The sequence below is a fragment of the Ranitomeya imitator genome, chromosome 3, assembly GCF_032444005.1.
Source record: "Ranitomeya imitator isolate aRanImi1 chromosome 3, aRanImi1.pri, whole genome shotgun sequence".
NCBI classification, from domain to species: domain Eukaryota; kingdom Metazoa; phylum Chordata; class Amphibia; order Anura; family Dendrobatidae; genus Ranitomeya; species Ranitomeya imitator.
In genome coordinates, this window is record NC_091284.1 from 452287359 (window position 1) to 452575716 (window position 288358).

Below are 288358 nucleotides of genomic sequence, written 5' to 3' on the forward strand. Positions count from 1 at the left end.
GTTGTTCCTTCGCTTGAGCCTCCTGCTCCAGTGCTGGTGGAGGGAGAATTGGAGTATGTTGTGGAGAAGATCTTGGATTCTCGTGTTTCCAGACGGAAACTCCAGTATTTGGTCAAGTGGAAGGGTTATGGTCAGGAGGATAATTCTTGGGTGGTTGCCTCGGATGTTCATGCTGATGATTTGGTTCGCGCTTTTCATAGGGCTCATCCTGGTCGCCCTGGTGGTTCTCGTGAGGGTTCGGTGACCCCTCCTCAAGGGGGGGTACTGTTGTGAGTTCTGTTTTTGGGCTCCCTCTGGTGGTTACTGATGGTACTGGGTGACTTGTCTTTCCTGGGTTTCTGGGTTCCACCTGTTCCATCAGCATATGGGAGTTTCCTATTTAACCTGGCTTTGCTGGCATTTCCTCGCCGGTTATCAATGTATCCAGTGTGTCTTGTTACCTCTGCTCCCTGGCTCCTAGAACCTTCTGGACAACCTAAGTTTGGATTTTCCTGTTTTGTGTTTTGCTTAATTTGGGTTTTAGTCCAGCCTGCAGATATGTGATTCTCTGCTGCTGGTTGCTCTAGTGGGCTGAAATTGCTTTTCATGTACCATGAGTTGGCACATGAGTTCAAGTAATTTCAGGATGGTTTTTTGAAGGGTTTTTCGCTGACCGCGCAGTTCACTTTTGTATCCTCTGCTATCTAGCTTTAGCGGGCCTCATTTTGCTGAAACTGTTTTCATACTACGTATGTGCTTTCCTCTCATTTCACCGTCATTATATGTGGGGGGCTGCTATTTGCTGTGGGGTATTTCTCTGGAGGCAAGAGAGGTCTGTGTTTCTTCTGATAGGGGAAGTTAGATCTTCGGCTGGAGCGAGACGTCTAGGATCATCGTAGGCACGTTCCCCGGCTACTTTTATTTGTGTGTTAGGTTTAGGGTCGCGGTCAGCTCAGGTTCCATCGCCCTAGAGCTTGTTTGTATCTGTGCTTGTCATTTTTGTGATCCCCTGCCATTGGGATCATGACAGACACATATCTTAAAAAATGCAACCATTACTGGTCTTGGAACATGGCAACCCAAGCAAAAAATGTTATTCTTACAAATTTCAGAATCTGTGCACTCGTACTGATGTGGATAATCAAACTGCCTCGTCTGTTTTATCATATAGTGAACATGGTAAATTAAAAAAAAAAAATGTCACTTTTCTTGCAATTTCAACGCATTTGGATGTTTTTCTGCTTTCGATTGTATCGCATGATAAAATAAAAAATATCATTCAAAAATAAAACTCAGCCTGCAAAAAAATACCTTTATTGGTTTAATGAGGGGGAAATATAAAAGTTATGGATCTTGGAAGAAGGGTAGGAAAATGCGAAAGCAAAAAAAACTGAAAATCGTAAGTTTGCTCAGGGCTTAAATCTATTTTCCAAGTTCAAGGTATATTATGTAAAATAGTGGTCAATGGCGGATCTCTATGTAGCAAGATCTTGATGTTACACAAGTTATTGTTTACATTTCTCATTTCCAAATGCTGCAAAATGTACTACTGTGGAAAATATAGTTTTTGAACAAATATATTTATAATAAACCATATTGAATAGTAAATGTTTTTTCAACTACTTTGTTCCAAATCTATGATAAGATAAAAGATAATGGTATATAGAGTCTTGGAGTGTACTATATTTTGTTTTTCTGCAACGTTCTTTTTACATTTGTACCAGAAACAGGTTCAAGGGGCAGAGCAAATAATAGCAAATGTGGCTAATTAAGATGCATTAGACCAGGTGCGGCCTCCTGCCTAGAGCCTGGCAGCAAGAGTAATTAGCTAGAATTGTGGGCAGGTGTTTCTGACGGGGACACACACCTGTTCCCATGCCCTCACTGTCCACCATAGACCCTCAACTCATTAAAGCTTTGTAACTGAAGCAGAGTAAACTGTCTCTTCCAATTACTGCCCCTATTTTGATGCTATTGGCCGTGTCTGTTCATCATTGGAATTTAACTGAAACTATACAAAATACTCAAATGGCCTGAAACCATTGGCCTAAAAAGAATATTATTAAAGATGCTTTAGGATACCTCAATGCCAAATTCACAAAATAAATATATATCTACACTGTCAGACTGGGGTGCCAAAGGCCCACCGGTAACTTCAACTCCAGGGCCCCATTTTTCAGCTACATGCAATATGAATATACCCTCATTCACAAATTTCTATAGCAATAAACTTAGCTGACTGTTAAATAAAAAAGACGCTTCCTTTGTCTGTATATAGTTAGTCAAGTGCATTGTGCCAAGTACTGCTCATATATCAGAGTGGTGGCCAACTCCTGCACAGGGGGCCCCACCAAAGGGATTCTCCTGTTCTCCTGTTGGCCAGTCTGAGCCTGTATGTCTATATCTATACATTGTGAGAAGGTCACTGGTAAAATACTGAAGGGTAAATATGTGTCACTCAGGATGTTAGCCACAGTGAAAAATGCTCCAGCATACTAAGTGCTAATAGGGCTTGTTTAGGGCTGGGTTGTGAACAGCTAAAGAGTGGGTGGGAGGCTATTCACTATATACTTACCCCAATGGAGCCGTTGTGCTCATTCAGTGTTCTGTGCACTCTGAAGGATCTGGCCTCCAGGGCTGTGCTCCTGATAAAAACAGAGCTGAAACCTGTCTTCCTGTGCTGGTGGATCCCCACAGTTACACGGACTATAGTAAGTGCTATCTTTTTGTCTATGTCAAGAAGACAGAATATGTCTATTTATTTTGTTTGCACTCTTTTATGAAGCCTGTCTTAATAAACCACTTGAAACTTTAAATGGAAAGTATTCCTGTGACTTCCTCGTTAAGCATTCGAGTGAGCCAACCTACCATAGGGGGTGGCTAAAACAGTGGGTAAGATTCCCAGGAAGCAAGTGTGATGGCTGTGGACAAATTGCATGTCCTGGGTGAAGGCGGCTATAAGGATGGAATGGCGGTTAGACAAAATGGAGGAGCTGATGAAGTACCTGATCCAAAGCCAGTAGCAGCACCAACAGCAATAGTCGCAGAGGTTGAAAATCTGTTGCTGGACCAGTGGGCAGAGGTGCTGGCACCCTATTTAACTGGTAAGCTCCAAAAGCCTTATTATGACCACGCCTTACAGGGTGCAAATCAATATGCTAAACTAAAGACAGAAATATTGGCACACTTAGGAGTAACTAAATCTGACAAGGTACAATGGGTCCACCACTGGGCATATTTTGGTAATAAACTCCCACTCTCCCAAATGTTTGATTTGCTACAACTTCACAAGTCGTTGCAGCTAGAGTCCTCCACCTCAGCCAAGATGGTTGAGTGCATGGTAATGGAAAGGTTTTCTCACACCATTCCTAGAACTGGGCTGCACAGGAACATCCTTGACGTGCTGAAGAACCGATGGACCTAGGGAAAAGGTACCAGATGGTGGAGAAAAGGGGGTACTAGAGCCACGAATGGGGGGCATCCAAGGTTCCAAGGGCCCTCTTAGGGGTTGCGAAGGGTACAGGTTAAGAAAAAAGGAGAAGAAGGATCCAACGATGAGAGGAGGTGCTAAAAATAACTTTTATTGAAAAGCTATTAAAATGATACATATTGTCAGGCACTAACACACTGTTGGGTGGCATCCAAGGTTCCAAAGGCCCTCTGAGGGCTTGTGGAGGGTACAGGTTAAGAAAAAAGGAGAAGGATCCATCAATGAGCAGAGGTCGCTAAAAATTACTTGTATTGAAAAGCTATTAAAATGATACATAATGTCGGGCACTATCTTACTGTTAGGAAAGATTAACGCATTTCGACTTGCATCTTAGACATGTTCTGACCCAATGGGAAAATTGTCACAGCTATATAGTGTGTTCAAGAAGGCTAATTGGTTACATAATTAATACAATTAACATAATTGGTAATTGAAGACAGAAAGAAAGGTTTACAACATTGATTAAAAATAAGTTGTTACAGACTGAAACAAATACGTGTGAACAAAATTATATGGTATATTATAAACAAGAAAATTACATGGGACCAATGAGGTAAAGAATAAGACACATAAAGGTAAGTATAAAACTTTCAATATTGTTTGTTTACATCGTGCCTAGCATTAAGGCCATGAAGGATACATGTATCTAACATGAAGATCCAAAAGGACTCTCTGTTTAATAGTTTGTGTTTATAATCCCCACAGCTGTGCGGTTTGTAGACTTTTTCAATTCAACAAAATATAAAATACGTCAAATTGCCATTATGGAAATTGACAAAGTGTTTTGATGCTGCAGATAATACCGTGGGATTTACTGCATCCGAGAGATGGCATCTAATGTGAACTTTTAATGGACAAGTAGTGCACCCTGTATACTTAACCCCTTCCCGACCCATGACGCCACGTAGGCGTCATGAAAGTCGGTGCCAATCCGACCCATGATGCCTATGTGGCATCATGGAAAGATCACGTCCCTGCAGATCGGGTGAAAGGGTTAACTCCCATTTCACCCGATCTGCAGGGACAGGGGGAGTGGTAGTTTAGCCCCCCGTGGCTACGATCGCTCTGATTGGCTGTTGAAAGTGAAACTGCCAATCAGAGCGATTTGTAATATTTCACCAATTATAACAGGTGAAATATTACAATCCAGCCATGGCCGATGCTGCAATATCATCAGCCATGGCTGGAAACACTAATGTGCCCCCACCCCACCACCCCACCGATCGCCCCCCCAGCCCTCCGATCTGTCCGGTACACTGCGCCGGCTCCCCTCCGTCCTGTGCTCCGCTCCCCCCGTGCTCTTGTCCGCTCCCCCGTGCTCCAATCACCCTCCCTGTGCTCCAATCACCCCCCCTGCACTCCGATCCACCCCCCCGTGCTCCGTTCCACCCCCCATGCTCCATTCCACCCCCCTGTGCTCCGTTCCACCCCTCCCGCACTCCGATCCACCCCCCCATGCTCCGGTCCCCCCCCGTGCTCCCCCCACCCCATCATACTTACTGATCCTGCCGGGGTCCGTCCGTCTTCTCCCTGGGCGCCGCCATCTTCCAAAATAGCGGGCGCATGCGCAGTGCGCCCGCCGAGTCTGCCGGCCGGCAGATTCGTTCCAAAGTGCATTTTGATCACTGAGATAGATTATATCTCAGTGATCAAAATAAAAAAAATAATAAATGACCCCCCCCTTTGTCACCCCCATAGGTAGGGACAATAAAAAAATAAAGAATTTTTTTTTCCACTAATGTTAGAATAGGGGTAGGGTTAGGGTTAGGTTTAGGGTTAGGGCTAGGGTTAGGGCTAGGGTTAGGGTGAGGGCTAGGGTTAGGGCTAGGGTTAGGGCTAGGGTTAGGGTTTCGATATGTGCACACGTATTCTGGTCCTCTGCGGATTTTTCCGCTGCGGATTTGATAAATCCGCAGTGCTAAACCGCTGCGGATTTATGGCGGATTTACCGCGTTTTTTCTGCGCATTTCACTGCGGTTTTACAACTGCGATTTTCTATTTGAGCAGTTGTAAAACCGCTGCGGAATCCGCACAAAGAAGTGACATGCTGCGGAATGTAAACCTCTGCGTTTCCGTGCAGTTTTTCCGCAGCATGTGTACAGCGATTTTTGTTTCCCATAGGTTTACATTGAACTGTAAACTCATGGGAAACTGCTGCGGATCCGCAGCGTTTTCCGCAGCGTGTGCACATACCTTTAGAATTAGGCTATGTGCACACGGTGCGGATTTGGCTGCGGATCCGCAGCAGATTGGCCGCTGAGGATTCGCAGCAGTGTTCCATCAGGTTTACAGTACCATGTAAACCTATGGAAAACCAAATCCGCTGTGCCCATGGTGCGGAAAATACCACGCGGAAACGCTGTGTTGTATTTTCCGCAGCATGTCAATTCTTTGTGCGGATTCCGCAGCGTTTTACACCTGTTCCTCAATAGGAATCCGCAGGTGAAATCCGCACAGAAAACACTGGAAATCCGCGGAAAATCCGCAGGTAAAACGCAGTGCCTTTTACCAGCGGATTTTTCAAAAATAATGCTGAAAAATTAGGGTTAGGGTTGGAATTAGGGTTGTGGTTAGGGTTGTGATTAGGGTTATGGCTACAGTTGGGATTAGGGTTAGGGGTGTGGGGGGGTTAGTGTTGGAGTTAGAATTGAGGGGTTACCACTGTTTAGGCACATCAGGGGTCTCCAAACGCAACATGGCGCCACCATTGATTCCAGCCAATCTCGTATTCAAAAAGTCAAATGGTGCTCCCTCAATTCCGAACCCCGACGTGTGCCCAAACAGTGGTTTACCCCCACATATGGGGTACCAGCATACTCAGGATAAACTGCGCAACAATTACTGGGGTCCAATTTCTCCTGTTACCCTTGTGAAAATAAAAAAATGCTTGCTAAAACATCATTTTTGAGGAAAGAAAAATGATTTTTTATTTTCACGGCTCTGCGTTGTAAACGTCTGTGAAGCGGGGTTCAAAGTGCTCACCACATATCCAGATAAGTTCCTTGGGGGGTCTAGTTTCCAAAATGGGGTCAATTGTGGGGGGTGTCTACTGTTTAGGCACACCAGGGGCTCTGCAAACGCAACGTGACGCCCGCAGACCATTCCATCAAAGTCTGCATTTCAAAAGTCACTACTTCCCTTCTGAGCTCCGACGTGTGCCCAAACAGTGGTTTACCTCCACACATGGGGTATCAGCGTACTCAGGAGAAACTGGACAACAACTTTTGGGGTCCAATTTCTCCTGTAACCCTTGGGAAAATAAAAAATTCTGGGCTAAATAATTATTTTTGAGGAAAGAAAACGTATTTATTATTTTCACGGCTCTGCATTATAAACTTCTATGAAGCACTTGGGGGTTCAAAGTGCTCACCACACATCTAGATAAGTTCCTTTCAGGGTCTAGTTTCCAAAATGGGGTCACTTGTGGGGGGTGTCTACTGTTTAGCCACATCAGGGGCTCTGCAAACGCAACGTGACGCCCGCAGAGCATTCCATCAAAGTCTGCATTTCAAAACGTCACTACTTCACCTTCACTTCCGAGCCCCGGCATGTGCCCAAACAGTGGTTTACCCCCACATATGGGGTATCAGCGTACTCAGGAGAAACTGAACAACTTTTGGGGTCAAATTTCTCCTGTTACCCTTGGGAAAATAAAAAATTGCAGGCTAAAAAATCATTTTTGAGAAAATAATTTTTTTTTTTATTTTCATGGCTCTGCGTTATAAACTTCTGTGAAGCACTTGGGGGTTCAAAGTCCTCAGCACACATCTAGATTAGTTCCTTTGGGGGTCTAGTTTCCAAAATGGGGTCATTTCTGGGGGATCTCCAATGTTTAGGCACACAGGGGCTCTCCAAACGTGACATGGTGTCCGCTAATGATTGGAGCTAATTTTCCATTTAAAAAGCCAAATGGCGTGCCTTCCCTTCCGAGCCCTGCCGTGCACCCAAACAGTGGTTTACCCCCACACATGGGGTATCAGCGTACTCAGGAGAAACTGGACAACAACTTTTGGGGTCCAATTTCTCCTATTACCCTTGGCAAAATAGGAAATTCCAGGCTAAAAAATCATTTTTGAGGAAAGAAAAATTATTTTTTATTTTCATGGCTCTGCGTTATAAACTTCTGTGAAGCACCTGGGGGTTTAAAGTGCTCAATATGCATCTAGATAAGTTCCTTGAGGGGTCTAGTTTCCAAAATGGGGTCACTTATGGGGGAGCTCCAATGTTTAGGCACACAGGGGCTCTCCAAACGCGACATGGTATCCGCTAACAATTGGAGCTAATTTTCCATTCAAAAAGTCAAATGGCGCGCCTTCTCTTCCGAGCCCAGCCGAGTGCCCAAACAGTGGTTTACCCCCACATATGAGGTATCGGCGTACTCGGGAGAAATTGCCCAAAAAATTTTATGATCCATTTTATCCTATTGCCCATGTGAAAATGAAAAAATTGAGGCAAAAAAATTTTTTTGTGAAAAAAAAGTACTTTTTCATTTTTACAGATCAATTTGTGAAGCACCTGATGGTTTAAAGTGCTCACTAGGCATCTAGATAAGTTCCTTGGGGCGTCTAGTTTCCAAAATGGGGTCACTTGTGGAGGAGCTCCAATTTTTAGGCACACGGGGGCTCTCCAAACGTGACATGGTGTCCGCTAAAGAGTGGAGCCATTTTTTCATTCAAAAAGTCAAATGGCGCTCTTTTCCTTCCAAGCCCTGCCGTGTGCCCAAACAGTGGTTTACCCCCACATATGAGGTATCATCGTACTCAGACCAAATTGCACAACAACTTTCGTGGTTCAGTTTCTCCATTTACCATTGGGAAAATAAAAAAATTGTTGCTAAAAATAATTTTTGTGACTAAAAAGTTAAATGTTCATTTTTTCCTTCCATGTTGCTTCTGCTGCTGTGAAGCACCTGAAGGGTTAATAAACTTCTTGAATGTGGTTTTGAGTACCTTGAGGGGTGCAGTTTTTAGAATGGTGTCACTTTTGGGTATTTTCAGCCATATAGACCCCTCAAACTGACTTCAAATGTGAGGTGGTCCCTAAAAAAAATGGTTTTGTAAATTTCGTTGTAAAAATGAGAAATCGCTGGTCAAATATTAACCCTTATAATTTCCTAGCAAAAAAAAAATTTGTTTCCAAAATTGTGCTGATGTAAAGTATACATGTGGGAAATGTTATTTATTAACTATTTTGTGTCACATAACTCTCTGGTTTAACAGAATAAAAATTCAAAATGTAAAAATTGCGAAATTTTCAAAATTTTCAAAATTTTCGCCAAATTTCCATTTTTATCACAAATAAACGCAGAATTTATTGACCTAAATTTACCACTATCATGAAGCCCAATATGTCACGAAAAAACAATCTCAGAACCGCTAGGATCCGTTGAAGCGTTCCTGAGTTATTACCTCATAAAGGGACACTGGTCAGAATTGCAAAAAACGGCAAGGTCTTTAAGGTCAAAATAGGCTGGGTCATGAAGGGGTTAATTTTCCATTCTATACTTTCTATCAGATACACTACATTAGAGGTGTTACAATTAATGTAGGGAATTTGGAAGAATTGTGTAAAGTATTAAACTGGTCAATTTTTTTGTGCAAAATCACAGGTTTTGCATTGGGTTGTTCCGCATTTATAAAAACCATTGGCATTAAGCCATGTTCCCCGATTTTGCAATATATTCGGGATGCTATTAAATAGACTAGGAGATAAAAATGAACCCAAGTTAGGGGCTTTCTTAGCTGCAAATCGTATGTTGTTTTTTAATACTTCCTTCAGTTTGTCATTTTGGTTTGTGTGTGTGAAATTTTTTTTATTTATTCTGTGATCAAGCGAGTATTATGTGCTTTGTGGTACATTGTGATATTATATAACACCCCAAAAGAGTGTTGAATTTTTTTTCTGGAATAAATTGCTCACCCATAGAGCATTCTGAGCCCTGGGGAACATTTTAATGAGTTCTAACACTCCAAAAAAGCGTTAAAAAATGTTGCTAGGTTAAATTTCTCAGTCATACAGTAATCTATGGTCTGGAGTACATTTTTGTGATATATAACACTCCAAAAAAAAAGTTTAAACATTTTATTAGGTTAAATTTCTCACCCATACAGTATTCTGTGTTTTGGAGTACATTTATGTAATATCTGTCACTCCAAAAAGCATTAACATTTTTTGCTGGGTTCAATTACTCACCTATACAATATTCCATGGTCTGGTTTACATTACTGTGATATCTATCACTCCAAAAAGCATTCAAAAAGTTTTATGTGTTAAATTTCTCACCCAATACAGTATTCTGGGGACTGGAGTTCATTTACATGATATATAACACTCACAAAACGTATTAAAAAATTTCTTGGTCAAATTTCTCAGCCATACAGTCTTATGTGGTCTAGAGTAAATTTCTATGATATCTAACCCTCCAAAAACAAATGTTCAAAAATGTATCTGGATTCAATTTCTCATCCATAGAGTACTGCGTGTTCTGGGGTACATCTCAGTGGCATATAATACTCCACAAAGCGTTTAAAACTATATATGGACTAAATTAGCCATCCATGGATTATAACTTCTTCTTGGGTACATTTTGGTGGTATCTGTCAGGTAAAGACCTTTGGTAACCACTACCCCAGCTACAGAGGATGCAGAAAGGGAAATCCAGACGACTCTTACCCGCAGGTACAATGGGTCGAGGCTCCAAAGTCTATAGTAGGTCTATCAGCAGCCAGGAGCCGGGACCTGAGGAGAGTGGAGGTGCTCTGGAGTACTTTGCACCAACAAGACCAGCAGGGACAACCAAAGGAATATCAAGATGTAGCCAAAGGTCATACACAAAGAGGGCGGCAAGGATAGGCACGAAGCACAGGCAGAACAGGGTCAGGCACACTCAGCTTAGAGTATAAACGACAGAGAATGACCCCACAAAGAGGCTATAAAAACCCTCTCAAGATCCCAAAGAGAGGTCATCCACATTAACACTTAAAACACCTAACCAGAAAACCCAGCAAACCATGACAGTATCTAACCATCCAAAAAATTGTTCAAAAATGTATCAGTATTATATTGCTCATCCATAGAGTATTACATCTTCTTTTTTGCATTTCGGTGGTATCTAACCCTCCAAATAATTGATCAAAAATGTATCTGTATTATATATTGCTCATCCAAAGAGCAGCACTTTTAGACCTAATACTATCTAATAGACCTGACAGAATAACAAATCTGCAGGTCGTCGGGCATCTAGGAAACAACGACCACAATCTTGTACAGTTTCACGTGTATTTTGTGTCTTGTCAGGGAGTCACCAAAACACTGAACTTTAGGAAGGCAAAGTTTGACCAGCTTAGAGATGCTCTTAACCCTTTCACGACATGCGCCGTACATCTACTGAGCATGCCGTGAATCCCCCTTTGATGTGGGCTCCGGCGGTGAGCCCGCATCAAAGTCGTGACATGTCAGCTGTTTTGTACAGCTGACATGTGCGCGCAATAGCGGCGGGTGAAATCGCTATTCACCCGCCGCTATTAACCTGTTAAATGCCGCTGTCAAACACAGACGTCATCGCCGACCCCCGTCAAAGGATCGTGGGTCGGCGATGCATCAGGAAGGTAACCATAGAGGTCATTGAGACCTCTATGGTTACTGATGCAGGCCTGCTGTGAGCGCCACCCTGTGGTCGGCGCTCACAGCACACCTGCATTTCAGCTACATAGCAGCGATCTGATGATCGCTGCTATGTAGCAGAGCCGATCAGGCTATGCCAGCTACTAGCCTCCGAAGCATGGCACAAGTAAAAAAAAAAAGTTTTTAAAAATATGAAAAAAATATAAAAAATATAAAAGTTTAAATCACCCCCCTTTCGCCCCATCCTAAATAAAACAATAAAAAAAAATCAAACATACACATATTTGGTATCACCGCGCTCAGAATCGCCAGATCTATCAATTAAAGAAAAGCATTAACCTGATCGCTAAATGACGTAGCGAGAAAAAAATCCGAAATGCCAGAATTACGTTTTTTTGGTCGCCATGACATTGCATTAAAATGCAATAACGGGCGATCAAAAGAACATATCTGTGCAAAAATGGTATCATTAAAAACATCAGCTCGGCACGCAAAAAATAAGCCCTCAACCGACCCCAGATCACGAAAAATGGAGACGCTACGGGTATCGGAAAATGGCACTTTTTTTTTTTTTTTAAGCAAAGTTTGGATTTTTTTTTCACCACTTGGATAAAAAATATACTAGACATGTTAGGTGTCTATGAACTCGTAATGACCTAGAGAATCATAATGGCAGGTTAGTTTTAGCATTTAGTGAACCTAGCAAAAAAGCCAAACAAAAAACAAGTGTGGGATTGCACTTTTTTTGCAATTTCACCGCACTTGGAATTTTTTTCCCGTTTTCTAGTAAAAGACATGGTAAAACCAATGGTGTCTTTCAAAAGTATGACTTGTCCCGCAAAAAATAAGCCCACACATGACCATATTGACGGAAACATAAAAAAGTTATGGCTCAGGGAAGGAGGGAAGTGAAAAACGAAAACGCAAAAATGAAAAAGGGCCGCGACTTGAAGGGGTTAATCTGGTTGACATGGATAATGTCCTCAGAAATAAGAATACAGATAATAAATCGGAAATATTTAAGAACATCTTAAATAGGCATTGTAAGCGGTTTATGCCTTGTGGGAATAAAAGAACAAGAAATAGGGAAAACCCAATGTGGGGTAATTAACAGTAAAAAGAGAGCATATAAACTACTAAAGCAGGATGGCACCGCTGAAGCTCTAAAAAACTAAAGGGAGAAAAATACTTTATCTAAAAAAACTAATTAAAGCTGCCAAAAAGGAAACCAAGAAGCACATTGCTAAGGAGTGTAAAACTAATCCCAAACTGTTCTTCAACTATATCAATAGTGAAAGAATCAAAAGTGAAAATGTAGACCGCTTAAAAAATTGTGAGGAAAGAATGGTGGTAGATGACAAGGAAAAAGCTAATATATTAAACAAAAAATAAAAAAATGAACGGCACTGTCCAAAACTTGTTATTTGAAAAGCCGGTGTGTATGATGAATCTTAATTTAAGACAGCCATAACCAGAAAGATCACGGGTGCAACTCCATTGTCACAATTGTATTCCATGAAATGAAAAGAGAAAGAAGCGGAATGCACTCACCAATCTTCAAAAAATAGCAGCTTTATTAAGTCTTCATAAGAAAAACTTCATGGCCGGGGGAAGAGGAGTGGAGCTCAGGCGAGACGACGGACGTTTTGCGCAGTGCTGGTGCTTCAACGGGTCTGCATCAGACCAGCACTGCGTGAAACGGCCATCGTCTCCTCCTGCTCGCCTGAGCTCCACTCCTCTTCCCCTGGCCATGAAGTTTTTCTTATGAAGACTTAATAAAGCTGCTATTTTTTGAAGATTGGTGAGTGCATTCCGCTTCTTTATCTTTTCATTTCATAATATATTAAACACCTTCTTCTCCATGGTATTCATGGTGGAAAATGAAATGCTAGGTGAAATGCTGAGAGACAAAGAAAACCCTTTATTATTGGTCACCACTCTAACCCAAGAAGTGGTGCGAAATCGGCTAAATAAGATTAAAATAGATAAATCTCCGGGTCCGGATGGCATACACCCACGAGTACTAAGAAAACTGAGTAATGTAATAGACAAACAATTATTTGTTACATTTAGGGACTCTATATAGTCCCACAGGGCTGGAGCATAGCAAATATGGTACCAATATTCAAAAAGTGCCCTAAAAGTAAACGTGGAAATAATAGGCCAGTAAGTGTAACCTCTATTGTTGGTAAAATATTTGAAGGGTTTCTGAGGGATGTTATTCTGGATTATCTCAATGAGAATAACTGTTTAACTCGATATCACCATGAGTTTATGAGGAATCACTCCTGTCAAACCAATCTAATCAGCTTATATGAAGAGGTGAGCTATAGACTGGACCAAGGTGAGTCATTGGACATGGTATATCTTGACTTTTCTACAGTGTTTGATACCGTGACACACAAGAGGTTGGTACACAAAATGAAAGTGCTGGGTCTGGGGGAAAATGTGTTTAAATGGGTAAGTAACATGCTTAGTGATTGAGAGCAGAGGGTGGTTATAAATGGTATATTCTCTAACTTGGTCACCGTGACCACAGAGGTTGGTGTTGTGACCTATTCTCTTCAACATATTTATTAACGATCTGGTAGAAGGTTTACACAGTAAAATATTGATATTTGCAGATGATGCAAAACTATGTAAAGCAGTCAATACAAAAGAAGATAGTATTCTACTATAGATGGATCTGGATAAGTTGGAAACTTGGGTCAAAAGGTGGCAGATGTGGTTTAACAATGATAAATGTAAGGTTATACACATGGGAAGAAGAAATCAATATAACCATTACACACTGAACGGGAAACCACTGGGTAAATCTGACATGGAGAAGGACTTGGGGATCCTAGTTAATGATAAACTTACCTGGAGCAGCCAGTACCAGGTAGAGGCTGCCAAGGCAAACAGGATCATGGGGTGCATTAAAAGAGGTCTGGATACACATGATGAGAGCATTATACTGCCTCTGTACAAATCCATGGTTAGACTGCACATGGTGTTCTGTGTACAGTTTTGGGCACCGGTGCTCAGGAAGGATATAATGGAACTAGAGCTAGTACAAAGGAGGGCAACAAAATTAATAAAGGGGATGGGGGAACTACAATACCCAGAGAGATTAGCAAAGTTAGGTTTATTTAGTCTAGAAAAAAAGAGCATAGTAGAACCAAAAACACTCAGTTTAAAAAAATCACAGTAATCTGCAAGTGCTAGTAAAAAGATGGAAAAAAACAGGGTATTTGGTTGATACGTTTTTTGCAAAAAATGTATACTAAGCTGCTCCACCATACGTCAAGGTATACCCATATCAGAGCAGTCCTAACTGATGTATGCAATCCCTATCTGATGTATTTAAAAACCTGATCATCTGTATATTACCTGTGTGAACAGGGTTCATAGAGGAAAAGTCCATGTGGACATGCTGAGTGGAACAGCTTTTGTGCAGATAGCCCAAGAGGAGTGGTGGGTAACTCCCTAGTCTTGTAGACACAAGAGAACAATTATGGAAACAGGAACACCTGCAGTAACCCTCATAACACCAAACTGCCGTGCAACCAGCTCTACCCATCCCTTGTAGATTAGGAGCCCTTTCGGGAACTGTCCTCTCTCATCCTGTACCAGTTGGTGACTCATTTTGTTCCAGATTATTGTACTTTTTTTTTGTTATGTATACCCCTTTACAGTTTTCACATGTACAGTAATGTGCCATGGAATAAATAGCGCTATAATTTGGAATAAATGGCGCTATAATTATAAATAATAATAATTGTAATAACATTAGCAAAGGGTAAATTAAGGGGGGTTGTCAGCGGTTGAGTTCCCGCCTCTTCACAGGGGAATCTCGGGCCATCTCCACTGCGGTCTCCCATTCTTCTCCTGCCGCAGTGGAGCCTGCTCAGCGGAGACGTCCCTTTGGTAGCTCCCTTGGTTGCCCTCACCAAGAAGGGGGCAAATCCCAAATTGTGGTCTGAGGAGGTCTCCATGGCCTTTAACTCCATAAAGTCTCACTTCGCTAGCGCTCCCATCCTACATCTCTCCGATGTAGATAAGCCATTTATCATGGAGGTGGATGCCTCATCTGTTGGTGCTGGAGCAGTCCTCTTCCAAAAGGATGCTCAAGGTCGGTAGAATCCTTGCTTCTTCTTCTCTAATACCTTCTCACCAGCAGAGAGGAATTATTCCATCGGGGACACGGAGTTGCTAGCCATGAAGCTGGCTTTCTCGGAGTGGAGACTTCTCTTGGAGGGAGCTCGCTTTCCCTTCCAAGTCTTCACAGATCATAAAAATTTGGTGTACCTGTAGACAGCCCAGCGGCTAAATTCTCGCCAGGCCAGATGGTCCTTGTTCTTCTCCCGGTTTCATGGTTGTTATCTATAAAAGTTTGAAGATTACACCTTTCGTTCTGCCTGTCACAAAAGATTTACAACAGTATGTGGCCACGTTCAGTTTTGCCTGTAGCAGCAGGTATTTTCCAGGGGCACCACGAGGAGAAACGGACTCACCCCCATACACTGCTTACTCTTCTTCTACTTATAATTTAGATATATTTTGCTCTGATTTTTAGTCTTATGCTTAATGTTCTTCTGCTTTTTGTTCTGCAGCTTCTTGTTCTTTTGCATCTCAGTCTTCAGGGTCATCATCTTTAGGGTGTTGAACTTGGAACTGTAGCACAAGGTACAAGAAGGCTGAGGAACTGCCGAAAACCAGCTGACAGTACTGGAACCCGGATGGCTACCCGAAGGTAGAAGAGCCAATGGCACGACCGAGGACCAGCTGACGGTACTGGAACCCGATTTCTAAGCAGGAGGTACCCGTGCCTGAAAGCACTACCAAGGACCACCTGACATTGGTGGAACTCGGATACCCAGAAGGGGGCACCTAAGCCAAAGGCTCTGCCCAGAACCAGCTGACGGTGCTGGAACCAGGATGGGAAGCAGAAGGCAGAAGAGCAAAAGACACTGCTGAGAACCAGCTGATGATACTGGAACCCGGATGGCGATCTGAAGGTAGAAGAGCCAATGGCACGACTGAGGACCATCTGACGGTACTGGAACCCGGTTACTAAGCAGGAGGTACCCATGCCCGAAAGCACTACCAAGGAAAACCTGACATTGGTGAAACTCGGATACCCAGAAGGAGGCACCTAAGCCAAAGGCTCTGCCATGAACAAGCTGACATTGCTGGAACCAGGGGGACCTAGTCAAGATTGTCTTCCCAAGAACCAGCTAACAGTGCTAGAATTCAGATACGCAGCAGAAGGTCCACAGGAAAAGAAACAATAGCAATGCCGCGAGTCAGCCGCAGTTACTGAAAAACCACAGTCCTACAGGGGGAGCTTGTCCTATTGGCACTACTGAACCAGCCTTGATTGCCACTTCCCGCAGCCTACATAAGAAGCACCTAAACTGCAGGCACCATGGAGTCGGCTAACCCGACCGCAACATGACAGGGCATCGTTTTGGAGTCTAAGTGACCTTGACACAATCCGAAAACAGCTGGCGTCCTGGAACCAGGCTGGGCAGGAGGGAGTACCCGTGCCAAAGACATTGCCGAGAACCAGCTGACGGTACTGGAACCTGGGTGCATTGCCCAAGGTGCAAGAGCCAATGGCACGACTGAGGACCAGCTGACGGTACTGGAACCCGGTTACTAAGCAGGAGGTACACGTGCCTGAAAGCACTACCAAGGACCACCTGACGTTGGTGGAACTCGGATACCCAGAAGAAGGCACCTAAGCCAAAGGCTCTGCCCGGAACCAGCTAACGGTGCAGGATCCAGGATGGGGAGCAGAAGGCAGAAGAGCAAAAGACACTGCCGAGAACCAGCTGATGGTACTGGAACCCGTATGGCGACCCGAAGGTAGAAGAGCCAATGGCACGACCGAGGACCAGCTGATGGTACTGGAACCCGGTTACAAAGCAGGAGGTACCCCTGCCTAAAAGCACTACCAAGGACCACCTGATGTTGGTGGAACTCGGATAACCAGAAGGAGGTGCCTAAGCCAAAGGCTCTGCCCGGAACCAGCTGACGTTGCTGGAACCAGTGGGACCTAGTCAAGATTGTCTTCCCAAGAACCAGCTAACGGTTCTGGAACTCAGATAGGCAGCAGAAGGTCCACAGGGAAAAGAACAATAGCTAGGCCACGAGCCGGCCGCAGTTACCAAAAAACCACAGTTCTACAGGGGGAGCATGTCTTATTGGCACTACTGAACCAGCCTTGATTGCCACTTTTCTTCAGCTCATATAGCAAGCACTTAAACTGCAGGCACCATGGAGTCGGCTAACCCGACCGCAACACGACTGCACAACGTTTTGGAGTCTAAGTGACCTTGACACTACCCGGAAACAGCTGGTGTGCTGAAACCAGGCTGGGCTGGAGGGAGAACCCGTGCCAAAGACACTTCTGAGCAGCAACTGGCAGTGTTGTAGCCCAGGGTCATTGCTAGAAACTGACTGTAATAATTGCCGCACACACAGCTGGGGATCAGCTGATGCTACTGAACGCCAATAACAGAGGAACAGCTGTTAACTGTGCAGACAGCCCTTCCGAGCACGAACTGGCAGTGTAAGTGCCCAGGGACAGCAGGAGGAGCAGAGTGTAGGCCGAAGCTTCCACTGGAGGGAGTTTAATATCTGATGTTGTACCAGCGTGGCTGTTGCATGACACATTGCCGCACACACAGCAGGGGAGCAGCTGGCGTTACTGAACCCCAATAACAGAGGAGCAACTGTTGACTGTGCAGATAGCACTTCCAGGCAACAATTGGCGGTGTTGAAACCCAGGGAAAGCAGCAGGAGCATACTTTAGTTTTTGCCGCACACACAGCAGGGGAACAGCAGGCATTACTGAACCCCACTGACACATGAGCGAGTGTTTTTCTCTGTGCAGCCAGCAGTTCAGAGCACCAACTGGTGGTATTGGAGCCCAGGGAATCTAGGAGGGGCAGAGTGTAGGCCGAGGCCTGCAATGAAGGCAGGTTAATGTCTGTTGTGTCTGCGTGGCGGTTGCAGGACAAGTTGCTGGCTACACAGCAGGGGAACAGCTGGCGTTACTGAACCCCACTGACACATGAGCGAGTGTTTTTCTCAGTGCAGCCTGCACTTCTGAGCACCAACTAGCGGTATTGGAGCCCTGAGAATCTAGAAGGAGCAGAGTGTAGGCCGAGGCCTGCAATGGAGACAGGTTAATGTCTGTTGTTGTGCCAGCGTGGCGGTCGCTGGACACGTTGCCGGAAACACAGCAGGGGAGCAGCTGGCGCTACTGAACCCCACTGACACATGAGCGAGTGTTTTCTCTGTGCAGCCAGCAGTTCTGGACACCAACTTGCGGTATTGGAGCCCGGGGAATCTAGAAGGAGCAGAGTGTAGGCCGAGGCCTGCAATGGAGGCAGGTTAATGTCTGTTGTTGTGCCAGCGTGGCGGTCGCTGGACATGTTGCCGGATACACAGCAGGGGAGCAGCTGGCGTTACTGAACCCCACTGACACATGAGCGAGTGTTTTTCTCTGTGCAGCCAGCACTTCCGGGCACCAACTGGCGGTATTGGAGCCCAGGGAATCATGGAGGAGCAGAGTGTAGGCTGAGGCCTGCAATGGAGGCAGGTTAATGTCTGTTGTTGTGCCAGCGTGGAGGTCGCTGGACACTTTGCTGGCTACACAGCAGATGAGCAGCTGGCGTTACTGAACCCCAATAACACTGGGTCGTGTGTTGACTGTGCAGCCGGCACTTCTGAGCAGCAACTGGCGGTGTTGGAGCCCAGTGATTAAAGTTCAGGTGATAGAAACATGAACACAACAGGAGACCTGGATACTGTTGCCAACCAAGTAGTTAATCTGAAGGAGTGGCAAATTCCTGTGAGATCCAGGCCTTGTTCATTTTTAGAAAAGTAAGCTGGTCGACGTTATCGGAGGATAGTCACATGTGATGGTCTGTTAGTACACCACCTGCGGCACTAAAGACACGTTCTGATAATACACTAGCAGCAGGGCAATCTAGCACCTCCAATGCATACTGGCTAAGCTCTGGCCATGTATCCAACTTAGAGACCCAAAACTTGAAGGGGGAAGAGCAGTCTGGGAGTACGCTTAGAGGGCAAGACATGTAGTCTGTCACCATCTGACGGAAACATGGCCTCCTGCTCAGTGGACCCGTCTGTGATGGTGTAGACATTTGTGGCGGGCACACAAAACTTTGCCACTGTTGGGCCAGACTGGTCTTGCCTTGTGCTGAGGCACTGCTTCTGCTCCCTCTTTGTGTAGAGCTTCCTCCACTGCCTCGACGCACTGAGCTGCTTTGTAAAGCACTAGCACCCCTTCTCTCAATTGGACTGGTGAAGATGATGGACTGCACCAGTATGTCTTGGTACTCCCGCATTTTACGCTCCTGCTGCAATGGTGTTATGAGGGTTTGTAAGTTGTCATGGTAGGGCGGATCTAGGAGGGTGTACACCCAATAATCAGCCGTGGTAAGAATGTGGGCGATGTGGTGGTTGTTTCTCAGGCACTGCAGCATGAAATCAACCATGTGCTGCAGACTGCTAACTGGCCAAGAAACGCTGTCCCCTGCTTGAGGCGTGATCTCTGCCTGCTCTACATCACCCCACCCTCGCTCTACATACTGACTACTGGAGATTTGTGTAACTCCCTCCTCTGGACAGATTTCTTCCTCCTCCATTGACTCCTCCTCATCCTTCTCACAAAGTGTCCCCTGCCTAGGCCTTTGTGAGGAACCACATGGCGCAGACTGTTCAGAAGCAGATGGCATTTCTAAATCCTTATCCTCCACCTCTTCCACCACCTCATCCCTTAGCGCTTGCAGTGTTCTTTCAAGCAGGTAGATAAGGGGGACAGTCATGCTGACTAGTGCATCATCTGCACTCGCCATCCGCGTGGAATCATCGAAGGCACGCAAAACCTGGCAGACGTCCTTCATAGTGGCCCACTCAGTGGTTGTGAAGTCTGAACGGTCCGCAGTGCGACTTTTTTGCGCCTGATGCAGCTGGTACTCCATTACAGCTGGCTGCTGCTCACACAACCGCTCCAACATATGTAACGTTGAATTCCACCTGGTGGGTAGGTCACATATGATGCGATGTTCCGGAAGGCGGAATCGGCGCTGCAGAGTTGCAATGCTCGATCTTGCCATGCTGGAACGCCGCAAGTGAGCACACTCTATGCGGACCTCGTGCAGCAGTGCATCAAGATTCGGATAGACCCTCAAAAATCTCTGAACGACCAAGTTGAGCACATGTGCTAGACATGGGATGTGAGTGAGGTTGCCTAGGCCCAGAGCTGCCACCAGATTTCGGCCATTGTCACACACTACCATGCCTGGCTGGAGATTTGCTGGCACAAACCACACGTCGCTCTCCTGCTTGATGGCATTCCAGAGCTACTGCACTGTGTGGCTTCGATTCCCCAAAGAAATTAATTTCAATATGGCCTGTTGACGTTTGACCATGGCTGTGCTCATATCGGTCAGATCAGGTAAGCGTTCATGGGTCCATGTGGAGGTGGACCGTGATGGCTCCTGCAGCGATGATTCTGAGGAATTGGAGTATGAGGAGGAGTCAATGTGCACAGACTGGATTCATGCAATCCTAGGAGTTGGCAGAACACGTAGAGCAACACTCTCACGATCTGTTCCTGGCTCCACAACATTAACCCAATGGGCGGTGAGGGAAAGGTATCGTCCCTGTCCATGGTGACTGGTCCACGCATTGGTGGTGAGGTGGACCTTGCTACTGACGGCGTTTAGTAGGGTATGTTTAATATTTTCATCCACATGCTTTTGTAGGGCAGGGATGTCTTGCCTGCTGAAATAAAAGCGTCTGGGCACATTGTATTATAATAATAATAATAATAATCTTTATTTTTATATAGCGCTAACATATTCCGCAGCGCTTTACAGGTTTCACACATTATCGTCGCTGTCCTCATTGGGGCTCACAATCTAGGTTCCCTATCAGTATGTCTTTGTGGGACTGCCAATGCCATCAAGTTACGGAAGCTGTCAGTCTACACCAGCCTGAATGAGAGCATTTCAAGGGACAGTAGTTTTGCAATGCCTGCATTCAGAGCCTGTGCTCGTGGGTGGTTTGCCGAGAATGGCCGCCTTTTCTCCCATGCCTGTGCTACCGATGGCTGTAGAGTGGGCTGGGAGTGTGAAGATGACTGGGAACGTGGTGCTGTGGGTGGAATTACACTGGGTCTCTGGACAACTGTGCCAGAGGTTCTTCTATGGCGATCCTGTGAGGAAGCCGAAACCAGCTGTGTGTGAGCTGGAGGAAGAAGCTACAACATGAGGGGTTCAAGAGAGGCCTGGATGTCTTCCTGGAGCAGAACAATATTGTATCATACAATTATTAGGTTCTGTAGAAGGACGTAGATCTGGGGATTTATTATGATGGAATATAGGCTGAACTGGATGTACAAATGTCTTTTTTCTGCCTTACTAACTATGTTACTATGTTACTATGTAACATGAGCTGAAGAGGTGGTAGGTGCCACTGTAGGTTGTACTAGGTCTTCAGTGTGTTTTTGTAACTCCACTGCATGCTTGATCCGCACATGTTTCCACATATTTGTGGTATTGAGGTTGCTGACACTTTTCCCTCATTTTATTTTCTGATGACACAGATTGCATTTGACAAAGCAAATGTCAGCTGCAACTGTGTCGAAAAAGGACCAGGCACTGCAAGTCTTGGGAGCGCCCGCTTTGGCTTTCGGAAGAGGCATGCTCCTAATGGGTGCCAAAGTGGAGGCTCCGTCCCTCTTCTGGAGATTTCCCTGTTTGGGCCGTTCGGGAAATCTCTTCCTCAGAGCTGCTCCCACCACCTTCCTGTACCTCACGCCATGATGGGCCAAGGACCTCATCATCTACGCTAATCTCTTCCACCAGCTGCTTCTCCTGGGTAGTCTCAGCAGCAGAGTATGCACCAGAAAGTGGCACCTGAGTCTCATCATCAGATGCGTACTGAGGTGTGCTGACCGGAGGCACTGTCCTACCTGCCTCTTCAAATTCAGAGAGACAAAGCTGTTGGGCATCACTGCATACTGCCTCTTCTTCACATTCTAGAATGCTGCTTGGCTGGCCCCCTATTTCCAAGCCAAGAGATTTAGAGAACAGAAGTAGACATGGCTCCTGTCCAGGGCTCTCTGACTGCCTGGGCAATTTGGCAGGTGGCGAAGAGACAGATGGTTGCTTTTCAGTGCTCTGTGCCTGACAGGATGTGGCACTAATTGAAGTAAATGCGTTAGCTGCCATCCACCTGACAACAGCTTCAATTTTTTCGTCCCACAGCAGCAGGGTACGGCGAGCTCCTACAAAGCTGCACATGAAGGTCTGTTACCTGCTAAAACTGGGGGATGATGAGTCACCGGTGCCCGCAGCAGGCACAGAATCCCCATGTCCTCTCCCTGCTCCATGCCCATGACCACGTGCCTTACTCCCTGCCTTCTTCATCTTGGTAGACTGATAAAGATAGGCAGAAACTATCGGCTTAGTGTGCTTATTCCTGGACAGCTGCTAACAGGTATAAGAAACACTAATTTTATAATGTGTGGACTACAGTTTAATATGAGCTAATGTGGCCTACACAACTGTAAAGTGGAGTGCTTGGTGAACTTTATAAACTTTTGGTTTGTTTCGCAGAACAGACACTACTGAGTTAGCTGCACTCACACACAGACCGTGCAGACACCTGAGAACGGCGCTGCAAGGCCAAGAAAAGCTCCTCTATCTAATCCTATATAGTGTTTTTCCACAATCTAGCAGGATACGGATGGAAAGCCACTAATAGGATAAATTTTAAAAAATGTGCAGCAGGCTGCACTAATTCCAATAAAGGACAATGGATTGAGCAGTATGAGGCAGTGATGCACCTTGAGCTGACCACAACCGGCTGTGGACAGACTACAGAGTGAGCTGCACTCACACACACAGAGACCTTGCAGACAGCTGTGAACAGCGCTGCAAGGCAAAAGCAAGGTTCTCACACAGCGGTTGCTAAATTTGCCTGGGTAAATCACAATGAAGCAAATCGCTATCTCAAAACTGGCCCTCAGTCAGAACACAGCGTCCTGTCCCTAACTGAATTCACAGCAGAGTGAACCCAAAATGGCGGCGGCGACTTTTATAGGGTGTCGTGACATCATTTCAGCAGCCAATCACAGCCATGCCAGTAGTTACATGCCCACCATGCAGAACAGGATGTGCCCACACTTGTAATCATTCCTCATTGGCTGAATTAAATAAAACCGGGACTACGCCTTATGGGAACTTCCGATTCCGGTATCCGGTATACTGAAAGTATTAGAACTCGGTATCGGGATTCCGATACCGTGAATATCGGCCGATACCCGATACTTGTGGTATCGGAATGCTCAACCCTAGTGATCACCTAATCAGAAGCACATTAAGTAGAATGAGGTGTACTCTGGTTGGAATTCAACTGACACTGGAATGGAATAGCTGTCAGACATGTAGAGAAGCTGATTTTCATAAAACTGTGCAGTGGTCTCTTAATTTTTGCCAGAGTTGCATTTGCTAACAAATGTTTTCAGGTGTGAAACATGTTTTGGAGGCGTGAACTCGCCTTCTTGATCAGTTAATCAAGCTGAGACAGAAGTAGGATATTGCAGGCAGAGTAAACAAATGGGTCATAGAGAAAAGTGAGGATGGTGTACGAACATACCAGGGGTAAGGAGAAAAGACAAAATAATATCAGGGTTTCGAAAAGCTGGATTGTTGCAGAGTCACACCTACCCAAGAGGGGACCTAGTGAACAGCTCAGTCTGGAAATTCTATGTGTAATGCGTGTCTATATAGTAATTTTCCATTTTACAGACTTAGAGCCTGTTTTATAATGTTCCTAAACATAGTCCTTAAAGTGTACCAGACAAGAGGGGACAGGCGTCAGTGGCTTTATGGTTTGAGCTTAAAAGCAGAGTTGCTGAGTGCTTTATGATGTCTGTTAGAGAAGCTCCTTCACCAGTCAGGAAGCCAGCACACAATAATGATTCCATTGATTTTGAGTAATTGCTAGTCGGTAATTTTAAGCTTAGCAGGTTTATTACACAAACGGCATATGTGTGTGTACATGCCGTAAAACACTTGCCTGCTGCTTATTTTGTCATTCTTTATACATTTATGTATGTATTTATTTAATTGAAACAGTAAATTCTCTTTACAATTTTTTCAGCCAGTTTATTTCACTTGCATGATTTCTTGAGCCCTGTCATTGAAACGCATATTTACTGTTGAACATGTAAGGTATTTTCTTTCCCAGGATTTTAGGAAGACTAGATGTTCAGCAACTGTGAAATACAGCGCTGCTAGAACCTCTCACCAATTCCTATTAATTTATTGTACAATCTATTGCTTGCACCCTTCTGACCTGAAATAGACTATTGCAGTACATTGTACATATGAATAATGTATGCCTACCTTAGCTGTACGCGTTCCTCGGGTTCTTTGTGTTGTTATACAGGAAGGAAAGCATTGAAGCTTTGCCTTCCTTTTGCACATACCGATGCTCCAAAGTGATAATTAAAATGGGGCATTTTCTTGGAAAAGAATAAAGTGTTCTGTTAACTTCTGGTGAGGTGACAGATTGTTTTTGTAATCTCTTTGATGCTGTCATTTCATAGAGATTTGAAAGGTACAAAACAACCTTAAAAATATATATTATGCAGTTGTCTCATGATTATTTCCGTATCTGCTTTAATACAATTGTGATCTCATGTATTAGTATATTGTTTTGTGCCCAGTCAAGTGTTTGAGTGGTCAATTTTATGATTCAGTTTTTGAGTATTTTTAGGAAGTTTTTATTACTCTGTGCTCTTGCAATTTACAAGAGCCAAACAATTCCTTTCTTCTTATATATAAACATATTAAATAGCACATTCAGAGTTACAGAAACTGAAAAAGTGTCAGTTTAGACACTGTAGCATTTTTCCTAGGTAAGATGTAATGAACTGCTATTGCTTTTTCAACTATATGTAGCACCATTTACTTGCTGAAATTTGTGATCGAAAAAAACAACTGAGGAAATGTAGTGCAAAAGACCCTTATAAGTGAAATGGATTTGTGGTGACCCTATCCCATTACTCCTGTTACTGCAGTCTACTTAAAATTAAATGGAGAGTAGGGATGAGCAAACTCAAACGGTTCGGAGTCCGTACATCTAGTGTCTGTTACCGAACCGTGAACATGGACTTTTTAATGTACGTCTGGTGTCCTGTTCAGGTTTTGCCATTCTCTAATATTGCTTGATGAAAGGCTGCAGCACAGCCAATCAACAAGCTTGTAGACTGTGGGCACTTACAAAGCCATCACAGCCAACAGCCATGCCAAGTACGGGCATGGCTGTGATTGGCCGGTGCGGCACGTGACCGAGCCTGAATAAAGGCCATTCTGCTCTCATTAGTGTAGGGATAGGGTACAGCTGGAGTGAGGGACGGGTTCTCATTGTGCACTCTGCAAAAAACTAACTGTTGTGTGTACTCTGTACTCAGTGATAGTGCTGTACTCTTAGGATGCTATGTATACACTGCAAGCCATTTCTATGGGACTACTGTGCCAACAGCCGCTGTGTATGCTCTGCAAGCCATACATGTGGAAATACTGTGCTAAAAGCCACTGTGTTTACTCTGCACTCCCGTCTATGAGATGAGCGATTATTTCAACATTCGGTTCAGATTATGATCTCCGAACTTGCAATATTTACTGATTTATTTGTCGAATATTCACTGAACATAGCCGAACGCCATTCAAGGCAATAGGAGGCAAAAGCAAATGCATGCACAACACCTTAAAACTTACGCAATAGCTGCCAAAACACATCAAATTATGGGGAGACACCTGGAAAGTGGCCTCAATTCACCCACAGTACAAATTGTAGCACGGCACTGCAGCAGTCAACCATGCATAAGGTATGGGGTCTGGGCCAGCACTTACAGCTTTCAATTTAATGTCACAGTAAGATGAGGTGGGTGAGGGATCGGTGTAGGCCTCCTATGCTGGAAGCCCTCATACAACTTGTAACAGCTCAACCTGCTTTCATGCTCAGCCACACTCATGTGGTGTAAATATTATACAAATTTCGTAGACTACTATTGTCAGGAAAATCTAAGTATAATAACACAGGTAGATGACACCAAGAAAGTGGAGTCCAGACCGTCTCGGAGGCCTACTTCTGCAGGCAACACTCGTGAAGGAGACCCAAAAAGGAGTGTTCACATTTCCAAAAATTATTGGGAGACACCACCAAAGTGCCATCAATTTCACCCCAGTAGAAATAGTATAATAGTATAATAGTGACTGATAGGTCTTCCACTACACCCAATCCAGCAGATTGACACCCAACCAGGAGTGTTCACATTTCCAAAAATTATTGGCAGACACCACCAAAGTGGCATCAATTTCACCATAGTATAGATATGATAATATGGACCTACATGTCTTCCACTACACCAAATCCAGCAGATGGACACCCAATCAGGGGTGTTTACATTTTCAAAAATTAGTGACAGACACCACCAAAGTGGCATCAATTTCACCACGGTATGGATAGTAAAATATGGACCGACTGGTCGTCCACTACACCCAATCCAGCAGATGGACAAGCAACCAGGAGTGTTCACATTTCCAAAAAATTTTTGGCAGACACCACCATAGTGGCATTAATTTCACCACAGTATAGATAATATAATATGGACCGACAGGTCTTCCATTATCCCAACCCAGCAGATGGACACCCAACCATTAGTGTTCACATTTAAACAAATGAGGGCCTTCCACCGCTGAAGTGGCATAAATTTCACGAGAGTAGAACTAGTATAATTGGGGTCAAAATGTCTTCCACTACAGCCAAATCAGCAGATGTAGACCAACCATGACTGTTCACATTTCCACAGATGTTAAAACAAATTTGCAGCAGCATCAGCAAAAGCGGGCACAGAAGCCACACTAAAAAATATCACAGTGTGCAGTTACGTGACATTAATGCAGCATACTGAAAAAAGCAATATTGACTAGACTGTACTGTATGTGATTGGGGAGCAAAAAACCTTGGAGATCCATGACTTGTTCATCTTGATGAAAGTTAGGTGGTCTTCACTTTCAGGGGCCGGCTGTGCTTATCCATCAGGATACCACAAGCAGCGCTGAAAACACATTCTGAGAGAACGTTGGCTGCCGGGCTTGATAAAACCTCCAAGGCGTGTGTGCTAGGAGTCGAGTTCCTGCCACTGCAAAGGGTGAATCTCGAGCCATGCTGCGGTCTCCCATTCTGCTTCAGCTGCAGTGGAGCCTGCTCAGCGGAGACGTCGGTCCCAGCGTCTCGCTCAGCCTGATACTGTGCAAAGGGTTACTGCTGCCTTTCCAGGTTCTGCTTTTGTAGCTAGCACTGGTCAGTGGTGTGCAGGCTTTTCTGGGACTAAGTCCTGCTTTGCACACACTGAGCATGCCCACGGGAGGACCTCTCATTGGAGGTCAGGGGTCACATGCTCAGGCCCTGTAGCAGCTCCTATTGGACCACTTGGAAAGTCCTTATCTGCTATAGCTATAAAAGGTTTGCATGGCCGCACGGCCATGCGCTAGTAGCAAACCAAAGTCTATGAGCTCAGTGCCAGTGTGGTCATGTCTGGATGTGGTTAGGGTTTGGCTGAAATAAGCCCCTAGAATATCGACACCTCCAATGAGGAGTTTGTATGTGTGTATTCAGGGCCTTGGCTGAAAAAAGCTGCTAGAATGCCGGCACCTCCTGTGTCGAGTTGTTTGCTTGTTTCTCTGACTGCATGACCACAGTTTTGCTCTGTTTGGTAGCTGTGTACCTCTGTGAGGTTAGCAGGGCACAGCATTTTGTTTCTAGCGAATCTGTGGAGTTAACATAGTTTGCTTATACCACCATATAGAGACGCCATTTGCCAGCAGCATGTTCCTCTCCTGCACGGTGGACCCTGGGTTGCGAACGCACCTATTAATACATATATACAGTGGGGCAAAAAAGTATTTAGTCAGTCAGCAATAGTGCAAGTTCCACCACTTAAAAAGATGAGAGGCGTCTGTAATTTACATCATAGGTAGACCTCAACTATGGGAGACAAACTGAGAAAAAAAAATCCAGAAAATCACATTGTCTGTTTTTTTAACATTTTATTTGCATATTATGGTGGAAAATAAGTATTTGGTCAGAAACTAAATTTCATCTCAATACTTTGTAATATATCCTTTGTTGGCAATGACAGAGGTCAAACGTTTTCTGTAAGTCTTCACAAGGTTGCCACACACTGATGTTGGTATGTTGGCCCATTCCTCCATGCAGATCTCCTCTAGAGCAGTGATGTTTTTGGCTTTTCGCTTGGCCACACGGACTTTCAACTCTCTCCAAAGGTTTTCTATAGGGTTGAGATCTGGAGACTGGCTAGGCCACTCCAGGACCTTGAAATGCTTCTTACGAAGCCACTCCTTCGTTGCCCTGGCGGTGTGCTTTGGATCATTGTCATGTTGAAAGACCCAGCCACGTTTCATCTTCAATGCCCTTGCTGATGGAAGGAGGTTTGCACTCAAAATCTCACGATACATGGCCCCATTCATTCTTTCATGTACCCGGATCCGTCGTCCTGGCCCCTTTGCAGAGAAACAGCCCCAAAGCATGATGTTTCCACCACCATGCTTTACAGTAGGTATGGTGTTTGATGGATGCAACTCAGTATTCTTTTTCCTCCAAACACGACAAGTTGTGTTTCTACCAAACAGTTCCAGTTTGGTTTCATCAGACCATAGGACATTCTCCCAAAACTCCTCTGGATCATCCAAATGCTCTCTAGCAAACTTCAGACGGGCCCGGACATGTACTGGCTTAAGCAGTGGGACACGTCTGGCACTGCAGGATCTGAGTCCATGGTGGCGTAGTGTGTTACTTATGGTAGGCCTTGTTACATTGGTCCCAGCTCTCTGCAGTTCATTCACTAGGTCCCCCCGCGTGGTTCTGGGATTTTTGCTCACCGTTCTTGTGATCATTCTGACCCCACGGGGTGGGAATTTGCGTGGAGCCCCAGATCGAGGGAGATTATCAGTGGTCTTGTATGTCTTCCATTTTCTAATTATTGCTCCCACTGTTGATTTCTTCACTCCAAGCTGGTTGGCTATTGCAGATTCAGTCTTCCCAGCCTGGTGCAGGGCTACAATTTTGTTTCTGGTGTCCTTTGACAGCTCTTTGGTCTTCACCATAGTGGAGTTTGGAGTCAGACTGTTTGAGGGTGTGCACAGGTGTCTTTTTATACTGATAACAAGTTTAAACAGGTGTCATTACTACAGGTAATGAGTGGAGGAAAGAGGAGACTCTTAAAGAAGAAGTTACAGGTCTGTGAGAGCCAGAAATCTTGATTGTTTGTTTCTGACCAAATACTTATTTTCCACCATAATATGCAAATAAAATGTTAAAAAAACAGACAATGTGATTTTCTGGATTTTTTTTTCTCAGTTTGTCTCCCATAGTTGAGGTCTACCTATGATGTAAATTACAGACGCCTCTCATCTTTTTAAGTGGTGGAACTTGCACTATTGCTGACTGACTAAATACTTTTTTGCCCCACTGTATATACTCGGTGCGTTCCACCAACCCTAACATAATACTGACGCCAGGGTCTGGCTAGTAAATGATGGACAAACAGCAATCCTTGTGGTACATCCAGCAGCTGGTGGGTAGGTTGGCGGCTCTCGAGCACACAACCTCAGCTGTGGATGTTACCACAGTTGCTGTTCAGGCTGCTAGCGTGGCTGCAGCAACCTTGTCCACGGCCACCCCTGTTCCGACTCTATCTCGCCTCCCGCTTCCAGAAAAATTGTAGGGGTTTTGTAGGGGTTTCGTGAGCCAATGCTCTATACACCTCGAGCTCCTGGCCGCACGTTTCCCCACAGAGCGGGCAAAGGTGGGATTTATTGTGTCTCTCCTGTCGGGCAGGGCGTTGGAGTGGGCTACGCCGCTGTGGGAGCGTGGCGATCATGTGGTGCAGAGTGCTCTGCTGTTCCTGAGCACTCTGAAACAGGTCTTTTTAGGGCCTCGAGTCACCCATGATACAGCGCTCTGTTGTGAATTCTGTTGTCAAGCTCCCTCCTGTGGTCGTGAATGGTACTTCGGCTGGTTCTGTCCATGGGCTTCCTCTGGTGGTTGTGAGTGGGGCTGCGGCTTCTGAGTTTCCTTCCACAGGTGACGAGGTTAATTCATTAGCTGGCTGCTCTATTTAACTCCAATTAGATCATTGCTCCATGCCACCTGTCAATGTTCCAGTATTGGTCTTGTTCACTCCTGGATCGTTCTTGTGACCTGTCTTCCCAGTAGAAGCTAAGTTCCTGCTTGTTTTTCTTTGTTTACTGTTTTTCTGTCCAGCTTGCTATTTTGATTTTTGTCTTACTTGCTGGAAGCTCTGGGACGCAGAGGGAGCGCCTCCGCACAGTGAGTCGGTGCGGAGGGTCTTTTTGCGCCCTCTGCGTGGTCTTTTGTAGTTTTTTGTGCTGACCGCAAAGTTGCCTTTCCTATCCTCAGTCTGTTCAGTAAGTCGGGCCTCACTTTGCTAAATCTATTTCATCTCTGTGTTTGTAATTTTCATCTTTACTCACAGTCATCATATGTGGGGGGCTGCCTTTTCCTTTGGGGAATTTCTCTGAGGCAAGGTAGGCTTTATTTTTCTATCTTCAGGGCTAGCTAGTTTCTTAGGCTGTGTCGAGTTGCATAGGGAGCGTTAGGAGCAATCCACGACTATTTCTAGTGTGTGTGATAGGATTAGGGATTGTGGTCAGCAGAGTTCCCACGTCTCAGAGCTCGTCCTATATTATTAGTAACTATCAGGTCATTCCGTGTGCTCTTATCCACCAGGTCCATTATTGTCCTAACCACCAGGTCATAACAGTACAGGTGGCCCAAAGTACTAATGCATCTCAATAGAGGGATAAGAGAAGTTCTGAGACCATTTTTTTTTCTTTGCAGTGTGTTTTGTCTCTCTTTTCCCCTTTATCTCTGGGTGGTTCAGGATACAGGTGTAGATATGGACATTCAAGGTCTGTCCTCTTGTATGGATAATCTCACTGCAAGGGTACAAAACATTCAAGATTTTGTGGTTCAGAATCCGATGTTAGAGCCTAGGATTCCTATTCCTGCTTTGTTTTTTGGGGATAGATCTCAGTTTCTGAATTTCAAAAATAATTGTAAATTGTTTCTTGCTTTGAAACCTCGCTCCTCAGGTGACCCTGTTCAACAAGTGAAAATCATTATTTCTTTGTTACGTGGCGACCCTCAAGACTGGGCATTTTCCCTTGCGCCAGGAGATCCGGCATTGCGTGATGTTGATGCGTTTTTTCTGGCGCTCGGATTGCTTTATGATGAACCTAATTCAGTGGATCAGGCAGAGAAAATCTTGCTGGCTCTATGTCAGGGTCAGGATGAGGTAGAGATATATTGTCAGAAGTTTAGGAAGTGGTCTGTACTCACTCAGTGGAATGAATGTGCCCTGGCAGCAATTTTCAGAAAGGGTCTCTCTGAAGCCCTTAAAGATGTCATGGTGGGATTTCCCATGCCTGCTGGTCTGAATGAGTCTATGTCTTTGGCCATTCAGATCGATCGACGCTTGCGTGAGCGTAAAGCTGTGCACCATTTGGCGGTATTATCTGAGCATAGACCTGAGCCTATGCAATGTGATAGGACTTGGACCAGAGCTGAACGGCAAGAACACAGACTTTGGAATGGGCTGTGTTTTTACTGTGGTGATTCCACTCATGCTATCTCCGATTGTCCTAAGCGCACTAAGCATTTCGCTAGGTCTGCCACCAATGGTACGGTACAGTCGAAATTTCTTTTGTCCGTTACTTTGATTTGCTCTCTGTCATCCTATTCTGTTATGGCATTTGTGGATTCAGGCGCTACCCTGAATTTGATGGACTTGGAGTTTGCTAGGCGCTGTGGTTTTTTCTTGGAGCCCTTGCAGTATCCTATTCCATTGAGAGGAATTGATGCTACGCCTTTGGCCAAGAATAAGCCTCAGTACTGGACCCAATTGACCATGTGCATGGCTCCTGCACATCAGGAGGATATTCGCTTTTTGGTGTTGCATAATCTGCATGATGTGGTCGTTTTGGGGTTGCCATGGCTACAGGTCCATAATCCAGTATTGGATTGGAAATCTATGTCTGTGTCCAGCTGGGGTTGTCAGGGGGTACATGGTGATGTTCCATTTTTGTCTATTTCGTCATCCACCCCTTCTGAAGTCCTGGAGTTTTTGTCTGATTACCGGGATGTATTTGATGAGCCCAAATCCAGTGCCCTACCTCCTCATAGGGATTGCGATTGTGCTATCAATTTGATTCCTGGTAGTAAGTTTCCTAAGGGCCGACTGTTCAATTTATCTGTGCCAGAGCACGCCGCTATGCGGAGTTATGTAAAGGAATCCTTGGAGAAGTGTCATACTCGCACGTCGTCGTCACCATTGGGAGCAGGGTTCTTTTTTGTGGCCAAGAAGGATGGTTCTTTGAGACCTTGTATTGATTACTGCCTTCTTAATAAGATCACAGTCAAATTTCAGTACCCTTTGCCGCTGCTGTCTGATTTATTTGCTTGGATTAAGGGGGCTAGTTGGTTCACCAAGATAGATCTTCGTGGTGCGTATAATCTTGTGCGTATTAAGCAGGGCGATGAATGGAAAACAGCATTTAATACGCCCAAGGGCCATTTCGAGTACCTGGTTATGCCATTCGGGCTTTCCAATGCTCCATCAGTATTTCAGTCCTTTATGCATAACATCTTCCGAGAGTACCTGGATAAATTCCTGATTGTATATTTGGATGATATTTTGGTCTTGTCGGATGATTGGGAGTCTCACGTGAAGCAGGTCAGAATGGTGTTCCAGGTCCTTTGTGCGAATTCCTTGTTTGTGAAGGGGTCAAAGTGTCTCTTTGGAGTTCAGAAGGTTTCATTTTTGGGTTTCATTTTTTCCCCTTCTACTATCGAGATGGACCCTGTTAAAGTCCAGGCCATTTATGATTGGACTCAGCCGACATCTGTGAAGAGTCTGCAAAAGTTCCCGGGCTTTGCTAATTTTTATCGTCGCTTCATCAGTAATTTTTCTAGTGTTGCTAACCCGTTGACTGATTTGACCAAGAAGGGTGCTGATGTGGTCAATTGGTCTTCTGCGGCTGTGGAAGCTTTTCAGGAGTTGAAGCGTCGTTTTTCTTCTGCCCCTGTGTTGTGCCAGCCAGATGTTTCGCTCCCGTTTCAGGTCGAGGTTGATGCTTCTGAGATTGGAGCAGGGGCTGTTTTGTCGCAAAGAAGTTCTGATGGCTCGATGATGAAACCATGTACCTTCTTTTCTAGAAAGTTTTTGCCTGCTGAGCGCAATTATGATGTTGGCAATCGAGAGTTGTTGGACATGAAGTGGGCATTTGAGGAGTGGCGTCATTGGCTTGAAGGAGCCAAGCATCGCGTGGTGGTCTTGACGGATCACAAGAATTTGACTTATCTCGAGTCTGCCAAACGGTTGAATCCTAGACAGGCTCGTTGGCCGCTATTTTTCTCCCATTTTGATTTTGTGGTTTCGTACCTTCCAGGCTCTAAGAATGTGAAGACTGATGCCCTGTCAAGGAGTTTTGTGCCCGACTCTCCGGGTGTTCCTGAGCCGGCGGGTATTCTCAAAGAGGGCGTAATTTTGTCTGTCATCTCCCCTGATTTGCGGCGGGTGCTGCAAAAATTTCAGGCTGATAGACCTGACCGTTGCCCAGCGGAAAAACTGTTTGTCCCTGAAAAATGGACTAGTAGAGTTATCTCTGAGGTTCATTGTTCGGTGTTGGCTGGTCATCCTGGAATCTTTGGTACCAGAGATTTGGTGGCTAGATCCTTTTGGTGGCCGTCTTTGTCGCAGGATGTGCGTTCTTTTGTGCAGTCCTGTGGGACTTGTGCTCGGGCAAAGCCCTGCTGTTCTCGTGCCAGTGGGTTGCTTTTGCCCTTGCCGGTCCCGAAGAGGCCCTGGACGCATATCTCTATGGATTTCATTTCGGATCTCCCTGTCTCTCAAAAGATGTCAGTCATTTGGGTGGTTTGTGATCGCTTCTCTAAGATGGTCCATTTGGTACCCTTGTCTAAATTGCCTTCCTCCTCTGATTTGGTGCCGTTGTTTTTCCAGCATGTGGTTCGTTTACATGGCATTCCGGAGAACATCGTTTCGGACAGAGGTTCCCAGTTTGTTTCGAGGTTTTGGCGAGCCTTTTGTGCTAGGATGGGCATTGATTTGTCTTTTTCCTCGGCTTTCCATCCTCAGACAAATGGCCAAACCGAACGAACTAATCAGACTTTGGAAACATATCTGAGATGCTTTGTTTCTGCTGATCAAGATGATTGGGTGTCCTTTTTGCCTTTGGCTGAGTTCGCCCTTAATAATCGGGCCAGCTCGGCTACATTGGTTTCGCCGTTTTTCTGCAATTCAGGTTTCCATCCTCGTTTCTCTTCAGGGCAGGTTGAGTCTTCAGACTGTCCTGGTGTAGATACTGTGGTGGATAGGTTGCAGCAGATTTGGACTCATGTGGTGGACAATTTGACATTGTCCCAGGAGAAGGCTCAACGTTTCGCTAACCGCCGGCGCTGTGTGGGTCCCCGACTTCATGTTGGGGATTTGGTTTGGTTGTCATCTCGTTATGTTCCTATGAAGGTTTCCTCTCCTAAGTTTAAGCCTCGTTTCATTGGTCCGTCTAAGATTTCTGAGGTTCTCAATCCTGTGTCGTTTCGTTTGACCCTTCCAGCTTCTTTTGCCATCCATAATGTATTCCATAGGTCGTTGTTGCGGAGTTACGTGGCGCCTGTGGTTCCATCCGTTGATCCTCCTGCCCCGGTGTTGGTTGAGGGGGAGTTGGAGTATGTGGTGGAGAAGATTTTGGATTCTCGTATTTCGAGACGGAAACTCCAGTACCTGGTCAAGTGGAAGGGTTATGGTCAGGAAGATAATTCCTGGGTCTTTGCCTCCGATGTTCATGCTGCCGATCTGGTTCGTGCCTTTCATTTGGCTCGTCCTGGTCGGCCTGGGGGCTCTGGTGAGGGTTCGGTGACCCCTCCTCAAGGGGGGGGGGGGTACTGTTGTAAATTCTGTTGTCAAGCTCCCTCCTGTGGTCGTGAATGGTACTTCGGCTGGTTCTGTCCATGGGCTTCCTCTGGTGGTTGTGAGTGGGGCTGCGGCTTCTGAGTTTCCTTCCACAGGTGACGCGGTTAATTCGTTAGCTGGCTGCTCTATTTAACTCCACTTAGATCATTGCTCCATGCCACCTGTCAATGTTCCAGTATTGGTCTTGTTCACTCCTGGATCGTTCTTGTGAACTGTCTTCCCAGCAGAAGCTAAGTTCCTGCTTGTTTTTCTTTGTTTACTGTTTTTCTGTCCAGCTTGCTATTTTGATTTTTGTCTTGCTTGCTGGAAGCTCTGGGACGCAGAGGGAGCGCCTCCGCACCGTGAGTTGGTGCGAAGGGGCTTTTTGCGCCCTCTGCTTGGTCTTTTGTAGTTTTTTGTGCTGACCGCAAAGTTGCCTTTCCTATCCTCAGTCTGTTCAGTAAGTCGGGCCTCACTTTGCTAAATCTATTTCATCTCTGTGTTTGTAATTTTCATCTTTACTCACAGTCATTATATGTGGGGGGCTGCCTTTTCCTTTGGGGAATTTCTCTGAGGCAAGGTAGGCTTTATTTTTCTATCTTCAGGGCTAGCTAGTTTCTTAGGCTGTGTCGAGTTGCATAGGGAGCGTTAGGAGCAATCCACGGCTATTTCTAGTGTGTGTGATAGGATTAGGGATTGCGGTCAGCAGAGTTCCCACGTCTCATAGCTCGTCCTATATTATTAGTAACTATCAGGTCATTCCGTGTGCTCTTATCCACCAGGTCCATTATTGTCCTAACCACCAGGTCATAACAGCGCTCCAACTGCTGGCATTGACTCAGGGCTCGTCCTTGGTCAGCCATTTTGCCGTCCACTTCCGCACCCTAGCATCTGAGCTGGAGTGGTCAGAAAAAGCCCTTATCCCTATAGTTTGGAGGGGGCTGGCTGACCATGTGAAGGATGCTCTGGCCTCAAGGGAGGCCACACTGGAGGAGTTAATAGCTGTGTCTACCCGTATTGACCTCCATTTTCATGAGCAGAGGTTAGAGCAGGCCCAGTGTAGGCAGAGGTTTCGGCTGGCTCCCACCTTCGCTAAATCTTTGGAATCTCCGGTCCTGGTCCCTGAGTCACATGAGGCCATGGAAGTGTCACAAGCGGGATCAAAGTTCCGGACCGCTCGTGCACGCAATGTCTGCCATGTGTAGCGTTTCCCTTAATTCAGGTCTTGGGGGACACTCGCTTGGCACGGAATTAACGCATACAGGCACAGTTTTTCACACATAATGGTCCATTTGGTTTATTAAATACAGCATAAACCGTATCTCGGTTCAATATATCGCCATATCAGAATATCACATACGGCTTTACATAGCCTTCAGTGGTCACACTGGTATCTTTCTCCAGACACCAGATGACTACGCAGTTCAGCAACTGCCCTATGTTAGCGCACACAGTTCTTTTCCCCGCACCAGAGTGGGCTCCTGCTCCACAGGTTGACTCCACGTCAGTCCAAGGTCCACAACAGGACCGTCCAGGTCGACGGTCTCACAGTGCTTCCAGGACGACTCAACTCCCAGGAGCCTCCAACACTGACCGTCCAGGTCGACGGTCTCACAGTGCTTCCAGGACGACTCCACTCCCAGGAGCCTCCAACACTGACCGTCCAGGACCTACAGCACACAGGCCACTCAGTGCCAAAGCCCAACCATGTGCTAGTCAGGAATTCCCCCAGGATTTCCAACACAGGCTTCCAGGGCCTTGCACTTGGACCATTCAGATCCAAACACAGGAACAAATGGATCCATACACAGGAACATGTGACCCACACCTTGGTCACATTATATCGTTTTTAACCACTCCCCTGTGTGGGAGTGTGGATGTGTGGCTAGTTTGTCCCGCCCATGTCACATAACTAGCCTAGTAAGTCTCCCTTCATAACTATACAAACTTTTGAGGGACTACAGGTCCCAGAACAACAACATTGCATCAGACTTACCACGCAGACTCCCTCTGCGACAAATATCGGCCATTCACAACTCTGCCAGTCACTGTTTCATCACATTTATACATCCAAGCGCATCTTGAAGCGCACACACAGCGCCCCCTGGCTGTAACACTGGTCACTGCACCACATACCTCCCCCTTTGTTCAACCCTATTGGGGTGGACACATGACATAAACCAGGGGTTCGGATACCGGGAACCCACATCACTTTTGATAGGCCTCCCCAGCCCCCAGCGGTCAGTTTGTTGGCCTTGGGTTTCAACCCTTGAGTCTCCATCCATCTGTGACACCAGACCCTTTTTGGTCAACTCACTTAACACGTGTACCCCTTCACATGACCTTTCTTTCCATAGTCGGCATAATTGGTCATAAGTCCTTCTTACAGTTGAGCCGACTGTCTGGTCTGAGTCTGACCCTTCGCTACTACGTCTGCTAGCGGATCTCCCACCTCGGTCACTCAGCCCTGACCTAACAGAGGAGTTACTTCTTTGGACTCTTCTATTCTTTAGGGTATCTTTACGTATCTCCATACCCTGGGTTGGAAAAGGTTGCCATCTTATATTCTGCAGCTGTTTATTAATTTTCAGACGGTCTAGTCTTAGATGCTCTATCTCCTTCAGATATGTCACCCGGTATTCAAGAAGCATTCAAATGTTCCTGAGGCTATTTACTGAGCCAATTACAACAAATGGAACCATCCCATCTTCACCAGCTACCTGGACTTCACCAACATCAGGAATCCTCACTCTTGCCACACGGGATCTATTCACCAGGTCCTGCATCACTTTTCCAAATCTACCAATGACTTTCCCCACCAGATTTCTGGGTACTTGAACGACGTCTTCCACAAAGCCCAGCCGACTTTGCGCTTTCCTGGCATGCTCCAAATGTCGAGCTGCTTCCTTGTTCCTTTACAGGCTCATCAGTTTCGTGCGAAGACATTGTAGGTGCATATCCTTCAGGATAGCCACCCGATTCACTATGACTTCCTTAGTCGACAGTATCACCAACTGTTTCATCTCTGGGGCCCAGTTCACACTATGCGCTTTGACCCCCTTCTTAAAGGCCTCATGCACACCTTCACTGGTACAGGCTTCTTGCACACCTTCGGGTACATCTATCACACACTGGAAGAGCGGGGACTCACTCTCTTCATGGACAGATGGCTCCCGTTTCGCCACGGACCTTTCCAATAAGACATCTGCCACGATCGGACGACTGTCTTGTTCCGCTTTTAGTGCCAATTCTTCGTCCGCTCTACATTCTTCCAGATCCCTGGCCAGGATGGGCACTGGCATTTTCCCCTCATTACCACTCTGTTACCGCAGCTGCGAGTCTTCGACCAGCATCTCCTTCTTCTGCAGAAGACCACTTAATGCTTCTCTGAGCCCTTCCACATCTTCCCTTAAGGCTTTATTCACACTTTGCCTGTTGTGAATTCCGCTCTTAGGCTCCATCCGGTGGTTGTAAGTGGCACTTTTGTGAGTTCTGCTCTTGGGCTCCCTCTAGTGGTATCTAGTGGTATGGCTGCTCCTTGGAGTTAGCTGTCATCAGCTGCCTCCACTTATCGTCTCTTCTGCTCGGCTATTTAAGTCTGGCTCTATCTTCAGCCAGTGCCACTTGTAAATGGTTCCTGGTTGGATTCACATCTCTTTGGAGTTCCCTGTTATCCTGACCAGTTCAGCTAAGCTAAGTTTTTGCTTGCCCTTTTCTGTCCATAGATTGTGGACTTATCCGTTCTGTGCTTTCTATGTTTGTCCAGCTTATCAGTGTGAATTAATTCTGTCTTGCTGGAAGCTCTGGGAGGCAGATTTGCCCTCCACACCTTTAGTCAGGTGTGGAGATTTTTTGTAAACTCTGCGTGGATTTTTGTAGTGTTTTATACTGACCGCACAGTATTCCATCCTGTCCTATCTATTTAGTTAGACTGGCCTCCTGTGCTCATCCTGGTTTCATTCTGTGTATGTCTTTTCCCTCTCCACTCACAGTCATTATTTGTGGGGGGCTAATCTATCCTTTGGGGATTTTCTCTGAGGCAAGATAGCTTTCCTGCTTCTATCTTTAGGGGTAGTTAGCTCTTAGGCTGTGACGAGATGCCTAGGGAGAGTTAGGAGCATTCCACGGCTACTTCTAGTGTTGTGTTGAGCTTAGGGACTGCGGTCAGTACAGTTACCACTTCCTTCAGAGCTCGTTCCATGTTGCTCCTAGACCACCGTATCATAACAGTACAAGTTATTATTATTATTATTATTATGCATTTTTATAGCGCCATTTATTCCATGGAGCTTTACATGTGAATACGGGGCAGATATAGACAAATACATTAAACATGAGCAGATAACAAGGCACACGAGTACATAAGGAGGGAGGACCCTGCCCGCGAGGGCTCACAGTCTGCAGGGGGTGGGTGAGGATACACTAGGAGAGGGAAGAGCTGGCTGTGCGGCTGTTCAGTAGGTTGAGGATCACTGCAGGCTGTAGGCTTGTCGGAAGAGATGAGTCTTCAGGTTCTTTTTGAATGTTTCTATGGTAGGCGCGAGTCTGATGTGTTGGGGTAGAGAGTTCCAGAGTATGGGGGAAGCACGGGAGAAGTCTTGGATGCGGTTATGGGAAGAAGAGATGAGAGGGGAGTAGAGAAGGAGGTCTTGGGAGGATCGGAGGTTGCGTGTAGGTAGGTACCGGGAGACCATGTCACAGATGTATGGAGGAGACAGGTTGTGGATGGCTTTGTATGTCAGTGTGAGGGTTTTGAACTGGAGTCTCTGGGCGATAGGAAGCCAGTGAAGGGCTTGACACAGGGGAGAGGCTGGGGAATAGCGGGGGGACAGGTGGATTAGTCGGTCAGCAGAGTGTAGGATGGATTGGAGTGGTGCCAGAGTGCTAGAGGGGAGTCCAGAGAGTAGGAGGTTGCAGTAGTCGAGGCGGGAGATGATAAGGGCATGCACTAGCGTTTTTGCAGTGTTGCGGTCAAGGAAAGCACGGATCTGGGAAATATTTTTGAGTTTGAGACGACAGGAGGAGGCAAGGGCTTGGATATGTGGCTTGAAAGAGAGGGCAGAGTCGAGGATCACCCCGAGGCACCGGGCGTGTGGGACTGGGGATAGTGAGCAGCCATTGACATTGATGGATAGGTCTGGTGGAGGGGTAGAGTGAGATGGGGAAAGATGATGAATTCTGTTTTGTCCATGTTAAGTTGTAGAAAGCGAGCAGAAAACAAGGCTGAAATGGCAGACAGACAGTGCGGGATTTTGGTAAGCAAGGAGGAGAGGTCAGGTCCGGAGAGGTAGATCTGCGTGTCATCAGCGTAGAGATGGTACTGCAAACCGTGGGATTCTATGAGCTGTCCCAGGCTGAAAGTGTAGATGGAGAAGAGTAGGGGTCCTAGAACAGAGCCTTGAAGAACACCGACTGACAAGGGGCGAAGTGAGGAGGTGGTGTGGGGGAGGGAGACACTGAATGTTCGGTCTGTCAGATATGACGAGATCCAGGAAAGGGCCAAGTCTGTGATGCCAAGGGATGAGAGGATTTGTAGCAAAAGGGAGTGGTCTACAGTGTCAAAGGCAGAAGACAGGTCCAGGAGAAGGAGGACAGAGTAGTGTCGCTTGCTCCTGGCAGTTAGTAGGTCATTGGTGACTTTAGTTAGGGCAGTTTCAGTTGAGTGATGGGAACGGAAGCCTGATTGTAACCGATCAAAGAGGGAGCAGGAGGAGAAGTGGGAGGACAGTTCAAGATGGACGTGTTGCTCCAGCAATTTGGAGGCATAAGGGAGAAGAGATATCAGGTGATAGCTAGACACAGAGGATGGGTCGAGGGAGGGCTTTTTGAGGATGGGTGTGATCTTGGCATGCTTGAAGGATGAGGGAAAGACACCTGTTGTGAGTGAGAGGTTGAAGAGGTGCGTTGGGGTTGGGATGAAGACCGTGGAAAGGTTAGGGATGAGGTGGGATGGGAGCGGGTCAAGCGTGCAGGTGGTGAGGTGTGATCTTGACAGGAGGGTGGAGAGCTGATCTTCTGTCATGGTGGAGAAGCTGGTTTTTGAGGAGCAGGGCTGAGCAGCTAAGAGGGGTAGTGGGCGCTGTGGGCCAAAGCTTTCTCTGATCGTATCGATCTTCTGTTTAAAGAAAGAGGCGAAGTCATCAGCAGAAATGAGGGGGGAGGGAGGAGGTGCGGGGGGACGGAGTAGAGAATTGAAAGTGTTGAAAAGCTGTTTAGGGTTGTGGGACAGGGAGGATATGAGGGATGAGAAGTAAGTTTGTTTTGCGGCAGTGAGTGCAGACTTGAAGCTGGTGAGGGACTGCTTGTATGCAGTGAAGTGGTCGGCAGAGTGGGATCGCTTCCATCTCCGCTCAGCAATCCTGGAAGCCCGTCTCAGTTCTCTGGTCAGGCTGGTCAGCCAGGGCTGCCTGTTAATTGTACGAGTTTTACTATGCATGAGTGGGGCGGCGGAATCGAGTGTTGCTGTTATTGTGGTGTTATAAAAAGTGGCAGCAGCATCTGTGTCATGAAGGGAAGCTATGTCTGTGAGAGGGAGAAGGGACTCAGAGAGTGATTGTAAGTTGAGATGTTTGAGATTTCTGCGAGGGTGAGTGAGTTTGTGGAGTGGGGGTTGCACACTAGGAGAGGAGAGGGACGAGAATGTCAGTAGGTTGTGGTCATACAGGGGGAGGGGTGTGTTAGTGAGGTTAGTAAGGGAGCAGAGGCGGGTGAAGATGAGGTCCAGCGTGTGGCCATCTTTGTGAGTGGCCTCAGAGGACCATTGAGTGAGGCCGAAGGAGGCAGTCAGTGATAAAAGTTTAGAGGCAGCTGAGGTGGAAGTGTCAATGGGGACATTGAAATCACCCATGATGATAGTGGGGATGTCAACAGAGAGGAAATGAAGTAGCCAGTTGGTGAAGTGGTCGAGAAAGGTGGAGATGGCTAGTTCTGGGGGGCGGTAGATGACAGCCAGCTGGAGGTTGGAGGGGGAATAGATGCGGACAGAGTGCACCTCAAACGAGGGAAGATTAGCGGAGGGTGGTAACGGGATTGGAGTGAAGGAGCAGGTGTCAGACAGGAGCAAGCCAACTCCTCCACCGCGTTTGTTGCTGGGGCGAGGGGTGTGAGAGAGGTGGAATCCGCCATAGGAGAGCGCAAAAAAAAAAAAAAGTGGCCAAAAATGAATTAAATACATCTCAAAAGAAGGAAAAGAAAGTTCTGAACCATTTTTTTTCTGTGCTCTAGTTTGTCTTTTTTTTTTCTTTTCCTCTTGATATTTGGGTGGTTCAGGATATATGCTTTGGCATGGATGTTCAGGGTTTGTTTTCTCATGTGGATCAACTTGCTGCAAGAGTACAGAGTATCCAGGACTATGTTGTCCAGAATCCGGCTTTAAAGCCCAGAATTCCTACTCCTGATTTGTTTTTTGGGGACAGATCCAAGTTTTTGAACTTTAAAAATAACTGCAAATTGTTTTTTGCTTTGAAACCCCGTTCTTCTGATGATCCCATTCAGCAGGTAAAAATCATCATATCCTTGCTGCGTGGTGACCCTCAAGACTGGGCTTTTTCTCTTGAAACAGGGGATCCGGCATTATTGAATGTAGATGCATTTTTTTCAAGCGCTCGGATTATTGTATGACGAACCTAATTCTGTGGATCATGCGGAAAAAACCCTGTTGGCCTTGTGTCAAGGTCAGGAAGAGGCAGTTATACTGCCAGAAATTTAGAAAATGGTCTGTGCTCACTAAATGGAATGAAGAGGCTCTGGCTGCTATTTTCAGAAAAGGTCTTTCTGAAACCCTTAAAGGTGTTATGGTGGGCTTTCCTATGCCTGCCGGTTTGAGCGAATCTATGTCTCTAGCCATTCAGATTGATCGGCGTCTGCGCGAGCGCAAAGCTGTGCACCATATGGCAGTATCCTCTGAGCAAAGTCCTGAACCTATGCAATGTGATAGGATTTTGACTAGAATAGAACGGCAGGAATTCAGACGTCAGAATAGGCTGTGTTTTTACTGTGGTGATTCGGCTCATGTTATCTCTGATTGCCCTAAGCGTACTAAGAGAGTCGCTAGGTCTGTTACCATTAGCACTATACAGCCTAAATTTCTCTTATCTGTGACCCTGATTTGCTCATTGTCGTCCTTTTCTGTCATGGCATTTGTGGATTCAGGCGCTGCCCTGAACTTAATGGACTTAGAATTCGCCAGGCGCTGTGGTTTTTCCTTGCAGCCTTTGCAGAGCCCTATTCCTTTGAGGGGTATTGATGCTACACCCTTGGCCAAGGATAAACCTCAGTACTGGACACAGATGACTATGTACATGGCTCCTGCACATCAGGAAGATTGCCGTTTTCTGGTGTTGCATAACCTGCATGATGTTGTTGTACTGGGATTTCCATGGTTACAGGAACATAATCCGGGGCTGGATTGGGAAACTATGTTGGTGACTAGTTGGGGTTGTCGAGGAGTACATAGTGACGTTCCTTTGATGTCAATTTCCTCTTCCCCCTCTTCTGAGGTCCCTGAGATTTTGTCGGATTTCCAGGATGTATTTGATGAGCCCAAGTCCAGTTCCCTTCCTCCGCACAGGGACTGTGATTGTGCTATTAACTAGATTCCTGGTTGTAAGTTCCCTAAGGGCCGACTTTTCAATCTGTCTGTGCCAGAGCATGCCGCCATGCGGAGCTATGTTAAGGAATCTTTGGAGAAAGGGCATATTCGGCCCTCTTCGTCACCATTGGGAGCGGGTTTCTTTTTTGTTGCTAAGAAGGATGGCTCCTTGAGACCCTGTATTGATTATCGTCTTCTTAATAAGATCACGGTCAAATTCCAATACCCCTTGCCTTTGCTTACTGATTTGTTTGCTCAGATTAAGGGGGCTAGTTGGTTTACTAAGATTGACCTCCGAGGGGCATGTAATCTTGTTCGTATTAAACAGGGTGACGAATGGAAAACTGCATTTAATATGCCCGAAGGCCATTTTGAATACCTTGTGATGCCATTTGTGCTCTCTAATGCTCCATCTGTGTTCCAGTCTTTCATGCATGATATTTTCCGCAATTATCTTGATAAATTCATGGTCGTATATTTGGATGATATTTTGATTTTTTCCGATGATTGGGAGTCTCATGTGAAGCAGGTCAGGATGGTGTTCCAGATCCTTTGTGATAATGCTTTATTTGTGAAGGGGTCTAAGTGCCTATTCGGAGTTCAGAAGGTCTCTTTTTTGGGTTTTATTTTTTCTCCCTCGTCTATGGAAATGGATCCTGTTAAGGTCCAAGCTATTCATGACTGGATCCAACCCACATCTGTGAAGGGTCTTCAAAAATTTTTGGGTTTTGCTAATTTCTATTGCCGTTTCATTGCCAACTTTTCCAGTGTGGTTAAGCCCCTTACTGATTTGATGAAGAAAGGCGCTGATGTGACGAATTGGTCCTCTGAGGCTGTTGAGGCCTTTCAGGAGCTTAAACGCCAATTTACTTCTGCCACTGTGTTGCGTCAACCGGATGTTTCTCTTCCTTTTCAGGTTGAGGTCGACGCTTCTGAGATTGGGGCAGGGGCCGTTTTGTCTCAGAGGGAGTCTGATGGTTCTTTGATGAAACCGTGTGCTTTTTTTTCCAGAAAGTTTTCGCCTGCGGAACGCAATTATGATGTCGGCAATCGGGAGTTGTTGGCTATGAAGTGGGCGTTTGAGGAGTGGCGACATAGGCTTGAGGGAGCTAAACATCGTGTTTTGGTCCTGACCGATCATAACAATCTGATTTACCTCGAGCCGGCCAAGCGGCTGAATCCTAGACAGGCTCGATGGTCCCTGTTTTTCTCCCATTTTGATTTTGTGGTCTCGTATCTTCCGGGATCTAAGAATGTTAAGGCTGATGCCCTCTCTAGGAGTTTTTCGCCTGATTCTCCTGGAGTCCTTGAGCCGGTTGGCATTCTTAAGGAGGGGGTGATTCTTTCTGCTATCTCCCCTGATTTGCAGCGGGTGCTTCAGGAATTTCAGGCTGATAGGCCTGACCGCTGTCCAGTGGGGAAGCTGTTTGTTCCTGATAGATGGACAAGTAAGGTAATTTCTGAGGTTCATTGTTCAGTGTTGGCTGGGCATCCTGGGATTTTGGTACCAGAGATTTGGTTGCTAGGTCCTTTTGGTGGCCTTCCTTGTCGCGCGATGTGCGTGCTTTTGTGCAGTCCTGTGGGACTTGCGCCTGGGCCAAGCCTTGCTGTTCCCGCGCTAGTGGGTTGTTTTTGCCTTTGCCTGTCCCTGAGAGGCCCTGGAAGCATATTTCCATGGATTTTATTTCGGATCTTCCTGTTTCCCAGAAGATGTCTGTTATCTGGGTTGTTTGTGACCGGTTCTCTAAAATGGTCCATCTGGTACCTTTGCCTAAGTTGCCTTCCTCCTCAGATCTGGTTCCATTATTTTGTCAGCATGTGGTTCGTTTGCATGGCATTCCGGAGAATATTGTGTCTGATAGAGGTTCTCAGTTTGTCTCTAGATTTTGGCGGGCCTTTTGTGCTAGGATGGGCATTGATTTGTCTTTTTCTTCGGCGTTTCATCCTCAGACTAATGGCCAAACTGAGCGAACTAATCAGACCTTGGAGACCTATTTGAGATGCTTTGTGTCTACTGATCAGGATGATTTGGGTGTCTTTCTTGCCGTTGGCCGAGTTTGCCCTTAATAATCGGGCTAGTTCGGCTACTTTGGTTTCACCTTTCTTTTGTAATTTTGGTTTTCATCCTCGTTTTTCTTCTGGGCACTTTGAACCTTCTGATTGTCCTGGTGTTGATTCTGTGGTGGACAGGCTGCAGCAGATTTGGACTCATGTGGTGGACAATTTGACGTTGTCTCAGGAAAGGGCTCAACGTTTTGCCAACCGCCGTCGGTGTGTTGGTCCCCGGCTCCGTGTGGGGGATTTGGTTTGGTTGTCTTCTCGTCATGTTCCTATGAAGGTTTCTTCTCCTAAGTTTAAGCCTCGGTTTATTGGTCCTTATAAAATTTCTGAAATTATTAATCCGGTGTCTTTTCATTTGGCTCTTCCTGCCTGTTTTGCCATTCATAATGTTTTCCATAGATCTTTGTTGCGGAGATATGTGGTGCCCGTTGTTCCCTCAGTTGACCCTCCTGCCCCGGTGTTGGTTGAGGGAGAGTTGGAATATGAGGTTGAGAAGATTTTGGATTCTCGTTTTTCGAGGCGGAGGCTTCAGTATCTTGTCAAGTGGAAGGGTTATGGCCAGGAGGATAATTCTTGGGTTGTTGCCTCCGATGTCCATGCCACCGATTTGGTTCGTGCTTTTCACTTGGTTCGTCCTGATCAGCCTGGGGGCTCTGGTGAGGGTTCGGTGACCCCTCCTCAAGGGGGGGTACTGTTGTGAATTCCGCTCTTGGGCTCCCTCCGGTGGTTGTAAGTGGCACTTTTGTGAGTTCTGCTCTTGGGCTCCCTCTTGTGGTTTCTAGTGGTATGGCTGCTCCTTGGAGTTAGCTGTCATCAGCTGCCTCCACTTATCGTCTCTTCTGCTCTGCTATTTAAGTCTGGCTCTATCTTCAGCCAGTGCCACTTGTAAATGGTTCCTGGTTGGATTCACATCTCTTTGGAGTTCCCTGTTATCCTGACCAGTTCAGCTAAGCTAAGTTTTTGCTTGCCCTTTTCTGTCCATAGATTGTGGACTTATCCGTTCTGTGCTTTCTATGTTTGTCCAGCTTATCAGTGTGAATTAATTCTGTCTTGCTGGAAGCTCTGAGAGGCAGATTTGCCCTCCACACCATTAGTCAGGTGTGGAGATTTTTTGTAAACTCTGCGTGGATTTTTGTAGTGTTTTATACTGACCGCACAGTATTCCATCCTGTCCTATCTATTTAGTTAGACTGGCCTCCTGTGCTCATCCTGGTTTCATTCTGTGTATGTCTTTTCCCTCTCCACTCACAGTCATTATTTGTGGGGGGCTAATCTATCCTTTGGGGATTTTCTCTGAGGCAAGATAGCTTTCCTGCATCTATCTTTAGGGGTAGTTAGCTCTTAGGCTGTGACGAGATGCCTAGGGAGAGTTAGGAGCATTCCACGGCTACTTCTAGTGTTGTGTTGAGCTTAGGGACTGCCGTCAGTACAGTTACCACTTCCTTCAGAGCTCGTTCCATGTTGCTCCTAGACCACCGTATCATAACATTGCCATGTTGACATGTGATGTTTGAGCTCAGAGACTTCGTTCTCCAGCTCATCTACCCTGTGCTCAGCTGCTTGTCTCAGATGACTTAACTCGGCCTGTAAATCTGTTACCTTTTGTTTCTCTTGAGACAACTCATTAGCGAGATCCTGGACCTCCTCTTTAACATTCTTCTCACAGGGTGCGATTTGTTCAGCCCCTTTTCCTCTTTTACGTCTCTAGCGACGGACGGAAGACTTGCCACTTGTACTTGAGTCAGCTATACTTCACTCGTTTCCGCTGGCGTCCTCATCTGAATGGTCACCACCACCTGGTTGGTTATCCTGGAACCAGCAGTCGCCACTTACACAGGTCATATTTTCTGTTATAGCTGCCCCCGCCATCCTGACATCACCTTGTGGAGCACTGTCGTTCCCTTGTGTCAGTGTTTCTGTCAGCACACTATTGTACTCAGTCCTAGCGGTTGCTACTGATAAGGACACGTCACAGTCACCCCCTGAGTCTGTGTCACACCCCACAGTATGATGAACCCTCAAGTTTACCTTATTTACCACATCACTGTCAATCATTTTGGGGTGCACGTCAGGTGACATCTTGTCAGTTAGTTGGGCAGACGAACTCTTCACACTGGTCACCCCGATGTTTGACCGGTCAATTGTGGGATGTATTTCTGACTTAACGTATGCCCCTGCAACAACAGAGAGACTTCCCTCCTCCTGCTGTAGAGGCACACCATCCTTCCACAAATCAGAGAATAATTTACAGTCCCGGCCTACTATCACCGGACAAGGTAAGTTTCGAACTATGGCGGCCTCCAGACTGGAATGGCCCCTGACCGTCTCGAGTTGCACCAAGGCCACTGAATAAATCTTAGTGTCCCCATGGATGCATGTAACCTCAATCTTCCTTTCACATATTACAAATTAAACTTCCTTTTTTAACAACCATCTCTGTTTGGGTTACCGCCCCCGTTTTTGGGACACCTCCCTATTAATGACACCACTAGAGTTGAGTGACTTTTACTTCTTTAGGATCGAGTCAGGTTTCGCGAAACCCGACTTTGTCAAAAGTGGGGTCGGGTGAAATCTGCCGATTATTTCGAAAAGTCGGGGGCCGACCGAAACACGAAACCTAATGCAAGTCAATGTGAAATCAAAATCAGCAGTGAGTGGAGGACAGGAAAACACCTATAGTGCCCATTTTAATGCCAAAAGCATCAATTCTTATTTCTTAAGCTTGTCAATCTTAATAAACTTATTAATAATAGTTAGGCATTGAAAACAGGGGGTCATTTGGCTAAAGTTGGGGGGGGTAGGACTGGCTCAACATTTTCGCTGGCCCAGGAAATGTGGAATACGTCACGGCGGTGGAGCAGGGAGAGGTAAGTATTTCAACTTTGCAAGTGCTGTGATCCTGAGCAAGCAGGGGGGCCCACTCATTGGCGCTTGGCACTTTCACAGGGCCCCTCATAGTACGGCGGTGTGTTTGACGGCGGGTGGCCAGAGACACTTTTGCGTACTATGAGGGGACCTGTGCCTGTGATGTCGCCAACGAGTATGCCCCCCCACCTGATGAAGGAACCTGCACTTTCATCTGCACCTTCCTCTTTGTCCCCGTGTAAGGTGGTATAGTATGCGGGAAGGGGAACCTGACTTTCTGCAGGGTCAGATTCTGGCTGTGTTGAGTGCAAGGGGAATGTAGTGGTCTGGGTCAATGTACCAGCAGACTCATCTAGCTGTGGCTGGGCAATGGGCAGGATGAGGAGGAAACACAGATATAGGCCCAAATAATAAAGTAGGCTAAATGAAGTTCAAAATTGGTAACAGGACTAAACAGGCGGCATAGCTTTGTTCAGTGGAGGACAACAGTAATGAGTGGAGCAGACACAGTTTGTAGGCCCACAATAAAAAAATAGGCTAAATGCAGTTAAAATTGGTAACAGGACTAAACAGGCGGCATAGCTAGGTACTGGGGTGGGCTCCTCTGCTGAGTAGCAGACAGTGGTAGTAGGCGCAAAGTATTAACTGGTCTAAATGGAGGCCAGGGCCCCTGTATATTTTAACTATCATCTATCATTTCAACACATTTGATTTGGCAGTGCCATTGAAGGATTTAACAGCACAGACTACACAGCGGTGGAGCAGGGAGACGTAAGTATTGCAAGTGGTAGAGCAGTGTTCGAGCTGGGGGGGAACACTCTCTCAAGGGCGGCGGTACTGGCACAGGTGGTGACCACGGCCCTGTGGGGGGAGTCAGCCCATTTAGGGAGGTATAAAAATGGCCTATGGTGGACATTCAGCAGCTGCAAATGGCGGAGTTGGAGAAGTCAGTAAGAGGAGGCCAAAAGCAAGACATTTTTCAGGCAAGCTACGTGTCAGCAGGAGGTGGGGCAAAATAATTTGAAATCCATGATTGGTTCATTTTAATGAAGGTTAGATCATTAACATTCTGGGTAGCCAGACGTGTCCTTTTTTCGGTCAGTATTGAACCAGCAGCACTGAAGACTCTTTCTGATAGCACACTAGAAGCAGGGCAAGTGAGCTCCTGTAATGCATATTCTGCCATTCCAGGCCAGGTGTCTGTTTTAGATGCCCTGTAATCAAAGGGGAATGACCTGTGAGGGAGAACATCGATAAGGGATGAAAATTACTTTGTAACCCATACTGGACAAATACTGTCTCCTGTCACTTTGAATCGATGCAGCAGTACCTGTCATGTCAGCGGTCATTGCAAAATCACTCCACGACCTGGTCATAAAACCCCTCTGTCCAACGCCACTTTGGATTTGTGCCCCTCTAACACCTCTGCCATGTTGCCCCCTACAGCTCATGTGAGAACCAACACCGCCGCTGTGTGCTGGGAATGTCTGAACCAAACGGTCTACAAGAGTTGCTTGTTTGGTAGCCAATATTTGCTCAAGGTTCTCATGTGGCATGATATTTTGTAATTTTCCTTTATATCATGGATCCAGGAGGCCGGCCATTTTGTAATCGTCAACGGTCATCATTTTGATAATGCGGGGGTCCCTTTTTAGGATATGCAAGGCATACTCAGCCATGTGGGCCAATGTTCCAGGTGTCAATTCACTGCTTGTGCTGGGTTGAGGAGCACTTTCTTGCAAATCAACATCACTTGTGTTCCACAAAAGCCCTGTACCTGACTTTGCAATGCCACCAGTTTCTATTGCCCCCTGTGAAGCATCCTCCTCCCATAAATATTCATCCCCATCATCCTCCTCCTCTTCATCCGCCACCTCGTCCAGGAGAGTCGCCTGAGCAGACAATGGCTGACTGTCATCAAGGCTTCCCTCCTCCTCGGCTACAGACGCCAGCTATTTAATGTGCGTCAAACTTTGCATCAGCAGATGCATTAGTGGGATGCTCATGCTTATGATGGCGTCGTCTGCACTCACCAGCCGTGTGCATTCCTCAAAACACTGAAGGACTTGACAGAGGTCTTGGAGCTTCGACCACTGCACACCAGACAACTCCATGTCTGCCATCCAACTGCCTGCCCGTGTATGTGTATCCTCCCACAAATTAATTACAGCACTCCTCTGTTTGCACGGCCTCTGAGCCATGTGCAGTGTGGAGTTCCACCTTGTTGCAACGTCGATTATTAGACGGTGCTGGGGAAGATTCAGCGATGGCTGATGGTTCAGCATACGGCTGGAGTGTACAGGCGACCGACGGATGTGCGAGCAAAGTCTTCGCACCTTCAGAAGCAGGGCTGGTAACTCCGAATAATTTTTGAGGAAGCACTGCACCACCAGGTTCAAGGTGTGAGCCAGGCAAGGTATGTGTTTCAGTTCTGAAAGGGCTATGGCAGCCATAAAATTCCTTCCGGTATCACTGACTACCTTGCCTGCCTCAAGATGTACACTGCCCAGCCATGACTGAGTTTGTTGCTGTAAGTACTCGGCCAGTACTTCCGCGGTGTGTCTGTTGTCGCCCAAACACTTCATTTCTAACACAGCCTGCTAACGCTTACCACTAGCTGTTCGATTATGGGACACTTCGTGTGCAACTATGGCAGCTGCGGATGGAGAGGTCATGCAACTGCGCTCTGTGGACGAGCTTTCGCTTCTGGAGGAGTAGGAGAAGGAGGAGGAGGAGTGGCGAATGCCTACAGCCAACTGTTTCCTAGACCGTGGGCTAGGCAGAACTGTCCCACTATGGCTGTCCCCTGTGGACCCTGCATCCACCATATTAACCCAGTGTGCCGTGATGGACACATAACATCCCTGGCCATGCCTACTGGTCCATACATCTGTTGTGAGGTGCACCTTTCTACTGACTGATTGCCTCAGTGCATGGACAATGGGGTTTTTGACATGCTGGTGGAGGGCTGAGATGGCTTTTCTTGCATAGAAGTGTCAACTGGGTAGGTCATAGCGTGGTACTGTGTAGGCCATCAGGGTTTTGAAAGCTTCACTTTCTACCAAACGGTAGGGCATAATCTCTAACGAGATTAGTCTAGCAATGTGGGCGTTCAAACCCTGTGTATGTGGATGAAAGGATGAGTACTTTCTTTTCCTAACGAGAGTCTCTTGTAGGGTGAGCTGGACTGGAGAGCTGCATATGGTGGAACTAGCGGTGGTGGTGGTGGTGGACATGGTGGATTGAGAGTGGGTTTGTTGATGGTATTCTCGATGTTGGCCTACATACAGTGTTTCCTACCAATAACTTTGTGATTCCCTGACTGCTTTGGCCTTGCGACGATACCTCCACACTTGCTGCTGGTGGTGTCCTAACCGGTGGGCTCACAGTGAAGGAAGCATTGTAGCGTTGCTGACTACCTTCATTCTGAGCAGGTGCACCAACGGTACGGGACGTTTAGTAGTTAGTCCAGGCTTGCAAGTGCATGCTGGTTAAATGTTTAAGCATGCACGTTGTATTTAAATTTTTAAGATTCTTCCCTCTGCTAAAGGTCTTTGAGCATTTCTTACAGATAACTTTTGACTAATCATTCGGATCTTGGTTAAATATTGCCACACTGCACTCGTCCTACAATGGAATACCTTTTCAGGCATTGCACGCTGTGCTACTTTCACCGGATGGCCACGCTGTCCGAAAACTATTTTTGTTTTTTACTTACGTTTTTGGCCTGATATGGGCCTGCCAGATGACAGCTGTTGCGATGTAGATGGCTGCTGCAGATCATCCTCTTCCACTTCTGAGATACTGGCAGTGGCACCCTCTTCCCCCAATGGCTGCCAATCTGGGTCAACAACTGGGTCATCTATCACCTCCTCTTCAATGTCATGTGCACCTTTCTCTGTGTCACCGTGTAAGGTGCTATAGTGTTGAGGACGGGGCACCATAGTCTCATCAGGGTCAGATTTTGGCTCAGTACACTGCGAGGGCAATGTAGTGATCTGAGTCAATGGAACAGCATTATAATCTAGCTGTGGCTGTGCATTAGTGCACTCCATGTCTGATTCATCTTGTAATGGGCAGTTAACAATTTCCCGTTCTAACCTAGGCACGGTATGTATGGCATGGAGTAACCTGTAGTGTCGCCTGACGCATCCTTCACTTTTGGTTTGGGTGAAGGACACAAGGAAACGTCTTGTTCCTGACCGGGAGCATCCACTGATGACTCGCTGCTTTTATATTTGGAACTTTCTGAAGAGGAGGTGAAAGAGCTAGAGGCTGAGTCAGCAAGGAAAGCCAAAACTTTTTCCTGCTGCTCCGGCTTTAAAAGCCGTTTTCCTACTCCCAGATAACAGAGCCTTCGAGGCCTTGTGTAGCCAGACGATGACGCTGGCTCAACAACTCCAGCCTTAGGTGCTATTGTACTTTTGCCACTATCACCAGATGCACCACCACCACCATCAGTACCAGCTCGAAACCACTGCCCACGGCCTCTTCCACCTGACTTCCTCATTTTTTGGAAAATCTAACCAAAATAACAACCATTATATGGTACTGTAAAACAAGGTAGAAGGTGTATATAAACGTGTTGAGTAGGGTTGAGCGAAACAGGTCGGCCATTTTCAGAAGTCGCCGACTTTTGGCAAAGTCAGGTTTCATGAAACCTGACACGACCCCTGTGTGGGGTCGGCCATGAGGTCGGCGATCTTCTGATCTGGAATCAGAATTCCGATACCGAGTTCCGATATGTTTAAGATATCGGGAATCGGTATCGGAATTCATATTTAAGTGTAAAATAAAGAATAAAAAAAAAAAAATATTGATATACTCACCCTCGGACGCGCCCTGGTTCTCACCGGCAGCCTTCCTTCCTAAGAATGAGCGCCTGAAGGGCCTTCGATGATGTCGCGGCTTGTGATTGGTCGCGTGAGAGGTCACATGGGCGGTCACGCGACCAATCACAAGCCGCGACGTCATTTAAGGTCCTTCAGGCGCTAATTCTTAGGAATGAAGCGTCCGAGGGCGCGTCCGAGGATGAGTATATTCCTAATAGGTATATACTCACCCTCGGACGTGCCCTGGTTCTAACCCGCAGCCTTCCTTCCTAAGAAACAGCGCCTGAAGGACCTTAGATGACGTCGCGGCTTGTGATTGGTCGCGTGACCGCCCATGTGACCACTCACGCGACCATTTACAAGCCGCGACGTCAACGAAGGTCCTTCAGGCGCTCATTCTTAGGAAGGAAGGCTGCCGGTGAGAACCAGGGCGCGTCCGAGGGTAAGTATATCAATATTTTTTATTTTGATTCTTTATTTTACACTTAAATATGGATCCCAGGGCCTGCAGGAGAGTTTCCTCTCCTTCAGACCCTGGGAACCATTAGAAACCCAATGCACTGCATTGGGTTTCGTGTTTCGGCCAACCCCGACCCCGACTTTTCTATAGGATCGGCCGATTTCACTCGACCCGACTTTTGAGAAAGTCGGGTTTCGTGAAACCCGACCCGATCCTATAAAAAGAAAAGTCGCTCAACCCTAGTGTTGAGATTTTAAATCTCCCTTTTTTGGGGGGGAGACTGAACAAAAAATCAGGCCCTGTGCAAAAAACAACACAATGTAAGTGGCTGAAAGTGGCTGGCTGATATACGACAAACTAACAGGACAGAAGTATATCCACTTTGTGAGAATTTGAATCTCCCCTTTTTTTTGGGAGACTGAACCACAACTTAGGCCCAGTGTATATAACAACGCAATCTAAGTGGCAGAAAGTGGCTGACTGATATACGGCAAACTAACAGGACAGAAGTATATCCACTTTGTGAGAATTTGAATCTCCCCTTTTGGGAGACTAAACCAAACCTCAGGTCCTGTGCATAAAACAACACAATGTAAGTAGCAGAAACTGGCTGGCTGATATACCACAAACTAATAGGACTGAAATATATCCACTTTGTGATAATTTGAATCTCACTTATTTTTTTGGGAGACTAAATCAAACCTCAGGCCCTGTGCATAAAACAGCACAATGTAAGTGGCAGAAAGTGGCTGGCTGATATACCACAAACTAACAGGACTGAAGTATATCCACTTTATGAGAATTTGAATCTCACTTTTTTGGGGGGAGACTAAACCAAACCTCAGGCCCTGTGCATAAAACAACACAATGTAAGTGGCAGAAAGTGGCTGGCTGATATACCACAAACTAACAGGACTGAAATACATCCACTTTGTGATAATTTGAATCTCACTGTACAGAAAGGAGCAACAGGATTTTTGCGTTTAAAAAAGCGGTTGGTTTGCACAGCGACCTGCAAACAGCAATGCAGCTATCAGGGAGCCTTATAAGGCAGCCTAATAAGCTACAGAGCTGATGCACAAAAATATAGCCTCCACTGTCCCTGCAAAAAAATGGTGGTGTTGGACAGTGGAAATCACTACAGCACAAGCAGTTTCTGGGTTAATCTACCCTCCCTAACTATATCCCTTCTTCTGATGAAGCTGCAGCAACCTCTCCCTATGCTAAGATCAGCAGAAGTAAGATGGCGGTCAGCGTGCACCTGTGACGCCGCAGAAAGCAAGCCAATCACTGTCATGCCCGTCTCTAAGATGGTGGGGACAGAGACCTACGTCATCACGCTGCCCACACTCTGCGTCCTCCTTCATTGACTGAAAAATGGCGCTGAACGTGTCATACGAAACGTGACTTTGGCGTGAATATCGCCGACCTCATGGCTGATCCCACACTAGGATCGGGTCGGGTTTCATGAAACCTGACTTTCCCGAAAGTCGGCGATTTTTTGAATTTGTCCGATTCGTTTCGCTCCACCCTTTTTTGAGAGACTAAACCAAAACTCAGGCCCTGTGCATAAAACAACACAATGTAAGTGGCATAAAGTGGCTGCCTGATAAACGAGAAACTAACAGGACTGAAGTACTGTATATCCACTTTGTGAGAATTTGAATCTCCCTTTTTTTTTTTGAGACTGAATCAAAGCTCAGGCCCAGTGTATATAACAACGCAATCTAAGTGGCAGAAAGTGGCTGGCTGACATACGACAAACTAACAGGACTGAAGTGAGAATTTGAATCTCACTTTTTTGGGGGGAGACTGAACCAAAACTCAGGCCCAGTGTATAAAGCAACACAATGTAAGTAGCAGAAAGTGGCTGGAAGATATATGAAAAAATACAAGGACTGTAGTACAATTTCAATCTCCCTACAATGATTTCAGGAAAAGTATGGCAGCAATAAAGGCTACGTTCACATTTGCGTTGTGCGCCGCTGCGTCGGCGACGCAACGCACAACGCAAATAAAAACGCTGCGTTTTGCGACGCATGCGTCGTCTTTTGCCGAAATTTGGACGCAAGAAAAATGCAACTTGTTGCGTTTTCTGCACCCGACGCTTGCGGCAAAAAAAACGCATGCGTCGCACAACGCAGCACAACGCATGTCCATGCGTCCCCCATGTTAAATATAGGGGCGCATGACGCATGCGTCGCCGCAGCGTTTCCCGACGCTGCGTCGGGAAACGCTAATGTGAACGTAGCCTAAAAAGGACTGCTGACCCCAAAAGTATGGACAAATAAACAAGATAACTGTGCAGAAGGGAGCAACAGGATTTTTGCTTTTAAAAAAGCAGTTGGTTTGCACAGCAGCGTGCAAACAGCAATGCAGCTATCAGGGAGCCTTATAAGGCAGCCTAATAAGCTACAGAGCTGTTGCACAAAAATATAGCCTCCACTGTCCCTGCAAATAAATGGTGGTGTTGGACAGTGGAAATCGCTACAGCACAAGCAGTTTGGGGGTTAATCTTTCCTCCCTAACTATATCCCTTCTTCTGATGAAGCTGCAGCAACCTCTCTTTATGCTAAGATCGTCAGAAGTAAGATGGCGATCGGCGTGCACGCCCCTTTATAGCCCCTGTGACGCTGCAGAAAGCAAGCCAATCACTGTCATGCCCTTCTCTAAGATGGTGGGGACCAAGACCTATGTCATCACGCTGACCACACTCTGCATCCTCCTTCATTGGCTGAAAAATGGCGCTGAAAGCATCATATGAAACGCGACTTTTGCGCGCAGATCAGCGACCTCATGGCCGATCCCACACTAGGATCGGGTCGGGTTTCATGAAACCCGACTTTTCTGACAGTCGGTGATTTTTTAATTTGTCTGATCCGTTTCGCTCAACCCTAATGGCCACACATGATGCTCCATACTGTATAATGGCCACACTTGATACTCCATACTGTGTAATGACCACACAGTGCTCCATACTGTATAATGGCCACACATGATGCTCAGTAGTGTATAATGGACACACAGTGCTCCATAATGTATAATGGCCCCACATGATGATCCATACTGTATAATGGCCACACAGTGCTCAATACTGTATAATGGCGAAACAGTTCTACATACTGTACAATGGCAGCACATGATGCTGCGTGCAGTATAAATCCACACAGTGCTCCGTTCTGTATAACGGTCAAACTTGATGCTCCATACTGTATAATGGCTGCATAGTGCTTCATACTGTATAATGGCCCCATATGATGCGTAGTACTGTGTAATGGCCACACATGATGCTCCATACTGTAAATGGCCCATCATGAAACTCGATACTGTACAATGGCCACACAGTGCTCCCTACTGTATAGTGGCCACACATGATGCTCAAAACTGTATAATGGCCATACAGTGCTCAATACTGTATAATGGACGCACATGATGCTCCATATTGTATAATGGCCCCACATGATGCTCAATACTGTATAATGGCCACAAATGATGATCAATACTATATAATGGCCCCACATGATGCTCCACACTGTATAATGGCCACACAGCTCTCCATACTGTATAATTGCCACACATGATGGTCCATACTGTATAATGGTCAAAGAGTGATCCATACTGTGTAATGGCCACACATGATGCTCAATACTGTATAATGGCCACACATGATGCTCCATACTGTATAATGGCCACACATGATGCACCATACTGTATAATGCCACACATGATGCTCCAAACTGTATAATGGCCAAACATGAGGCTCAATGCTGTACATTGGCGAAACAGTTCTACATACTATACAATGGCCGCTCATGATGCTGCATACAGTATAATGTCCACACAGTGCTCCGTACTGTATAACGGCCACACTTGATGCTCCATACTGTATAATGGCCTCAAAGTGCTTCATACTGAATAATGGCCCCATGATGCTTAGTACTGTAAAATCGCCACACATGATGCTCCATACTGCATAATGGCCACACATGATGCTCCATATTGTAAATGGCCCACCATGAAGCTCAATACTGTATAATGGCCACACAGTGCTCCATACTGTATAGTGGTCACACATGATGCTCAAAATTGTATAATGGCCATACAGTGCCCAATACTGTATAATGGACACACATGATGCTCCATATTGTATAATGGCCCCACATGATGCTCAATACTGTATAATGGCCACACATGATGATTAATACTGTATAATGGCCCCACATGATGCTCAATACTGCATAATGTCCACACAGTTCTCCATACTGTATAATGGCTACACATTATGCTCCATACTGTAAAATGGTCAAACAGTGATCCATACTGTGTAATGGCCACACATGATGCTCAATACTGTAAGGGCCACACATGATGCTCCATACTGTATAATGGCCACACATGATACTCCATACTGTGTAATGGCCACACAGTGCTCCATAATGTATAATGGCCCCACATGATGATCCATATTGTATAATGGCCACACATTGCTCTATAATGTAAAATGGCTACACAGTGCACCATCTATATATATAATTGTCTAAGGGTTTTTCCGTCTGTCTGTCTTTCTGTCTGTCTGTCTGTCTTTCTGTCTGTCTGTCCTGGAAATCCCGCGTCTCTGATTGGTCGAGGCCGCCAGGCTCTGTGCGCATAGGACCTGTGATGAGGTCACAGGATGGGAGGAGTCAGGGGGTCACATGATCAGGAGGACCTCCGTGTACAGCACTCTGTGTCTACATCCTTTATGACATCATCGTCGCTGTGCCGGTCGCTGATTTGTCAAGGCCTGGCATATACAGTGGGGCAAAAAAGTATTTAGTCAGTCAGCAATAGTGCAAGTTCCACCACTTAAAAAGATGAGAGGCGTCTGTAATTTACATCATAGGTAGACCTCAACTATGCGAGACAAACTGAGAAAAAAAAATCCAGAAAATCACATTGTCTGTTTTTTAACATTTTATTTGCATATTATGGTGGAAAATAAGTATTTGGTCAGAAACAAAATTTCATCTCAATACTTTGTAATATATCCTTTGTTGGCAATGACAGAGGTCAAACGTTTTCTGTAAGTCTTCACAAGTTTGCCACACACTCTTGTTGGTATGTTGGCCCATTCCTCCATGCACATCTCCTCTAGAGCAGTGATGTTTTTGGCTTTTCACTTGGCAACACGGACTTTCAACTCCCTCCAAAGGTTTTCTATAGGGTTGAGATCTGGAGACTGGCTAGGCCACTCCAGGACCTTGAAATGCTTCTTGCGAAGCCACTCCTTCGTTGCCCTGGTGGTGTGCTTTGGATCATTGTCATGTTGAAAGACCCAGCGACGTTTCATCTTCAATGCCCTTGCTGATGGAAGGAGGTTTGCACTCAAAATCTCACGATACATGGCCCCATTCATTCTTTCATGTACCCGGATCAGTCGTCCTGGCCCCTTTGCAGAGAAACAGCCCCAAAGCATGATGTTTCCACCACCATGCTTTACAGTAGGTATGGTGTTTGATGGATGCAACTCAGTATTCTTTTTCCTCCAAACACGACAAGTTGTGTTTCTACCAAACAGTTCCAGTTTGGTTTCATCAGACCATAGGATATTCTCCCAAAACTCCTCTGGATCATCCAAATGCTCTCTAGCAAACTTCAGACGGGCCCGGACATGTACTGGCTTAAGCAGTGGGACACGTCTGGCACTGCAGGATCTGAGTCCATGGTGGCGTAGTGTGTTACTTATTGTAGGCCTTGTTACATTGGTCCCAGCTCTCTGCAGTTCATTCACTAGGTCCCCCCGCGTGGTTCTGGGATTTTTGCTCACCGTTCTTGTGATCATTCTGACCCCACGGGGTGGGATTTTGCGTGGAGCCCCAGATCGAGGGAGATTATCAGTGGTCTTGTATGTCTTCCATTTTCTAATTATTGCTCCCACTGTTGATTTCTTCACTCCAAGCTGGTTGGCTATTGCAGATTCAGTCTTCCCAGCCTGGTGCAGGGCTACAATTTTGTTTCTGGTGTCCTTTGACAGCTCTTTGGTCTTCACCATAGTGGAGTTTGGAGTCAGACTGTTTGAGGGTGTGCACAGGTGTCTTTTTATACTGATAACAAGTTTAAACAGGTGCCATTACTACAGGTAATGAGTGGAGGAAAGAGGAGACTCTTAAAGAAGAAGTTACAGGTCTGTGAGAGCCAGAAATCTTGATTGTTTGTTTCTGACCAAATACTTATTTTCCACCATAATATGCAAATAAATTGTTAAAAAAACAGACAATGTGATTTTCTGGATTTTTTTTTCTCAGTTTGTCTCCCATAGTTGAGGTCTACCTATGATGTAAATTACAGACGCCTCTCATCTTTTTAAGTGGAGGAACTTGCACTATTGCTGACTGACTAAATACTTTTTTGCCCCACTGTATGGACAATATGGACTGATTGGTCGAGGCAACCTTTATGACATCATCGTCGCCACATACGGGCACAGTATCGACCAATCAGCGACGGGCACAGTATCGACGTAGAAATCCCGCGTCTCTGATTGGTCGAGGCCACCAGGCCTGGCGGCCTTGACCACTCAGAGACACGGGATGTCTACGTCCTTTATGACATCATCGTCGCTGTGCCCGTCGCTGATTGGTCGAGGCCTGGGGGCCTCGACCAATCAGAGAGCCGGGATTTCCAGGACAGACAGACAGACAGACAGACAGACAGACAGACGGAAAAACCCTTAGGCAATTATATATATAGATAGATGGAGCACTGTGTGGACATTATACTCTACGCAGCATCATGTGAGGCCATTATACAGTATGGGGAACAGTTTGGCCATTATATACGAGTATTGAGCATTATGTGAGGCCAATATATAGTTTGGAGCATCATAAGTGGCCATTATACAGTAAGGAGCATCATGTGTGGCTATTATAGAGTACTAGATTGTGGCCCGATTCTAACGCATCGGGTATTCTAGAATATGCATGTCCCCATAGTATATGGACAATGATGATTCCAGAATTCGAGGCAGACTGTGCCCGTCGCTGATTGGTCGAGGCAACCTTTATGACATCATCGTCGCCATGGCAACCATTATGACATCTACATCGATACTGTGCCCGTCGCTGAATCAGAAATGTGGGATTTCTACGTCCTTTATGACATCATCATCGCTGTGCCCGTTGCTGATTGGTCGAGGCCTGGCAGCCTCGACCAATCAGAGGCGCGGGATTTCTACGTCGATACTGTGCCCGTCTCTGATTGTTCGAGGCCTGGCGGACTCGACCGATCAGAGACGTGGGATTTCCAGGACAGACAGACAGACAGAAAGACAGAAAGACGGAAAAAAACCTTAAACAGTTATATATATAGACTAGATTGTGGCCCGATTCTAACGCATCGGGTATTCTAGAATATGTATGTCCCCGTAGTATATGGACAATGATGATTCCAGAATTCGCGGCAGACTGTGCCCGTCGCTGATTGGTCGAGGCAACCTTTATGCCATCATCGTCGCCATGGCAACCATTATGACATCTACGTCGATACTGTGCCCGTCGCTGATTGGTCAAGGCGAATTCGCGGCAGACTGTGGCCGTCGCTGATTGGTCGAGGCAACCTTTATAATCACGATGAGGAAGGTGCTCACTAATAGGAGGTGCTCAGGAGAAAAAGACAGTCAAATATAAGAGAAACTCCGGCACACTATAAGTCCAAAGGGAATTTTTATTGATCAAAATGGAATTTCCAAAAAACAAAAAGAGATCGTTCTGTATACTTTAATGGGACATATATAATTTTTCAACGTTTCGGCTAAAGAGCCTTTCTCAAGAGATGTCCGTCTGAAACATATATATAAGAATCAATCAATACAGAAACACAAATATCATACAGAAACAAGAAAATTACCCCATATAAACCCTATGAGGCATAACATGATCTCATACGTATAAGATAAAAAACAAAAACAAAGATGTCATACATTAGAATAGAGATTCGGAAGAGGCTTACAAACCCCACAAAAAGAAACCTTTCATCTATGAATATAACGGGACTCTCAGAAAAAGCCATCAAAAAACTGCAAATAAGAAAAAACTGCAAATAAGAAAAAACGGATCCAAAAACAGGATCCAAAAACCGAAAAGAAGGAGGGAAAAGAAGGAGGGAAAAGAAGGAGGGAAAAGGGACCAGATTAAGATCCCCTTCTATAGAGAAAATGTGCACCACGTATGTGCCGTATGATGGTATAAATGAACCAGCGCTCTAAATATATATCCCAAATATTAATACAACACCACCATAAGTGAGTATAAAGTAAAGACCATACTTGCTGGTATGCAGAACTAGGTAGGGAAATCCACTGTAGAAAATAGGCAAAAACATAACATGTATCAGGCTCCTCTATGTGGTCCGCAAACAAGTGCCAGAGAAAACCCCAAGCATCATTACCTTATCCAGGTGTCACCAATGAGAAACGTATCTAATACAGATGGCCGGGAAACTGTGACCGCTGTGTGAGAGGCACGAATGTGAAGACGCCGGCGTGTGGACGGCTTATACCTTATCCGGTGTAGGTGCTTCCGGTTTAAAGGTCTATTGACAGACATGCGCCGTGAGACTAGGTGAGAGCCGAAGGAACCGAGTAGTGCCGGAAATTGCCAAAATAGTGCGCACGTGCAGGGGAAACCCCGCCCAGCCATTATATGCCGCTTGTATTCTGAAAAAAAGAAAAGAAAAAAGGGAGTAAATAAACGCTAGACCGCTCTAAGAGCCTAATAAAAGGAACACTGCATGGGCATATATAAAAAACCATGACCTAAGATATGCATCTATTATCCAGGTTCACATTACTATATACAAATGTACATAGATGCCAAGCAACCTAGAGGAACTTCAACAATTGCATAGTTAAATATAAGGACGGAATCCATATAGAAAGATGTAAACACTTTAATTTATCAAACTTCCGAATAGGCAACCTTTATGACATCATCGTCGCCATGCTGTGCCCGTCGCTGATTGGTCGAGGCCGTCAATTATATATATAGATAATTGCCTAAGGGTTTTTCCGTCTGTCTGTCTGTCTGTCTTTCTGTCTGGCTGTCCTTCTGTCCTGGAAATCCCGCGTCTCTGATTGGTCGAGGCCGCGAGGCCTCGACCAATCAGCAACCGGCACAGCGACGATGATGTCATAAAGGACGTAGAAATCCCACGTTTCTGATTCAGCGACGGGCACAGTATCGACGTAGATGTCATAATGGTTGCCATGGCGACGATGATGTCATAAAGGTTGCCTTGACCAATCAGCGACGGGCACAATCTGCCGCGAATTCTGGAATCATCATTGTCCATATACTACGGGGACATGCATATTCTAGAATACCCGATGCGTTAGAATCGGGCCACAATCTAGTACTATATAACAGCCACACAGGATGCTCCATACTGTATAATGGCCACATAGTGCTCCACACTGTGTAATGGCCCCACATGATGCTCAATACTGTATCATGGCCACACAGTGCTCTGTACTGTATAGTGGCCACACATGATGCTCCATGCTGTGTAATGGCCACATATGATGCTCCATACTGTATAATGGACACACATGATGCTCCATACTGTATAATGGCCACACAATGCTCTTTACTTTATAATGGCCTAACAGTTCTCCATACTTTATAATGGCCTCACATGATGCTGCGTGCAGAATAATGTCCACACAGTGCTCCATACTATATAACGGCCACACAGGATGCTCCATAATGTATAATGGCCACATAGTGCTCCATACTGTATAATGACACCACATGATGCTCAATACTGTATAATTGCCACACGGTGCTAAATACTGTACAATGCCCACACATTATGCTTCATACTGTCTAATGGCCACACTGTACTCCATACTGTACAATGGCCACACAGTGCTCCATACTGTATAATGACCCCACATGATGCTCAGTACTGTATAATGGCCACACAGTTCTCCATACTGTATAATGGCTACAGATGATGCTCAATACTGTATATTGGCTACATAGTGCTCCATACTGTATAATGGCCACACATGATGTTCAATACTGCATAATTGACAAACATGATGCTCCATACTGTTTATTGGCCACACATGATGCTCCATACTGTATAATGGACACACAGTGCTCCATAATGTATAATGGCCCCACATGATGATCCATACTGTATAATGGCCACACAGTGCTCAATACTGTATAATGGCCTCACATGATGCTCCATACTGTATAATGGCCACACATGATGCTTCTTACTGTACAATGGCCACACATGATGCTCCAAACTGTATAATGGCCACACATGATGCTTAATAGTCTATTATGGCCACACAGAGCTCTATATTGTATAATGGATGCTCCACATCAAAAGAAAAAATACAAAGATGATCGGCACTGAACAAGCTGTCAATAGTCAAAACAATTGTACGTGTGATCTGCAACAGGCTAGACGGGCTTCGTTTCCACAGAAGCTAGGGCGGTGCTTTGCATATATAGACTATGATCCAAGTACACGTAAAGAAGAAAAAAATGCAGCACTCACCCGGAATCTTCAAATAACAAGAAGTCCTTTATTTAGCATGACAAGCCATTTCGGACGTGGCGCGGTGTAGACAAGAACCCGTAGAAGCGCCTCCGTGCGAAACGGCCGTCATCTGTTTTGTCTCCTCTCACTCATGCTCCCTCCTGCATTCTTGTCTATGCCGCGCCACATCCGAAATGGCTTGTTATGCTAAATAAAGGACTTCTTGTTATTTGAAGATTCCGGGTGAGTGCTGCATTTTTTTCTTCTTTACGTGTACTTGTATAATGGCTGCACATGATGCTCCATACTGTATAATCACCACACATGATGCTCCAAACTGTATAATGGCCACACAGGATACTGCATACAGTATAGTGGGCACACAGTGCTCCATACTGTATAATGTCCCTACATGATGCTGGATCCTGTATAATGGCCACACAGTGCTCCATATTATATAATGGCCACACAGTGCTTCATACTGTGTAATGGCCACACATGATGCTCAATACTCTATAATGGCCACACACAGTGCTCCATACTGTTTAATGGCCCCACATGATACTGCGTACTGTATAATGGCCACAGAGTGCTCCATACTGTATAATGGCCACACATGATGCTTCATTCTATTTAATGGCCCCACATGATTCTCAATAATGTATAATGGCCTTACATGATGCTCAATACTGTATAATGGCCATACGTGATGCTCTATACAGTATTATAGCCCCACATGATGATGCATACAGTACAATGGCCCCACATGACGATGCCAGTGTACAGTCGGGGCTGTAGATGTGTCCCAGCAGCTCTGCTTACAATGCATTCAAAGATTTCAGCACCTGTCGGTGTCCACACTGCTGCCTCACAGATCCTAAACATTGCAATGTAGCCCACCTCTGCGTACTCTGCATGCACTAAGATAACACACTAGCTATCGGCTTCACTCCTTAACTGCTGTAGTATATAAAGGATACATATATATGTACTGTGCCTATAACTAAGAGGCTGTACTGGATTGCTCTAACTGCTGTCACTACTCCTGGTTTTAATGCCTTGAACTGTAAACACAGCAAAGCAGGGCCAGATGCATCTATGTGTGCAGTACACGCATGCACATGCACACACACACAGACACACACGTACCTCAGAATGTCCTCTCTCCCTCTCTTAACCACCGGAAGAAGAAGATACGGAGGGGATGTGGCCTAATACAAGGGAGGCGGGTCTGCTGTTTCTGCTGGCTGTGCGGTAGAAGTGGAGTCCCATGTGGGACTGCGGGGCACAGCCTCAAAATTGGGACAGACCCGCAGTATGAGGGATGGTTGGGAGCTGTGCATAATGCTTTCAGTCACTTTACCACCACCACCATCACCCTGTCTTCCACATGCGCAAGTCTGAGTAGCCATGAGTCTGGACCACATATAACTCACCCTGATCATCCTTACTCCCACCATGCCAAGTGCTTGTAGACAAGTGATCCCACACTTGGACACTCCAAAGAGCTGTTCACATTTCAATTTATCGATTCAGGCCCAGTCCACTTGAAGCAGGGCAAGAGGAGATGGCATGTAGTGATACCCAAATATTTGAGCAGCCACGGTCACACGAAGGTAGCGGTGGGAAAGTATCACAAGAGGTGGATGATGATGAAAGTCAGGAGGAGGACCAGCATGCATAAGTGGAAGACGAGATGATGGATGATATAGTAACTGACCCAACATGGCAGGAGGACATGCAGAGCAAGGACAGCAGCATACAGGGCAAGAGAGGCATAGCACCCCAACAGGCAGGAAGAAGCAGTGTGGTGGCCGCAGACAGAAGGCAGGCAACCGTTCCCCATAACACCAACACAACGGAAGTTGCCATTCCAACTGTTAGGTTTTCCTGAGTCTGGTTGCTTTTTAAAGACTCTGTTGATAACCCCAAAAAAGCCATTTGCACCACCTGCCATGCCAGCATCAGCAGGGGTAGCAAAACTACCAGCCTCACCATCACCATCACGCACATGGCAGCAAAGCACCCGACTTTGTGGGTCGAATCCCAGGGTACACTAACAATGTCTGCGGGTGACACCACTGCTTCTTCAGCTATTGTGTGTGAAAGCAAATCCCCTGTCCATGGTGCATGCGAAGATGCCTCCTGCTCTGCACTTGTCGCTGCACGCATTCAACTAGCACTGTCATCAAGCTCATCCACGTCCTTGTCCCTGCACAGCGTCCAGTTGTCCATACCCCAGGTCTTGGAACACAAGCGCAAATATGCAGCCAATGCCCACAGGCCACAATACTAAATCCACAAATTTCTCATCTGCTTGTGCTCGAAATGTTGTCTTTTAGGCTCGTGGAGATGGAAGCTTTCTGAAACCTGATGGCGGCAGTCCCTTGGTACTCAGTCCCCAGCCACCTCTATTTATCCCCATGTGTCGTCCCCGCATTACACAAGTACGTGTCCCACAATATTAGCCATTTTCTCAACAATGCAGTTACTGGAAAAGTCCACCTAACCATAGACACGTTGACAAGTGCTTGTGGGCAAGGACGGTATATCTCACTGACGGTACACTGGGTAAACATAGTGGAAGATGGAACCAAGTCGGACCTTGCGATGGAACACGTCCTCCCGACACCAAGGATTGTGGGACCTAGGTCAGTCAGGGTTGCCATAACAGTCTCAAGCTCCTGCACCTCTTCCTCCTCCTCCTCTTCAGCCTCCACCTTCGAAATGAGAACATCAGTCACAAAGTGGAAGCACTGCAGCACTACCTAAGCCAAGCGTCAACAGGTCATGCTGAAGTTAATATGCTTAGGTGCCAACCCGCAAAATGCTGAAGAGTTGTGGACAGCTCTGTAAGAGCAGGCAGACTGTGGCTGACACGGCTGAAACTACAGAAAGGCTTGGTTGTGTGTGACAATGGTTGGAACCTGGCGGCAGCTCTGAGGCGAGGCGAGCTCATACACAATCCATGCCTGGCCCATGTGCTTAAACTCGCTGTTCAATGGTTTCTCAAAAGCTACCCAGGGCTGTTGGTTCTGCTTGTGAAAGTACACTGCCTGTGTGCCCATTTTAGAAACTCAGCTACAGCTTCCTTTGCCATGCTTCTGCAGCGTTTACAGCTTCTGGCTCACTGACTGTTGTCTGATGTCCACATGCATTGGAACTATACACTGCAGATGTTGGAAAGAATTTGTGAGCAGAAGAGAGCAGGTGTTGACTACCAGCATCAACAAGGCCAGTTCAGACTCCACACATAAGACCTCAGGAGTGGACAGGGATGTCAGACATATGTACCATCCTCCAAAACTTAGATGACTTCACCAAGATGGTGAGCAGCGATGACGCCATAATTAGCATCACCATCCCGCATCTCTGTGTTCTGAAACGCTCTCTTCTCACAAACAAAGAGTATGCATTGCAGGCACAGCATGATAAGACGGAGCAAGGAACGATACAGGGTGATTACACTAAGCCCAGCCTCATCTCATCACAATATGGATTGGGTGACAATGAGGAAGATTAGGAAAAACAGGTGCTAGTTTCATGCGCTATATACGGTACTACAAGAACAACTGTCATTCTGTGTGTTCAGCGTGGATGGCCTGAGGACAGGGAGGAGGAGGAGAGCATGGTCAGCGTGGTCAGTCATCCTGTTGGTGAGGACTAGTGTTGAGCATTCCGATACTGCAAGTATCGAGTATCGGCCGATATTCATGGTATCGGAATTCCGATACCGAGTTCCAATACTTTCAGTATATCGGATACCGGAATCGGAAGTTCCCATAAGGCAAAGTCCCGGTTTTATTTAATTCAGCCAATGAGGAATGATTACAAGTGTGGGCACATCCTGTTCTGCATGGTGGGCATGTAACTACTGGAATGGCTGTGATTGGCTGCTGAAATGATGTCACGATGCCCTATAAAAGTCGCCGCCGCCATTTTGGGTTCACTCTGCTGTGAATTCAGTTAGGGACAGGACGCTGTGTTCTGACTGAGGGCCAGTTTAGAGATAGCGATTTGCTTCATTGTGCTTTACCCAGGCTAATTTAGCAACCGCTGTGTGAGAACCTTGCTTTTACCTTGCAGCGCTGTTCACAGCTGTCTGCAAGGTCTCTGTGTGTGAGTGCAGCTCACTCAGTAGTCTGTCCACAGCCACAGCCGGTCGTGATCAGCTCAGGGTGCGTCACTGCCTCATACTGCTCAATCCATTGTCCTTTATTGCAATTAGTTCAGCCTGCTGCACATTTTTTCAAATTTATCCTATTAGTGGCTTTCCATCCGTATCCTGCTAGATTGTGGAAAAACACTATATAGGATAAGATAGAGAGAGGAGCTTTTCTTGGCCTTGCAGCGCCGATCTCGGCTGTCTGCACGGTCTGTGTGTGAGTGCCGCTTGCTCTGTATTCTGTTCGGCTGCCACAGCCGGTGATACTCAGCTCAGGGTGCGTCACTGCCTCATACTGCTGAATCCATTGTCCTTTATTGCAATTAGTGCAGCCTGCTGCAATTTTTTTCAAATTTATCCTATTAGTGGCTTTCCATCCGTATCCTGCTAGATTGTGGAAAAACACTATATTTTATTACATAGCGGAGCTTTTCTTGGCCTTGCAGTGCCGTTCTCGGCTGTCTGCACGGTCTGTGTGTGAGTGCAGCTCACTCTGTAGTGTCTGTTCTGCGAAACAAACCAAAAGTTTATAAAGTTCACCAAACACTCCACTTTACAGTTGTGTAGGCCACATTAGCTCATATTAAAGTGTAGTCCACACTTTATAAAATTAGTGTTTCTTATACCTGTTAGCAGCTGTTCAGGAATAAGCACACTAAGCCCTTAGTACTTTTCTGCCTATCTTTATCAGTCTACCAAGATGAAGAAGGCAGGGAGTAAGGCATGTGGTCATGGGCGTGGAGCAGGGAGAGGACATGGGGATTTTGTGCCTGCTGCGGGCACCGGTGACTCATCATCCCCCAGTTTTAGCACAGAACAGTCCTTCATGCGCAGCTTTGTAGGAGCTCTGTTGTGAATTCTGTGGGCAAGCTCCCTCCTGTGGTCGTGAGTGGTACTTCGGCTAGTTCTGTCTATGAGCTTCCTTTGGTGGATGAGAGTGGTACTGCGGCTTCTGAGTTTCCTTCCTCAGGTGATGAGGTTAAGTCGTTAGGTGCTGCTCTATTTAACTCCACCTGGTGCTTTGATCCTGGCCTCCAGTCAATGTTCTAGTATTGGTCTTGCTTCCTCCTGGATCGTTCCTGTGGCCTTTCTATCCTGCATAAGCTAAGTTCTGCTTGTGTTACTTTTGTTTGCTATTTTTTCTGTCCAGCTTGCTATTTTGGTTTTTCTTGCTTGCTGGAAGCTCTCAGACGCAGAGGGAGCACCTCCGTACCGTTAGTCGGTGCGGAGGGTCTTTTTGCCCCTCTGCGTGGTTGTTTGTAGGTTTTTGTGTTGACCGCAAAGCTATCTTTCCTATCCTCGGTCTATTCAGTAAGTTGAGCCTCACTTTGCTAAATCTATTTCATCTCTGTGTTTGTATTTTCATATTTACTCACAGTCATTATATGTGGGGGCTGCCTTTTCCTTTGGGGAATTTCTCTGAGGCAAGGTAGGCTTATTTTTCTATCTTCAGGACTAGTTAGTTTCTCAGGCTGTGCCGAGTTGCATAGGGAGCGTTAGGCACAATCCACGGCTACCTCTAGTGTGGTGTGATAGGATTAGGGATAGCGGTCAGCAGAGTTTCCACGTCTCAGAGCTCGTCCTATGTTTTTGGTAATTGTCAGGTCACTTTGTGTGCTCTGAACTTCAAGGTCCATTGTGGTTCTGAATTACCTGTTCATAACAGAGCTCACCGTACCCCGCTGCTGCGAGGGTAAAAAAATTGAAGCCGTTGTCGGATGGATGGCAGCTAACACTTCGACTTCAATTAGTGCCGCATCCTCTTAGACACAGAGCACTGAAGAGCAACCATCTGTCTCTTCACCACCTGCCAAATTGCCCAGGCAGTCAGAGAGCCTAGGACAGGAGCCATCGCTACTTCTGTTCTCTGAATCTCTTGGCTTGGAGATAGGGGGCCAGCTAATCAGCATTCTAGAATGTGAAGAACAAGCAGTATGCAGTGATGCCCAACAGCTTTGTCTCTCTGAATCTGAAGAGTGCCTCCGGTCAGCACACCTCAGTACGCATCTGATAATGAGACTCAGGTGCCACTTTCTGGTGCGTACTCTGCTGCCGAGACTACCCAGGAGAAGCAGTTGGTGGAAGAGGTTAGCGTAGATGATGAGGTCCTTGACTGATCATGACATGAGGTACAGGAAGGTGGTGGGAGCAGCTCTGAGGAAGAGATTCCGCAAACGGCCCAAAGAGGGAGAGGTAGGGGGAAGACTGCGGTGCTTGTAGCCTCCACTTTGGCACCCATTAGGAGCATGCCTCTTCCGAAAGCCAAAGCGGGCGCTCCCAAGACTTGCAGTGCCTGGTCCTTTTTTGACACAGTTGCAGCTGACATTTGCTTTGTCAAATGCAAGCTGTGTCATCAGAAAATCAAACGACGGAAAAGTGTCAGCAACCTCAACACCACAAATATGTGGAAACATGTGCAGACTAAGCACGCGGTGGAGTTACAAAAACACACTGAAGACCTAGGCCAACCTACAGCGGCACCTACCACCTCTTCAGCTCGTGTTTTAGCTTCTTCCTCCAGCTCACACACAGCTGGTTTGGCTTTCTCACACGATTGCCATGGAAGAGCCTCTGGCACCGTTGTCCAGAGACCCAGTGTAATTCCACCCACAGCACCATGTTCCCAGTCATCTTCACACTCCCAGCCCACTCTACAGCCATCGGTAGCACAGGCATGGGAGAAAAGGCGGCCATTCTCGGCAAACCACCCACGAGCACAGGCTCTGAATGCAGGCATTGCAAAACTACAGTCCCTTGAAATGCTCTCATTCAGGCTGGTGGAGACTGACAGCTTCCGTAACTTGATGGCATTGGCAGTACCATAATACAATGTGCCCAGCCGCTTTTATTTCAGCAGGCAAAACGTCCCTGCCCTGCAAAAGCATGTGGAGTGAAACATTAAACATGTGCTACTAAACGCCGTCAGTAGCAAGGTCCACCTCACCACCGATGTGTGGACTAGTCACCATGGACAGGGACGATACCTTTCCCTCACCGCCCAATGGATTAATGTTGTGGAGCCGGGTACAGACCGTGAGAGTGGTGCTCTTCGTGTTTTTCCAACTCCTAGGATTGCAGGAATCCAGTCTGTGCACATTGACTCCTCCTCATACTCCAGTTCCTCAGAATCATCACTGCAGGAGATGTCACGGTCCACCTCCACATGGACCCGTGAACACTTACCTGATCTGACCGATATGAGCACAGCCGTTGCCAAACGTCAACAGGCCATAGTGAAATTTATTTATTTGGGGAATCAAAGCCACACAGCGCAGGAGCTCTGGAATGCCATCAAGCAGGAGAGTGACGTGTGGTTTGTGCCAGCGAATTTCCAGTCAGGCATGGTAGTGTTTGACAATGGCCGAAATCTGGTGGCAGCTCTGGGCCTAGGCAACCTCACTCACATCCCATGTCTGGTACATGTGCTCAACTTGGTCGTTCAGAGTTTTTTGAGGGACTATCCGGCTCTTGATGCACTGCTGCACAAGGTCCGCCTAGAGTGTGCTAACTTGCGGGGTTCCAGCATGGCAAGATCGCGCATTGCAACTCTGCAGCACCGATTCCACCTTCCAAAACATCGCATCATATGTGACTTACCCACCAGGTGGAATTCCACGTTACATATGTTGGAGTGGTTGTGTGAGCAGCGGCCAGCAGTAATGGAGTACCAGCTGCTTCAGGCGCAAAAAAGTTGCACTGCGCGCCGTTCACACTTCTCAACCACTGAGTGGGCCACTATGAAGGACGTCTGCCAGGTTTTGCGTGCCTTCGATGATTCCACACGGATGGCAAGTGCAGATGATGCACTAGTCAGCATGACTGTCTCCCTTATCTGCCTGCTTGAAAGAACACAGCAAGCGCTAAGGGATGAGGTGGTGGAAGAGGTGGAGGATGAGGAGTTAGAAATGCCATCTACTTCTGGACTGTCTGCGCCATGTGGGTCCTCACAAAGGAATATGCAGGGGACACTTTGTGAGGAGGATGACGAAGAGTCAATGGAGGAGGAAGAGATCTGTCCAGAGGAGGGAGTTAAACAAATCTCCAATAGTCAGTATGTAGAGCGAGGGTGGGATGATGCAGAGCAGGCAGACATCACGCCTCAAGCAGGGGACAGCATTCCTTGGCCAGTTGGCAGTCTGCAGCACATGGTTGATTTAATGCTGCAGTGCCTTAGAAACGTCCGCTGCAGCGCCCACATTCTTACCACGGCTGATTATTGGATGTACATTCTCCTAGATCCGCGCTACCATGACAACTGACAAAACCTCATAACACCGTTGCAGCGGGAGCGTAAAATGCGGGAGTACCAAGACATACTGGTGCAGTCCATCATCTTCGCCAGTCCAATCGAGAGAAGTGCTGCTAGTGCTTTACAAAGCAGCTCAGTGCGTCGAGGCAGAAGAAGAAGCTCTGCACAAAGAGGGAGCAGAAACAGTGCCTCAGCACAAGGCAAGACCAGTCTGGCCCAACAGTGGCAAAGTTTTGTGTGCCTGCCACAAATGTCTACACCATCACAGATAGGTCCACTCAGCAGGAGGCCACGTTTTCCGTCAGATGGTGACAGACTACATGTCTTGCCCTCTCAGCGTACTCCCAGACGGCTCTTCCCCCTTCAAGTTTTGGGTCTCTAAGCTGGATGCATGGCCAGAGCTTAGCCAGTATGCATTGGAAGTGCTGGCTTGCCCTGCTGCTAGTGTATTATCGGAACGTGTGTTTAGTGCCGCAATTGGTGTACTAACAGACCGTCGCATGCGACTATCCTCCAATAATGTCGACCTGCTTACTTTTCTGAAAATGAACAAGGCCTGGATCTCGCAGGAATTTGCCACTCCTCCTCCAGATTAACTACTTTGTTGGCAAAAGTATCCAGGTCTCCTGTTGTGTTCATGTTTCTACCACCTGAAATTTAATCCCTGGGCTCCAACACCGCCAGTTGCTGCTCAGAAGTGCCAGCTGCACAGTCAACACATGACCCAGTGTTATTTTGGCTCAGTAACGCCAGCTGCTCCCCTGCTGTGTAGCCAGCAACGTGTCCAGCGACCGCCACGCTGGCACGACAACAGATATTAACCTGCCTCCATTGCAGGCCTCGGCTTACACTCTGCTCCTCCTAGATTCCCCGGGCTCCAATACCGCCAGTTGGTGCCCGGAAGTGCAGGCTGCACAGAGAAAAACACTGGCTTATGTGTCAGTGGGGTTCAGTAATGCCAGCTGCTCCCCTGCTGTGTATCCGGCAACATGTCCAGCGACCGCCACGCTGGCACAACAACAGACATTAACCTGACTCTATTGCAGGCCTTGGCCTACACTCTGCTCCTCCATGATTCCCCGGGCTCCAATACTGGCAGTTTGTGCCCAGAAGTGCTGGCTGCACAGAGAAAACACTCGCTCGTGTGTCAGTGTGGTTTAGTAACACCAGCTGTTCTCCTGCTGTGTATCTGGCAACGTGTCCAGCGACCGCCACGCTGGCACAATAACAGACATTAACCTGCCTCCATTGCAGGCCTCGGCCTACACTCTGCTCCTCCTAGATTCCCTGGGCTCCAATACCGCCACTTGGTGCTCGGAAGTGCAGGCTGCAAAGAGAAAAACACTCGCTCATGTGTCAGTGGGTTCAGTAACGCCAGCTGTTCCCCTGCTGTGTAGCCAGCAATGTGTCCTGCGAACGCCATGCAGACACAACAGACATTAACCTGCCTCCAGTGCAGGCCTCGGCCTACACTCTGCTCCTCCTAGAATCCCTGGGCTCCAATACTGCCAGTTGGTGCTTAGAAGTGCAGGCTGCACAGAGAAAAACACTCACTCATGTGTCAGTGGGGTTCAGTAACTCCAGCTGTTCCCCTGCTGTGTAGCTAGCAACACGTCCTGCGACTGCCACGCAGACACATCAAACATTAACCTGCCTCTAGTGCAGGCCTCGGTCTACACTCTGCTCCTCCAAGATTCCCTAGGTTCCAATATCGCCAGTTGGTGCTCAGAAATGCAGGCTGCACAGAGAAAAACACTCACTCATGTGTCAGTGGGGTTCAGTAACGCCAGCTGTTCCCTTGCTGTGTGTGTGGCAAAAACAAAAGTCTGCTCCTCCTGCTTTCCCTGGGTTTTAACACCGCCAGTTGTTGCCTGGAAGTGCTGTCTGCACAGTCAACAGTTGCTCCTCTGTTATTGGGGTTCAGTAACGCCAACTGCTCCCCTGCTGTGTGTGCGGCAATGTGTCATGCGACCGCCACGCTGGCACAACATCATATATTAAACTCCCTCCAGTGCAGGCTTCAGCCTGCACTCTGCTCCTCCTGCTGTCCCTGGGCACTTACACCGCCAATTCGTGCTCAGAAGTTCTGTCTGCACAGTTAACAGCTGCTCCTCTGTTATTGGCATTCAGTAGCGTCAGCTGATCCCCAGCTGTGTGTGCGGCAATTATTACAGTCAGTTTCTAGCAATGACCCTGGGCTCCAACACCGCCAGTTGCTGCTCAGAAGTGTCTTCTGGGCCCTCCAGCCCAGCCTGGTTCCAGCACGCCAGCTGTTTCCGGGTAGTGTCAAGGTCACTTAGACTCCAAAACGTTGTCCTTTCATTTTGTGGTCGGGTTAGCCGACACCATGGTGCCTGCAGTTAAGGTGTTTCCGATGTGGGCGGCGGGAAGTGGCAATCAAGGCGGTTCAGTAGTGCCAATAGGACAAGCTCCCCCTGTAGGCCTGTGGTTTTTCGGTAACTGCGGCCGGCTCGCGGCCTAGCTATTGTTTCTTTCCCTGTGGACCTTCTGCTGCCTATCTGAGTTCCAGCACCGTTAACTGGTTTTTGGGAATACAATCTTGATTAGGTCCCCCTGGTTCCAGCAACGTCAGCTGGTTCCGGGCAGAGCCTTTGGCTTAGGCGCCTCCTTCTGGGTATCCGAGTTCCACCAATGTCAGGTGGTCCTTGGTAGTGCTTTCAGGCACGGGTACCTCCTGTTTAGTAACCGGGTTCCAGTACCGTCAGCTGGTCCTCGGTCGTGCCATTGACTCTTTTATCTTCGGGTCACCATACGGGTTCCAGTACCATCAGCTGGTTCTCGGCAGTGTCTTTTGCTCTTCTGCCTTCTGCTCCCCATCCTGGTTCCAGCACCGTCAGCTGATTCCGGGCAGAGCCTTTGGCTTAGGTGCCTCCTTCTGGGTATCCGAATTCTACCAACGTCAGGTGGTCCTTGTTAGTGCTTTCAGGCACGGATACCTCCTGCTTAGTAACCAGGTTCCAGTACCGTCAGCTGGTCCTCGGTCGTGCCATTGGGTCTTGCACCATGGGCAACGCATCCGGGATCCAGTACCTTCAGCTGGTTCTCAGCAATGTCTTTGGCACGGGTACTCCCTCGTGCCCAGCCTGGTTCCAGCACACCAGCTGTTTCCGGGTAGTGTCAAGGTCACTTAGACTCCAAAACGTTGTCCTGTCGTGTTGCGGTCGGGTTAGCCGACTCAATGGTGCCTGCAGTTTAGGTGCCTCCTATGTGGGCTGCAGGAAGTGGCAATCAAGGCTGGTTCAGTAGTGCCAATAGGACAAGCTCCCTCTGTAGGACTGTGGTGTTTCGGTAACTGCGACCGGCTCGCGGCCTAGCTATTGTTTCTTTTCCTGTGGACCTTCTGCTGCCTATCTGAGTTCCAGTACCGTTAGCTGGTTCTTGGGAAGACAATCTTGACTAGGTCCCCCTGGCTCCAGCAACGTCAGCTGGTTCCGGGCAGAGCCTTTGGCTTAGGTGCCTCCTTCTGGGTATCCGAGTTCCACCAACGTCAGGTGGTCCTTGGTAGTGCTTTCAGGCATGAGTACCTCCTGCTTAGTAACCGGGTTCCAGTACCTTCAGCTGGTCCTCGGTTGCGCCATTGGCTCTTGCACCATGGGCAACCCATCCGGGATCCAGTACTGTCAGCTGGTTCTCAGCAGTGTCTTTGGCACGGGTACTCCCTCCTGCCCAGCCTGGTTCCAGCATGCCAGCTGTTTCCGGGTAGTGTCAAGGTCACCTAGACTCCAAAACGTTGTCCTGTTGTGTTGTGGTTGGGTTAGCTGACTCCATGGTGCCTGCAGTTTAGGTGCTTCCTATGTGGGCTGCGGGAAGTGGCAATCAAGGCTGGTTCAGTAGTGCCAATAGGACAAGCTCCCCCTGTAGGACTGTGGTTTTTCGGTAACTGCATCCGGCTCGTGGCCTAGCTATTGTTTCTTTTCCTGTGGACCTTCTGCTGCCTATCTGAGTTCCAGCACCGTTATCTGGTTCTTGGACAACAATCTTGACTAGTTCCCCCTGGTTCCAGCAACATCATCTGGTTCTGGGCAGAGCTTTTGGCTTAGGTTCCTCTTCTGGGTATCTGAATTCCACCAACGTCAGGTGGTCCTTGGTAGTGCTTTCAGGCACGGGTACCTCCTGCTTAGTAACCGGGTTCCAGTACCATCATCTGGTCCTTGGTTGTGCCATTGGCTCTTTACCTTCGGGTCGCAATACAGGTTTCAGTACCGTCAGCTGGTTCTCGGCAGTGTCTTTTGCTCTTCTGCCTTCTGCTCCCCATCCTGGTTCCAGCACCGTCAGCTGGTTCCGGGCAGAGCCTTTGGCTTAGATGCCTCCTTCTGGGTATCCGAGTTCCTCCAACGTCAGGTCATCCTTGGTAATGCTTTCAGACACGGGTACCTCCTGCTTAGTAACCAGGTTCCAGTACCGTCAGCTGGTTATCGGTCGTGCCATTGGCTCTTGAACCTTGGGCAACGCATCCTGGTTCCAGTACCGTCATCTGGTTCTCGGCAGTATCTTTGGCACGGGTACTCCCTCCTGCCCAGCCTGTTTCCAGCACGCTAGCTGTTTCCGGGTTGTGTCAAGGTCACTTAGACTCCAAAACATTGTCCTGTCATGTTGCGGTTGGGTTAGCCGAATCCATGGTGCCTGCAGTTTAGGTGCTTCCTATGTGGGCTGCGGGAGGTGGAAATCAAGGCTGGTTCAGTAATGCCAATAGGACAAGCTCCCCCTGTAGGACTGTGGTTTTTCGGTAACTGCGGCTGGCTCGTGGCCTAGCTATTGTTTCTTTGCCTGTAGACCTTCTGCTGCCTATCTGAGTTCCAGCACCGTTAGCTGGTTCTTGGGAAGACAATCATGACTAGGTCCCCCTGGTTCCAGCAATGTCAGCTGGTTCCAGGCAGAGCCTTTGGCTTAGGTGCCTCCTTCTGGGTATCCGAGTTCCACCAACGTCAGTTGGTCCATGGTAGTGCTTTCAGGCACGGGTACATCCTGCTTAGTAACCGGGTTCTAATACCATCAGCTGGTCCTCGGTCGTGCCATTGGCTTTTCTACCTTCGGGTCGCCATCCGGGTTCCGGTACCGTCAACTGGTTCTCGGCATTGTCTTTTGCTTAGGTGCCTCCTTCTGAGTATCCGAGTTCCACCAACATCAGGTGGTCCTTGGTAGTGCTTTCAGGCACGGGTACCTCCTGCTTAGTAACCGGGTTCCAGTACCGTCAGCTGGTCCTCAGTCATGCCATTGGTTCTTCTACCTTCGGGTAGCCATCCTGGTTCCAGTACTGTCAGCTGGTTCTTGGCAGTTCCTCAGCCTTCATGTACCTCCTGCTACAGTTCCAAGTTCAACACCCTAAAGATGACGACCCTGAAGACCGAGAAGCAAAAGAACAAGAAGCTGCAGAACAAAAAGCAGAAGAACATTAAGCATAAGACAAAAATCAGAGCAAAAGATATCTAAATTATAAGCAGAAGAAGACTAAGCAGTGTATGGGGGTGAGTCCGTTCCTCCTCGTGGTGCCCCTGGAAAATACCTGCTACTGCAGGCAAAACTGAACGCGGACAAATACTGTTGTAAATCTTTTGTGACAGGCAGAACGGAAGGTGCAATCTTTAAACTTTTATAGATAACAACTACAGGAATGCCTGTAAAAAATAAGAATATGATGAAGAAGAAGAATATGAAGAAGATGAAGAAGTAGAATATGAAGAAGAATAAGAGTTGAATAAGAAGAATATGGAGAATTTTTACAAAAAGAATAATAGGGAGAAGGTGAAGAAGAAGATGAATAAGGTGAAGAAGATGTTGATGAAAAACATGCTGCTGCTGAGGATGATGAAGAGTAGGAAAGTGTGGGAGAAGTAAAAAAAAGGTGCAGAGCATGGAAGTACTGAAACGTAAATATCTGACAAAATATAAAAAATCTAAACATAGTCAATATCTTTGTAACTCTGAACGTCTTAAAAAAAAATTAATTCCTGTTCACCTGCTCTTCCATTAGATTGGGCTAAACCTCTATGCCTTTAATGTCTCCTCCGCCTCCCCCGATACATTCTACGTTATTCTTAGTTGTTTTCCTTCATGTGGAATTAACCACAACGAAAGAAAGGGTTTATTTTTGTCCCATTGACTTACATTGGTATCGGGTATCGGTATCGGCGATATCCAATATTTTGTCGATATCGGCCGATCCAAACCGATACTTCCGAATATCGGAAGGTATCGCTCAACAATAGTGAGGACATGGAAGTTTTATCTGTTTGCAGTTTGGCAGGCATTATTGAGTATACAGTTAGGGCCAGAAATATTTGGACAGTGACACAATTTTCGCGAGTTGGGCTCTGCATGCCACCAGGGGATTTGAAATGAAACCTCTACAACAGAATTCAAGTGCAGATTGTAACGTTTAATTTGAAGGGTTGAACAAAAATATCTGATAGAAAATGTAGGAATTGTACACATTTCTTTACAAACACTCCACATTTTAGGAGGTCAAAAGTAATTGGACAAATAAACATAACTCAAACAAAATATTTTTATTTTCAATATTTTGTTGCAAATCCTTTGGAGGCAATCACTGCCTTAAGTCTGGAACCCATGGACATCACCAAACGCTGGGTTTCCTCCTTCTTAATGCTTTGCCAGGCCTTTACAGCCGCAGCCTTCAGGTCTTGCTTCTTTGTGGGTCTTTCCGTCTTAAGTCTGGATTTGAGCAAGTGAAATGCATGCTCAATTGGGTTTAGATCTGGAGATTGACTTGGCCATTGCAGAATGTTCCACTTTTTGGCACTCATGAACTCCTGGGTAGCTTTGGCTGTATGCTTGGGGTCATTGTCCATCTGTACTATGAAGCGCCGTCCAATCAACTTTGCAGCATTTGGCTGAATCTGGGCTGAAAGTATATCCCGGTACACTTCAGAATTCATCCGGCTACTATTGTCTGCTCTTATGTCATCAATAAACACAAGTGACCCAGTGCCATTGAAAGCCATGCATGCCCATGCCATCACGTTGCCTCCACCATGTTTTACAGAGGATGTGGTGTGCCTTGGATCATGTGCCGTTCCCTTTCTTCTCCAAACTTTTTTCTTCCCATCATTCTGGTACAGGTTGATCTTTGTCTCATCTGTCCATAGAATACTTTTCCAGAACTGAGCTGGCTTCTTGAGGTGTTTTTCTGCAAATTTAACTCTGGCCTGTCTATTTTTGTTATTGATGAATGGTTTGCATCTAGATGTGAACCCTTTGTATTTACTGTCATGGAGTCTTTTCTTTACTGTTGACTTAGAGACAGATACACCTACTTCACTGAGAGTGTTCTGGACTTCAGTTGATGTTGTGAACGGGTTCTTCTTCACCAAATTAAGTATGCGGCGATCATCCACCACTGTTGTCATCCGTGGACGCCCAGGCCTTTTTGAGTTCCCAAGCTCACCAGTCAATTCCTTTTTTCTCAGAATGTACCCAACTGTTGATTTTGCTACTCCAAGCATGTCTGCTATCTCTCTGATGGATTTTTTCTTTTTTTTCAGCCTCAGGATGTTCTGCTTCACCTCAATTGAGAGTTCCTTTGACCGCATGTTGTCTGCTCACAGCAACAGCTTCCAAATGCAAAACCACACAACTGGAATCCACCCCTGACCTTTTAACTACTTCATTGATTACAGGTTAATGAGGGAGACACCTTCAGAGTTAATTGCAGCCCTTAGAGTCCATTGTCCAATTACTTTTGGTCCCTTGAAAAAGAGGACGCTATGCATTACAGAGCTATGATTCCTAAACCCTTTCTCCGATTTGAATGTGGAAACTATCATATTGCAGCTGGGAGTGTGCACTTTCAGCCCATATTATATATATAATTGTTTTTCTGAACATGTTTTTGTAAACAGCTAAAATAACAAAACTTGTGTCACTGTCCAAATATTTCTGGCCCTAACTGTATGTTACACTGCCTTTTCTGTTCCTGTGACACTCGTGTTCTAAAAATTTTGAGTGATAGTCATTACTGGTTGTGACACTTCTAAACCAGCGCTTCAAGGATAACTTTCTATCTCTTATTCCTGAAGCAGACAGGTGTACTAAAATGGTGCAGTGCCAGGGGGGCCTTGTTGCAGACTTATTTAAAAAATTTCCATCTGAAAAAGCTGTTGCAGAGGTCGTAGTTCATTTAAGAAACAAGGAGTACTGGCAAGAGAGACACAACTCCAAACCAGCAGAGGCAGGGGAACACTGGTAAAGTTCTGGGAGACTTTTCTTAGACCTTCCTATCGCACTGGCCCTGAGGCACGGTGAACTCTCACAAGGAGTGCAAAGTTTTGGAAGATGCTGATCGTACCAACGTCTTCTGTGATTCCTCTCTGCCTTATAATTATTGGGTATCCAAGCTGGACACGTGGCATGAACTGGCTCTCTACGTCTTGGAGGTCCTCACCTGCCCTGCCACTAGCATTTTGTCAGAGTGCGTATTTAGCGCCACTGGTGGTATTATAACTGATAAGTGCATCCACCTGTCAACTGAAAATGCTGACAGGCTGACTCTTTATAAAAATTATCAAGGGCTAGATTGGGCAAGACTTCTGAACACCATCGTATGATAGCAGCATAACATACACTCAAATCCAGTGTCTTTTTTTGGAAGAGCTTTTCCCATGCTCCTCCTCACACAAACACATGGCTATAGGCTTCCTGATTTGACCTATTTGCTCTTGTCCTCCTCCATCTCCTTGTCCTCATCATCCACCACCACTATATCACCAGGGTGACTGTGGTCCATAATGCAACGTCCACATTATTGTTTTATAGGGTGTTTATGATGCCCATAAACACATTTTTAGACAGTATGCTGCTGTATACCCCCAGAGGGAATTTTTTGTCAGCCCTGACACTTACTGCATTGGCATTACAAGTATAGGAGAACTGCTCCTTTGTAATGAGAACAGATTTTTAGGAGGCTCTCCTCCACATCTCTTCATCCACCACCACTATATCACCAGGGTGACCATGGTCCATGATGCAACACCCACATTATTGGCTTAAAGAGTGTTCATAGTGCCCATGAACAAAGTATTTAGACAGTATGTTGATGTAAACCAGCCAGGGTTAAATGTTTGTCAGCCCATACACTTACTGCATGGTTACAACAAGTATAGGAGACCAGATACTTTGTAATGGAAACAGATTTTTTTGAGGCCCTCCTCCGTGTCTCTTCATCCACCACCACTTTATCACCAGGGTGACAGTGGTCTGTGATGTAACATTCACATTAGATATCCCTTTATAGGTGGGTGAGACTGCAAGGAAAATCAGGCACAATGTTACACACTCGGTTTTCTGTCGCACAAAATGAGACAGATGCCACACACGCAGGACTGGCACTGAAGCACAAATGCCAATATTAATCTCCCACTATTTATTTTTTTTTCAGGGAGAATTTAAAAACCAAAAACCAAAAAATCAGACACTAGGCTTTCTGTGGCCCACAATTTGAGAGAGATGGCACACACGACTGGCACTGATGCACAAATGCCAATATTAATCTCCCACTATTTTTTTTTTCAGGGAGAATTTAAAAAAACAAAAAACAAAAAAAACAGACACTAGGCTTTCTGTGGCCAACAATTTGAGAGAGATAGCACACACGACTGGCACTCAAGCACAAATGCCAATATTAATCTCCCACTATTTATTTTTTTTCAGGGAGAATTTAACCCCTTTCTGACATGGGACGTACTATCCCGTCGAGGTGGGGTGGGCCCCCATGACCACGGACGGGATAGTACGTCCAGCGCGATCGGCGGCGCTCACGGGGGGAGCGCGGCCGATCGCGGCTGGGTGTCAGCTGCCTATCGCAGCTGACATCCGGCACTATGTGCCAGGAGCACATTTCAAAAAACCTGATCTGCACATCCAAACATAGACACAGTGTGAACAGGTGCTGAACCCAGAGTCGCCAACTCGTATATATTTAAGTAAATAGGGCAGCACACTGCAGCGCCAAAACATGCAAACTTGAAAACACAAAATTTGAACTGCATTACTGCACTGAAAATATGAAAAATGAGAGCTTTTAGCGCATAAAAATGGCCAATTTTATGTGTACCTCGTAGCCACGATAAGGCATCTCTCTTATACGAGGCCCTACGCTTGACCTACCTCTCTGAGAATAAACGTCTCCATCTGAATGGGTACATGTGAAACCTCTCCTTGGACTCAAATTCTCTCTCACTGTGGAGGGGTATTGGACCTATTATAATTAAAACACCTGAAGCTAGGAGGCGGGGAGTGCACGATCAGAAGGCCAGAGAATACATTTCAAAAAACCTGATCTGCACATCCAAACATAGACACAGTGTGAACAGGTGCTGAACCCAGAGTCGCCAACTCGTATATATTTAAGTAAAAAGGGCAGCACACTGCAGCGCCAAAACATGCAAACTTGAAAACACAAAATTTGAACTGCATTACTGCACTGAAAATATGAAAAATGAGAGCTTTTAGCGCATAAAAATGGCCAATTTTATGTGTACCTCGTAGCCACGATAAGGCATCTCTCTTATACGAGGCCCTACGCTTGACCTACCTCTCTGAGAATAAACGTCTCCATCTGAATGGGTACATGTGAAACCTCTCCTTGGACTCAAATTCTCTCTCACTGTGGAGGGGTATTGGACCTATTATAATTAAAACACCTGAAGCTAGGAGGCGGGGAGTGCACGATCAGAAGGCCAGAGAATACATTTCAAAAAACCTGATCTGCACATCCAAACAAAGACACAGTGTGAACAGGTGCTGAACCCAGAGTCGCCAACTCGTATATATTTAAGTAAATAGGGCAGCACACTGCAGCGCCAAAACATGCAAACTTGAAAACACAAAATTTGAACTGCATTACTGCACTGAAAATATGAAAAATGAGAGCTTTTAGCGCATAAAAATGGCCAATTTTATGTGTACCTCGTAGCCACGATAAGGCATCTCTCTTATACGAGGCCCTACGCTTGACCTACCTCTCTGAGAATAAACGTCTCCATCTGAATGGGTACATGTGAAACCTCTCCTTGGACTCAAATTCTCTCTCACTGTGGAGGGGTATTGGACCTATTATAATTAAAACACCTGAAGCTAGGAGGCGGGGAGTGCACGATCAGAAGGCCAGAGAATACATTTCAAAAAACCTGATCTGCACATCCAAACATAGGCACAGTGTGAACAGGTGCTGAACCCAGAGTCGCCAACTCGTATATATTTAAGTAAATAGGGCAGCACACTGCAGCGCCAAAACATGCAAACTTGAAAACACAAAATTTGAACTGCATTACTGCACTGAAAATATGAAAAATGAGAGCTTTTAGCGCATAAAAATGGCCAATTTTATGTGTCCAATACCCCTCCACAGTGAGAGAGAATTTGAGTCCAAGGAGAGGTTTCACATGTACCCATTCAGATGGAGACGTTTATTCTCAGAGAGGTAGGTCAAGCGTAGGGCCTCGTATAAGAGAGATGCCTTATCGTGGCTACGAGGTACACATAAAATTGGCCATTTTTATGCGCTAAAAGCTCTCATTTTTCATATTTTCAGTGCAGTAATGCAGTTCAAATTTTGTGTTTTCAAGTTTGCATGTTTTGGCGCTGCAGTGTGCTGCCCTATTTACTTAAATATATACGAGTTGGCGACTCTGGGTTCAGCACCTGTTCACACTGTGTCTATGTTTGGATGTGCAGATCAGGTTTTTTGAAATGTATTCTCTGGCCTTCTGATCGTGCACTCCCCGCCTCCTAGCTTCAGGTGTTTTAATTATAATAGGTCCAATACCCCTCCACAGTGAGAGAGAATTTGAGTCCAAGGAGAGGTTTCACATGTACCCATTCAGATGGAGACGTTTATTCTCAGAGAGGTAGGTCAAGCGTAGGGCCTCGTATAAGAGAGATGCCTTATCGTGGCTACGAGGTACACATAAAATTGGCCATTTTTATGCGCTAAAAGCTCTCATTTTTCATATTTTCAGTGCAGTAATGCAGTTCAAATTTTGTGTTTTCAAGTTTGCATGTTTTGGCGCTGCAGTGTGCTGCCCTATTTACTTAAATATGTGCCAGGAGCAGTCACGGACTGCCCCCGGCACATTAACCCCTGGCACACTGCGATCAAAGATGATCGCGATGTGCCGGCGGTGCAGGGAAGCATCGCGCAGGGAGGGGGCTCCCTGCGGGCTTCCCTGAGCCCCCCGCAGCAACGCGATGTGATCGCGTTGCTGCGAGGGTCTTACCTCCCTCCCTGCTTGTTCCAGGCCCGGATCCAAGATGGCCGCGGATCTGGGTCCTGCAGGGAGGGAGGTGGCTTCACAGAGCCTGCTCTGCACTGCTCTCAGATCGGTGATCTGACAGAGTGCTGTGCAAACTGTCAGATCACCGATCTGTGATGTCCCCCCCTGGGACAAAGTAAAAAAGTTAAAAAAAAAATTTCCAAATGTGTAAAAAAAAATAAAAAAAAATATTCCTAAATAATGAAAAAAAAAAAATATTATTCCCATAAATACATTTCTTTATCTAAATAAATAAAAAAAAACAATAAAAGTACATATATTTAGTATCGCCGCGTCCGTAACGGCCCGACCTATAAAACTGGCCCAATAGTTAACCCCTTCAGTAAACACCGTAAGAAAAAAAAAAAAAACGAGGCAAAAAACGACGCTTTATTATCATACCGCCGAACAAAAAGTGGAATAACACGCGATCAAAAGGACAGCTATAAATAACCATGGTACCGCTGGAGCCTCATCTTGTCCCGCAAAAAACAAGCCACCATACAGCATCATCAGCAAAAAAATAAAAAAGTTATAGTCCTGAGAATAAAGCGATGCCAAAATAATTATTTTTTCTATAAAATAGTTTTTATCGTATAAAAGCGCCAAAACATAAAAAAATGATATAAGTGAGGTTTCGCTGTAATCGTACTGACCCGAAGAATAAAACTGCTTTATCAATTTTACCAAACGCGGAACGGTATAAACGCCTCCCCCAAAAGAAATTCATGAATAGCTGGTTTTTGGTCATTCTGTCTCACAAAAATCGGATTAAAAAGCGATCAAAAAATGTCACGTGCCCGAAAATGTTACCAATAAAAACGTCAACTCGTCCCGCAAAAAACAAGACCTCACATGACTCTGTGGACCAAAATATGGAAAAATTATAGCTCTCAAAATGTGGTAACGCAAAAAATATTTTTTGCAATAAAAAGCGTCTTTCAGTGTGTGACGGCTGCCAATCATAAAAATCCGCTAAAAAACCCGCTATAAAAGTAAATCAAACCCCCCTTCATCACCCCCTTAGTTAGGGAAAAATTAAAAAAATGTATTTGTTTCCATTTTCCCATTAGGGCTAGGGCTAGGGTTAAGGCTAGGGCTATGGTTAGGGCTAGGGTTAGGGCTAGGGTTAGGGTTAGGGCTAGGGTTAGGGTTAGGGCTAGGGTTAGGGCTAGGGTTAGGGTTAGGGCTAGGGTTAGGGTTAGGGCTAGGGTTAGGACTAGGGCTATGGCTAGGGTTCGGGCTAGGGTTAGGGCTAGGGTTAGGGCTAGGGTTAGGGCTAGGGCTACAGTTTGGGTTGGGGCTAAAGTTACAGTTAGGGTTTAGATTACATTTACAGTTGGGAATAGGGTTGGGATTAGGGTTAGGGGTGTGTCTGGGTTAGAGGTGTGGTTAGGGTTACCGTTGGGATTAGGGTTAGGAGTGTGTTTGGATTAGGGTTTCAGTTATAATTGGGGGGTTTCCACTGTTTAGGCACATCAGGGGCTCTCCAAAAGCGACATGGCGTCCGATCTCAATTCCAGCCAATTCTGCGTTGAAAAAGTAAAACAGTGCTTCTTCCCTTCCGAGCTCGCCCGTGTGCCCAAACAGGGGTTTACCCCAACATATGGTGTATCAGTGTACTCAGGACAAATAGGACAACAACTGTTGGGGTCCAATTTCTCCTGTTACCCTTGGGAAAATACAAAACTGGGGGCTAAAAAATAATTTTTGTGGGAAAAAAAAGATTTTTTATTTTTACGGCTCTGCGTTATAAACTGTAGTGAAACACTTGGGGGTTCAAAGTTCTCACAACACATCTAGATAAGTTCCCTGGGGGGTCTAGTTTCCAATATGGGGTCAATTGTGGGGGGTTTCTACTGTTTAGGTACATTAGGGGCTCTGCAAACGCAATGTGACGCCTGCAGACCATTCCATCTAAGTCTGCATTCCAAATGGCACTCCTTCCCTTCCGAGCCCTCCCATGCGCCCAAACGGTGGTTCCCCCCAACATATGGGGTATCAGCGTACTCAGGACAAATTGTACAACAACTTTTGGGGTCCAATTTCTTCTCTTACCCTTGGAAAAATAAAAAATTGTGGGCGAAAAGATAATTTTTGTGAAAAAATATGATTTTTTATTTTTACGGTTCTGCATTATAAACTTATGTGAAGCACTGGGTGGGTCAAAGTGCTCACCACACCTCTAGATAAGTTCCTTAGGGGGTCTACTTTCCAAAATGGTGTCACTTGTGGGGGGTTTCAATGTTTAGGCACATCAGTGGCTCTCCAAACGCGACATGGCGTCCCATCTCAATTCCTGTCAATTTTGCATTGAAAAGTCAAACGGTGCTCCTTCCCTTCCGAGCTCTCCCATCCGCCCAAACAGTGGTTTACCCCCACATATGGGGTATCAGCGTACTCAGGACAAATTGTACAACAACTTTTGGGGTCCAATTTCTTCTCTTACCCTTGGAAAAATAAAAAATTGGGGGCGAAAAGATAATTTTTGTGAAAAAATATGATTTTTTATTTTTACGGTTCTACATTATAAACTTTTGTGAAGCACTTAGTGGGTCAAAGAGCTCACCACACCTCTAGATAAGTTTCTTAGGGGGTCTACTTTCCAAAATGGTGTCACTTGTGGGGGGTTTCAATGTTTAGGCACATCAGGGGCTCTCCAAACGAAACATGGCGTCCCATCTCAATTCCAGTCAATTTTGCATTGAAAAGTCAAATGGCGCTCCTTCGCTTCCCAGCTGTGCCATGCGCCCAAACAGTGGTTTACCCCCACATATGGGGTATCGGTGTACTCAGGACAAATTGTACAACAACGTTTGGGGTCCATTTTCTCCTGTTACCCTTGGTAAAATAAAACAAATTGGAGCTGAATTAAATTTTTTGTGAAAAAAAGTTAAATGTTCATTTTTATTTAAACATTCAAAAAATTCCTGTGAAGCACCAGAAGGGTTAATAAACTTCTTGAATGTGGTTTTGAGCACCTTGAGGGGTGCAGTTTTTAGAATGGTGTCACACTTGGTTATTTTCTATCATATAGACCCCTCAAAATGACTTCAAATGAGATGTGGTCCCTAAAAAAAAAATGGTAATGTAGAAATGAGAAATTGCTGGTCAACTTTTCACCCTTATAACTCCCTAACAAAAAAAATTTTGGTTCCAAAATTGTGCTGATGTAAAGTAGACATGTGGGAAATGTTACTTATTAAGTATTTTGTGTGACATATCTCTGTGATTTAATTGCATAAAAATTCAAAGTTGGAAAATTGCGAAATTTTCATAATTTTCACCAAATTTCCGTGTTTTTCACAAATAAACGCAGGTACTATCAAAGAATTTTTACCATTGTCATGAAGTACAATATGTCACGAGAAAACAGTGTCAGATTCACTGGGATCCGTTGAAGCGTTCCAGAGTTATAACCTCATAAAGGGACAGTGGTCAGAATTGTAAAAATTGGCCCGGTCATTAACGTGCAAACCACCCTTGGGGGTAAAGGGGTTAAAAAACAAAAAACAAAAAGACAGACACTAGGCTTTCTGTGGCCTACAATTTGAGAGAGATAGCACACACGACTGGCACTCAAGCACAAATGCCAATATTAATCTCACACTATTTATTTTTTTTCAGGGAGAATTTAAAAACCAAAAAAAAAAACAGACACTAGGCTTTCTGTGGCCCACAATTTGAAAGAGATGGCACACACGACTGGCACTCAAGCACAAATGCCAATATTAATCTCCCACTATTTATTGTTTTTCAGGGAGAATTTAAAAAACAAAAAACAAAAAAACAGACACTAGGCTTTCTGTGGCCCACAATTTGAGAGAGATGGCACACACGACTGGTACTGAAGCACAAATGCCAATATTAATCTCACACTATTTATTTTTTTTCAGGGAGAATTTAAAAACCAAAATAAAAAAAAAACAGACTCTAGGCTTTCTGTGGCCCACAATTTGAGAGAGATGGCACACACGACTGGCACTCAAGCACAAATGCCAATATTAATCTCCCACTATTTATTGTTTTTCAGGGAGAATTTAAAAACCAAAAAACAAAAAAACAGACACTAGGCTTTCTGTGGCCCACAATTTGAGAGAGATGGCACACACGACTGGTACTGAAGCACAAATGCCAATATTAATCTCACACTATTTATTTTTTTTCAGGGAGAATTTAAAAACCAAAAAACTAAAAAACACACTAGGCTTTCTGTGGCCCACAATTTGAGAGAGATGGCACACACGACTGGTACTGAAGCACAAATGCCAATATTAATCTCACACTATTTATTTTTTTTCAGGGAGAATTTAAAAAACAAAAAACAAAAAAACAGACACTAGGCTTTCTGTGGCCCACAATTTGAGAGAGATGGCACACACGACTGGTACTGAAGCACAAATGCCAATATTAATCTCACACTATTTATTTTTTGTCAGGGAGAATTTAAAACCCAAAATAAAAAAAAAAACAGACTCTAGGCTTTCTGTGGCCCACAATTTGAGAGAGATGGCACACACGACTGGCACTCAAGCAAAAATGCCAATATTAATCTCCCACTATTTATTTTTTTTCAGGGAGAATTTAAAAACCAAAAAAAAAACAGACACTAGGCTTTCTGTGGCCCACAATTTGAGAGAGATGGCACACACGACTGGCACTCAAGCACAAATGCCAATATTAATCTCAAACTATTTATTTTTTTTCAGGGAGAATTTAAAAAACAAAAAACAAAAAAACAGACACTAGGATTTCTGTGGCCCACAATTTGAGAGAGATGGCACACACGACTGGCACTCAAACACAAATGCCAATATTAATCTCCCACTATTTTTTTTTTTTTAGGGAGAATATAAAAAACAAAATAAAAAAAAACAGACACTAGGCTTTCTGTGGCCCACAATTTGAAAGAGATGGCACACACGACTGGCACTCAAGCACAAATGCCAATATTAATCTCCCACTATTTCTTTTTCCAGGAAGAATTTAAAAAAAAAACAAAAAAAAACAGACACTAGGATTTCTGTGGCCCACAATTTGAGAGAGATGGCACACACGACTGGCACTCAAGCACAAATGCCAATATTAATCTCCCACTATTTATTTTTTTTCAGGGAGAATATAAAAACCAAAATAAAAAAAAAAAATAGGCTTTCTGTGGCCCACAGTTTGAGAGAGATGGCACACACGACTGGCACTGAAGCACAAATCCAAAATATTAATCTCCCACTATTTATTTTTTTACAGGGAGAATTTAAAAACCAAATTAAAAAAAAACAGACACTAGGCTTTCTGTGGCCCACAATTTGAGAGAGATAGCACACACGACTGGCACTCAAGCACAAATGCCAATATTAATCTCCCACTATTTTTTTTTTTTCAGGGAGCATTTAAAAACCAAAATAAAATAAAAAAACAGACACTAGGCTTTCTGTGGCCCACAATTTGAGAGAGATGGCACACACGACTGGCACTCATGCACAAATGCCAATATCAATCTCCCACTATTTATTTTTTTTCAGGGAGAATTTAAAAACCAAAAAAAAAAACAGATACTAGGCTTTCTGTGGCCCACAATTTGAGAGAGATGGCACACACGACTGGCACTCAAGCACAAATGCCAATATTAATCTCCCACTATTTATTTTTTTCAGGGAGAATTTAAAAAACAAAAAACAAAAAAACAGACACTAGGCTTTCTGTGGCCCACAATTTGAGAGAGATGGCACACACGACTGGCACTCAAGCACAAATGCCAATATTAATCTCACACTATTTTTTTTTTTTTCAGGGAGAATTTAAAAACCAAAAAAAAAAAAAAAAGACACTAGGCTTTCTGTGGCCCACAATTTGAGAGAGATGTCACACACGACTGGCACTCAATCACAAATGCCAATATTAATCTCCCACTATTTATTTTTTTTCAGGGAGAATTTAAAAAACAAAAACAAAAACCAGACACTAGGCTTTCTGTGGCCCACAATTTGAGAGAGATGGCACACACGACTGGCACTGAAGCACAAATGCCAATATTAATCTCCCACTATTTATTTTTTTTCAGGGAGAATTTAAAAAACAAAAAAACAAAAAAAAAAAAAAAACAGACACTAGGCTTTCTGTGGCCCACAATTTGAGAGAGATGGTGTTAGGGCTAGCGGAACGCACCAAATAATGAGACAGATAGAGTACGGTGCGTTCGCAGCCCGGGGTCCACCGTGCAGAGATGGAACCTGCTGCCAAGTAATGACGGACTATATGGCGGTACTCATAAGTATACACACGTGGGTTAAACTTCACCCAGCGTGAAGGAAGCGATACTGTTGCGTCAGAGGACCGCGGTACCGCACATAGAGCGCGAGCAAGCAGTCAGCGAACTCAACCCCAACTAGGATTGAAGTCCGATTAGACCCTTGCTGGCACAACACCACAACTGGGTGTGTAAGGAAACTATATAACAATATTAAGGCACAAGAGTGCATGCGGTGCCGCACTGACGAACGCCACTAACCACCCAGGCTTGGGTAAGGAAAGCACAGAGGAAGTGCACGGCGCCGAACTGGCGGTCACAGCAACTGGACGCTGTAATGTGTGATTAGTGCTGTAGGCTAAGTTGGGCGCTAGATAGCAACCATACACCTTCCGCGAACAGACATTCAATAGGGTAGAGGTATCCAAGGACGACTTGCACTCACAACATACACACATTAACAATTGTACACTAGCGCATGGCCGTGCGGTCATGCGCAGTTTATATAGCTGCAGCACAGGAAGTGGCCACAGAAACTTTGCCCTTCCAAGACCTGCCAAGAGGACCAATGGAATGTGCTGCAGAGCCTGAGCACATGACCCTCGATCTCCAACGGGAGATCTTGCCCTGGGCATGCTCAGTGTGTGCAGACAAGGACTTAGTCCCAGAGAAGTCCGCTCGCTGCTGACCAGCACTGGCTTTAATGGCAGAAGCTGAAGAAGCAGCAGTAACTCTCTGTACAGAGTGAGACTGAGCAGGACGCTGGGCCCGACGTCCCTGCTGAGCAGGCTCCACTGTGGCTGGATAAGAATGGGAGACCGCAGCGGAGATGGCTCGAGATTCCCCCTGTGCAGAAGCGGGAACTCGAGACCTAACATTACCCCCCCTTCTAAGGCCCCCCCCTCCTTGGGCCTCGCTACGCTCGAAGGCAGCAATGAGCTGCGGGGACCGAATGTTTTCAGCAGGCTCCCATGACCTGTCCTCTGGGCCATAACCCTTCCAATCCACCAGATAGAACTTTTTGCCGCGTACCACCTTGCACCCCCAAAATAGCGTTCACCTCGTAATCGTCCGTAGACGAACCCGACGTCCCAGTAGATGACTCAGAAAACCGGGACATGTAGACGGGCAATCCTGTTGAGTCACAGGACCGCGGTACCGCACCTAAAGCGCGAGCAAGTAGTCATCGAACTCAACCCCAACTAGGATTGAAGTCCGATTAGACCCTTGCTGGCACAACACCACAACTGGGTGTGTAAGGAAACTGAACAACAATATTAAGGCACCGCACTGACGAACGCCACTAACCACCCAGGCTTGGGTAAGGAAAGCACAGAGGAAGTGCACGGCGCCGTACTGGCGGTCACAGCAACTGGACGCTGTAATGTGTGATTAGTGCTGTAGGATAAGTCGGGCGCTATATAGCAACGATACACCTTCCGCGAACAGACATTCAATAGGGTAGGGGTATCCAAGGACGACTTGCACTCACAACATACACACATTAGCAATTGTAAGGCAATACATGGCCGTGCGGTCATGCGCAGTTTATATAGCTGCAGCACAGGAAGTGGCCACAGCACCTTTGCCCTTCCAAGACCTGCCAAGAGGACCAATGGAATGTGCTGCAGAGCCTGAGCACATGACCCTCGATCTCCAACGGGAGATCTTACCCTGTACATGCTCAGTACGTGCAGACAAGGACTTAGTCCCAGAGAAGTCCGCTTGCTGCTGACCAGCACTGACTTTAATGGCAGAGACTGGAGAACCAGCAGTAACTGTCAGAACAGAGTGAGAATGAGCAAGACGCTGGGACCGACGTCTTTGCTGAGTAGACTCCACTGCGGCTGGACAAGAATGGGAGACCGCAGTGGAGGTGGCTCAAGATTCCCCCCTGAAGCGGGAACTCGACCCCTAACACTAGGCTTTCTGTGGCCCACAATTTGAGAGAGATGGCACAAATGCCAATATTAATCTCCCACTATTTATTTTTTTTTCAGGGAGAATTTAAAAACCAAAATAAAATAAAAAAACAGACACTAGGCTTTTTGTGGCCCACAATTTGAGAGAGATGGCACACACGACTGGCACTCAAGCACAAATGCCAATATTAATCTCCCACTATTTATTTTTTTTCAGGGAGAATTTAAAAACCAAAAAAAAAAACAGATACTAGGCTTTCTGTGGCCCACAATTTGAGAGAGATGGCACAGACGACTGGCACTCAAGCACAAATGCCAATATTAATCTCCCACTATTTATTTTTTTTCAGGGAGAATTTAAAACCCTCCCAAAAAAAACAGGCACTAGGCTTTCTGTGGCCCACAATTTGAGAGAGATGGCACACATGACTGGCACTGAAGCACAAATGCCAATATTAATCTCCCACTATTTATTTTTTTCAGGGAGAATTTCAAAAACAAAAAACAAAAAAACAGACACTAGGCTTTCTGTGGCCCACAATTTGAGAGAGATGGCACACACGACTGGCACTGAAGCACAAATGCCAATATTAATCTCCCACTATGTTAGGACTGGCGGAACGCACCAAGAAAGATGTAATAGATGCGTTCGCAGTCCGGGGTCCACCGTGCAGGTGAAAACCTGATGCTAGTAAATGGCAGCGTAATATGGCGGTGGAAGTGAACCTGGTAAAGCCACAGGTCCGCAATACCGCACTAAAGAGTGCAAGCAAGGAGTCAGCGAACACAACCCCAAGACACAGGATTGAAGTCCGATTAGACCACTTGCTGACACAACACCGCAACTGGGTGGGTTAGGCAACTATTATAATTATAATTAGAGCACCGAAGTGCGAACTGTGCCGTGCTGGCAGACACCACTAAGCACCCAGACGTGGGTCAGGAAGCGCACTACTGGCGCGTGGCGCCGCACTGGCGGTCACAGCAATAGACGCTGATACGTGTGTGACACGTTGAGTGGTTAGTCGGGTGCTCGATAGCAGCCATACTCCATACGCGAACAGTCATACAATAGGGTAGGGGTATTTAATGAACGACTTGCACTCACAACAAACACACGTATACAATTGTACACTAGCGCATGGCCGTGCGGTCATGCGAAGCTTATATAGCTGTAGTACTTTCAGGACCTTCCAATAAAGGACCAATGGGCAGCTGCCACAGAAGTTTGCCCTTTCAGGACCTGCCAGGAGGACCAATGGGAACCACTGCAGTATGTGAGCATGTGACCCTTGATCTCCAACGGGAGATCTCACCCTGGGCATGCTCAGATGGGAAAAAGGAGGACTTAGTCTCAAAAGCGTCCGCTCGCTGCTGCCCAGCACTGGCTTTAATGGCAAAAGCTGGAGAAGCAACAGCAAGCCTAAGCACAGAGTGAGACTGAGCCAGACGCAAGGACCGACGTCTCTGCTGAGCAGGTTTACCTGCGTCAGGAGAGGAATGGGAGACCGCAGCAGAAGCGGGAACTCGACCCCTAACATTACCCCCCCTCTAGAGCCCCCCCCCTTGGGCCTCGCCACGTTCGAAGGCAGCAATGAGCTGCGGAGCCCGAATGTGCTCAGCAGGCTCCCAGGATCTATCAGAACCGTAACCCCTCCAGTCCACCAAATAAAATTTTTTGCCACAAACCACCTTGCACCCCAAGATAGCGTTCACCTCGTAATTGTCCGTAGACGAACCCGACGTCCCAGTAGATGACTCAGAAAATCGGGACATGTACACGGGCTTAAGGAGGGACACATGAAAGGTGTCGGTGATACCTAGGCGTGGAGGAAGGGCTAGACGGTAAACCACAGGATTAACCTGTTCGAGGACCTTAAAAGGACCTAAGTAGCGAGGTGTGAACTTAGTAGACTCAACTCACAGCCTGATGTTACGGGCGGAGAGCCACACTAAGTCGCCAGGAGCAAAGGTTGGAGCGGGGCGCCGATGTGCGTCGGCGGAGGACCTCATTCTCTCCTTGGATGCCCGAATGGCATCCTGAGTGCGATCCCAAATGTCCCGTGCCTCCACAGCCCAGTCTGCCACCCTGGAATCGGCAGAAGACACGGGCATGGGCACAGGTACCTGCGGAAGATGACCATAGTTAAGGAGGAATTGGGTCTGTCCAGTGGAGTCAGCTACAGCATAGTTCAGAGCAAACTCCGCCCACGGTAGCAAAGATGTCCAGTCATCTTGCCTAGCAGAGACAAAATGTCGCAGATATGTGACCAAGGTCTGGTTGGCTCTCTCCACCAACCCATTCGTCTCGGGATGATATGCCGAAGAGAGATTTAACTCAATACTGAGAAGATGACAAAGCTCTCTCCAGAACCGAGACGCAAACTGGGGACCCCGATCACTGACAATTTTGTCTGGCATACCGTGAAGGCGGAAGATGTGTTTAATAAACAACGCTGCCAAGGCCCGTGCAGAAGGTAGCCGAGGAAGCGGCACCAAATGCACCATTTTAGAAAAATGGTCGGTGATTACCCAAATGATGGTACAGCCACGAGACTTGGGCAAACCCACCACAAAGTCCATCCCGACCATCTCCCAGGGCCTGTCTGCCACCGGCAGAGGGTATAACAAACCAGCTGGCCGTTGACGGAGAGACTTATTTTTGGCACAAGAGACACATGCCCGAACGTAGTCTCCGACGTCACGAACCATATGTGGCCACCAGTACATTCTCGCCAGCAACTCAGATGTCCTCTTTGCCCCAAAGTGTCCACCCACTCTGGACGAATGAGCCCAAGAGAGAACCTCCGGTCGCAAATTGATGGGAACAAAAGTCTTGCCCGGAGGCACAGACTCAAGCGAAATCGGAGCTACGGTTCTCAGACTTTCTGAAGGAACAATAAGCCGAGGCTCCTCTTCCTCCTCCTCAGTTGACACAAGGGAGCGAGAGAGAGCGTCAGCACGAATGTTCTTCTCCCCGGCGAGATAATGGACAGTGAAGTGGAACCGGGAGAAAAACAAGGACCATCTAGCCTGACGAGAATTCAGCCGCTGGGCTGTACGCAAATAGACCAAATTTTTGTGGTCCGTGAAGACTTGGAAGGGAAACCGAGCACCTTCCAAAAGATGTCTCCACTCCAAAAAGGCCAACTTCATTGCTAGCAACTCCCTATCCCCGATGGAGTAATTTCTCTCCGCTGGTGTGAAGGTCTTAGAGAAGAAGAAGCATGGATGCTTCCGTGTTGTGAATTCTGTGGTCAAGCTCCCTCCAGTGGTCATGAGTGGTACTTCGGCTGGTTCTGTCTATGAGCTTCCTCTGGTGGATGTGAGTGGGGCTGCGGCTTCTGAGTTTCCTTCCTCAGGTGACGAGGTTAAGTTGTTAGGTGCTGATCTATTTAACTCCACCTAGTTCTTTGTTCCTGGCCTCCAGTCAATGTTCCAGTATTGGTCTTGCTCTCTCCTGGATCGTTCTTGTGGCCTGTCTGCCCTGCATAAGCTAAGTTCTGCTTGTGTTACTTTTGTTTGCTATTTTTTCTGTCCAGCTTGCTATATTGGTTTGTCTAGCTTGCTGGAAGCTCTGGGACGCAGAGGGAGCACCTCCATACCGTTAGTCGGTGCGGAGGGTCTTTTTGCACCCTCTGTGTGGTTGCTTGTAGGTTTTTGTGCTGACCGCAAAGCTATCTTTCCTATCCTCGGTCTATTCAGTAAGTCGGGCCTCACTTTGCTAAAATCTATTTCATCTCTGTGTTTGTATTTTCATCTTTTCTCACAGTCATTATATGTGGGGGGCTGCCTTTTCCTTTGGGGAATTTCTCTGAGGCAAGGTAGGCTTGTTTTTCTATCTTCAGGGCTAGCTAGTTCCTCAGGCTGTGCCGAGGCGCCTAGGTCTGGTCAGGAGCGCTCCACGGCTAACTCTAGTGTGGTGTGATAGGATTAGGGATTGCGGTCAGCAGAGTTCCCACGTCTCAGAGCTCGTCCTATGTGATTAGTAACTATCAGGTCACTTTGTGTGCTCTTAACCACCAGGTCCATTGTGTTTCTGAGCCACCAGTTCATAACAGTACTGGAGACCCAAAGTACTAATGCTTCTCAATAGAGGGAAAAGAGAAGTTCTGAGACCATTTTTTTTTCTCTGCACTGTGTTTTGTCTTTCTTTTCCCCTAGACATTTGGGTGGTTCAGGACACAGGTGTAGTGATGGACATTAAAGGTCTGTCTTCTTGTGTGGATCATCTCACTGCAAGAGTACAAAATATTCAAGACTTTGTGGTTCAGAATTCTATGTTAGAACCAAGAATTCCTATTCCTGATTTGTTTTCTGGAGATAGAGCTAAGTTTCTGAGTTTTAAAAATAATTGTAAACTGTTTCTGGCTTTGAAACCCCGCTCCTCTGGTGACCCAGTTCAACAAGTTAAGATCATTATTTCTTTATTACGTGGCGACCCTCAAGACTGGGCATTTTCCCTTGCGCCAGGAGATCCTGCATTATGTAATATTGATGCGTTTTTTCTGGCGCTCAGATTGCTTTATGATGAACCTAATTCAGTGGATCAGGCAGAGAAAAATTTGCTGGCTCTGTGTCAGGGTCAGGATGAGGTAGAGATATATTGTCAGAAGTTTAGGAAGTGGTCTGTGCTCATTCAATGGAATGAATGTGCGCTGGCAGCAATTTTCAGAAAGGGTCTCTCTGAAGCCCTTAAGGATGTCATGGTGGGATTTCCTATGCCTGCTGGTCTGAATGAGTCTATGTCTTTGGCCATTCAGATCGATCGACGCTTACGTGAGCGTAAAACTGTGCACCATTTGGCGGTATTATATGAGCATAGACCTGAGCCTATGCAATGTGATAGGACTTTGACCAGAGCTGAACGGCAAGAACACAGACGTCGGAATGGGCTGTGTTTTTACTGTGGTGATTCCACTCATGCTATCTCCGATTGTCCTAAGCGCACTAAGCGGTTCGCTAGGTCTGCCACCATTAGTACGGTACAGTCGAAATTTCTTTTGTCCGTTACTTTGATCTGCTCTTTGTCATCCTATTCTGTCATGGCATTTGTGGATTCAAGCGCTGCCCTGAATTTGATGGACTTGGAGTTTGCTAGGCGCTGTGGGTTTTTCTTGGAGCCCTTGCAGTATCCTATTCCATTGAGAGGAATTGATGCTACGCCTTTGGCCAAGAATAAGCCTCAATACTGGACCCAGCTGACCATGTGCATGGCTCCTGCGCATCAGGAGGATATTCGCTTTTTGGTGTTGCATAATCTGCATGTTTTGGTCGTGTTGGGGTTGCCATGGCTACAAGTCCATAACCCAGTATTGGATTGGAAATCAATGTCTGTGTCCAGCTGGGGTTGTCAGGGGGTACATGGGGATGTTCCATTTCTGTCTATTTCATCATCCACCCCTTCTGAGGTCCCAGAGTTCTTGTCGGATTACCAGGATGTATTAGATGAGCCCAAGTCCAGTGCCCTACCTCCGCATAGGGATTGCGATTGTGCTATCGATTTGATTCCTGGTAGTAAGTTTCCTAAAGGCCGACTGTTTAATTTGTCTGTGCCTGAGCACACCGCTGTGCGGAGTTACGTAAAGGAATCCTTGGAGAAGGGGCATATTCGCCCGTAGTCGTCGCCATTGGGAGCAGGGTTCTTTTTTGTGGCCAAGAAGGATGGTTCGCTGAGACCTTGTATTGATTACCGCCTTCTAAATAAAATCACAGTCAAATTTCAGTACCCCTTGCCGCTGCTGTCTGATTTGTTTGCTCGGATTAAGGGGGCTAGTTGGTTCACCAAGATTGATCTTCGTGGTGCGTATAATCTTGTGCGTATTAAACAGGGCGATGAATGGAAAACAGCATTTAATACGCCCGAGGGCCATTTTGAGTACCTGGTTATGCCATTCGGGCTTTCTAATGCTCCATCAGTATTTCAGTCCTTTATGCATGACATCTTCCGAGAGTACCTGGATAAATTCCTGATTGTATACTTGGATGATATTTTGGTCTTCTCGGATGATTGGGAGTCTCACGTGAAGCAGTTTAGAATGGTGTTCCAGGTCCTGTGTGCAAATTCTTTGTTTGTGAAGGGGTCAAAGTGTCTCTTTGGTGTTCAGAAGGTTTCATTTTTGGGCTTCATTTTTTCCCATTCTAATATCGAGATGGACCCTGTTAAAGTTCAGGTCATTTATAATTGGACTCAGCCGACATCTGTGAAGAGTCTGCAAAAGTTCCTGGGCTTTGCTAATTTTTATCGTCGCTTCATCAATAATTTTTCTAGTATTGCTAAACCGTTGACTGATTTAACCAAGAAGGGTGCTGATGTGGTCAATTGGTCTTCTGCTGCTGTGGAAGCTTTTCAGGAGTTGAAGCGTCGTGTTTCTTCTGCCCCTGTGTTGTGCCAACCAGATGTTTCGCTCCTGTTCCAGGTCGAGGTTGATGCTTCTGAGATTGGAGCAGGGGCGGTTTTGTCGCAAAGAAGTTCTGATGGCTTGGTGATGAAACCATGTGCCTTCTTTTCCAGGAAAATTTTGCCTGCTGAGCGTAATTATGATGTTGGCAATCGAGAGTTGCTGGCCATGAAGTGGGCATTCGAGGAGTGGCGTCATTGGCTTGAAGGAGCTAAGCATCGCGTGGTGGTCTTGACTGATCACAAGAACTTGACTTATCTCGAGTCTGCCAAACGGTTGAATCCTAGACAGGCTCGTTGGTCGCTGTTTTTCTCCCGTTTTGACTTTGTGGTTTCGTACCTTCCGGGCTCTAAAAATGTGAAGGCGGATGCCCAGTCTAGGAGTTTTGTGCCCGACTCTCTGGGTTTGCCTGAGCCGGCGGGTATTCTCAAAGAGGGGGTAATTTTGTCTGCCATCTCCCCTGATTTGCGGCGGGTGCTGCAAAAGTTTCAGGCTAATAGACCTGACCGTTTGTTAGGGGTAGAGTTCCTGCCTCTGCACAGGGGGAATCTCGGGCCATCTCCGCTGCGGTCTCCCATTCTTCTCCTGCCGCAGTGGAGCTTGCTCAGCAGAGACGTCGATCCCAGCGTCTCGCTCAGTCTGACTCTGTGCTTACAGTTACTGCTGCATTTCCTGCTTCTCCCATTGAAGTCAGTGCTGGGCAGCGGCGAGCGGACGTTTCTGGGGCTAAGTCCTGCTTTTTACATTCTGAGCATGCCCAGAGTAAGATCTCTCAGTGGAGATCGAGGGTCACATGATCAGATACTGCAGCTAAGGTCCTTGTAGCTGCTAGGACTAAATCCTGCTTTGCACTCTGAGCATGCCCAGGGCGAGATCTCTCAGTGGAGATCCAGGGTCACATGCTCAGGTGCTGCAGCACTCCATTGGTCCTTCTTTGGAAGGTCCTAAACATGCTGCAGCTATTTAAGCCTCGCATGGCCGCACGGCCATGCGCTAGTATTGTCTTGTAAATATGTGTGTGTGTTGTGAGTGAAAGTCGCTCTTTAAATAACCCTCCCTATTGAATGTCTGTTCGCGGAAGGTGTATGTTTGCTATCTAGCGCCCGACTTATCCAACAGCACGAAACACACATTTCAGCTACCAGTTGCTGTGTCCGCCAGTACGGTGCCGTGCGCTTGCTCTGCGCTTTCCTGACCCAAGCCTGGGTGGTTAGTGGCATCCGTCAGTGCGGCACCGCACGCACTCTTGTGCCTTTATATTATTATTTATATTCCTCTGACACACCCAGTTGCGGTGTTGTGCCAGCAAGTGTCTAATCGGACTTCAATCCTGTGTAGGGGTTGAGTCCGCTGACTTCTTGCTCGCGCTTTTTGTGCAGTACTGCGGTCCTGTGACGCAACAGGATCGCTTCCTTCACGCAGGGTGAAGTTAACCCATGTGTGTATACTTAGTACCGCCATATAGTCCGTCTTACTAGCAGCAGGGTCTTTCACCTGCACGGTGGACCTCGGACGGCGAACGCACCTAATACCATTACACCTTATACTTGGTGCGTTCCGCCGTCCTAACAGAATACTAGCGCCAAGGTCTGGCTAGTAAAATGGCGGACGACCAGCGTTCACAGCGGTACATCCAGCAGCTGGAGGGAAGGTTGGCGGCTCTTGAGCGTTCAACCTCAGCTGTGGATGTTACTGCTGTCGCTGTTCAAGTGTGGCTGCAGCTACCTTGTCCACTGCCGCCCCTGTACCGACGCTATCTCGCCTCCCGCTACCAGAGAAATTTTCTGGTGACAGTAAGTCCTGTAGGGGTTTCGTGAGTCAGTGCTCAATACATCTCGAGCTTCTGGCCTCTCGTTTCCCTACAGAGCGGGCTAAGGTGGGCTTTATCGTATCTTTATTGTCGGACAGGGCGTTGCAGTGTGCTACGCCGCTGTGGGAGCGTGGCGATCATGTGGTGCAGAGTGCTCCGTTATTCCTGAGCACTCTGAAACAGGTCTTTTTAGGACCTCGTGTCACCCATGATACGGCGCTCCAACTGTTGGCATTGACTCAGGGCTCATCCTTGGTCAGCCAGTTTGCTGTCCACTTCCGCACGCTAGCATCTGAGCTGGAGTGGTCGGATAAGACCCTTATTCCTATATTTTGGAGGGGGCTGGCTGACCACGTTAAGGACGCCCTGGCCACTAGGGAGATTCCCGCCACACTGGAGGAATTAATAACAGTATCCACTCGTATTGACCTCCGTTTTCACGAGCGGAGGTTAGAGCGAGCCCAGTGTAGGCAGAGGTTTCGGCTGGCTCCCACCTTCGCCAAACCTTTGGAATCTCCAGTCCAGGCTCCTGAGTCCCATGAGCCTATGATAGTGTCACGAGCGGGATCTAAGTCCCGGACTGCTCGTGAACTCCAGGTTTGTTATGTTTGCCAACAGTCAGGACATCTTGCCACCAGATGTCTCCAGCGGTTGAGGAAACGTCAGCGTCTAGTGGTAGTAGGTCGAGGTGCACTAGACACGGCGACGTTTGCCTCCAAATTGTCCTTTAAGGGGACAATAACATTAGGCTCATCCTCCCACTCGGTAGACCTCTGCGTGGATTCTGGGGCGGAGGGCAATTTTATGTCTTCTGCCTTCGCCCAACGTTACGCAATACCCCTGGTTATGCTACCTCAACCAGTAACGGTACGAGTGGTGAATGGGTCGACACTGCCCGCACGGATAACACATCAGACCATCCCTTTTACTCTGTCCATGTCACCATCCCATCAGGAGATTATATCTCTGCTCATCATTCCTGAGGGGATTGATGAGGTCCTGTTGGGGATACCTTGGTTACGGTACCACTCTCCTCACATCGAGTGGTCCTCAGGCAGAATTCTGGGATGGGGTGAATCATGTGGGGGTAGGTGTCACCGAGAGTGCGTTCAGGTTGCTACTACAGAGGTACCCGCAGATCTATCCTCTCTCCCCAAGCAATATTGGTCGTGTGCAGACGTGTTCTCCAAAAAGGCGGCGGAGACCCTTCCGCCCCATCGCCCCTATGACTGTCCTATTGATCTCTTGCCTGGTGCTGAGCCTCCCCGGGGTCGAGTCTATCCATTATCTCTCCCGGAGACGGAGGCAATGTCTCAGTACATTCAAGAGAATCTGGCAAGAGGGTTCATCAGGAAGTCAGTGTCACCTGCTGGGGCAGGGTTCTTTTTCGTGCAGAAGAAGAATGGGGAACTACGTCCATGCATAGACTACAGGGGTCTTAACGCTATCACCGTTAAGAACAAGTATCCTTTGCCCTTGATATCTGAGCTTTTCGATAGGCTTCGGGGAGCAAGGATGTTTACCAAACTAGATCTGCGGGGTGCTTACAACCTGATTCGCATCCGTGAGGGGGACGAATGGAAAACGGCGTTTAACACCAGAGATGGGCACTATGAGTATCTGGTGATGCCCTTCGGGCTCTGTAATGCCCCAGCCGTTTTCCAAGACTTTGTCAACGACATCTTCCGGGATATGCTTTCCACCTCGGTTGTAGTCTATCTGGATGATATTCTCATCTTTTCTCCAGACATTGACTCCCACCGGAGAGATGTTGGCAGAGTCTTCGACCTCCTACGGGCAAACTCTCTTTATGCAAAGTTGGAGAAGTGTATGTTTGAGCAGGAGTCTTTACCGTTCCTGGGCTATATCATCTCCGCCCAGGGATTGGCTATGGATCCTGCCAAACTACAGGCTGTGATGGACTGGCAAGAGCCCCATTCTCTTAAGGCGGTGCAGCGCTTTATGGGGTTCATTAATTATTACCGCCAGTTCATTCCCCACTTCTCAACTCTGGTAGCTCCCTTGGTAGCCCTCACCAAGAAGGGAGCAAATCCCAAAGTGTGGTCTGAAGAGGTCTCCAGGGCCTTTTCTTCTACTAAGTCTCATTTTGCTAGCGCTCCCATCCTACATCGTCCCGATGTCGATAAGCCGTTTATAATGGAGGTGGATGCCTCTTCCGTTGGTGCTGGAGCAGTCCTCTTCCAAAAGGATGCTCAAGGTCGGAAGCATCCGTGCTTCTTCTTCTCCAAGACCTTCACACCAGCGGAGAGGAATTATTCCATCGGGGACAGGGAGTTGCTAGTGATGAAATTGGCTTTCTCAGAGTGGAGACATCTCTTGGAGGGGGCTCGTTTTCCCTTTCAAGTTTTCACAGACCACAAAAATTTGCTATATTTGCAAACAGCCCAGCGGCTAAATTCTCGCCAGGCCAGATGGTCCTTATTCTTCTCCCGATTCCACTTCACCCTCCATTATCTCGCTGGGGAGAAGAACATTCGAGCTGATGCCCTTTCTCGCTCTGTTGTGTCATCTGAGGAGGAGGAAGGAGAGCCTCGGCTTATTGTTCCTTCTAGAGCTTGAGAACCGTGGCTCCGGTGTCGCTTGAGTCTGTGCCTCCGGGCAAGACTTTTGTGCCCATAAATTTGCTACCGGAGGTTCTCTCTTGGGCTCATTCCTCCAGGGTGGGTGGACACTTTGGGACAAAAAGGACATCTGAGCTGCTGGCGAGGACGTACTGGTGGCCGCATATGCTCCGAGATGTCAGAGATTACGTTCTGGCGTGTGTCTCATGCGCCAAAAATAAGTCTCCTCGACAACGGCCGTCTGGGTTACTCTATCCCTTGCCGGTGGCAGACAGGCCCTGGGAGATGGTCGGGATGGACTTTGTAGTGGGTTTGCCCAAGTCTCGCGGCTGTACCGTCATTTGGGTTATTACCGATCATTTCTCGAAAATGGTGCATTTGGTGCCGCTCCCACGGTTACCTTCTGCACGGGCCTTGGCAGCGTTGTTCATAAGACACATCTTCCGCCTACACGGCATGCCAGACAAAATTGTCAGTGACCGGGGTCCCCAGTTTGCGTCTCGGTTCTGGAGAGAGCTTTGTCATCTTCTCAGCATTGAGTTAAATCTCTCTTCCGCATATCATCCCGAGACGAATGGGTTGGTAGAGAGGGCCAATCAGACTCTGGTCACATATCTACGACATTTTGTTTCTGCCAGGCAGGATGACTGGGCATCTTTATTACCATGGGCAGAGTTCGCCCTTAATAACGCTGTAGCCGACTCCACTGGTCAGACACCTTTCCTCCTTAATTACGGCCAGCATCCGCGGGTTCCTGTGCCTATGCCCGTGTCCTCTGCTGACTCCAGGGTGGCAGACTGGGCAGTGGAGGCACGGGACATTTAAGACCGCACTCAGGATGCCATTGGGGTGTCAAAGGAGAGAATGAGGTCCTCGGCCGATGCACATCGGCGCCCTGCCCCGACCTTTGCTCCTGGCGATTTAGTGTGGCTCTCTGCCCGTAAAATCAGGCTGCATGTAGAGTCCACTAAGTTTGCACCTCGCTACTTGGGTCCCTTCAAGGTCCTCGAACAGGTTAATCCTGTGGTCTACCATCTGGCCCTTCCTCCACGCCTTGGTATCACCGACACCTTTCATGTGTCCCTCCTTAAGCCCGTATACATGTCCCGGTTTTCTGAGTCATCTGCCGGGACATCGGGTTCGTCTACGAATGATTATAAGGTGAACGCTATTTTGAGGTACGTGGTAAAAATTCTATTTGGTGGATTGGAAGGGTTATGGCCCTGAGGACAGGTCCTGGGAGCCTGCTGAACACATTCGGGCTCCGCAGCTCATTGCTGCCTTCGAACGTAGCGAGGCCCAAGGAGGGGGGGGGCCCTAGGAGGGGGGGTAATGTTAGGGGTCGAGTTCCTGCCTCTGCACAGGGGGAATCTCGGGCCATCTCCGCTGCGGTCTCCCATTCTTCTCCTGCCGCAGTGGAGCTTGCTCAGCAGAGACATCGATCCCAGCGTCTCGCTCAGTCTGACTCTGTGCTTAGAGTTACTGCTGCGTTTCCTGCTTCTCCCATTGAAGTCAGTGCTGGGCAGCGGCGAGCGGACGTTTCTGGGGCTAAGTTCTGCTTTTTACATTCTGAGCATGCCCAGAGTAAGATCTCTCAGTAGAGATCGAGGGTCACATGATCAGATACTGCAGCTAAGGTCCTTGTAGCTGCTAGGACTAAATCCTGCTTTGCACTCTGAGCATGCCCAGGGCGAGATCTCTCAGTGGAGATCCAGGGTCACATGCTCAGGTGCTGCAGCACTCCATTGGTCCTTCTTTGGAAGGTCCTAAACATGCTGCAGCTATTTAAGCCTCGCATGGCCGCACGGCCATGCGCTAGTATTGTCTTGTAAATATGTGTGTGTGTTGTGAGTGAAAGTCGCTCTTTAAATAACCCTCCCTATTGAATGTCTGTTCGCGGAAGGTGTATGTTTGCTATCTAGCGCCCGACTTATCCAACAGCACGAAACACACATTTCAGCTACCAGTTGCTGTGTCCGCCAGTACGGCGCCGTGCGCTTGCTCTGCGCTTTCCTGACCCAAGCCTGGGTGGTTAGTGGCATCCGTCAGTGCGGCACCGCACGCACTCTTGTGCCTTTATATTATTATTTATATTCCTCTGACACACCCAGTTGCGGTGTTGTGCCAGCAAGTGTCTAATCGGACTTCAATCCTGTGTACGGGTTGAGTCCGCTGACTTCTTGCTCGCGCTTTATGTGCGGTACTGCGGTCCTGTGACGCAACAGGATCGCTTCCTTCACGCAGGGTGAAGTTAACCCATGTGTGTATACTTAGTACCGCCATATAGTCCGTCTTACTAGCAGCAGGGTCTTTCACCTGCACGGTGGACCTCGGACGGCGAACGCACCTAATACCATTACACCTTATACTTGGTGCGTTCCGCCAGTCCTAACACCGTTGCCCAGCGGAGAAACTGTTTGTCCCTGATAAATGGACGAGTAGAGTTATCTCTGAGGTTCATTGTTCGGTGTTGGCTGGTCATCCTGGAATCTTTGGTACCAGAGATTTGGTGGCTAGATCCTTTTGGTGGCCGTCTCTGTCGCGGGATGTGCGTTCGTTTGTGCAGTCCTGTGGGATTTGTGCTCGGGCTAAGCCCTGCTGTTCTCGTGCCAGTGGGTTGCTTTTGCCCTTGCCGGTCCCGAAGAGGCCCTGGACACATATCTCTATGGATTTTATTTCGGATCTTCCCGTCTCTCAAAAGATGTCGGTCATTTGGGTGGTTTGTGATCGCTTCTCTAAGATGGTCCATTTGGTACCCTTGTCTAAATTGCCTTCCTCCTCTGATTTGGTGCCATTGTTTTTCCAGCATGTGGTTCGTTTACATGGCATTCCGGAGAACATCATTTCTGACAGAGGTTCCCAGTTTGTTTCGAGGTTTTGGCGAGCCTTTTGTGCTAGGATGGGCATTGATTTGTCTTTTTCCTCAACTTTCCATCCTCAGACAAATGGCCAAACTGAACGAACCAATCAGACCTTGGAAACATATCTGAGATGTTTTGTTTCTGCTGATCAGGATGATTGGGTGTCCTTTTTGCCTTTGGCTGAGTTCGCCCTTAATAATCGGGCCGGCTCGGCTACTTTGGTTTCGCCGTTTTTCTGCAATTCTGGTTTCCATCCTCGTTTCTCTTCAGGGCAGGTTGAGTCTTCAGACTGTCCTGGTGTGGATACTGTGGTGGATAGGTTGCAGCAGATTTGGACTCATGTGGTGAACAATTTGACATTGTCCCAGGAGAAGGCTCAACGTTTCGCTAACCGCAGGCGCTGTGTGGGTCCCCGACTTCGTGTTGGGGATTTGGTTTGGTTGTCGTCTCGTTATATTCCTATGAAAGTTTCCTCTCCTAAGTTTAAGCCTCGTTTCATTGGTCTGTATAGGATTTCTGAGGTTCTTAATCCTGTGTCTTTTCGTTTGACCCTTCCAGTTTCTTTTTCCATCCATAATGTATTCCATAGGTCATTGTTGCGGAGATACGTGGCACCTGTGGTTCCATCCGTTGATCCTCCTGCCCCGGTTTTGGTTGAGGGGGAGTTGGAGTATATAGTGGAGAAGATTTTGGATTCTCATATTTAGAGACGGAAACTCCAGTACCTGGTTAAGTGGAAGGGTTATGGTCAGGAAGATAATTCCTGGGTCTTTGCCTCTGATGTTCATGCTGCCGATCTGGTTCGTGCCTTTCATTTGGCTCATCCTGGTTGGCCTGGGGGCTCTGGTGAGGGTTCGGTGACCCCTCCTCAAGGGGGGGTACTGTTGTGAATTCTGTGGTCAAGCTCCCTCCAGTGGTCATGAGTGGTACTTCGGCTGGTTCTGTCTATGAGTTCCTCTGGTGGATGTGAGTGGGGCTGCGGCTTCTGAGTTTCCTTCCTCAGGTGACGAGGTTAAGTCGTTAGGTGCTGCTCTATTTAACTCCACCTAGTTCTTTGTTCCTGGCCTCCAGTCAATGTTCCAGTATTGGTCTTGCTCTCTCCTTGATCGTTCTTGTGGCCTGTCTGCCCTGCATAAGCTAAGTTCTGCTTGTGTTACTTTTGTTTGCTATTTTTTCTGTCCAGCTTGCTATATTGGTTTGTCTTGCTTGCTGGAAGCTCTGGGACACAGAGGGAGCACCTCCGTACCGTTAGTCGGTGCGGAGGGTCTTTTTGCGCCCTCTGTGTGGTTGTTTGTAGGTTTTTGTGTTGACCGCAAAGCTATCTTTCCTATCCTCGGTCTATTCAGTAAGTCGGGCCTCACTTTGCTAAAATCTATTTCATCTCTGTGTTTGTATTTTCATCTTTACTCACAGTCATTATATGTGGGGGGCTGCCTTTTCCTTTGGGGAATTTCTCTGAGGCAAGGTAGGCTTGTTTTTCTATCTTTAGGGCTAGCTAGTTCCTCAGGCTGTGCCGAGGCGCCTAGGTCTGGTCAGGAGCGCTCCACGGCTACCTCTAGTGTGGTGTGATAGGATTAGGGATTGCAGTCAGCAGAGTTCCCACGTCTCAGAGCTCGTCCTATGTGATTAGTAACTATCAGGTCACTTTGTGTGCTCTTAACCACCAGGTCCATTGTGTTTCTGAACCACCAGTTCATAACACTTCCGACCTTGAGCATCCTTTTGATAGAGGACTGCTCCAGCACCAACGGATGAGGCATCCACCTCCATAAGGAATGGCTTATCCACATCGGGACGATGTAAGATGGGAGCGCTAGCAAAGTGGGACTTTATAGAAGTGAAGGCCTTGGAGACCTCTTCGGACCACAATTTGGGATTCGCTCCCTTCTTGGTGAGGGATACCAAGGGAGCTACCAAAGTTGAGAGGTGGGGGATGAACTGGCGATAGTAATTTATGAACCCCATAAAGCGCTGCACCGCTTTAAGAGAATGGGGTTCCTGCTAGTCCATCACAGCCTGTAGTTTGGCAGGATCCATAGCCAATCCCTGGGCCGAGATGATATAGCCCAGGAAAGGTAAGGACTCCTGCTCAAACACACACTTCTCCAACTTTGCATATAGGGAATTTGCCCGTAGGAGTTCGAAGACTCTGCCAACATCTCTCCGGTGGGAGTCAATATCTGGAGAGAAGATGAGAATATCATCCAGATAGACTACAACCGAGGTGGAAAGCACATCCCGGAAGATATCGTTGACAAAGTCCTGAAAAACGGCTGGGGCATTACAGAGCCCGAAGGGCATCACCAGATACTCATAGTGCCCATCCCTGGTATTAAAAGCCGTTTTCCATTCGTCCCCCTCACGGATGCAAATCAGGTTGTAGGCATCCCGCAGATCTAGTTTCGTGAATACCTTTGCTCCCCTTAGCCTGTCAAAGAGCTCAGATATCAGGGGCAAGGGTACTTATTTTTAATGCTGATAGCATTAAGACCCCTGTAATCGATGCAAGGACGTAATTCCCCGTTCTTCTTCTGTACGAAGAAGAATCCCGCCCCAGCAGGAGACACTGACTTCCTAATGAACCCTCTTGCCAAATTCTCCTGGATGTATTGAGACATAGCCTCCGTCTCAGGGAGTGAGAGGGAATATACCCTTCCCCGAGGAGGTTCAGCTCCAGGCAAGAGATCAATAGGACAGTCGTAGGGGCGATGAGGTGGTAGAGTCTCTGCAGCCTTTTTAGAGAATACGTCAGCATAGCACCAATAACACTTGGGAAGAGAAGAAAGGTCTGCGGGTACCTCGGTAGTAGAAACCTGTACACACTCACTCACACACCTGCCCATACAAGACTTACTCCAACCCAATATTCTCCCTGAGGACCACTCAATATGTGGGGAGTGGAAACGGAGCCAGGGTATTCCCAGCAAAATCTCATCCATTCCCTCGGGAAGGACAAGAAGGGAAATAATCTCCTGGTGGGAAGGGGACATGGACAGTGAGAATGGAACAGTCTGGTGTGTGATTTGCAGTGGAAGTGTCGCCCCATTCACAACTCTGTTACAGGTTTGGCGAGCATTACTAGAGGTATAGCGTGGCGCAGAGCAAAAGCAGAGGACATGAAGTTTCCCTCTGCTCCTGAATCCACACAAAGCTCGACTGATAGAGTGGAGGAGCCTAACAGGATTGTCCCTTTAAAGGACAGTTTGGAGGAAAATGCAGCTGTGTCTAGTGAACCTCCCCCAATGGTTACTAGACGCGATTGTTTCCCGACCACCATGGACATTTATTGGCGTAATGTCCTAGTTGATGACAGTTTTTACAAACCATGGGTACTCGAGCGGCCTGAGACTTAGGTCCCGCTCGAGAAACCTCCATGGCCTCATGGGAGTCGGACGCCAAGACAGGAGATTCAAGAGGTCTGGCGAAGGTGGGAGCCAGCCGAAACCTCTGCCTACACTGGGTCCGCTCTAACCTCCGCTCGTGAAAACGGAGGTCGATGCGGGTAGATACAGAAATAAGCTCCTCCAGTGTGGCGGGTATCTCCCTGGTGGCCAAGGCATCCTTCACGTGGTCTGCCAGTCCCCTCCAGAACACCGGAATAAGAACTTTGTCTGGCCACTCTAACTCTGAAGCTAGAATCCGGAACTGGATGGCAAACTGGCTGACCACGGACGAGCCCTGAGTAATAGTCAACAACTGGAGCGCGGTATCGTGGGTAACACGAGGTCCTAAAAAGACCTGCTTCAGAGCGTCCAGGAAGAGAGGAGCACTCTGTACCACACGATCATCTCGCTCCCAAAGTGGCGTTGCCCACTCCAACGCCCTGCCCGACAAGAGAGATAGAATAAATCCCACTTTCGCCCGTTCCGTAGGGAAACGTGACGCCAGGAGCTCAAGGTGTATGGAGCACTGTCGCCAGCAAACTTGTCAGGAAGCGGGAGACGGGATAAAGTCGGAGCAGGGGTGGCAGCGGACAAACTGGCTGCGGCTACACTTGCAGCCTGAACAGCGACAGCAGTGACATCCACAGCTGAGGTTGAACGCTCAAGAGCCGCCAACCTTCCCTCCAGCTGCTGGATGTACCGCTGTAAACGCTGATCATCCGCCATTTACTAGCCAGACCCTGGCGCTGGTGTTCTGTTAGGACTGGCGGAACGCACCAAGAAAGATGTAATAGATGCGTTCGCAGTCCGGGGTCCACCGTGCAGGTGACAACCTGCTGCTAGTAAATGGCAGCATAATATGGCGGTGGAAGTGAACCTTGTAAAGCCACAGGTCCGCAATACCGCACTAAAGAGTGCAAGCAAGGAGTCAGCGAACACAACCCCAAGACACACAATTGAAGTCCGATTAGACCACTTGCTGACACAACACCGCAACTGGGTGTGTTAGGCAACTATTATAGTTAGAGCACCGAAGTGCGAACTGTGCCGTGCTGGCAGACACCACTAAGCACCCAGACGTGGGTCAGGAAGCGCACTACTGGCGCGTGGCGCCGCACTGGCGGTCACAGCAATAGACACTGATACGTGTGTGACACGTTGAGTGGTTAGTCGGGCGCTAGATAGCAGCCATACTCCATACGCAAACAGTCATACAATAAGATCAAACAAAGAATCACGAAGCACATGTATATTATGGGGCTGAGAGTAATATAGTAAAGCTCTCCCACTTATATTAACCAGATACACTGGTTTACCAGGGCTACTCCAACAATCACGTATAACAACAAGAAAACGGAGTAGAAAAATCCCAAACAACATAGTAAAATTTCAATAGCTTTATTAAATGCAAGTATACAAAAATTCTATGATCAAAGAATAAAATTTACAATTATGCACCGTAACAGATTGAAAATAAGGAGAGTACTCCAGCAGTACTGGTGTATATGGGGAGCGGAATATGTGTCCGGGGGCAAGAAAAATGCCAGCAGTCAGGAACCTTTCATACTATCCCATTAAATCAGGGTTGATTCCTGCAACCATCCCCGCTGTCCAGGAACAGTACCTCATGGAGTAAATGCTAATGCATAAATCAATGAGTGCTAACCACTATATGCTTACCCATATGGTAATCGGACCGCTCACCCACTGTGCACCAGGAACCCCTTGACGCACGTTTCGCCGCCAAGCTTTTATTTTTTTTGAAAAAGCTTGGCGGCGAAACGTGCGTCAAGGGGTTCCTGGTGCACAGTGGGTGAGCGGTCCGATTACCATATGGGTAAGCATATAGTGGTTAGCACTCATTGATTTATGCATTAGCATTTACTCCATGAGGTACTGTTCCTGGACAGCGGGGATGGTTGCAGGAATCAACCCTGATTTAATGGGATAGTATGAAAGGTTCCTGACTGCTGGCATTTTTCTTGCCCCCGGACACATATTCCGCTCCCCATATACACCAGTACTGCTGGAGTACTCTCCTTATTTTCAATCTGTTACGGTGCATAATTGTAAATTTTATTCTTTGATCATAGAATTTTTGTATACTTGCATTTAATAAAGCTATTGAAATTTTACTATGTTGTTTGGGATTTTTCTACTCCGTTTTCTTGTTGTTATAAGTCATACAATAGGGTAGGGGTATTTAATGAACGACTTGCACTCACAACAAACACACGTATACAATTGTACACTAGCGCATGGCCGTGCGGTCATGCGAAGCTTATATAGCTGTAGTACTTTCAGGACCTTCCAATAAAGGACCAATGGGCAGCTGCCACAGAAGTTTGCCCTTTCAGGGCCTGCCAGGAGGACCAATGGGAACTACTGCAGCATCTGAGCATGTGACCCTTGATCTCCAACGGGAGATCTCACCCTGGGCATGCTCGGAAGGGAAAAAGGAGGACTTAGTCCCAAAAGCGTCCGCTCGCTGCTGCCCAGCACTGGATTAATGGCAAAAGCTGGAGAAGCAACAGCAAGCCTAAGCACAGAGTGAGACTGAGCCAGACGCAAGGACCGACGTCTCTGCTGAGCAGGTTTACCTGCGTCAGGAGAGGAATGGGAGACCGCAGCAGAAGCGGCCCGAGATTCCCCCTGTGCAGAAGCGGGAACTCGACCCCTAACACACTATTTTTTTTTTTTTCAGGGAGAATTTAAAAACCAAAATAAAATAAAAAAACAGACACTAGGCTTTCTGTGGCCCACAATTTGAGACAGATGGCACACACGACTGGCACTCAAGCACAAATGCCAATATTAATCTCCCACTATTTATTTTTTTTCAGTGAGAATTTAAAAACCAAAAAAAAAAACAGATACTAGGCTTTCTGTGGCCCACAATTTGAGAGAGATGGCACACACGACTGGCACTCAAGCACAAATGCCAATATTAATCTCCCACTATTTATTTTTTTTCAGGGAGAATTTAAAAACCAAAAAAAAAAAAAAACAGACACTGGGCTTTCTGTGGCCCACAATTTGAGAGAGATGGCACACATGACTGGCACTGAAGCACAAATGCCAATATTAATCTCCCACTATTTATTTTTTTCAGGGAGAATTTAAAAAACAAAAAACAAAAAATAGACACTAGGCTTTCTGTGGCCCACAATTTGAGAGAGATGGCACACACGACTGGCACTGAAGCAAATATGCCAATATTAATCTCCCACTATTTATTTTTTTTCAGGGAGAATTTAAAAACCAAAAAAAAAAAAAAAAAAAGACACTAGGCTTTCTGTGGCCCACAATTTGAGAGAGATGGCACACACGACTGGCACTCAAGCACAAATACCAATATTAGTCTCCCACTATTTATTTTTTTTCAGGGAGAATTTAAAAACCAAAAAAAAAAAACAGACACTAGGCTTTCCGTGGCCCACAATTTGAGAGAGATGGCACACACGATTGGCACTGAAGCACAAATGCCAATATTAATCTCCCACTATTTTTTTTTTTTCAGGGAGAATTTAAAAACCAAAAATCAAAAAAACAGACACTAGGCTTTCTGTGGCCCACAATTTGAGAGAGATGGCACACACGACTGACAGTCAAGCACAAATGCCAATATTAATCTCCCACTATTTTTTTTTCAGGGAGAATTTAAAAAACAAAAAACAAAAAAACAGACACTCGGCTTTCTGTGGCCCACAATTTGATAGAGATGGCACACACGACTGGCAATCAAGCACAAATGCCAATATTAATCTCCACACTATTTATTTTTTTTCAGGGAGAATTTAAAAACCAAAAAAAAAACAGACACTAGGCTTTCTGTGGACAACAATTTGAGAGAGATGGCACACATGACTGGCACTGAAGCACAAATGCCAATATTAATCTCCCACTATTTATTTTTTTTCAGGGAGAATTTAAAAACCAAAAAACTAAAAAACAGACACTAGGATTTCTGTGGCCCACAATTTGAGAGAGATGGCACACACGACTGGCACTCAAGCACAAATGCCAATATTAATCTCCCACTATTTTTTTTTTTTCAGGGAGAATTTAAAAAACAAAAAAAAAAAAAACAGACACTAGGCTTTCTGTGGCCCACAATTTGAGAGAGATGGCACACACGACTGGCACTCAAGCACAAATGCCAATATTAATCTCCCACTATTTATTTTTTTTCAGGGAGAATATAAAAACCAAAATAAAAAAAACAGAGACTAGGCTTTCTGTGGCCCACAATTTGAGAGAGATGGCACACACGACTAGCACTGAAGCACACATCCAAAATATTAATCTCCCAATATTTATTTTTTTTCAGGGAGAATTTAAAAACCAAATTAAAAAAAAAAACAGACACTAGGCTTTCTGTGGCCCACAATTTGAGAGAGATGGCACACACGACTGGCACTGAAGCACAAATGCCAATATTAATCTCCCACTATTTATTTTTTTTCAGGGAGAATTTAAAAAACAAAAAACAAAAAAACAGACACTAGGCTTTCTGTGGCCCACAATTTGAGAGAGATGGCACACACGACTGGCACTGAAAGACAAATGCCAATATTAATCTCACACTATTTTTTTTTTTCAGGGAGAATTTAAAAACCAAAATAAAAAAAAACCAGACAATAGGCTGTTAGGGGTCGAGTTCCCGCTTCTGCACAGGGGGAATCTCGAGCCACCTCCGCTGCGGTCTCCTATTCTTGTCCAGCCGCAGTGGAGTCTGCTCAGCAAAGACGTCGGTCCCAGCGTCTTGCTCATTCTCACTCTGTTCTGAGAGTTACTGCTGCTTCTCCAGTCTCTGCCATTAATGTCAGTGCTGGTCAGCAGCGAGCGGACTTCTCTGGGACTAAGTCCTTGTCTGAACGTACTGAGCATGCCCAGGGTAAGATCTCCCGTTGGAGATCGAGGGTCATGTGCTCAGGCTCTGCAGCACATTCCATTGGTCCTCTTGGCAGGTCTTGGAAGGGCAAAGGTGCTGTGGCCACTTCCTGTGCTGCTGCTATATAAACTGCGCATGACCGCACGGCCATGCGCTAGTATTGTCTTTCAATCGCTAATGTGTGTATGTTGTGAGTGCAAGTCGTCCTTGGATACCCCTACCCTATTAAATGACTGTTCGCGGAAGGTGTATGGCTGCTACCTAGCGCCCGACTTATCCTACAGCACTAGTCACACATTACAGCGTCCAGTTGCTGTGACCGCCAGTACGGCGCCGTGCACTTCCTCTGTGCTTTCCTTACCCAAGCCTGGGTGGTTAGTGGCGTTCGTCAGTGCGGCACTGCATGCACTCTTGTGCCTTAATATTGCTCTTCAGTTTCCATACACACCCAGTTGCGGTGTTGTGCCAGCAAGGGTCTAATCGGACTTCAATCCTAGTTGGGGTTGAGTTCGCTGACTACTTGCTCGCGCTTTAGGTGCGGTACCGCGGTCCTGTGCCTTAACAGGATTGCTTCTTTCACGCTGGGTGAGGTTAACCCACGCGTCTATACTTTAGTGTACCGCCATATAGTCTGCTAATTGCTAGCAGCAGGTTTTCACCTGCATGGTGGACCCCGGACTGCGAACGCATCTATACCATCTGTCTTGGTGCGTTCCGCCAGTCCTAACAGAATACAAGCGCCAGGGACTGGCTAGTAAAATGGCGGACGACCAGCGTTTACAGTGGTACATCCAGCAGCTGGAGGGAAGGTTGGTGGCTCTTGAGCGTTCAACCTCAGCTGTGGATGTTACTGCTGTCGCTGTTCAGGCTGCAAGTGTGGCTGCAGCTACCTTGTCCACTGCCGCCACTGTACCGACGCTATCTCGCCTCCCGCTACCAGAGAAATTTTCTGGTGACAGTAAGTCCTGTAGGGGTTTCGTGAGTCAGTGCTCAATACATCTCGAGCTTCTGGCCTCTCGTTTCCCTACAGAGCGGGCTAAGGTGGGCTTTATAATTTCCTTATTGTCGGACAGGGCGTTGCAGTGGGCTACGCCGCTGTGGGAGCGTGGCGATCATGTGGTGCAGAGTGCTCCGTTATTCCTGAGCACTCTGAAACAGGTCTTTCTAGGACCTCGTGTCACCCATGACACGGCGCTCCAACTGTTGGCACTGACTCAGGGCTCGTCCTTGGTCAGCCTTTTTGCCGTCCATTTCCGCACTCTAGCATCTGATCTGGAGTGGTCGGATAAAGCCCTTATCCCTATATTTTGGAGGGGCTGGCTGACCACGTTAAGGATGCTCTGGCCACTAGGGAGACACACTGGAAGAGTTAATAACAGTATCTACTCGCATCGACCTCCGTTTTCACGAGCGGAGGTTAGAGCGAGCCCAGTGTAGGCAGAGGTTTCGGCTGGCTCCCACCTTCGCCAAACCTTTGGAATCTCCAGTCCAGGCTCCTGAGGTCCAGGAACCTAAGGTGGTGTCACAAGCGGGATCTAAGTCCCAGACCGCTCGTGCACTCCAGGGTTGCCATGTATGCCAACAGTCAGGACATCTTGCCACCAGATGTCATCAGCGGTCGAGGAAACGTCAGCGTCTAGTGGTAGTAGGTGGAGGTGCACTAGACACTGCGACGTTTGCCTCCAAATTGTCCTTTAAGGGGACAATTACCTTTGGCTCATCCTCCCACTCGGTAGACCTCTGCGTGGATTCTGGGGCGGAGGGCAATTTTATGTCTTCTGCCTTTGCCCAACGTCACGCAATACCCCTGGTTATGCTATCTCAACCAGTAACGGTACGAGTGGTGAATGGGTCGACACTCCCCGCACAGATAACACATCAGACCATCCCTGTTACTCTGTCCATGTCGCCATCCCATCAGGAGATTATTTCTCTGCTCATCATTCCTGAGGGTATTGATGAGGTCCTGTTGGGGATACCTTGGCTACGGTACCACTCTCCTCACATCGAGTGGTCCTCAGGCAGAATTCTGGGATGGGGTGAATCATGTGGGGGTAGGTGTCACTGAGAGTGCGTTCAGGTTGCTACTACTGAGGTACCCGCAGGTCTATCCTCTCTTCCCAAGCAATATTGGTCTTACGCAGACGTGTTCTCCAAAAAGGTGGCGGAGACCCTTCCGCCCCATCGCCCCTATGACTGTCCTATCGGTCTCTTGCCTGGTGCTGAGCCTCCCCGGGGTCGAGTTTATCCATTATCTCTCCCGGAGACGGAGGCCATGTCTCAGTACATTCAAGAGAATCTGGCAAGAGGGTTTATCAGGAAGTCAGTGTCACCTGCTGGGGCAGGGTTCTTCTTCGTGCAGAAGAAGAATGGGGAACTACGTCCATGCATAGACTACAGGGGTCTTAACGCTATCACCGTTAAGAACAAGTATCCTTTGCCCTTGATATCTGAGCTCTTCGATAGGCTTCGGGGAGCTAGAGTGTTTACTAAATTAGATCTGCGGGGTGCTTACAACCTGATTCGCATCCGTGAGGGGGACGAATGGAAAACGGCGTTTAACACCAGAGATGGGCACTATGAGTATCTGGTGATGCCCTTCGGGCTCTGTAATGCCCCAGCCGTTTTTCAAGACTTTGTCAACGACATCTTCCGGGATATGCTTTCCACCTCAGTTGTAGTCTATCTGGATGATATTCTCATCTTTTCTCCAGATATTGACTCCCACCGGAGAGATGTTGGCAGAGTCTTCGACCTCCTACGGGCAAACTCTCTTTACGCTAAGTTGGAGAAGTGTATGTTTGAGCAGGAGTCTTTGCCGTTCCTGGGCTATATCATCTCCGCCCAGGGATTGGCTATGGATCCTGCCAAACTACAGGCTGTGATGGACTGGCAAGAGCCCCATTCTCTTAAAGCGGTGCAGCGCTTTATGGGGTTCATTAACTATTACCGCCAGTTCATTCCCCACTTCTCAACTCTGGTAGCTCCCTTGGTAGCCCTCACCAAGAAGGGAGCAAATCCTAAATTGTGGTCGGAAGAGGTCTCCAAGGCCATCACTTCTATTAAGTCCCACTTTGCTAGCGCTCCCATCTTACATCGTCCCAATATGGATAAGCCATTCCTAATGGAGGTGGATGCCTCATCCATTGGTGCTGGAGCAGTCCTCTATCAGAAGGATGCTCAAGGTCGGAAGCATCCATGCTTCTTCTTCTCTAAGACCTTCTCGCCAGCGGAGAGAAACTACTCCATCAGGGATAGGGAGCTGCTAGCAATGAAGTTGGCCTTTTCAGAGTGGAGACATCTTCTGGAAGGTGCGCGGTTTCCCTTCCAGATTTACACTGACCACAAAAATTTGGTCTACTTACAAACAGCCCAGCGGCTAAATTCTCGCCAAGCCAGATGTTCCTTGTTCTTTTCCCGGTTCCACTTTTCTCTTCATTTTCTCGCCGGGGAGAAGAATATTCGTGCTGATGCTCTCTCTCGCTCCCTTATGTCAACTGAAGAGGAGGAAGAGGAGCCTCGGCTTATTGTTCCTTCTGAGAGCCTGAGAACCGTAGCGCCGGTATCGCTTGAGTCTGTGCCTCCGGGCAAGACTTTTGTGCCCATTAATTTGCGACCAGAGGTTCTCTCTTGGGCTCATTCGTCCAGAGTGGGTGGACACTTTGGGACAAAGAGGACATCTGAGCTACTGGCGAGGACGTACTGGTGGCCGCATATGGTCCGGGATGTCAGGGATTATATTCTGGCGTGTGTCTCCTGCACCAAAAATAAATCTCCACGTCAAAGGCCAGCTGGGTTGCTCTATCCCTTGCCGGTGGCAGATAGGCCCTGGGAGATGGTCGGGATGGACTTTGTCGTGGGTTTGCCCAAGTCTCGCGGCTGTACCATCATTTGGGTCATCAACGATCATTTCTCGAAAATGGTGCATTTGGTGCCGCTACCACGGTTACCTTCTGCACGGGCCTTGGCTGCGTTGTTCATTAAGCACATCTTCCGCCTACATGGTATGCCTGACAAAATTGTCAGTGACCGGGGTCCCCAGTTTGCGTCTCGGTTCTGGAGAGAGCTATGTCGTCTTCTCAGTATTGAGTTGAATCTCTCTTCCGCTTATCATCCCGAGATGAATGGGTTGGTAGAGAGGGCCAACCAGACCTTGGTCACATACCTGCGACATTTTGTTTCAGCCAGGCAGGATGACTGGGCATCCTTGCTATCATGGGCAGAGTTTGCGCTGAACAACGCCGTAGCCGACTCCACTGGACAAACCCCATTCCTCCTCAACTATGGTCAGCATCCACGGGTACCTGTGCCTATGCCCGTGTCTTCCACAGACTCCAGGGTGGCAGACTGGGCTGTGGAGGCATGGGATATTTGGGACCGCACTCAGGATGCCATTCGGGCCTCTAAGGAGAGAATGAGGTCCTCCGCCGATGCTCATCGGCGCCCCGCTCAGACCTTTGCTCCTGGTGACTTGGTGTGGCTCTCCGCCCGTAACATCAGGCTGCGAGTTGAGTCAACTAAATTTGCTCCTCGCTACTTGGGTCCCTTCTAGGTCCTCGAACAGGTTAATCCTGTGGTCTACCATCTGGCCCTTCCTCCACGCCTTGGTATCACCGACACCTTTCATGTGTCCCTCCTTAAGCCCGTATACATGTCCCGGTTTTCTGAGTCATCTGCCGGGACATCGGGTTCGTGTACGGACGATTTTGAGGTGAACGCTATCTTGGGGTGCAAGGTGGTACGTGGCAAAAAAATTTTTTGGGTGGACTGGAAGGGTTACGGCCCTGAGGATAGGTCCTGGGAGCCTGCTGAGCACATTCGGGCTCCGCAGCTCATTGCTGCCTTCGAACGTAGCGAGGCCCAAGGGGGGGAGGCCCTAGGAGGGGGGTAATGTTAGGGGTCGAGTTCCCGCTTCTGCACAGGGGGAATCTCGAGCCACCTCCGCTGCGGTCTCCCATTCTTGTCCAGCCGCAGTGGAGTCTGCTCAGCAAAGACGTCGGTCCCAGCGTCTTCCTCATTCTCACTCTGTTCTGAGAGTTACTGCTGCTTCTCCAGTCTCTGCCATTAAAGTCTGTGCTGGTCAGCAGCGAGCGGACTTCTCTGGGACTAAGTCCTTGTCTGCACGTACTGAGCATGCCCAGGGTAAGATCTCCTGTTGGAGATCGAGGGTCATGTGCTCAGGCTCTGCAGCACATTCCATTGGTCCTCTTGGCAGGTCTTGGAAGGGCAAAGGTGCTGTGGCCACTTCCTGTGCTGCTGCTATATAAACTGCGCATGACCGCACGGCCATGCGCTAGTATTGTCTTTCAATCGCTAATGTGTGTATGTTGTGAGTGCAAGTCGTCCTTGGATACCCCTACCCTATTGAATGACTGTTCGCGGAAGGTGTATGGCTGCTACCTAGCGCCCGACTTATCCTACAGCACTAGTCACACATTATAGCGTCCAGTTGCTGTGACCGCCAGTACGGCGCCGTGCACTTCTTCTGTGCTTTCCTTACCCAAGCCTGGGTGGTTAGTGGCGTTCGTCAGTGCGGCACTGCATGCACTCTTGTGCCTTAATATTGCTCTTCAGTTTCTTTACACACCCAGTTGCGGTGTTGTGCCAGCAAGGGACTAATCGGACTTCAATCCTAGTTGGGGTTGAGTTCGCTGACTACTTGCTCGCGCTTTAGGTGCGGTACGGCGCTCCTGTGCCTTAACAGGATTGCTTCTTTCACGCTGGGTGAGGTTAACCCACGCGTGTATACTTTAGTGCACCGCCATATAGTCTGCTAATTGCTAGCAGCAGGTTTTCACCTGCACGGTGGACCACGGACTGCAAACGCATCTATACCATCTGTCTTGGTGCGTTCCGCCAGTCCTAACATAGGCTTTCTGCGGCCCACAATTTGAGAGAGATGGCACAAACGACTGGCACTCAAGCACAAATGCCAATATTAATCTCCCACTATTTATTTTTTTTCAGGAAGAATTTAAAAACCAAAAAAAAACAGACACTAGGCTTTCTGTGGCCCACAATTTGAGAGAGATGGCACACATGACTGGCACTGAAGCACAAATGCCAATATAAATCTCCCACTATTTATTTTTTTTCAGGAAGAATTTAAAAACCAAAAAACTAAAAAACAGACACTAGGATTTCTGTGGCCCACAATTTGAGAGAGATGGCACACACGACTGGCACTCAAGCAAAAATGCCAATATTAATCTCCCACTACTTTTTTTTTCAGGGAGAATATAAAAACCAAAATAAAAAAAACAGACACTAGGCTTTCTGTGGCCCACAATTTGAGAGAGATGGCACACACGACTGGCACTCAAGCACAAATGCCAATATTAATCTCCCACTATTTTTTTTTTTCAGGGAGAATTTAAAAACCAAAAACACAAAAAACCAGACACTAGGCTTTCTGTGGCCCACAATTTGAGAGAGATGGCACACACGACTGGCACTCAAGCACAAATGCCAATATTAATCTCCCACTATTTTTTTTTTTCAGGGAGAATTTAAAAAACAAAAAACAAAAAAACAGACACTAGGCTGTTAGGACTGGCGGAACGCACCAAGACAGATGATAAAGGTGCGTTCGCAGTCCGGGGTCCACCGTGCAGGTGAGAACCTGCTGCTAGCAATTAGCAGACAATATGGCGGTATACACGCGTGGGTTAAACCTCACCCAGCGTGAAGAAAGCGATCCTGTTAATTCACAGGACCGCAGTACCGCACTAGTGCGCGAGCAAGTGGTCAGCGGACTTAACCCCAGCAGGGATTGGAGCCCGATTAGACCCTTGCTGGCGTAACACCGCAACTGGGTGTGTAGAGAACCTTAAGCAATCTATGTGCACAAGAGTGCGAGCGATGCCGCACTAACGGACGCCACTAACCACCCAGACTCGGGTATGGAAAGCGCAAGGCAGGCGCACGGCGCCGTACTGGCAGGCACAGCTACAGGACGCTGTGATGTGTGTTAGTGCTGTAGGCTAAGTCGGGCGCTAGGTAGCAGCCATACACCTTCCGCGAACAGACATTCAATAGGGTAGGGGTTTCCAAGGACGACTTGCACTCACAACATACACACATAAGCAATTGTAAGAAAATACTAGCGCATGGCCGTGCGGTCATGCGCAGTTAATATAGCAGCAGCACAGGAAGTGGCCACAGCACTTTTGCCCTTCTAGGACCTGCCAAGAGGACCAATGGAATGTGCTGCAGAGACTGAGCACATGACCCTCGATCTCCAACGGGAGACCTTACGCTGGGCATGCTCAGTACATGCAGACAAGGACTTAGTCCCAGAGAAGTCCGCTCGCTGCTGACCAGCACTGACTTTAAAGGCAGAGACTGGAGAAGCAGCACTAACTCTCAGAACAGAGTGAGAATGAGCAAGACGCTGGGACCGACGTCCTTGCTGAGCAGGCTCCACTGCGGCTGGACAAGAATGGGAGACCGCAGCGGAAGTGGCTCGAGATTCCCCCTGTGCAGAAGCGGGAACTCGACCCCTAACATTACCCCCCCCTCCTAGGGCCCCCCCCCCCTTGGGCCTCGCTACGTTCGAAGGCAGCAATGAGCTGCGGAGCCCGAATGTGCTCAACAGGCTCCCAGGACCTGTCCTCGGGACCATAACCCTTCCAGTCCACCAAATAAAATTTTTTACCACGCATCACCTTGCACCCCAAAATAGCGTTCACCTCATAATCGTCCGTAGACGAACCCGATGTCCCAGCAGATGACTCGGAAAAGCGGGACATATACACGGGTTTCAAGAGGGACACATGAAAGGTGTCGGTGATACCCAGGCGTGGCGGAAGGGCCAAACGATAGACCACAGGATTAACCTGTTCGAGGACCTTGAATGGACCCAAGTAGCGAGGAGCAAATTTAGTGGACTCAACTCGCAGCCTGATGTTACGGGCGGAGAGCCACACCAAGTCGCCAGGAGCAAAGGTCGGGGCGGGACGCCGATGAGCATCAGCGGAGGACCTCATTCTCTCCTTAGAGGCCCGAATGGCATCCTGAGTGCGGTCCCAAATATCCCGTGCCTCCACAGCCCAGTCTGCCACCCTGGAGTCGGCGGAAGACACGGGCATAGGCACAGGTACCCGTGGATGCTGACCATAGTTGAGGAGGAATGGGGTTTGTCCAGTGGAGTCGGCAACGGCGTTGTTCAGTGCAAACTCTGCCCATGATAGCAAGGATGCCCAGTCATCCTGCCTGGCTGAAACAAAATGCCGCAGGTATGTGACCAAGGTCTGGTTGGCCCTCTCTACCAACCCATTCGTCTCGGGATGATAAGCGGAAGAGAGATTCAACTCAATACTGAGAAGACGACAGAGCTCTCTCCAGAACCGAGACGCAAACTGGGGACCCCGGTCACTGACAATTTTGTCTGGCATACCATGTAGGCGGAAGATATGTTTGATGAACAACGCTGCCAAGGCCCGTGCAGAAGGTAACCGCGGCAGCGGCACCAAATGCACCATTTTTGAGAAATGATCGGTGATGACCCAAATGATGGTACAGCCGTGAGACTTGGGCAAACCCACAACAAAGTCCATCCCGACCATCTCCCAGGGCCTATCTGCCACCGGCAAGGGATAGAGCAAACCAGCTGGCCTTTGACGCGGAGATTTATTTTTGGCGCAGGAGACACACGCCAGAACATAATCCCTGACATCCCGGACCATATGCGGCCACCAGTACGTCCTCGCCAGTAGCTCAGATGTCCTCTTTGTCCCAAAGTGTCCACCCACCCTGGACGAATGAGCCCAAGAGAGAACCTCCGGTCGCAAATTAATGGGCACAAAAGTCTTGCCCGGAGGCACAGACTCTAGCGAAACCGGCGCCACGGTTCTCAGGCTCTCGGAAGGGACAATAAGCCGAGGCTCCTCTTCCTCCTCCTCAGTTGACATAAGGGAGCGAGAGAGAGCGTCAGCACGGATATTCTTCTCCCCGGCGAGATAATGAAGGGAAAAGTGGAACCGGGAGAAGAACAGGGACCATCTGGCCTGGCGGGAATTTAGCCGCTGGGCTGTCTGCAAATAGACCAAATTTTTGTGGTCCGTGTAAACTTGGAAGGGAAACCGCGCACCTTCCAGAAGATGTCTCCACTCCGAAAAGGCCAACTTCATTGCTAGCAACTCCCTGTCCCCGATGGAGTAGTTCCTCTCCGCTGGCGTGAAGGTCTTGGAGAAGAAGAAGCATGGATGCTTCCGACCTTGAGCATCCTTTTGGTAGAGGACTGCTCCAGCACCAACGGACGAGGCATCCACCTCCAGTAGGAATGGCTTATCCACATCGGGACGATGTAAGATGGGAGCGCTAGCAAAGTGGGACTTAATAGAAGTGAAGGCCTTGGAGACCTCTTCCGACCACAATTTGGGATTCGCTCCCTTCTTGGTGAGGGCTACCAAGGGAGCCACCAGAGTTGAGAAGTGGGGAATGAACTGGCGGTAATAGTTTATGAACCCCATAAAGCGCTGCACCGCTTTAAGAGAATGGGGCTCTTGCCAGTCCATCACAGCCTGTAGTTTGGCAGGATCCATAGCCAATCCCTGGGCGGAGATGATATAGCCCAGGAAAGGTAAGGACTCCTGCTCAAACACACACTTCTCCAACTTTGCGTAAAGAGAGTTTGCCCGTAGGAGGTCGAAGACTCTGCCAACATCTCTCCGGTGGGAGTCAATATCTGGAGAAAAGATGAGAATATCATCCAGATAGACTACAACCGAGGTGGAAAGCATATCCCGGAAGATGTCATTGACAAAGTCTTGAAAAACGGCAGGTGCATTACAGAGCCCGAAGGGCATCACCAGATACTCATAGTGCCCATCTCTGGTGTTAAATGCCGTTTTCCACTCGTCCCCCTCACGGATGCGAATCAGATTGTAAGCACCCCGCAGATCTAGTTTCGTAAACACTCTAGCTCCCCGAAGCCTATCGAAAAGCTCAGAAATCAACGGCAAAGGGTACTTGTTCTTCACTGTGATAGCATTAAGACCCCTGTAGTCTATGCATGGACGTAGTTCTCCATTCTTCTTCTGCACGAAGAAGAACCCTGCCCCAGCAGGTGACACTGACTTCCTAATGAACCCTCTTGCCAGATTCTCTTGTATGTACTGAGACATTGCCTCCGTTTCCGGGAGAGATAATGGATAGACTCGACCCCGGGGAGGCTCAGCACCAGGCAAGAGATCGATAGGACAGTCATAGGGGCGATGGGGCGGAAGGGTCTCCGCCGCCTTCTTGGAGAATACATCTGCATAAGACCAATATTGCTTGGGGAGAGAGGATAGATCTGCGGGTACCTCAGTAGTAGCAACCTGAACGCACTCTCGGTGACACCTACCCCCACATGATTCACCCCATCCCAGAATTCTGCCTGAGGACCACTCGATGTGAGGAGAGTGGTACCGTAGCCAAGGTATCCCCAACAGGACCTCATCAATACCCTCAGGAATGACGAGCAGAGAAATAATCTCCTGATGGGATGGCGACAGGGACAGAGTAATAGGGATGGTCTGATGTGTTATCTGTGCGGGGAGTGTCGACCCATTCACCACTCGTACCGTTACTGGTTGGGATAGCATAACCAGGGGTATTGCGTGACGTTGGGCGAAGGCAGAAGACATAAAATTGCCCTCCGCCCCAGAATCCACGCAGAGGTCTACCGAGTGGGAGGATGAGCCAAAGGTAATTGTCCCCTTAAAGGACAATTTGGAGGCAAACGTCGCAGTGTCTAGTGCACCTCCACCTACTACCACTAGACGCTGACGTTTCCTCGACCGCTGATGACATCTGGTGGCAAGATGTCCTGACTATTGGCAAACCTGGCAACCCTGGGGTGCACGAGCAGTCTGGGACTTAGATCCCGCTCGTGACACCACCTTAGGTTCCTGGAACTCAGGAGCCTGAACTGGAGATTCCAAAGGTTTGGCGAAGGTGGGAGCCAGCCGAAACCTCTGCCTACACTGGGCTTGCTCTAACCTCCGCTCGTGAAAACGGAGGTCAATGCGAGTAGATACTGCTATTAACTCCTCCAGTGTGGCGGGAATCTCCCTAGTGGCCAGAGCGTCCTTAACGTGGTCAGCCAGCCCCCTCCAAAATATAGGGATAAGGGCTTTATCCGTCCACTCCAGCTCAGATGCCAGAGTGCGGAAATGGACGGCAAAAAGGCTGACCAAGGACGAGCCCTGAGTCAGTGCCAACAGTTGGAGCGCCGTATCATGGGTGACACGAGGTCCTAGAAAGACCTGTTTCAGAGTGCTCAGGAATAACGGAGCACTCTGCACCACATGATCGCCACGCACCCACAGCGGCGTAGCCCACTGCAACGCCCTGTCCGACAATAAGGAAATTATAAAGCCCACCTTAGCCCGCTCTGTAGGGAAACGAGAGGCCAGAAGCTCGAGATGTATTGAGCACTGACTCACGAAACCCCTACAGGACTTACTGTCACCAGAAAATTTCTCTGGTAGCGGGAGGCGAGATAGCGTCGGTACAGGAGCGGCAGTGGACAAGGTAGCTGCAGCCACACTTGCAGCCTGAACAGCGACAGCAGTAACATCCACAGCTGAGGTTGAACGCTCAAGAGCCGCCAACCTTCCCTCCAGCTGCTGGATGTACCGCTGTAAACGCTGATCGTCCGCCATTTTACTAGCCAGACCCTGGCGCTAGTATTATGTTAGGACTGGCGGAACGCACCAAGACAGATGATAAAGGTGCGTTCGCAGTCCGGGGTCCACCGTGCAGGTGAGAACCTGCTGCTAGCAATTAGCAGACAATATGGCGGTATACACGCGTGGGTTAAACCTCACCCAGCGTGAAGAAAGCGATCCTGTTAATTCACAGGACCGCAGTACCGCACTAGTGCGCGAGCAAGTGGTCAGCGGACTTAACCCCAGCAGGGATTGGAGCCCGATTAGACCCTTGCTGGCGTAACACCGCAACTGGGTGTGTAGAGAACCTTAAGCAATCTATGTGCACAAGAGTGCGAGCGATGCCGCACTAACGGACGCCACTAACCACCCAGACTCGGGTATGGAAAGCGCAAGGCAGGCGCACGGCGCCGTACTGGCAGGCACAGCTACAGGACGCTGTGATGTGTGTTAGTGCTGTAGGCTAAGTCGGGCGCTAGGTAGCAGCCATACACCTTCCGCGAACAGACATTCAATAGGGTAGGGGTTTCCAAGGACGACTTGCACTCACAACATACACACATAAGCAATTGTAAGAAAATACTAGCGCATGGCCGTGCGGTCATGCGCAGTTAATATAGCAGCAGCACAGGAAGTGGCCACAGCACTTTTGCCCTTCTAGGACCTGCCAAGAGGACCAATGGAATGTGCTGCAGAGACTGAGCACATGACCCTCGATCTCCAACGGGAGACCTTACGCTGGGCATGCTCAGTACATGCAGACAAGGACTTAGTCCCAGAGAAGTCCGCTCGCTGCTGACCAGCACTGACTTTAAAGGCAGAGACTGGAGAAGCAGCACTAACTCTCAGAACAGAGTGAGAATGAGCAAGACGCTGGGACCGACGTCCTTGCTGAGCAGGCTCCACTGCGGCTGGACAAGAATGGGAGACCGCAGCGGAAGTGGCTCGAGATTCCCCCTGTGCAGAAGCGGGAACTCGACCCCTAACATAGGCTTTTTGTGGCCCACAATTTGAGAGAGATGGCACACACGACTGGCACTCAAGCACAAATGCCAATATTAATCTCCCACTATTTTTTTTTTTCAGGGAGAATTTAAAAACCAAAAACACAAAAAACCAGACACTAGGCTTTCTGTGGCCCACAATTTGAGAGAGATGGCACACACGACTGGCACTCAAGCACAAATGCCAATATTAATCTCCCACTATTTATTTTTTTTCAGGGAGAATATAAAAACCAAAATAAAAAAAACAGACACTAGGCTTTCTGTGGCCCACAATTTGAGAGAGATGGCACACACGACTGGCACTAAAGCACAAATGCAAAATATTAATCTCCCACTATTTATTTTTTTTCAGGGAGAATTTAAAAACCAAAATAAAAAAAACAGACACTAGGCTTTCTGTGGCCCACAATTTGAGAGAGATGGCACACACGACTGGCACTGAAGCCGAAATGCCAATATTAATCTCCCACTATTTATTTTTTTTCAGGGAGAATTTAAAAAACAAAAAACAAAAAAACAGACACTAGGCTTTCTGGGGCCCACAATTTGAGAGAGATGGCACACACGACTGGCACTCAAGCACAAATGCCAATATTAATCTCCCACTATTTATTTTTTTTCAGGGAGAATTTAAAAACCAAAAAGCCAAAAAACAGACACTAGGCTTTCTGTGGCCCACAATTTGAGAGAGATGGCACACACGACTGGCACTCAAGCACAAATGCCAATATTAATCTCCCACTATTTATTGTTTTTCAGGGAGAATTTAAAAACCAAAATAAAAAAACCAGACACTAGGCTTTCTGTAGCCCACAATTTTAGAGAGATGGCACACTCGACTGGCACTGAAGCACAAATGCCAATATTAATCTCCCACTATTTTATTTATTTTTTTTATTTCTGGGAGAATTGGCAAGAATTCAGGCCCACTGTTAGTCTGTATGTTTTCTGTGCCAGAAAATGAGACACAGATGCCACACACAGGACTGCCACTGATGCAGATTTGCCAATTTTAATCTGCACCCTTTTTTTTATTCAGGGAGACTAGTGAATAAATCTGGGCCACTGTATTAGAGTATATTTTCTGTTCAGAAAGTGGCTTGAACAGATGTAACGGAAAAAAAAAAAAAAAGGGACTGTCCTACAATTACTATCTCCCTGCAGTAATCTCAGCAATGTATGGCAGGCAGCAATAACAAGGAGTAGACTGCTGCACAAATTAAATAAAAAGTGTGGACAAACAAACAAGATAGCTGTGCAGAAAGGAAGGAACAACAGGATTTGTGCTTTGAAAAAAGCAGTTGGTTTGCACAGCGGTGTACAAACAGCAATGCAGCTATCAGGGAGCCTTCTAGGGCAGCCCAATGAGCTACAGCGCTGAGGAAAAAAAATGTAGCTTCCACTGTCCCTGCAAACAAAAGGTGGTGTTGGACAGTGGAAATCGCTACAGCACAAGCGGTTTGGGGGTTAATGGACCCTGCCTAACGCTATCCCTGCTTCTGATGAAGCGGCAGCAACCTCTCCCTATGCTCAGATCAGCAGCAGTAAGATGGCGGTCGGTGGGAACGCCTCTTTATAGCCCCTGTGACGCCGCAGACAGCAAGCCAATCACTGCAATGCCCTTCTCTAAGATGGTGGGAACTGAGACCTATGTCATCACGCTGCCCACACTCTGCGTCCACCTTCATTGGCTGAGAAATGGCGCTTTTCGCGTCATTGAAACGCGACTTTGGCGCGAAAGTCGCGTACCGCATGGCCGACCCCACACAGGGATCGGGTCGGGTTTCATGAAACCCGACTGTGCCAAAAGTCGGCGACTTTTGAAAATGAATGATCCGTTTCGCTCAACCCTAGTCTTCACATTTCAAAAAATTATTGTCACACAGCGCTAAAGTGGCATCAACTTCACCAGAGTAGAAATAGTATAAAGAGCCTCTCATACCCCTTTCACTACAGGCAACCCACCAGCTGGAGACCCAGCTTGGAGTCTCCACATTTAAAAATGTGTTAATAATATCAGCAGCAGTAGCAACAGCAGGGACAGAAGTCATGACAAAGGTGTCACAGACTGCAATAATGCAAGATCAATGCAGCACCCTAAAAACTACTAATAGTCTACACAGTCTGCAGCTAGAATGCGAAAGTCATAAGAGATCCATGACTTGTTCACCTTGATGAAAGTTAGGTTATCTACACTTTCAGAGGACAGCCGGATGAGCTTATCTGTTAGCAGTGCTGAAGACTAGTGTTGAGCGATACCTTCCGATATCCAAAAGTATCGGTATCGGATTGGATTGGAAGATATTCAAAAAATATCGGATATTGCCAATACCGATACCCGATACCAATGCAAGTCAAAGGGACCAAAATATCAGAATTAAAATAAACCCTTTCTTTCCTTGTAGGTTAATTCTACATGAAGGAAAACAACTAAGAATAATGAAGGAAGTATTGGGGGAGGTGGAGGAGACATTAAAGGCATAGAGGTTTAGCCCAATGAAATGGAACAGCAGGAATTAATTTTTTTTTAAGACGTTCGGAGTTACAAAGCTTTTGACTATGTTACGATTTTTTATATTTAGTCAGATATTTATGTTTCACTACTTCCATGCTGTTCACCTTCTTTTTAACTTCTCCCACACTTTCTTCTTCATTATCCTCAGAAGCATCATCTTTTCCATCATCTTCTCCTTCACCTTATTCATCTTCTTCTTCTTCACCTTCTTCGTATTATTTTTTTTTACATTCTTCATATTCTTTTTATTCAACTATTCTTCTTCTTCATAATCAACTTATTCATCTTCTTCTTCTTCATCATATTCTTATTTGTGACAGCCAGGCCTTCCTGTAGTTGTTATCTATAAAAGTTTGAAGATTACACCTTCCGTTCTGCCTGTCACAAAAGATTTACAACAGGATTTGTTCGCGTTCAGTTTGGCCTGCAGCAGCAGGTTTTTTCCAGGGGCACCACAAGGAGGAATGGACTCACCCCCATACACTGCTTAGTCTTCTTCTGCTTATAATTTAGATATCTTTTGCTCTGATTTTTAGTCTTATGCTTAATGTTCTTCTGCTTTTTGTTCTGCAGCTTCTTATTCTTCTGCTTCTCGGTCTTCAGGGTCGTCATCTTTAGAGTCTTGAAATTGGAAATGTAGCAGAAGGTACAAGAGCAAAAGACACTGGCGAGAACCAGCAGATGGTACTGGAACCCGGATGGCTAGCCGAAGGTACAAGAGCCAATGGAACTACCAAGGACCATCTGACGTTACTGGAACCCGGTTACTAAGCAGGAAGTACCCGGGCCAGAAAGCACTACCAAGGACCACCTGACGTTGGTGGAACTTGGATACCCAGAAGGAGGCACCTAAGCCAAAGGCTCTGCCTGGAACCAGCTGACGTTGCTGGAACCAGGATGGGGAGCAGAAGGTACAAGAGCAAAAGACCCTGCCGAGAACCAGCTGATGGTACTGGAACCCGGATGGCTAGCCGAAGGTACAAGAGCCATTGGAACTACCGAGGACCAGCTGATGTTACTGGAACCCGGTTGTTAAGCAGGAGGTACCCGTGCCAGAAAGCACTACCAAGGACCACCAGACGTTGGTGGAACTCGGATACCCAGAAGGAGGCACTTAAGCCAAAGGCTCTGCCTGGAACCAGCTGACAGTACTAGAACCAGGATGGGGAGCAGAAGGTACAAGGTCAAAAGACCATGCCGAGAACCAGCTGACAGTACTGGAACCCGGATGGCTAGCCGTTATGTTATGTGTTATGACCTGGTGGTTAGGAGCACCCGACCTGATAGTTAAACTCATACAGGACGAGCTCTGGGATGTGGGAGCTCTGCTGACCGCAAGCCCTAATCCTATCGCACACACTAAAAATAGCCGTGGAGCGCTCCTGACGCTCCCTAGGCGCCTCGTCACAGCCTCAGAGCCAGCTAGCCCTAGAGAAGAAAATAAAGCCTACCTTGCCTCAGAGAAATTCCCCAAAGGAATAGGCAGCCCCCCACATATAATGACTGTGAGTAAAGATGAAAGTCACAAACGCAGAAATGAAATAGGTTTCAGCAAAGGGAGGCCAGACTTACTAAATAGACAGAGGATAGGAAAGGAATCTTTGCGGTCAGCACAAAAACCTACAAAAGACCACGCAGAGTGTGCAAAAGGGTCCTCCGCACCGACTCACGGTGCGGGGGGTGCCACTCTGCATCCCAGAGCTTCCAGCTAGCAAGACAAAATCAAGATAACCAGCTGGACAAAGAAACAATGAGCAAAAATAACAATAAGGAACTTAGCTTCTGCAGGAGAAGACAGGTCACCAGGCAGATCCAGGAGCGAACTGAACCAATGCTAAAACATTGACAACTGGCATGGAGTAACGATCTGAGTGGAGTTAAATAGAGAAGCCAACCAAAGGATAAACCACGTCACCTGTGTAAGGAACCTCAGAAGCAGCAGCTTCACTCATAGCCACCAGAGGGAGCCCATAGACAGAACTCGCCGAAGTACCATTCATGACCACAGGAGGGAGTTCGACAACAGAATTCACAACAGCCAAAGGCAAGAAGGACACCCAATCATCCTGATCAGCAGAAAGAAAGCATCTCAGATATATCTCCAAAGTCTGATTAGTTCATTCGGTTTGGCCATTAGTCTGAGGATGGAAAGCCGAAGAAAAAGACAAATCAATGCCCATCTTAGCGCAAAAGGACCGCCAAAACCTCGAAACAAACTGGGAACCTCTGTCCGAGACGATGTTCTCCGGAATGCCATGCAAACGAACCACATGCTGGAAAAACAATGGCACCAAATCAGAGGAGGAAGGCCGTTTAGATAAGGGTACCAAATGGACCATCTTAGAGAAGCGATCACAAACCACCCAAATGACCGACATCTTTTGAGAAACAAGGAGATCAGAAATAAAATCCATGGAAATATGCGTCCAGGGCCTCTTCGGAATCGGCAAGGGCAAAAGCAACCCACTGGCACGAGAACAGCAGGACTTAGTCCGAGCACAAATCCCACAGGACTGCACAAAAGAACGCACATCCCGTGACAAAGAAGGCCACCAAAAAGATCTAGCCACCAAATCTCTGGTACCAAAGATTCCAAACCAGCCAATACTGAACAATGAATCTCCGAGATAACTCTATCAGTCCATCTATCAGGGACAAACAGTTTCTCCGTAGGACAATGGTCAGGTCTATCAGCCTGAAACTTTTGCAGCACACGCCGCAAATCAGGGGAAATGGCAGACAAAATTACCCCTTCTTTAAGAATACCGGAACACTCGGAGAGTCAGGCACAAAACTCCTTGACAGGGCATCAGCCTTCACATTCTTAGATCCCGGAAGGTATGAAACCACAAAATCAAAATGGGAGAAAAAGAGCGACCATCGAGCCTGTCTAGGATTCAACCGTTTGGCAGACTCGAGATAAGTCAAATTCTTGTGATTCGTCAAGACCACCACGCGATGTTTAGCTCCTTCAAGCCAATGTCGCCACTCCTCGAATGCCCACTTCATGGCTAACAACTCCCAATTGCCCACATCATAATTGCGCTCAGCAGGCGAGAATTTTCTAGAAAAGAAGGCACAGGGTTTCATCACCGAGCCATCAGAACTTCTTTGCGACAAAACAGCCCCTGCTCCAATTTCAGAAGCATCAACCTCCACCTGAAAAGGGAGCGAAACATCTGGCTGGCACAACACAAGGGCAGAAGCAAAACGACGCTTCAACTCCTGAAAAGCCGCTACAGCCGCAGAGGACCAATTGACCACATCAGCACCTTTCTTGGTCAAATCAGTCAACGGTTTAGCAATACTGGAAAAGTTAGCGATGAAGCGACGATAAAAATTAGCAAAGCCCAGAAACTTCTGCAAGCTCTTCACAGATGTCGGCTGAGTCCAATCGTAAATGGCCTGAACTTTAACAGGGTCCATCTCGATAGTAGAAGGGGAAAAAATGAAACCCAAAAATGAAACCTTCTGAACTCCAAATAGACACTTTGACCCCTTCACAAACAAGGAATTCGCACGAAGGACCTGGAACACCATTCTGACCTGCTTCACATGAGACTCCCAATCATCCGAAAAGACCAAAATGTCATCCAAATATACAATCATAAATCTATCCAGGTACTCTCGGAAGATGTCATGCATAAAGGACTGAAACACAGATGGAGCATTAGAAAGCCCGAATGGCATAACCAAGTACTCAAAATGGCCCTCGGGCGTATTAAATGCTGTTTTCCATTCATCACCCTGTTTAATTCGCACAAGATTATACGCACCACGAAGATCTATCTTGGTGAACCAACTAGCCCCCTTAATCCGAGCAAATAAATCAGACAGCAGCAGCAAAGGATACTGAAATTTGACTGTGATCTTATTAAGAAGGCGGTAATCAATACAAGGTCTCAAAGAACCATCCTTCTTGGCCACAAAAAAGAACCCTGCTCCCAACGGTGATGACGACGGACGAATGTGACCCTTCTCCAAGGATTCCTTTATATAACTCCGCATAGCGGCGTGCTCTGGCACAGATAAATTAAACAGACGGCCCTTAGGAAACTTACTACCAGGAATCAAATTAATAGCACAGTCGCAATTCCTATGAGGAGGTAGGGCACCAGATTTGGGCTCTTCAAATACATCCCGGTAATCTGATAAAAACTCAGGGACTTCAGAAGGAGTGGAAGGCGAAATTGACAGCAATGGAACATCACCATGTACCCCCTGACAACCCCAGCTGGACACAGACATAGATTTCCAATCCAACACTGGATTATGGACCTGTAGCCATGGCAACCCCAAAACGACCACATCATGCAGATTATGCAAAACTAAAAAGCGAATATCCTCCTGATGTGCAGGAGCCATGCACATGGTCAATTGAGTCCAGTACTGAGGCTTATTCTTGGCCAAAGGCGTAGCATCAATTCCTCTCAATGGAATAGGATACTGCAAGCGCTCCAAGAAAAAACCACAGCGCCTGGCAAACTCCAAGTCCATCAAATTCAGGGCAGCGCCTGAATCCACAAATGCCATTACAGAATAGGACAACAGAGAGCAAATCAGAGTAAAGGACAAAAGAAATTTAGACTGTACCGTACCAATGGTGGCAGACCTAGCGAACCGCTCAGTGCGCTTAGGACAATCGGAGATAGCATGAGTGGATTCACCACAGTAAAAACACCACCCATTCCGACGTCTGTGTTCAACTCTAGTCAAAGTCCTATCACATTGCACAGGCTCAGGCCTATGCTCAGAGAACACCGCCAGACGGTGCACAGCTTTGCGCTCACACATGCGCTGATCGATCTGAATGGCCAAGGACATAGACTCATTCAGACCAGCAGGCGTGGGAAATCCCACCATGACATAGTTAAGGGCTTCAGAAAGACCCTTTCTGAAAATTGCCGCCAGGGCACATTCATTCCACTGAGTAAGCAAAGACCACTTTCTAAACTTCTGACAGTACACCTCCGCTTCATCCTGACCCTGACACAAAGCCAGCAAGATTTTCTCTGCCTGATCCACTGAATTTGGTTCATCATAAAGCAATCCAAGCGCCAGAAAAAACGCATCAACATCTCACAATGCAGGATCTCCTGGTGCAAGGGAAAATGCCCAGTCTTGAGGGTCACCACGCAACAAAGAAATTATGATTTTTACTTGTTGAACGGGGTCACCAGAGGAGCGGGGTTTCAAAGCTAGAAACAGTTTACAATTATTTTTGAAATTCAAAAATCTAGACCTATCCCCAGAAAATAAATCAGGAATAGGAATTCTAGGCTCTAACATAGGATTCTGAATCACAAAATCTTGAATGTTTTGTACCCTTGCAGTGAGATGATCCACACAAGAGGATAGACCCTGAATGTCCATCTCTACACCTGTGTCCTGAACCACCCAAAGGTCTAGGGGAAAAGAAAGACAAAACACAGTGCAAAGAAAAAAAATGGTCTCAGAAGTCCTCTTATCCCTCTATTGAGATGCATTAATACTTTGGACCAGCTGTACTGTTATGACCTGGTGGTTAGGAGCACCCGACCTGATAGTTAAACTCATACAGGACAAGCTCTGGGATGTGGGAGCTCTGCTGACCGCAAGCCCTAATCCTATCGCACACACTAAAAATAGCCGTGGAGCGCTCCTGACGCTCCCTAGGCGCCTCGTCACAGCCTCAGAGCTAGCTAGCCCTAGAGAAGAAAATAAAGCCTACCTTGCCTCAGAGAAATTCCCCAAAGGAATAGGCAGCCCCCCACATATAATGACTGTGAGTAAAGATGAAAGTCACAAACGCAGAAATGAAATAGGTTTCAGCAAAGGGAGGCCAGACTTACTAAATAGACAGAGGATAGGAAAGGAATCTTTGCGGTCAGCACAAAAACCTACAAAAGACCACGCAGAGTGTGCAAAAGGGTCCTCCGCACCGACTCATGGTGCGGGGGGTGCCACTCTGCATCCCAGAGCTTCCAGCTAGCTAGACAAAATCAGGATAACCAGCTGGACAAAGAAACAATGAGCAAAAATAACAATAAGGAACTTAGCTTCTGCAGGAGAAGACAGGTCACCAGGCAGATCCAGGAGCGAACTGAACCAATGCTAAAACATTGACAGCTGGCAGGGAGTAACGATCTGAGTGGAGTTAAATAGAGAAGCCAACCAAAGGATAAACCACGTCAACTGTGTAAGGAACCTCAGAAGCAGCAGCTTCACTCATAGCCACCAGAGGGAGCCCATAGACAGAACTCGCCGAAGTACCATTCACGACCACAGGAGGGAGTTCGACAACAGAATTCACAACAGTTATGGTCTGGTGATTAAGGAGCGACATGTGACTAGCTCTGAGCAGGTGGTAACTATACTGACCGCCATCCCTAAGCTCAACACAACACTAGAAGCAGCCGTGGAATGCTCCTAACACTCTCTAGGCATCTTGTCACAGCCTAAGAGCTAACTACCCCTAAAGATAGATGCAGGAAAACTATCTTGCCTCAGAGAAAATCCCCAAAGGATAGATTAGCCCCCCACATGTAATGACTGTGAGAGGAGAAGGAAATGATATACGTAGTATGAAACAAGATTTAGCACAGGAGGCCACTTCTAGCTAGATAGGAATAGTACAGGAAAGAGCACTGTGCGGTCACCTAGAAAAAGTCCACCGCAGAGAAATGTAAAAAACTCCACACCTAACTAAAGGTGTGGAGGGCAAACTCTGCTGCCCAGAGCTTCCAGCTTAGCTGAATAGATCCATACTGATAAGCTGGACAAATGAGCAAAAACAAAGACAGTACTGAACAACAAAGTCCACAATAAGTAAACTGCAAAGGACAAGCAAGGACTTAGCTTTGCAGAACTGGTCAAAGTGTCAGGAAAATCCAAAGAGCAATGACTCCAGGCTGGAACAATTGACAACTGACATTGAATGAGGGCTAAGGCCAGAGTAATATAGCCGAGCCCGAAAGACGATCAGTGAAAACAGCTGCAGAAGCTAAATCCAAGAAGCAGCCATACCACTCAAAACCACAGGAGGGAGCCCAAAAGCAGAACTCACAAAAATACTACTTACAACCACCGGAGGGAGCCCAAAAGCGGAATTCACAACAATACCCCCCCTTAAGGAGGGGTCACCGAACCCTCACCAGAGCCCCCAGGCCGATCAGGACGAGCCAAGTGAAAAGCACGAACCAAATCGGCGGCATGAACATCGGAGGCAACAACCCAGGAATTATCCTCCTGGCCATAACCCTTCCACTTGACAAGATACTGAAGCTTCCGCCTTGAAAAACGAGAATCCAAAATTTTCTCAACCACATATTCCAACTCCCCCTCAACCAACACCGGGGCAGGAGGATCAACAGATGAAACAACAGGCACCACATATCTCCGCTAGGGTTGAGCGAAACGGATCGTTCATTTTCAAAAGTCGCCGACTTTTGGCTAAGTCGGGTTTCATGAAACCCAACCCGACCCCTGTGTGGGGTCGGCCATGCGGTACGCGACTTTCGCGCCAAAGTCGCGTTTCAATGACGCGAAAAGCACCATTTCTCAGCCAATGAAGGTGGACGCAGAGTGTGGGCAGCGTGATGACATAGGTCCTGGTCCCCACCATCTTAGAGAAGGGCATTGCAGTGATTGGCTTGCTGTCTGCGGCATCACAGGGGCTATAAAGAGGCGTTCCCGCCGACCGCCATCTTACTGCTGCTGATCTGAGCCTAGGGAGAGGTTGCTGCCGCTTCGTCAGAAGCAGGGATAGCGTTAGGCAGGGTCCATTAACCACCAAACCACTTGTGCTGTAGCGATTTCCACTGTCCAACACCACCTTTTGTTTGCAGGGACAGTGGAAGCTACATTTTTTTTTCCTCAGCGCTGTAGCTCATTGGGCTGCCCTAGAAGGCTCCCTGATAGCTGCATTGCTGTGTGTACGCCGCTGTGCAAACCAACTGCTTTTTCAAAGCAAAAATCCTGTTGTTCCTTCCTTTCTGCACAGCTATCTTGTTTGTTTGTCCACACTTTTGATTTAATTTGTGCATCAGTCCACTCCTTATTGCTGCCTGCCCTACGTGGCTGAGATTACTGCAGGGAGATAGTAATTGTAGGACAGTCCCTGTTATTTATTTTTTTTTAATTCTCCCTAAAAAAATAAGTTGTGGGAGATTAAGATTGGCATTTCTGCTAGAGTGCCATCCCTGTGTGTGCCATCTCTCTCACATAGTGGGCCATAGAAAGCCTTTTTATTTTTCTGTTGTTTTTTGGGGGGGTTATAAATTCTCCCTGAAAAAAAAACAGTGGGAGATTAATATTGGCCTTTGGGCTTGTGTGCCAGTCCTGAGTGTGCCATCTCTCTCTCAAATAGTGGGCCATAGAAAGCTTTTTTTTTTTAAATTTGGTTTCTAAATTCTCCCTGAAAAAATAACAAAAAACCGTGGGAGATTAATATTGGCCTTTCTGCTTGTGTGCCAGTCCTGACTCCTGGGTGTGCCATCTCTCTCTCTCAAATAGTGGGCCATAGAAAGCCTATTTTTTTTTTATTTGTTTTCTAAATTCTCACTGAAAAAATAAAAAAAAACACTGGGAGATTAATATTGACCTTTCTGCTTGTGTGCCACTCCTGACTCCTGAGTGTGCCATCTCTCTCTCAAATAGTGGGCCATAGAAAGCCTATTTTTTTTTTTTTAATTTGGTTTCTAAATTCTCCAAGAAAAAATCATTTTTTTTTATTTGGTTTCTAAATTCTCCCTGAAAAAATAAAAAAAAAACAGTGGGAGATTAATATTGGCCTTTCTGATTGTGTGCCAGTCTTGACTCCTGGGTGTGCCATCTCTCTCTCTCAAAAAGTGGGCCATAGAAAGCCTATATTTTTTTTATTTGTTTTCTAAATTCTCACTGAAAAAATCCAAAAAAATCAGTGGGACATTAATATTGGCCTTTCTGCTTGTGTGCCAGTCTTGACTCCTGGGTGTGCCATCTCTCTCTCTCAAATAGTGGGCCATAGAAAGCCTTTTTTTTTTTTTTTGGTTTCTAAATTCTCCCTGACAAAATCATTTTTTTTTATTTGGTTTCTAAAGTCTCCCTGATAAAATAAAAAAAAATCAGTGGGAGATTAATATTGGCCTTTCTGCTTGTGTGCCACTCCTGACTCCTGGGTGTGCCATCTCTCTCTCTCAAATAGTGGGCCATAGAAAGCCTATTTTTTTTTTTATTTGTTTTCTAAATTTTCACTGAAAAAAAAAAAACAGTGGGAGATTAATATTGGCCTTTCTGCTTGTGTGCCAGTCTTGACTCCTGGGTGTGCCATCTCTCTCTCTCTCAAATAGTGGGCCATAGAAAGCCTTTTTTTTTATTTGGTTTCTAAATTCTCCCTGAAAAAAATCAATTTTTTTTATTTGGTTTCTAAATTCTCCCTGAAAAAAAATCATTTTTTTAATTTGGTTTCTAAATTCTCCCTGAAAAAATAAAAAAAAATCAGTGGGAGATTAATATTGGCCTTTCTGCTTGTGTGTCACTCCTGAATCCTGGGTGTGCCATCTCTCTCTCTCAAATAGTGGGCCATAGAAAGCCTATTTTTTTTTTATTTGGTTTCTAAATTCTCCCTGAAAAAATAAAAAAGAAAAGTGGGAGATTAATATTGACATTTGTGCTTGAGTGACAGTCCTGCGTGTGTGGCATCTCTCTCATTTGGTGCCACCGAAAACAGAGTGTGTAACATTGTGCCTGATTTTCCTTGCGGTCTCACCCACCTGTAAAGGGATATCTAAATCATACTGAAGTTATAGCTCACCGTGTAAGTTGTTTGACAGCAACAAATACCGTTACTTTGGTTACGTTTTTAAAACAATGAGGAAGTCTGGTGGAAGAGGTCGTGGCCGTGGGCGTTCATTGTCAGCTGGTAATGATGGTAGTGGTAGTGGAGCATCAGGTGGTCGTGGGAAAAGAAATATTGCACCTAAGCCTGGAGCTGTGGAGCCAGGTTCGTCGTCTGGCTACAGAAGGCCTCGAACGCTCCCTTTTCTGGGAGTAGGAAACCGCTTTTAAAGCCGGAGCAGCAAGAGCAAGTTTTGGCTTACCTTGCAGACTCAGCCTCTAGCTCTTTTGCCTCCTCTTTTGAAACTGGTAAATGTCAAAGCAGCGCGTCGTTAGTGGATGTTCACGGTCAGGGACAAGTCGCTTACTTGTCCTCTTCAGCAAAAACAACAACAGAGAAGGATGCAGCAGGCGACACAACGGGTTACTCCATGGAGCTCTTTACACATACCGTCCCTGGCTTAGAAAGTGAAACAGTTAACATGCCATGCCCATTACAAGTTGAATCTGACATGGAGTGCACTGATGCACAGCCACAGCCAGACTACTATGCTGGTCCTTTGACTCAGACCACAACATTGCCCTCGCAGGGTACTGATCCAGAATCAGACCCTGATGAGACTATGTTGTCCCGTCACGAACGCTCTACCACCGACTTACACGGTGACACAGACGAAGTTGCGCACGAGCTAGAAAAGTTGGTTATAGATGACCCAGTTGTTGACCCCGATTGGCAGCCATTGGGGGAACAGGGTGCAGGCGGCAGTAGTTCTGAAGCGGAGGAGGAGGGGCCGCAGCAGGCATCAACATCGCAACAGGTTCCATCTGCTGGGCCCGTAGATGGGACAAAACGCGTGGCAAAGCCAAAACCTGTTGGAGGACAGCGTGGCCATCCCGTTAAAGCTCAGTCTGCAATGCCTGAAAAAGGATCCGAGGCTCGAAAGAGTGCAGTCTGGCATATTTTTAAACAACATCCAATTGATCAGCGCAAAGTCATCTGTCAAAAATGTTCAACTACCTGAAAAGTCTAAATACAAGTTGCATGCATAGACATTTAACCACCATGCATTTGCAAGCCTGGACTAACTACCAAACGTCCCTTAAGGTTGTAGCACCCTCGGCCAATGAAGCTAGTCAGCAACGCTACATCCCTGCCATCACTGTAAGGCCACCATTTTCCGCACCACCTGCAGTATCTGTGCAGGTTTCTATGCCAGGCCAAAGCAGTCAGGGTCAGGGAATCACCAGTTTCGTAGTAGGAAACACTGCATCTAGGGCACCGGCGGAAACAATACCGTCTCCAACCGTCTCTCATTCTGCCATGTCCACCAGCACACCCGCTAGTTCCACGATCTCCAGCTCTCCAGTCCAGCTCACCCTACATTAGACTCTGGGTAGAAAAATGAAGTACTTATCCTCGCATCCGCGTACACAGGGTTTGAACGCCCACATAGCTAGACTAATCTCGTTAGAGATGATGCCCTACCGGTTAGTTGAAAGCGAAGCTTTCAAAGCCCTGATGGACTACGCTGAACCACGCTACGAGCTACCCAGTCGACACTTCTTTTCGAGAAAAGCCATCCCAGCCCTCCACCAGCATGTTAAAGAGCGCATCGTCCATGCACTCAGGCAATCTGTGAGTACAAAGGTGCACCTGACAACAGATGCATGGACCAGTAGGCATGGCCAGGGACGTTACGTGTCCATCATGGCACACTGGGTGAATGTGGTGGATGCAGGGTCCACAGGGGACATCAATTTCGGGACAGTTCAGCCTAGCCCACGGTCTAGGAAACAGTTGGCTGTAGGTGTTCACACCCCCTCCTCCTCGTCCTTCTGCAGAAGCGAGAGCTCGTCCACAGACCGCAGTCGCCCAACCACTCCATCCGCAGCTGCCACTGTTGCACACCAGTTGTCCCATTATGGGCCAGCTACTGGCAAGCCTCAGCAGGCTGTATTGGCAATGAAGTGTTTGGGCAACAACAGACAAACTCTGTCCGAGTTCTTGCAGAGAGAAACGCAGTCGTGGCTGGGCACAGTAGATCTTGAGGCAGGCAAGGTAGTGAGTGATAACGGAATGAATTTCATACCTGCCATCTCCCTTTCCCAACTGAAACACATTCCTTGCCTGGCTCACACCTTAAACCTGGTGGTGCAGTGCTTCCTGAAAAGTAATCCGGGGTTATCCGACCTGCTCCTCAAAGTGCGCGGACTTTGCTCACATATCCGCCGTTCGCCCGTACACTCCAGCCATATGCAGACCTATCAGCGGTCTTTGAACCTTCCCCAACATCGCCTAATCATAGACGTTGCAACAAAGTGGAACTCAACACTGCACATGCTTCAGAGACTGTGCGAACAGAGGCGGGCTGTTATGTTTTTGTGGGAGGATACACATACACGGGCAGGCAGTAGGATGGCAGACATGGAGTTGTCAGGTGTGCAGTGGTCGAAGATACAAGACATGTGTCAAGTCCTTCAGTGTTTTGAGGAATGCACACGGCTGGTTAGTGCAGACAACGCCATAATAAGCATGAGCATCCCCCTAATGCGTCTGCTGATGCAAAGTTTGACGCACATAAAGAAGCAGGCATCTGCAGCCGAGGAAGAGGAAAGCCTTGATGACAGTCAGCCATTGTCTGGTCAGGGCAGTGTACAGGACGAGGTAGCGGGCGAACAGGAGGAGGAGGACGAGGAGGATGATGAGGATGAGTATTTTTTTTAATGAGGAAGCTTCTCCGGGGCCACTGGAAATTGGTGGCGTGGCAAGGCCGGGTTCTGGTTTTTTGAGGGACACAAGTGACGTAGATTTGCCTGAAACTGCCCCTCAACCAAGCACAACCGCAGATTTGACAACTGGAACTTTGGCACACATGGCGGATTATGCCTTACGTATCCTCAAAAGGGACACACGCATTACGAAAATGATGAACGATGACGATTACTGGTTGGCCGGCCTCCTTGATACTCGCTATAAAGGCAAATTGCAAAATATTATGCCACATGAGAACTTGGAACAAATATTAGCAACCAAACAATCAACTCTTGTTGACCGTTTGCTTCAGGCATTCCCAGCACAGAGCGCCCGTGATCGTTCTCACACGAGCTGCAGGGGGCAGCAGACCAGAAATGTTAGAGGTGCAGAAATCAGAAGTGGCATTGGACAGAGGGGTTTTCTGACCAGGTTGTGGAGTGATTTTGCTATGACCGCAGACAGGACAGGTACTGCTGCATCAATTCAAAGTGACAGGAGACAACATTTGTCCAGTATGGTTACTAACTATTTTTCATCCCTTATCGATGTTCTACCTCAACCGTCATTCCCATTTGATTACTGGGCATCCAAATTAGACACCTGGCCAGAATTGGCAGAATATGCATTGCAGGAGCTTGCTTGCCCGGCAGCTAGTGTCCTATCAGAAAGAGTATTCAGTGCTGCAGGTTCAATATTAACCGAAAAAAGGACTCGTCTGGCTACCCAAAATGTTGATGATCTAACCTTCATTAAAATGAAACACAACTGGATTTCGAATTCTTTTGCCCCACCTTGCCCGGCCGACACCTAGCTTTCCTATGAAAAGGTATTGCCTGTGGACTACTCTGAATGACTTTACCAATCTCGTAATTTGCAGCAGCTGATTGTCCAGCATATGACATGTTTACACCTCCCTAAATGGCCAAACTCCCCACACGGGGCCGTGGTATCGCCACTTGGCGCAAGCAACCGTTAGAGTGCTGTTTGTCTGAAGAGGTGGGTGTGACCACTTTTGGTCGACGGCACTGCCACTGGGTCCCTCATAGTACAATAAAGTTTCTCTGGCGGTGGTGGTGCGCACCCAATGTCAGACACACTGTTGTAACATGAGGCGCCCTGGGCCTGTACCCCCAGCTCAAACATTGCTCTACCACTTGCACAATTATCTCTCACAGTTCCACCAATGTTTAGTCTATGCGCTGACATCCGTAAATTCCTGTCACTGACAATACCATTGTGTTGACATGTATGATGGTACTTAACATAGTCAGGGGCAGTGTCCTATATTTACCCAAGGAAATACTTTGTGCCAAATTACTAGGTCTGAAACTACGCAGAGGAGCACACCCCTGTACCTAATGATTGCACCCTTTTGTGTTTTCGTTTTGTTGTAATGCGAGACATTAACATGTATTTATTGTTTGGGACTACTAACTGGCAGACACTCGTTACAATCGGCCTCCGCTGACAACACCAATGCTGCCTGTGTACCCCTGCAAGAGAATTCAAAGTGTCTACAGCCCAATTTTATTATGTTATGCCTTCGAAGCCTGTCTGCGGTCCCTCCTTCCACTAGGCCTCCAGTGACCTGTCTACTGCTGCCCGTGTACCCCTGGAACCAATTTTAAAGTGCCTACAGCCCAATTTTATTATGTTAGGCCTTCGAAGCCTGTCTGCGGTCCCTGTTATGAACTGGTGATTCAGAAACACAATGGACCTGGTGGTTAAGAGCACACAAAGTGACCTGATAGTTACTAATAACATAGGATGAGCTCTGAGACGTGGGAACTCTGCTGACCGCAATACCTAATCCTATCACACCACACTAGAGGTAGCCGTGGAGTGCTCCTGACCAGACCTAGGCGCCTCGGGCACAGCCTGAGAAACTAGCTAGCCCTGAAGATAGAAAAATAAGCCTACCTTTCCTCAGAGAAATTCCCCAAAGGAAAAGGCAGCCCCCCACATATAATGACTGTGAGTAAAGATGAAAATACAAACACAGAGATGAAATAGGTTTTAGCAAAGTGAGGCCCGACTTACTGAATAGAACGAGGATAGTAAAGATAGCTTTGCGGTCAGCACAAAAACCTACAAACAACCACGCAGAGGGCGCAAAAAGACCCTCCGTACCGACTAACGGCACGGAGGTGCTCCCCCTGCGTCCCAGAGCTTCCAGCAAGCAAGAAAAACCAATATAGCAAGCTGGACAGAAAAAATAGCAAACAAAAGTAACACAAGCAGAACTTAGCTTATGCAGGGCAGACAGGCCACAAGACGATCCAGGAGAGAGCAAGACCAATACTGGAACATTGACTGGAGGCCAGGAACAAAGAACTAGGTGGAGTTAAATAGAGCAGCACCTAACGACTTAACCTCGTCACCTGAGGAAGGGAACTCAGAAGCCGCAGCCCCACTCACATCCACCAGAGGAAGCTCATAGACAGAACTAGCCGAAGTACCACTCATGACCACAGGAGGGAGCTTGACCACAGAATTCACAACAGTACCCCCCCCTTGAGGAGGGGTCACCGAACCCTCACCAGAGCCCCCAGGCCGACCAGGATGAGCCAAATGAAAGGTGTTCGGTCTCGAGTTCCCGCTTCTGCACAGAGGGAATCTCGAGCCATTTCCGCTGCGGTCTCCCATTCTTATCCAGCCGCAGTGGAGTCTGCTCAGCAGGGACGTCGGTCCCAGCGTCTTGCTCAGTCTCACACTGTACAGAGAGTTTCTGCTGCTTCTTCAGCTTCTGCCATTAAAGTCAGTGCTGGTCAGCAGCGAGCGGACTTCTCTGGGACTAAGTCCTTGTCTGCACACACTGAGCATGCCCAGGGCAAGATCTCCCATTGGAGATCGAGGGTCATGTGCTCAGGCTCTGCAGCACATTCCATTGGTCCTCTTGGCAGGTCTTGGAAGGGCAAAGTTTCTGTGGCCACTTCCTGTGCTGCAACTATATAAACTGCGCATGACCGAACGGCCATGCGCTAGTGTACAATTGTTAATGTGTGTATGTTGTGAGTGCAAGTCGTCCTTGGATACCCCTACCCTATTGAATGTCTGTTCGCGGAAGGTGTATGGTTGCTATCTAGCGCCCGACTTAGCCTACAGCACTAATCACACATTACAGCGTCCAGTTGCTGTGACCGCCAGTTCGGCGCCGTGCACTTCCTCTGTGCTTTCCTTACCCAAGCCTGGGTGGTTAGTGGCATTCGTCAGTGCGGCACCGCATGCACTCTTGTGCCTTAAAATTGTTATCTAATTTCCTTACACACCCAGTTGCGGTGTTATGCCAGCAAGGGTCTAATCGGACTTCAATCCTAGTTGGGGTTGAGTTCGCTGACTACTTGCTCGCGCTCTATGTGCGGTACCGCGGTCCTGTGACGCAACAGGATCGCTTCCTTCACGTTGGGTGAAGTTTAACCCACGTGTGTATACTTATGAGTACCGCCATATAGTCCGTCGTTACTTGGCAGCAGGTTCCATCTCTGCACGGTGGACCCCGGGCTGCGAACGCACCATACTCTATCTGTCTTATTATTTGGTGCGTTCCGCTAGCCCTAACAGAAAGGCACGAACCAGATCAGCAGCATGAACATCAGAGGCAAAGACCCAGGAATTATCTTCCTGACCATAACCCTTCCACTTAACCAGGTACTGGAGTTTCCGTCTCGAAATGCGAGAATCCAAAATCTTCTCCACTATATACTCCAACTCCCCCTCAACCAAAACCGGGGCAGGAGGATCAATGGATGGAACCACAGGTGCCACGTATCTCCGCAACAATGACCTATGGAATACATTATGGATGGAAAAAGAAGCTGGAAGGGTCAAACGAAAAGACACAGGATTAAGAACCTCAGAAATCCTTTACGGACCAATGAAACGAGGCTTAAACTTAGGAGAGGAAACTTTCATAGGAATATAACGAGACGACAACCAAACCAAATCCCCAACACGAAGTCGGGGACCCACACAGCGCCTGCGGTTAGCGAAACGTTGAGCCTTCTCCTGGGACAATGTCAAATTGTCCACTACATGAGTCCAAATCTGCTGCAACCTATCCACCACAGTATCCAGACAAAGACAAATCAATGCCCATCCTAGCACAAAAGGCTCGCCAAAACCTCGAAACAAACTGGGAACCTCTGTCAGAAACGATGTTCTCCGGAATGCCATGTAAACGAACCACATGCTGGAAAAACAATGGCACCAAATCAGAGGAGGAGGGCAATTTAGACAAGGGTACCAAATGGACCATCTTAGAGAAGCGATCACAAACCACCCAAATGACCGACATCTTTTGAGAGATGGGGAGATCCGAAATAAAATCCATAGAGATATGTGTCCAGGGCCTCTTTGGGACCGGCAAGGGCAAAAGCAACCCACTGGCACGAGAACAGCAGGGCTTAGCCCGAGCACAAATCCCACAGGACTGCACAAACGAACGCACATCCCGTGACAGAGATGGCCACCAAAAGGATCTAGCCACCAAATCTCTGGTACCAAAGATTCCAGGATGACCAGCCAACACCGAACAATGAACCTCAGAGATAACTCTACTCGTCCATTTATCAGGGACAAACAATTTCTCCGCTGGGCAACGGTCAGGTCTATTAGCCTGAAATTTTTGCAGCACCCGCCGCAAATCAGGGGAGATGGCAGACAAAATTACCCCCTCTTTGAGAATACCCGCCGGCTCAGGCAAACCCGGAGAGTCGGGCACAAAACTCCTAGACAGGGCATCCGCCTTCACATTTTTAGAGCCCGGAAGGTACAAAACCACAAATTCAAAACGGGAGAAAAACAGCGACCAACGAGCCTGTCTAGGATTCAACCGTTTGGCAGACTCAAGATAAGTCAAGTTCTTGTGATCAGTCAAGACCACCACGCGATGCTTAGCTCCTTCAAGCCAATGACGCCACTCCTCGAATGCCCACTTCATGGCCAGCAACTCTCGATTGCCAACATCATAATTACGCTCAGCAGGCGAAAACTTCCTGGAAAAGAAGGCACATGGCTTCATAACCGAGCCATCAGAACTTCTTTGCGACAAAACAGCCCCTGCTCCAATCTCAGAAGCATCAACCTCGACCTGGAACGTGAGCGAAACATCCGGTTGGCACAACACAGGGGCAGAAGAAAAACGACGCTTCAACTCCTGAAAAGCTTTCAAAACAGCAGCAGAAGACCAATTGACCACATCAGCACCCTTCTTGGTTAAATCAGTCAACGGTTTAGCAATACTAGAAAAATTATTGATGAAGCGACGATAAAAATTAGCAAAGCCCAGGAACTTTTGCAGACTCTTCAGAGATGTCGGCTGAGTCCAATCATAAATGGCCTGAACTTTAACAGGGTCCATCTCGATAGTAGAAGGGGAAAAAATGAAACTCAAAAATGAAACCTTCTGAACACCAAAGAGACACTTTGACCCCTTCACAAACAAAGAATTCGCACGCAGGACCTGGAACACCATTCTAACCTGCCTCACGTGAGACTCCCAATCATCCGATAAGACCAAAATATCATCCAAGTATACAATCAGGAATTTATCCATGTACTCTTGGAAGATGTCATGCATAAAGGACTGAAATACTGATGGAGCATTAGAAAGCCCGAATGGCATAACCAGGTACTCAAAATGGTCCTCGGGCGTATTAAATGCTGTTTTCCATTCATCGCCCTGTTTAATACGCACAAGATTATACGCACCGCGAAGATCTATCTTGGTGAACCAACTAGCCCCCTTAATCCGAGCAAACAAATCAGACAGCAGCGGCAAGGGTACTGAAATTTGACTGTGATTTTATTAAGAAGGCGGTAATCAATACAAGGTCTCAGCGAACCATCCTTCTTGGCCACAAAAAAGAACCCTGCTCCCAATGGCGACGACGACGGGCGAATATGCCCCTTCTCCAAGGATTCCTTTACGTAACTCCGCATAGCGGCGTGCTCAGGCACAGACAAATTAAACAGTCGACCCTTAGGAAACTTACTACCAGGAATCAAATCGATAGCACAATCGCAATCTCTATGCGGAGGTAGGGCCCTGGACTTGGGCTCATCAAATACATCCCGGTAATCCGACAAGAACTCTGGGACCTCAGAAGGGGCGGATGACGAAATAGACTGAAATGGAACATCACCATGTACCCCCTGACAACCCCAGCTGGACACAGACATTGATTTCCAATCCAATACTGGGTTATGGACTTGTAGCCATGGCAACCCCAACACGACCACATCATGCAGATTATGCAACACCAAAAAGCGAATATCCTCCTGATGCGCAGGAGCCATGCACATGGTCAGCTGGGTCCAGTATTGAGGCTTATTCTTGGCCAAAGGCGTAGCATCAATTCCTCTCAATGGAATAGGATACTGCAAGGGCTCCAAGAAAAACCCACAGCGCCTAGCAAACTCCAAGTCCATCAAATTCAGGGCAGCGCCTGAATCCACAAATGCCATGACAGAATAGGATGACAAAGAGCAGATCAAAGTAACGGACAAAAGAAATTTCGACTGTACCGTACCAATGGTGGCAGACCTAGCGAACCGCTTAGTGCGCTTAGAACAATCGGAGATAGCATGAGTGGAATCACCACAGTAAAAACACAGCCCATTCCGATGTCTGTGTTCTTGCCGTTCAGCTCTGGTCAAAGTCCTATCACATTGCATAGGCTCAGGTTTATGCTCAGGTAATACCGCCAAATGGTGCACAGTTTTACGCTCATGCAAGCGTCGATCGATCTGAATGGCCAAAGACATAGACTCATTCAGACCAGCAGGCATAGGAAATCCCACCATGACATCCTTAAGGGCTTCAGAGAGACCCTTTCTGAAAATTGCTGCCAGCGCACATTCATTCCATTGAGTGAGCACAGACCACTTCCTAAACTTCTGACAATATATCTCTACCTCATCCTGACCCTGACACACAGCCAGCAAATTTTTCTCTGCCTGATCCACTGAATTAGGTTCATCAATCATCATAAAGCAATCCGAGCGCCAGAAAAAACGCATCAATATTACATAATGCAGGATCTCCTGGCACAAGGGAAAATGCCCAGTCTTGAGGATCGCCACGTAATAAAGAAATAATGATCTTAACTTGTTGAACTGGGTCACCAGAGGAGCGGGGTTTCAAAGCCAGAAACAGTTTACAATTATTTTTAAAACTCAGAAACTTAGCTCTATCTCCAGAAAACAAATCAGGAATAGGAATTCTTGGTTCTAACATAGAATTCTGAACCACAAAGTCTTGAATATTTTGTACTCTTGCAGTGAGATGATCCACACAAGAAGACAGACCTTTAATGTCCATCACTACACCTGTGTCCTGAACCACCCAAATGTCTAGGGGAAAAGAAAGACAAAACACAGTGCAGAGAAAAAAAAATGGTCTCAGAACTTCTCTTTTCCCTCTATTGAGAAGCATTAGTACTTTGGGCCTCCAGTACTGTTATGAACTGGTGATTCAGAAAAACAATGGACCTGGTGGTTAAGAGCACACAAAGTGACCTGATAGTTACTAATAACATAGGACAAGCTCTGAGATGTTGGAACTCTGCTGACCGCAATCCCTAATCCTATCACACCACACTAGAGGTAGACGTGGAGCGCTCCTGACCAGACCTAGGCGCCTCGGGCACAGCCTGAGAAACTAGCTAGCCCTGAAGATAGAAAAATAAGCCTACCTTGCCTCAGAGAAATTCCCCAAAGGAAAAGGCAGCCCCCCACATATAATGACTGTGAGTAAAGATGAAAATACAAACACAGAGATGAAATAGGTTTTAGCAAAGTGAGGCCCGACTTACTGAATAGACCGAGGACAGTAAAGATAGCTTTGCGGTCAGCACAAAAACCTACAAACAACCACGCAGAGGGCACAAAAAGACCCTCTGTACCGACTAACGGCACGGAGGTGCTCCCTCTGCGTCCCAGAGCTTCCAGCAAGCAAGAAAAACCAATATAGCAAGCTGGACAGAAAAAATAGCAAACAAAAGTAACACAAGCAGAACTTAGCTTATGCAGGGCAGACAGGCCACAAGACGATCCAGGAGAGAGCAAGACCAATACTGGAACATTGAATGGAGACCAGGAACAAAGAACTAGGTGGAGTTAAATAGAGCAGCACCTAATGACTTAACCTCGTCACCTGAGGAAGGGAACTCAGAAGCCGCAGCCCCACTCACATCCACCAGAGGAAGCTCATAGACAGAACCAGCCGAAGTACCACTCATGACCACATGAGGGAGCTTGACCACAGAATTCACAACAGGTCCCTCCTTCCAATAGGCCTCCACTGACCTGTCTACTGCTGCCCGTGTACCCCTGGAACCAATTTTAAAGTGCCCACAGCCCAATTTTATTATGTTAGGCCTTCGAAGCCTGTCTGCAGTCCCTCCTTCCACTAGGCCTCCACTGACCTGTCTACTGCTGGCCGTGTACCCCTGGAACCAATTTTAAAGTGCCTACAGCCCAATTTTATTATGTTAGGCGTTCGATGCCTGTCTGCGGTCCCTCCTTCCACTAGGCCTCCACTGACCTGTCTACTGCTGTGTTGTGAATTTGCTTTTTGGCTCCCTCTAGTGGTTACTAGTTTTTTTGACTCTGGTTTTTCTGTCTTTCCTTTTATCCGCACCTGGGTCGTTAGTTAGGGGCGTTGCTTTATAAGCTCCCTGGACACTCAGTTCTATGCCTGGCAACGTAGTTATCAGAGCTAATCTGCTGTGCTCTTGTCTACTGATCCTGGTCCGGTTATTCAGCTAAGTCATTTACTTTGCTTTTTGCTATTTGTTTTTGGTTTTGTATTTTTGTCCAGCTTGTTCCTAATCTGTATCCTGACTTTTGCTGGAAGCTCTAGGGCGCTGGTGTTCTCCCCCCGGACCGTTAGACGGTTCGGGGGTTCTTGAATTTCCAGTGTGGATTTTTGATAGGGTTTTTTGTTGACCATATAAGTTACCTTTCTATATTCTGCTATTAGTTAGCGGGCCTCTCTGTGCTAAACCTGGTTCATTTCTGTGTTTGTCATTTCCTCTTACCTCACCGTTATTATTTGTGGGGGGCTTCTATCCTGCTTTGGGGTCCCTTTCTCTGGAGGCAAGAGAGGTCTTTGTTTTCCTCTACTAGGGGTAGTTAGATTCTCCGGCTGGCGCGAGTCATCTAGGATCAACGTAGGTATGACCCCCGGCTACTTCTAGTGTTGGCGTTAGGAGTAGATATATGGTCAACCCAGTTACCACTGCCCTATGAGCTGGATTTTTGTATCTTGCAGACTTCCACGTTCCTCTGAGACCCTCGCCATTGGGGTCATAACAGTTTGCCAGGCCTATATTAAATGTTTAATGCATTGCAAAAGAGGGATTATAAGAAAGAAGATTCTGAGTTTTTTTTTTCTCCTCTCTCATTTTTTTTTTTTTTTTTTTTTTTTTTTTTTCTTCATCCCCTTTACCTCAGAGTGGCTTCTGCTTGCTGCAGACATGAATGTCCAGACCTTGATTACAAGTGTGGACCAGCTGGCTACTCGAGTGCAGGGCATACAAGATTATATTATCAGAAGTCCTGGGTCAGAACCTAAGATACCGATTCCTGAACTGTTTTCCGGAGACAGGTTTAAGTTTAGGAATTTCAAGAATAATTGTAAATTGTTTTTGTCCCTGAGACCCTGTTCATCTGGAGACTCCGCTCAGCAAGTAAAAATTGTTATTTCGTTCTTACGGGGTGACCCTCAAGATTGGGCTTTTTCGCTGGCGCCAGGAGATCCGGCATTGGCTGATATTGATGCGTTTTTTCTGGCGCTCGGTTTACTTTATGAGGAACCCAATCTTGAGATTCAGGCAGAAAAGGCCCTGCTGGCTATGTCTCAGGGGCAGGACGAGGCTGAAGTGTATTGCCAAAAATTTCGGAAATGGTCCGTGCTGACACATTGGAACGAGTGTGCACTGGCCGCTAATTTTAGAAATGGTCTTTCTGATGCCATTAAAGATGTTATGGTGGGTTTTCCCATTCCCACAGGTCTGAATGATGCTATGGCACTGGCTATTCAAATTGACCGGCGATTGCGGGAGCGCAAGACCGCAAATTCCCTCATGGTGTTGTCTGAACAGACACCTAATTCGGTGCAATGTGATAGAAAAACCGCAAATTCCCTCATGGTGTTGTCTGAACAGACACCTGATTTAATGCAATGTGATAGAATCCTGACCAGAAATGAGCGGAAAATTCATAGACGCCGGAATGGCTTGTGCTACTACTGTGGTGATTCTACACATGTTATCTCAGCATGCTCTAAACGTATAGCTAAGGTTGTTGGTCCGGTCACCGCTGGAAATTTGCAACCTAAATTTATTTTGTCTGTAACTTTGATTTGCTCACTGTCGTCTTATCCTGTCATGGCGTTTGTAGATTCAGGTGCTGCCCTGAGTCTTATGGATCTGTCATTTGCTAAGCGCTGTGGTTTTACTCTTGAACCATTAGAAAATCCTATTCCTCTTAGGGGTATTGATGCTACGCCATTGGCAGCAAATAAACCGCAGTATTGGACACAGGTTACCATGTGCATGACTCCTGAACACCGCGAGGTGATACGTTTTCTTGTTTTACATAAAATGCATGATTTGGTTGTTTTAGGGCTGCCATGGTTACAGACCCATAATCCCGTCCTGGACTGGAAGGCTATGTCAGTTTCTAGTTGGGGCTGTCGTGGTATTCATGGGGATACCCTGCCTGTGTCTATTGCTTCTTCTACGCCTTCGGAAGTTCCGGAGTATTTGTCTGATTATCAGGATGTCTTTAGTGAGTCCAGGTCCAGTGCATTGCCTCCTCATAGGGACTGTGACTGTGCTATAGATTTGATTCCAGGCAGTAAATTTCCTAAGGGAAGACTCTTTAATCTGTCGGTACCTGAACATACCGCTATGCGTTCGTATATCAAGGAGTCTTTGGAGAAAGGACATATTCGTCCGTCTTCTTCCCCTCTTGGTGCAGGATTCTTTTTTGTGGCTAAAAAGGACGGATCTTTGAGGCCTTGTATTGATTATCGGCTTTTAAATAAGATCACTGTCAAATTTCAGTATCCTCTGCCGCTGTTGTCTGACTTGTTTGCCCGAATTAAAGGTGCCAAGTGGTTCACCAAGATAGACCTTCGTGGTGCGTACAACCTTGTGCGCATTAAGCAAGGTGATGAATGGAAAACCGCATTCAATACGCCCGAAGGTCATTTTGAGTACTTGGTGATGCCTTTTGGGCTCTCCAATGCGCCTTCAGTTTTTCAGTCCTTTATGCATGACATTTTCCGGAAGTATCTGGATAAATTTTTGATCGTTTATCTGGATGATATTTTGGTTTTTTCTGATGATTGGGACTCGCATGTGGAGCAGGTCAGGTTGGTCTTTAAAATTTTGCGTGAAAATTCTTTGTTTGTCAAAGGCTCAAAGTGTCTCTTTGGTGTACAGAAGGTTCCCTTTTTGGGGTTTATTTTTTCCCCTTCTGCTGTGGAGATGGACCCGGTCAAGGTCCGAGCTATTCTTGATTGGACTCAGCCCTCGTCAGTTAAGAGTCTTCAGAAGTTCTTGGGTTTCGCTAACTTCTACCGTCGTTTTATCGCTAATTTTTCTAGCATTGTGAAACCTTTGACGGATATGACCAAGAAGGGCTCCGATGTAGCTAACTGGGCTCCTGCTGCCGTGGAGGCTTTCCAGGAGTTGAAACGCCGGTTTACTTCGGCGCCTGTTTTGTGCCAGCCCGATGTCTCACTTCCCTTTCAGGTTGAGGTGGATGCTTCGGAGATTGGAGCAGGGGCCGTTTTGTCGCAGAGAGGCCCTGGTTGCTCTGTTATGAAACCTTGTGCCTTTTTCTCTAGGAAGTTTTCGCCTGCCGAGCGAAATTATGATGTGGGCAATCGGGAGTTGTTGGCCATGAAGTGGGCATTTGAGGAGTGGCGTCATTGGCTCGAGGGTGCTAAGCATCGTGTGGTGGTCTTGACTGATCACAAAAATCTGATGTATCTCGAGTCTGCTAAACGCCTTAATCCGAGACAGGCCCGCTGGTCATTGTTTTTCTCCCGCTTTGATTTTGTTGTCTCGTATTTACCAGGTTCAAAGAATGTGAAGGCCGATGCTCTTTCTAGGAGCTTTGTGCCTGATGCTCCTGGAGTCGCTGATCCTGTTGGTATTCTTAAGGATGGAGTTATCTTATCAGCTATTTCTCCGGATCTGCGACGTGTGTTGCAGAGATTTCAAGCTGATAGGCCTGAGTCTTGTCCACCTGACAGACTGTTTGTTCCGGATAAGTGGACCAGCAGAGTCATTTCCGAGGTTCATTCCTCGGTGTTGGCAGGTCACCCGGGAATTTTTGGCACCAGAGATCTGGTGGCCAGGTCCTTTTGGTGGCCTTCTTTGTCAAGGGATGTGCGGTCATTTGTGCAGTCCTGTGGGACTTGTGCTAGAGCTAAGCCTTGCTGTTCTCGTGCCAGCGGGTTGCTCTTGCCCTTGCCTGTCCCGAAGAGACCTTGGACACATATCTCCATGGATTTCATTTCTGATCTTCCGCTATCTCAGGGCATGTCTGTTATCTGGGTGATATGTGATCGCTTCTCCAAGATGGTCCATTTGGTTCCTTTGCCTAAGCTGCCTTCCTCTTCCGATCTGGTTCCTGTGTTTTTCCAGAACGTGGTTCGTTTGCACGGCATCCCTGAGAATATTGTGTCAGATAGAGGATCCCAGTTCGTTTCCAGGTTCTGGCGATCCTTTTGTAGTAGGATGGGCATTGATTTGTCGTTTTCGTCTGCTTTCCATCCTCAGACTAATGGACAGACGGAGCGAACCAATCAGACTTTGGAGGCTTATTTGAGGTGTTTTGTCTCTGCTGATCAGGACGATTGGGTGACATTCTTGCCGTTGGCTGAGTTTGCCCTTAATAATCGGGCTAGTTCCGCCACCTTGGTTTCGCCTTTTTTCTGCAACTCTGGTTTCCATCCTCGCTTTTCTTCAGGTCATGTGGAGTCTTCTGACTGTCCTGGGGTGGATTCTGTGGTGGATAGGTTGCAGCGGATCTGGAATCATGTGGTGGACAACTTGAAGTTGTCACAGGAGAGGGCTCAGCGCTTTGCCAACCGCCGCCGCGGTGTGGGTCCCCGACTACGCGTTGGGGATTTGGTATGGCTTTCTTCCCGCTTTGTTCCTATGAAGGTCTCCTCTCCCAAATTTAAACCTCGTTTTATTGGTCCTTACAAGATATTGGAAATCCTTAATCCTGTATCTTTTCGTCTGGATCTTCCTGTGTCGTTTGCTATTCACAATGTATTTCATAGGTCCTTGTTGCGGCGGTACGTTGTGCCTGTAGTTCCTTCTGCTGAGCCTCCTGCTCCGGTGTTGGTTGAGGGCGAGTTGGAGTACGTGGTGGAGAAGATCTTGGATTCTCGCCTCTCCAGGCGAAGACTTCAGTACCTGGTCAAGTGGAAGGGCTATGGTCAGGAGGATAATTCCTGGGTGGTCGCCTCTGATGTTCATGCGGCCGATTTAGTTCGTGCCTTTCATGCCGCTCATCCTGATCGCCCTGGTGGTCGTGGTGAGGGTTCGGTGACCCCTCACTAAGGGGGGGGTACTGTTGTGAATTTGCTTTTTGGCTCCCTCTAGTGGTTACTAGTTTTTTTGACTCTGGTTTTTCTGTCTTTCCTTTTATCCGCACCTGGGTCGTTAGTTAGGGGCGTTGCTTTATAAGCTCCCTGGACACTCAGTTCTATGCCTGGCAACGTAGTTATCAGAGCTAATCTGCTGTGCTCTTGTCTACTGATCCTGGTCCGGTTATTCAGCTAAGTCATTTACTTTGCTTTTTGCTATTTGTTTTTGGTTTTGTATTTTTGTCCAGCTTGTTCCTAATCTGTATCCTGACTTTTGCTGGAAGCTCTAGGGCGCTGGTGTTCTCCCCCCGGACCGTTAGACGGTTCGGGGGTTCTTGAATTTCCAGTGTGGATTTTTGATAGGGTTTTTTGTTGACCATATAAGTTACCTTTCTATATTCTGCTATTAGTTAGCGGGCCTCTCTGTGCTAAACCTGGTTCATTTCTGTGTTTGTCATTTCCTCTTACCTCACCGTTATTATTTGTGGGGGGCTTCTATCCTGCTTTGGGGTCCCTTTCTCTGGAGGCAAGAGAGGTCTTTGTTTTCCTCTACTAGGGGTAGTTAGATTCTCCGGCTGGCGCGAGTCATCTAGGATCAACGTAGGTATGACCCCCGGCTACTTCTAGTGTTGGCGTTAGGAGTAGATATATGGTCAACCCAGTTACCACTGCCCTATGAGCTGGATTTTTGTATCTTGCAGACTTCCACGTTCCTCTGAGACCCTCGCCATTGGGGTCATAACATGCTGCCCGTGTACCCCTGGAACCAATTTTAAAGTGCCCACAGCCTAATTTTATTATGTTAGGCCTTCGAAGCCTGTCTGCGGTCCCTCCTTCCACTAGGCCTCCACTGACCTGTCTACTGCTGCCCGTGTACCCCTAGAACCAATTTTAAAGTGCCCACAGCCCAATTTTATTATGTTAGGCCTTCGAAGCCTGTCTGCGGTCCCTCCTTCCACTAGGCCTCCACTGACCTGTCTACTGCTACCCGTGTACCCCTGGAACCAATTATAAAGTGCCTACAGCCCAATTTTATTATGTTAGGCCTTCAAAGCTTGTCTGTGGTCCCTCCTTCCACTAGGCCTCCACTGACCTGTCTACTGCTGCCCGTGTACCCCTGGAACCAATTTTAAAGTGCCTACAGCCCAATTTTATTATGTTAGGCGTTCGATGCCTGTCTGCGGTCCCTCCTTCCACTAGGCCTCCACTGACCTGTCTACTGCTGCCCGTGTACCCCTGGAACCAATTTTAAAGTGCCTACAGCCCAATTTTATTATGTTAGGCCTTCGAAGCCTGTCTGCGGTCCCTCCTTCCACTAGGCCTCCACTGACCTGTCTACTGCTGCCAGTGTACCCCTGGAACCAATTTTAAAGTGCCCACAGCCCAATTTTATTATGTTAGGCCTTCGAAGCCTGTCTGCAGTCCCTCCTTCCACTAGGCCTCCACTGACCTGTCTACTGCTACCCGTGTTCCCCTGGAACCAATTATAAAGTGCCTGCAGCCCAATTTTATTATGTTAGGCCTTCGAAGCCTGTCTGCGGTCCCTCCTTCCACTAGGCCTCCACTGACCTGTCTACTGCTGCCCGTGTACCCCTGGAACCAATTTTAAAGTGCCCACAGCCCAATTTTATTATGTTAGGCCTTCGAAGCCTGTCTGCGGTCCCTCCTTCCACTAGGCCTCCACTGACCTGTCTACTGCTACCCGTTTACCCCTGGAACCAATTGTAAAGTGCCTACAGCCCAATTTTATTATGTTAGGCCTTCGAAGCCTGTCTGCGGTCCCTCCTTCCACTAGGCCTCCAGTGACCTGTCCACTGCTGCCCGTGTACCCCTGGAACCAATTTTAAAGTGCCCACAGCCCAATTTTATTATGTTAGGCCTTCGAAGCCTGTCTGCGGTCCCTCCTTCCACTAGGCCTCCACTGACCTGTCTACTGCTGCCCGTGTACCCCTGGAACCAATTTTAAAGTGCCTACAGCCCAATTTTATTATGTTAGGCGTTCGATGCCTGTCTGCGGTCCCTCCTTCCACTAGGCCTCCACTGACCTGTCTACTGCTGCCCGTGTATCCCTGGAACCAATTTTAAAGTGCCTACAGCCCAATTTTATTATGTTAGGCCTTCGAAGCCTGTCTGCGGTCCCTCCTTCCACTAGGCCTCCACTGACCTGTCTACTGCTGCCCGTGTACCCCTGAAACCAATTTTAAAGTGCCCACAGCCCAATTTTATTATGTTAGGCCTTCGAAGCCTGTCTGCGGTCACTCCTTCCACTAGGCCTCCACTGACCTGTCTACTGCTGCCCGTGTACCCCTGGAACCAATTTTAAAGTGCCTACAGCCCAATTTCATTATGTTAGGCCTTCTAAGCCTGTCTGCGGTCCCTCCTTCCAATAGTTCTCCACTGACCAGACCAATGCTGGCCGTGTACCCCTGAAACCCAGGTGAAAGTGCATGGAGCCTACTTTTTTTCTTTGTTTTATATTTAGAAAGCCCAGATGAACTACGCTGCACCACGGTTCAAGCTACCCAGTTGACATTTCTTTTGCGAGAAAAGCCATCCCAGCCCTCCACCGGCATGAAAAAGTCTGCATTGTCATAGCACTCAGGCAATCAAACAGTAGAAAGGTGCACCTGACAAGAGACGCATGGACTAGTAGGCATGTCCACAAAAAGTTACGTGTCCATTACGGCGCACTGGGTTAATGTGTTGGATGCATGGTCCACAGGGGACAGCCTACAAAGTCTGTCTGCAGTCCCTAATTCAAATTGTCCTCCGCTGACCACACCACTGCTGCCCGTGTACCCCTGGAACCAATTTTAAAGTGCCTACAGCCTAATTTTGTTATGTTAGGCCTACTACGCCTGTCTGCGGTCCCTCCTTCCAATACTCCTCTACTGACCACACCACTGCTGCCCGTGGACCCCTGTAACCTATTTTTAATTGCATAGAGCATCCTTTTTTTAATAGTAGGCGTACAAAGTCTGTCTGCGGTCCACTATTGAAATTGTCCTCCACTGACTATAGCAATGCTGCCTGTGTACCCCTGTAACCTTTTTTAAACTGCATTGAGCCACATTTTTGGTTTAAGGCCTACTACCTGTGTCTGTCTGCGCCACTCAATACAGCTGTCCTTGCTGTTCTCCTCCAGTGAACAAAGCTGTGCCGCCGGTTTACTACTGTTGCCAATTTTGAACTGCATTTAGAAAACTTACTGATTTGGGCCTACTCTCTGTGTCAGCCTCTCATTCCAGTTGTCCTCCACTGAACAAAGCAATGCCCCCTGGTTAGTCCTGTTACCAATTTTGAACTGCATTTAGCCCACTTTATTCTTTGGGCCCATATCTGTTTCCCCCTCATCCTGCCCATTGCCCAGCCAGTGATAGATGAGTCTGCTGGTACATTGACCCATAACGCAACATTCCCCATGCACGCTACACTGCAAGATTGTGACCCTGCTGAAAGTCAGGTCCCCCTTCCCGCATACCATACCACATTACACAGGGACAAAGAGGAAGGTGCAGATGAAGGTGCAGGTTCCTTCATCAGGTGGGGGGAGGAATACTTGTTGGCGACGTTACTAGCACAGGGCCTCTCATAGTATGCAAAAGTGTTGCTGCCCGTGGGAGGCGCCCCCGCCGTGCAAACACACCGCTGTACTTTGAGGGGCCCTGTGCCAGTGCCAATGCCAACGAGTGGGCACCCCCTGCTTGCTCAGGATCACAGCACTTGCAACATTGAAATACTTACCTCTCCCTGCTCCACTGCCGTGACGTGGTCCAGATGTCCTTGGCCCACTAATTGCTTGAACCAGCCGTACCCCCCACAACTTTAGCCAAATGACCCCCAATTTCAAATGCCTTACAATTATTATAAGCTAAATTACGATTGACAAGCTTCAGTAGCAAGAATGGATGTTTTTGCCAATACAATGCGCTCTGTACATGTTTTCCTGGCCTCTACTCACTGCCGACTATGCTCCCCCATTGTTAGGGTTGGCGGAACGCACCAAATATATAGTTTATTAAATGGAATTGGTGCGTTCGCAACCCGGGATCCACCGTGCAGGAAAGTACCTGCTGCTAAGTAAGACGGACTATATGGCGGTACTATAAGTATACATGCAAGGGTTAACTTCACCCTGCGTGAAGGAAGCGATCCTGTTGCGTCACAGGACCGCAGTACCGCACATAGAGCGCAAGCAATAAGTCAGCGGACACAACCCCAACTAGGATTGAAGTCCGTTTAGACCACTGCTGGCACAACACCGCAACTGGGTGTGTAAGGACACTATTGAAATAGTAAATAAAGGCACGAGAGTGCGTGCGGTGCCGCACAGACGGACGCCACTAACCACCCAGGCTTGGGTAAGGAAAGCGCAGAGGAAGCGCACGGCGCCGCACTGGCGGACACAGCACCTGGACGCTGTGATGTGTGTTACGTGCAGATGGCTAGTCGGGCGCTAGATAGCTACCATCATCCGCGAGCAGTCAACAACACTAGGGAGGGATATTTAGGAGCTTTCATCCTTCGACATACATCCATCTACACACACACATATATCAAAGACAATACTAGCGCATGGCCGTGCGGTCATGCGCAGTTTATATAGCTGCAGCACAGGAAGCTGCTACCGAAGTTTTGCCCTTTCAGGACCTTCCTGGAGGACCAATGGAATGTGCTGCAGTACCTGAGCATGTGACCCTTGATCTCCAACGGGAGATCTTGCCCTGGGCATGCTCAGTGTGTGAAAATAAGGACTTAGTCCCAGAGAAGCTTGCTCGCCGCAGATCAGTGCAGGGTACAACAGGAGAGCCAGAAAAGGCAGTAGTAACCCTCTGCACAGAATCAGTCCCAGCAAGACGCTGGGAGCGACGCCTCCGCTGAGCAGACCCCACTGCGGCCGATGCAGAATGGGAGACCGCAGCAGGCACGGATCGAGACTCCTCCTGTGCAGCAGAGGAAACTCGACTCCTAACATTACCCCCCCCTCCTAGGGCCCCCCCCATTGAGCCTCACTATGCTCAAAAGCTGCAATAAGCAGCGGAGCCCGAATGTGCTCTACAGGCTCCCAGGTTCTATCCTCTGGGCCGTGACCCTTCCAGTCCACCAGATAAAATTTCTTGCCACGTACCAACTTGCACCCCACAATAGGATTCACCTCAAACTCATCCGTGGATGAACCCGATGTCCCAGCAGATGACTCAGAAAACCGGGACAAACGAACGGGCTTTAAGAGGGAAACGTGAAAAGTATCAGTGATACCAAGGCGTGGAGGAATAGCCAAACGGTAGACCACAGGGTTGACCTGTTCCAGAACATTAAACGGGCCAATGTAGCGAGGAGCAAACTTAGTGGACTCAACTCGCAGCCTGATTTTACGGGCGGAGAGCCACACTAAGTCGCCAGGAGCAAAGACCGGAGCGGGGCGCCGGTGTGTATCAGCCGAAACCCTCATTCTCTCCTTGGAGGCCCGGATGGCATCCTGTGTGCGGTCCCAGATGTCACGTGCCTCCACCGCCCAGTCTGCCACCCTAGAATCGGTGGATGGCACGGGCATGGGCACAGGGACACGCGGATGCTGGCCGTAATTAAGGAGAAAAGGAGTCTGACCAGTGGAATCGGCTACGGCGTTGTTCAAGGCAAATTCCGCCCAAGGTAGCAAAGATGCCCAGTCGTCCTGCCTAGCAGAGACGAAATGACGCAAATATGTCACCAGAGTCTGGTTGGTTCTCTCCACCAACCCATTCATCTCGGGATGGTATGCAGAGGAGAGGTTTAACTCTATGCTGAGTAAACGGCAGAGCTCTCTCCAAAACCGAGACGCGAACTGGGGACCCCGATCACTGACAATCTTATCAGGCATACCATGCAATCGGAAAACGTGCTTAATGAACAACACCGCCAAGGCCCGTGATGAAGGTAACCGAGGAAGCGGCACCAAATGCACCATCTTAGAGAAATGGTCGGTGACAACCCAAATAATGGAGCAGCCACGCGACTTGGGTAAGCCCACCACATAAGTCCATCCCGACCATCTCCCAGAGCCTGTCTGCCACCGGTAGAGGGTAAAGCAACCCAGCAGGCCGTTGCCGAGGAGACCGATTCTGGGCGCAGGAAACACACGCCTGAATATAGTCCCTGAAATCTCGGGCCATATGCGGCCACCAGTATGTTCTCGCCAAAAGCTCAGATGTCCTTTTGGTCCCAAAATGCCCACCCACTCTGGAGGAGTGAGCCCAAGAGAGAACCTCCGGTCGCAAGTTAGCTGGTACGAAAGTCTTGCCCGGGGGCACAGACTCTAGCGAAACCGGAGCTACAGTTCTCAGGCTCTCAGAAGGGACAATAAGCCGAGGCTCCTCCTCCTCCTCCTCCGATGACACTACGGAGCGGGAGAGAGAGCGTCAGCACGAACGTTCTTCTCCCCGGAGAGGAAATGGAAAGTAAAATGGAACCGGGAGAAGAACAGGGACCATCTAGCCTGGCGAGAATTCAGCCGCTGGGCCGTTTGCAGATACACCAAGTTCTTGTGGTCAGTGAAGACTTGTAAGGGAAAGCGAGCTCCCTCCATGAGATGTCTCCACTCCGAAAAAGCCAACTTCATGGCCAGCAACTCCCTGTCCCCGATGGAATAATTCCTCTCCGCTGGTGTGAAGGTCTTGGAGAAGAAGAAGCAAGGATGCTTCCGACCTTGAGCATCCTTTTGGAAAAGGACTGCTCCAGCACCAACGGATGAGGCATCCACCTCCAAGATAAATGGCTTATCAACATCGGGGCAATGTAGGATGGGAGCGCTAGCGAAGTGTGACTTGATCGAGAGAAAGGCTTCGGAGACCTCCTCTGACCACAACTTGGGATTTGCTCCCTTCTTGGTGAGGGCAACCAAGGGAGCTACCAAAGTTGAGAAGTGTGGAATGAACTGGCGATAATAATTAATGAACCCCATAAAGCGCTGCACCGCTTTAAGAGAATGGGGTTCCTGCCAGTCCATTACAGCCGGTAGCTTGGCAGGATCCATAGCCAAACCCTGGGCAGAGATGATATAACCAAGGAAAGGCAAGGACTCCTGCTCAAACACACACTTCTCCAACTTGGCGTAGAGGGAGTTTGCCCGTAAGAGGTCGAAGACTTTGCGAACATCTCTCCGATGGGAGTCAATATCTGGAGAGAAAATGAGAATATCATCCAGATAGACTACAACCGAGGTGGAGAGCATATCCCGGAAGATGTCGTTCACAAAGTCTTGGAAAACGGCTGGGGCATTACAGAGCCCAAAGGGCATCACCAGAGATTCATAGTGCCCATCCCTGGTGTTAAAAGCCGTCTTCCATTCATCCCCCTCACGGATGCGAATCAGGTTGTAGGCACCCCGCAGATCTAACTTTGTAAATACCCTCGCTCCCCGTAGCCTATCAAACAGCTCAGATATCAGGTGTAATGGGTACTTGTTCTTAACGGTGATGGCGTTAAGACCCCTGTAGTCTATGCATGGACGTAAGTCTCCAGTCTTCTTCTGTATGAAGAAGAACCCTGCCCCTGCCGGTGACACTGACTTCCTAATGAATCCTCTTGCCAGATTCTCTTGGATGTGCTGAGACATTGCCTCCGTCTCCGGGAGAGATAACGGATAGACTCGACCCCGGGGAGGGTCTCCGCAGCTCTTTTGGAGAACACGTCTGCATAGGGCCAATAGTGCTTGGGGAGAGAGGAAAGATCTGCGGGTACCTGTGTAGTAGCAACCTGAACGCACTCCCTCTGACATCTACCCTTGCAGGATTTACTCCATCCCAAAATTCTCCCAGAGGACCACTCAATATGAGGAGAATGGTAGCAAAGCCATGGTATCCCCAACAGGACCTCATCAATTCCCTCAGGAATGACTAATAGGGAGATTATCTCCTGATGTGATGGAGACACAGAAAGCGTGAAAGGAATGGTTTGGTGGGTAATCTGTGAGGGTAGTGTTGACCCATTTACCACTCGAACGGTCACAGGCTTGGCGAGCATCACCAAGGGTATTGCGTGACGCTGGGCAAAAGAGGAAGACATAAAATTACCCTCTGCCCCAGAATCCACGCATAGCTCGACCATAAGAGTGGATGGGCCTATGGTAATTGTCCCCTTGAAGGACAACTTTGAGGCAAACGTCGCCGTGTCTAGTGTACCTCCTCCAACTGCCACTAAACGCTGACGTTTCCCCGACCGCTGAGGACCCTTGGAGGCAAGATGTCCTGACTGCCGGTAAACATGACGGACCTTATGTGCACGGGCGGACTGAGACTTGGATCCCGCTCGTGTCACCTCTAAGGCCTCATGTGACTCGGATGCCTGGACTGGAGATTCCAAAGGTTTGGCGAAGGTGGGAGCCAGCCGAAACCTCTGCCTACACTGGGCTCGCTCCAACCTTCGCTCGTGAAAACGAAGGTCTATGCGAGTAGATATGGCTATGAGCTCCTCCAGTGTGGCGGGAATCTCCCTAGTGGCCAAAGCGTCTTTCACATGGTCAGCCAGCCCCCTCCAAAATACGGGAATGAGGGTTTTATCTGACCATTCCAACTCAGACGCTAATGTCCGGAAGAGAACAGCAAAATGGCTGACCATGGTTGAACCCTGAGTCAAAGCCAGCAGCTGGAGCGCTGTATCATGGGTGACTTGAGGTCCTAAAAAGACCTGTTTCAGAGAGTCCAGAAACCGAGGAACACTCCGCACCACATGATCATTGCGCTCCCACAGCGGCGTAGCCCATTCCAACGCTCTGTCCGACAAGAGGGAGATTATGAATCCCACCTTTGCCCGCTCAGTAGGGAAACGTGCAGCCAGGAGCTCGAGGTGTATACCACATTGGCTCACGAAACCCCTACAGGACTTCCTGTCCCCAGAGTATCTCTCAGGCAAAGGAAGGTGAGATAGGGTCGTAACAGAGGTGGCAGTGGGTAAAGCTGCTGCAGCAACGCTAGCAGCCTGAACAGCTATTGCGGTAACATCCACCGCCGAGGTTGCACGCTCAAGAGACGCCAACCAGCCCTCCAGCAGCTGGATGTACCCCTGCAATCGCTGTTCATCCGCCATTACTTAGCCAGATCCTGGCGCTAGTATTCTGTTAGGGTTGGCGGAACGCACCAAATATATAGTTTATTAAATGGAATTGGTGCGTTCGCAACCCGGGATCCACCGTGCAGGAAAGTACCTGCTGCTAAGTAAGACGGACTATATGGCGGTACTATAAGTATACATGCAAGGGTTAACTTCACCCTGCATGAAGGAAGCGATCCTGTTGCGTCACAGGACCGCGGTACCGCACATAGAGCGCGAGCAATAAGTCAGCGGACACAACCCCAACTAGGATTGAAGTCCGATTAGACCACTGCTGGCACAACACCGCAACTGGGTGTGTAAGGACACTATTGAAATAGTAAATAAAGGCACGAGAGTGCGTGCGGTGCCGCACAGATGGACGCCACTAACCACCCAGACTTGGGTAAGGAAAGCGCAGAGGAAGCGCACGGCGCCACACTGGCGGACACAGCAACTGGACGCTGTGATGTGTGTTACGTGCAGATGGCTAGTCGGGCGCTAGATAGCTACCATCATCCGCGAGCAGTCAACAACACTAGGGAGGGATATTTAGGAGCTTTCATCCTTCGACATACATCCATCTACACACACACATATATCAAAGACAATACTAGCGCATGGCCGTGCGGTCATGCGCAGTTTATATAGCTGCAGCACAGGAAGCTGCTACCGAAGTTTTGCCCTTTCAGGACCTTCCTGGAGGACCAATGGAATGTGCTGCAGTACCTGAGCATGTGACCCTTGATCTCCAACGGGAGATCTTGCCCTGGGCATGCTCAGTGTGTGAAAATAAGGACTTAGTCCCAGAGAAGCCTGCTCGCCGCAGATCAGTGCAGTGTACAACAGGAGAGCCAGAAAAGGCAGTAGTAACCCTCTGCACAGAATCAGTCCCAGCAAGACGCTGGGAGCGACGCCTCCGCTGAGCAGACCCCACTGCAGCAGACACGGATCGAGACTCCTCCTGTGCAGCAGAGGAAACTCGACTCCTAACACCCATTGACTTGCATTGGGTTTCGTGTTTCGGTCGATCCCCGACTTTTCGCGATAATCGGCCGATTCCACTCGACTCGACTTTTGAGATAGTCGGGTTTCGCGAAACCCGGCCCGACTCTAAAAAGGTCAAGGTCGCTCAACTCTAATCTCCGCAACAAAGATCTATGGAAAACATTGTGGATGGCAAAAGAAGCTGGAAGGGCCAAACGAAAAGACACAGGATTGATAATCTCAGAAATCTTATAAGGACCAATAAACAGAGGCTTGAATTTAGGGGAAGAAACCTTCATAGGGACATGACGAGAGGACAACCAGACCAAATCCCCCACACGAAGCCGAGGACCAACACACCGACTGCGGTTAGCAAAACGCTGAGCCCTTTCCTGGGACAACGTCAAATTGTCCACCACATGAGCCCAAATCCGCTGCAACCTGTCCACCACAGAATCCACACCAGGACAATCAGAAGGCTCAACCTGCCCTGAAGAAAAACGAGGATGGAAACCAAAATTACAAAAGAAAGGCGAAACCAAAGTAGCCGAACTGGCCCGATTATTAAGGGCAAACTCGGCCAACAGCAAAAAAGTCACCCAATCATCCTGATCAGCAGACACAAATCATCTCAAATAGGTTTCCAAGGTTTAATTAGTTCGCTCAGTTTGGCCATTTGTCTGAGGATGGAACGCCGAAGAAAAAGACAAATCAATACCCATCCTAGCACAAAAGGCCCGCCAAAACCTGGAAACAAACTGGGAACCTCTATCAGACACAATATTCTCTGGAATGCCATGCAAACGAACCACATGTTGAAAAAACAATGGAACCAAATCAGAGGAGGAAGGCAATTTAGGCAAAGGTACCAAATGGACCATTTTAGAGAACCGGTCACAAACCACCCAGATAACAGACATCCTTTGGGACACAGGACGATCCGAAATAAAATCCATGGAAATATGCGTCCAAGGCCTCTCCGGAATGGGCAAAGGCAAAAGCAACCCACTAGCATGGGAACAGCAAGGCTTAGCCCGGGCACAGGTCCCACAGGACTGCACCAAAGAACGCACATCCCGCGACAAGGAAGGCCACCAAAAGGACCTAGCAACCAAATCTCTGGTGCCAAAAATCCAAGGATGACCAGCCAACACAGAACAATGGACCTCAGAAATTACCTTACTTGTCCATCTATCAGAAACCAACAGCTTCCCTACAGGACAGCGGTCAGGCTTATCAGCCTGAAATTCCTGAAGCGCCCGCCGCAAATCAGGGGAGATGGCAGATAGAATCACCCCTTCCCTAAGAATGCCAACCGGCTCAAGGACTCCAGGGGAATCAGGCAAAAAACTCCTAGAGAGGGCATCCGCCTTAACATTCTTAGATCCCGGAAGATATGAGACCACTAGTGTTGAGCGATACCGTCCGATACTTGAAAGTATCGGTATCGGATAGTATCGGCCGATACCCGAAAAATATCGGATATCGCCGATACCGATATCCGATACCAATACAAGTCAATGGGACATCAAGTATCGGAAGGTATTCTCATGGTTCCCAGGGTCTGAAGGAGAGGAAACTCTCCTTCAGACCCTGGGAACCATAGGGATGTGTAAAATAAAGAATTAAAATAAAAAATATTGATATGCTCACCTCTCCGGCGGCCCCTGGACTTCACGCTGCTAACCGGGAGGCTTCTTTGTTTAAAAAGCGCGCCTTTCGGACCTTTCGGACTGCTAATGCTAGGAATTGAGGACCTGCGAATGACGTCGCGGCCTCTGATTGGTCGCGTGCCGGTCACATGGGCGGCACGCGACCAATCAGAAGCCGGGACGTCATTCACAGGTCCGAAAGGCGCGCTTTTTAAACAAAGAAGCCTCCCGGTTAGCAGCGTGAAGTCCAGGGGCCGCCGGAGAGGTGAGCATATCAATATTTTTTATTTTAATTCTTTATTTTACACATCCCTATTAATTCGATACCGATATCCGATATCACAAAAATATCGGATCTCGGTATCGGAATTCCGATACCGCAAGTATCGGCCGATACCCGATACTTGCGGTATCGGAATGCTCAACACTAGTCTCTAGTAATCAGAAGCCGCGACGTCATTCTCATTCACAAAACTGCTAATGCTAGGAATTGAGGACCTGCGAATGACGTCGCGGCCTCTGATTGGTCGCGTGCCGGTCACATGGGCGGCACGCGACCAATCAGAAGCCTGGACGTCATTCACAGGTCCGAAAGGCGCGCTTTTAAAACAAAGAAGCCTCCCGGTTAGCAGCGTGAAGTCCAGGGGCCGCCGGAGAGGTGAGCATATCAATATTTTTTATTTTAATTCTTTATTTTACACATCCCTATGGTTCCCAGGGTCTGAAGGAGAGTTTCCTCTCCTTCAGACCCTGGGAACCATGAGAATACCTTCCGATACTTGATGTCCCATTGACTTGTATTGGTATCGGATATCGGTATCGGCGATATCCGATATTTTTCGGGTATCGGCCGATACTATCCGATACCGATACTTTCAAGTATCGGACGGTATCGCTCAACACTACTAGAGACCACAAAATCAAAACAGGAGAAAAACAGGGACCACCGAGCCTGTCTAGGGTTCAGCCGCTTGGCCGACTCAAGGTAAATCAGATTCTTATGATCGGTCAAGACCACAATGCGGTGCTTGGCTCCCTCAAGCCAATGTCGCCACTCCTCAAATGCCCACTTCATAGCCAACAACTCCCGATTGCCGACATCATAATTGCGTTCCGCAGGTGAAAACTTTCAGGAAAAGAAGGCACATGGCTTCATCAAGGAACCATCAGAATTCCTCTGTGACAAAACGGCCCCTGCCCCAATCTCAGAAGCGTCAACCTCAACCTGAAAAGGAAGAGAAACATCCGGCAAGACAGGGGCAGAAGTAAATCGGCGTTTAAGTTCCTGAAAGGCCTCAACAGCCTCAGAGGACCAATTTGTCACATCAGCGCCTTTCTTCATCAAATCGGTCAGGGGTTTAACCACACTAGAGAAGTTGGCAATGAAACGGCGATAAAAATTAGCAAAGCCCAAAAATTTCTGAAGGCTCTTCACAGATGTGGGTTGAATCCAGTCATGAAAGGCTTGGACCTTAACAGGATCCATTTCTATAGACGAAGGAGAAAAAATAAACCCCAAAAAAGAGACCTTCTGAACTCCAAATAGGCACTTAGACCCCTTCACAAATAGAGCATTATCACGAAGGATCTGGAATACCATCCTAACCTGCTTCACATGAGACTCCCAATCATTGGAAAAAATCAAAATATCATCCAAATACACAATCATGAATTTGTCAAGATAATTGCGGAAAATATCATGCATAAAGGACTGAAATACAGAAGGAGCATTAGAAAGCCCGAAAGGCATCACCAGGTATTCAAAATGGCCTTCGGGCGTATTAAATGCAGTTTTCCATTCGTCAGCCTGTTTAATACGAACAAGATTATATGCCCCTCGAAGGTCAATCTTGGTAAACCAACTAGCCCCCTTAATCCTAGCAAACAAATCAGAGAGCAAAGGTAAAGGGTATTGGAATTTGACCGTGATCTTATTAAGAAGGCAATAATCAATACAGGGTCTTAAGGAGCCATCCTTCTTGGCAACAACAAAAAAATCCCGCTCCCAATGGTGACGAAGACGGCTGAATATGCCCCTTCTCTAAAGACTCCTTAACATAGCTCCGCATGGCGGCATGCTCTGGCACAGACAGATTGAAAAGTCGGCCCTTAGGGAACTTACAGCCAGGAATCAAGTCAATAGCACAATCACAGTCCCTATGTGGAGGAAGGGAACTGGACTTGGGCTCATCGAATACATCCTGAAAATCTGACAAAAATTCAGGAACATCAGAAGAGGGGGAAGAGGAAATTGACATTAAAGGAACGTCACTATGTACCCCTTGACACCCCCAACTAGTCACAGACATTGATTTCCTATCCAGCACTGGATTTTGTACTTGTAACCATGGAAAACCCAGTACAACAACATCATGTAAATTATGCAACACCAGAAAATGGCAATCTTCCTGATGTGCAGGAGCCATGCACATAGTCAGCTGAGTCCAATACTGAGGTTTATTCTTGGCCAATGGTGTAACATCAATACCCCTCAAGGGTATGGGACTCTACAAAGGCTGCAAAGAAAAACCACAGCGCCTAGCAAATTCTAAGTCCATTAAGTTCAGAGCAGCGCCTGAATCCACAAATGCCATGACAGAAAAAGATGACAATGAGCAAATCAGGGTCACAGACAGGAGAAACTTAGGCTGCCCAGTACTAATGGTAACAGATATAGCGACCCTCTTAATACGCTTAGGGCAATCAGAAATAGCATGAGCAGAATCACCACAGTAAAAGCACAGCCCATTCTGACGTCTGTATCCCCTCTGTTCCGCTCTAGTCAAAATCCTATCACATTGCATGAACTCAGGACTCTGCTCAGAGGACACTGCCATATGGTGCACCACTTTGCGTTCGCGCAGGCACCGATCAATCTGAATGGCCAGAGACATAGATTCGCTCAAACCAACAGGCGTGGGAAACCCCACCATAACATCTTTAAGGTCTTCAGAAAGACCCTTTCTGAAAATGGCTGCCAGAGCATCCTCATTCCATCTAGTGAGCACAGACCATTTTCTAAATTTCTGGCAGTATAATTCTGCCACTTCCTGACCCTGACACAGGTCCAACAGTGTTTTCTCAGCATGCTCTACAGAGTTAGGTTCGTCATACAATAATCCGAGCGATTGAAAAAATGCATCTACATTAAGCAATGCCAGATTCCCTGACTCAAGAGAGAATGCCCAGTCCTGAGGATCGCCACGCAGCAGAGAAATAACTATCTTTACTTGCTGAATGGGATCACCAGAGGAACGGGGTTTCAGAGCAAAAAACAATTTGCAGTTATTTTTAAAGTTCAAAAACTTAGATCTATCCCCGTAAAACAAATCCGGAGTAGGAATTCTAGGCTCTAAGGCCGGAGTCTGAACAACATAATCTTGAATACTCTGTACTCTTGCAGCAAGCTGATCCACACGAGAAAATAACCCCTGAACATCAATGCCTGCATCCAAATCTAGAATCACCCAGAGATTAAGAGGAAGAAAAAAAGGCAAAACAAACCAAAGAAAAAAAAATGGCTCAGAACTCCTTTTCTTTTCCTTCTTTTGAGATGCATTCAGCTTATTTTTGGCCAGTTGTACTGTTATGGTCTGGAGCGACATGTGACTAGCTCTGAGCAGGTGGTAACTATACTGACCGCAGTCCCTAAGCTCAACACAACACTAGAAGCAGCCGTGGAATGCTCCTAACACTCCCTAGGCATCTCGTCACAGCCTAAGAGCTAACTACCCCTAAAGATAGAAGCAGGAAAACTATCTTGCCTCAGAGAAAATCCCCAAAGGATAGATTAGCCCCCCACATGTAATGACTGTGAGAGGAGAAGGAAATGACATGCGTAGTATGAAACAAGATTTAGCACAGGAGGCCACTTCTAGCTAGATAGGAATAGTACAGGAAAGAGCACTGTGCGGTCAGTAAGAAAACCTAGAAAAAGTCCACCGCAGAGAAATGCAAAAAAACTCCACACCTAACTAAAGGTGTGGAGGGCAAACTCTGCTGCCCAGAGCTTCCAGCTTAGCTGAATAGATCCATACTGATAAGCTGGACAAATGAGCAAAAACAAAGACAGTACTGAACAACAAAGTCCACAATAAGTGAACTGCAAAGGACAAGCAAGGACTTAGCTTTGCAGAACTGGTCAGAGTGTCAGGAAAATCCAAAGAGCAATGACTCCAGGCTGGAACAATTGACAACTGGCATTGAATGAGGGCTAAGGCCAGACTAATATAGCCGAGCCCGAAAGACGATCAGTGAAAACAGCTGCAGAAGCTAAATCCAAGAAGCAGCCATACCACTCAAAACCACAGGAGGGAGCCCAAGAGCAGAACTCACAAAAATACTACTTACAACCACCGGAGGGAGCCCAAGAGCGGAATTCACAACAGCCGAAGGTACAAGAGCCAATGGAACTACCGAAGACCAGCTGACGTTACTGAAACCCGGTTACTAAGCAGGAGGTACCCGTGCCAGAAAGCACTACCAAGGACCACCTGACGTTGGTTGAACTTGGATACCCAGAAGGAGGCACCTAAGCCAAAGGCTCTGCCCAGAACCAGCTGACAGTTCTGGAACCAGGATGGGCAGTAGGGACTACCCGTGACAAAGACACTTCTGAGCAGCAACTGACGGTGTTGGAGCCCAGGGAATCCAGGAGAAGCAGAGTATAGGCTGAGGCCAAATTGGAGCCAGTTGAATGGGAACCTTTAACCCCCAAAGATGTTTGCAACTAAAAGAGCATCCTTGTGTGGCACTAATGCTGCACAAGGAAAAGGTGCCTCTTTTCATTATGCTGCTTGTACACGCTGAAGTTAACACTTATAAAATGTGTCCCCTCATACCCTGAAACCATCCCGGAGGCGGAACTTTCCTTCTTAATGAGACACAGCACATCTGTGATTCACACCCAATTGGTGCTGTGCAATGCCTCCTCAGCATTGTTTGAATCTGTCCCGGAGCCTGCGCTGTTATGTTATCCCTTGGCCATGCACAGTTAGCACTGCCCATCTTCAGACATCATTTGTTGTCAGGCTGGCTGAGCCTGTGCGACTACCCTGCCAGAGATCCCGCCCCACCGTGTCTTCTGATTTATTCACACTGCGGGCCTGGGATTAATGGGCATCCGCAGTGCATATCTTCGCCTCTCACTCATCTCCTTCCGCCTTCTTCAGACTGTGCCGCACCAGCTGATCCCAAATTGCATGCCACGGCCATGACGCGGCACAGTCAGAAGAAGGCGGAAGGAGATGATGAGTGAGAGGCGAATAAATGCACTGTGCATGCCCATGAATCACAGGCCTGCAGTGTGAATACATCTGAAGACACTGCGGGCCTGGGATTCATGGGCATCTGCAGTGCATATCTTCGCCTCTCACTCATCTCCTCCCGCCTTCTTCAAACCGTGCCGCGCCAGCTGATCCCAAATTGCATGCCACGGCCGTGACATGGCACAGTCAGAGGAAGGTGGAAGGAGATGAGTGAGAGGCGAAAAAATGCACTGCGCTTGCCCATGAATCACTGGCCCTCAGTGTGAATAAATCTGAAGACACTGCGAGCCTGGGATTCATGGGCATCCGCAGTGCATATCTTCGCCTCTCACTCATCTCCTTCCGCCTTCTTCAGACTGTCCCACGCCAGCTGATCCCAAATTGCATGCCACGGCCGTGACGCAGCACAGTCAGAAGAAGGCGGAAGGAGATGAGCGAGAGGCGAAAAAATGAATGCACATGCCCATGAATCACAGGCCCGCAGTGTGAATAAATCTGAAGACACTGCGGGTCTGGGATTCATGGGCATCCGCAGTGCATATTTTCACCTCTCACTCATCTCCTTCCGCCTTCTTCAGACTGTCCCGCGCCAGCTGATCCCAAATTGCATGCCACGGCCATAATGCGGCACAGTCAGAAGAAGGCAGAAGGAGATGAGTGAGAGGCGAAAAAATGCACTGCGCATGCCCATGCATCACAGGCCCACAGTGTGAATAAATCTGAAGACACTGCGGACCTGGGATTCATGGGCATCCGCAGTGCATATCTTCGCTTCTCACTCATCTCCTTCCGCCTTCTTCAGACTGTGCCGCGCCAGCTGATCCATATTGCATGCCACGGCCGTGACGCGGCACAGTCAGAAGAAGGCGAAAGGACATGAGAGAGAGGCGAAGATATGCACTGCGCATGCCCATGAATCACAGCCCCGCAGTGTCAATAAATCTGAAGACACTGCAGTCCGTGATCTCGGGGAGGGTGGCCACACTGGCGCAGCCAGCCTAACAGCAAATGATGTCTGAAGACGGGCAGCGCTAACTGCACAGGGCCAAGGGACAGATTCAAACAATGCTGAGGAGGTGGAGCACGGCGCCAAGGGGGCATGAATGACAGCTGTGCTGCTTCTCATTAAGAAGGAAAGTCCAGCCTTCTGGACGATTTCAGGGTATGAGGAGACAAATTTTATAAGTGTTAACTTCAGCGTGTGCAAGAAGCATAATGAAAAGAGGCACCTTTTCCTTGTGCAGCATTAGTGCCGCACAAGTTGGCTCTTTTACTTACAAACGCCTTAGGGGGGGACAGGTTCCCTTTAATATCTGTTGTGTCAGCATGGTGGTCGCAGGAGGACACATTGCCGGCTACACAGCAGGGGAACAGCTGGCGTTACTGAACCCCACTGACACAGTGGTGAGTGTTTTAATCTGTGCAGCCAGCACTTCCGAGCATCAACTGGCGGTATTGGAACCCAGGGAATCTAGGAGAAGCAGAGTGTAGGCCGAGGCCTGCACTGGAGGCAGTTTAATATCTGTTGTGTCTGCGTGGCGGTCGCAGGACATGTCGCCGGCTACACAGCAGGGGAACAGCTGACGTTATTGAACCCCACTGACACATGAGCGAGTGTTTTTCTCTGTGCAGCCTGCACTTCCGGGCACCAACTGGCGGTATTGGAGCCCAGGGAATCTAGGAGGAGCATAATGTAGGCCTGGCCTGCACTGGAGGCAGTTTAATATCTGTTGTGTCTGCGTGGCGGTCGCAGGACACATTGCCGGCTACACAGCAGGGGAACAGCTGACGTTACTGAACCCCACTGACACAGTGGCGAGTGTTTTTCTCTCTGCAGCCAGCACTTCCAAGCACCAACTGACGGTATTGGAACTCAGGGAATGTAGGAGGAGCAGAGTGTAGGCAGAGGCCTGCACTGGAAGCAGTTTAATAACTGTTGTGTCTGAGTGGAGGTCGCAGGACTCATTGCCGGATACACAGCAGGGGAACAGCTGACGTTACTGAACCCCACTGACACAGTGGCGAGTGTTTTTCTCTGTGCAGCCAGTATTTCTGAGCACCAACTGGCGGTATTGGAGCCCAGGGAATCTAGGAGGAGCAGAGTGTAGGCCGAGGCCTGCACTGGAGGCAGTTTAACATCTGTTGTGTCTGCGTGGCGGTCGCAGGACATGTTGCCGCCTAAACAGCAGGGGAACAGCTAGCGTTACTGAACCACACTGACACATGAGCGAGTGTTTTTCTCTGTGCAGCCTGCACTTCCGATCACCAAGTGGCGATATAGGAGCCCAGAGAATCTAGGAGGAGCAGAGTGTAGGCCCAGGCCTGCACTGGAGGCAGTTTAATAACTGTTGTCTCTGCGTGGCGGTCGCAGGACACTTTGCCAGCTACACAGCAGGGGAACAGCTGACGTTACTGAACCCCACTAACACATGAGCGAGGGTTTTTCCCTGTGCAGAATGCACTTCCGATCACCATCTGGCGATATAGGAGCCCAGAGAATCTAGGAGGAGCAGAGTGTAGGCCGAGGCCTGCACTGGAGGCAGTTTAATATCTATTGTGTCTGCGTGGTGGTCGCGGGACACGTTGCCGACTACACAGGAGAACAGCTGGCGTTACTGAACCCCACTGACACATGAGCGAGTGTTTTTCTCTGTGCAGCCAGCACTTCCGAGCACCAACTGGCGGTATTGGAGCCCAGGGAATCTAGGAGGAGCAGAGTGTAGGCTGAGTCCTGCACTGGAGGCAGTTTAATATCTGTTGTGTTCGCGTGGTGGTCGCAGAAAATGTTGCCGACTACACAGGAGGGGAACAGCTGACGTTACTGAACTCCACTGACACATCGGCGAGTGCTTTCCTCTGTGCAGCTAGCACTTCCGAGCACCAACTGGTGGTACTGGAGCCCAGGGAATCCAGAAGGGGGCAAAGTGTAGGCCGAGTCCTGCACTGGAGGCAGTTTAATATCTGTTGTGTCTGCGTGGTGGTCGCAGAAAATGTTGCCGACTACACAGCAGGGGAACAGCTGACGTTACTGAACTCCACTGACACATCGGCAAGTGTTTTCCTCTGTGCAGCTAGCACTTCCGAGCACCAACTGGTGGTACTGGAGCCCAGGGAATCCAGGAGGGGGCAAAGTGTAGGCCGAGGCCTGCATTGGAGGAAGTTTAATATCTGTTGTCTGCGTGGCGGTGGCAGGACATATTGCCGGCTACACAGCAGGGGAACAGCTGGCGTTACTGAACCCCACTGACACATGAGCGAGTGTTTTTCTCTGTGCAGCCAGCACTTCCGAGCACCAACTAGCGGTATTGGAGCCCAGGGAATCTAAGAGGAGCAGAGTGTAGGCTGAGTCCTGCACTGGAGGCAGTTTAATATCTGTTGTGTCTGCGTGGCGGTCGCAGGATACGTTGCCAGCTACACAGCAGGGGAACAGCTGACGTTACTGAACCCAACTGACACAGTGGCGAGTGTTTTTCTCTGTGCAGCCAGCATTTCTGAGCACCAACTGGCGGTATTGGAGCCCAGGGAATCTAGGAGGTGCAGAGTGTAGGCCGAGGCATGCACTGGAGGCAGTTTAACATCTGTTGTGTCTGCGTGGTGGTCGCAGAAAATGTTGCCGGCTACACAGCAGGGGAAGAGCTGGCGTTATTGAACCCCACTGACACATGAGCGAGTGTTTTTCTCTGTGCAGCCTGCACTTCCGATCACCATCTGGCGGTATAGGAGCCCAGAGAATCTAGGAGGAGCAGAGTGTAGGCCGAGGCCTGCACTGGAGGCATTTTAATATCTGTTGTGTCTGCGTGGTGGTCGCAGAAAATGTTGCCGACTACACAGCAGGGGAACAACTGACGTTACTGAACTCCACTGACACATCGGCGAGTGTTTTCCTCTGTGCAGCTAGCACTTCCGAGCACCAACTGGTGGTATTGGAGCCCAGGGAATCTAAGAGGAGCAGAGTGTAGGCCGAGGCCTGCACTGGAGGCATTTTAATATCTGTTGTGTCTGCGTGGTGGTCGCAGAAAACGTTGCCGACTACACAGCAGGGGAACAGCTGACGTTACTGAACTCCACTGACACATCGGCGAGTGTTTTCCTCTGTGCAGCTAGCACTTCCGAGCACCAACTGGTGGTACTGGAGCCCAGGGAATCCAGGAGGGGGCAAAGTGTAGGCCGAGGCCTGCACTGGAGGAAGTTTAATATCTGTTGTGTCTGCGTGGCGGTGGCAGGACATATTGCCAGCTACACAGCAGGGGAACAGCTGGCATTACTGAACCCCACTGATACATGAGCGAGTGTTTTTCTCTGTGCAGCCAGCACTTCCGAGCACCACCTAGCGGTATTGGAGCCCAGGGAATCTAAGAGGAGCAGAGTGTAGGCCGAGGCCTGCACTGGAGGCATTTTAATATCTGTTGTGTCTGCGTGGTGGTCGCGGGACACGTTGCCGACTACACAGCAGGGGAACAGCTGACATTACTGAACTCCACTGACACAGTGGCGAGTGTATTTCTCTGTGCAGCCAGCACTTCCGAGCACCAACTGCTGGTACTGGAGCCCAGGGAATCCAGGAGGGGGCAGAGTGTAGGCAGAGGCCTGCACTGGAGGAAGTTTAATATCTTTTGTGTCTGCGTGGCGGTCGCAGGACATATTGCCGGCTACACAGCAGGAGAACAGCTGGCGTTACTGAACCCCAATGACACATGAGCGAGTGTTTTTCTCTGTGCAGCCAGCACTTCCGAGCACCAACTGGCGCTATTGGAGCCCAGGGAATCTAGGAGGAGCAGAGTGTAGGCTGAGTCCTGCACTGGAGGCAGTTTAATAACTGTTGTGTCTGAGTGGAGGTCGCAGGACTCATTGCTGGATACACAGCGGGGGAACAGCTGACGTTACTGAACCCCACTGACACAGTGGCGAGTGTTTTTCTCTGTGCAGCCAGCACTTCCGAGCACCAACTGGTGGTACTGGAGCCCAGGGAATAAAGGAGGAGGCAGTGTGTAGGCCGAGGCCTGCACTGGAGGAAGTTTAATATCTTTTGTGTCTGCATGGCGGTCGCAGGACGCATTGCTGGATACACAGCAGGGGAACAGCTGGCGTTACTGAACCCCACTGACATATGAGCGAGTGTTTTTCTCTGTGCAGCCAGCACCTCCGAGCACCAACTGGCGATATTGGAGCCCAGGGAATCCAGGAGGAGCAGAGTGTAGGCCGAGGTGTGCACTGGAGGCAGTTTAATATCTGTTGTGTCTGCGTGGCGGTCGCAGGACACGTTGCCAGCTACACAGCAGGGGAACAGTTGGCATTACTGAAACCCACTGACACATGATCGAGTGCTGTTCTCTGTGCAGCCAGCACTTCCGAGCACCAACTGGCAGTATTGGAGCCCAGGGAATCTAGGAGGAGCAGACTGTAGGCCGAGACCTGACTGGAGGCAGTTTAATATCTGTTGTGTCTGCGTGGCGGTCGCAGGACACGTTGCCAGCTACACAGCAGGGGAATAGCTGAAGTTACTGAACCCCACTGACACAGTGACAAGTGTTTTTCTCTGTGCAGCCTGCACTTCCGAGCACCAATTGGCAGTATTGGAGCCCAGGGAATCCAGTAGGAGCAGATTGTAGGCCAAGGCTGCACTGGAGGCAGTTTAATATCTGTTGTGTCTGCATGGCGATCACAGGACACGTTGCCAGCTACACACCAGGGGAACAGTTGGCATTACTGAAACCCACTGACACATGATCGAGTGCTCTTCTCTGTGCAGCCAGCACTTCCGAGCACCAACTGGCAGTATTGGAGCCCGGGGAATCTAGGAGGAGCAGAGTGTAGGCCGAGGTGTGCACTGGAGGCAGTTTAATATCTGTTGTGTCTGCGTAGCGGTCGCAGGACACGTTGCCAGCTACACAGAAGGGAACAGCTGACGTTACTGAACCCCACTGACACATGAGCGAGTGTTTTTCTCTGTGCAGCCTGCACTTCCGATCACCATCTGGCGGTATAGGAGCCCAGAGAATCTAGGAGGAGCAGAGTGTAGGCCGAGGCCTGCACTGGAGGCATTTTAATATCTGTTGTGTCTGCGTGGTGGTCGCAGAAAATGTTGCCGACTACACAGCAGGGGAACAACTGACGTTACTGAACTCCACTGACACATCGGCGAGTGTTTTCCTCTGTGCAGCTAGCACTTCCGAGCACCAACTGGTGGTATTGGAGCCCAGGGAATCTAAGAGGAGCAGAGTGTAGGCCGAGGCCTGCACTGGAGGCATTTTAATATCTGTTGTGTCTGCGTGGTGGTCGCAGAAAACGTTGCCGACTACACAGCAGGGGAACAGCTGACGTTACTGAACTCCACTGACACATCGGCGAGTGTTTTCCTCTGTGCAGCTAGCACTTCCGAGCACCAACTGGTGGTACTGGAGCCCAGGGAATCCAGGAGGGGGCAAAGTGTAGGCCGAGGCCTGCACTGGAGGAAGTTTAATATCTGTTGTGTCTGCGTGGCGGTGGCAGGACATATTGCCAGCTACACAGCAGGGGAACAGCTGGCATTACTGAACCCCACTGATACATGAGCGAGTGTTTTTCTCTGTGCAGCCAGCACTTCCGAGCACCACCTAGCGGTATTGGAGCCCAGGGAATCTAAGAGGAGCAGAGTGTAGGCCGAGGCCTGCACTGGAGGCATTTTAATATCTGTTGTGTCTGCGTGGTGGTCGCGGGACACGTTGCCGACTACACAGCAGGGGAACAGCTGACATTACTGAACTCCACTGACACAGTGGCGAGTGTATTTCTCTGTGCAGCCAGCACTTCCGAGCACCAACTGCTGGTACTGGAGCCCAGGGAATCCAGGAGGGGGCAGAGTGTAGGCAGAGGCCTGCACTGGAGGAAGTTTAATATCTTTTGTGTCTGCGTGGCGGTCGCAGGACATATTGCCGGCTACACAGCAGGAGAACAGCTGGCGTTACTGAACCCCAATGACACATGAGCGAGTGTTTTTCTCTGTGCAGCCAGCACTTCCGAGCACCAACTGGCGCTATTGGAGCCCAAGGAATCTAGGAGGAGCAGAGTGTAGGCTGAGTCCTGCACTGGAGGCAGTTTAATAACTGTTGTGTCTGAGTGGAGGTCGCAGGACTCATTGCTGGATACACAGCGGGGGAACAGCTGACGTTACTGAACCCCACTGACACAGTGGCGAGTGTTTTTCTCTGTTCAGCCAGCACTTCCGAGCACCAATTGGCAGTATTGGAGCCCAGGGAATCCAGTAGGAGCAGATTGTAGGCCAAGGCTGCACTGGAGGCAGTTTAATATCTGTTGTGTCTGCGTGGCGGTCGCAGGACACGTTGCCAGCTACACAGCAGGGGAACAGTTGGCATTACTGAAACCCACTGACACATGATCGAGTGCTGTTCTCTGTGCAGCCAGCACTTCCGAGCACCAACTGGCAGTATTGGAGCCCAGGGAATCTAGGAGGAGCAGACTGTAGGCCGAGACCTGACTGGAGGCAGTTTAATATCTGTTGTGCCTGCGTGGCGGTCGCAGGACACGTTGCCAGCTACACAGCAGGGGAATAGCTGAAGTTACTGAACCCCACTGACACAGTGACAAGTGTTTTTCTCTGTGCAGCCTGCACTTCCGAGCACCAATTGGCAGTATTGGAGCCCAGGGAATCCAGTAGGAGCAGATTGTAGGCCAAGGCTGCACTGGAGGCAGTTTAATATCTGTTGTGTCTGCATGGCGGTCACAGGACACGTTGCCAGCTACACACCAGGGGAACAGTTGGCTTTACTGAAACCCACTGACACATGATCGAGTGCTCTTCTCTGTGCAGCCAGCACTTCCGAGCACCAACTGGCAGTATTGGAGCCCGGGGAATCTAGGAGGAGCAGAGTGTAGGCCGAGGTGTGCACTGGAGGCAGTTTAATATCTGTTGTGTCTGCGTAGCGGTCGCAGGACACGTTGCCAGCTACACAGAAGGGAACAGCTGACGTTACTGAACCCCACTGACACATGAGCGAGTGTTTTTCTCTGTGCAGCCTGCAGTTCCGATCATCAACTGGCAGTATTGGAGCCCAGGGAAACAAGAAGGAGCGGAGTAAGGCCGATGCCTGCACTGGAGGCAGTTTAATTTCTGTTGTGTCTGCGTGGCAGTCGCAGGACACGTTGCCAGCTACACAGCAGGGGAACAGCTGGCGTTACTGAACCCCACCAACACAAGAGCAAGTGTTTTTCTCTGTGCAGCCAGCACTTTCGAACACCAACTGGTGGTATTGGAGCCCGGGGAATCTAGGAGGAGCAGACTGTAGGCCGAGGCCTGCACTGGAGGCAGTTTAATATCTGTTGTGTCTGCGTGGCAGTCACAGGACACGTTGCCGGCTACACAGCTGGAGAACAGCTGACGTTACTGAACCCCACTGACACATAAGCGAGTGTTTTTCATTGTGCAGCCAGCACTTCCGAGCACCAACTGGCGGTATTGGAGCCCGGGGAATCTAGGAGGAGCAGACGGTAGGCCGAGACCTGCACTGGAGGCAGTTTAATACCTGGTGTGTCTGCATGGCGGTCGCAGGACACATTGCCGGCTACACAGCAGGGGAACAGTTGGCATTACTAATCCCCACTGACACATGATCGAGTGCTTTTCTCTGTGCAGCCAGCGCTTCCGAGCACCAACTAGCGGTATTGGAACCCGGGGAATCTAGGAGGAGCAGACTGTAGGCCGAGACCTGCACTGGAGGCAGTTTAATATCTGTTGTGTCTGCGTGGCGGTCGCAGGACACGTTGACGGCTACACAGCAGGGGAACAGCTGGTGTTACTAAACCCCACTGACACATGAGCGAGTGTTTTTCTTTGTGCAGCCAGCAATTCTGAGCACCAACTGGCGCTATTGGAGCCCGGGGAATCTAGGAGGAGCAGAGTGTCGGCTGAGGCCTGCACTGGAGGCAGTTTAATATCTGTTGTGTCTGCGTGGCAGTCGCAGGACACGTTGCCGGCTACACAGCTGGAGAACAGCTGACGTTACTGAACCCCACTGACAAATAAGCGAGTGTTTTTCATTGTGCAGCCAGCACTTCCGAGCACCAACTGGCGTTATTGGAGCCCAGGGAATCAAGAAGGAGCAGAGTTAGGCTGAGGCCTGCACTTGAGGAAGTTTAATATCTGTTGTGTCTGCATGGCGGTCGCAGGACATATTGCCGGCTACACAGCAGGGGAACAACTGACGTTACTGAACCCCACTGACAAATGAGCGAGTGTTTTTCTCTGTGCAGCCTGCAGTTCTGATCACCAACTGGCGGTATTGGAGCCCAGGGAATCAAGAAGGAGCAGAGTTAGGCTGAGGCCTGCACTTGAGGAAGTTTAATATCTGTTGTGTCTGCATGGCGGTCGCAGGACATATTGCCGGCTACACAGCAGGAGAACAGCTGGCGTTACTGAACCCCACTGACACATGAGCGAGTGTTTTTCTCTGTGCAGCCAGCACTTCCGAGCACCAACTGGCGGTATTGGAGCCCAGGGAATCTAGGAGGAGCAGAGTGTAGGCTGAGTCCTGCACTGGAGGCAGTTTAATATCTGTTGTGTTTGCGTGGTGGTCGCAGAAAATGTTGCCGACTACACAGGAGGGGAACAGCTTACGTTACTGAACTCCACTGACACATCGGCGAGTGTTTTCCTCTGTGCAGCTAGCACTTCCGAGCACCAACTGGTGGTACTGGAGCCCAGGGAATCCAGAAGGGGGCAAAGTGTAGGCCGAGTCCTGCACTGGAGGCAGTTTAATATCTGTTGTGTGTGCGTGGTGGTCGCAGAAAATTTTGCCGACTACACAGCAGGGGAACAGCTGACGTTACTGAACTCCACTGACACATCGGCGAGTGTTTTCCTCTGTGCAGCTAGCACTTCCGAGCACCAACTGGTGGTACTGGAGCCCAAAGAATCCAGGAGGGGGCAAAGTGTAGGCCGAGGCCTGCACTGGAGGCAGTTTAATATCTGTTGTGTCTGCGTGGCGGTGGCAGGACATATTGCCGGCTACACAGCAGGGGAACAGCTGGCGTTACTGAACCCCACTGACACATGAGCGAGTATTTTTCTCTGTGCAGCCAGCACTTCCGAGCACCAACTAGCGGTATTGGAGCCCAGGGAATCTAAGAGGGGCAGAGTGTAGGCTGAGTCCTGCACTGGAGGCAGTTTAACATCTGTTGTGTCTGCGTGGCGGTCGCAGGATACGTTGCCAGCTACACAGCAGGGGAAGAGCTGGCGTTATTGAACCCCACTGACACATGAGCGAGTGTTTTTCTCTGTGCAGCCTGCACTTCCGATCACCATCTGGCGGTATAGGAGCCCAGAGAATCTAGGAGGAGCAGAGTGTAGGCCGAGGCCTGCACTGGAGGCATTTTAATATCTGTTGTGTCTGCGTGGTGGTCGCGGGACACGTTGCCGACTACACAGCAGGGGAACAGCTGACATTACTGAACTCCACTGACACAGTGGCGAGTGTATTTCTCTGTGCAGCCAGCACTTCCGAGCACCAACTGGTGGTACTGGAGCCCAGGGAATCCAGGAGGGGGCAGAGTGTAGGCAGAGGCCTGCACTGGAGGAAGTTTAATATCTTTTGTGTCTGCGTGGCGTCGCAGGACATATTGCCGGCTACACAGCAGGAGAACAGCTGGCGTTACTGAACCCCAATGACACAAGAGCGAGTGTTTTTCTCTGTGCAGCCAGCACTTCCGAGCACCAACTGGCGGTATTGGAGCCCAGGGAATCTAGGAGGAGCAGAGTGTAGGCTGAGTCCTGCACTGGAGGCAGTTTAATAACTGTTGTGTCTGAGTGGAGGTCGCAGGACTCATTGCTGGATACACAGCGGGGGAACAGCTGACGTTACTGAACCCCACTGACACAGTGGCGAGTGTTTTTCTCTGTGCAGCCTGCACTTCCGAGCACCAATTGGCAGTATTGGAGCCCAGGGAATCCAGTAGGAGCAGATTGTAAGCCAAGGCCTGCACTGGAGGCAGTTTAATATCTGTTGTGTCTGCATGGCGGTCACAGGACACCTTGCCAGCTACACACCAGGGGAACAGTTGGCATTACTGAAACCCACTGACACATGATCGAGTGCTGTTCTCTGTGCAGCCAGCACTTCCGAGCACCAACTGGCAGTATTGGAGCCCGGGGAATCTAGGAGGAGCAGAGTGTAGGCCGAGGTGTGCACTGGAGGCAGTTTAATATCTGTTGTGTCTGCGTAGCGGTCGCAGGACACGTTGCCAGCTACACAGCAGGGGAACAGCTGACGTTACTGAACCCCACTGACACATGAGCGAGTGTTTTTCTCTGTGCAGCCTGCAGTTCCGATCATCAACTGGCAGTATTGGAGCCCAGGGAAACAAGAAGGAGCGGAGTAAGGCCGATGCCTGCACTGGAGGCAGTTTAATATCTGTTGTGTCTGCGTAGCGGTCGCAGGACACGTTGCCAGCTACACAGCAGGGGAACAGCTGGCGTTACTGAACCCCACTAACACAAGAGCAAGTGTTTTTCTCTGTGCAGCCAGCACTTTCGAACACCAACTGGTGGTATTGGAGCCCGGGGAATCTAGGAGGAGCAGACTGTAGGCCGAGGCCTGCACTGGAGGCAGTTTAATATCTGTTGTGTCTGCGTGGCAGTCACAGGACACGTTGCCGGCTACACAGCTGGAGAACAGCTGACGTTACTGAACCCCACTGACACATAAGCGAGTGTTTTTCATTGTGCAGCCAGCACTTCCAAGCACCAACTGGCGGTATTGGAGCCCGGGGAATCTAGGAGGAGCAGACGGTAGGCCGAGACCTGCACTGGAGGCAGTTAATACCTGTTGTGTCTGCATTGAGGTCGCAGGACACATTGCCGGCTACACAGCAGGGGAACAGTTGGCATTACTAATCCCCACTGACACATGATCGAGTGCTTTTCTCTGTGCAGCCAGCGCTTCCGAGCACCAACTAGCGGTATTGGAACCCGGGGAATCTAGGAGGAGCAGACTGTAGGCCGAGACCTGCACTGGAGGCAGTTTATTATTTTTTGTGTCTGCGTGGCGGTTGCAGGACACGTTGCCGACTACACAGCAGGGGAACAGCTGGTGTTACTAAACCCCACTGACACATGAGCGAGTGTTTTTCTTTGTGCAGCCAGCAATTCTGAGCACCAACTGGCGCTATTGGAGCCCGGGGAATCTAGGAGGAGCAGAGTATCGGCTGAAGCCTGCACTGGAGGCAGTTTAATATCTGTTGTGTCTGCGTAGCGGTCGCAGCACACGTTGCCAGCTACACAGCAGGGGAACAGCTGACGTTACTGAACCCCACTGACAAATGAGCGAGTGTTTTTCTCTGTGCAGCCTGCAGTTCCGATCACCAACTGGCGGTATTGGAGCCCAGGGAATCAAGAAGGAGCAGAGTTAGGCTGAGGCCTGCACTTGAGGCAGTTTAATTTCTGTTGTGTCTGCGTGGCAGTCGCAGGACACGTTGCCGGCTACACAGCTGGAGAACAGCTGACGTTACTGAACCCCACTGACAAATAAGCGAGTGTTTTTCATTAATAATTTCATAATTGTTCTCTTGTGTCTACAAGACTGGGGAGTTCCACCACTCCTCTTGGGCTATCTGCACAAAAGCTGTTCTACCCTGTATGCACACATGGACTTTTCCTCTCTGAACCCTGTTCACACAGGTTATATACAGATGATCAGGTTTTTAAATACATCAGATAGGGATTGCATACATTAGTTAGGACTGCTCTGATAAGGGTATACCGTGAAGATTGGTAGAGCAGCTTAGTATACATTTTTTGCAAAAAACGTATCAACCAAATACCCTGTTTTTTACATCTTTTACTAGCACTTGCGGATTACTGCAACATTTTTTCAAACTGAGTGTTTTTGGTTTTACTATTCTCTTTTGTGTCTTCAGGTTTCTTGGTGGTGTGTGAACATGATCATACAGACTTGTTCACTGTGCAAGTAGCCCATGTGTTCCTGTTTCCATAATTGTTCTCTTGTGTCTACAAGACTGGGGAGTTCCACCACTCCTCTTGGGCTATCTGCACAAAAGCTGTTCTACCCTGTATGCACACATGGACTTTTCCTCTCTGAACCCTGTTCACACAGGTTATATACAGATGATCAGGTTTTTAAATACATCAGATAGGGATTGCATACATTAGTTAGGACTGCTCTGATAAGGGTATACCGTGAAGATTGGTAGAGCAGCTTAGTATACATTTTTTGCAAAAAACGTATCAACCAAATACCCTGTTTTTTACATCTTTTACTAGCACTTGCGGATTACTGCAACATTTTTTCAAACTGAGTGTTTTTGGTTTTACTATTCTCTTTTGTGTCTTCAGGTTTCTTGGTGGTGTGTGAACATGATCATACAGACTTGTTCACTGTGCAAGTAGCCCATGTGTTCCTGTTTCCATAATTGTTCTCTTGTGTCTACAAGACTGGGGAGTTCCACCACTCCTCTTGGGCTATCTGCACAAAAGCTGTTCTACCCTGTATGCACACATGGACTTTTCCTTTCTGAACCCTGTTCACACAGGTTATATACAGATGATCAGGTTTTTAAATACATCAGATAGGGATTGCATACATTAGTTAGGACTGCTCTGATAAGGGTATACCGTGAAGATTGGTAGAGCAGCTTAGTATACATTTTTTGCAAAAAACGTATCAACCAAATACCCTGTTTTTTACATCTTTTACTAGCACTTGCGGATTACTGCAACATTTTTTCAAACTGAGTGTTTTTGGTTTTACTATTCTCTTTTGTGTCTTCAGGTTTCTTGGTGGTGTGTGAACATGATCATACAGACTTGTTCACTGTGCAAGTAGCCCATGTGTTCCTGTTTCCATGAGTGTTTTTCATTGTGCAGCCAGCACTTCCGAGCACCAACTGGCGTTATTGGAGCCCGGGGAATCTAGGAGGAGCAGACTGTAGGCCGTGGCCTGCACTGGAGGCAGTTTAATATCTGTTGTGTATGCGTGGCGGTCGCAGGACACGTTGCCGGATACACAGCAAGGGAACAACTGGTGTTACTAAACCCCACTGACACATGAGCGAGTGTTTTTCTCTGTGCACCCTGCTCTTCCAAGCACCAACTGGCGGTATTGGAGCCCAGGGAATCCAGGAGGAGCAGAGTGTTGGTCGAGGCCAACACTGGAGGCAGTTTAACATCTGTTGTGTCTGCGTGGCGGTCGCAGGACATGTTGCCGGCTACACAGCAAAGGAACAGCTGGCATTACTGAACCCCACTGACACATGATTGAGTCTTTTTCTCTTTGCAGCCAGCACTTCTGAGCAACAACTGGTGGTATTGGTGCCCAGGGAATCTAGGAGGAGCAGAGTGTAGGCCGAGGCCTGCACTGGAGGCAGTTTAGTATCTGTTGTGTTGGCGTGGCGGTCGCAGGAGACATTGCCAGCTACACAGCAGGGGAACAGCTGATGTTACTGAACCCCACTGACACATGAACGAGTGTTTTTCTCTGTGCAGCCTGCACTTCCGAGCACCAACTGGCACTATTGGAGCCCAGAGAATCCAGGAGGAGCAGAGTGTAGGTCGAGGCGTGCACTGGAGGCAGTTTAATATCTGTTGTGTCTGCATGGCGGTCGCAGGACAAGTTGCCGGCTACACAGCAGGGGAACAGCTGGTGTTACTAAACCCCACTGACACATGAGCGAGTGTTTTTCTCTGTGCAGCCAGCAATTCCGAGCACCAACTGGTGGTATTGTAGCCTGGGGAATCTAGGAGGAGCAGAGTGTAGGCTGAGGCCTGCACTGGAGGCAGTTTAATATCTGTTGCGTCTGCGTGGTGGTCGCAGGACACGTTGCCGGCTACACAGCAGGGGAACAGCTGACGTTACTGAACCCCACTGACACATGAGCGAGAGATTTTCTCTGTGCAGCCTGTACTTCCGAGCACCAACTGGTGGTATTGGAGCCCAGTAAATCCAGGAAGAGCAAAGTATAGGCCGAGGCCTGCACTGAAGGCAGTTTAATATCTGTTGTGTCTGTGTGGCGGTCGCAGGACACGTTGCCGGCTACACAGCAGGGGAATAGCCGGCATTATTGAACCCCACTGACACATGAACGAGTGTTTTTCTCTGTGCAGCCAGCACTTCTAAGCACCAAATGGCAATATTGGAGCCCAGGGAATCTAGGAGGAGTAAAGTGTAGGCCGAGGTATGCACTGGAGGCAGTTTAATATCTGTTGTGTCTACATGGCGGTCGCAGGACATGTTGCCGGCTACACAGGAAGGGAACAGCTGGCGTTACTGAACCCCACTGACACAGTGGCGAGTGTTTTTCTCTGTGCAGCCTGCACTTCCGAGCACCAACTGGCAGTATTGGAGCCCAGGGAATCTAGGAGGAGCAGACTGTAGGCCGAGGCCTGCACTGGAGGCAGTTTAATATCTGTTGTGTCTGCGTGGCAGTGGCAGGACACGTTGCCGGCTACACAGCAGGGAAATAGCCGGCATTATTGAACCCCACTGACACATGAGCGAGTGTTTTTCTCTGTGCAGCCAGCACTTCTGAGCACCAGCTGGCAATATTGGAGCCCAGGGAATCTAGGAGGAGTAGAGTGTAGGCCGAGGTATGCACTGGAGGCAGTTTAATATCTGTTGTGTCTACATGGTGGTCGCAGGACATGTTGTCGGCTACACAGCAAGGGAACAGCTGACGTTACTGATCCCCACTGACACATGAGTGAGAGTTTTTCTCTGTGCAGCCTGTTGTGAAAGGTAATTCAGTACCACAATGGACATAGAGGTCAGAACACATACAGTGACCTGACAATAACCCAAAAACATAGAACGAGCTCTGAGACGTGGGAACTCTGCTGACCGCAATCCCTACTCCTCTCCAACAACACTAGAGGCAGCCGTGGATTGCGCCTAATGCTCCCTATGCAACTCGGCACAGCCTGAGAAACTAGCTAACCTGAAGATAGAAAATAAGCCTACCTTGCCTCAGAGAAATACCCCAAAGGAAAAGGCAGCCCCCACATATAATGACTGTGAGTTAAGATGAAAAGACAAACGTAGAGATGAAATAGATTTAGCAAAGTGAGGCCCGACTTTCTGAACAGAGCGAGGATAGGAAAGGTAACTTTGCGGTCAACACAAAACCCTACAAAAACCACGCAAAGGGGGCAAAAAGACCCTCCGTACTGAACTAACGGCACGGAGGTACACCCTCTGCGTCCCAGAGCTTCCAGCCAGCAGGAAAAAACAAATAGACAAGCTGGACAGAAAAAACAGCAAACAAAATAGCAAAGCGGAACTTAGCTATGCAGAGCAGCAGGCCACAGGAACGATCCAGGAGGAAACAGGTCCAATACTAGAACATTGACTGGAGGCCAGGATCAAAGCACTAGGTGGAGGTAAATAGAGCAGCACCTAACGACTTCACCACATCACCTGAGGAAGGAAACTCAGAAGCCGCAGTACCACTTTCCTCCACCAACGGAAGCTCACAGAGAGAATCAGCCGAAGTACCACTTGTGACCACAGGAGGGAGCTCTGCCACAGAATTCACAGCAGCAGCCTGTACTTCCGAGCACCAACTGGTGGTATTAGAACCCAGGGAATCCAGGAAGAGCAAAGTATAGGCCGAGGCCTGCACTGGAGGCAGTTTAATATCTGTTGTGTCTGCGTGGCGGTCGCAGGACACGTTGCCGGCTACACAGCAGGGGAATAGCCGGCATTATTGAACCCCACTGACACAGTGGCGAGTGTTTTTCTCTGTGCAGCCTTCCACTTCCGAGCACCAACTGGCAGTATTGGAGCCCAGGGAATCCAGGAGGAGCAGAATGTAGGCCGAGGCCTGCACTGGAGGCAGTTTAATATCTGTTGTGTCTGCATGGCGGTCGCAGGACACGTTGCCGGCTACACAGCAGGGGAACAGCTGGCATTACTGAACCCCACTGACACATGAGTGAGTGCTTTTCTCCATGCAGCCAGCACTTCCAGGCACCAACTGGCGGTATTGGAGCCCGGGGAATCTAGGAGGAGCAGACTGTAGGCTGAAACCTGCACTGGAGGCAGTTTAATATATGTTGTGTCTGCGTGGTGGTCACAGGACACGTTGCCGGCTACACAGCAGGGGAACAGCTGGTGTTACTAAACCCCACGGACACATGAGCGAGTGTTTTTCTCTGTGCAGCGAACAATTCCGAGCACCAACTGGCAGTATTGGAGCCCAGAGAATCTAGGAGGAGCAGAGTGTAGGCCGAGTCCTGCACTGGAGGCAGTTTAATATCTGTTGTGTCTGCATGGCGGTCGCAGGACAAGTTGCTGGCTACACAGCAGGGGAACAGCTGGCGTTACTGAACCCCACTGACACATGAGCAAGTGTTTTTCTCCATGCAGCCAGCACTTCCGGGCACCAACTGGCGGTATTGGAGCCCGGGGAATCTAGGAGGAGCAGACTGTAGGCTGAAACCTGCACTGGAGGCAGTTTAATATATGTTGTGTCTGCGTGGTGGTCACAGGACACGTTGCCAGCTACACAGCAGGGGAACAGCTGGTGTTACTAAACCCCACTGACACATGAGCGAGTGTTTTTCTCTGTGCAGCGAGCAATTCCGAGCACCAACTTGCAGTATTGGAGCCCAGGGAATCTAGGAGAAGCAGAGTGTAGGCCGAGTCCTGCACTGGAGGCAGTTTAATATCTGTTGTGTCTGCGTGGTGGTCGCAGGACACGTTGCCGGCTACACAGCAAGGGAACAGCTGACGTTACTGAACCTCACTGACACATGAGTGAGAGTTTTTCTCTGTGCAGCCTGTACTTCCGAGCACCAACTGGTGGTATTGGAGCCCAGGGAATCCAGGAGGAGCAAAATGTAGGCCGAGGCCTGCACTGGAGGCAGTTTAATATCTGTTGTGTCTGCGTGGCGGTCGCAGGACACGTTGCTGGCTACACAGCAGGGGAATAGCTGACATTATTGAACCCCACTAACACATGAGCGAGTGTTTTTCTATGTGCAGCCAGCACTTCTGAGCACCAATTGGCAGTATTGGAGCCCAGAGAATCCAGGAGCAGCATAGTGTAAGCCGAGTCCTGCACTGGAGGCAGTTTAATATCTGTTGTGTCTGCGTGGTGGTCGCAGGACACGTTGCCGGCTACACAGCAGGAGAACAGCTGGCGTTACTGAACCCCACTGACACATGAGCGAGTGCTTTTACCCATGCAGCCAGCACTTCCGAGCACCAACTGGTGGTATTGGAGCCCAGGGAATCTAGGAGGAGCAGACTGTAGGCCGAAACCTGTACTGGAGGCAGTTTAATATCTGTTGTGTCTGCGTGGCGGTCGCAGGACACATTACCGGCTACACAGCAGGGGAACAGCTGGTGTTACTAAACCCCACTGACACATGAGCGAGTGTTTTTCTCTGTGCAGCCAGCAATTCCGAGCACCAACTGGCGGTATTGGAGCCTGGGGAATCTAGGAGGAGCAGAGGGTAGGCCGAGGCCTGCACTGGAGGCAGTTTAATTTCTGTTGTGTCTGCGCGGCAGTTGCAGGACATGTTGCCGGCTACACAGCAGGGGAACAGCTGGTGTTACTGAACTCCACTGACACATGAGCGAGTGTTTTTCTCTGTGCAGCCAGGACTTCCAAGCCCCAACTGTTGGTATTGGAGAGCAGGGAATCCAGGAGGAGCAGAGTGTAGGCCGAGGCCTGCACTGGAGGCAGTTTAACCCTGCAGTTCTGTTCGCATTTGCTATACACTTGTACTGTTCCCCGGTCAATATGACCCGACCTATTCTTTCTTGCTTTTTAGCTACTCTCAAGTGTTTTATTTGAATACTTTTTTCATTATTATACTGTATGTGAACATGGTTGATCATAAACAAATGAAAAATTTATATTTAAACTTAATAATTTATTTTTTTTTCATAAAAAGGTTACACAGGCTTTTTACAATTATCTTTGATTGTTGGCATTCTGCACACAAATAACAAAGAAGCTTTACATTACTATTAGGCTAGGTTCACACTTGCAAAAAACGTATCAACCAAATACCCTGTTTTTTTACATCTTTTACTAGCACTTGCGGATTACTGCGATTTTTTTCAAACTGAGTGTTTTTGGTTTTACTATTCTCTTTTGTGTCTTCAGGTTTCTTGGTGGTGTGTGAACATGTTCCTACTGACTTGTTCACTGTGCAAGTAGCCCATGTGTTCCTGTTTCCATAATAGGTTCACACTTGCGTTGTGCAGTCCGTTCAACAAATCCGTTAAACAGACTGCACTAACGCAAGTGCCGACTTTGGCACTGCGCTAGCGTAGATGGAGCATCTGCTAGCTCCATCTGCGCTAGCAGTGATGGACCCGGAAAAGCTGTAGCTCGTATCTCGGGTCTGTCACTCAATGACGGCACATCGCTAGCGTTCGCCATTGCAAGTAATTGCAGCGTTAACTGACTAAGTTACACCGCGTTATGCCGCGGTGTAACGTAGTACGTTAAACGGGTTCACACAACGCAGTGTGAACCCAGCCTTACTAAAACATGAAATTTTACTTTTTGAAAGCTATATTTCTAGACGTTGGACACGTTGCCGGCTACACAGCAGGGAAACAGCTGGCGTTACTGAACCCCACTGACACGAGCGAGTGTTTTTCTCTGTACAGCCAGCACTTCTGAGCACCATTTGGCGGTATTGGAGCCCGTGGAATCTAGGAGGAGCAGATTGTAGGCCGAGACCTGCACTGGAGGCAGTTTAATATCTGTTGTGTCTGCGTGGCGGTCGCAGGACACGTTGCCGGCTACACAGCCGGGGAACAGCTGACGTTACTGAACCCCACTGACACTGTGGCGAGTGTTTTTCTCTGTACAGCCAGCACTTCCAAGCACCAACTGACGGTGTTAAAGCCCAGGGAATGCAGGAGAAGCAGAGTGTAGGCCGAAGCCTAATTGGAGCAAGTTGAAAGGGAACCTTTAACCCCCCCCAGGTGTTTGAAACTGAAAGAGCCACCTTGTGTAGCAATAATGCTGCACAAGGAAAATGTGGCTCTTTTAATTATGCTCCTTGCAATCGCAGAACTAAACACTTCTAAAATGTGTCCACTGATACCGTGAAACCGTCCGAAGGTGGGACTTTCCTTCATAATGGGATACAGCAGAGCCGTCATTCCTACCCCCTTGGTGCCGTGCGCCGCCTCTTTAGCATTGTTTGAATCTGTCCTGTAGCCTGCGCTGTTATGTTCAACCTTGGCTATGCGCAGTTAGCACTGCCCGTCTTCTAACAACATTTGGTGTCAAGCTGACTGCGCCTGTGTGGCCGTGTTGCCCAAGATCCCGCCTCGCAGTGTCTTCTGATTTAATCACACTGTGGGCCTGCAATCCTTGTGCATGCGCAGTGCATATCTTCGCCTCTCACTCACCTCCTTCCGGCTTCTTCAGACTGTGCGGCATCACGGCCGTGGCATGCTATTAGGGATCAGCTGATGGCGCACAGTCTGAAGAAGGCAGAGGGAAATGAATGAGAGCCTGAGGTGAAGATATGCACTGCGCATGCCCATAAATCCCAGGCCCGCAGTGTGATTAAATCAGAAGACACTGCGAGGTGGGATCTCAGGCAGCGCTGCCGCACAGGCACAGTCCGCCTGACACCAAATGATGTCAGAAGACGGGCAGTGCTAACTGAGCATGGCCAAGGTTGAACATAACAGCGCAGGCTATGGGACAGATTCAAACAACGCTGAGGTGGCGGCGCCTGGCGCCAAGGGGGTAGGAATGACGGCTGCGTTCCATCTCATTAGAAAGGAAAGTTCCACCTCCGGGCCATTTTCACGGTGTGAAGGGACACATTTTATAAGTGTTAAGTTCAGCGAGTGCAAGGAGCATAACTAAGGCTACGTTCACATTAGCGTCATGCGACCCTGCGTCGCCGACGCAACGCACGACGGATCGGAAACGCACGCAAAAACGCACCTTTTTTGACGCAAGCGTCGGACGGATGCGTCGTAAAACGCAGCGTTTTTTGTGCGTTTTTGTTGCGTTTTTACAAAAAACGCAGCGTTTTACGACGCATGCGTTGTCAAACAATGATTATATCTTTACACACAATTTAGTGTCTAGACACTAGATAACACCACCAACGAATAGAAGAGGGTGGGTCTAGTGTCTAGACAATAGATAATGCCACCAATGGGTAGATGAGGGTGGGGATTAATGTAATAGTGGTATATATACCCCGACATAGATTATTTCCAACCATACAGCATCAGGATGGAGCGTACCATGGAGAGTATCTACCTCAATTTTGAGCTGGAATTAGCCCTTGCTATTGCTTATGCTATTGCCTGTCATGAACAGAGGAAAAGAGACAAACTACGGAGAAGGAGTCGTCGGCGTTTTTGGCTACACCCTATAGTGGAAGTCCGAGAGAGTCGTGGAGCCTACCATTGTCTGTTTGGTGAATTAAATGAGAACCAGGAGAAATACTTCGAATACACCAGGATGTCACAAAACAGCTTCCGATATCTGCTGCGTCTGGTGGAAGGAAGCATTTCCAGGCAGGACACGCAGCTCCGTAAATCGATTTCCCCCGAGGAACGTCTGCTGGTGACTCTACGGTACGTAATGCAATGTGAAGGATTTATATGTTCTTGCTATTTTTTAAAGTAATGTGTTTTGCTATTGTGGGGTGGGGGATTGTAATTATGAATGAAAAATTTTTTCAAATCAATTTAATTAATTACATTTATTTATTTTTCTTCTTGTCAGTTTCCTTGCTACCGGAGAGACATTGAGATCACTGCATTTCCAGTTTCGGATTGGAGTCTCCACACTGTCTGGTATTATTGCCGACACATGCCGCGCATTGTGGGACAACCTCCGGGAGGAATTTTTACCCATCCCTACAAGAGAAATATGGCAGGCCAACGCCCAAAAATTCGAACAAGTGTGTTCTTTCCCTAACTGTATTGGAGCCGTGGATGGGAAGCACATTAGGATTACCAAGCCTTCAAGAAGTGGATCTCTTTTTTTTAATTATAAAAAATACTTTTCCACCGTGCTGATGGCAATTGCAGGTGCGGACTGCAGGTTTCTCGCTGTGGACATTGGAGCGTTTGGCCGTGCAAATGATTCACGGACATTTAAGGAGTCTGATATGGGCCGAAGATTGTACAATAACAATTTTAATTTCCCCCATCCATGACCTCTTCCCAACACCGAAGGCCCGGCCCTGCCATTTGTTGTTGTTGGGGATGAGGCTTTTCAAATGAGTGGCAACCTACTTAAACCGTACTCCAGTCGGGGGTTGGACCGCACCAAAACTATATTTAATTATAGACTGTCCAGGGCCAGAAGAACTGTGGAGTGCGCCTTTGGAATCCTTGTCTCCAAATGGCGTATCTTAGGATCCGCTATAAATTTGAAAATTGAGACAGTGGATGAGGTGGTGAAGGCGTGTGTGGTTCTCCACAATTTTATTATTGATAAAGAGAGAGTCAACGTGGAACTCGATGAACCCATACCAAATCCATTGCCTGATTATCAAGATCATCCTCTGCGGACAACTGTGGAGATTGCTCATATGAGGGACCAATTTGCTGCATACTTTGTTTCAGATGTTGGCCGTGTTTCATGGCAAGATCAAATGGTTTAATTCTTCTTGTTATTATGATGTCATGTAAACACTGTGGAGTCCATGTCATTTAACCATCCTATAATGTCCCCTGATTGTCTAATGCGTTGTGTTTTGAAATAAAGTTCTTGTGCCTTTCCGTTTTCAAAAAACAAATCTCCCATACGTTTTTCCATAGTAATAGTAATAAAATCCAATTTTATTGAAAGTAATGTGTGTCCCACAAAATTTGTGTGTTCCATAGTTTTGACGTATAACATAATCGGCTCCCACCTTGTCAACCATTTTTAATCCTGCAGACTATTTGCATATGGAACCTGGCTTGACAAGGAGGGAGACGATCATGTTTGCAAAACTCTACAGAGTTAACACTATTGTACTCAGGATGCTATAAATCGTCCAGAGTCAAATAGTGGCGACACTGTGAACATTGCTACCACCTCACCTGACCAATATTCTTAATGTACATTAATAAAACTATTATCCAACGAGACCGACCAGTGATACGACCGGACCGTGATCGTTGTTTATTTGTCGCGTGGTTGCTGGAGAGCTGTCACACAGACAGCTCTCCAGCGACCAAAAAAGAGCAAGTCCCCGTGTTATGGCCGCACTCACGATGTTTACCATTGTAAATGTAATTTTAAAAAATACAAAAAACCCTTACATTCCGGTGTGTGACACGTCCATCGCCGTCAGCTTTCCGTACTGTGCCAGCCCTAAAGCACAGCACAGCGTTTATTATTAAGTCAACGGTGTGCTCTGCTTTACGGGCGGGAATCACAGTGTCAGTCAGTGCGGAAAGATGACGGCGAGGGACGTGGTTGACACCTTTTTATATTTGTGGGGTATTGTTCACATTTTATTTGAGTGTTTAAAACACTGCGCTAGTAACCCAATATTCCCTTGTTTAAAACAAAGACATCGCTGGATCGGTGTCAAACACGCCGATCCAACAATGACAGCGTGTGACCAGTTACCCCAAAAAATTCCAAATCATTCGCTGACACAGCAGGGGCCTAATCGTTTTACGATTTCAGAAAAGATAACGTCGGTTACACACAAAAACCAACTTTATCGATACTGAAATCATTGTGTGATGGTACATTTTAAACTTGACATATTGAGCAATGCTGTTTGTGTTTGTAACATCTGATAGTACAATGAGCGACAGCCCTATAAAAAAATGAAAAAAAAAATTGAAAAAATATTGTCAGACATTGCACATCAGGTGTTACAAAGACAAGATTTGTGTATACGGCGCAAGGTGTGATTTGGTGCAAACTTTATTTGAGACAATAAAAACTAATTTTTTAAAAAAATATATAAATTTTATTTAGGGACACAAAAAAAAAAAGGAATGGGAAATGTTAGGGGGTATCAACATCAGCGATTAAAGGGGATTGATATCCCCCACTTTTTGGGGGTGTTGAGGAGACCGAGGAGGAGGACGAGGGGGAGGAAGCAGCATAGTCTATGACACTAGATGGGATGCCGACATCAATCCAGGCAGTTGATGGTGGTGAGACTGCCAAAGCAGGAGGTGAGGGAGGAGGAGGGACGACCAGTGTCCTTGGCTGGCTACTCCGGCTCCGGGTAGACCCAGGCTGTGATGGTGTACTCCTTGTAGACCCAGGCTGGGTACTGGGTGTACTCCGTGTAGACCCAGCCTGGGTACTTGGTGTGCTCCGGGTCGACCCAGGCTGTGTTCTGGTGGTAGTTTTGGGAGCAGCCATAGCCAAGGTCGTAGTGCTTGTCGTCGTCATCTTCTTCTTTTTTTGCCTCCTCTCTCCCTCTGGGTGTGGGTCGGCTTCCCGTCTGTGTGCCCTTGAAGGCCTGTCATGCTCTGAACTTTGGGGCTCTGTTCTGTGGTGGCGGTGGCGGTGGCGGTGGCCCTCGGCACGCGGAGCTCTGTGGTGGTGCTCTGCAGCAGGAGTCCGAGTCATGGCAGCCAGCGATGGTACTGCGGGCACATTTGTCGCTGACTGCATGACCCGAGCCTGCTGCAGAGCAGTGACATATGCATTATTGCAGCCCTGCATGACCGAAATCTGGAGTTCCGGCGTAAGATGTTCAACCATGCCCTTGTGAATGGCACTAAAAAAATGTTTGGCCGGCCTCGAGAGATCCGTTTCGATGTTTTCAAGACGCCGTTCGATATTGGACATTTTATCGCACAGCGCCTTGAAACCATTCTGAAATACGGTGCTCAAATGTAAAAATTCGGGCATGACCGCCCTGTCCGAGGCCTGCTGACGCTGTCGGGAAGACCCGAAGGAAGGAACGCCAGAGGCCTCGGCCAGGGGAACATCTGATGGACTGGCTGCCGGTTCGCCAGATTGTGGTGGTGCAGACCTGCTCTCGCTGTGGGATGGCTGCGACAGTTCAGATGGCGCTTCACAAAGGACCGCTCCAGAGGGTCGGACAGCCTCGCGGGTGCTGCTGTGTGTTCTGTGAAAACATAAGGAAACCATTAGTATACTAAATATCACATTTCACATGCGTCATTAATTAACTTTACCGCCAGGTATCCATTGCTGCCATTAATATTAACCTATTTTTAATATTGACACTGCATATGCACCATCAATATTAAAAAAAAATGCATTTATTTAATTACAAATAGTCACCCATGGTTGCGGTTTGTAACGACAGACAATTATGCTTACGTTGGAACTGCCATGACGTCACGGTCATGTGACCGAGACAACATCACAGGTCCTGCGAGCTGAGCAACCATGGGAACATAACCTGCCTTGCAGTTGAAGGTATGACGTGTCTATTATATTTTAATTTTTTGTGTATAAAAAATCTGGGATACAACTGGATGGGCACTATACTACTCCACTATGAAATATTGCCTGGGCATGGCCAATCTACTATCTTTCTGTTTTCTGTATACTTATGATTTCAGGGAAATTACTAGTAAGTCAAGCTCTCCATTGTAGTAATCACAGAAGGGAGCCGCTGTGTCAAGTGTGAGAAGACCAGAAATGAATTAAAAATTCAAGGTCAACGAGGCGTGAAAAGTAAAAAATAAATACTTTATTCCCTTCAATCAGAAGCAGAGGATGAAACATCTGCACAATACAATAAAAACACTATCTACGCGTTTCAGGTCGGATGTTCCCTGTCACCTGAAACGCGTAGATAGTGTCTATTGTATTGTGCTGATGTTTCATCCTCTGCTTATTATTGAAGAGGATAAAAGTATGTATTTTTTACTTTTCACGCCTCGGTGAGCTTTCCTTTTTTTCTTCATTTCTATACTTTGTACTTGCCAAAATAACTGGCTGGGCAATAAGCTACGTGGCTGGAATATAGTAGGTGAATATGCATGTTGTAAAAACTAGGTGTGTGCATAGGTACTATACTTACTCTCTGCTTTCAAGGACCGGTCGCAAGAGCTGCAGTATACGGTTGTACTTGTACACCGAGGTCCTTGAAGCGGCAGCACCACTACGGCTCTGTCCCTCCTTTTTCAGGCCCCTCCTGAAGCGGTCCTTCATGGAGCGCCATCTGGTCCTCAATTGTTTAACTGTGTATAAATTAAAAAAATAAAAATGTTTTAGAGAATATATTGAAAACGATTACGCAACTGTGTGCAATACCAATAGAAGACATCACAGACGGTTGTGTAATCCTGGCATGATGGGTCACAGCAGCATTTTGGAAATACTTACGGAAACTAGCTTTGGCCTTGGGGGAAGCGCTGTCGAAGCCATCCCACAGCGATTGTGCCACCTCTAACCACAGACACCGCAATATGCCCTGGTCCGCGTGCCGGGGTCACGGCTGTCCCACAACGGGCCCCGTGCTTCTATGGATGCCACCATCAGGTCAATATCCAGTGGTTCATCCAGGGCCCGTTGTGAAACCTAGAATAAAAGGAAAATATTAATGTTTGCAAGAAAAAAAAAAAAAGTTGTCCCTACCTCCTCCACCGCCACCTACCACAAACACCACCACCCCCTCCCACCACCCCCCATACCCGCAAAAACAAAAAAATTACAGAAAAAAAATGAATAGGTTTGAAATAAAAACTTACTCTCTGTCCTGCAACCACAGCTTGGCCCCGTGGTCCCTGCTCCTGCTCCCTCTGTTCCTCCTGGTTCTGCTCCTCACTTGAAGAAGCCTGCAAAATAGTTTACCAAAAAGTTGAGTGACCCATCTACAAATGACAGCGAATATAGTAAGCAATAGTAGATCATGTACTCACCGGACTCGTCAGCGGTGGGGTGTTGCTGGTATCGCTGGCCATAATGCAATTCTGATTCTGAAAAAAAAAACAAAATAACATTGATCCTATGCTCATATGCACAATCCAGCAATATAAAAAAAAAAAAAAAACATTTTCATTTCAACCACAAAGAACATTGCACTCCAACTGAACTAACGCTGAGCAAACAACACTGCCACATTGATTAAAAGAAACAATGGCAGAGACAACCCAATGCCAAAGTAAACAAAAGCCTAAAGATAAGAAAACTAATCTACAACAGACCCTATGTAGTAATCCCAAAAGAGTATTTTTTTTTGTTTAAAAAGTACAGTATGCATGGAGAAACCCAAAAAACACAATAGATTTTTGAAAGGTAAAAATTATCAACCCCCAAAAATTAAGGGCAGAAACATTAATACACCATACTTTACAATAAATCCAACAGGGACGGATACAATATAAAAGGCCATACAACGCCATACATCGCATCCAGAAACATACAACAATGTCTTTACACAACCACAGTGCTGAACATAATACACAACTTGCATTAAAAAATTATTACATGTAATAAAAGGGCGCAGAATCATTCTATACTACCATACTTTACAATAACCGACAGGACCGGAGACTATTAAACGCCATCACATAACGCAAGAATAAAACATCACAACTGAATACAAAAAACACCACCAAACCAAAAAATGGAAAAGAAAAATCTATCCTGTAAAGAACAATAATCAAGGCCGCAGACAATGAAACGCCATTCTATACAACGCCATACATCACAACCAGACTAAAAATACAACAATATCTTTAAAAAACCACAGTGCAGAATATAATACACAACTTGCAAAAACAAAAAACATGTAGAAAATGCACAGAATCATTCTATACTTACATCTCTGGACAGCGGATGAAAAGACAGTCTGGTCTGATGTTGTCTGTTGTGTAGCCTGCAGCAGAAGTGACAAACAATCCAAACATTTTCTTTATATATGGGGGATGTTTTTATCACTGTTTGCACTGTCTAGACACTGTCTAGACACTTTTTTGTTTAATTTTATTTAACGACGCATGCATCGCACAACGCACGCACGACGCACACACGCGACGCAAGTGCGTTGTCAATAGGTTTCAATGGGAAATTGTAACGCATTGACGAAGCACGAGCGACGCAAGTGCGACGCGTGCGTTTTTTGGACGCTACAAAAATGCAACATGTAGCGTCTCCGACGCCACCCAGGTGCGGTGAAACGACGCATGCGTTGTGCGTTTTACCGAAAACGCACGACAACGCAACGCATGCGTCCCCAATGATAAAGATAGGGGCGCATGACGCATGCGTTGTCGTGCGTCGACGACGCAGCGTCGCATGACGCTAATGTGAACGTAGCCTAAAAGAGCCACATTTTCCTTGTGCAGCGTTACTGCTGCACAAGTTGGATCTTTCAGATACAAACGTCTGGGGGAGGGGACAGGTTCCCTTTAATTTCAGTTGTAGTGTCAGCGTGGCGGTCGCAGGACACATTGCCGGCTACACAGCAGGGGAGCAGCTGGCGTTACTGAACCCCACTAACACAGGAGCGAGTGGTTTTCTCTGTGCAGACAGCACTTCCGGGCAACAATTGGCGGTGTTGACGCCCAGGGAAAGCAGGGGGAGCAGACTTTAGTTTTTGCCGCACACACAGCAAGGGAACAGCTGGCATTACTGAACCCCAGTAACAGAGGAGCAACTGTTGACTGTGCATACAGCACTTCCGGGCAACAACTGGCGGTGTTGAAGCCAAGGGAAAACAGGAGAAGCAGAGTGTAGGCCGAGGCCTAATTGTAGCAAGTTGAAAGGGAACCTTTAACCCCCCAGGATTTGTAACTGAAAGAGCCACCTTGTGTAGCAGTAATGCTGCAAAAGGAAAAGGTTGGCTATTTTAATTTTCCTTGCAAAGGCAGAACTAAACACTTCTAAAATGTGTCCCCTGATACCGTGAAACCGTCCCGGAGGTGGAACTTTCCTTCGTAATGACACGCAGCACAGCCATCATTTCTACCCCCTTGGCGCAGGGTGCCGCTTCCTCAGCATTGTTTGAATCCGTCCCGGAGCCTGCACTGTTATGTTAAACCTTGGCCATGCGCAGTTAGCCTGCCTATCTTCTGACAACATTTGGTGTCAGGCGGACTGCGCCTGAGCGGCCGCGCAGCCCGTAATCCCGCCTCGCAGTGTCTTCTGGTTTAATTACACTGTGGGCCTGGGATTCATGGGCATGCGCAGTGCATATCTTCGCCTCTCACTCACCTACTTCCGGCTTCTTCAGACTGTGCGGCATCACAGCCGTGGCATGCTATTAGGGATCAGCTGACGGCGCACAGTCTGAAGAAGGCAGAGGGAAATGAATGAGAGCCTGAGGTGAAGATATGCACTGTGCATGCCCAAGAAACCCAGGCCCGCAGTGTGATTAAATCAGAAGACACTGCGAGGTGGGATCTCGGGCAGCGCGGCCGCACAGGCACAGTCCGCCTGACACCAAATGATGTCAGAAGACAGGCAGCGCTAACTGCGCATGGCCAAGGTTGAACATAACAGCGCAGGCTACGGGACAGATTCAAACAATGCTGAGCAGGCGGCGCCTGGCGCCAAGGGGGTAGGAATGATGGCTGCGTTGCATCTCCTTGGGAAGGAAAGTTCCACCTCCGGGCCGGTTTCACGGTGTGAGGGGACACATTTTATAACTGTTAAGATCAGTGTGTGCAAGCATAACTAAAAGAGCCACCTTTTCCTTGTGCAGCATTACTACTGCACAAGGTGGCTCTTTCAGTAACAAACGCCTGGGGGGGACAGGTTGCCTTAAATTTCAGATGTAGTGTCAGCAGAATGTAGGCAGAGGCCTGCACTGGAGGCAGTTTAATAACTGTTGTGTCTGAGTGGAGGTAGCAGGACACATTGCCCGTAACACAGCTGTGGATCAGCTGATGTTACTGAAACCCAATAACACTGGGTCATGTGTTTTGACTGTGCAGACTGCACTTCTGAGCAGCAACTGGCGGTGTTGGAGCACAGGGATTACAGTTCAGGTGGTAGAAACATGAACGCAACAGGAGACCTGGATACTGTAGCCAACCAGTTTTTTAATCTGGAAGAGGAGTTGCAAATTCCTGCTAGATCCAGGACTTGTTCATTTTCAGAAAAGTAAACCGGTCAACGTTATCGGAGGATAGTCACATGCGACGGTCTGTTAGGACACCACCTGCGGCACTAAAGACGCGTTCCGATAATACACTAGCAGCATGGCAAGCCAGCACCTCCAATGCATACTGGCTAAGCTCTGGCCATGTATCCAGCTTAGAGACCCAAAACTTGAAGGGGGAAGAGCCGTCTGGGAGTACAATGAGAGGGCAAGCCATGTAGTCTGTCACCATCTGACGGAAACGTTGCCTCCTGCTGACTGGAGCCGTCTGTTATGGTGTAGACATTTGTGGCGGCCACCCAAAGTTTGCCACAGTTGGGCCATACTGGTCTTGCCTTGTGCTAAGGCACTGCTTCTGCTCCCTGTTTGTGCTGACCTTCCTCCACTGCCTTGACGCGCTGAGTTGCTTTGTAAAGCACTAGCAGCACTGCTCTCAGTCGGACAGTAGAAGATGATGGAATGCACCAGTGTGTCTATGTACTCCCGCATTTTACGCTCCCGGTTCAACGGTGTTATGAGGGTTTGTAAGTTGTCTTGGTAGCGCGGATCTAGGAGGGTGTACACCCAATAATCAGCCGTGTTGAGAATGTGGGCGATGCGGCGGTCGTTTCTCAGGCACTGCTGCATGAAATCAACCATGTGATGCAGACTGCCAACAGGCCAAGAAACGCTGTCCCCTTCTTGAGGCGTAATCTCTGCCTGCTCTGCATCACCCCACCCTCGCTCTACACACTGACTACTTGAGAATTGTGTAACTCCCTCCTCTGGACCGATGTCTTCCTCCTCCATTGACTCCTCCTCATCCTCCTCACAAAGTGTTCCCTGCCTAGTCATTTGTGAGGAACCACATTGCGCTGACTGTCCAGAAACAGATGGAATTGGTGACTCCTCATCCTCCACCTCTTCCACAACATCATCCCTTAACGCTTGCAGTGTTCTTTCAAGCGGGCAGATAAGGGAGACAGTCATGCTGACTAGTGCATCATCTGCACTCACCATCCGCGTGGAATCATTGAAGGCACGCAAAACCTGGCAGACGTCCTTCATAGTGGCCCACTCAGTGGTTGTGAAGTCTGAACGGCACGCAGTGCGACTTCTTTGCGCCTGATGCAGCTGGTACTCCATTACTGCTTGCTGCTGGTCACACAACTGCTCCAACATATGTAACGTGGAATTCCACCTGGTGGGTAGGTCACATATGATGTGATGTTCCGGAAGGCGGAATTGGCGCTGCAGAGCTGCAATGCGCGTTCTTGCCATGCTGGAACGCCACAAGTGAGCACACTCTAGGCGGACCTTGTGCAGCAGTGCATCAAGATCCAGATAGTCCCTCAAAAAACTCTGCACGACCAAGTTGAGCACATGTGCCAGACATGGGATGTGAGTGAGGTTGCCTAGGGCCAGAGCTGCCACCAGATTTCGGCCATTGTCACACACTACCATGCCTGGCTGGAGATTCGCTGGCACAAATCACACGTCGCTCTCCTGCTTGATGGCATTCCAGAAATCCTGCGCTGTGTGGCTTCGATTCCCCAAAGAAATTAATTTCAGTACGGCCTGTTGACATTTGGCCACAGCTGTGCTCATATCAGTCATAACAGGTAAGCATTCACGGGTCAAGGTGGAGGTAGACCGTGATGGCTCCTGCAGCGATGATTCTGAGGAACTGGAGTATGAGGAGGAGGCAATGTGTACAGACTGGATTCCTGCAATCCTTGGAGTTGGCAGAACACTTCCTGTGCCACTCGCACGATCTGTACCCGGCTCCACAACATTAACCCAATGGGCAGTGAGGGAAAGGTATTGCCCCCCATCAAGGGTAACTGGTCCACGCATCGGTGGTGAGGTGGATCTTGCTACTGACGGCGTTCAGTAGCGCGTGTTTTATGTGTCCCCCCACATGCTTTTGCAGGGCAGGGATGGCTTGCCTGCTGAAATAAAAGCGGCTGGGCACATTGTATTGTGGGACTGCCAATGCCATCAAGTTACGGAAGGTGTCAGTCTCCACCAGCCTGAATGACAGCATTTCAAGGAACAGTAGTTTTGCAATGCCAGCATTCAGAGCCTGTGCTCGTGGGTGGTTTGCTGAGAATGGCCGCCTTTTCTCCCATGCCTGTTCTACCGATGGCTGTAGACTGGGATGGGAGTGTGAGGATGACTGGGAACGTGGTGATGTGGGTGGAATTACACTGGGTCTCTGGACAACGGTGCCAGAGGTTCTTCCGTGGCGATCCTGTGAGAAAGCCAAACCAGCTGTGTGTGAGCAGGAGGAAGAGACAAGAACATGAGCTGAAGAGGTGGTAGGTGCCGCTGTAGGTTGGCCGAGGTCTTCAGCGTGTTTTTGTAACTCCACCGCGTGCTTGGTCCGCACATGTTTCCACATATTTGTGGTATTGCGGTTGCTGACACTTTTCCCTCTTTTGATTCTCTGATGACACACCTTGCATTTGACTAAGCAAATGTCATCTGCAACTGTGTCAAGAAAGGATCAGGCACTGCAAGTCTTGGGAGCGCCCTTTTTGGCTTTTGGAAGAGCCATGCTCCGAATGGGTGCCGAAGTGGAGGCTACAGGCACCGCAGTCTTCCCCCTCCCTCTCCCTCTTTGGGCCGTTCGGGGAATCTCTTCCTCAGAGCTGCTCCCACCACCTTCCTGTACCTCACGCCACGATGGGTCAAGGACCTCATCATCTACACTACCCTCTTCCACCAACTGCTTCTCTTGGGTAGTCTCGACAGCACAGTACGCACCAGAAAGTGGTACCTGAGTCTCATAATCAGATGCGTACTGAGGTGTGCTGACCGGTGGTACTGGCCCACCCGCCTCTTCAGAATCAGAGAGACAAAGCTGTTGGGCATCACTGCATACTGCCTCTTCTTCCATTTCTCCAATGCTGCTTGGCTGGCCCCTCTTTCCAAGCCAAGAGATTCAGAGAACAGAAGTAGAGATGGCTCCTTTCCTGGGCTCTCTGACTGCCTGGGCAATTTGGCAGGTGGTGAAGAGACAGATGGGTGTTCTCTAGTGCTCTGTGCCTGAGAGGATGTGGCACTAATTGAAGTCGATGCGTTAGCTGCCATCTATCCGACAACAGCTTCAATTTGTTCTTCCCGCAGCAGCGGGGTACGGCGATCTGCTACAAAGCTACTCATGAAGGACTGTTCCCTGCTGAAACTGGGTGATGATGAGTCACCGGTGCCCGCAGCAGGCACAGAATCCCTACGTCCTCTCCCTGCTCCACACCCATGCCCACGTGCCTTACTCCCTGCCTTCTTCATCTTGGTAGACTGATAAAGATAGGCAGAAAAGTACTAAGGGCTTAGTGTGCTTATTCCTGAACTGCTCCTAACAGGAATAAGAAACACTAATTTTCTAAAGTGTGGACTAGACTTTTATATGAGCTAATGTGGCCTACACAACTGTAAAGTGGTGAACATTATTTTTTTTTTTTTTGCAGAACAGACTACAGAGTGAGCTGCACTCATACACAGACCATGCAGACAGCCGTGAACGGCACTGCAAGACCAAAACAAGCTCCTCTATGTAATTCTATAAAGTGTTTTTCCACAATCTAGCTGATTACGGAGGGAAAGCCATTAATAGGATAAATTTGAAAAAATGTGCAGCAGGCTGCACTAATTGAGAAACGGCCAAAGGAACGGTATGAGGCAGTGACGCACCCTGAGCTGACTACAACCAGCTGTGGCGGTAGAACAGACTACAGAGCAAGCTGCACTCACACACAGACTGTGCAGACAGCCGTGAATGGCGCTGCAAGGCCAAAGCAAGCTCCTCTATGTAATTCTATATAGTGTTTTTCCACAATCTAGCTGGATACGGAGGGAAAGCCACTAATAGGATCAATTTGAAAAGATGTGCAGCAGGCTGCACTAATTGAGAAACAGACAATGGAACGGTATGAGGCAGTGACGCACCATGAGCTGACTACAACCGGCTGTGGCGGTAGAACAGACTACAGAGTGAGCTGCACTCACACACAGACCATGCAGACAGCCGTGAACCGCGCTGCAAGGCCAAAATAAGCTCCTCTATGTAATCCTATATAGTGTTTTTCCACAATCTAGCAGGATACGGATGGAAAGCCACTAATAGGATACATTTGAAAAAATCTGCAGCAGGCTGCACTAATTGCAATAAAGGACAATGGATTGAACAGTATGAGGCAGTGACGCACCCTGAGCTGACTACAATCAGCGGTGGCTGCGGACAGACTACAGAGTGAGCTGCACTCACACACACACACAGAGAGACCTTGCAGACAGCTGTGAACAGCGCTGCAAGGCAAAAGCAAGGTTCTCACACAGCGGTTGCTAAATTAGCCTGGGTAAAGCACAATGAAGCAAATCGCTATCTCTAAACTGGCCCTCAGTCAGAACACAGCATCCTGTCCCTAACTGAATTCACAGCATAGTGAGCCCAAAATGGCGGCGACGACTTTTATAGTGCATCATGACATCATTTCAGCAGCCGATCACAGCCATGCCAGTAGTTACATGCCTACCATGCAGAACAGGATGTGCCCACACTTCTAATCATTCCTCATTGGCTGAATTCGGGCTCTTAGAATTATGGGAACTTCCGATTCCGGTATCCGATATACTGAAAGTATCGGAACTCGGTATCGGAATTCCGATACCGCAAATATCGGCCGGTACCAGATACTTGCAATATCGGAATGCTTAACACTACTGAAGACACGTTCTGAGAGAATGCTGCCTGCTGTGCATGACAAAACCTCTGAGACGTGACAGGCGAGCTCAGGCCACACTTCCATTTTTGAAGACCAAAATGCAACATGGTGCAAATTCACCCTGATTGCATTGATATTGAGCTCGAGATGCTCCTGCAACATCCTGCACTCATTTACAATGTGTCAGACTTGTATTCTGTTCTGCTGGTGCACATGCTGGTCTAAAAAATGTGTGAACAAGTAACAGAATTTGCTTATGCCACTTACCCAACTGCTGCTGCTAATATTTTTGTGCAGGCTATTCGATGTTCCCGAGGTTGGAAGTCTTTAACTGTGATGCACACTATGTGCCTCACTGCTGTCTTGTGGAAAACCACTCTTAAGATTGTCTGCAAGTGTGTTTCAATACTAGAGCATACGTGCGTTATTTTCCAGGGTGGAAAAAGTCTGGCAAAATTTACTCTTGTATTGTGGATCTAACACAGTGGCAGCCCAGTAGTCTACGGTATTTCTAACCTTTATAATACGGACATCATGTTGCAGATAGTGTAGCAAAAAAGCGCTCATGTGTCGGACGCTTCCATGAGGTCCAAGCCCATGGTCTAATGGTGGCTTGGTAATACTCAAGCTTGTTTCCTCCGTCCCCTCCCACCAACCATAGACAGCAGAGAGGTGATCATTATCCTCTTCCTCTCCTGGCTGTTGCGTGCCCATCCTTCCTCCTCATCTTCCTCCATTTGTTCCTCGGCTCCTGCACCTTCAGCAACAATTTGTCTGATACCATGAGTCCTCCCGCAATCACTAGTCTACCCTCACATGGTACCCGCCTGTGCGACGACAGTCTGAAACATAGAGATATTATTATCCCTTCTGTACCCTTCTCTGCTTCCACATCCTCCTCTGGGACCACCACTTTTTTCCTCAAATTATTAAAAGTGTGCGCCAGCAAGTAGATTACTGGAATAGTTATGCTAAGGACGGCATAGTCAGTGCTATCCATTTTTGTAGCCATTTTGAAACTGTGCAGAAGGCTGCAATAGCCCAGGCTATGCAAAACGACATACTGCATCAGGGCTCATCGCTGCTGCCATAGTCGCTGCAACATGTGCAAAGTGGAATTCCACAGTGTCGGCACATTGCATATCAAATGATTAACCGGTTGGACGAAAGACCTCTGTACTGATGCAAGTCAATGACTTGCAGGGTGTGAACAACGAAAGTGAGCACACAATGACCTTGCTTTCCAGGGAAGTGCATCTGTAATGGCCCAGGGTCCTGATTGTCAAAGTGGCATTGCTTTTCTCAATGTCACGCTTGGAAGTGAAGAAAGATCTCTTTCACCAGGTAAACACAAGCATACAACATGTTCACACTCCAGGCCAGAAGGGGTAGCACTAAACCCAGTTTAAGGGGAACTTCCCTATTGATACTTTCTGGTCTGGAGGGAAAGTTAGTTGGTGAGAGGACAGTGAAGCAGGAAGATGTGCTAAGTGGGAGCTCCCTGTCAGAGGGGGCTAGAGAGAGATTGCCAGAAGGGAGCTTGACGAGGAACATCAGCTAGGCGGAGCTGGTAAGAACGGAGTATAGCTGTATACGTGGGAGTCTGCAGCTCCTGGCAGAAAGAGAGATAAAGGATTGTGGGGCCGTGCAGCCATGAGAAAGAGCTGCAGCTCCTGGACAGAGATAACACAGAAAGACAAACAGATTTGTAGTGAGCAAGCAGGAGAGCGAAGCATAGGCGAGTGACAACTGGGGAGGACAGCTGCTATTGGGCTATCTCCCTGCGAAGTGCAGATACCGGTAGCTGGAAGACCGAGGTTGTGAAGGACTACAAGACTTACAGCAGAAACCAGCAGGACAGCTGAACTACACGTAACCTTGAGACACAGTGGAACATAGAGCCTGGGTCGTCATAGAGACCCTGTGAAAAGACTCGAGCCACCTATCATATGGGTTTGTGCCCCACCTTTAAGGAGGACAGAGAGAACTGTGATCTTGCCAGAAGTCATAGGCAGAAAGGACTACAACACCACAGAACTAGTAGGAAGGCTTCTAACTCCACCTGGTAAAGGGGACTCTGAACTCGCTTCCAAGCCAGTCGGACCCTGCCTGTACCTGTGATCTGGTGCCCTGGACTGTGGCTGCCTGAAGTCTTCAGTAAACCAGGTAAAGAGACTGCAAACCTGTGTCCTCCGTTCTTTACTGCACCACTCACCATCCTCATCCATACACCGGGAGCCCTGGGGACCTACTTTACCTGTGGGAAGTTATACCATCTAGCTGCCATGACATCACCCCAGCGGACCCCTTTAAGCAGCATCTGTCCCCTCTGAGCGAATACCACAGGTGGCATCATGAACACAAACTTTATTCAAAACCCCTTTAAAGACATTCCCTTTTACATGGGCTCCCTGGGCTACAGACTGGTTTGCTGCCACTGTGACATCCCCCTTTAAGATGACCGCACCGAGTACCAAATACCCCACAACCCTGGCGGGATACTCACCTCCAAGCCGGGATAGTGGCAGAGAAATAGCTGTACTACCTGGTTGAGGATGTGAGCCATGCAAGGCACGTGTGTGAATTTGCTCCGGTGTAGGATCGCTACCAAGTTTGCACCAATTTCGCACATGGCCTTCCCTGCCTCCAGGTTCAGTGGACACAGCTATTGCTTAAAACTGACCTGGATAGCCCTCCACAACTCTTGAGCTTTGTGACAGCAATCTCCATGGCATATTAATTTAAAACACTACCTGATTGCGGTGAGCTCTGGCTGTCAGGTACAGAGGCAGGGGGCATTCTCTCTGCACTGTTGGAACGCAAACGCCAGAAGCCTGACAAACAAGATGGAAGAACTAGAAGCAGAAATATCTACAGGTAACTTTGACATAGTGGGAATAACCGAGACATGGTTAGATGAAAGCTATGACTGGGCAGTTAACTTACAGGGTTACAGTCTGTTTAGAAAGGATCGTAAAAATCGGAGAGGAGGAGGGGTTTGTCTCTATGTAAAGTCTTGTCTAAAGTCCACTTTAAGGGAGGATATTAGCGAAGGGAATGAGGATGTCGAGTCCATATGGGTCGAAATTCATGGAGGGAAAAATGGTAACAAAATTCTCATTGGGGTCTGTTACAAACCCCCAAATATAACAGAAACCATGGAAAGTCTACTTCTAAAGCAGATAGATGAAGCTGCAACCCATAATGAGGTCCTGGTTATGGGGGACTTTAACTACCCGGATATTAACTGGGAAACAGAAACCTGTGAAACCCATAAAGGCAACAGGTTTCTGCTAATAACCAAGAAAAATTATCTTTCACAATTGGTGCAGAATCCAACCAGAGGAGCAGCACTTTTAGACCTAATACTATCTAATAGACCTGACAGAATAACAAATCTGCAGGTGGTTGGGCATTTAGGAAATAGCGACCACAATATTGTGCAGTTTCACCTGTCTTTCACTAGGGGGACTTGTCAGGGAGTCACAAAAACATTGAACTTTAGGAAGGCAAAGTTTGAACAGCTTAGAGATGCCCTTAATCTGGTAGACTGGGACAATATCCTCAGAAATGAGAATACAGATAATAAATGGGAAATGTTTAAGAACATCCTAAATAGGCAGTGTAAGCGGTTTATACCTTGTGGGAATAAAAGGACTAGAAATAGGAAAAACCCAATGTGGCTAAACAAAGAAGTAAGACAGGCAATTAACAGTAAAAAGAAAGCATTTGCACTACTAAAGCAGGATGGCACCATTGAAGCTCTAAAAAACTATAGGGAGAAAAATACTTTATCTAAAAAACTAATTAAAGCTGCCAAAAAGGAAACAGAGAAGCACATTGCTAAGGAGAGTAAAACTAATCCCAAACTGTTCTTCAACTATATCAATAGTAAAAGAATAAAAACTGAAAATGTAGGCCCCTTAAAAAATAGTGAGGAAAGAATGGTTGTAGATGACGAGGAAAAAGCTAACATATTAAACACCTTCTTCTCCACGGTATTCACGGTGGAAAATGAAATGCTAGGTGAAATCCCAAGAAACAATGAAAACCCTATATTAAGGGTCACCAATCTAACCCAAGAAGAGGTGCGAAACCGGCTAAATAAGATTAAAATAGATAAATCTCCGGGTCCGGATGGCATACACCCACGAGTACTAAGAGAACTAAGTAATGTAATAGATAAACCATTATTTCTTATTTTTAGTGACTCTATAGCGACAGGGTCTGTTCCGCAGGACTGGCGCATAGCAAATGTGGTGCCAATATTCAAAAAGGGCTCTAAAAGTGAACCTGGAAATTATAGGCCAGTAAGTCTAACCTCTATTGTTGGTAAAATATTTGAAGGGTTTCTGAGGGATGTTATTCTGGATTATCTCAATGAGAATAACTGTTTAACTCCATATCAGCATGGGTTTATGAGAAATCGCTCCTGTCAAACCAATCTAATCAGTTTTTATGAAGAGGTAAGCTATAGACTGGACCACGGTGAGTCATTGGACGTGGTATATCTCGATTTTTCCAAAGCGTTTGATACCGTGCCGCACAAGAGGTTGGTACACAAAATGAGAATGCTTGGTCTGGGGGAAAATGTGTGTAAATGGGTTAGTAACTGGCTTAGTGATAGAAAGCAGAGGGTGGTTATAAATGGTATAGTCTCTAACTGGGTCGCTGTGACCAGTGGGGTACCGCAGGGGTCAGTATTGGGACCTGTTCTCTTCAACATATTCATTAATGATCTGGTAGAAGGTTTACACAGTAAAATATCGATATTTGCAGATGATACAAAACTATGTAAAGCAGTTAATACAAGAGAAGATAGTATTCTGCTACAGATGGATCTGGATAAGTTGGAAACTTGGGCTGAAAGGTGGCAGATGAGGTTTAACAATGATAAATGTAAGGTTATACACATGGGAAGAGGGAATCAATGTCACCATTACACACTGAACGGGAAACCACTGGGTAAATCTGACAGGGAGAAGGACTTGGGGATCCTAGTTAATGATAAACTTACCTGGAGCAGCCAGTGCCAGGCAGCAGCTGCCAAGGCAAACAGGATCATGGGGTGCATTAAAAGAGGTCTGGATACACATGATGAGAGCATTATACTGCCTCTGTACAAATCCCTAGTTAGACCGCACATGGAGTACTGTGTCCAGTTTTGGGCACCGGTGCTCAGGAAGGATATAATGGAACTAGAGAGAGTACAAAGGAGGGCAACAAAATTAATAAAGGGGATGGGAGAACTACAATACCCAGATAGATTAGCGAAATTAGGATTATTTAGTCTAGAAAAAAGATGACTGAGGGGCGATCTAATAACCATGTATAAGTATATAAGGGGACAATACAAATATCTCGCTGAGGATCTGTTTATACCAAGGAAGGTGACGGGCACAAGGGGGCATTCTTTGCGTCTGGAGGAGAGAAGGTTTTTCCACCAACATAGAAGAGGATTCTTTACTGTTAGGGCAGTGAGAATCTGGAATTGCTTGCCTGAGGAGGTGGTGATGGCGAACTCAGTCGAGGGGTTCAAGAGAGGCCTGGATGTCTTCCTGGAGCAGAACAATATTGTATCATACAATTATTAGGTTCTGTAGAAGGACGTAGATCTGGGTATTTATTATGATGGAATATAGGCTGAACTGGATGGACAAATGTCTTTTTTCGGCCTTACTAACTATGTTACTATGTTACTATGTCATTAAGGGAGAGGTTGAGGGTGCAGGTGGAGGCCCTAGAGGAGGTGATGGAGGCAGAAGCAGTGGAGGAAGTGTTAGATACAGAGGTTTGTCCCACAAGTCTTGAAGATTCCAAGACTTGTGGAGTGGTCCTTTGCCCACCTAGCCCCACAGTCACCAGAGTCACCCAGTGCCCAGTCAGTGAGATGTAACATCCCTGGCCATGTTTGCTCGTCCAGGTGTCAGTAGTAAAATGCACCCTGTCAGGCATAGATTTTTTTCAAGGAATGGATGATGTTGTCTGCAACATGCTAGTGTAGTGCAGGCACTGCTTTCTTAGAGACGTTATGGCAACTGAACAACTGGTACTGGGGTACTGCGATGACCATCAGCTTTCTGAAACTGTCCGTATCCAGCAGGTGGAAAGGCAGCATTTTCATGGCTAACAGATTGGAGATGGTGGAGTTCAAGCTCTTAGCTTTGGCATGTATAGGAGGAAACATTCTTTTACATGATGACAACTGCAGGACTGTTGTGCTGAGAGAGGGTGGAGTAGGGTGAACATGACAAACTGCTAAACTGTGAGTGAGGCAGGCAGAGATGTTATGGTGGATTGGGAAAGATGTGGTGTGCTCAGTGAAACAAAAACAAAAGGTATCTCTTCCATAACAGCTGACGGTCTGTCACTCACCACAACTGTAATGGGTAAAAAAGATGGAGGTTCAGCGGCCGGAAACCTGTATGATAACATTTGTCTTGGTGGTGGAGGAGGAAGAAGCAGCAAATGCATTTAACTGGATGGTCGGTGGTTGCCGAGGCTATCTAGTATGCATTTTAATGCAGTAAGATACCCAGACTAAGGCATATTGATCGTTCATGTGCCGACTCATGCATGTTTTAGTCAAATTATTGCAATTTTTTCCTATACTGAATCTTTTTTGTAAAGTTGGAAGAAAATGTGAGTTGGGTCATCTTTTGGTCTCCAGAAAGGCCCAGGATAAGCCACCCTTCCCACCCCTGCAAAATGAAAACTCGTCACAGATGCTGGCCACAGTTGTGACTGAGAATGATGTGCTTATTGTGGTTGCATCACTTCATGCCTGTGCAGGAAAATAAAACATATGCTCCTCGTTTCCCTCCTCTTCCTTCCACTGCTGAACTACTCAGCTGCGTACCTCTGGGTTCACACCAAGTGGCATTTACAACCTCATCATCATCGTCTCTGTTCTTCCACTCCTCACCCTGATAGTAACACTCCTCTTTTTACTGCCCTGAGCGCACAGCATTCTCTGCATGTGCCTCAGGTATCTGAGTCTCATCAGGATCATGTCCACCCACTGGGATTAATACGTGGTGATGAGGGTCTGAATTCTGCTCGGACTCTACTTTGTCCGGCCTAGGATCCAACAGGAAAAAGTTTTGCGCATTGGTGCAGATGAGTTCCTCCTTTGGATTTTGTGAATCTTTGGAGCAGACCTCTAATGCCCATGGAATAGCATGTATGAACAGCTCTGCAAAATCACACATCTGTGGGCAGTTGGAAAGTTGTGACCTGGAGGGAAACAATGGTAATTGGGGTGCCACCTCTGAGGATTGAACTGTGTGTGATGTTAAGTTGGAGGAAGAGGAGGAGAGGACTCTTAATGCGGCATTTGCCATCCACTAGAGCACATCTCTTTCTGATTCTCATCTACAAGAATTGTGGCCTCTGTTTGCACAGGATGCAGTACAGCTAGCACTGGGCAGCCCACAACTGGGCGATTATTAATAGGCTGTGATCCAGATGCTTTGCATTCTCTGTGTGAACATTGCTGCATGCAGATTATCTGTTTGCACTGGTGTACCAAACGGCCAATAGCTGATTGTAGGCTGGCTGTCTCATTTGGTATTACCGCACCTGTGTAATCACCATCTTTATCTTTATTTGATATTTCTATAGTAAGATATTTGAAATAGTAATGCGGATAATCCAAAATCTAGTTGCAAAACTGATCAACATTCTATCTGTGTGTGTAACTTATTGGAGCTTCAAAACTATCTGAAAAACACTAAGACCCTCTGATCTTCTCTCTTCTTCCTCTAAAATCCATTCAAAGAATATCTGCAATATAGTTTCTTTGACACTGTAATAGCGACTTTGTCTGATTCCCTACAGGACAAGTAAATGAGTCTGGGCATAGCTCACTTCATATCTCATTCATGCGAGCACTGTTACTGTGAAATGAAAACAGATTTTGAAAAAGTGAATTCTAGAATATCACGCAGCATGAGTGAGAGACTGGTGAGAATCCAGTTGTGGATCACAGCTGGCAAATGACATGGGGTTATGTTACTGGCTGTGCACTGCAATGCTTAATGTACATTAGAGGAGAAGGAATATAAACAGTGAGCGAAAAGTAACATCAATTTTTGATTTGGATCATTAAATATGTATGGAGGTAAAATGTATTCACGGAGGCTATTTCCCAAAGGACAGTGGAGCATCACAAAGTGAATATCATGTCCCGCTTATAAAAGAAGAATGTGTTTGTCTGTGCGACTGTTCTTGCATCTATAAAGTATATACATGGCCAAATTTATTTGCCACCTTAGGCTATGTTTGCTATGGCTATCTTTAGCCATTGTTTTAAGAAAAGCATCATTCTAAGAAGTATGAACGCATTTCTAAAACTGATAAGTCGGAGAGCCTTTAAAGTTAATGCAGGGGTACAGAATGGGCCATACACACACAATATATATATATATATATATATATATATATATATATATATATATATATAATACAGTGGGTACGGAAAGTACTCAGACCCCTTTAAATTTTTCGCTCTTTGTTTAATTGCAGCCATTTGGAAAACTCAAAAAAGTTCATTTTTTCTCATTAATGTACACTCTGCACTAGAGTGGAGCGACTTTTACTTTTTTCAGATCGAGTCGGGTTTCGCGAAACCCGACTATGTCAAAAGTCGGGTCGGGTGAAATAGGCCGAAAATTGCGAAAAGTCGGGGGCCGACTGAAACACGAAACCCAATGCAAGTCAATGGGGAATCAAAGTCGGCAGTGAGTGGAGGAGAGGAAAACACATACAGTGCCCATTTTAATGCCAAAAACATCAATTCTTATTTCTTAAGCTTGTCAATCTTAATTTACTTTATAATAACAGTTAGGCATTGAAAACTGGGGGTCATTTGGCTAAAGTTGTGTGGGGTAGGGCTGGCTCAAGATTTTCGTGGGCCCAGGAAACGTGGAATACATCACGGCGGTGGAGCAGGGAGAGGTAAGTATTTCAACTTTGCAAGTGCTGTGATCCTGAGCAAGCAGGGGGCTCACTCGTTGGCACTGGCACAGGGCTCCTCATGGTACGACGGTGTGTTTGACGGCGGGTGGCGCGTCCCACTGGCAGAGACACTTTTGCGTACTATGAGGGGCCCTGTGCCAGTGACATCGCCAACGAGTATGCCCTCCCCCACCTGATGAAGCAACCTGCACTTTCATCTGCACCTTCCTCTTTGTCCCCGTGTAAGGTGGTATAGTATGCGGGAAGGTGAACCTGACTTTCAGCAGGGTCAGATTCTGGTTGTGTAGAGTGCAAGGGGAATGTAGTGGTCTGGGTCAATGTACCAGCAGACTCATCTAGCAGTGGCTGGGCAATGGGCAGGATGAGGAGGAAACACAGATATAGGCCCAAATAATAAAGTAGGCTAAATGCAGTTCAAAATTGGTAATAGGACTAACCAGGCGGCAAAGCTTTGTTCAGCTGAGGACAACTGTAATGAGTGGCAGACACAGTTAGTAGGCCCAAATAATAAAGTAGGCTAAATGCAGTTCAAAATTGGTAACAGGACTAAACAGGTAGCATTGCTTTGTTCAGTGGAGGACAACTGTAATGAGTGGCAGACACAGTTAGTAAGCCCAAATAATAAAGTAGGCTAAATGCAGTTCAAAATTGGTAACAGGACTAAACAGGCGGCATTGTTTGTTCAGTGGAGGACAACTGTAATGAGTGGCAGAAACAGTTAGTAGGCCCAAATAATAAGGTAGGCTAAATGCAGTTCAAAATTGGTAACAGGACTAAACAGGTGGCATAGCTAGGTACTGGGGTGGGCTTCTCTGCTGAGTAGCAGACAGTGGTAGTAGGCGCAAAGTATTAACTTGTCTAAATGGAGGCGAGGGCCCCAGTATATTTTAACTATCATCTATCATTTCAACAAATTTGTATTGGTAGTGCCATTGAAGGATTTAACAGCACAGACTACACAGTGGTGGAGCAGGGAGAGGTAAGTATTGCAAGTGGTAGAGCACTGTTCGAGCTGGGGGGAACACTCTCTCGTGGGCGGCGGTACTAGCACAGGGCCCCTCATATTACGACGGTGTGTCTGACGTTGTTTGTGCACCACCACTGTCAGAGACACTTCATTGTACTATGAGGGACCCTGTGTCAGTGCCGTCGCCCAAGAGTGGGCCCACCCACCTGTCCAGGCAAACGGCATTCGCACGGGTGCTTGTGCCAGGTGGTGACCATGGCCCTGTGGGGGGAGTCAGCCCATTTAGGTATCAAAATGGCCTATGGTGGACATTCAGCAGCTGAAAATGGAGGAATTGGAGAAGTCAGTAAGAGGAGGCCAAAAGCAATACTTTTTCCGGCGAGCTACGTGTCAGCAGGGGAAGGTGGAGCAAAATAATTTGAAATCCATGATTGGTTCATTTTAATGAAGGTTAGATCATCTACATTCTGGGTAGTCAGACGTGTCCTTTTTTCAGTCAGTATTGAACCAGCAGCACTGAAGACTCTTTCTGATAGCACCCTAGCAGCAGGGCAAGTGAGCTCCTGTAATGCATATTCTGCAAATTCAGGCCAGGTGTCTATTTTAGATGCCCAGTAATCAAAGGGGATTGACCTGTGAGGGAGAACATCGATAAGGGAGGAAAAGTGGTTTGTAACAATACTGGACAAATGCTGTCTCCTGTCACTTTGAATCGATGTAGCAGTACCTGTCGTGTCAGCGGTCATTGCAAAATCACTCCACAAACTGGTCATAAAAACCCTCTGTCCAATGCCACTTCGGATTTGTGTTTCTCTAACACCTCTGCCATGTTGCCCCATCGTACATCTTCCAGCCACGTTCTGCCACTTACATTGTGTAGTGTAATACACAGGGCCTGTTTATTGCTGCAGTCTCCCCCCCCAAAAAAGGGAGATTTAAATTGCCAACAAGTTTCTATACGTCAGTTCTGTTTGTCGTATATCTGCCAGCAACATTCTGCCACTTACATTGTGTAGTGTAATACACAGGGCCTGTTTTTTGCTGCAGTCTTCCCCCCAAAAAAGGCAGATTTAAATTGCCAACAAGTTTCGATACGTCAGTTCTGTTTGTCGTATATCTGCCAGCCACGTTCTGCCACTTACATTGTGTAGTGTAATACACAGGGCCTGTTTTTTGCGGCAGTCTCCCCCCCAAAAAACGGAGATTTAAATTGACAACAAGTTTCTATATGTAAGTTCTGTTTGTCCTATATCTGCCAGCCACGTTCTGCCACTTACATTGTGTAGTGTAGTACACAGGGCCTGTATTTTGCTGCAGTCTCCTCCCAAAAAAAGGGAGATTTTAAATTGCCAATAAGTTTCTATACGTCAGTTCTGTTTGTCGTATATCTGCCAGCCATGTTCTGCCACTTACATTATTATTATTATTATTATTTATTGTTATAGCGCCATTTATTCCATGGCGCTTTACATGTGAGGAGGGGTATACATAATAAAAACAAGTACAATAATCTTAAACAATACAAGTCATAACTGGTACAGGAGGAATGAGGACCCTGCCCGCGAAGGCTCACAATCTACATGGGATGGGTGAGGATACAGTAGGTGAGGGTAGAGATGGTCATGCAGCGGTTTGGTTGATCGGTGGTTACTGCAGGTTGTAGGCTTGTCTGAAGAGGTGGGTCTTCAGGTTCTTTTTGAAGGTTTCGATGGTAGGCGAGAGTCTGATGTGTTGTGGTAGAGGGTTCCAGAGTAGGGGTGATACGCGAGAGAAATCTTGTATGCGATTGTGGGAAGAGGAGATAAGAGGGGAGTAGAGTAGGAGATCTTGTGAGGATCGGAGGTTGCGGGTAGGTAAGTACCGGGAGACAAGGTCACAGATGTATGGAGGAGACAGGTTGTGGACGGCTTTGTACGTCATGGTTAGGGCTTTGTAGTGGAGTCTCTGGGTAATGGGGAGCCAGTGAAGGGATTGACAGAGGGGAGAGACCGGGGAATAGCGGGGTGACAGGTGGATTAGTCGGGCAGCAGAGTTTAGAATAGATTGGAGGGGTGCGAGAGTGTTAGAGGGGAGGCCACAGAGCAGGAGGTTGCAGTAGTCAAGGCGTGAGATGATGAGGGCATGGACTAGGGTTTTTGCAGATTCATGGTTGAGGAATGAACGGATTCGTGAAATATTTTTGAGTTGAAGTCGGCAGGAAGTGGAAAGGGCTTGGATATGTGGTTTGAAGGAGAGATCAGCGTCAAGGATTACCCCGAGGCAGCGAGCTTGTGGGACTGGGGAGAGTGGGCAGCCATTTACTGTAATGGATAGGTTCGTTGGGGGGGTCGCGTGAGAAGGGGGAAAGATGATGAATTCTGTTTTGTCCATGTTAAGTTTCAGAAATCTAGCAGAGAAGAAGGATGAAATAGTGGACAGACATTGAGGGATTCTGGTTAGAAGGGAGGTGATATCTGGTCCAGAGATGTATATCTGTGTGTCATCAGCATAGAGGTGATACTGAAAGCCATGAGATTCTATGAGCTGTCCCAGGCCAAAGGTGTAAATGGAGAAGAGCAAGGGCCCAAGGACTGAACCTTGTGGGACTCCGACAGATAGAGGGCGAGGTGAGGAGGTGGTGTGTGAGTGGGAGACGCTGAATGTCCGGTCTGTTAGGTATGATGAGATCCAGGATAGGGCCAAGTCTGCGATGCCAAGGGATGAGAGGGTCTGTAATAATAGAGAATGGTCCACTGTGTCAAAGGCAGCCGACAGGTCGAGGAGGAGGAGGATAGAGTAGTGTCGCTTGCTCTTGGCGGTTAAGAGGTCATTGGTGACTTTAGTTAGGGCAGTTTCGGTGGAATGGTGTGATCGGAAGCCAGATTGTAGGCGGTCAAAGAGGGAGCAAGAAGAGAGATGGGAGGACAGTTCAAGGTAAACATGTTGTTCCAGTAGTTTGGAGGCATAGGGGAGAAGTGATATAGGGTGATAGCTAGATACAGAAGATGGGTCAAGAGAGGGCTTTTTGAGGATAGGTGTGATTGAGGCATGTTTAAAGCTTGGGGGGAAAACACCAGTTGTTAGTGATAGGTTGAAGAGATGGGTTAGGGTTGGGATGAAGATTGTGGTGAGGTTTGGGATGAGGTGGGATGGGAGCGGGTCAAGTGCACAGGTGGTGAGATGCGATCTTGAGAGTAGAGTGGAGAGTTGATCTTCTGTAATGGTGGAGAAGTTGGTTTTGGAGGTGGAGGGCTGGGAAATCGGGAGGAAGGGCTCTGGGGGTTGTTGACCAAAACATTGTGTAGTGTAATACACAGGGCCTGTTTTTTGCTGCAGTCTCCCCCCCAAAAGGGAGATTTAAATTGACAAAAAGTTTCTATACACCTTCTACCTTGTTTAACAGTACCATACAACAGTTGTTATTTTGTTTAGATTTTCCCCGGTCGTTGCCAGCTGGCACTGATGGTGGTGGTGGTGGTAGAGCATCTGGTGGTAGTGGGAAAAACAAAACAGCACCTAAGGCTCGAGGTGTTGAGCCAGCGTCATCGTCTGGCTACAAAAGGCCTTGAAGGCTCCCTTATCTAGGAGTAGGAAAACCGCTTTTAAAGCCGGAGCAGCAGGAAAAAGTTTTGGCTTTCCTTGCTGACTCAGCCTCTAGCTCTTTCGCCTCCTCTTCAGAAAGTTCGAAATATAAAAGCAGCAAGTCATCTGTGGATGCTCCCAGTCAGGAACAAGTCGCTTCCTTGTGTCCTTCACACAAAGCAAAAGTGAAGGATGCGGCAGGCGACAGATTATTATGCTGTTCCATTGACTCAGATCACTACATTGCCCTCGCAGTGTACTGAGCCAGAATCTGACCCTGATGAGACTATGCTGCCCCGTCCCGAATGCTATAGCACCTTACACGGTGACAAAGAGGAAGGTGCACATGACATTGAAGAGGAGGTGATAGATGACCCAGTTGTTGACCCGGATTGGCAGCCATTGGGGGAAAAGGGTGCCGCTGACAGTAGCTCTGTAGCGGAGGAGGATGATCCGCAGCAGGCATTTACATCGCAACAGCTTTCATCTGGCAGGCCCTTATCTGGCCAAAAACGTTTGACAAAACCAAAAACAATTTTAGGACAGCGTAGCCATCCGGTGAAAGGAGAACAGCGTGCAATGCCTGAAAAGGTATTTGATAGTAAGAAGAGTGCAGTGTGGGAATTTTTTAACCAAAATCCGAATGATCAGCGCAAAGTTATCTGTAAGAAATGCTCAAATACCTTTAGAAGAGGAAAAAATGTCCAAAATTTAAATACAACGTGCATGCATAGACATTTAACCAGCATGCACTTGCAAGCCTGGACTAACTACCAAACGTCCCGTATCGTTGGTGCACCCGCTCAGAATGAAGGTAGTCAGCAGCGCTACACTGCTTCCCTCACTGTAAGCCCACCGGTTAGCACACCACCAACAGCAAATATGGAGGTATCATCGTATGGCCAAAGCAGTCAGGGAATCACAAGGTTCTTGGTAGGAAACACTGTATGTAGGCCAACATCAAGAATACCATCACCAACCCTCTCTCAATCTGCCATGTCCACCACCACCCCCGCTAGTTCCACCATATGCACTCTCCAGTCCAGCTCACCCTACAAGAGACTCTCATTAGGAAAATGAAGTACTCATCCTCTCAACCGCGTACACAGGGTTTGAACGCGCACATTGCTAGACTAATCTCGTTAGAGATGATGCCCTACCGGTTGGTTGAAAGAGAAGCTTTCAAAGCACTGATGGCCTACGCAGTACCACGCTATGACCTACCCAGTCGACACTTCTTTGCGAGAAAAGCCATCCCAGCCCTCCACCAGCATGTCAAAGACTGCATTGTCAATGCACTCAGGCAATCAGTCAGTAGAAGAGTGCACCTCACAACAGATGCATGGACCAGAAGGCATTGCCAGGGACGTTACGTGTCCATCTCGGCACACTGGGTTAATGTGGTGGATGCAGGGTCCACAGGGGACAGCCATAGTGGGACAGTTCTGTCTAGCCCACGGTCTAGTAAACAGTTGGCAGTAGGCGTTCGACACCCCTCCTCCTCCTCCTCCTCCAGAAGCGAAAGCTCGTCCACAGAGCGCAGTCGCCCGACCACTCCATCCGCAGCTGCCAGTGTTGCACACGAGGTGTCACATTATGGAACAGCTAACGGTAAGCGTTAAGAGTAGGAAATGAAGTGTTTGGGCGACAACAGACACATTGCGGAAGTACTGGCCGAGTACTTGCAGCAAGAAACTCAGTCATGGCTGGGCAGTGTACATCTTGAGGCAGGCAAGGTAGTCAGTGATAACGGAAGGAATTTTATGGCTGCCATAGCCATTTCAGAACTGAAACACATACCTTGCCTGGCTCACACCTTGAACGTGGTGGTGCAGTGCTTCCTGAAAAATTATCCGGGGTTACCAGTCCTGCTCCTGAAGGTGCGAAGACTTTGCTCGCACATCTGCCGGTCACCCGTACACTCCAGCCGTATGCTTAACCATCAGCGATCGCTGAAGCTTCTCCAGCACCGCCTAATAATTGAAGTTGCAGCAAGGTGGAACTTCACACTGCACATGGTTCAGAAGCTTTGCGAACAGAGGCGTGCTGTAATTAATTTGTGGCAGGATACACATAAAGGGGCAGGCACTTGGATGGCAGACATGGAGTTATCTGGTGTGCAGTGGTCGAAGCTGTAAGACCTCTGTCAAGTCCTTCAGTGTTTTGAGGAATGCACATGTGCAGACGACGCTATCATAAGCATGAGCATCCCACTCATGCATCTGCTGATGCAAAATTCGACGCACATTAAGGAGCTAACTTCTGCAGCCGAGGAGGAGGGAAGCCTTGATGACAGTCAGCCATTGTCTGCTCAGGGAACTCTCCTGGACAAGGTGGCAGACGAAGATGAGGAGGAGGATGACGGGGATGAATATTTATGGGAGGAGGATGCTTCACAGGGGGCGTTGCAGGGTCAGGTACAGGGTTTTTGAAGGACACAAGTGATGTTGATTTGCAAGAAAGTGCTCCTCAACCCAGCACAAGCAGTGAATTGACACCTGGATCATTGGCCCACATGGTTGAGAATGCCTTGCGTATCCTAAAAAGGGACCCCCGCATTATCAAAATGATGACCAATGACGAATACTGGTTGGCCTGCTTCCTGGATCCATGATAAAAAGGAAAATTACAAAATATCATGCCACATGAGAACCTTGAGCAAATATTGGCTACCAAACAAGCAACTCTTGTAAACCGTTTGGTTCAGGCATTCCCAGCACACAGCGGCGGTGATGGTACTGTTGCATCTCTTCAAAGTGACTGGAGACAGCATTTGTCCAGTATGGTTACGAACTACTTTTCCTCCCTTATCGATGTTCTCCCTCACAGGTCATTCTCCTTGGATTACTGGGCATCTAAAATAGACACCTGACCTGAATTGGCAGAATATGCATTACAGGAGCTCACTTGCCCTGCTTCTAGTGTGATATCACAAAGAGTCTTCAGTGCTGCTGGTTCAGTACTGACTGAAAAAAATACACGTCTGGCTACCCAGAATGTTGATGATCTGACCTTTATTAAAATGAACCAACCATGGATTTCAAATTATTTTGCCCCAACTTCTCCTGCTGACACGTATGCTTGCCTGAAAAATGTCTTGCTTTTGGCCTCCTTTTACTGACTTCTCCAATTCGGCCATTTGCAGCTGTTGAATGTCCACCATAGGCCATTTTTATACCTCCCTAAATGGACTGACTCCACCCACAGGGCCGTGGTCACCACCTGGCGCAAACACCCGTGTGAGTGCCGTTTGCATGGACAAGTGGGTGCGCCCACTCTTGGGCTACGGCACTGGCACAGGGTCCCTCATAGTACAATGAAGTGTCTCTGATGGTGGTGGTGCACAACCAATGTCAGACACACCGTCGTAATATGAGGGGCCCTGTGCCAGTACTGCCGCCCACGAGAGAGTGTTCCCCCCAGCTCGAACAGTGCTCTACCACTTGCAATACTTACCTCTCCCTGCCCCACCACTCTGTAGTGTGTGCTGTTAAATCCTTCAATGGCACTGCCAATGCAAATTTGTTGAAATGATAGATGATAGATAAAATATACTGGGGCCCTCGCCTCCATTTAGACCAGTTAATACTTTGCGCCTACTACCACTGTCTGCTACTCAGCAGAAGAGCCCAGCCCAGTACCTAGCTATGCCGCCTGTTTAGTCCTGTTACCAATTTTGAACTGCATTTCGCCTACTTTATTATCTGGGCCTACTAATTGTGTCTGTGCCACTCAATACAGTTGTCCTCCTCTGAACAAAGCTATGCCGCCTTTTTAGTCCTGTTGCCCATTTTGAACTGCTTTTAGCCTACTTTTGTATTTGTGCCTTCTAACTGTGTCTGCGCCACTCATTACAGTTGTCCTCCACTGAACAAAGCAATGCCGCCTGTTTAGTCCTATTACCAATTTTGAACTGCATTTAGCCAACTTTTTTATTTTGGGCCTAATAACTGTGTCTGCACCACTAATTACAGTTGTCCTCCACTGAACAAAGCTATGCCACCTGTTTAGTCCTGTTACCAATTTTGAACTGCATTTATCCAACTTTTTGTTTTTGGGCCTACTAAATGTGCCTGCGCCACTCATTACAGTTGTCCTCCACTGAACAAAGCTATGCCGCCTGTTTAGTCCTGTTACCAATTTTGAACTGCATTTATCCTAATTTTTTATTTTGGGACTACTAACTGTGTCTGCGCCACTCATTACAGTTGTCCTCCACTGAACAAAGCTATGCCGCCTGTTTAGTCCTGTTACCAATTTTGAACTGCATTTAGCCAAACTTTTTATTTTGGGCCTACAAACTGTGTCTGCGCCACTCATTACAGTTGTCCTCCACTGAACAAAGCTATGCCGCCTGTTTGGTCCTGTTACCAATTTTGAACTGCATTTAGCCTACTTTTTTATTTTGGGCCTACTAACTGTTTCTGCGCCACTCATTACAGTTGTCCTCCACTGAACAAAGCTATGCCACCTGTTTAGTCCTGTTACCAATTTTGAACTGCATTTATCCAACTTTTTGTTTTTGGGCCTACTAACTGTGCCTGCGCCACTCATTACAGTTGTCCTCCACTGAATAAAGCTATGCCGCCTGTTTAGTCCTGTTACCAATTTTGAACTGCATTTATCCTACTTTTTTATTTTGGGACTACTAACTGTGTCTGCGCCACTCATTACAGTTGTCCTTCACTGAACAAAGCTATGAAGCCTGTTTAGTCCTGTTACCAATTTTGAACTGCTTTTAGCCTACTTTTTTATTGTGGGCCTACTAACTGTTTCTGCGCCACTCATTACAGTTGTCCTCCACTGAACAAAGCTATGCTGCCTGTTTAGTCCTGTTACCAATTTTGAACTGCTTTTAGCCTAATTTTTTATTTTGGGACTACTAACTGTGTCTGCGCAACTCATTACAGTTGTCCTCCACTGAACAAAGCTAGGCTGCATGTTTAGTCCTGTTACCAATTTTGAACTGCATTTAGCCAACTTTTTATTTTGGGCCTACTAACTGTGTCTGCGCCACTCATTACAGGTGTCCTCCACTGAACAAAGCTATGCCGCCTGTTTAGTCCTGTTACCAATTTTGAACTGCATTTAGCTTACTTTTTTAGTTGGGCCTACTAACTGTGTCTGCACCACTCATTACATTTGTCCTCCACTGAACTAAGCTAGGCCACCTGTTTAGTCCTGTTATCCATTTTGAACTGCATATAGCCTACTTTTTTATTTTGGGCCTACTAACTGTCTGTGCCACTCATTACAGTTGTCCTCCACTGAACAAAACTATGTCGCCTGTTTAGTTCTGTTACCAATTTTGAACTGCATTTAGCCAACTTTTTTATTGTGGGCCTACAAACTGTGTCTGCGGCCACTCATTACAGTTGTCCTTCACTGAACAAAGCTATGAAGCCTGTTTAGTCCTGTTACCAATTTTGAACTGCTTTTAGCCTACTTTTTTATTGTGGGCCTACTAACTGTGTCTGCGCCACTCATTACAGTTGTCCTCCATTGAACAAAGCTAGGCCACCTATTTAGTCCTGTTATCAATTTTGAACTGCATTTAGCCTACTTTTTATTGTGGGCCTAAAAAACTGTGTCTGCGCCACTCATTACAGTTGTCCTCCACTGAACAAAGCTAGGCCGCCCTTTTAGTCCTGTTAACAATTTTGAACTGCATTTAGCCTACTTTTTTTGTGGGCCTACAAACTGTGTCTGCACCACTCATTACAGTTGTCCTCCACTGAACAAAGCAATGCCGCCTGTTTAGTCCTGCTACCAATTTTGAACTGCATTTAGCCTATTTTTTTTTTTTGGGGCCTACTAACCGTGTCTGCGCCACTCATTACAGTTGTCCTCCACTGAACAAAGCAATGCCGCCTGTTTAGTCCTGTTACCAATTTTGAACTGCATTTAGCCCACATTTTTATTTTGGGCCTACTAACTGTGTCTGCGCCACTCATTACAGTTGTCCTCCACTGAACAAAGCAATGCCGCCTGTTTAGTCCTGTTACCAATTTTGAACTGCATTTAGCCCACATTTTTATTTTGGGACTACTAACTGTGTCTGCGCCACTCATTACAGTTGTCCTCCACTGAAGAAAACTATGTCGCCTGTTTAGTTATGTTACCATTTTTGAACTGCTTTTAGCCTACTTTTTTATTGTGGGCCTACTAACTGTGTCTGCGCCACTCATTACAGTTGTCCTCCACTGAACAAAGCTAGGCCGCCCTTTTAGTCCTGTTAACAATTTTGAACTGTATTTAGCCTACTTTTTTGTGGTCCTACAAACTGTGTCTGCGCCACTCATTACAGTTGTCCTCCACTGAACAAAGCAATGCCGCCTGTTTAGTCCTGTTACCAATTTTGAACTGTATTTAGCCTACTTTTTTTTGTGGGCCTACAAACTGTGTCTGCGCCACTCATTACAGTTGTCCTCCACTGAACAAAGCAATGCCGCCTGTTTAGTCCTGTTACCAATTTTGAACTGCATTTCGCCCACATTTTTTATTTTGGGCCTAATAACTGTGTCTGCGCCACTCATTACAGTTGTCCTCCACTGAACAAAACTATGTCGCCTGTTTAGTTATGTTACCAATTTTGAACTGCATTTAGCCAACTTTTTTATTGTGTGCCTACAAACTGTGTCTGCACCACTCATTGCCGTTGTCCTCCACTGAACAAAGCTATGCCGCCTGTTTAGTCCTGATATCAATTTTGAACTGCATTTAGCCTACTTTTTTATTGTGGGCCTACTAACTATGTCTGTGCCACTCATTACAGTTGTCCTCCACTGAACAAAGCTAGGCCGCCTGTTTAGTCATGTTACCAATTTTGAACTGCATTTAGCTTTCTTTTTTATTGTGGGCCTACAACTGAGTTGTCCTCCACTGAACAAAACAATGTCGCCTGTTTAGTTCTGTTACCAATTTTGAACTGCATTTAGCCTAATTTTTTACTGTGGGCCTACAAACTGTGTCTGTGCCACTCATTACAGTTGTCCTCCACTGAACAAAGCTATGCTGCCTGTTTAGTCCTGTTACCAATTTTGAACTGCATTTAGCCTACTTTTATTATTTGGGCCTATATCTGTGTTTCCTCCTCATCCTGCCCATTGTCCAGCCACTGCTAGATGAGTCTGCTGGTACATTGACCCAGACCACTACTAGATGAGTCTGCTGGTACATTGACCCAGACCACTACATTCCCCTTGCACTTTACACAGCCAGAATCTGACCCTGCTGAAAGTCAGGTTTTTCCTTCCCGCATACCATACCACCTTACACGGGGACAAAGAGGAAGGTGCAGATGAAAGTGCAGGTTCCTTCATCAGGTGTGGGGGGATACTCGTTGGCACTGACACAGGGCCCCTCATAGTATGCAAAAGTGTCTCTGGCAGTGGTAGGCGCCGCCCGCCATCAAACACACCGTCGTATTATGAGGGTTCTGTGCCAGTGCCAACTAGTGGGCCCCCCTGCTTACTCAGGATCACAACACTTGCAAAGTTGAAATACTTACCTCTCCCTGCTCCACCGCCGTGACGTATTCCGCGTTTCCTGGGCCCACGAAAATCTTGAGCCAGCTCTACCCCCCCACAACTTTAGCCAAATTAACCGCTGTTTTCAATGCCTATCTATTATTATAAAGTAAATTAAGAATGACAAGCTTAGGAAATAAGAATTTATGCTTTTGGCATTAAAATGGGCACTGTAGGTGTTTTCCTGTCCTCCACTCACTGCCGGCTTTGATTCCCCATTGACTTGCATTGGGTTTCGTGCTTTGGTCGGCCCCCGACTTTTTGCAATAATCTGCCGATTTCACCCGACCCGACTTTTGACAAAGTCGGGTTTCGCGAAACCCGACACGATCCTAAATAAGTAAAAGTCGCTCAACTCCACTGACCACCAGGTAATGTACTATGTTCATAAATACGGTAATCACTAGGGCAGGAGACTATGAAAAATAGCGGGGTAAACCTTACAAATATAAATAACTAAATATAATGTAAGTAACAAATGTCATATAAGATACTAAACAGTATACACAATTATCCTAACACTGAAGAAAGAGTAACAATAGCAAACAGTCCAAAATGCAACATAGTGGTAGGATTGACATACAGACATGGTGATGGTGTTTAGAGTTGAGCAAACCCAAACTTTAAAGTTCAGGGTTCGTACCGAACATGGACTGTTTCGGTGTTTGGAGTTCCTAGTCAAGTCCGGGCGGAAAGAGAAAGAGAGAGCACCCATCCTGGTCACCATTTATTTATTTGGGGTTCGAGTTCTGGTTCAAGTTCAGTCAAATGCGACAAATCAGAACTTCCACTGGTCCGCTCATCCCTAGTGGTACTATACAGTTAGGGCCAGAAATATTTGGACAGTGACACAATTTTCGCGAGTTGGGCTCTGCATGCCACCACATTGGATTTGAAATGAAACCTCTACAACAGAATTCAAGTGCAGATTGTAACGTTTAATTTGAAGGGTTGAACAAAAATATCTGATAGAAAATGTAGGAATTGTACACATTTCTTTACAAGCACTCCACATTTTAGGAGGTCAAAAGTAATTGGACAAATAAACATAACCCAAACAAAATATTTTTATTTTCAATATTTTGTTGCAAATCCTTTGGAAGCAATCACTGCCTTAAGTCTGGAACCCATGGACATCACCAAACGCTGGGTTTCCTCCTTCTTAATGCTTTGCCAGGCCTTTACAGCCGCAGCCTTCAGGTCTTGCTTGTTTGTGGGTCTTTCCGTCTTAAGTCTGGATTTGAGCAAGTGAAATGCATGCTCAATTGGGTTTAGATCTGGAGATTGACTTGGCCATTGCAGAATGTTCCACTTTTTGGCACTCATGAACTCCTGGGTAGCTTTGGATGTATGCTTGGGGTCATTGTCCATCTGTACTATGAAGCGCCGTCCAATCAACTTTGCAGCATTTGGCTGAATCTGGGCTGAAAGTATATCCCGGTACACTTCAGAATTCATCCGGCTACTCTTGTTTGCTCTTATGTCATCAATAAACACAAGTGACCCAGTGCCATTGAAAGCCATGCATGCCCATGCCATCACGTTGCCTCCACCATGTTTTACAGAGAATGTGGTGTGCCTTGGATCATGTGCCGTTCCCTTTCTTCTCCAAACTTTTTTCTTCCCATCATTCTGGTACAGGTTGATCTTTGTCTCATCTGTCCATAGAATACTTTTCCAGAACTGAGCTGGCTTCTTGAGGTGTTTTTCTGCAAATTTAACTCTGGCCTGTCTATTTTTGTTATTGATGAATGGTTTGCATCTAGATGTGAACCCTTTGTATTTACTGTCATGGAGTCTTCTCTTTACTGTTGACTTAGAGACAGATACACCTACTTCACTGAGAGTGTTCTGGACTTCAGTTGATGTTGTGAACGGGTTCTTCTTCACCAAATTAAGTATGCGGCGATCATCCACCACTGTTGTCATCCGTGGACGCCCAGGCCTTTTTGAGTTCCCAAGCTCACCAGTCAATTCCTTTTTTCTCAGAATGTACCCAACTGTTGATTTTGCTACTTCAAGCATGTCTGCTATCTCTCTGATGGATTTTTTCTTTTTTTTCAGCCTCAGGATGTTCTGCTTCACCTCAATTGAGAGTTCCTTTGACCGCATGTTGTCTGCTCACAGCAACAGCTTCCAAATGCAAAACCACACACCTGGAATCCACCCCTGACCTTTTAACTACTTCATTGATTACAGGTTAACGAGGGAGACGCCTTCAGAGTTAATTGCAGCCCTTAGAGTCCATTGTCCAATTACTTTTGGTCCCTTGAAAAAGAGGACGCTATGCATTACAGAGCTATGATTCCTAAACCCTTTCTCCGATTTGGATGTGGAAACTATCATATTGCAGCTGGGAGTGTGCACTTTCAGCCCATATTATATATATAATTGTATTTCTGAACATGTTTTTGTAAACAGCTAAAATAACAAAACTTGTGTCACTGTCCAAATATTTCTGGCCCTAACTGTATATCAATCTGATCAGCTCTTCCTGCCCTATAACATCCGGCCTGCAGATTAGATACTATTTTCAACATCACAGGTTCCTTGAATGAATTGAAATAACACGGTGGCTCAGTGGTTAGCACTGCAGCCTTGCAGCGCTTGCATCCTGGAACAAATCCCACCAAGGACAACATCTGCAAAGCGTTTGCATGTTCTTCTTGTGTATGTTTCCTCTGGGTACTCCGGTTTTCTCTCAGATTCCAAAGACATAGTGAAAGGGAAATTAGACTGTGAGCCCCAATGGGGACAGAGATGATAATGCCTGTAAAGTTCTGTGGAATTAATGGTGCTATATGAGCAAGTAAAATAACTAAATACTTTCTATACTCGTTCCCAATGCACACTGTATCTCAAAAAGAGTAGCTGCGTTAGTTTTGTAGTATGTAGCATGGAATATGTCATTTAGCATGCTGCCACAGTCTGGATATGACACAATTCTCTATGATTCTTTCTATGTGTCAAGTGGAATGTCCCTGTGTTCCCTTTGCAGATATGTGCACTTCAGAGGATGCTTTCCTTTCACTTAACTCATTGTGCTGCTTGTACAGTATATGGTCCCTGTGGCTTCCTCCTCTTGGCTGTGTGGTTTTAATTGCATTTATCTTCATTGAATTGCATTTCCCAGCTATTAAGCACAGTCAGATTCCTTCTAAGTGCTTCTCCCGGCCATTCCCTTCCTTCCCTCCTGCAATATCCAATTTAATGTCTCCCTCCCATTTAAAATCTTCCTTTTCATTGCTCCCACTAGATCATCCATCAAAACAGCCAACGTGGGAAATGAGTAACTCCAGGGAAAGGCCGTCCAGACAAATAAATGGCTGTCTGCCATAATATTTGCTTCTTCATGCCTATTTGGACTTCATTCCAGAGGGACATTGTAAGTGAATGTCATGCAGATTCTCATTATCTAAAAGTAACCCATGCCCTTCTATGGTAATGTGTTCTGTGTTTCCTTACTTCTAATAAGGATGCTTGTGGAACTTGAACAGATGGAAATAACAAGGTAATTGGGCTATACTGTCCTAATATTCAGCTATTGATTTCAGTTACTGGGACTCTACCAAACACATCACAAGGCTTAAAATCACACGGTCTTAAATGTGCAATTGGCAGCAAGTGAATGCAGCATGTGTCACATTGTCATCTATCACTAAGTGATATTCATTTTCTGTTTTCTGACACAATGAAGAAGCCATTCATTATTACAATGCATCATCAATGTCTTACAGAGCAGAAATATATATATTTCTACTACTAGCTGGCTCTGATATTGTAAGAGTGTACAAGGAATAATGCTCTACATGCACAATAGAGATAAATTCATAGGACATTTTGGAGTACAGAAGTAAACTAGACCACCTGAAGAAAAAAAGCCACTCAACCAGAGCAAAACATACTGTATAAGCTTCACGAGTCATTATTTCACGAATCATTGAGCATTGAGTCCTTTGTTGCAGCTATGAAGTGCGTCATTACCATTGAAGAGATGACTGCAACACAACTCCTCTCTTAGGCTGCTTTTACACTTACCGGGTTTTTTGCGGCCCGTTATTGTGGGCCTTTTTTGCGTGCCGAATCGCCGCAATTTTCAAGGCCTACAGCAATATCAGACCGCAAAAACCTTGCGGATCGCCGTTTTTCAGGTTCCCAATACTATAGCAAAAGTATTGGGAAAAAAAACGGTGGTCTGCAAAACCGGAAGTAATGGCGCACTGCAAAAACAACCTTGTTTTTGCGGCCCCATAAATACAGCCTCACGGCCATACGGTACACAGCGCACCATGAAATTATTGCAACCCGTTTTTGTGGCCCCATAGAAATCTATTGGGACTGCATAAAATGGGCCACATAATCACGGCAAGTGTAAAAGCAGCCTTAGGGTTCATCCACACACGTATATTTACTGGTACAGAAAAGCTCTGAGTTCTGCTGAGCTGTAATATAGCACAAGTAGCAGCCAATGGGGACATACTGGATGTCTGAATAGCTATGATTTTATGCGAGAGAACAGGTGATAAAAATGCATGCTGTGATGCATTGGATTATTTATTACAGAGTAGAGATGAGCAAAGTTATTAGATTGGAATTGAATTCTCATCGAATCTTACCAAAAGTAAGATTTTTCATGATACAAATTTTTTAGCAATTTGCTCTTTGTGAATTCGGCAAAATGGCAGCTAGCTGGCTGCCATGTTACTAAACCAAAGAAGATTGGCAAAAGTTTAAAAGCAAATAAATAATAACATGTAGGTAGATGGATAGTGGCTCTTGTATGTGTAATATAAGCTAGCTGAAAGTAAAACAATAACCACAAATTGGTCTAGAAATGATAAAACTGATTAATGTTTGCACTATAGTCCACCTGCACCTTTTGTATTGAGCCTTTTAAAAAGTGAACTGACAAGCTGAACCTTGGTTAATATCCAAGTGACAGTATGTGGTAGTGGCCTCTGGACCTATTGTCCAGAAGCCTCCACTACTCCAGTTAAGCTGTGAGCTGCACATTACATAAAATATGCACAGTTTAGAGCTATCAAATTGTAGTTCCCGCTTAGGAGATAAAGCCGTCTGCCATGTCAATTCTCCTATGTCTTGTATGTGCCATAAAGCATGTGTGTAAAGAACATGCCATGTAATGACACTATACACCATAGAAGGCAAACTTTGCTCCAGGGTGAGTTGAAAGGATTTCTTTGCTTATTAAGTAAATGCTAAAATAGCACAGTAGTAGGCATAGTAACACAGACGAAAAAAATGATGTCTTTCAACCACAACTGCAGTCTTTATCTGAGCTAGTTTCTCCACTTCTCCACAGGCTCATGCAGATGAAATACAAAAGGGAACCAATTACAAAAGATATGAACAATCACATGATTAAAAGACAAAGGGTCCTCAAACAAAAATCCCCAAAGGAAAAACACACTCATTACATAAGTTCGTTCAATTGCTAAAAAACCTAAACTATAATATAACAAAGATTTCCGTATACCCATTATGCATAAGATGAGAATTAGTATAAGAAGCAAATAGTATTTAGTAATGAAACATGATGTCATTTTGTCTATTGAGACCTATAGGGAATCTTGTTTCAAGCTTGTAAATCCAGAATGCCTCCTGTGTAAGGAGACATCTCCTCAGTAGAGATGAGTGAACCCGGACAGTAAAGTTCGACGTCTGTACCGAACACCTACTGCTTAGGCACAGACACCGAACATGGACTTCACCAGGAACTCCATGTTACCCGTTCTGCCCCCTGAACACTGGGTATTTGTCGCACTGTCGGTGCAGCAAACACAGCTTCTGATTGGCAGTAAAATCTGTACTGTTCTGGTTCCCGAATCCAAACTTTTTGTAACTGTTCGGCCGAACCAGAATATCCAGGTGTCCGCCCAACTCTATTCCTCAGGTCTCCTCCCTTCACAGAAGAGTTGATTAAACTCTTTCTATTCTGAAAGCTTGGAATGAAGACACACTCCATTGGTAACTCATAATAAAGTGCTTGGATGCTGAAGAAATGCTGAGGTGAATGTTTCTCAGATTTTTAATGTCATATAAATGTTCATCTATGCGTAAGTTGAATTTTCTGGATGTACAACCAACATACATTTTACAACATAGTGAGCAATGAATGACATACTCTATATTATATTGTGAGAATTGCAATTAATAAAATGTTTTATATTAATCATCGCAGAAGTATTTCTGTTGTTAAAGGTTTTTGTGTTAGTTGGGTACAGTTGTGCTCAAAAGTTTACATACTCCTGCAGAATTTGTCCTTTTTTTAGAGAATATGAATGATAACACCAAAACGTTTTCTCCACTCATGGTTAGTGGTTGGGTGAAGCCATTTATTGTCAAACTACTGTATTTTCTCTTTTTAAATCATAATGACTCACCTTACAATGCCATATCAAGGGCTTAACCAGCTATTGAACTTGTTTTTTTAAATGTTTTTTTGAGTCTGTCTTGTTGAACGTGATTTGTTGTTATTTACATTAATAAAGTTCAAATTTTATATATTTTCCTGGGAGTTTCCTATTTTTAGTATGCATCTTTTTCTCTTCTGTTTCTCAATTGCTTTGTAGCATGCTTTAGGAGAACCCCTTCAGTTCAATTATGAATTAGCGGTGCTGGGATTTAAATCCCGCGGCAATGTCACTGATTGGTCGTGCCGGCTGGGCGTGACCAATCAGGGAAGCAGGATTTAAATCCCGCGGCAATGTCGCTGATTGGTCGCGCCAGCTGTGTGCGACCAATCAGGGAAGCAGGATTTAAATCCCGCACCAATGTCGCGCCGGCTGGGCACAAGCAATCAGGAAAATTATAAAAAAATTTAAAATCATTACATTCTCACCTTCCGTCGCCTCCGCAGCAGCTTTTCCTGCAGCTCGCGATGCTCCGGTCCCACCACTTCGCTGATTGGTCGCGCCGGGTGGCCTCAACCAATCAGCGACATTGCCGCGGGATTTAAATCCCGCTTTCCTGATTTGTCGTGCCCAGTCGGTGCGACCAATCAGCGACATTGCCGCGGGATTTAAATCGCGCTTTGTGATTTAAATCCTGTGCCAATGTCGCTGATTGGTCGTGCCGGCTGGGCGTGACCAATCATGGAAGCGGGATTTAAATCCCACGGCAATGTCGCTGACTGGTCACGCCGGTTTGGCGCGACCAATCAGGGAAGCGGGATGTTACAGAACCCCCAGCACCAAGAATATGTTATGCAGTATATATTATGTATAATAGGTTCCATGTGAAATGCATCAGTCCACAGGCTGCGCCTCTGGGCAGAGAGGACAAGATATTCCCCTTCTGTCCTCCCCCACCCAGTAAATATCAGCAGGCTCCTGCCCCCTGCGGCTATTGTAATGTATGTCTGGCCTGCTTTTTCTATTGGCCTGCCCTGTGTATCTGTGTTATATATTCTGTGTGCTGTAAATAAAGTAAGTTCTTTTAGACTGGAAATACGTGGGATAGCAGTCAGCTTTTATATGCTCTCACGTAACCAAGGAATTCCAGCCAGCGTCCTTCATTCAGAATCCAGCGAAAGCAGAGTGGACCTCCAGAAACACGGAGTGGTATTGAAAGAGGTACCCCAGCTTGGTAGACCCCGTTACACAGGATTTAAGTCCCGCGGCAATGTTGCTGATTGGTCGCGCCAGCTGGGTGTGACCAATCAGGATAGCGGGATTTAAATCCCGCACCAATGTAGCTGATTGGTCGCGCCAGTTTGGCGCGACCAATCAGGGAGGCGGGATTTAATTCCCGCGGCAATGTCGCTGATTGGTCACGCCGGCTGGGCGTTACCAATCAGGGAAGCAGGATTTAAATCCTGCGGCAATGTCACTGATTGGTCGCGCTGGCTGGGCGTGACCAATCAGGGAAGCGGGATTTAAATCCCGTGCCAATGTCACTGATTGGTCGCGCTGGCTGGGCGAAACCATTCAGGGAAGCAGGATTTAATTCCCGCGCCAATTTCGCTGATTGGTCGCGCCAGTTTGGCGTGACCAATCAGGGAAGCGGGATTTAAATCCCGCGTCAATGTCACTGATTGGTCGCGCCGGCTGGGAGCGACCAATCAGGGAAGCGGGATTTAAATCCCATGGCAATGTCGCTGATTGGTCGAGGCCACCCGGCACGACCAATCAGCGAAGTGGTGGGACCAGAGCATCGTGAGCTGCAGGAAAAGCTGCTGCAGAGGTGATGGAAGGTGAGAATGTAATGATTTTTTATTTTTTTAATAATTTTCCTGATTGGCGCAGGATTTAAATTCCACTTCCCTGATTGGTCACGCTCAGCCAGCGCACCCAATCAGCGAAATTGGCGCGGGATTTAAATCACAAAGCACGTGGGACCAGAGCATCGCGAGCTGCAGGGCCGGTCACTCCCTGATTGCAGGGGAGTAGGGAGCGGCCGGACTGTGCCGGTCACTTCCAAGAGTGCATTGTGGTCTCGCGAGATGATGACGTAGTGGTCTCACGAGACCATACGTCATCATCTCGCGAGACCGCAATGCATAGACCCGAGTGTCACGAAGAGCGGGAAAGGCCTGGGCTGCATCCGGGGGCCGACGGACGGTGAGTATATTATGATTTTTTATTTTTTTTATTTTTTTTTAACATTGGATCTTTTTACTACTGATGCTGCATAGGCAGCATCAATAGTAAAAAAAAGTTGGTCACACAGGGTTAATAGCAGCGTTAATGGAGTGCGTTACACCGCGGTCCATTAGTGCTGCCATTAACCCTGTGTGAGCGCTGACTGGAGGGGAGTCTGGAGCGGGCACTGACTGCGGGGAGGAAGGAGCGGCCATATTGCCGTCGGACTGCGCCGGTCGCTGATTGGTCGTGGCTGTTTTGCCGCGACCAATCAGCGACTTGGGATTTCCATGACAGACAGAAGGACAGACAGACAGATGGAAGTGACCCTTAGACAATTATATAGTAGATTTTTTAATTATTGTATTATATTGGATATTTGGTGCTTTATGTACATCATGGCTTCCCTTTTGTTCTTTATGTATAATAAGAAACATTTCCAGATCACATCTCACAGTGCAGCGAGCTCTCGCCCTTCCTCACACTGACTGTGGCTGTGAGATGAGATTTGGAAGTGTTTGTAATGATGCATAAATACCTCTACTAGAACTCTCCACAGTAGTTGCATGAGATCAGTGCAATGAGTAGGGCATGTTCTTGTCTACCCTACATGTCTCTGCCTGTTTAATATTGGACCACCTCATGCAGGGAAAGAAGCACATGCCCCAAGAGATAAATCTGGTAAAAGTTAGTTGTACTATAAACTACATTATAACCTAAACTTTACATCCTAATATCTCTTCAAAAAAGAGGAGAAATTAAAGCTAAAAAACCTCTGTTTTATTAAGCTCTGCAGCACCTATTTCATGATGTGGTCTCTTTAACTTTCTGAAACTAGTGAAAGATCTGTTTTAAATACAAATGAGAAGTAATGAGTATGAGTATTTCTAATGAAATATTAGGAAATACTTCCCTTTCTTCTGAACTACATCCTCTCTTAATTTTGTTATAAAAAATAGAGAATATATTCCAAATCTGGCTTTAAACCAGCATTACTCAATGGTTTAGCACAGAACATGAATTTGTGATGAGACAAAATTCAGACTATGTACTGTAAATCTTTAGCAGATAATATAGCTTATTTTGAGGTATTCTACATTGCTTTTCCATCATGGTGTAAAGCTAAAAAGCAGCAGATACCAAAAAATAGAAGGTAACAATTTGCTCAACAATAATGACATGTATAGCAAACAAATTTAACAAAAGTTACATTAGCCCAAATAACAAAACACTGAGTTATCACAAAATTTTAAATAGTTTAATTAAACATCTAACTTGATATCTGTCCCCAGAAGCAAGTCTCTGTCTTGTGCAATGTTGCTATCTATATCTTGTTAAGTGAAATAACCTCTCACAGATTATCTACATGGGGTAATATGGCTCTCTTAATAACTTTGCCTATATCTGTAAATTCCTAAAAAAAATGTTCAATACACAGTGGGTGCCAGCTGTGTCATACAGTTGACACCAGACTGTGACTGCTCATTGACACCTTCTTTTGTGATCAACCAATAGATCACCTTACAGTGTGATAACTGTGCAATTACAGGATGCCAAGCAGCCTATTGAATGACCACACATGTGTGCCACCTTTATTCTCTTATTAAGCCCTGTCAAAGCACAATTTGTTAAATAACAGAAGTATTGCAGTTTACTCTATGGTCAATCAATTAATTCTAGATTTATTTACCCTAGGGTTAAAAAAGTATAAATCAGTACCCTTTATGTATTCAGTAAAAAAGAAATCAATTTACAATTATTTGAAATAAAACTAATGTTTTATCACTCATTCTGTAATCTCAGAGTATTCAATGTAATGCATCTTCTTTCTGTCTCCCCTGCCTCCTGCTTGTGACAGATTTCTCCCTGTTATCTCTTACAAACAATAGAGAAGGCAGGTAGAACCTTTTTTCATAGGATACACAGCCATCATTGATAGGATAGGATAGGAGGGCAGTGTGAGTCACAGGTGTTTTAAGCTTTTGCTGCAAATGACTCTATGGACTCAACATTCTACTATATAAAGCTGAATGTGTGTGTGTGTGTGTGTATGTGTGTGTGTATGTCCGGGATTGGCATCTGCACCATCGCAGCTACAGCCACAAAATTTTGCACAGTCACACGTCTGGACCCCGAGAGCGTCATAGGCTATATTGTGAGGCGAAATTTTAACCCCGCGCGTTCCAATTCACCAAACAATTTTGCCCCTATCTACATAATGGGGAAAAAAGTGAAAGGAAAAGTGTTGGAAGCGTCGCAGCTACAGCAACAAAATTTTGCACAGTCACACGTCTGGACCCCGAGAGCGTCATAGGCTACGTTGTGAGGTGAAATTTTAACCCCGCGCTTTCCAATTCACCAAACAATTTTGCCCCTATCTACATAATGGGGAAAAAGTGAAAGGAAAAGTGTTGGAGGCGTCGCAGCTACAGAAACAAAATTTTGCACAGTCACACGTCTGGACCCTGAGAGCGTCATAGGCTATGTTGTGAGGTGAAATTTTAACCCCGCGTTTTCCAATTCACCAAACAATTTTGCCCCTATCTACATAATGGGGAAAAAGTGAAATGAAAAGTGTTGGAGGCGTCGCAGCTACAGCCACAAAATTTTGCACAGTCACACGCCTGGACCCTGAGAGCATCATAGGCTATGTTGTGAGGTGAAATTTTAACTCCGCGCATTCCAATTCACCAAACTATTTTTCCCCTATCTACATAATGGGGAAAAGTGAAAGGAAAAGTGTTGGAGGCAAATTGACAGCTGCCAGATGTGAACAAGGGGGACTTAAAGAATGAGAGCGATGGCGCCAAAGAGTATATACCGTACAGTTGCTAAGGTGGGGCCCCGACATGAGATACTCACCACACACGGGGATATGAACACACACACAAAATGCGCCACACACTACCACGTGCTTGAACACATATACCACCCTCAGCACACATTTCACCACACATACACCAACCTCGCCACATAAAAGTCGAAACACAAAAGTCGCCGCTCAAAACTCAACACGCGCAAAACTCGCCACATGCAAAAAATAGGCTCACGCAAAACTCGCCACAAGTGCAAAACTCACCTCATGGAAACCTCGCCACACGCAAAACTTGCACATGCGGAAAAATTGCCACATGCACAAAATTTGCAACACATGCTAAAGTTGCCTCACACAAAACTTGCACATACTCAAAAGGCACCAGACATAAAACTCACCACGCGCAAAACTCGCCATGCACAAAACTTGCTGCACACAACTTGCTACACTAACCTGCCACATGCAACTCGACACACAAAAAGTTGCTACACGCATGTTGCCACACAAAACTCATCTCACAAAAGTCGCTACATGCATGTCGCCACACACAACTCAACACACACAACTTGACAAACGAAACTCGCCCTAAAACACACACAAGTCTGGTATTAGCCTTCAAAAATAAAAATCTGATTAATAAGCAGAGAAACTACAAGAGCAACAAATGTACCATATAGGAAATACGGCAGCTGTCAGTCACATGACCTGTCTATTATGTGTATATGTGAGCTGATATATACTGCCAGGGGGAGGGCTTCCTGTTGGCTGGGGATTTATCAGGCTGCCAATTTATCTGACAAATACTGAGGTAAAAATACTGAGCAAATAATGTGTTAACGAGGTCTAATACAGGAGATCACAGAGGTATATACTATATACAGGGGAGATGACACACAGATATATACTATATACAGGAGAGATGACACACAGGTATATACTATATAAAGGAGGAGATGACATACAGGTACATACTATATACAGGAGGAGATGACATACAGGTATATACTATATACAGGAAGAGATGACACACAGGTATATACAATATACAGGAGCAGATTACCTACAGGCATATACTATATACAGGAGGAGATGACATACAGGTATATGCTATATATAGAAGATGACATACAGGTATATACTATATACAGGAGGAGATGACACACAGATATATACTATATACAGGGGAGATGACACACATGTATATACTATATACAGGAGGAGATGACATACAGGTATATACTATATACAGGAGATGACATACAGGTATATACTATATATAGGAGGAGATGACATACAGGTATATACTATATATAGGAGATGACATACAGGTATATACTATATATAGGAGGAGATGACATACAGGTATATACTATATATAGGAGGAGATGACATACAGGTATATACTATATATAGGAGGAGATGACATACAGGTATATACTATATACAGGGGAGATGACACACAGCAGGTATATACTATATACAGGGGAGATGACATACAGGTATATACTATATACAGGAGATGACATACAGGTGTATACTATATATAAGGGAGATGACAAACATGTATATACTGAGGTGAAAATGAGAGGTGTGAGGTGAAAATGAAAAGGTGTGAGTGCAAAATGAGAGGAGTGAGGGAAAATAGTGTAGTGATCGGAAAATGACAGATGTGAGGTCAAAATGACAAGTGTTAGGCGGGAATGAGAGGAGTGATGGAGAAAATGAGAGGTGTGAGGGAGAAAATAAAAGATGTGATTGGGAAAATGAAAGGCGTGATGGGAAAATAAGAGAAGTGACGTGCTATAACTAACCACAGATATTTACTATGCCCAGGCAACGCCGGGCTCTTCAGCTAGTTACTATATATCATTGCACTCATAAATTAGAAATGATATATTCTGCTGTGGGGTAGTACAAATAGAAGGATGAGGTTGCGACTTTGTGGAGAGAGGAGGAATCGGAGAGTGTCCAGGAAGGATTTCATAGGTACGGATATTGTAATGTTATTTACAAAAAGACAAGAGCTAACCTCTCGTCTACACGGCAAGCATATGCTGGACTCGTTTTCAGCCTAAAAATCACTTGACCCAGGCGCTTATTATGCATTGTCTATAATTCATATTTCATGACATTTAATTCCCATTTACAGGACCATCTGTAAAAAGAGCACTTTTGGATGTTGCTTAGCTAAACTATTCCTCTATTGTAGTCCTGTCTCGGCAAAATCAGAACTGTTTGCAAGTAGAGATGTTGCATTTTTTAAGCCTATACATACATACAGCATTGTTTATATCAAGTCACACAAAAATATCTTGATGCAAAATAGTATAACTTGACCTGGACACTTCAAAATCAATTGCACAAAACCAGCTCTGTACCAAATTACACTTTTCTGCACTGGGTCATCTTGTTGCGTCATGAGGGTCACATTAGTAAATGCTACATTTGTATAATTAGGTTCCCATTGTATGAATAAAACCAAGCTTACATGAAAAAACCATGCAGCCAGAATATTGCCAGCAAGATAGTTTCATGTGTTCAAAATTTAATTGGAGTACTGCTTAACCTTAATGTGGCATACTGTTAGAATATAGCTGACATCCTGTGCCTATGCAATGTTTATTAAAATAGAATTACAGTTAATTAAGTAATTGTATTTCTGATTCAGTTTATCAGGTTGGCTGCATTGTCTATAATAAATTCTGCTAGGGTATATTCACACTGATTCCAAAACACTGTACAGTAGCTCACATAGTGTGAGTTTTTCCTTACGTAGATTTGAAAACTGAGTGGTAAAAAGTGTTAACAAATCAATTTTTAGGATGAATTCTACAATGCCTATATGGAAGACACGTCGGAAACACTACATGGAAAACAAAGGAACTTGCAAGCAAGATTTAAATGGGGCTGATCAACATGTAGATCCACAAGAGATAGCACCTGAACATTCCTCTAAATTGGTTTTCAACTTTAAAGAATGTAGACTTAAGGAGCTGCTCCATGAATGGCATCAACGGTGATGTACACTGTCAAAACAATGTAATTCTACCACCGAAACTCCAAGACTTGATCAGTCGATAGATCCGAGGTGGGTGAGTATTTAGTTTGTCTATTAATTTAGGTATATGAGAACTTTTCGGGTCTACTTTCTTTAAATTGGAAAACACCTTTAACATCCAGTTGTTTATTTAGTTTATTTTTGAGATATTTCTACCATTTTAATTTTAGTTAGTAAAATCTATATTAACCCCTTTCCGACATGAGGCGTAATAATTTGCCCACGTTGGACTTTCTCCGTTTGATGTGGGCTCTGGCGCTGAGTCCACATCTTTCCCAGCACATGTCAGCTGTTTTGAAGAGCAGACATGTGCCTTTAACATCCTCCATTGGAGTCACGATCCATCCACGGCTGTTAACCCATCTAAATGCTGCTGTCAGACAGCGGCATTAAACCTGCGCTTCCGGGAAGCACGTCGGAAATCCAGCAGACCTCTAAGGCTGTCAGAGCCAGATTGCCAGAGCATGTGAGCATTTCTGTTACATGCAGGCAATCTGATCATCGCCTGTATGTAGCAGAGCCGATCGGACTACTGCAGCTTCTAGTCTCCCATGGAGACTATTAAAGCATGCAAAAAGTTAGAAAACAATATTTTTTAAAATATTAAAAAAATTTAAAAATATGAAAGTTCAAATCACCCCCTATTGCCCCATTCAAAAAAAACAATAAAAAAATCAAAGATACACATATTTGGCATAACTGCATTCTGAACAGCCCAATTTATCAATATAAAAAAGAATTAACCTGATCGTTAAACGGTGTAACCAGTAAAAAATTCCAAATGTCAGAATTAAGTTTTTTTTGTTCGCCGCTACATTGCAATAAAATGCAATAATGGGTGATCAAAAGAACGTATCTACACCAAAATGGTATCAATAAAAACATAGAATCGCAAAAAAATGAGCCATCATACAGCTCCAAATCATGAAAAATGGAGATGCTACAGGTCTTGAAAAAGGGCGCCATTTTTTTTCTACCAAATGTTAGATTTTTTTCACCACTTAAATAAAAAATAACCTGGACATATTTGGTGTCTGTGAACTCACAATGACCTGGAGAATCATAATTGGAGGTCAGTTTTATCATTTAGCAAGCATGGTAAAAAAAACAACTGTGGAATTGCACTTTTTTTGCAATTTCACCGCACTTTGAATTTTTTTCCCATTTTCCAGTACGTGATATGTTAAAACCAATGGTGTCATTCAAAAGGACATCTTGAAAAAAAAACAAGCCCTCACATGGCCATTTTTACTGAAAAATAAAAAAGTTATGGCTCTGGGAAGAAGGGGAGCAAAAAATGAAAATGCAAAAATGGAAAATGGCCCAGGTTTAAGGGGTTAATTAAATTCCTCTAAATTAGGTATATTGCTATCAGCTATCTTGAATACAAGAAAAACATAACTTCAAGTTTTTTGGTAAAATCTTGGGATATTTCAATTCAGCTGTATAAGGTTTCAATTGCTGTGTCAGAAAGTAGTGGATTACTGAAGCTATAAGTGACCTTGATGATCAGCACAAAATTTGAAAGTACAAATAATAGGCCAAGAAACTCCTAGCCAGGGACTCTAATTGCTGGCATAATTTGTCACTTTAATTTGTGTTCTGTATCTCCACACTGCTTTGCTTTTCCACTTTGGAGGAAACGCTCTGATATTCTTTTAATTATGAATGAAGTGATTAATTCGTCAGCATAGTCTTTCCATTTTTCAGATGCCTCTCGCTTTCTACTATCTGCTCTATGTTAATGAAGTGATTATTCGAACCAGTTCAAAAACATGGCAGTTCTTTTATTTTAAAGCCTCAGAGGTTCTCAGACATTTTTTAAAAAATTGTTATTCTTGATTGTAAAAAAAACATGGCAGGTGTTCTTATTCCGCAAAAAAAATGGACTGTGCAGGATTACAACCCCTGGTAAAAATTATGTAAACATCGGCCTTGGAGGATGTTCATTCAGTTGTTTAATTTTGTAGAAAAAAAACAGATCACAGACATGGCACACAACTAAAGTCATTTCAAATGGCAACTTTCTGGTTTTAAGAAACACAAACAGAAATCAAGAACAAAAAATGTGGTTGTCAGCAATGGTTATTTTTTAACCAAGCATAGGGGAAAAATTATGGAATCACTCAATTTTGAGGACAATATTATGGAATCATGAAGAACAAACAAACAAAAAAAACACTCCAAAACATCACTAGTATTTTGTTGCATAACCTCTGGCTTTTATAACAGCTTGCAGTCTCTGAGGCATGAACTTAATGTGTGTCAAACAGTGCTCTTCATCAATCTGGCTCCAACTTTCTCTGATTGCTGTTGCCAGATCAGCTTTGCAGGTTGGAGCCTTGTCATGGACCATTTTCTTCAACTTCCACCAAAGATTTTCAATTGGATTGAGATTCGAACTATTTGCAGGCCATGACATTGACCTTATGCGTCTTTTTTCAAGGAATGTTTTCACAGTTTTTGCTCTATGGCAGGATGCATTATCATCTTGAAAAATGATTTCATCATCCCCAAACATCCTTTCAATTGATGGGATAAGAAAAGTGTCCAAAATATCAACATAAACTTGTGCATTTATTGAAGATGTAATGACAGCCATCTCCCCAGTGCCTTTATCTGACATACAGCCCCATATCATCAATGACTGTGGAAATTTGCATGTTCTCTTCAGGCAATCATCTTTATAAATCTCATTGGAACGGCATCAAACAAAAGTTCCAGCATCATCACCTTGCCCAATGCAGATTCGCGATTCATCACTGAATATGACTTTTCATCCAGTCATCCACAGTAGACGATTGCTTTTCCTTAGCCCATTGCAACCTTGTTTTTTTTCTGTTTAGCTGTTAATGATGGTTTTCATTTAGCTTTTCTGTATGTAAATCCCATTTCCTTTAGGCGGTTTCTTACAGTTCGGTCACAGACGTTGACTCCAGTTTCTACCCATTCGTTCCACATTTCTTTTGTTGTACATTTCCTGTTTTGGAGACATATTGCTTTAAGTTTGACGCTTTGATGTCTTCCTTGGTCTACCAGTATCTTTGACTTTAACAACCTTCCCATGTTGTTTGTACTTGGTCTAGATTTTAGACACAGCTGACCGTGAACAACCAACATCTTTTGCAACATTGCGTGATGATTTACCCTCTTTTAAGAGTTTGATAATCCTCTCCTTTGTTTCAATTGACATCTCTCATGTTGGAGCCATGATTTATGTCAGTCCGCTTGGTGCAACTGCTCTCCAAGGTGTGATCACTCCTTTTTAGATGAAGACTAGCGATCAGATCTAATTTGATGCAAGTGTTAGTTTTGGTTATGAAAATGTACATGGTGATTCCATAATTTTTTCCTCAGAATTGAGGGACTCCATAATTATTCTTCTATGCTTCGTTAAAAAAAGTAACCATTACTGACTACTAGAGTTGAGCGACTTTTACTTTTTTAGGATCGTGTCGAATTTCGCGAAACCCGACTTTCTCAAAAGTCGGGTCGGGTGAAATCAGCCGATTATTGCGAAAAGTCGGGGGCCGACCGAAACACGAAACCCAATGCAAGTCAATGGGGACTCAAAGTCAGCAGTGAGTGGAGGACAGGAAAACATCTACAGTGTCCATTTTAATGACAAAAACATCAATTCTTATTACTGAAGCTTGTCAATCTTAATTTACTTTATAATTATAGTCAGGCATTGAAAACAGGGGGTCATTTGGCTAAAGTTGTGGGGGGTAGGGCTGGCTCAAGATTTTCGTGGGCCCAGGAAACGCAGAATACATCACGGCAGTGGAGCAGGGAGAGTTAAGTATTTCAACTTTGCAAGTGCTGTGATCCTGAGCAAGCAGGGGGGCCCACTAGTTGGCACTGGCACAGGGCCCGTCATAGTACGGTGGTGTGTTTGACGGCAGGCGGCGCCTCCCACTGCCAGAGACACTTTTGCATACTATGAGGGGGCCCTGTGCCAGTGCCAACGAGTATGCCCCCCCCCCAATGAAGGAACCTGCACTTTCATCTGCACCTTCTTCTTTGTCCCTGTGTAAGGTGGTATAGTATGCGGGAAGGGGAACCTGACTTTCAGCAGGATTCAGATTCTGGCTGTGTACAGTGCAAGGGGAATGTAGTGGAGTGGGTCAATGTAGCAGCAGACTCATCTAGCAGTGGCTGGGCAATGGGCAGGATGAGGAGGAAACACAGATATAGGCCCAAATAATAAAGTAGGCTAAAAGCAGTTCAAAATTGGTAACAGGACTAAACAGGCGGCATAGCTTTGTTCAGTAGAGGACACCTGTAATGAGTGGCGCAAACACACTTACTAGGCCCAAAATAAAAAAGAAGGCTAAATGCAGTTCAAAATTAGTAAGAGGAGTACACAGGCTGCATAGCTTTGTTCAGGAGAGGAGGACAACTGTAATGAGATCCTCACACAACTACTAGGCCCAAGTAAGTAAGTAGGCTAAATGCAGTTCAAAATTGGTAAGAGTAGTACACAGGCGGCATAGCTTTTTTCAGCGGAGGAAGACAACTGTTATGAGAGGCTCACACAGACTTAGTAGGTCTAAATGAAAAAGTAGGCTAAATGCAGTTTAAAATTGGTAAGAGGAGTACACAGGTGGCATAGCTTTGTTCAGCGGAGGAGGACAACTGTAATGAGAGGCTCACACAGTTACTAGGCCCAAGTAAGCAGGCAGGCTGAATGCAGTTCAAAATTGGTAAGAGGAGTACACAGGCGGCATAGCTTTGTTCAGCGGAGAAGGACAACTGTTATGAGAGGCTCACACAGACTTAGTAGGCCTAAAATAAAAAAAGTTGGCTAAATGCAGTTCAAAATAGGTAAGAGGAGTACACAGGTGGCATAGCTTTGTTCAGTGGAGGACAACTGAAATAAGTGGCTGACACAGTTAGTAGGCCAAAATAATAAAGTGGGCTAAATGTCAGCCAAAAAAATGTTCATAAATAAACTGGTGGCATAGCTAGGTACAGGAATGGGCTCCTCTGCTGAGTAGTAGACAGTGGTAGTTGGCGCAAAGTATTAACTGGTCTAAATGTAGGCCAGGGCCCCTGTATATTTATACTATCATCTATCATTTCAACAAATTTGAATTGGCAGTGCCATTGAAGGATTTAACAGCACAGACTACACAGTGGTGGAGCAGGAAGAGGTAAGTTTTGCAAGTGGTAGAGCACTGTTCGAGCTGGGGGGAACACTCTCTCGTGGGTGGTGGTACTGGCACAGGGCACCTCATATTACGATGGTGTGTCTGACGTTGGTTGTGCACCACCATCAGAGACACTTCATTTTACTATGAGGGACCCTGTGCCAGTGCCGTCACCCAAGAGTGGGCACACCCACCTGTCCAGGCAAACGGCACTCGCACAGGTGCTTGCGCCAAGTGGTGACCACGGCCCTTTGGGGGGAGTCAGCCCATTTAGGGAGGTATAGGAATTGCCTATGGTGGACATTCAGCAGCTGCAAATGGAGGAATGGGAGCAGTCAGTAAGAGAAGGCCAAAAGCAAGACATTTTTCAGGCAAGCTATGTGTCAGCAGGGGAAGGTAGGGCAAAATAATTTGAAATCCATGATTGGTTCATTTTAATGAAGGTTAGATCATCAACATTTCGGGTAGCCTGACGTGTCCTTTTTTCGGTCAGTATTGAACCAGCAGCACTGAAGACTCTTTCTGATAGCACACTAGCAGCTGGGCAAGTGAGCTCCTGTAATGAATATTTTGCCAATTCAGGCCAGGTGTCTATTTTAGATGCCCAGTAATCAAAGGGGAATGACCTGTGAGGGAGAACATCGATAAGGGAGGAAAAATAGTTGGTAACTATACTGGACAAATGCTGTCTCCTGTCACTTAGAATTGATGCAGCAGTACCTGTCGTGTCTGCGGTCATTGCGAAATCACTCCACAACCTGGTCATAAAACCCCTCTGTCCAACGCCACTTTGGATTTGTGCACCTCTAACACTTCTGCCATGTTGCCCCCTACAGCTTGTTTGAGAACCATCACCGCATCTGTGTGCTGGGAATGTCTGAACCAAACGGTCTACAAGAGTTGCTTGCTTGGTAGCCAATATTTGCTCAAGGTTCTCATGTGGCATGATATTTTGTAATTTTCCTTTGTATAGTGGATCCAGGAGGCAGGCCAACCAGTAATCGCCATCGGTCATCATTTTGATAATGCGGGGGTCCCTTTTTAGGATACGCAAGGCATACTCAGCCATGTGGGCCAATGTTCCAGGTGTCAATTCACTGCTTGTGCTGGGTTGAGGAGCACTTTCTTGCAAATCCACATCACTTGTGGCCCGCAAAAACCCTGTACCTGACCTTGCAACGCCACCAGTTTCTATTGCCCCCTGAGAAGCATACTCCTCCCATAAATATTCATCCCCATCATCCTCGTCCTCCTCCTCTTCGTCCGCCACCTCGTCCAGGAGACTTCCCTGAGCAGACAATGGCTGACTGTCATCAAGGCTTCCCTCCTCCTCCTGCAGACGCCTGCTCCTTAATGTGCGTCAAATTTTGCATCAGCAGACGCATTAGTGGGATGTTCATGCTTATGATGGCGTCATCTGCACTTACCAGCCATGTGCATTCCTCAAAACACTGAAGGAGTTGACAGAGGTCTTGGAGCTTCTACCACTGCACACCAGACAACTTGCTATCTGCCATCCAAGTGACTGCCCGTTTATGTGTATCCTCCCACAAATAAATGACAGCACGCCTCTGTTCGCCCAGCCTCTGAAGCATGTGCAGTATGGAGTTCCACCTTGCTGCAACATCGATTATTAGGCGGTGCTGGGGAAGATTCAGCGATCGCTGATGGTTCTGCATATGGCTGGAGTGTACGGGCGACCGGCGGATGTGCGAGCAAAGTCTTCGCACCTTCAGGAGCAGGGCTTCTAACCCCGGATAATTTTTCAGGAAGCACTGCAACACCAGGTTCAAGGTGTGAGGCAGGCAAGGAATGTGTTTCAGTTCTGAAAGGGCTATGGCAGCCATAATATTCCTTCTGTTATCACTGACTACCTTGCTTGCCTCAAGATGTACACTGCCCAGCCATGACTGTGTTTCTTGCTGCAAGTACTCGGCCAGTACTTCTGCAGTGTGTCTAGTGACACCCAAACACTTCATTTGTAGCACAGCCTGCTGACGCTTACCACTAGCTGTTCCATAATGGGACATCTCGTGTGCAACACTGGCAGCTGCGGATGGAGTGGTCGTGCGACTGCGCTCTGTGGATGAGCTTTCACTTCTGGAGGAGGAAGAGGAGGAGGAGGGATGGCGAACGCCTACAGCAAACTGTTTCCTAGACCGTGGGCTAGGCAGAACTGTCCCACTATGGCTATCCCCTGTGGACCCTGCATCCACCACATTAACCCAGTGTGCCGTGATGGACATGTAATGTCCCTGGCCATGCCTACTGGTCCATGCATCTGTTGTGAGGTGCACCTTTCTACTGGCTGATTGCCTCAGTGCATGGACAATGTGGTCTTTGACATGCTGGTGGAGGGCTGGGATGGCTTTTCTCGCAAAGAAGTGTCGACTGGGTAGGTCATAGCATGGTACTGCGTAGGGCATCAGGGCTTTGAAAGCTTCACTTTCAATTAACCGGTAGGGCATCATCTCTAGCGAGATTAGTCTAGCAATGTGGGCGTTCAAACCCTGTGTACGCGGATGACAGGATGAGTACTTTCTTTTCCTAACGAGAGTCTCTTGTAGGGTGAGCTGGACTGGAGAGCTGCATATGGTGGAACTAGCGGGGGTGGTGGTGGACATGGCAGATTGAGAGAGGGTTGGTGATGGTATTCTTGATGTTGGCCTACCTACAGTGTTTCCTACCAAGAACCTTGTGATTCCCTGACTGCTTTGGCCTTGCGACGATACCTCCACATTTGCTGCTGGTGGTGTCCTAACCGGTGGGCTTACTGTGAGGGAAGCAATGTAGCGTTACTGACTACCTTCATTCTGAGCAGGTGCACCAACGGTACTGGACGTTTGGTAGTTAGTCCAGGCTTGCAAATGCATGCTGGTTAAATGTCTACGCATGCACATTGTATTTAAATTTAGGAGATTCTTCCCTTTGCTAAAGGTCTTTGAGCACTTCTTACAGATAACTTTGCACTGATCATTCGGATCTTGGTTAAATAATTCCCACACTGCACTCTTCCTACTTTCAGGCATTGCACGCTGTGCTACTTTCACCGGATGGCAACGCTGTCCTAAAACTGTTTTTGGTTTTGATAAACATTTTTTGCCAGATACGGGCTTGCCAGATGAAAGTTGTTGCGATGTAGATGGCTGCTGCGAATCATCCTCCTCCGCTTCTGAGCTACTGGCAGCGGCACCGTCTTCCCCCAATGGCTGCCAATCTGGGTCAACAACTGGGTCATCTATCACCTTCTCTTCAATGTCATGTGCACCTTCCTCTGTGTCACCGTGTAAGGTGCTATAGCGTTCGTGACGGGGCATAGTCTCATCAGGGTCAGATTCTGGCTCAGTACACTGCGATGGCAATGTAGTGATCTGAGTCAATGGAACAGCATAATAATCTAGCTGTGGCTGTGCATTTGTGCACTCCATATCCGATTCATCTTGTAATGGGCTTTTAACAATTTCCCTCTCTAACCCAGGCACGGTATGTGTAAAGAGCTCCATGGAGTAAACTGTAGTTTCGCCTTCCGCATCCTTCACTTTTGGTTTCGGTGAAGGACCCAAGGAAGCGACTTGTTCCTGACCGGAAGTATCCACTGACGACTCGCTGCTATTAGATTTTGAACCTTCTGAAGAGGAGGCGAAAGAGCTAAAGGCTGAGTCAGCAAGGAAAGCCAAAACGTTTTCCTGCTGCTCCGGCTTTAAAAGCTGTTTTCCTACTCCCAGATAAGGGAGCCTTCAAGGCCTTGTGTAGCCAGACGATGACGCTGGCTCAACACCTCGAGCCTTTGGTGCTATTTTGCTTTTCCCACTACCACCAGATTCTCCACAACCACCACCACCACCATCTGTACCAGCTGACAACGACCGCCCACGGCCTCCTCCACCAGACTTCCTCATTTTTGGAAAAATCTAACCAAAAAAACAACCATTACATGGTACTGTGAAACAAGGTAGAAGGTGTATATAAACTTGTGGAGAATTTAAATCTCCCTTTTTTTTGGGAGAGACTGCAACAAAACTCAGGCACAGTGTATTACACTACACAATGTAAGTGGCAGAACGTGGCTGGAAGATATACAACAAACTTACAGAACTGTGACGTAGATCCACTTAGTGCCAATTAAAATCTCCCTTTTTTGGGGGGGAAGACTGCAACAAAACTCAGGCGTAGTGTATTACACTACACAATGTAAGTCGCAGAACGTGTCTGGAAGATGTACAACAAACTTACAGAACTGTGACGTAGATCCACTTAGTGTCAATTTAAATCTCCCTTCTTTTTGGGGAGACTGCAACAAAACTCAGGCCCAGTTTATTATACTACACAATGCAAGTTGCAGAACGTGGTTGGAAGATGTACGACAAACTAACAGAACTGTGAATTAGATCCACTTAGTGCCAATTTAAATCTCCCTTTTTTGGGGGGAGACTGCAACAAAACTCAGGCGTAGTGTATTACACTACACAATGTAATTGGCAAACGTGGCTGGAAGATGTACGACAAACTAACAGAACTTGTGTTTTTTGCACGTTTTTTGTGCGTTTTTTCCGGATCTTCCCAATGCATTAACCCCTTCATGACCCAGCCTATTTTGACCTTAAAGACCTTGCCGTTTTTTGCAATTCTGACCAGTGTCCCTTTATGAGGTAATAACTCAGGAACGCTTCAACGGATCCTAGCGGTTCTAAGATTGTTTTTTCGTGACATATTGGGCTTCATGTTAGTGGTAAATTTAGGTCAATAAATTCTGCGTTTATTTGTGATAAAAATGGAAATTTGGCGAACATTTTGAAAATTTCGCAATTTTCAAATTTTGAATTTTTATTCTGTTAAACCAGAGAGTTATGTGACACAAAATAGTTAATAAATAACATTTCCCACATGTTTACTTTACATCAGCACAATTTTGGAAACAATATTTTTTTTTGCTAGGAAGTTATAAGGGTTAAAATTTGACCAGCGATTTCTCATTTTTACAACGAAATTTACAAAACCATTTTTTTTAGGGACCACCTCACATTTGAAGTCAGTTTAAGGGGTCTATATGGCTGAAAATACCCAAAAGTGACACCATTCTAAAAACTGCACCCCTCAAGGTACTCAAAACCACATTCAAGAAGTTTATTAACCCTTCAGGTGCTTCACAGCAGCAGAAGCAACATGGAAGGAAAAAATGAACATTTAACTTTTTAGTCACAAAAATTATCTTTTGGCAACAATTTTTTTATTTTCCCAATGGTAAAAGGAGAAACTGAACCACGAAAGTTGTTGTCCAATTTGTCCTGAGTACGCTGATACCTCATATGTGGGGGTAAACCACTGTTTGGGCGCACGGCATGGCTTGGAAGGGAAGGAGCGCCATTTGACTTTTTGAATCAAAAATTGGCTTCACTCTTTAGCGGACACCATGTCACGTTTGGAGAGCCCCCGGGTGCCTAAAAATTGGAGCTCCCCCACAAGTGACCCCATTTTGGAAACTAGACGCCACAAGGAACTAATCTAGATGCATAGTGAGCACTTTGAACCCCCAGGTGCTTCACAAATTGATCCGTAAAAATGAAAAAGTACTTTTTTTTCACAAAAAAATTCTTTTAGCCTCAATTTTTTCATTTTCACATGGGCAACAGGATAAAATGGATCCTAAAATTTGTTGGGCAATTTCTCCTGAGTACACTGATACCTCATATGTGGGGGTAAACCACTGTTTGGGCACATGGTAAGGCTCGGAAGGGAAGGAGCGCCATTTGACTTTTTGAATGAAAAATTATCTCCATCGTTAGCGGACACCATGTCGCGTTTGGAGAGCTCCTGTGTGCCTAAACATTGGCGCTCCCCCACAAGTGACCCCATTTTGGAAACTAGACCCCCCAAGGAACTTATTTAGATGCCTAGTGAGCACTTTAAACCCTCAGGTGCTTCACAAATTGATCTGTAAAAATGAAAAAGTACTTTTTTTTCACAAAAAAATTATTTTCGCCTCAATTTTTTCATTTTCACATGGGCAATAGGATAAAATGGATCATAAAATTTGTTGGGCAATTTCTCCTGAGTACGCCGATACCTCATATGTGGGGGTAAACCACTGTTTGGGCACTCGGCAGGGCTCGGAAGGGAAGGCGCGCCATTTGACTTTTTGAATGGAAAATTAGCTCCAGTTGTTAGCGGACACCATGTCGCGTTTGGAGAGCCCCTGTGTGCCTAAACATTGGAGCTCCCCCACAAGTGACCCCATTTTGGAAACTAGACCCCCCAAGGAACTTATCTAGATGCATATTGAGCACTTTAAACCCCCAGGTGCTTCACAGAAGTTTATAACGCAGAGCCATGAAAATAAAAAATTATTTTTCTTTCCTCAAAAATGATTTTTTAGCCTGGAATTTCCTATTTTGCCAAGGGTAATAGGAGAAATTGGACCCCAAATATTGTTGTCCAGTTTGTCCTGAGTACGCTGATACCCCATATGTGGGGGTAAACCACTGTTTGTGCACACGGCAGGGCTAGGAAGGGAAGGCACGCCATTTGGCTTTTTAAATGGAAAATTAGCTCCAATCATTAGCGGACACCATGTCACGTTTGGAGAGCCCCTGTGTGCCTAAACATTGGAGATCCCCCAGAAATGACCCCATTTTGGAAACTAGTCCACCAAAGGAACTAATCTAGATGTGTGGTGAGGACTTTGAACCCCCAAGTGCTTCACAGAAGTTTATAACGCAGAGCCATGAAAATAAAAAAAAAAAATTATTTTCTCAAAAATGATCTTTTAGGCTGCAATTTTTTATTTTCCCAAGGGTATCAGGAGAAATTTGACCCCAAAAGTTGTTGTCCAGTTTCTCCTGAGTACGCTGATACCCGATATGTGGGGGTAAACCACTGTTTGGGCACATGCCAGGGCTCGGAAGTGAAGTAGTGACGTTTTGAAATGCAGACTTTGATGGAATACTCTGTGGGCGTCACGTTGCGTTTGCAGAGCCCCTGATGTGGCTTAACAGTAGAAACCTCCCACAAGTGACCCCATTTTGGAAACTAGACCCCGAAAGGAACTTATCTAGATGTGTGGTGAGCACTTTGAACCCCCAAGTGCTTCACAGAAGTTTATAATGCAGAGCTGTGAAAATAATAAATACGTTTTCTTTCCTCAAAAATAATTATTTAGCCCAGAATTTTTTATTTTCCCAAGGGTTACAGGAGAAATTGGACACCAAAAGTTGTTGTCCAGTTTGTCCTGAGTACGCTGATACCCCATGTGTGGGGGTAAACCACTGTTTGGGCACACGTCGGGGCTCAGAAGGGGAGTAGTGACTTTTGAAATGCAGACTTTGATGGAATGGTCTGCGGACATCACGTTGCGTTTGCAGAGCCCCTGGTGTGCCTAAACAGTAGAAACCCCCCACAAGTGACCCCATTTTGTAAACTAGACCCCCAAAGGAACTTATCTGGATATGTGGTGAGCACTTTGAACCCCCAAATGCTTCACAGACGTTTACAACGCAGAGCCGTGAAAATAAAAAATCATTTTTCTTTCCTCAAAAATGATGTTTTAGCAAGCATTTTTTTATTTTCACAAGGGTAACAGGAGAAATTGGACCCCAGTAATTGTTGCGCAGTTTGTCCTGAGTATGCGGGTACCCCATATGTGGGGGTAAACCACTGTTTGGGCACACGTCGGGGCTCGGAAGTGAGGGAGCACCATTTGACTTTTTGAATACAAGATTGGCTGGAATCAATGGTGGCGCCATGTTGCGTTTGGAGACCCCTGATGTGCCTAAACAGTGGTAACCCCTCAATTCTACCTCCAACACTAACCCCAACACACCCCTAACTCTAATCCCAACTGTAGCCATAACCCCAATTCCAACCCTAACCCCAACACACCCCTAACCCTAACCACAACCCTAATTCCAACCCTAACCCTAAGGCTATGTGCCCACGTTGCGGATTCGTGTGAGATTTTTCAGCATCATTTTTGAAAAATCCGCGGGTAAAAGGCACTGCATTTTACCTGCGGATTTTCCGCAGATTTCCAGTGTTTTTTGTGCGGATTTCACCTGCGGATTCCTATTGAGGAACAGGTGTAAAACGCTGCGGAATCCGCACAAAGAATTGACATGCTGCGGAAAATACAACGCAGCGTTTCCGCACGGTATTTTCCGCACCATGGGCACAGCGGATTTGGTTTCCATATGTTTACATGGTACTGTAAACCTGATGGAACACTGCTGCGAATCCGCACCGTGTGCACATGGCCTAATTCTAAAGGTATGTGCACACGCTGCGGAAAACGCTGCGGATCCGCAGCAGTTTCCCATGAGTTTACAGTTCAATGTAAACATATGGTAAACAAAAATTGCTGTACACATGCTGCGGAAAAACTGCACGGAAACGCAGCGGTTTACATTCCGCAGCATGTCACTTCTTTGTGCGGATTCCGCAGCGGTTTTACAACTGCTCAAATAGAAAATCGCAATTGTAAAACAGCAGTGAAATGCGCAGAAAAAACGCGGTAAATCTGCCATAAATCTGCAGCGGGTTAGCACTGCGGATTTATCAAATCTGCAGCGGAAAAATCCGCAGAGGACCAGAATTCGTGTTCACATACCGAAACCCTAACCCTAGCCCTAACCCTACCCCTAACCCTAGCCCTAACCCTAACCCTACCCCTAACCCTACCCCTAACCCTACCCCTACCCCTAACCCTAGCCCTAACCCTAGCCCTACCCCTACCCCTAACCCTAGCCCTAACCCTAACCCTAACCCTACCCCTAACCCTATTCTAACATTAGAGGAAAAAAAAAAATTCTTTATTTTTTTATTGTCCCTACCTACCACGGGGGGAGCGGACAAGAGCACGGGGGGAGCGGAGCACAGGACGACGGGGAGCCGGTACAGTGTACCGGACAGATCGGGGGGCTGGGGGGGCGATCGGTGGGGTGGGGTGGGGGCACATCAGTGTTTCCAGCCATGGCCGATGATATTGCAGCATCGGCCATGGCTGGATTGTAATATTTCACTAGTTATAATCGGTGAAATATTACAAATCTCTCTGATTGGCAGTTTCACTTTCAACAGCCAATCAGAGTGAAGCCACCCCCTCCTGGGCTAAACTACCACTCCCCCTGTCCCTGCAGATCGGGTGAAATGGGAGTTAACCCTTTCACCCGATCTGCAGGGACGCGATCTTTCCATGACGCCACATAGGTGTCATGGGTCGGATTGGCACCGACTTTCATGACGCCTACGTGGCGTCAAAGGTCGGGAAGGGGTTAAATAGCAGCAAAACCACAAAAAAATCAGCAAAAATTAATGAACATGCTGCGTTTTATACCGCAATGTGTTTTTTCACGGAAAAAACGCATCATGTGCACAAAAATTGCAGAATGAAATAAAAATGACGGAATGCTTATGTATGCGTTTTTTTAAGCGTTTTTTCCCACGGAAAACGGCTGAAAAAACCTGAATGTGTGCATGTAGCCTAAGTCTTTGGGAGGATCAATACCCTGAGCAGAGAGTGTAAGGTGTCAAGTTTCTGCCTCTGCGCAGGGGGAATCTGGAACCATCTCCACTGCGGACTCCCATTCTTCTCCAGCCACAATGGAGTCTGCTCAGCAGAGACATCAGTCCCAGCATCTAGCTCAGGCTGATACTGGACGACTGGTTACTACTGCCCTTCCAGGTTCTGACCTTGTAGCCAGCAATGTCCTGCAGCAAGCAAGTCTTTCTGGGACTAAGTCCTACTTTTCACATACTGAGCAGCCCAGGGTAAGGTCTCTCGTTGGAGATCAACGGTCACATGCTTAGATACTGCAGCAAATCCCATTGGTCCTCTTGGAAGGTCCTGAAGGTGCTCAACTTCTGTGGCAGCCTCCCATTGGCCCATCTGGGAAGGTCCTGTACTTGCTGCAGCTATAAAAGGTTTGCATGACCACACAGCCATGCGCTAGTGTACATTTGAAAACGTGTGTGTGTTGATGAGTGCAAGTCGTTCTTTAAACATCCCGTCCCTTGTGTATGACTGCTCGCATAAGGTGGATGTCTGCTATCTAGCGCCCGGCTGAGCTATCAGCACAATAACACACAAAACAGCGTCTAAATTGCTGTGACCACCAGTATGGCGCAGTGCGCTATTAGAGCGCTTTCCTTACCCAAGTCTGGGTGGTTAGTGGCATCCGCCAGAGTGGCACAGTACGCACTCTTGTGCATTTAAGTTATTTTCTCAGTTATTCTGTTACCCCAATTGTGGTGTTGAGCACAATAGGTCTACATGAACCTTAATCCTGTGTCCTGGGATAGAGTTCTGTGATTCCTTGCTTACGCTGTTTGTACGGTACCGCGGCCCTGTGACGCAACAGGGTTCGCTTCCTTCACACAGGGTGAAGTTAACACATGTGTGTATCCTCATTGTACTGCCATATAGTCCGTCATTACTCAGCAGCAGGTTCCATCTCTGCACGGTGGACCCTGGGCTGCGAACGCTCCTTATACCATCTCTCTAATTATTTGGTGCGTTCTGCTAGCCCTAATATTACACTAGCACCAGGGTCTGGCTAGTAATGACGGAAAAACAGCAATCCTTGCAGTACATCCAGCAGCTGGAGGGTAGGTTGGCGGCTCTCGAGCGCACAACCTCAGCTTTGGATGTTACTGCAGTTGTTGTTCAGGCTGCTAGCGTGGCTGCAGCAACCTTGTCCACTGCCACTCCTGTTCCAACCCTATCTTGCCTCCCACTGCCAGAAAATTTTTCTGGTGATAGTAAATCTTGTAGGGGTTTCGTGAGCCAGTGCTTTATACATCTCGAGCTTCAGGCCGCACGTTTCCCCACAGAGCGTGCTAAGGTGGGATTTATTGTGTCTCTCCTGTCGGACAGGGCGTTGGAGTGGGCTACGCCTCTGTGGGAGCGTGGCGATTATGTGGTGCAGAGTGCTCCGTTGTTCCTGAGCACTCTGAAACAGGTCTTTTTAGAACCTCGTGTCACCCATGATACGGCTCTCCAACTGTTGGCATTGACTCAGGGCTCATCCTTGGTCAGCTATTTTGCTGTCCACTTCTGCACCCTAGCATCTGAGCTGGAGTAGTCGGATAAAGACCTTATTCCGATATTTTGGAGGGGGCTGGCTGACCACGTGAAGGATACTCTGGCCACTAGGGAGATTCCCGCCACACTGGAGGAGTTAATAGCTGTGTCCACTCGTATTGACCTCCATTTTCACGAGCGGAGGTTAGAGCGAGCCCGGTGTAGGCAGAGGTATCGGCTGGCTCCCACCTTCGCCAAACCTTTGGAATCTCCAGTCCAGGCCCCTGGATGAGGCCATGGTAGTGTCACGAGCAGGATCTAAGTCGCGGACAGCTTGTGTACTCCAGGTTTGTCATGTTTGCCAGCAGTCAGGACATCTTGCCACCAGATGTCCCCAGCGGTCGAGGAAACATCAGCGTCTAGTGGTAGTAGGTGGAGGTACACTGGACATGGCGACTTTGCCTCCAAATTGTCTTTTAAGGGAACAATTGCTGGAGGCTCATTTACCCACTCGGTAGAGCTCTGCGTGGATTCTGGGGCGGAGAGTAATTTTATGTCTTCTGCCTTCGCCCAACGTCACGCAATTCCCCTGGTAATGTTGGCTCAACCAGTAACAGTACGAGTGGTAAATGGGTTGACACTGCCCTCACAGATAACACACCAGACCATCCCTTTTTCTCTGTCCATGTCGCCATCTCATCAGGAAATTATATCTCTGCTCGTCATTCCTGAGGGAATTGATGAGGTCCTATTGGAGATACCAAGGTTAGGGTACCACTCTCCTCATCTTGTAGGGGTAGATGTCAGAGGGAATGTGTTCAGGTTGCTACTACTGAGGTTCCCGCAGATGTATCCTCTCTCCCCAAGCAATGTTAGCCCTATGCGGACGTGTTCTCCAAAAGAGCTGCGGAGACTCTTCTGCCTCACTGCCCATATGACTGTCCTATTGACCTCTTGCCTGGTGCTGAGCCTGGTCGAGTCTGTCCGTTATCTCTCCCAGAGATGGAGGCAATGTCACAGTACATCCAGAAAAATCTGGCAAGAGGATTGATTAGGAAGTCAGTGTCACCTGCAGGGGCTGGGTTCATCTTCGTGCAGAAGAACAGGGAACTACATCCATGCATAGATTACAGGGGTCTTAACGCCATCACCGTTAACCCCTTTACCCCCAAGGGTGGTTTGTAAGTTAATGACGGGCCAATTTTTACAATTCTGCCCACTGTCCATTTATGAGGCTTTAACGCTGGAACACTTCAACGGATCCCGGTGATGATAATATATGCAACCTGTAAAGCGCTGCGGAATATGTTAGCGCTATATAAAAATAAAGATTATTATTATATTATTATTATTCTGACATTGTTTTCTCAAGACATATTGTACTTCATGATAGTGGTAAAACTTCTTTGATATTACCTGCGTTTATTTGTGAAAAAAATGAAAATTTGGCGAAAATTTTGAAAATTTTGCAATTTTCCAACTTTGAATTTTTATACAATTAAATCACAGAGATATGTCACACAAAATACTGAATAAGTAACATTTCCCACTTGTCTACTTTACATCAGCACAATTTTGGAACCAAATTTTTTTTTTTTTTTTGTTAAGGAGTTTGTTGTGAATTCTGTTGTTGAACTCCCACCTGTGGTCGTGAATGGTACTTCGGCGAGTTCTGTCCATGGACTCCCTCTGGTGGCTGTGAGTGAAGCTGCTGCTTCTGAGGTTCCTTACACAGGTGACGTGGTTTATCCTTTGGTTGGCTGCTCTATTTAACTCCACTCTGATCGTTACTCCATTCCAGCTGTCAATGTTCCTGTGCTGGTTCAGTTCGCTCTTGGATCTTTCTGGAGACCTGTCTCTTCCTGCAAGAAGCTAAGTCCCCTTTTGTTATTTTCTGTTCATGGTTTTCTAGTCCAGCTTGCTTTCATGATTTTGTCTTGCTAGCTGGAAGCTCTGGGATGCAGGGTGGCGCCTCCGCACCGTGAGTCGGTGCGGGGGTCTTTTTGCACACTCTGCGTGGTCTTTTGTAGTTTTTGTGCTGACCGCAAAGATACCTTTCCTATCCTCTGTCTATTTAGTTAGTCTGGCCTCCCTTTGCTGAAACCTGTTTCATTTCTGTGTTTGTGACTTTCATCTTAACTCACAGTTAATATTTGTGGGGGGCTGCCTTTTCCTTTGGGGAATTTCTCTGAGGCAAGATAGGCTTTATTTTCTATCTCTAGGGCTAGCTAATTCTTAGGCTGTGACGAGGCGTCTAGGCCTGTTAGGTACACTCCACGGCTATTTCTAGTGTGTGTGATAGGATTAGGGATTGTGGTCAGCAAAGTTCCCACTTCCCAGAGCTTGTCCTGTGAGTTTAACCATCAGGTCATTCCTGGTGCTCCTAAACATCAGGTCATAACAGTACAGCTGGCCCAAAGTATTAATGCATCTCAATAGAGGGATAAGAGAAGCTCTGAGACCATTTTTTTTTCTTTGCACTGTATTTTGTCTTTCTTTTCCCCTAGACCTTTGGGTGATTCAGGACACAGGTGTGGAGATGGACATTCAAGGTCTGTCCTCTTGTGCGGATCATCTCACTGCAAGGGTACAAAACATTCAAGATTTTGTGGTTCAGAATCCTATGTTAGAGCCTAGAATTCCTATTCCTGATTTATTTTCTGGGAATAGATCTAAGTTTCTGAATTTCAAAAATAATTGTAAACTGTTTCTAGCTTTGAAACCCCGCTCCTCTGGTGACCCCGTTCAACAAGTAAAAATCATTATTTCGTTGTTGCGTGGTGACCCTCAAGACTGGGCATTTTCCCTTCCGCCAGGAGATCCTGCATTGCGTGATGTTGATGCGTTTTTTCTGGTGCTTGGATTGCTTTATGATGAACCAAGTTCAGTGGATCAGGCAGAGAAAATCTTGCTGGCTTTGTATCAGGGTCAGGATGAAGCGGAGGTGTACTGTCAGAAGTTTAGAAAGTGGTCTGTGCTTACTCAGTGGAATGAGTGTGCCCTGGCGGCAATTTTCAGAACGGGTCTTTCTGAAGCCCTATAGGATGTCATGGTGGGATTTCCCACGCCTGCTGGTCTGAATGAGTCTATGTCCTTGGCCATTCAGATCGATCGGCGCTTGCATGAGCGCAAAGCTGTGCACCATCTGGCGGTATTCTCTGAGCATAGGCCTGAGCCTATGCAGTGTGATAGGACTTTGACCAGAGCTGAACGGCAAGAACACAGACGTCGGAATGGGCTGTGTTTTTACTGTGGTGAATCCACTCATGCTATCTCCGATTGTCCTAAGCGCACTAAGCGGTTCGCTAGGTCTGCCACCATTGGTACTGTACAGTCTAAATTTCTTTTGTCTGTTACTCTGATTTGCTCTCTGTCGTCCTATTCTGTTATGGCATTTGTGGATTCAGGCGCTGCCCTGAACTTGATGGACTTGGAGTTTGCCAGGCGCTGTGGTTTTCTCTTAGAGCCCTTGCAGTATCCTATTCCATTGAGAGGAATTGATGCTACGCCTTTGGCCAAGAATAAGCCTCAGTACTGGACTCATTTGACCATGTGAATGGCTCCTGCACATCAGGAAGATATTCGCTTTTTGGTGTTGCATAATCTGCATGATGTGGTCGTTTTTGGGTTACCATGGCTACAGGTCCACAACCCAGTATTGGATTGGAAATCAATGTCTGTGTCCAGCTGGGGTTGTCAGGGGGTACATGGTGATGTTCCATTGCTGTCAATTTCGTCTTCCACTCCTTCTGAAGTCCCTGAGTTTTTGTCGGATTACCGGGATGTATTTGATGAGCCCAAATCCGGTGCCCTACCTCCTCATAGGAATTGTGATTGTGCTATTGATTTGATTCCTGGTAGTAAGTTTCCTAAGGGTCGACTGTTCAATTTATCGGTGCCAGAACACGCCGCTATACGGAGTTATATAAAGGAGTCCTTGGAGAAGGGTCATATTCGCCCGTCGTCTTCACCATTGGGAGCAGGGTTCTTTTTTGTGGCCAAGAAGGATGGCTCTTTGAGACCTTGTATTGATTACCGCTTCCTTCTTAATAAAATCACAGTCAAATTTCAGTATCCTTTGCCGCTGCTGTCTGATTTGTTTGCTCAGATTAAGGGGGCTAGTTGGTTCACCAAGATAGATCTTCGAGGGGCGTATAATCTTGTGCGAATTAAACAGGGCGATGAATGGAAAACAGCATTTAATACGCCCGAGGGCCATTTTGAGTACCTGGTTATGCCATTTGGGCTTTCTAATGCTCCATCTGTGTTTCAGTCCTTTATGCATGACATCTTTCGAGAGTACCTGGATAGATTCATGATTGTATATTTGGATGACATTTTGGTCTTTTCGGATGATTGGGAGTCTCATGTAAAGCAGGTCAGAATGGTGTTCCAGGTCCTTTGTGCGAATTCCTTGTTTGTGAAGGGGTCAAAGTGTCTCTTTGGAGTTCAGAAGGTTTCATTTTTGGGTTTCATTTTTTCCCCTTCTACTATCGAGATGGACCCTGTTAAAGTTCAGGCCATTTATGATTGGACTCAGCCGACATCTGTGAAGAGCCTGCAGAAGTTCCTGGGCTTTGCTAATTTTTACCGTCGCTTCATCGTTAATTTTTCTAGTATTGCTAAACCGTTGACTGATTTGACCAAGAAAGGCGCTGATGTGGTCAATTGTCCTCTGCGGCTGTAGAGGCTTTTCAGGAGTTGAAGCATCGTTTTTCTTCTGCCCCTGTGTTGTTCCAGCCAGATGTTTCGCTCCCGTTTCAGGTCGAGGTTGATGCTTCTGAGATTGGTGCAGGGGCTGTTTTGTCGCAAAGAAGTTCTGATGGCTCGGTGATGAAACCATGTGCCTTCTTTTCTAGAAAATTCTCACCTGCTGAGCGCAATTATGATGTTGGCAATCGAGAGTTGTTGGCCATGAAGTGGGCATTCGAGGAGTGGCAACATTGGCTTGAAGGAGCTAAACATCGCGTGGTGGTCTTGACGGATCACAAGAATTTGACTTATCTCGAGTCTGCCAAACGGTTGAATCCTAGACAGGCTCGATGGTCGCTCTTTTTCTCCCGTTTTGATTTTGTGGTTTCATACCTTCCGGGATCTAAGAATGTGAAGGCTGATGCCCTGTCAAGGAGTTTTGTGCCTGACTCTCCGGGTGTTCCGGAGCCGGCGGGTATTCTTAAAGAGGGGGTAATTTTGTCTGCCATCTCCCCTGATTTGCGGCGTGTGCTGCAGAAGTTTCAGGCTGATAGACCTGACCGTTGTCCAGCGGAGACTGTTTGTCCCTGATAGATGGACTAGTAGAGTTATCTCTGAGGTTCATTGTTCGGTGTTGGCTGGTCATCCTGGAATCTTTGGTACCAGAGATTTGGTGGCTAGATCCTTTTGGTGGCCTTCTTTGTCACGGGATGTGCGTTCTTTTGTGCAGTCCTGTGGGACTTGTGCTCGGGCTAAGCCCTGTTGTTCTCGTGCCAGTGGGTTGCTTTTGCCCTTGCCGGTCCCGAAGAGGCCCTGGACGCATATTTCCATGGATTTTATTTCTGATCTCCCTGTTTCTCAAAGGATGTCGGTCATTTGGGTGGTTTGTGATCGCTTCTTTAAGATGGTCCATTTGGTACCCTTGTCTAAATTGCCTTCCTCCTCTGATTTGGTGCCATTGTTTTTCCAGCATGTGGTTCGTTTGCATGGCATTCCAGAGAACATCGTCTCGGACAGAGGCTCCCAGTTTGTTTTGAGGTTTTGGCGGTCCTTTTGCGCTAAGATGGGCATTGATTTGTCTTTTTCTTTGGCTTTCCATCCTCAGACTAATGGCCAAACCGAACGAACTAATCAGACTTTGGAGACATATCTGAGATGCTTTGTTTCTGCTGATCAGGATGATTGGGTGTCCTTCTTGCCTTTGGCTGAGTTCGCCCTTAATAATCGGGCCAGCTCGGCTACTTTAGTTTCTCCTTTTTTCTGTAATTCTGGTTTCCATCCTCGTTTCTCTTCAGGGCAGGTTGAGCCTTCGGACTGTCCTGGTGTGGATGCGGTGGTGGACAGGTTGCAGCAGATTTGGACTCATGTGGTGGACAATTTGACATTGTCCCAGGAGAAGGCTCAATGTTTCGCTAACCGCCGGCGTTGTGTTGGTCCCCGACTTCGTGTTGGGGATTTGGTTTGGTTGTCATCTCGTCACGTTCCTATGAAGGTTTCCTCTCCTAAGTTTAAGCCTCGTTTCATTGGGCCATACAAGATTTCTGAAGTTCTTAATCCTGTGTCATTTCGTTTGGACCTTCCAGCTTCTTTTGCCATCCATAATGTGTTCCATAGGTCGTTATTGCGGAGATACGTGGCGCCTATGGTTCCCTCAGTTGATCCTCCTGCCCCGGTGTTGGTCGAGGGGGAGTTGGAGTATGTGGTGGAGAAGATTTTGGATTCTCGTGTTTCGAGACGGAAACTCCAGTACCTGGTCAAGTGGAAGGGTTATGGTCAGGAAGATAATTCCTGGGTTTTTGCCTCTGATGTTCATGCTGCCGATCTGGTTCGTGCCTTTCATTTGGCTCATCCTGATCGACCTGGGGGCTCTGGTGAGGGTTCGGTGGCCCCTCCTCAAGGGGGGGTACTGTTGTGAATTCTGTTGTCGAACTCCCTCCTGTGGTTGTGAATGGTACTTCGGCGAGTTCTGTCTATGGACTCCCTCTGGTGGCTTTGAGTGAAGCTGCTGCTTCTGAGGTTCCTTGCACAGGTCACGTGGGTTATCCTTTGGTAGACTGCTCTATTTAACTCCTCTCAGATCGTTACTCCATGCCAAATGTCAATGTTTTTGCATTCGTTCAGTTCGCTCCTGGATCTCTCTGGTGACCTGCCTTCTCCTGCAGAAGCTAAGTTCCTTATAGTCTTATTTTGTTCTCTGTTTTCTTGTCCAGCTGGTTTTCATGATTTTGTCTTGCTAGCTGGAAGCTCTGGAATGCAGGGTGGCCCCTCCGCACCGTGAGTCGGTGCGGAGGTCTTTTTTGCACACTCTGCGTGGTCTTTTGTAGGTTTTTGTGCTGATCGCAAAGTTACCTTTCCTATCCTCTGTCTATTTAGTAAGTCTGGCCTCCATTTGCTGAAACCTGTTTCATGTCTGCGTTTGTGATTTTCATCTTACTCACAGTCAATATATGTGGGGGGCTTCCTTTACCTTTGGGGAATTTCTCTGAGGCAAGGTAGGCTTTATTTTCTATCTCTAGGGCTAGATAGTTCTTAGGCTGTGACGCGGTGCCTAGGTCTGGTCAGGAGTGCTCCACGGCTATTTTTAGTGTGTGTGATAGGATTAGGGCTTGCGGTCAGCAGAGCTTCCACATCCTAGAGCTCGTCCTGTATGAGGTTTAACTATCAGGTCATTCCGGGTGCTCCTAACCACCAGGTCATAACAGACATCTTCCGGGATATGCTCTCCACCTCGGTCGTAGTCTATCTGGATGATATTCTCATCTACTCTCCAGATATTGACTCCAACCGGAGAGATGTTTACAGAGTCTTCGACCTCTTAGGGGCAAATTCCCTGTATGCAAAGTTGGAGAAATGTGTGTTTGAGCAGAAGTCCTTACCTTTCCTGGGCTAAATTATCTCTGCCAAGGGATTGGCTATGGATCCTGCCAAACTACAGGCTGTGATGGACTGGCAAGAACCCCATTCTCTTAAAGCGGTGCAGCGCTTTATGGGGTTCATTAATTACTATCGCCAGTTCATTCCATACTTCTCAACTTTGGTAGCTCCCTTGGTTGCCCTCACCAATAAGGGAGCAAATCCCAAATTGTGGTCTGAGGAGGTATCCAAGGCCTTTCACTCCATTAAGTCACACTTTGCTAGCGCTCCCATCCTACATCGCCCCGATGTAGATAAGCCATTTATAATGGAGGTGGATGCCTCATTTATTGGTGCTGGAGCAGTCCTTTTCCAAAAGGATGCTAGAGGTCAGAAGCATCCTTGCTTCTTCTTTTCCAAGACCTTCTCCCCAGCGGAGAGGAATTATTCCATCGGGGACAGGGAGTTGCTAGCCATGAAGTTGGCCTTCTCAGAGTGAAGACATCTCTTGGAGGGAGATCGTTTTCCCTTCCAAGTCTTCACAGACCACAAGAATTTGGTGTATATGCAGACAGCCCAGCGGTTAATTTCTCGCCAGGCCAGATGGCCCTTGTTCTTCTCCCGATTTCATTTCACCCTACATTTTCTTTCCGGGGAGAACATTCGTGCTGACGCTCTCTCTCCCTCCGTTGTATCATCTGAGGAGGAGGAAAAGGAGCCTTGGCTTATTGTCCCCACCGTGAGCCTGAGAACTGTGGCCCCAGTTTTTCTAGAGTCCGTGCCTCTGGGCAAGACTTTTGTACAATCTAGTCTGCGTCCGGAGGTTCTCTCTTGGGCTCACTCGTCCAGGGTGGGTGGATATTTTAGGTCCAAAAGGACATCTGAGCTACTGGCGAGGACATATTGGTGGCCACATATGCCTCGTGACGTCGCAGACTATGTTCGGGCGTGTGTCTCTTGCGCCAAGAACAAGTCTCCTCGACAACAGCCAGCTGGGTTGCTTTACCCCCTGCCAGTGGCAGACAGGCCCTGGGAGATGGTCAGGATGAATTTTGCGATGGGCTTACCCAAGTCTCGTAGCTGCACCATTATTTGGGTGATCACCGACCATTTTTCCAAAATGGTGCACTTGGTGCCTCTTCCACGGCTACCTTCTGCACGGGTTCTGGCAGCGTTGTTTATTAAACATATCTTTCGCCTACACGGTATGCCGGACAAAATTGTCAGTGACCGGGGTCCCCAGTTTGCGTTTCAGTTCTAGAGAAAGCTTTGTCGTCTACTCAGCATTGAGTTGAATCTCTCTTCAGCAAATCAATCCGAGACGAATGGCTTGGTAGAGAGGGCCAACCAGACCCTGGTCACATTTCTGCGACATTTTGTGACAGCTAAGCAGGATGACTGGGCATCCTTGCTACCGTGGGCAGAATTTGCGCTAAACAACGCCATAGCCGACTCCACTGGTCAGACCCCATTCCTCCTTAATTACGGCCAGCATCCTTGGGTTCTTGTGCCTATACCTGTGTCTTGCGCCGACTCCAGAGTGGCAGACTGGGCTGTGGAGGCACAGGACATTTGGGACCGCACTCAGGATGCCATCCGGGCCTCCAAGGAGAGAATGAGGTCCTCCGCCGATGCACATCGGCGCCCCATTCCGACCTTTGCTTCTGGCGACTTGGTGTGGCCCGTAACATTAGGCTGTGAGTAGAGTCCACTAAGTTTGTTCCTCGCTACTTGAGTCCCTTCAAGGTCCTCGAACTGGTTAACCCTGTGATCTACCGTCTGGTCCTTCCTCTATGCCTAGGTATGACCGACACCTTTCATGTGTCCCTCCTGAAGCCTGTATACTTGTCCCGGTTTTCCGAGTCATCTGCCGGGACATTGGGTTCATCTACGGATGATTACGAGGTGACCGCTATCTTGGGGTGTAAGGTGGTATGTGGTAAAAAATTTTATTTGGTGTATTGGAAGGGTTACGGGCCAGAGGACAGGTCCTGGGAGCCTGCTGAGCACATTTGAGCTCCACAGCTCATTGCTGCCTTTGAACGTAGTGAGGTACAAAGAGGGGGACCCTAGGAGGGGGGTAAGGTTAGGTGTCGAGTTCCCGTCTCTGCACAGGGGGAATCTCGAACCATCTCCGCTGTGGTCTTCCATTCTTCTCCAGTTGCAGTGGAGTCTGCTCAGCGGAGACATCAATCCCAGCGTCTAGCTCAGGCTGATACTGGATGACTGGTTACTACTGCCCTTCCAGGCTCTGTGCTTGTAGCCAGCAATGTCCAGTAGCGAGCAGGTCTTTCTGGGACTAACTCCTGCTTTTCACGTACTGAGCATGCTCAGGGTAAGATCTCTCGTTGGAGATCAAGGGTCACATGCTTAGATACTGCAGCAAATCCCATTAGTCCTCTTGGAAGGTCCTGAAGGTGCTCAACTTCTGTGGCAGCCTCCCATTGGTCCTTCTGGGAAGGTCCTGTACTTGCTGCAGCTATAAAAGGTTTGCATGACCGCGTGGCCATGCGCTAGTGTACAATTGAAAACGTGTGTGTGTTGAGTGCAAGTCATTCTTTAAACATCCCCAATGTTGTGTATGACTGCTCGCATAAGGTGGATGTCTGCTATCTAGCGTCCGGCTGAGCTATCAGCACAATAACACACAAAACAGCATCTAAATTGCTGTGATTACCAGTGTTGTGCCGTGTGCTATTAGAGCGCTTTCCTTACCAAGTCTGGGTGGTTAGTGGCGTCCGCCAGAGTGGCACAGTACGCACTCTTGTGCATTTAAGTTAAGTGCATTTAGATTATTTTAAGTTAAGTGCATTTAAGTTGTGGTGTCGAGCGCAAGAGGTCTACACGAACTCTAATCCTGAGTTCTGTGATTCCTTGCTTACGCTCTTTGTGCGGTACCGCGGCCCTGTGGTGCAACAGGGTTCGCTTCCTTCACACAGGGTGAAGTTAACCCATGTGTGCATCCTCATTTTACCGCCATATAATCTGTCATTACTCAGCAGCAGTTTCCATCTCTGCACGGTGGACCCTGGGCTGCGAGCGCACCTTATACCATCTCTCTAAGCATTTGATGCATTCCGCTAGCCCTAACAGAGAGTGAGAAGCTCTGCTTGTCACCAGCGGTGATGTCACTATTGCTGGTCATAAGCAGAGCTTCTCACGCAGTGTGTTCTAGCTGGTGGGAAAAGCGATTCCATTACTGATATGCCTGTTCTCCACTCGGATCGTCGTGGGACATGGCTATTAATGGATTATTGGCAGATTGGTGAGAATACCTTTGCTTTTTTATTTAATGTTTTGACGAATAAATGGGTGCAAGAGGGTCGGGGGGGTTATTTAAAGAAAGGAGTCTGTGTGTTTATTTCAATTAAAAACATAAGGATGAATGACCTCGGGGAGATCAAAACATCCAACACTGCGGAGACACCATCACGTGTTTCTCAACGCAGTGATCCAGAAGACTACCCTCATCCCTTATGGGAAATATGCAAATGCATGTAGAAAAGCCGCGGAGACACCATCACGTGTTTCTCAACGCAAGCAATAAATAGCCAAGTTTTTCACCGGGAAGGAACAACCACGGGAAGGGCAGCATCCAAAAGGAAAACCACCTATGCCAAAAAATGGTATCCATCCACAGACAGCTGTTTCGGGGTATTTGCCCCTCATCAGTGTGGAGTAGGAAACTGGCTATTAGGAGCAGTGTCTGGTAAAAGGATTATAAACATAAGGATGAATGACCTCGGGGAGATCAAAACATCCAACACCGCGGAAACACCATCACATGCATTTGCATATTTCAATTAAAAGACTTTACTTTTGTCTGCCTTTATTACATTTGGCTACAAGGTTAGTTATGGGGGTGTCTGATAGATGCCTCTCCATTACTAACCCATGGGCTTGATATCAGCAGCCATATAACAGCTGACATCAACACCATAACTATTATCCTACTTGTCACTGCATCAGAGTGAGTGGGAGGAGCTGGTCAAAGCACTAGAATCGGCGCATTTAATAGATGCACATTTTCTGGGGTGTGGGCTGCTATTTTTAGGCTTGCATTTGCCAATATCCATGGCCCCTTCCCAGTCTGAGAATATCCACTCCCAACTGTCTGCTTTAGCTTGGCTGGTTGTAAAATATGAGGAGCTCTAATGCCATTTTTTTTAATTATTTATTTAAATAATTTAAAAATACAGAGTGGGACCCCTCTATTTTTGATATCCAATCAAGATAATGATGACAGCTGGAGGCTGCAGCCCACATCTTGTCGGTTTTGCCTGTGCTGGTTAACAGAATAAATGAAACCCTGAGCAATTTTTTTATTTTATTTATTTATTTCACAGGCACTGGCTGGTGAATACTCCCATCATCGTAGCCTGCTTTCGCTGTTATCACCGTGACCAAGTATAGGATGATAAGACTAGTACTCTCATCAGCCGACATCTATGACCAGCTGTAACCTTTTTACTACTAGCCACAGCTGCTGGCTCTTACGCTGTCATCCTATCATGGGTGTGTTAGGGGCAGTAGATCATCGCTCTGCATCGGACTCCAGAAGGTCTCAGCAGTTTGCTTTGTATACTTCATCCTGGTCCTTCTGATTCTAGGACCCAGTGGCAGCCTTCCCCAAGCTCTAGTTGACGTACCTGGATTGGGGTGTTTGTCACCCTCAGCTTGCTGCTGGGACTTGGCTGTGATATTTCCAATTTCATTTCCCTGTTGAGGCTTGGAGCTATAGCTGTCGGTTATCTTCCACTTTGGGGTTTGGAGGACGTCTGTGTTTCTCTCAAACTTAACGTATGGGTGTCCATGCGTCAATCAGTGCTCTCATGACGTGATCACGAGTTGACAATATGTTGCTATGACAGCTGGAATCTGCTGAAGAACCCTATGCTTCACATTACAGAGTTCTTTTGAAAACCTGTCTATGACTGGGCTTCAAAGGAGACCGTGATATTTACTATATGCAGCAATTTTGTGGTATCACTGTATATAGCACAAGCAATCAGACGATCGCAGCATTAAGTCCCCTAAGGGGCCTAGCAAGTACAGTGAAAAGTGAAAAAGAATCTTTCAAAAAATCTGAAAAATATAAAAAAACTAAGAAAAGTTCAAATAATTCCCCTTTTACCCCATTAAAAATAAAGATATTAAAAAAGTAAAAAAAACAAGCATTTGTCATAATGCCACATTCAGAAAAGTCTGATCTATCAAAATATTAAAATAATTAACCCGATTGGTAAACAACATGAAAAAAAATGAAGAATGCCAAAATTACTTTATTTTGGTGGCTGTAATTTCACAAAAAATGTTGTAGCAATTATCAAAATCTCACATCTATCCCAAAATGGTATCAATTTATTTTGTAGTATAGTATTGGATATGTGTACTGCGTCCTTTTCTGCACTCCTCTAGGCCACATTCACACTTTCAGTATTTGGTCAGTATTTTACATCAGTATTTGAAAAACAAACATACACGTCACCACTTCTGCATTTTTCGCTCACTCCTGGTTTTGGGGTACAGATACTGAGGTAAAATACTAATCAAATGCTGAACATGTCCACATGGCCTAAGGCTGTTTTTAACTAGTGCTGGATCCTAACTGCTCTTTAAATTTTTAGACTTTTATCCCATTAGAGGCATGACATTAGGAAGGATGTTAAAGGAAGTTAAGCTTTGTTGTGGTAGGTGGGTTCTCATGAATTGGCCAGTTGGCCAGTTGTACCTTCATTTTTATAAGTATACTAGCTGAAGAGCCCAGCCTGGGCATAGTAAATATCTGTGGTTAGTTATAGCACCTCACTTCTCTTATTTTCTCATCACGCCTCTCATTTTCCCCCTCACATCTCTCATTTTCTCCCTTACACCTTTCATTTTCCCCCTCACTTCTCTTTTTCCCCTCTCACTCCTCTCATTCCCCCTAACACTTTTCATTTCGACCTCACATCTGTCATTTTCCGATCACTCCACTATTTTCCCTCACTCCTCTCATTTTGCACTCACACCTTTTCATTTTCACCTCACACCCCTCATTTTCCCCTCACTATATACATGTTTGTCATCTCCCTTATATATCATATACACCTGTATGTCATCTCCTGTATATAGTATATACCTGTATGTCATATCCCCTGTAAATAGTATATACCTGCTATATGTCATCTCCTCCTGTATATTCTATATACCTATGTGTCATCTCCTCCTGTATATAGTATATACCTGTGTGTCATGTCCTCCTGTATATAGTATATACCTGTATGTCATCTCCTCCTGTATATAGTATATACCTGTGTGTCATCTCCCCTGTATATAGTATATATGTGTGTGTCATCTCCTCTTGTATATAGTTATACCTGTGTGTCATCTCCCCTGTATATAGTATATACCTGTGTGTCATCTCCTCCTGTATATAGTATATACCTGTATGTCATGTCCTCCTGTATATAGTATATACCTGTGTGTCATATCCCCTGTAAATAGTATATACCTGCTATATGTCATCTCCTCCTGTATATTCTATATACCTATGTGTCATCTCCTGTATATAGTATATACCTGTGTGTCATGTCCTCCTGTATATAGTATATACCTGTATGTCATCTCCTCCTGTATATAGTATATACCTGTGTGTCATCTCCCCTTGTATATAGTATATATGTGTGTGTCATCTCCTCTTGTATATAGTTATACCTGTGTGTCATCTCCCCTGTATATAGTATATACCTGTGTGTCATCTCCTCCTGTATATAGTATATACCTGTGTGTCATCTCCCCTGTATATAGTATATACCAGTGTGTCATCTCCCCCTGTATATAGTATATACCTGTGCGTCATCTCCCCTGTATATAGTATATATGTGTGTCACCTCCCCTGTTTATAGTATATACCTGTGTGTCAACTCCTCCTGTATATAGTATGTACCTGTATGTCATCTCCTCCTGTATTAGACCGCGTTCACATGTTTTCTTGTCAGTATTTTTACCTCAGTATTTATAACTAAATTGGCAGCCTGATAAATCCCCAGCCAACAGGAAGCCTTCCCCCTGGCAGTATATATTAGCTCACACATACACATAATAGACAGGTCATGTGACTGACAGCTGCCGTATTTCCTGTATGGTACATTTGATGCTCTTGTAGTTTGTCTGATTATTAATCAGATTTTTATTTTTGAAGGATAATTCCAGACTTGTGTGTGTTTTTGGGCGAGTTTCATGTGTCAAGTTGTGTGTCTTGAGTTGCATGTGGCGACATGCATGTAGCAACTTTTGTGAGATGAGTTTTGTGTGGCGACATGCGTGTAGCAACTTTTTGTGTGTCGAGTTGCATGTGACAGGTTAGTGTAGCAATTTGTGTGCAGCAAGTTTTGCGCATGGCGAGTTTTGCGCGTGGCAAGTTTCATGTGTGGTGCGTTTTGAGTATGTGCAAGTTTTGTGTGAGGCAACTTTTGCATGTGATGCAACTTTTGTGCATGTGGCAATTTTTCCGCATGTGCAAGTTTTGTGTGTGGCGAGTTTTCCATGAGGTGAGTTTTGAATGTGTGGCGAGTTTTACATGAGCCTTGTTTTGCATGTGGCGAGTTTTGCGCATGGCGAGTTTTGAGTGGCAACTTTTGTTTTTCAACTTTGATGTGGCGAGGTTGGTGTATGTGTGGTGAAATGTGTGCTGAGGGTGGTATGTGTTCAAGCACGTGGTAGTGTGTGGCGCATTTTGTGTGTGTGTTCATATCCCTGTGTGTGGTGAGTATCCCATGTCAGGGCCCCACCTTAGCAACTGTACGGTATATACACTTTGGCGCCATCGCTCTCGCTCTCACTCTTTAAGTCCCCCTTGTTCACATCTGGCAGCTGTCAATTTGCCTCCAACACTTTTCCTTTCACTTTTTTCCCCATTATGTAGATAGAGGCAAAATTGTTTGGTGAATTGGAATACGCGGGGTTAAAATTTTACCTCACAACATAGCCTATGATGCTCTCGGGGTCCAGACGTGTGACTGTGCAAAATTTTGTGGCTGTAGCTGCGACGGTGCAGATGCCAATCCCGGACATACACACATACACACACACAGTCACCTTTATATATTAGATTGTAAATAGCAGTAATGCAGTCTAAATTTCATATATTCAATGTCTGCATACATCTTAGCGCTTACAGACTGCTGTAATCTCCTGTCTGTTACATTGAGAGCTTCTGACCGTTACCTTTGACTTCCTGTCAGTCAGAGGTTGTGGTCACTAAATGGTGGCATGGGACCCGAAGCGAGCTGGGAAGAGCTGAAGACGATGGCTGCCTGGTAAGTATATTACTAGGGTCAAGGACCTTACATTAGTTTCCCCACTCCACTGCTGAAATAAAAAAATGCTGCAATGGTTGGTTGCAAAGATCAACGAAGATGTTTTTTTGTTAGACAAATTTCATGAATCTACCCACATTCTATGTAGCAAACAGACAGAGGAGCGGTTATTTATTATGAGATCTGAAGGCCTTGAATTGTTCTGTAAATGAATACAATTTCACAAAGTGATGGTGATACAAAGGCTCATACATTTTATTGTACAGGGTGTATACTCATCCATTAATCTTTATGGATCTAGCTGATTGCTTCTGCTAAGGTCTCACTATAATATGATTAAGCATTAAAGTGTTAGTGTTAAAAGTCCCCATACAACTTAATTTATACTCGAAATTATCCAGCTGAGCGATAATTACTTCTCAGCCTCCTGTCCTGGCACTTACCCCTTTTATCTAGAGGTATACAATGCCTTTAATCTCTAGATGACCTATTTTCATCACCCTTTTTGTCTTGCAATTATGGATTTAAGCAGCGTAACATTTATTTCTGAACCGCAAATAAATACATTAGTATTTGCTAAACGTCATTGCCATTTGCTTCCGAGGCTAAAGGTATGTTTGCAAAATCAAACAATTTCTAATATCTTGAAATACATCATTATCTGCAGATCTTAAAATTCCTTAGATAAATGAAGTCTAAAGGCCCCTTCACATTAAGCGACGCTGCAGCGATACCGACAACGATCCGGATCGCTGCAGCGTCGCTGTTTGGTCGCTGGAGAGCTGTCACACAGACCGCTCTCCAGCGACCAACGATGCCGGTAACCAGGGTAAATATCGGGTAACTAAGCGCAGGGCCGCGCTTAGTAACCCGATGTTTACCCTGGATACCATGCTAAAAGTAAAAAAAAACAAACACTAGATACTTACCTACCGCTGTCTGTCCTCCAGCGCTGCGCTCTGCTTCTCTGCTCTCCTCCTGTACTGTCTGTGAGCCGGAAAGCAGAGCGGTGACGTCACCGCTCTGCTTTCCGGCTCACAGACAGTACAGGAGGAGAGCAGAGCACAGCGCTGGAGGACAGACAGCGTTAGGTAAGTATCTAGTGTTTGTTTTTTTTTACTTTTAGGATGGTATCCAGGGTAAACATCGGGTTACTAAGCGCGGCCCTGTGCTTAGTTACCCGATGTTTACCCTGGTTACCAGTGAAGACATCGCTGGATCGGTGTCATACACGCCGATCCAGCGATGTCAGCAGGAGTCCAGCGACGAAATAAAGTTCTGGACTTTATTCAGCGACCAACGATCTCCCAGCAGGGGCCTGATCGTTGGTCGCTGTCACACATAACGATTTCATTAACGATATCGTTGCTACGTCACAAATAGCAACGATATCGTTAACAATATCGTTATGTGTGAAGGTACCTTTAGATCTATTTTGCTTGAAGACATTAATAAATCATTTCTTGTATTCTGTATTAGGGGAACAGTATGCTTGAAACTTTTTTCACGCACGAGCAGTAACCCCTTCATTATCTCCCATTAGTTCCTTTGGATGTGTTTTACCAGTTCTTCCAATCTCAAGGTCATGGCAGGCCTTATCTTTCTTCTCATTCAGATAGGCTCTTGGGGCAAAGAGGATGAATGGGAGCAATATTTGGCATGGGAAAGATAAACTCCTTATGTGAAAACAAGGAAATGAATACAGGAAACTGGTATCCTAACTGGCTTTTAATTACATCAAAATGTTAATGACTTTTTCCTCTTTTCCCTTGGAGGCAGACTTTGTAGCTTGTTTTTATCTTTCTAACTTTTTTTTCTTTTCGCTGTAGAAGAAATTATATTCAGGGGAATCTCTGGAACTTAATACTTTCAATTCTACTGAGCAGTCTTATGGCATCTATAAAAAAAGATTCAGTATCTGAAAAAAACGGAAAATAAAAATAAATACTCTGATACTTGTATAAATGCATAATAACTAATTACGTTGTTTGTAATAAAAGTTTTTACTGTGCGTTGCTATTAACACATTGCTCTTTCTAGTGGCGGTATAAAGGTAGTTATTACATAAGGTACACACTTTTTAATGGGCAGAACATACCAATGTTATAAACTCAATTTATTATTAGATACAATATACTCATGTCATCTTTGCTTTTTTTCCTTGAGAAATAGTGTGATTCAGGTTTTGGAAACTGTAAAGCAATAGACAGTAATGCAAAAATTGTCCAGTGCACTTTAGTATAAAATTGGATGTGTGCTTTTTTTTTGCACAAAATAATTTTATTTATGTAACGGGAACATATTCCGCAGCACTTTACAATTAGCTGTATTTTTATGACTATGGTTAATATTTCATTTAAATTTGTCTCAATGTTGTATTACTCCTTAAGGCATTTTGGATATATTTGTTTCACAGGTCGGGTACTTCTATCTGCCTTTCAGTATTCACGGTCTGCTTGGAGGACAGCTGTGATGGACAACCTCTAGCACTAATGTCTATGATCAGAGAAAGCTCTCTTCCTGGGTTCCCTGCCACCTAATAGACAGGGTAACCAGGACAAAGCCCATCCATGAAAGCCATATGCAGAGCTATTAGGCTACTACAAACAGAGCCACTTTGCAAAATCAACTTGTTATTGATTTTCCCTACTACACTGTATTAAACGGAACATGGCAGCAGGATTGTGCTGAGTAACCTACAGACAGTGTCAGGTCAGCACCATTATACTGATTAAAATGGTAATCCGTTTTGTGGTTGTTGTGTAATCTTTATTTTCAGTTTTGAGTTAATGATATGCTCATACTTCTGGGTGGGCTTCAGTTGGTGCTCTGCTTAGGTATTCATAATGCAGACTGCTGACAGGTCACTGATCCCTCAGTTTACATAATGAATATAATAAATAATAATCTTTATATAGTGCTAACATATTCCGCAGTGTTTTTACAGTTTGCACACATTATCATCACTGTCCCTGATGGGGCTCACATTCTAAACTCCCTATCAGTATGTCTTTGGAATGTGGGAGGAAACCGGAGAACCCAGAGGAAACCCACACAAACTCCTTGCAGATGTTGTCCTGAGTGGGATTAGAACCCAGGACTCCAGCGCTGCAAGGCTGCAGTGCTATCCACTGAGCCACCGTGCTGCCCTAAATATAAATATTATACATATTGGGGGAAAAATGCGCTGCAGCATGATCCACATATAAACTGTGTATATATTGCAGTAGCATCTATCGGCCCCATTTTGGAGAAGGCATTTTTTTATGAATTTATTTACAGCACTAATTACCTGAGTTATATGCACGTTTTACATATGGATCATGCTGCAGCGCAGGTGCCTGCCTGCTGAAGGTGGTTTTTTGTTCACTATATATAATATTTATTATGTAAAATAGTTGGCAGATCACTGAGGGATCAGTGACCTGTCAGAAGTCATACAGATGAATTTCTAAGCAGAGCACCACATGAAGACCCTACCACAGGCCGCCTGAAGCACGAGCATATCATTAACTCAAAATTGAAAATAAAGATTGAACAACAACCACAAGATGGATTTCATCAACAAAGGTGGAGCATGATCCGCATTTAAAACATGCATGCAATTCAGTTAATTGGTGAAGTAAATAAATTCATTAAAAAAAGCCTCCTCCAAGAGTCGCCATCTGCAATAGCAGTAGCAGCCATCGGTGATCGCCAAGAGATCCTACTACGCAGGCGCCGCCGGCGCCATCTTTGAGGAGTCAATTTTTTTTCTCTACTAAGATGGCGCCGTTGGTTCCATCTTGAAGGAGGCTTTTTTTTAAAAGGAATTTATTTACAGCACCAATTAGCTGAATTATATGCACATTTTACATACGGATCAAGCTGCAGGGCAGGTGCCACCATTGGCACCTTCCTACTGAAAGTGTTTTTTTCCCACCATGTGTAAGATTCATTATGTAAAATAGGGGGCAGCTCTCTGAGGGATCAGTGACCTGTCATAAGTCATACAGATAAATACCTTAGCAGAGCTCCACATGAAGACCCCCACAGGCCGCCCGAGGCACGAGCATATCATTAACTGAAAACTACAAATAAAGATTAAACAACAACCACAAGATGGATTTCATCTACCAAGGTATCATTTTAATCAGTATAACGGTGCCAACCTGACACTGTGTGTGGGTTACTGAGCACAATCCTGCTGACAGGTTCACTTTAATACATATGATGTTGCTGTCTTGATTTTCTGGTTATAACTTTCCTTTCCTGTTATTTGCTGTCATTTCTTACTGCTGCTCTTGTCATCTCCACTCTCTTCTTCTAACTTTCTCTCTCTTCTTTCTTCTGCACTGCGCTATCGGTCTGCCACTGCTCAAAAATCATGGACTCCCCTCGGCCACCAAAAAGTCAATTATCCTGCCACAGTCCAGTTCAAGAAAGGTTTTGACATGTGATACATAACTGTTATCCACAAAATTTTCTCAAAAAAAAACTGACAGCTGTCCCTTTGCTATTTCTTCCTGCATCACCACCTCAGGCTCTACCCACTTGAATTCATCAATGGCCACATAAATAAAGTTCTACATATACATTTATCAACACTTTCACCATGATCAATGTAGATCACAGTACTAACAAATGGAGGGGAAACTAGAGATGAGCGAATATTTCAATGTTCGTTTCGGATTAATTCTTTGTGGAATATTCACCGAACATAACCGAATGCCATTCATGTCAATAGGAGGCAAAAAGAAACGCATGCGCAACACCTTATAACGGCCCCAAATGCTGCTAAAACACATCAAATGAGGGACAGACCAGGAAAGTGGTCACCCAGAGTACAAATTGTAGCATGGCACTGCAGCAATCAGCCAGGCATGAGGTATTGGAGTCTGGGACAGCATTTACTGCTCTCAATTGAATGTCACAGTAAGGCAAGTTGGTGAGGGATTAATGTAGGCCTCCTTTGCTGGGAGCCCTGATACCACATGCAACACCTCTACTTGCTGAGCCACACTCAGGTGGCACAATTATCAGTTTTGCAGACTACCATGGTAACAAAAATTTAAGGATGGTAACATGGGTAGTTGAGTCAAAGGAAGTGGAGGCCTGACAGTCTCAGTGGCCTACTGCTACAATCAACACGCATGAAGGAGACCCAACCAGTAGTGTTCTCATTTCCAAAAATTATTGACAAACACCACCAAAGTGGCATCAATTTCACCAATGTAAAAATAGTATAATAGTGACCGATAGGTCTTCCACTAAACCCAATCCAGCTGATGGACACCCAACCAGGAGTGTTCACATTTAAATAAATAGGACTATACTCACCCTCGGACGCGTCCTGCTTCTTTCCGGCAGCCGTCCTTCCTAAGAATCAGCGCTTGAAGGACCTTCGGTGACGTCGCGGCTTGTGATTGGTCGCGTGAGCGGTCACATGGGCGGTCGCGCGACCAATCACAAGCCGCGACGTCATCTAAGGTCCTTCACGCGCTGATTCTAAGGAAGGAAGGCTGCCGATTAGTACCAGGGCGCGTCAGAGGGTAAGTATAGCAATATTTTTTATTTTAATTCTTTATTTTACACTTAAATATGGATCCCAGGGCCTGAAGGAGAGTTTCCACTCCTTCAGACCCTGGGAACCATAGTATCCCATTGCACTGCATTGGGTTTCGTGTTTCGGCCGACCCCGACCCCGACTTTTCTATAGGATCGGCCGATTTCACTCGACCCGACCCGATCCTATAAAAGTAAAAGTCGCTCAACCCTAGTCTATACTTTCAGGGGACAGACGGCTGTGCTTATTCGTCAGAGCACCACCAGCAACGCTGAAGACATTCTGAGAGAACTCGGGCTGCCAGGCACGATAAAACCTCCAAGGCGTGTGAGGTGAACTCAGGCTACTCATCCATCTTGGAAAACAAAAATGTGAAAGGGTTTAAACCCTCCTTGATGGTATTGATATTCAGTTCTAGATACTTCTGCATCATCCTCTCCATTCATTCACCACGTGTAAGACTTGGACTTTTTGTGCCGGTGCACGAGCTGGTCTAAAAAAAAGTGTCAAAGGACTCACAGAAATTGCTTCTTCCACTTATACCACTGCTGCTGCTGCTAATGTTTTGGCATTGACGAATTGACATGCCGGAGGATGGAAGTCTAGAGATGCAAACTTTGTATTTCACTGCTGTCTTGAGGAAAAGCTCTCTTAAGGTTGTGTAAAAGCATGTATCAATGCGCCAGCATTCATGGGTCCCTTTTCAGGGCGGGAAGCATCTTGCAAAATTTGGTTTTATAATGTGGATCTAACAGAGTGGCAACCCAGTAGTCAGAAGTATTCCTAATCATAACTATACAGGGATCATGTTATAGATAGTGAAGCAAGAAGGCATTCAAATATCGGCTTTTACGATGAGCTCCATGCCCATACTGTGTTGGAGGCTGGGTAACAATGCGGTTTGTTTCCTCCATCCCCTCGCACCAACCATGAACAACAGAGAGGGGACGCAGAGGGGATTATCCTCTTCATCTCATAGTTTCTCGCCTATCATCTCTTCCTCCTCCATTTGTTCCTCGGATATTTCACGTTCGATAACAGTTTGCCTGTTATCACCAGCCCCCCTCGATCGCAGTAATCCACCCTCCCTTGGCACCCACCTGTGTTATGACATTCTGGAACTTAGAGACAATGTTATCCCTTCCACATCCTCCTCTGCTTCCTCCTCTTCTTCTGGGACCACCATCTCCTCCCACAGGATATTCAAAGTCTGTCTTGCATATAGATGACCGGAATAGTGATGCTGATGATGGCGTCGTCAGCACCAACCATCTTAGTAGCCATTTCTAAACTGTGCAGAAGGGTGCAGAGGTCCTTAATCTGTGCCCACTCAGTAAACGTGATAAGCACCACATCTGAAGTGCATTGGCCCAGGCTATATGAAAAGACATACTGTGTCAGGGCTCGTTGCTGCTGCTACAGACACTGCAACATGTGCAGAGTGGAATTCCACTGTGACAGCACAGTGTACTGTATATCAACCTGTTAACTGGCATGGACAAAGACGCCTGTATCGATGCAAGTCGATATACTGAGGGGTACGAATGACATAAATGAGCACACAACTTATATGCTTTCTGGAGCAGCTCACCCAGGCCAGAATAGTGGTGGAGAAAATGCTGTACCACCAGCTTGAGGACAGGAGCCATGCAAGGCACGTGTGTGAGCTTGCCTCACCGGAGGGCCGCCACAAGGTTCACAGTGTTATCGGACATGGCCTTCCCTGGATGTAGGTTCAGTTGAGACAGCCATTGATCAAACTCAGCCTGGAGAGCTGTCCACAACTCATCAGTTGTATGACTGCAATCTCCAAGTCATATCAATTTTAATACTTCCTGATTGCGGTGAACCCTGACTGCACAGTACGGAGGTGGTGGGGATTCGTTCTGCACTGTTGGAACGCGTGTCTCATTAAGGCAGGGGTTGAGGGTGCAGGTGGAGGCCATAGAGGAGATAGAGAAGTAGGCAGAAGCAGTGGAGGAAGTGTTAAATGTAGAGGTTTGTCCTGCAAGCCTTGGGGATTCCAAGACTTGTTGAGCAGTGCCTGCCCTCACAACCACCAAAGTCACCCAGTGCCCAATCAACGAGATGTAACGCCCTTTACCATACTTACTCATCCACGTGTCCGTGGTGAAATGCACCCAGGCAGACAGAAATTTAGTCAAGGACTGGGTGATGTTGTCGGCGACATGTTGGTGTGGCACAGGCACAACTTTCTTAGAAAAGTAATGGCGACTGGGAAATTGGTACTGGGGGACTGCAACGGCCATCAGCTTTTGGAAATCATCTGTATCTACCAAACAAAAAGGCATTTCTGTGGCCAACAGTTTGGAGATGGTGGAGGTCAACCTCTTAGCTTTGTCATGTGTAAGAGGAAACAATCTTTTACGTGACCACAATTGCAGAAACGTGGGCTGGCTGCAGTGCTGAGAGAGGGCGGAGTACAGTGAACCGGGTTAACTGCTGGACCGTGAGAGAGGTGCAGGCAGAGTTGTTACAGTGGATTAAGAAAGTTGTGGTGTACTCGTTCTCTGAGATCGGTCAAAAATAGCAGGCATGTCCGCTTCAAATACAGCTGACGGTGGGCTCTCAGTCAGCGTGATTGGAGCGGGTAAAGAACCCGATTTTGTGCTGTTGAAGACCTGCACCTCAATAGTTGGCATGGTAACAGAGGAGAAGGAAGAAGCAGCAGATGCAATTGATGGGGCAGCTGATGGTTGAAGTCCCCATTTATGCGCTGTGGGATTCCCATAGAAACACATTCTGATTGCACATGTGAAAAGTTCATACATGTAGTTGTCAAATTATTGCCCTTTTTACCTTAACTCAGTTTTTTTTTGCAATGTTGGCAAATTATATGAGTTGGCTTATCCTTTGTAGTGTCAAAAAAGGCCCAGGCTAGGCAATCCTTGCCAACCCTGTGACTTGCAGACCTGCGGACATTGCTGGTCACAGCCACAGTTGTGGCTGAGGATGCATTGCTCGTTGTGGCTGCATCACTATGTGTAGGCGACATACGGCACAATTTAACCTCCTCAGATAACCTACTCAGCTGTGTGCCTGTATGATCACACCACCTGGGATCTAACACCTCATTATCATGATCATCATCCTTTGTGTTATCACATTCCTCACCATTGGAGTCACCCTCCTCCTCTTCCTGCCCTGACAGCACAGTACAGCCCACATGAGCCTCAGATATCTGAGTCTCATCAGGATAACCTCCCTCCCAGGTGTTAAAGTCTGATAACTAGGGTCAGAATGCTGTTCGGACCCTATTTCATCCTGTCCCGGATCCAAGCTAAAAAAATTCCGGGCATCAGTACATATTCCCTCCTCTTGACACTGTGAAGCGTTAGAGTACACTTCTCATGACCATGGCATAGAATGTGTGAACAGCTCTTCAGACTCACCCATTTGTGGTTCCATACAGTAATTTGTACATTTGGAGATGTGGAGGGAAGCAAGGAGAATTCTGAGTATCACTGTACTGGTTGTGATGTTGAGGTGGAGGGTGGAGGAAGAGGAGGAGAGGTCACTTGAAGCTGCGCTTGCCATCCACTTGAGCACATGCTATTTCTGGGTCTCATTAGGAAGGCGTAATGCTGTGCACCTGCCAAAGAAAAGTAGTGAAGTAACCCATCAAGTAACAGAAATTGTTAGTTGCTAGTTCACTAGTGCTTTTTCACAAATATTACCACCTATCCCTCGTACACCTTGAACACCATGACTAATTCCCCTTCCACCACAGCCTCGCTTTTTCCCAGTCATGTTGCTCAGATAGTGTGGTAGGACTGTAAGAGGCTGGACCAGGGCAGTAGTCATGGCCGAACATTCTTGTGTATCTGTGCCCTGGCCCCCCATCACATGAAAGCATTGTCCATCACTTTGTAAACCTGTGGCTCCATTCTCTGCACCGTCAGGGTCACCTCTGTTTTGCTGTCAATCAGTGTAATAAAGACTGCGACACAGTCCTTTTCAACTTTCAAATCAACAACTTTACTGTAAGCTTTACGCGGCACATCCAGACTCTTCACAGCAATTACAACAGGATCAGCATTACACATTTCCTCTTCTCTATCTGCCCCTTCGTTCCATTCACATAACGCATACCCGGATCGGACCGTGCTGCACAGGTCCTCAGTGTCCTCCCAATTCAGCTCAGCCATGGTTAGACCTTCCTTCGTCTGCTTTGCAGCAGACAAAAGAGTTTCCACCTCCGAAGCTGGTTGCCACCTAGCGAGTGACCTGCCCTTCAGCATTGTGCTCTGTGAAGTTCCAGGGCTATCCTGCTCCCAGCTCACTGCTTCTGGGTTCTGTCCCAGCCACCATTTTGCCCCAATACTGTGGACATCTGCCCAAGCTATAAGCTGCCACATTCTAGGGCCACCTGTGCCTGCATACTGTCTTCTTTCCTTCTTACTGCTGTGCTGACCTCCGCTTTTCTTGCCTGATGCTGTGGATGGCTGGGCTCCCTCCTCTTAGTCAAACAACGCTGCATGGTAGCTGCTAATGTCCTGGGCACTTAAGCCTGTGTGGACTGTCTGGGCGCTCAGGCTCTTCTCCCTTCAATAAGGAAATGTTCCCTCTCTAACTGTTGCTGACCCCTCCTACATTAACTAGTAATATGTACACTAATCCACAACCATGCTAACCTAGGTGTGTCAAAATGCCCCCATCTACAGGCCAAACTTCAGTACTACGCTTTCCTTATTTAACAGGCACACCAAATAACAATATATACATTTAGCAGAACAAGACATGGTAATACAAATGTTCGTGTAGCAGTACTATTATATACAGTAAGGGGTGGTAATACACTAAACCATGTAGCAATACCATCATGTGTTAACCTATACACATACACTGAAAACATACGGCAACGGGGCGAGAGAGAAAGGCAAAGGCAATAGCATATTTTACCATACCCCCTACAGGGCCAGAGCATTAGCAACAAAACAATAGATTTTAAACTCTGGACCACCTCTGTAAACAGTTGAATTTCATCGACAGTAAATTCAAAGGTGAAATATGGCGTGCTGTATCGTGTTAGTCACAGAAGAAAGAATTGTTTGAGGGTGGATGAGGCCTGTATGACAAAGAAGATATGCTACAAACAATTTGAAAGTCAGATGTCCCTTACTGTTTGATGTTAGGATTCGGAACACAAGAATTTTTGATGGCCTCTGAATTTGGCCTCTATAACACACTAGATGCTTACAAACTATTTTAAAGTCAGGTCCCCTACTGTATGACACTAGGAACAGAAGAATTGTTTGTGACCTCTAGATCAGACCTCTATAACACACTAAATGCTACAAACTATTTTAAAGTCAGGTCCCCTACTGTATGACACTAGGAACACAAGAATTTTTGAGTGGCCTCTGGATTAGGCCTCTACAGCTTAATTTCAACCCAACAAAATGACAAAGTGTGATACAGGGGTCTGTCTAACTTTTGCAACTGAAAAATTATGTATTTTTTTATTTGCATTAGGTCTGCAGACAGTTTTTTATCACCACAGCACTAAATGACAATGTGGGATACAGCAGGCTGTTTCACATTTAGGTAGTGAAAAATTATTATTTAGAATGCCATACTTGTGCATGGAGCACAATAGAAGCAGTGCACAACTAAGGTGTATGAAGTCGCCTGCTGGTTTTGTCTGTGGACCTCAGTAATGGCAAAAAAAAATGCTGGAAGGTAAACTTAACAGCTATACTGGACACTAGCTAGCTACACTATCTGATTGATATACAACCACCTAGCTAACTAGCTAAAATCTTACTGCTAAGAGTGCCAGCATCAGGAGCAGCCTATCTGCGCTGTTACAATGTCAAGATGTTGCTAAATCAATATGTCCGCTCTTATATGGAGAGAGACATGTGATTTCAGCAGCTAATGACACAAGCCGTTGTGTAAGGACATTGCTAGCCGCAATGTGCACACATAAAGTTAGGGAAAAAAATATGCGCATGCTAATAGCTCATGATACACTAGCACTATAGTTGGTAAAGTGCAGAAAATACTTTTATGGCAACGCAAATATTTTCCCGCGGTCTTTACCGAATGTTACCGATTTTTCCCAATTTTATAATTTTGTTCGTGTTTCCGATCTCTTTCCCATCCATTTCAGCTCTTACTTAGACATTTGGGTGGCCCCTCCATCATTGACACTCAGATAGTGAAATAGATATTCCATAGCAGTTTGCAATGTGCCCATTGTAGCGTTGGGCATCACCATCCTCCTCCCCCCTTCCTCCACCTCCATGTCATTCTGCGGCCCTAAATTAAAATGTTCAGAGGGCCTGCAGTAGGCAGGAAACTTGAGTTTAGTGAGTGTCCTCATGTGGCCTTGTAACATACGTTTGGAAGTGCCCTCTAGACATTTTGGAGGGCCCTCTTGTGTACATTTGAGAGTGCCTTCACTTCTTCATATTCTACGTCCCGTACTCTATTATTTAACTCATTTAAGAGCAGAGACTAAATGGAATACGGGCAAGAGGCACTCTGACCCCAAAAACAGCAGGGAAAATGGCTTGGTGCGTGATTGGTAGCAGGTAGTAGGAAATGTTTGGACTACTGCATTGCATAGGGCACTTATCACCTTTTTAAGTGGACTAATGTGGAGAGCAGAAGGCAGGCTGTGACCACAAAAACAGCGGGGAAAATGGCCTGGTGCCTGCTTGGTAGCAGCCAGTAGGAAATGTTTGGACTACTGCTTTGCATAGGGCACATAACGCTTTTTTAAGTGGACTAATGTGGACAGCAGAAGCCAGGCTGTGACCTTAAAAACAGCAGGGAAAATAGAGTGATGCTTTAAAAAAAAGGCAGCACTAAATGCTAGTGCTCTGTGTGCTGGAAAAATATTGCTTGACACTGGAAGAACACTTTAACCTCTCCCTACCTAATACACAATC